General features: G+C 36.4%; 6 protein-coding genes, 1 long non-coding RNA gene and 1 pseudogene across 13 annotated transcripts; 1 reads left to right on the top strand and 7 right to left on the bottom strand.

Annotated features, from left to right (window-relative positions):
- Positions 1–15616: 15616 nt before the first annotated feature.
- On the bottom strand, positions 15617–176369 carry LOC114276268 (DNA repair RAD52-like protein 1, mitochondrial). 3 transcript variants are annotated; one of them, XM_082868865.1, is made up of 4 exons: positions 175914–176307; positions 163773–163810; positions 156738–156832; positions 15617–16046 (listed from the first exon to the last, which is right to left on the bottom strand). In XM_082868865.1, exons 1-4 carry the CDS (start codon positions 176261–176263, stop codon positions 15903–15905), a joined length of 627 nt encoding a protein of 208 aa, XP_082724991.1. In that variant the 5' UTR covers positions 176264–176307; the 3' UTR covers positions 15617–15902. The 3 variants fall into 3 exon arrangements, with proteins under 3 accessions (XP_082724991.1, XP_082724992.1, XP_082724990.1); XM_082868864.1 differs by lacking the exons at positions 15617–16046; positions 156738–156832 and adding exons at positions 160845–161292; positions 163568–163662 and having other exon boundaries at positions 175914–176369; XM_082868866.1 differs by lacking the exons at positions 15617–16046; positions 156738–156832; positions 163773–163810 and adding exons at positions 18228–18364; positions 18474–18511.
- On the top strand, positions 78223–80444 carry LOC145790105 (uncharacterized). Its single transcript, XR_014328744.1, has 3 exons — positions 78223–78319; positions 78403–78488; positions 79829–80444. It is a non-coding gene; the product is annotated as an uncharacterized LOC145790105 (long non-coding RNA).
- Positions 91358–97128, bottom strand: LOC114305063 (disease resistance protein RPV1). Its single transcript, XM_082868862.1, has 5 exons — positions 96449–97128; positions 94755–95856; positions 93523–93960; positions 92491–93438; positions 91358–92398 (listed from the first exon to the last, which is right to left on the bottom strand). Exons 1-5 carry the CDS (start codon positions 96973–96975, stop codon positions 91829–91831), a joined length of 3585 nt encoding a protein of 1194 aa, XP_082724988.1. The 5' UTR covers positions 96976–97128; the 3' UTR covers positions 91358–91828.
- A 3123-nt stretch (positions 176370–179492) lies between the features above and the next one.
- Positions 179493–185210, bottom strand: LOC145790628 (disease resistance protein RPV1-like). The gene is made up of 4 exons (XM_082868863.1): positions 182652–185210; positions 181422–181859; positions 180393–181337; positions 179493–180282 (listed from the first exon to the last, which is right to left on the bottom strand). Exons 1-4 carry the CDS (start codon positions 183798–183800, stop codon positions 179698–179700), a joined length of 3117 nt encoding a protein of 1038 aa, XP_082724989.1. The 5' UTR covers positions 183801–185210; the 3' UTR covers positions 179493–179697.
- On the bottom strand, positions 184343–184873 carry LOC145791403 (TMV resistance protein N pseudogene; annotated as a pseudogene).
- Positions 185211–239805: 54595 nt separating the features above from the next.
- LOC114274947 (DNA repair RAD52-like protein 1, mitochondrial) lies at positions 239806–252899 on the bottom strand. 2 transcript variants are annotated; one of them, XM_082868868.1, is made up of 4 exons: positions 252485–252899; positions 242662–242699; positions 242457–242551; positions 239806–240234 (listed from the first exon to the last, which is right to left on the bottom strand). In XM_082868868.1, the coding sequence occupies exons 1-4, from the start codon at positions 252661–252663 to the stop codon at positions 240091–240093; spliced, it is 456 nt and encodes a 151-aa protein (XP_082724994.1). In that variant the 5' UTR covers positions 252664–252899; the 3' UTR covers positions 239806–240090. The 2 variants fall into 2 exon arrangements, with proteins under 2 accessions (XP_082724994.1, XP_082724993.1); XM_082868867.1 differs by having other exon boundaries at positions 242662–242780.
- A 10827-nt stretch (positions 252900–263726) lies between these two features.
- Positions 263727–269322, bottom strand: LOC145790630 (disease resistance protein RUN1-like). Of its 2 annotated transcripts, XM_082868869.1 has the most exons (4): positions 268557–268690; positions 265625–266062; positions 264599–265540; positions 263727–264496 (listed from the first exon to the last, which is right to left on the bottom strand). In XM_082868869.1, exons 2-4 carry the CDS (start codon positions 266027–266029, stop codon positions 263912–263914), a joined length of 1932 nt encoding a protein of 643 aa, XP_082724995.1. In that variant the 5' UTR covers positions 266030–266062; positions 268557–268690; the 3' UTR covers positions 263727–263911. The 2 variants fall into 2 exon arrangements, with proteins under 2 accessions (XP_082724995.1, XP_082724996.1); XM_082868870.1 differs by lacking the exons at positions 263727–264496; positions 264599–265540; positions 265625–266062 and adding an exon at positions 266695–267963 and having other exon boundaries at positions 268557–269322.
- Positions 269323–275999: 6677 nt separating this feature from the next.
- Positions 276000–279201, bottom strand: LOC114274184 (uncharacterized). 3 transcript variants are annotated; one of them, XR_003633320.2, is made up of 3 exons: positions 278846–279201; positions 278092–278141; positions 276000–276276 (listed from the first exon to the last, which is right to left on the bottom strand). XR_003633320.2 is itself a non-coding variant. In XM_028216052.2 (3 exons), exons 1-3 carry the CDS (start codon positions 278984–278986, stop codon positions 276112–276114), a joined length of 348 nt encoding a protein of 115 aa, XP_028071853.2. In that variant the 5' UTR covers positions 278987–279201; the 3' UTR covers positions 276000–276111. The 3 variants fall into 3 exon arrangements, 1 of the variants encoding a protein (XP_028071853.2); XR_003633321.2 differs by having other exon boundaries at positions 276000–276336; XM_028216052.2 differs by having other exon boundaries at positions 278100–278141.
- Positions 279202–288358: the final 9157 nt, after the last annotated feature.

The following is a 288358-nucleotide window of genomic DNA, read 5'->3' on the forward strand; positions in this document are numbered from 1 at the left end:
GTTACTACTTGAAAGGGGATACGGGCCAATGGTGGAAGTTCACCAAAAACAGAGTGGGGCCGACATAAGAAGCTTTTGTCATTGCTTTCCAAGACAAATACCTACTCCCTACTGCTAGGGAGAGATTGAGGCAAGAATTTCAAAAGCTCAAGCAACTAAACCTGTCAGTGGCTAAGCTTGAGGCAGCTTTCACTAGTTTATCTCAGTTTGCACTGGAGTTGGTGGCAATGGAGGAACGTCGCTGCATAGAATTTGAAAAGAGATTGAGAACCAAAATTTTGTTCAAGGTTGCTAGAAACATGATGTAGGATTATGACCGTCTTGTGAAGGTGGTGACACATATAGAAATTATAGTGCAGGCCGAGGAGGAGAGACTTTAGGGTTTGAGGTCTAGGGGTCAAAAGTCGTTGGTGGACTTCAGACTTAGCAAGAAACATAGGGGCTTCACTTTATCCTAGCCCTAATCATAGCATACTAGATCCACTTTCTCATTGCCTAGAACTGGCCTGAGAAAGATTGCTCAGGGTGAATTTACTTGTTTCAAGTCTGGCTAATAAGGTCATAAGGCCAATGCATGTCCACAAAAGGAAGAAGGGTAGCAGATGTTACCACCACCACCACCACCACCTAAATGATCCCTCAGTTAGTCCCAAAGTAGGGGACAAGGACCTACATGTTTTTAGTGTTGTTAGTCGAGGCATATGAGGAGAGCTTGCCTATAGTTAGAAGGCACATCTGGCATATCAGGGTCAAGGTAGACTTAGAGCCACCAACAAGCTCACTCAGTCCAAACCTCATGAGCTATTCAGGGAGCCACCTTGGCTCAATCAGTACAACAAGCCCATGCATTGAGAGATGAGCAGGTTAATTAGAGGCCAAAAGAGAGCATAAGCTATTACGGCACTGGATCAGTTGCTAGGATCCTCTGTTGTGAGAGGTAATTTTATTGTGTTCAATTCTTTGGCTAGTGTGTTGATTAATATGGGTGCGTCGCATTCATTTATATCTACTACTTTTGTTTCTGCTTTGGGGTTATAGATTTATCAGTTAGAGTCTCCTTTGTGGGTTAAGTTACTAGTTGGGGATAGAGTGACATTGGAACCAGTGTGCTACTCTTGCTAGATTGAGGTCACAGATCGCCGACTATCTTTTGACACACTTCTGGGATACTATATATTGTCAGAGCCACCAAGTGTTTGTATGTACATCTACCGAGGATTGTTTCTATTTTCTATGTGATTGGGGTGATAGTTTGATTCCACTATTGTATGACCTTAAGAGTCGAGGAGGACTTAGTTTCCTCTTTGCTATTTCCTTAGCTAATGAGGGTAGCATGGTTTGGAGTGATTTACCAAGGGTAGTTTGTGAATACTTGGATGTTTTCCCTGAAGATATTTCCGGGTTGCCACCCTGTTGAGAGATTGAATTCTAAATTGACTTAGCGCCCAACACAACACCAATTTTCATGGCACCATATAGATTTGCACTCACTGAGTAACATGAGTTGAAGATCCAACTCCAAAAACTTTTAGACAAGGGCTTCATTCACCCTAGTACATCACATTGGGGAGCGTTGACTCTCTTTACGAAGAAGAAGAATAGGTCATTGCAATTGTGTATTGATTATCGCAAATTGAATCGAGTTACTGTAGATACCCAATTTTTGACCGTCCTCAAGACTTGGACGTCACCGTTTGAACACTCGGTGATCATCCTTGTTTGTGTTCGTCTTGAGTTCCCGGAGGTCTCGGCTACGAGCCTTGCCTCAGGATCTCTCAACTCGATTGTTTTTTGTTTGGTTTTGCACCAAACACTTGTGTTTTTGCTTTGGAGGGCAGAGAATGGCTTGTTGGCCATCCCCACACCTCACCAGCCATGGCTTGAGGCTACCAGCCATTGGTTTGTTGCCATCGGCCAAATGTTTGGCCGACCGGTACTCTTTGTGGTCGACCGGCCATCTTTTTTGGTCAAATAGCATTTTTGGCTGGCCGACCACTGTACATCTGCTTTTGCAGATATTTTTATGCCAACTGTGCTAGCTGGCATACACTTTGCTCCCCTCCATACACGTGTATGGAGGGATTTCACTCTTGCTTAGCTTGTTTTGGAAGCTTTGCAAGAGTGAATCTCTATAAGAGGGAGCCTCTTCTCCCTTCATTAGGGTTACAACATTTTTCCAGAGGGCTCTGATATTTGGATTAGGGTTTGCATATCCCCTATCTCTATATCTCTCTCTCTTTTGTGTATAAGTGTGTGTTTGGTCTTATTATTGCACACAAACACCCACCATTACACCTTACCTTGGCTCCTGAGGTGTTAGGGAGCTGTTCTTGAAGTTCTTGACTGGTTTTGAGCTTAACGAACCAGCTGGAGCATTATTTGTGAAGGAGGTCTACAAGGGTAACAATCTTACCCCTTTTTCTCCATTTTTGTATAGCTTTTAACCTATCTTGCAACTATTTTCAGACTTTGTACATAACTAATAAAAGTCTTGTTTTTGAGTGCTTTAAATAGTTATTTAAGGTCACTTTGTTGTTTGAGATTGTTTGACCCCTCTTAGGGCTTGTTTTTGTGCTATTTTGCTGAGCTCCGGGACCACCTTGTTTGGGCCTCCTCACCAATCTTGAGAGATTTTAGTGGTGAGGATGGTGGTTTAAGGTCCTAAGAAGGAGAGGGTCCCCTCTCCTTGTTGTCTTTAATATATGTCATTTGAGCCTCATGTGTGAGCACCATTTTTGAACTCATGTTGACCATGTTTCAGTAGGTATTTGGTAGTATTTTGCCATGTTTTACCTCTGTTTTTACTCGGTTTAGACACACCATGCATGCCTTGCATACATGTCTTGTAATGCCATGTTTTAGCCTTAACATGCTTTGTGCTTTGAGCCTTGTTCTAGCATGTTTTTGACCAAGCTTTGTGAAGCTTTTGTGCTTGTTTTGATGTGCTGAAGGTCTGATTTTGGTCATTCGGGTAGTCCATGCTTTGCTTTGTATAGCTACCATGCAACCTCTCTTGTATGCCCTAAGCATTGACCCCTCTAGCATGCCATCCTTGCTTTGTTTCAGTGGTTTGGAACCACTTGCCATGCCATTTTAGTCCTTGTGGTGTGTTTGTATGCTTGCATTTGGTGTTCCTTTAAGGCCTTAAAGGGTTGGTGTTTCATGCTCCATGTTTGTGCCTTCATGTATGCCATCATGTTTAGGCCTCTAGGATGCCATGTCATTGTGTTTTTGGCTCTGTTTTAACATGCTAAAACTCTGATTTTAGTTGTTCAATTCATGCCATGTTTGGTTTTGTTAAGGGTAGTTCAACACCCCTTTGGTGGGCCTTAGACCTTGGACTTTGTTTGCATGCTTCGATTGCCTTGTTTAGATTGATTTGGCATCATTTTATAACATGATTTCAGAGCTCATAATGTATGCCATATGTCCATGTTATCCTCTTTTAAGTGTGCTTAGAAGTTGTCTCCATATGCTTAAGTGTTTAGGCCTTAACATGTGCATGTTTGTGTGTGTTTTGCCTCTCATTCCTTAGCATGTTGGCCACTGTTTTGGGCCTAGTATAGGGCTGCCCAAATTGGTATAAGTCCATTGTTTGCATGTTGTCGCATGCTCACCTTATGTGTTGTCATATACTTAGCCTATTGCATGTGTTGCATGCTTCAATCGCTTTGCATTTGGCACGCATTCTCTTGGCTAAGTTGCCTAACATGTTGTCCATGTTGCACCTTGCATGCTTTCATGGTTAAGTTGCACGTTGCATGCTTGATTAGCTTGCATAGTTATTCCATGTCTTGCATACTTATTTGCTTAGGTTGTGTGCCTGTTGCATGCTTACTTGTTTGCATTTCATGTTGCACACTTAGCTCACATGTCTAGGTTGCATATCATTGCATGTATCTTTCACCTCTTGATCAAGCCATGATAGAGGTTGAAAGCCCCTTTGGTATGTTTCTATGCATTGCATTTCATTTGAAATCAAAATGCACGACTTGGTTCCTTGGGCCATCATGCATTGAAATGCGCGACTGGTGGTCCGATAATCAACGAACATACCCCTTTGAGTCACAAACATGATAAGGAATGTGTTGGTGCACACATTTGCTTGAAATACATTGCCATGCCTTGTTTTGCCCTCTGCTGCTGTCAAAACAGGTTCTGCAGGAAGACTTGGCCGGTTGACTACATGGAGTGCCGACTGACCAATTATTGATGGCCGAGAGCTCAATAAATGGTCGATGGCCATCCGGACATGGTCGGTGGGGTTTCCACTTGGTCGGTGGTGATCCACAGTGTCCATGGAGCATACCTTGAGAGTTGTGAAATTTTCAGAGGAGCAGAGCAGGGGAAACAGAGGCAAACTTGTGCATGGTGGTGGTTTCCGAGCGGAATCGAGCACGCATGCATTGGGCCCTCTTCCTGAGGCGGCTTTTACTGCTTAATTAGCTTAGTTAATTTACTTAACTAGTTAATTGTCTGTAATATTTAATTAGCTTGATAGTTAGTTAAATTGTATTATTCTTTCGGTCCCTCCGAACGAGGGCAAACTTGTAATAAGTGTGGGTGCGTATGTGCATGTCTTCCAACCCCCATTTCTTTCTCCCTTTTACTTACCTGCTTTGATGGTTAGTACTAGGGCATATTTAATTTAGCATCCTTATGCTATGCATGCGTGCATCATTCATCAGTATTGCATGCACCAGGCTCGGCGTATCATACTAACTGCATAGTATTTCAAATCAAACTTGAATACATGTTATCTATCGTACCTCACATGCCATTCATAGATTAGCCGAGCCTATTCTAGTGACATTTTGTATGCGATGCATTAGCCATCTTAACATGAATTAGGATCATGCATATGATTACTAACTAGTTCACTGTTTTGGCACAGAGTACGATGAAAGTATTTATGCTTTAGCATCTCGCATAAGTGTGAATGTTAACATGATAGCATGCTTACCATGTGGCTATATGCTTATGTGATATAACTGCATGAATGCCTGTGGATGAAGGTTGGGTTACTTAAATTGGAACAATGCATTGAATGCAAGTTTTAAGCCCACTTAAGAGTGGCAAAACTATATTTTCTAAGCCCACTTGAGGGTGGCGAAATTCATGTCTTAGCCTACTTGCGGGTAGCACCATCAAACCATTTTCAAACAAACAAACATAAAATGTTTCGTTCCAATTCAGGCGACCCAGTCTATACTTGTTTGCTGTACGCATAACATAGTAAATCTAGGCTAATAACTGGAATAAGAACACGTAATATTTTCAAAACAAGATATCATGGTTAGTAGAGGTCGATCTTCGGATCGGGCGAGAGGGGGTGCTCATAGCTGACCTTCCCCAATCGTACCCATGTTCCCGAGCCGAGGCAACTTTGGTGATGACAGACACGTGGCCTTAGGCAAACGAGTCAGGGTTTCCTAAATTCCCCCAAAATAAAATATTTAGGTGGCGACTCTGTATCTGGCAAAGTAGTCCATGTTTGGCACTTCTTTTCTAAAAATCTGTTTTCCAAAATGATTTGCCGGATTTGTACTCTTTGGTTCAGATTAAGAACCGTGACGATTTGAGAGTCCGAACTGTAGTGAGCCCATAATGAGCAGAACGGGATTCATCATCCCGGGATGTTCAGGGACGTCTACAATTACCATCAAGAACAAGTATCCTCTACGTAGAATAGATGACTTATTTGACCAATTTAAACGGTCTTGTTATTTTTTAAAGTTAGACTTGAGATCGGGGTACCATCAGTTGAGAGTTAGGAAGGGGGACATCCAGAAAACAGCATTTTGCATACATTATGGCCACTATGAATTCCTTTTATTTTTATTTTTATTTTTATCAGCAAAAGAGAAAAAGACTATATTAATGAACATAGGACTACAACAACAAAAAAGAAGAAATAGGAATGAGTGCAAAAAGCATCATAGGGAAACGAAATCAATCCCAACCAGGTTGGCATCGATAATATCAACCAATCATTTGCTAGCACACCATCAAGGGTTGGTGAGAAACCAACCACAAAACACCGAAACGAACCATACCCAAAAAACAATACAAACCAAAACCAAACAAGGACAGAAAATTAAGATCCCAAATAAAATTCTACAGATCTCTTATAGCCATCAGCAGCATCAAAAAACAGCAATCAGCAGACATATTACACACCATAGATCACAAAACACAGCAGATCTCCTAAGCTAATTGACTAGATCTCACACAGATCACAAAACACATCAGATCTCCCACAACCAATTGGCTAGATTCCAGTGAAAGCAGCAAAACAGGGCTGGACTCAACTTCCCTTCCTAATACAATATTGTACCTGATGCAAATTAAAAACTACATCATTAACAAAGAACTCCACTTTGGTTCGGGATGATTTCACCTACAAAGCTATTCTTACTTTGACAACCTCACATGATTTCACCCACTATGAATTCCTAGTAATGCCTTTCGGTTTAACCAATGCACCAACTTCCTTTATGAACTTGATAAATTGAGTCTTCAAAGAATTTTTAGACTGTTTCATGGTTGTCTTTGTGGACAATATTTTGATTTATTCAACCTCCGAGGAGGAACACTTGCGAATAGTGCTCGACTTGCTTAGGGTGCACCAATTGTATGCTAAATTTGAGAAATATGAGTTTTGGCTGACGGAAGTAAAATTTTGGGGGCATGTTGTATCAGGGAGAAGGAGTGACTATAGATTCTTCTAAGATAGATGTCGTGCAAGATTGGGAACAACCTAAGAATGCTTTTGAAACTAGAGTTCACTAGGATTAGCTAGGTATTATCTCTGTTTTGCAAGGAACTTCCTTAGACTAGCTGCATTATTGACTAGGTTGACAAAAAAGGGGTGCCAAATTTGTGTGGAACGAGACTTGTGAGAAGTCATTCCAAGAACTTAAGACCAAGTTAACTACCGCACTGGTTTTGATAATTTTGGAATGGGGCTTAGGTTGTACCATATATTGTGATGCATCCTGGGATGGGCTTGGTTGTGTGTTGATGGAAGAAGGGAAGGTTGTGGCTTATGGCTCATGACAATTGAAAACTCACAAGAAGAACTACCCTATCCATGAGTGGTAATTTTTGCCTTGAAGATTTGGAGGCATTATTTGTATGGCAAGAAGTTTGAGGTTTTCTCCGATTATAAAAGTCTAAAATACTTGTTTTTCCAAAAAGATTTGAATTTACACCAACAGAGATGGATGGAATTTATGGAGGATTATGATTTTGAGTTACACTATCATCTGAGGAAGGCCAATGTTGTGGCCGATGCCTTGAGTCGAAAATCCGTGAGTAGTTTGGCAAGCGTGGCTATTTGAGAATGGGATATGTTAGGTGAGATCAACGAGTTTGATTTGCGTCTTGGCGAGTCTAGCAAGGTGCTACCTTATTTACCTTAATTGCACAACCCACCTTGATTAGCAGAGTCATAGAAGCACAACAAGGTAATAGTGAGGTGGAGACAATCTGTGAGAGGATCTCTAACGGGAAATAAGAGAAGGGTTTGAACATCCATTCAGATTTAAGTGTGAGATATTTAGACCGTTTATTGGTGCCAGAATCTTGTAGAGGTGAGGTACTTCGAGAATTTCATTACTCACGCCTTGCGGTGCATCTGAGAGGCACTAAAATGTATCATGATCTTAGTCGTCAGTTTTGGTGGAGGGGTATGAAACGAGACGTCGCTTTATTTGTTTTGAGATGCCTTACTTTCCAATAAGTGAAGGTCGAGCACTAAAAACCAGCAAGTTTGCTACAATCCTTACCTATAGTCAAGTGAAAATGGGAGCATGTTATCATGGATTTTGTAGTTGGGCTTCCAGGAACACAATGGGGGTAATGATGCTATTTGAGTGATTGTTGATAGGTTGATTAGGTCTACACACTTCATTCCTATGTGCCCCGATGACTCAGTTAATTATTTGGTAGAGTTGTACACTAGAGACATAGTTTCATTTCATGGGGTCTCGATGACCATTGTTTCGAATAGAAATCCTTGTTTCATTGCTCGGCTATGGCAAAGCCTTCAAGAGGCATTGGGAACTAAGTTGACCCTTAGCACCACTTATCATCCTTAGACCGATGGGCAATGTGAGCACACTATTCAAATTTTAGAGGACATACTTAGAGCTTGTGTCCTTGATTTCAAGGGGTCTTAGGAAAGACACCAACCGTTGATTGAGTTTGTCTATAACAATAGTTATCAGGCAAGTATCGAGATGACATTGTTTGAGGCCTTGTATGGCTGACCTTGTAGATCACCAGTTTGTTAGGCCGATGTGAGTGATGCACCGATGTTGGGCCCGGATTTAGTTCGAGAGACGACCGAGGAAGTTGCTCTTATTTGAAAGAGGTTAGCTACGACTCAAAGCTGATAGAAGAGTTATGATGATAAGAGAAGGCGACCTTTATCCTTCGAGGTTGGTGACCACGTGTTTCTTAAAATCTCGCTAAGACGAGGTTTAATGAGATTTGAGGGCATTACAAAAACAATAAACATACATAATTTAAAAGAAAAAAAAAGTTGTTAGGCCTTTTATAATTGGAAATTCCTTTGGACAAAACACAAGTCAATTATAATTGCATTTGTTCTTTTGTTTTTGTGAGAATAAGAGTATTTTAGATGCAAATCCAATCCAGTTTGTGCTCGAGTAAAGCAGTTTGTGTTGAAGTGGAGATTTATGTGCTCAAGCGGTCAAGACAAGCTTGTAGCTTCTCAAAAACCAATAGACAAATCCAGTAGGGCTTCATAGTTCACTTGAGCGAACAAAGTTGCATTCGAGTACTCAAGACATACTTGTAGCTTCTCAAAATTTGAAAGAAAAATCCTGCTACGTCAAAAAGTTTGCTGAAGCGACCAAAGTTGCGCTCAAGCAATATGAGGCAGTTACAGTCACTTAAAAAGTACATTTTTTAATTAGAACTAAAGTGAGACTCTCAAATATTCATTCTTGAAGTGCAAAAAATAAAGAGAGAATTTTCTAGTGAGATCTACATGTGTACCTTGATAAATTGAGTATGATCAATTGATCAACATGCTTTATATTGAAGATCATCAAGAGATTTCTACTTCAATTACACTTTGATAGAGAGATGTTCATCGGTTTATTCCAAAAAACTTGAGCTTAAAAGCTTCGGTGGATTCTAAAGTAGCTCATCATCATGGATTCAATATTTGCATTGTGGATTCAACATTAGGTAAAGCAATTTCGAGGTAAATACAGTGTTGGAAGAGGTACAACGAGTTTGGTTCAATTTAGGTGTGTATTTGCTAGGTAATTAAGAGTTCTTTTATGTAATTCCATTGTCTTTTTAGTGGATTATTTTGTGTCGTTGACTTATGATTTTTTCATCATAATTGGAGGAGTCCAATTGTGATTTTTTTTTTTTCAGGTAAAAGTTATGTCATTTTATTGTTGCTTGATAGTAGATCTAATTCAATTATCTCATAATTGGATTAGATCTATGATTGTTTGATTGTGAATTATTATTCATTATAGATATTGAATTCTAATCGAGCTTTACTACAAACACAGAAATGGGGCACAGAATGGGTCGCAGACAAAACACAAAGAGTAGATCTCACATGTGGGTCCCACATAGTTAGGACCCATCCTTTGTGTATTGTCTGTGCCCCATTTTGTGTACCATTTTTGTACACTTAGTTTTTCTTATTCTAATCACAAATCACAATATCAAAGATTCTATACTTTATCAAAAGTAATATTGAATGATGTGACAATAACAATATGCAATTATGATTTGTAGTGGTGGGCTTTTTGAATTCCAACGAATGTTTATAAATGAGTCACATCATTTTGTATAAAATTTTTATATATAAATAGAAAATCTAGGGAAAAATTAACTTTCATGTACTTGTATCCCAATTAGTCCATGAGATATTTTTATATTCCAATAAATCATATTCTTTTGGAGATTTGATTAACTAATTTAGGAATTTCATTGTCATTCCACTTTTCTCTGTTTCTCAGCAATCAAACAGAGGGTTAGGTTTTAAATTTGGTGGTAAGACTTCTTCTTTCTACCACCACCAACAAACTTTCCATTTCTCTTATGCTTTGCTCTCCTTATTCTCCTCTGTCGCCGGTGTCTTTCCTCTCCTTCATTTCCGCGTCTCTCTCTCTCTCTCTGGCATCTTTCTTTTGCAAGTCTATCCCTCTCCAACATCTTCCTCCTACTTTATCTCTCTAAAAACTATTGATTAACATGAGGGTTTTGCTTCAAAACTTCCAAAGCAGCACCAAAAATGTCCAATTGGAAGTTATCAATTGAAATTATGAACCAACTTACAAACAGATTTACATGATTTCAAGACTAACCCACATCAAATCCAATGGAGAAAAAGCGTGAGAAACACATTTCAAACAAAACCCATGAGGCAAAAAAAAAAGGTCCCAAGCAAAGAAAGCCAAAAAGAAACAGATTTGGCAGAGAGAAGCCCGAAGGGTGCTGCGCGGTGGTCAGAATCCGCTGGGTCTTGTGTTCTTCTCTCCGGAGGCTGTGTGGGTGTGTATTTAGGTGGGAAGTATGTATACAATATTTGAATCAAGGGTGATAATTAAAATATGTGCCGTGTGGAATGAGATAAACAATATCTAAACAAATTTATGAGTGTGTGTATTGAGAAATAATATGCACTAAGATAAATAGGGATGTGGAAATAGAAACTAAATAATATATAAACAAATTTTTGTCGATTGTAACTTTGTTCCAAAGAAGTCCTTATATTTTTAAGGCATTGAATCAAGAATACAATCACCTATTTCTTTTGTTTGATTGTTTGGTTTAAATTATTGTGCAATTCCCATCGATTGGGGATTAAAATAATTTTTACTAACACTCACTATTTTATAATACTTCGAATCAGTGTTTTGATGTGAATATGCCACTATATGAACGTTGACAATAATATGAAATACAATGCCACACCGGTATAGTATTGACACTAGTGTGATGTGAACAATCACTTTAATATACGTTTGTAATGATGTGAAAGTTTACACTGATATGATATTAACATTGATACTAATCTAAAAGTAAAATGCATACTATTATTTTTTCAAAGATGTTATCATTTTGAGGTTTACAAAATATATACACACTATTATGATAAACACTATGTTATGATACAAATATTCACACCCTTATTGAATATTGTATCTGATATTCATATCGATGTAAAATATTCACATTGTTATTGAATATGTACATTTTCTTTATGGCTTGGTTTGTTTAGGATGAAATAGATAGAAAGTGAAAGAAAGAGAAAAAAAATTCAACTTCAATGAGTTTGTTTAGCTTGAAAGTGGTGGAAAGTATAAGAAAACTAATTTTTTTGTACAACCCATATTAGCATTGTAACTAATTTTTTATTTCTTGCAAAAAACACAAGAAAACACAAGAAAAATTTAATGTGTGTGTGAGTTATCTGTAACTAAATTTTTAAATTTTTCTATCTTTTTCTTACAAAATTTTCATTTTAATCAAATACTCACAAGAGAATTTATTTTATTTTCTATTTTTTTTCCTTTCATTTAATTTTTGTTTACTTTCACTTTCTACCAAATTTTTTTTTTTTTCTAATCAAATGGAGCCTATGTGAATGTTCATATTACGTTGAGTTATAAATATTGATTTGATATTGTGTTGAAACCCATAAATTAAATGTTAGGTTACGGAAGGCAATAAATACATGAACTTCTATTTTTTTTTAATTAGCGTTACCGATGTCGTTGATTGAGGGAATAAAACAAATCTTGGACTTTTTAAATTTATAGGTTCTTCTTATGGAATTTAGCAAACAATCTCAGCATTCTTCTTTTGGAATATTATATTTAAATTTATTTATTTTTGGAATGATTTTGAAACAAGATGTATGATGTTAGACTTGATCCCACATTGCCAATCTAAGTTATCCAAACTTAGTTAATATAATATATGGGACTCTTTATTCATTGCCAATTAATTTTGCGTTGGATGCTTCAACAGTATTTACTTATTTTCATATGAAAAATAGTGGCAATAGAGTCATTTCACATTAAAAAGACTTAACGCGTTATAAGAATATGAAATGAATCAAATGAATCATAAGATCGAGAGTAGATAGATATCAATGCATTTGAATTTTCATGCCACATGCCAGTCAAAGCTACCACCCCCACTTTTCATTTCTAATGTCCCCACTACCAGTTCACTCAACCTTTCCCTCTTGCCTTTCAATTATCTCACAAAATTATTCAATGCAATACCACAAAATGAATAGTAGTGTTCACCCAATTGTCTTTTCTCCTCCCATCTCCTCTTTTCTTTTAGAGGACTTGCCTTCTTAAATTTTCCAAATTGAGAGTCTTGTGTGATCTTGAGAGTAATGGCATATGACTATTAAGCATGAGTCTCTACAACCATTTTCCCAAAAAAGAAAATACTTGACTTCTATTTGGGATTGCATGTTATGGCTTGAAGACGAGGTGCTACAAGTTTATCAAGATATGTGACTTCTTAGAAGACTTGTGGGATATTTTGCCTAAAACCCCGTGTTCAATTGGAGCTATGTGTGGACTTGAGCAAGAGGCGATTTGGGACAACTTCTAATGTCAATAGTTGGTATTTTCAAGTATCCTAAATGCTATTAGATATTACGTACGATCTTGAGAGTGAAGCATTACAAAACTATTCTAACCACATAATGTCCAAATAATGGTGAATGAATACTTTTTCAAAAACTCTCGACCCTTATTAGGTATCATGTGTGATCTCGAGAGCGAGGAGCTACATGATCAAATAAGAGCATAATGCTGAAATAATAGTTGTTGGATCATTAGATTTTTCATTAGATTTTTTAAGGGCAAACTCGTCAATTTGATAAAATATAAACTAATTTGACAAAAGTAAATATCAAACAAATATTTTTGAATTTTTAAAAATTATTTCTATCCACTAAAAATAAAATTATGTAAAATTGATAAATCTTTTAGACATTTATTTATTTTTTTTATCAAATTAATTTTTATTATGTGTTTGGATGATAATCATATAAAATTAATTTTTAAAAATTAATCATGTAATTTGTATTAATGTTTATCAATTTTACATAATTTTATTATTGGTGGATAAAAATAATTTTTAAAAAATTAAAATATTTTTTTGACATTTATTTTTGTCAAATTAGTTTATATTTTATTAAATTGACGATTTTACCCTTGAAATTAAACAATGGTATCTTCAATTGTCCTTATTTGGAACAAGATTCAAAATTCAGAGTCAAATGTGTCACAATTGAAAAGACAGAGATCAAAGTGGCACAAGTCCCAAACTGTAGAGACTGTTAATGTAATTCACTGTAAAAGTAATATTGCCAAATGAGACCTAAAAGCGCTCAGTAAAGTGCCTACACCTTCCCGACTCATAATTGTAAACCCTTGATCCCAACTCTTGTTTCCTTAAACAAAAACTCAGAGTCACACATTTTGAGTTAATACACTAACAAGAAGATTAGTAAATCCCAATTCTTCAAAAACTTATATGTTTCCACAATTTTTCTAAAACTATCTTTTCTAGTGAATTAGGTTGGGTGTTGTGACACTATTAGAGACGTAAAAAAAATCAAAAAAACTGACCAAATCGATTGAACCGAACTAAACTGCTATATTTGGTCTATTTTTTTAACAAGGATTGGTCTGTGCGATTTTAAATTTGATTTTTTTTCGGTTTTCGGTTTGAGATCAATTCAAGCACCTTGTGCACCGAACTAAACCGAAACCGACCACTTCAACATATATTGTATTTGTAATAATAATATAATGATATTAATAAGTATGATAAATTATTAACCTTAATTAATTAACCTTAACATCTTTATAACCTAAGTTTATAAACTCCTATTATATATAATCTTAATTCTAACTCATTATTCTTAAAACCTTAGTATTTTTAAACTTTTTTTGATTTTATTTTTATTAATCTAGGAATTGAAAATTATTTATTAAATGGATGGATTGGATATGTTTGAAATGGTAGACAAATAACTAATTTAATATTTTTACATAGATTTGTAATTATATTTAAAAGTGGCTCAAGTTTGAAAGATCCTAGACCGATTAAAACGGACCAAATCGAACCATTTCAATCAGTTCGGTTTGGTACGGTTTGATGGGAGAAATAGTCTGTATTAGTGTTCAAAATAACAAAACCGACATTGTCAGTTCGGTATAATTTTTTACCTAAATACCGACCGTACCAAACCAATTGCATCCCTAGACACAACTAAACTCTTGTTAGGTGGGACTAGGTCTAGTTAAAGGTATTTGGGTTGATAGTAATCGATTAGTAGCACAAAACTAGGATGGCTTTGGACCTGCAGTGCACATGCATATCCTTGAGATTGAAAACATATAGGCGTGACATAGGTAACTCATGGTTGACTTCAATACATAACTTGAAAATCATTGAAAATGGAATTGGATAATGACTAGTGTCCAGTTGGGAATTACAGCGTTGCACTCCTCTGTTTTGTGAAAATGGAACTAAGTAAACAATAAATGCATGAGGTAATTCAAATTGGTTTTGTGAAAGTGTTTTGCATTGAGAAAATCATCTTCATTTATATATTGTATGACATTATGATCACATAGGTTATGATTGCATATTGAACATGCTAATTGCACGCTATTATTGGGCTATACGCTCAAGTTGTTGATATTTTTAGGCGGGTGGGAATCCGAAGCCACAAGGTGGCTCAAAACCCTTTTCTTACATGTGATGGCCGTAGAGCCAATTGTCTTGTTATAAGGTCATGGATCTCCTTTTGGGATGTAAGGTGGTAGTGTCATTTGTTGATTGAGAGCAAAAGATCTCGTTGTTAACCCAAAATATTTATTCTGATCAACAATGATTGAGAGCCCTTTTTTTTGAAAGCCTCCACAACCTCCTTAGATCTCCACCATTGATGGTATGGACCCCACACATACATAAGTACATCTTACATATACATGAGATCCAAAGAGAGTTGTGCAAATCTCTAAGAAATGAGGATTTCAAGTATTTTTCTTATTTTGATAATATACAATGATTTTTGAGGAATAGTTTGACAAGTACAATGAATTTTTTTAATTTTCCTTCCAAAAAAAAGTATTCGGTGTCTTGTTCAACAATTTTCACCTAATTTTAAGCAAAAGGTGATAGACAGAAATCACATTGATCCAGATTAAAACAATTTAGATGTAAAATTAATATAATTAAAAAACTAGTCTTTGATTTTTGAGGTTTGAGAGGTAAAATATTGAAACACAATTTCCAACCAAAATTCTTAACTTGAGGCATTGCTCTTTGGGTAAAATTTACATAATCAATAGGTAGATGAAGTGGGAAAACCAGCATTCAAGTTCTAAAATCTGCCTAATTGTAGCTTTATAAACTAAATTCAAATGCTAAAATCTGCCGAGCATTAAATAACATTAATAAATAAATAAAGTCTCAAAAACTTTGATTTGAATTCTGCAAAATGTAAGTAGTTTCAATTTCAACTGCATAAGCAATGTACATTGTAAGAATTGCAGATTTAACAATAGCAATATTGTTCATATTCATCGGTGCCCACATGTTTGTATTCAGAAATTTACCAATATCAAAAGCCAACATTCCCATCACTAAATAAACATACTACATAAAATACAGAAATCTACGCTTTGAAATCACAATTGCAGACAGCAATAGATAAGCTGATTTTGTTTTACATCAAAATATCTGGTTTACTGCGATTCTCTCTTGAGAACAAAACAAAATCAACTAAAACACAAAATGTGATCCGAGTGTCATCCGCTAAACTAAAAATTGCCTGACACAAAGCCCATGTTGCTTGGCTATAACACATCCTCGTGATAGAGATGAAGTCCCAGACCAAAACGAGCACAAGCTCGACGAAATGCCATTGCTTCTGCCTTCTGCATTGGATCTCCATAGCCTGCATCATTTACAGGAGCAGTACCTGTTGACTCCTTGTATATCTTATCAAAAACACAAAAACAAAAGTGAAGAGCAACCGAGGTCAGTTCCCTCACACATATATTTTCCTATTGAGATTCATAAAAATTAAAAAAAGAAAAAAAAGAAAAGAAAAGAAACAGGAAGGAGTGAGAGAGAAAGAATTGGCACATACTAAAAAAAAATAGTAATAATGTTGAACAATCTTATACACGCAAAAGAAATAAATAAATTTATATTGACACGTTGTATAATATAGTTTTTATATAAAGACGTGGTTACAATATCTAAAAGCCACCAACTATAAATTATTTAAAACCCATTACATTCTTTCTTGACATTCCAAAAATGGACATAACAACCCTAAATAGAGTAATGTAATAAATAAATAAATAAATGAAAATCTGTCAGACAGTTCCTAGAACACATGCATTTTACACAAATCTGTCAGACAGTTCGTAGACCAGGTGCATTTTACATAAAGATGCATTTCAGTTCCTTGAGCCCTTGACCTAAGATGAGTTTTTTAACCGATTATATATGCCCCTTCGTGTTTCTCTCCACTGAGAAGAGACAAACTTTTAATAAAGGATAGACGGATGATGTAGAAATCTTTAGCCAATAAAGGAGCTCTTGCATAGAAAGTCATGTTTGTTAGAAATTTTAATTTTTAGGAGTTTCTACTCTGGTTAGAATTTCCCTTACAAAAATTTTAAGTTAAGCTAGTAGTCCTTTCCAGGGCTACTATCTAGCCTAGTATTAGTTTATAAAATTTCTATTGCTGGAACTTTATATGGTTGCTTTATTAGATGGAGCAATTTTGAGAAAGTTTATCTTTGCGATCGGCTAGTATTCTACATATCAGGCTCCTTTCTATAAAGGATACTAGAGTAGAGTGAAGAGTTTCTCTTGATTAAAAATGAGTGTTGAACTCTTGTACTGATTCGAGCGTGGATCCCAATCGATCCCTCAAGAGATAAGGTACTTTCCCTTTATTAATCTTATCTGCTGAAATTCTATTATTGCAAATCTATTTTTAGTTTCTTTAATTTAACTATCTAGTCTGGAGGACCAACGCCTGGTAACCATTATGTTTCAAACCTTAACTCCAAACCCTTGTTTAAATCTTCAAAGCCACACTTTTCCTTGTGGTACAGCCACAGAATCAAAGAACTATACATTGGGATAATTCGGTTTAAAGAACTACAAATTATAGTTAAAACAACTTATATGAAAGGGAAAGAAAATCCATCAGTAATGACCCTTGGTTGATATTTCAACAACATTACCATCAACTTTAATAGATACCTGTTTTCTTCTTTTTAACAAAGAAATAAAATCCACTTCTGCCAATACCTTTTCCTCATTCAATGCAGATAGCGCCAACAGGAAGAATCTCAGAAAGTAAAAAGCAAAAGAGATCAAAGAAACTAATACATTAGAAATCATGCCAAATGATAGTACCCTTCAGCAACTTCCATTGATTTTAGGCTTACATAATAGGTCTCCAAGCCAACCACTGAAATTGGTTGCCCCAGCCACAGGAAAGCCAGAACTTTAGGACAGGACCTTGTCAATTGTTACAACCTACTCTAGCCTATATCTAAGGGGAAAAAGAAAGGGGATCACTCCTGACACTCCACACGGGGCTCAAACTCACAACCTCCTAGAGATGCAACATCTAATGCATTAATAGACGCACTATCAATTAACCAAAGTTACAAAACTATAGAAGAAAGCAATGCACATTTATTATTAAAAAATCAAGTCAATTTAATAAAGTGTCATCAAGCCTGAATCTTGCATGCTCTACACAAGCTTTAAGCATGCAGAATAATTTGGTTTTGACTGTCAGGGTCGCTCCTGCCTCAAGAAAAATTAAGCTCAATATGTAACTTGATAAGTTAAAAAAAATTCCCAGCAGTCACCAGTGAGATAGCAAAGTTAACTACATATATAATATATTAGAAGGTACTATAGACTTCCATATGATGCTTGGCATTAGCAAGGTAATGACTTGAAGCAATGACAAAATGGCCCATTTAACTCAGCAACAGAAAACATTTTCAATAATTCACACTAAACCAATTTGAAAACATTAAGCTTGTCAATCTTCACTAACTAGAACAATACCAATCAATGTCCAGAAGCAGACTAGGTATGAGTACGTCACTACTACCAATCTAAGATGCATGCATATTGTGATACAAATGAACAAATTATGAAGCATAAAGCAGCAATGGTTCCTCAGCATCAGTCCCATACAGTGTGACACGGTAAACAACAGACACAGACTTGCCATCAGCCGAATACGTTATGCTTCGAACCTCACCAGACCATTCTACAATAGATTGAGAATTTGAAAAGTTTTCAGCATTCACAGATCTCAGTGCCCCTTGCAATTGGAATTAAAATCACTTGGTGAAAGAAAATAGTGAACTTTAACGTACCTGGAGCATGTAAGTTCATAATCCGATTCACGATATGCCTAGCAAGAATGATAAGACAACTAGAAATGTCAGATAACCTTCCTTTCCAAGTACTAAACATTAGATCTTAACTCTGATTGCTACATTATAAATTGGATTAGTGTGCTCCTTACGTAACAAATAAAATGTAACGTTGAATAGGACAAGAAAAAGTTCATAAGATAAAAAAATAAAAAAAATAAAAGAAACTCATACTTTAGATTATTTTAGCCCTTTCAAGATTGATAACAAGAAGTTTTAGCACCATTCCTGAGTAAAAGAAATTTAAAAAAAAAATTAAGTATAATATTATAAAAAGAGGCACCAACAGGGTGCAACCCATGTACAAAAGAAAACCACTATCATCTATACATCAAAAACCTATTCAAAGGTGTCCATAAATCCAAAAATTGGTTCAAGGATGGGCTAAAAAGCATGGACACAGGCATGGACATGAGACATAGTGATTTTCAGGAAAAAAGGATATGGACACGGCAGGGATATGACAACAAATATAAATAAACACATTTTTATCCACGAATAACCAAAAATAATGAAAAACTACCTTTAATTCAACATGAAAAAAACCATTCAATCTATAATTTAAAATATGTTACATGGACTCGGGTACATGTATCGGGTGTGGGTGTGTATCCAAACATCAGACTTTCATAAATTTAAATCTTAGGATCTTGGGATACGTATCCAAAATTATATAGGAGTGCGGGGACGCATCATATACACATACATATTGCATATTATATAATATCCTTAGAAAAAATATTGTAAATTATATAAAAATATACTTGAACTTGAAAAGGATTCAAAAAAAATATGAAATTTCTATATCTAATTCATGTGAGAGGCTAAAAATATTGCTTTACTAGCAAATGCGAGTTTCTTCTTCTCATATATTGTAACAAATTAAAGGATCTGAGTGTCTAAATTGAGTACAAGTGTCAGACACATACCTCATACCCTTACCCACGTCATATCCGGTGGACATAGGTATTGTGGGGGATATAGAAGAGTTCATATAACACATACACAATACAAGCAGAAACCATTACATCACAAATGTCAAAAGAATTAAAGTTCAATAATGAATAAACCATTACATCACAAATGTCAAAAGAATTAAAGTTCAATAATGAATAAATCATGCATCAAAAGTACATAAACCCCCACTATTTTGTTTAAGAATTAATATGGTGTTAACATTTACCAAAAGAACTAGAAATTCCACAGAACTAATGTGAATGCAAGCATATAATAGGAACATTGGAAAGATGAGAGGGGCAATGTTGACACATTTTGAAATGATAAAATGTTAGAGTTGGCTGTATTTCGAAACTTCTATCTACAAATAGCCACCGTTTAGTTTTTAGATTCAACAGTGCTCCGATTTGGAAATCCAAATCATTCATTACTCACTTAGAACAAGTGAAACCTTTGATTAATAAAGAACATAAATTAAAAGGAAATAAGAGACTTAAACATGAACACAACGCATTCATTAAAATTTTAAGGCTTTGATGCCTCAAATTACATGAAACGGTATAAAAAGAGAGGGCTTGGAACCCTTTACCTATAACACGCCATGTCTATAAACACAGAAGAATATTTGCAAATTCTTACACTCCATTTGGATTGAGGGATTTGGTAAGAAAAGAAAAGAAAAGAAATTGAGAGAATGAAATTTCACATCTCTTGTTTGGATGATTAATAGTGGTAATGGCGAGAAATGGGGTGAGAAAGACAAATCACTCTAAACTTAAGTTTTGTTTTTCATCCAAAGTGGTGAGAACCAAAGCAAATAAAATAAAAAATTTATAATACCTAAACTACCCCTCTAAATACAAAGCAAATAAAATAAAAAGACACATGTATCCTCTTTTAATTAGCATATCCATCCAAACAGAAGGTGAGAAACCAATAATCACTTCCTTTCTTTTCTCATCTCCCAATCCAAATAGAGTGTTAAGAGATAATAGGAAAGCCCTACTCATCTGATCGGTTTGGTCTTTTGCAATTTCATTTATCTCATTTAGCATCACCACCGTAGGCCCTTCATGTGTCATCTCTTGATTGGGCATTTGGCTTCTTATTATCTGCTGACCCCACATGGCATTTGATCTTTATCAAGACAACTTCTTGGATAGAACTTAGAAGCATGAATCCAGTGTAGCATCTTATTCATCTGCTCCGTAGATGCTACTTCTTGATTGGCTTTGAGTTTTGCAAACACATGGGACTTAGATATTTCCCTGTAAGTTTGTATTCCCACCGTAGGCTCTACACGTATCATTATCCCAATCAATCCCCAAATCTTTGGTTTAGTTGAAATTTACATGCCAAAAAATGCCCCCTCTCATGATTCATATAAGTAGGTTTTTACTATGTGAATCATGACAACTTTAAACTTCTTTTTTTTTAAAACATTTTTCTTTTATGTGTGGGCTTTCTTTCCATAGGTGACCCTCATTTTCCTGTGGGCTACTCTTAACTTGGATCATGGGCTTTTGTGCATGGATGCCTTTTTTATGGGTCTATTACAGTCTGAGGGAAAGTTAATTTTCATAGGCTAACCTCATCATCATCAATTTTTTTTTTGGTTGAAGAGTTTCAACTAAACTCTTTCTTGGTGCTTTTTGAAGAGTTCCAATATATGACCCAACTATTTGTGCAGTCCACCTCTTTGGAAGCCAACAGTAAACAGCATCCACCTTTTAGTTTTTCAGGTATGGATTTGTATCCTATGTTTTCTTGTTTCATCCTTTCTTATTCAACATTGAGACCCTTATTTTTTTTTTTTTTTTTTGGGGTCCAGATTCTTTTGATTGACTTTCTTGGTCAAGAGAGAAGCAAGAGCTCTATTCTTCTGTTTTAGGCTGTCACGTACATTTATGTGGGTTATCAATCAAGTATTGAAACCCTTTATCTGAAGGTTTGTAGCTGTTTACTTCGACAATATTCTGGTTTTCAGTTCTTCATTAAAAAGACACCCTATTGCTTTCCACAGGAAGGCTCAAGACTTCGATTTTCAACCTATGACATAGAACTTTTTGCAATCATCTGAATATTACAGCATTGGCAGCATTATTAGTACAAAGGGAGTGGGAGTACATTCTCACCTCTGATCAATGATCATGAAGCTCTCAAGCACATAAACAGTCAGCAAAAGTTGAATAAGGGGCATGCTAAGTGAGTGAGCTATTTACAATGTTTCACTTTCACATTAAAGCATGAAGTCAATACTCAAAAAAAGGAGGTCCATGATTTAAGCACAAGTGTTTCACTTGTAACAGTAATGAGGGCAGAAATTCTAGAGTTTGACACCTTCAAAGAATTGTACATGAATGATGAATATTTCGGTCCTATCATGCAAGCTGCGGCGGCTGGTGAGTATAATGATTGCTCCATCAAAGAAGGTTTTCTTTTCAAAGGGTCGCAGCTCTGTGCTCGTGACTACTCTTTAAGGGAGAAGATTGTCATTGAACAGCATGCTTTGGGATATTCTGGTTGTGATAAAAGCATTGCATTGGTGAAAGAAAGTTATTACTAGCCAAAGTTGAAGCACAATGTACCTAGGCATGTTCAGATACACCATATTTGCCAACATTCAAAGAGAGGAACAACCAATGCAGGGTGGGTTTATATGCTCCTCTCCCGACTCCATCCAAACTGCATGGAGTGATGTAAGTATGAATTTCGTTCTTGGTCTTCCACACAGTCAAAGGTGTTAAGATTCAAAATTCTATGAAGTATGGACACCTCTCCAGTGGTCACGTACTGGTGTTCAACACGTGCCAGACATGGACACGAAATGTCCCATTTTTTTTTTCAGTTGGACATATTCGGGACACATGATGTCCCAATTTTATTTTTTCCACCCAAGTAGCATTTGATGAACTTGATGAGATTAAATACAGATAATTGTTGAAAAGTCCAAGCTAAGAAGGGTATAAGTAACTAGGTTCAGTGGATATTTTTTGTTAGTGAGAGGTCCACCTTTTGTGAAATAGTTTGGTGAAAAGTACTTTTGTTTGTTTTGAAGGATATTTTTGCTTCCAATTTTATCCCTTAATTTATCTGTTGACTTTTTTTTTCTATTGACTTTCGTTGACTATCTATTCAAATTTTTCCCTATTTGTTTAATTTTTTTTTATCTTATCTGTCTAATTTTATGATCTTTTCAATTCAAATTTTATTCCTATCTGTTTCAATTTTTTTCCCTGAATTTTATATGTTGAAATTTTATCTGTTCAATTTTTGGTATTTTTATTTTTTTCTATCTGTTGAAATATCAAGCTAAACCAAATCCTATCTGTTCAAAAATTTATATCTGTTCAAATTTTTCTTCTCTCTCTCTCTCTCTCTCTCTCTCTCTCTCTCTCTCACATATTTGTACAAAAACATCATCAACAACAAAAAATCTTATTTGTTCATCAACAATAACATCATCACCGAATCCTATCTGTTCATCATCATCATCATCATCATCATCATCATCTACAACAATATCACAAAAATTTTAAAAAGAAAACAAAAACAAATTTGTTGGTATCTCTTTCACTTCCAAAGTAATCGTCTTCCTTGTCAAAGTCTTCCAAAGTATCTCCTTTCATTGAGACCTATGTCAAATATATATATACTATACCAGCAAACTTAAAGGGCAAAAATATTAAACAAAAAACAACACAAGGCCTTCAAATATGTAAATAAATAATCACTTACAAACACATTCAGTGAGATTCATGATCCAGAAAACACATTTTGTTCAACTTTCTTCAGCTAATTCACTAATCATCTCCAATCATTTCATCAAAATTGTAGCAAATCAAGGGAAAGGAAAAATTTCCAACAAGTTAACGATGAAACAAATCCAAACCAAACGTCAAACTCCAAACTCAAATTTGAAGAAATTTTTAAGAAGAGTAAAAATTTGAGATGGTTTTATTTAATAAAAAATGGTTTTAGAAAAAGATTTTTAGGATTAAACTGAAACAGACAAAGATATCAATGTAAAGATTTGCTTCAAATGTAGAGATAATAATAGTGTTCAGATCAAACCTTTTTTAAAAAAAAAAACAAGTAAATAAATGTAATCGCATGAAACAAGAAAGTGATAAAAAAGAATAAGAAGTAAATAATAGTGTTTCAGTTCCAGAGTTTGGAACAGAGAGAGAGAGAGAGAGAGAGAGATGCTTTCATGGCCGATCAGAGAGCTCTGATGATATGCTGCAGAGATTTAGAACGCTCCAATGCCAAAACGACGCCATTTTATCAAGCTAAGATCTTCTCTAACTTTGTCAAGCTCTAGATCTAGAAGCTCAGCTACCGCCACACCGCCAGAGTCCGACACTAACAACCCCTCCCTCGTCGCCGTCTTTCGCTTATTGTTAGTAACTGAGGGAAGAAGATCCAGATCGTCTCGCGGCGGTGGTGGTGGATCTGAATTTCAAGGCCGGCGGTGGTGAAGCTACGGATCTAAATCTCACAATTTGGATCTCATGGCGGATGAGGGCAGCGGAGCAACGACGGAGGAGGCGGAGCAGCGACAAAGGAGGAGCAGCGGTTGAGAGAGAGAGAGAGAGAGAGAGAGAGAGAGGAGAGTGATTTTCTATTTATTCACTGCTGTGTATGTGATATATATAGGATATTTTGGTCATTTTATCTAAACTTGTCATTTTGGACAAAGCATTCCAATGCATAGACCTTTGGCCTAACAAAATTGAAATTTAGATTTATGGACTGAGTGCCCTAAAATATTTGGCATAAATAAATATATGATATTCTAATATACATCACATAATAAATACATATAATTATATGTATTACACGCAAGGTTTCAAAAAGTGGTGTTACGTAACAGTTACGGCCGTTACGTAACGGTTGCAGCGGTAGGCACTACTCGTTACACCTTTTTTGCAGTGTGACGGAAATTCACATGTTACACTCGTTTTTGCGGTGTAACGAAAATTTACATGTAACGGCCGTTTTGGTGTTCGTAACCACCGTAGCGGTACCGTAATAGCCTGCTACACACATTTACAATACTCTGAATAGCTTCCTTTCAAAAAAGAAAAAAAAAAGCTTACAAAATATACATAATACACATTCTGCAATATTCAGTAGCTCAAAATTAATTTTTATTTATGTCTCAGTCAGTTCAGATATTGGTCAAAAATAATTTTGAAAATATTTAAAATTGATTATTCTTAAGAAATAAATAAAAATAAGAGGTAAATATGGATTTATGACATATAAAGTTATTAACTATTGAAATAAAATGTAAAAAAACTCTTTTTTTAGTGATTTAAAAATATAAAATATATTGAATCATACTTAAAAACTAACAAAACTTGATCAAAATCAATTTTAAATTCCAATAAATGTGATTCTGGAAAAAAAAAATATGCATATCAGGTAAGTTTTTTTCAAATTATGTGAAAAATAAAAAAATTCACGGTTCCGATTACCGCAACCGTTATGCTACGGCCTTTACACCCCACAACCGCAACCGCAATCGCACCACCGCAACCATTTTTGAAACCTTGATTACACGTGTTCCTCACATGCCGAGTCCTGCATTTTTTAAAATTTTGCATGTATGTGTATGTGCTTCTTAGGATTCAATTATGGTGGTGGTGAATCAATCATCCAAAATGGCCCACTTAATTCCCTGTCATAAGACAATGGATGCATCAAATGTAGCAAATTGGTATTTTAAAGAGATATTTTGTTTATATGGCATCCCTTGGTCAATTACTTTTGATTGTGACTCAAAGTTCATTGGACATTTATGGAGGACTTTTATGGAAGAAAATAGGAACTAACTTGCAATTTAGCATCTTATCATCCCCCAAAAAAATGACCAAATAAGTGGTTAATTGCAGTTTGGTTTAGATAACTTGTGGCGATGCTTAATTGCAAACAAACCTAAAGAATCGGATTTGGTACTACCTTATGCTGACTTTTCTTATAACAAATCTAAAAACCACACTGCTCAACTGAGTCCATTTGAGATTGTTAATGGACAAAGTCCAAACACTGTTTTCGATCTAGTTCCCATTACAAATTCAAAGAATGCTAGCATGAGAGCTGAAGAAATGACTGAGAATATCATGTCCATACATGAGAGAGTGCGATGACAAATTGAAATAACCAACACAAAGATAAAGCAGTTGCAGATGTTCATAGTTGCAAGGTTACTTTAAAAAAGGAGATCAACTGTGGATTGCATTAACAATAGATTGAGTTCCAGCAAGTCTAAACTATAAGTTGCATGATCAAAAAATTGGACCTTGTAGAATTTTGAACAAAATCAATGCTTACCAGCTGCAGTTGCCAAACCACATTCACGCCTCAGATGTTTTTAATGTCAAGCATCTCCATCGTTACAAGGGTGACTTGTCTGAGGATTTAAACTTGAGGGCAAGTTTCTCGCAACCAGGCAGGTCTGATACAGTGGTTGAATCCTTCAAGTAAAAGGATTTGCGTTTTCTAAACACAGAAGTTATAGAGTTGTCGTTTCAAGATTGAGAAATGATAATATTCAAATTTTGTTCCTATATAAACTTGGTGTATCTAATCAAGAGGTCATATTGAAGTTATCAAATATTTATTTTCATTATGTACTCATTCGTTATCTATAAAATGATTAATTTTTTTGCTGATAGTAAAAAATAAAAAATAAAAAAGTAGTATCATAAGCTATATTCAGCTTTATCTTGGGTTGCTTGGGTATTCATACTCTACTTAGTTCCTCCTTCATCTCCCTAATTGACCTTGTAATCCTCTATGCACCTGTAGACACCTCATTTTTGACCGTCCTCAAGACTTGGACGTCACCGTTTGAACACCCGGTGATCATCCATGTTTGTGTTCGTCTTGAGTTCCCGGAGGTCTCGGCTTGCGCGCCTTGCCTCAGAATCTCTCGACTCGACTGTTTAGTGTCTGGTTTTGCACCAAACACTTGTGTTTTGCCTTGGAAGGGCAGGGAACGCCTTGTGAGGCATCCCCACACATCACTGGCCATGGCCATGGGCCACCGGCTGGTATTTTGTTGCCATCGGCAATGTATACTGTCGGTCGGCATTATTTGTTGCCGGTCGGCACTCCTTTTTTGTCAAATGGCAATTTTGAGCAGCCAACTACTATCCATCTACTTTTTGTAGATATTTTGTGCCAGCTGTGATAGCTGGCACCCACTCTGTTCCCCTCCATACACGTGTATGGAGGGATTTCCCTTTAAGGAAGCTTGTTTGGAAAGCTTTGCAAAGGGGGACTTCTATAAGAGGATGGCTCTTCTCCTTGTTCTAGGGTTAGACATTTTAGAGAGGAAAGACATTGTTAGAAGCTCTGGTTCTAGGGTTAGGGCTTATACATATTCCATCTCTATTTCTCTCCCTCTTTTTACCTTTGTGTGTGTATTAGTGTATTTGTGTCTTACTATTGCACACAAACACATAGTGTTACACCTTCCCTTGGCTATTGAGGTTCTAAGAGGTTGTTCTTGAGGTTTTGGGGCTGGTTTAAGCTCAAGGAAGCAGCTGGTCCACCATTTTTGAAGAAGGTCTTCAAGGGTAACGATCTCGCGCTTTTGTTCCCCATTCTTGCATTGTATTTTTGCCTATCTTCGAACTATTTTTGTGCTTAGTGTATAACATAAAAAAGTTCTGTTTTTAGCCCCTCTAAATAGTTTGTTTAGAGTGTTTTGTGGTTTGGAGGTGTTTGACCCCTCTTAGGCCTTGAGAGGCCCCATTTTATGCTATTTTGAGTGAGCTCAGGGACTTTGGTGTTTGGGCCTCCCCACCACTGAAATCTTGAGGGATTTCAGAGGTGAGGATGGTGCCTTGAAGTCCCAAGAAGGAGAGGGCCACCCCCTCTCCTTGTTGTCCTTGAAAAGGACCATTTTTGGCCTCTTGAGGGAGCACCTAGCTAAGCTTCATGTTGACCATGCCTTAGTTGTTTTTTGTACTTATTATGTCATAATATGCCTCTGTTTTTTGTTGGTTTTGGTACACCATGCATGCTTAGTATACCTACCTTGTAATGCCATGTTTAGGCCTTAATACGCTTTAGGTTGTAAACCATTGTCCTAGCATGTTTTAGGTCTAGCTTTGTGAAGCTTTTGTGCTTATTTTGCCATGCTTGAGGTCTGTCCATAGTTGTTTGAGTCGGCCATGGCATGCATTGTATAGCCCCTTTGCATTTTTGGCTTGTTGGCCTTAAGTGTGTGAATGCGTAGCATGCATCATTGCCTTAATTTAGTGATTCGAAACCATTTGCCATGTTATTTCAGTCCCTTTAACATGCTTGTACGCTTGCTTTGGATGCCTCTTTGAAGCTTTGGAAGCTTGTGTAGCATGCTCCATGTTTCGGCATTTGTGCATGCTTTGGAATTTAGGTCATTTAGATGCCATCTAGGTGATTCTTGAGGCTTACTTTTGCATGATTTGGGACTGTTTTGATTCAATTTGGTCATTTGCTTCACGAGTCATATGATCATGTTTTAGGTCCTTGGGCTTGGTTGCATGCGTAGCTTGCATTGGTAGGTTGATTTGGCATCATTTCCTACATGTTTTCAAGGCTTAATTTGCATGCCATATGTCCATGTTTACACCCTCTTGAGTGTGCTCGAGAATTGCTCTTTAAGGCGTAAGTGTTGGCCCTTGTGTGCATGCATAGTTGCATGTCATTTAGTCCTCATTTCATGGCACTTTGGCCACTGTTTTGGGCCTAGCATAGGGCTGTCCAAATTAGTGTAAGACCATCCTCTTATGTCATTGCATGCATGCCTTGCATATCACCACATATTCGCTCCATTTCACCTTGTGGTGCATGCCATGCGTAATTGCATTGTGTCGCAGTGCTTGAGTTGCATAATATGTTGTTGTATGCTTAGGTTGTAGTACATTTGGCATGTATTCTCTCCTTTAGCCACTTAACATGTTGTTGCATGTTTGTGCATTGCCCATGTTTATGCTTGCATGCTTGCTATCATGATCATATTGCATGCTAGTTTACATGCTTAGGATTGCATTCCACTTGCATGCATGCTTGGCCTCTTGAAATGTTTGTGATAGAGGTTAAGTCTCTTTGGTTTATTGGTTTGCATTACATTTGACATGAAAATGCATAACTTGGTCTCTTGGGCCATCACGTATTGAAATGCGCAATTGATGGTCCGAGAACCAAGAAGCATGTCCCCTCGAGTCACTGACATGATAAGGGACATGATTGGTGCATACATTGCTTGAATTGTATTGCCATGCTCTGCCTTGCCCTCTGTTGCTGTCAATTGCAGATTCTACAGGAGCTCTCTGCCGACCGGCAGTGCTAAGTGCCGACCGGCAATCCTCCCTCTGCCGATAGATTCACCAATGGCCGGTGACCACATACCACTGCCGGTGGCAGTCCTACTCAGCCGGCGGTGTCTCCCAGTGTCCAGAGAAGCAATTTTGAGATTTTGGCAGCCTTCAGAGGAGCAGAACAAGGAAAACAGAGGCAGCTTGCGCATGGCAGTGTACTTCCGAGCAGGACCGAGCATGCATTGCATCGAACTCTCTTCCCAAGGCGGTTTACTGTTTTTCCTAGCTTAGTTAGTTTGTTAACTAATTAGGTAATTTGTAATAATTAATTAGCTAGGATAGTTAATTCATTATTCAATTTGTATTATTCTTTTAGTCCCTCCGAGTGAGGGCGAATCTGTAATAAGTGTGGGTGCGTGTGTGTGCATGTCTTCCAATCCCCACTTGTTTCATCCCTTTTACTTACCTGCTTTGATGGTTAGTAATAGGTCATGTTTAAATTAGCATACCTTATGCTATGCATGCGTGCATTCATGCATTTGTATTGCATGCATCGGGCTCGGTACATCATGCTAACTGCATTTGTATTTCAATTCCAAATTGAATACGTGCATCAATTGATTGCATTTCATATGCCATATCTAGGTTAGCCGAGCCTACTCTAAACGCATCCTGTATGTGTTGCATTAGACATTTAAACATGGACTTGGATCATGCATTGATTGCTAACGAGTTCTTTGTTTTGGCACGGAGTACGATGCAAGTATTTTTCCTGCTTTAGCATATCGCATGCGTGTGAATGCTATCATGACAGCATGTTTACCATGTGGCTAGATGCTTATGTGATAAACTATTTAAATGCCTGTGGGTGAAGGTTGGATTGTCTGAGTTGGAAAAACTTATTGAAATCCGTATTTTAGCCTACTCACGAGTAGCAAATTCCAAAGTGTTTTTCAAGACAAACGGATATGCAATGTTTATTTCCAAATTAGGCAATCTAGTCTATACTTGTGTGCTGTGCGCATAACATAGTAATTCTAGGCTAATAAATGGAATAAGAACACATAACGTTTTCAAAACTAGATATCACGGTTAGTAGAGGCCGGTCTTCAGACCGGGTGAGAGGGGGTGCTCATAGCTGACCTTCCCCGATCGTACCCAAGTTCCCGAGCCGAGGCAACTTTGGTGATGACGGACACGTGGCCTTCGGCACCGAGTCAGGGTTTCCTAAATTCTCCCATTTTAAAATATTTAGGTGGCGACTCTGTATCTGGCAAAGCAGTCCATGTTTGGCACTTCTTTTCAAAAATCTGTTTCTCAAAATGATTTGCCAGATTTGGACTCTTTGGTTCAGATTAAGAACCGTGACACAAATCGAGTCCGAACTGTAGCGTGAGGCCCACGGGCGCGTCTACAGTTTTTGGCGACTCTGCTGGGAATTTAGAGAGCTTGACTCGAACTCGTAATATCCTGTTTTGATTCCATTTATGTGTCTCTTTGCATTGCATGTGCATTGGTGCGCCTAGGAACACAGTGTTTGCCATCTGCCATTCCTGAACGGTTTGCCGGAGGCTTGTCTTGTCAAGGCATGACCATAAGGCTGACCGGTTATGGGCTCTGACAGCATGGGAACACAAACCCCAGTTTTACCGGGGCACCCTTTTTGACCATTCGACCTAGTGCATATCGGATCCATAGTGACCATTCCAAGCTAGGACAGGTTGCTTACCTGATGTTAGGTTGTTTGAAAACTGCTGCGTGCATAGTGAAACCCTAGCTCCTGACAAAATAGGACAGGGAAACCCTACCCCAACATAGGGGTGTTTTGGTTCTCACTTATCTGCTATATGCTTTAGAGTGTATCTTTACAGGAATGTACATACCAGTTTGCAAGTTCGAGTATCGGGCCCAAGGGCACTAGTATCATTGTTGTTAAGAATCAGTTATCTGCGGGTATCAGGTTCAGTTTTGGGGACAGTGATTCTGGGGAACAGTGATCAGTAGTGGAGTACAGTTGTTCGGCTACACCTGTATTTGATCCGTTTGGGCTGAAATGCTGCTTGTTTTCCCTTTCAGTTCAGAGAGTTCAGAGAGTTGATACAAAATAGCTAGTGTTCCCCCTTGCTGAGGCAGGACTTATGATGACGCAGAATTCAGAAGAGATCGTGGTCATGACAGCTGCATTAGATCAAGGGATCACTCTGCAAAGTGAGACCAACATTGATATGTCACAACCACCCAGGTCGCCTGTTGCACACCCGATCTGGGCCCCCCAGCTATACCAGGCTCGCGAGCCTACTACATTCGAACTAATGGGGATGATAGGTGATCTCCAGAGGTCTGTGGCGGATCTCGCCTACGGAATGTCAGCTTCACCTCCAGCCGCACCATATGCCGGGAGTTTTGTACCCCAGGAGCCCCCGTTGTTGGGGCGAATTGTGATTGAACTTAGCCAACCGGAGATGGCCTCCAGCTATGGTAATAACATATCAACATCAGCCCAAACCCCCGATCAGGCTGAGGCCAAAGGAAAAGACAAAGTGAAGGCAGATGCCGATCCTATTGAACAACTGCTGTGGGCAGTCGAGGCTTTGAAAGCCGGGGGGATGAATAAGCAACAGATATCTACAGTTGTGGCAAAAACTGTGGAGGATGCTTTCCCCACTCCACCTGAGGGTAGTTCAAGTTAGTCAGAAAATCGAGATAGGCCCCGTCATGCCAGAACAGTTCCTCCTATTCCCAGCCCTGCACCCGGGAAAGATCAGAAAGCCAAGGTGGCGCCTGCCGACCCTTTCGCTTGTGCGTCTAGTAAGAGCGCCCAGACTTCAAAATACCTGCCCCGAGGGCGCAGGGTCTTTCATGCCCTCTACATGCCTCTGTCTAAGGCACTTCAGATCCTTGCCGAGAGGGGGCACCTTAAACCCTTGGAGCCTCGGCCTCTCCCGAAGAATCTCTCTGCTACGCATGATGCTGCTCAGTACTGCGTGTACCACCAGCAGACAGGCCATGCTACCAACAATTGTTTCCGCCTCCGTCATGAGGTACAAGATTTGATTGACAACGAGGTTATCCTCCCGCCCACCTCAGCCAAGTCCGTTACCACCCAGTTATTGGATTTTTAGGACACAGATACTGCAAGTATATAATCAGAAAGTGAACCACCTGCGGGCGGCATTTGGTATATTTTGAATGTGGCGTCTGGCACGCATTTTTGAGCATCTGCGAACGCTAGCTTTGTAAATTCTGGCTTGGGTTTTGAGGCAGTCTTTTGTTTTGAGTCTGTCTCTTTGTCTTGAGCCAGTCTTTTTTGCTTAAGGGTCTGTCTTGTTGTATCGAGTCAATCCCCTTTGTATAGAATACCAGGTGATTCCGGGGTAGTTGCCTTGAACACCGTTTTGTCTTGTAATTACCCGTTTTTATTTTTGAGTCTGTTTCTGCCGAGGGACCAGTTATACCAACAGATCTGAATGAAACAGCTGTGGCTATCTCATTTTCATGCCTGCTTTCAGTGTAAGTTAGTTGTACCAGAGGACTTAAAAGGGACTGACAGTACATCTCGCCCACTCTCCTGCGCGCCGAACTCATTGCATTAGCCTAAGTTTTTTAAAAACCTTTTGAACACTGCGCTGGTAAAAACGAAGAGGAAGGAATTCCTTGGGTTTTGCAAAATTTTGATCATCTTGAGAGAAAGAGAAGCATGCTGAGCCTTTTTTTTAATGAATGAAACCATGCTTGTCAGCGTGAGTACTGGGAAGGACCCTGGCTTGATCCAGATTGGTTCCACACTATCTTCGGCACGAGCGATTTGTCGCTTTCTTAAAAACTTTCAAAAACAAATGTTTTGCGTGGCCCTGTGAAGACCTGTGTGGAACTGCTCTTGAGATTGTGCAGCCTAGGATCGCTCTCAGCCTTAGGATTCGACCTGTTTGATTTGAAACACGAACTCATCCGGAACATTCAACGGTCAAACGTCATGCAAGGTCTGTATGGCCAGATCAGAAGCAGCCCTCGAGCAAGAGGCACCAAAGCCGAATCAGAAGGATTAGATCTCGCCGGAAGAAGCTTGTGGCGCAACCGGGATGGATTCTTCTACAAATCATTGCAATAGCCGTTCTCCTAAGACACAGAGAGGCTTCAACTTCAGAAACCATTTGACATGGACTTGCTACACTTTTACCCTTTGAGAGGCTCGCTGGGTCAAAAACCCGGAAGGGCGACCCAGGCAAAAGTTAGAGCAAGAGAAAAATACAAAAAAAAAAAAGAAAAAAATACAAGAAAAGAAAAGAGAAAAAAAAAGAAAAAATGCGAAAAAGAAAAGAAAAAGAAATATAAAAAAAAGAAAATGAAAAGAAGCTCGCAAGGTCGAAAACACGCATCGGGCACCTTGGCAAAAATTAGAGCCTGAGAAAGTGAAGGTTAAAATACCCGAGAGTACCTTAACCGGAACTACGTAAGGCTTGATTCCCATGTTTGGGATACGTAGGCAACTTCATTCTGAAGTCCAGCCCCCAGCGCTTTCATAGCGTCTCGGTCCATACAATGGTTTCGATTTCATCTCAAAATCCAGTCGCCAACACCTTCAAAGTGACTGTGTCCATATATTGGTTTTAACCATCTTCGTCTTCTCTGTATCTGAGAAAGTTCAGTCATGATCATCACCAGTGAGAACTATTTACAATATGCTGCGGCATCATCCAAACCTGGGGCAACTTTCCGTTGCCGTGAGTCGCCGTTCAAACCAGGGGCAACTTTCCATTGCCGTGTAGCGTCTTTCAAGCTAGGGGCAATTTTCCATTGCCTCTGATCCGAGGTTGCGCATCTCAAAGAGTAAGTTCCATGCTCGTTGAGCATCAGCCGTTTGCAAAAATAGTTTTTGAAATTTTTTACTGAGCTTGACTATTTTCTCGAAAACTATTCCATTTCCCAAAACTGGACCATTTTCTGGGACCCAAAAAGGAAAATTTTCAGTGCTTACAGCCTGACTTGCATGGTTTTCAAATCAAAAATCGAACAAGTACGTTAATCCGATTCTCATCTTGATCAAAACTGTTTTAGTAGAAAACCAAAACGAAAAAATGGTCAAAATGATGAACTAGGGGCACAGTTGAGTTAGACGTTCTGTCTCTCCCCCGTCGTCAACGTACTTGCCAGGAGGGCACTCTACCCACCAGAAGAAATAGCTGTGAGCTAACGGCATCGGGCATGAACCCGCAACTTCCTATTCATTCACTAATCACCTTGGGGAGGGACGAAAAATGAGAGAATAAAGAATAGAGAGGTGTAAGTTGAGAGAAAAGCGAGCCAAAGGGTTTTGAGAGAAAAACCGAGCTTGAGTGCCAGAGTGATGTGAGAATCACAAATGAGAGAAGGGTGGGGAAACAACACCCAGAGAAACTGGCTCCTCGTGATCTGAGGTCCCCCGTCTTCGTTAACGCGTCTGTATGTCGTGTCTTTTGTTTTGTTTACCTCAACCTTTGTTTTAGGTTTCTTCCGAGCGTGTCTCGTTGTGTTTAGGTCGTGTACCTTTGTTGAGTCCTCCCCGCTGTGTTCAGTTGTAGGCTCGATACCCCGGTTAAGAAAACCCCTTTTCCGAAAGTTAATCGTTTATGCTCGGAGTGCTGTGCCATTCTCTACATTTGGGCGAACTAAAAAGAAGGAAGGGAAAATTTAGGGCATCTGAGCATGTTTCAACCTTAGCCGGTTTCACCTTTGAAGGCCGTCTTGTCAGATTGGGGCTGTTTTGTTTAAAGTTTGCCGTGTGCAGAATAAACCAAGTGTTGGGTTATGGGCTGTATGCAGATTAATCCTCAGCAGAGTATGGACTGTCTGTTCAAGTTAAGCAGTGGTTTGTATGGGTTGCTTTGCTGTTACTTGGTTTGGTTATCTTGTTATTAATGCAAGTGTTCAACATTCAGACCACAGATCAATTCCATTTACATCGAGGTGTAACATGATGTGATGCGATGCAATACATGAGATATGTAAATATAACACTTTTTAGATAAAAAGTTCGTTTCATTTCATGATCTTTTTCAAGTACAAAGTTTTGAGGAAAACAAAAATCTGCCTGCGGCAGTACAAGGTAATCTAACTACCAACGAAGAGAAAAAAGAAAGAGAAAACAAAAGAAAAAGTACAAAAAAAAGAAGAAGAAAAGCAGCAATCTGGGTCATCGTCAGTAGTCTCGAGCCCGGGGGTCTGCCCTCGCCCTCTTCCTGGATGAAGGTCCAGGAGCATCATCAGCGTCGCCATCTGAGCCTGAGTCTGAATCATCTCCAGCCTCCTCAGATGACCCGGCCTCTGCCTCTGCCTCTGCCTCGGACTCATCGTCGTCGTCGTCATCATTAGGGGTCGGCGCCCGAGAACTACTCCCGATATGAGTACGCCCTCCCCTGGTACGGGGACGTGCAGTGTCTCCACGCCCTCCCCGAGCAGGAATAGAAGGCTCGGCTAGAGCACCGCCCACCGCAGGAATCTGGAAGGGAGGCTGAAAAGCACAAAAGGGCAAATGCATCAGAATAATGTGAGCAGTATATCAGTGCAGAATGCAGTGTATGAGTACGGTGTGAGAATGCTGTGAGTAGTATATCAGTGCAGAATGTAGTGTGCAGTGTGTGAATACCGTGAACGGTTTATCAGTGCAGAATGCAGTGTACGGTGTGAGAATGCTATGAGCGGTTTATCAGTGCAGAATGCAGTGTACAGTGTGTAAATGCTGTGAGCAGTATATCAGTGCAGAATGTAGTGTTTGAGTACGGTGTGAGAATGCTGTGAGCAGTATATCAGTGCAGAATGCAGTGTATGAGTACGGTGTGAGAATGCTGTGAGCAGTATATCAGTGCAGAATGCAGTGTGCACTGTGTGAATACCGTGAGCGGTTTATCAGTGCAGAATGCAGTGTACAGTGTGTAAATACCGTGAGCAGTATATCAGAACAGAGTACAGTGCAGAATGCAGTGTGGCAGTGTATCAGATGCTGTGAGATCAGTGTGTCAGGTGTTGTGCCATGCATCAGATTACGCGAATCATGCTTATGAATGGTTTGAGGCCATTGTCAGAAGAACATACCGGAATACTGTAGAGGGCCAGAAGGTCGAAGGTCCGCTGCAGCATCCCCATCATGGAGGCATTCAACTCCACGGACTGCTGGGTGTACCCAGAGGACGCCTGCAAGAGTATAAGATACATCAGTGTTCTGCGGAATATCAAATAAACTGAAATGAAATGCCAGATGCAAGATGCAAAATGAAGTAATACATACCGGAGGCAAGTCGGGGATGCCGGCTAACTCATGACCAGCCGGGGGAGGAGCAAAGGGGATCTGGTAGGTCGCCCCATCCTGCCCTCTATATGACAGTACAGTGGGCAGGGCGGGCCAGCCAGTCCCCCGTCTCCTCCGAGCTTCGCTCTTGCCATGCACTCGAGCCCTCCTCGATGTGCCCACTCCAGTCCCAGCTCCCGCTCCAGCTGCGGCGCCGCTGGCCTCTCCCCTTCAGCTCGGCGACCGCCACTCAAGGGTCGCATGATATAGGTCCGGACGTACTCTGTGTAGTCACCCTCGCCTCTGTGATGCTCCTCACCCCAGCCGGTGGTGTACTCCCTCATCTCCCGGGCGGTGAACCTCTCTGTGTCTCTCATGTGGCCAGGAGGCGGACCCGGCACTATCTGCTCTGGTAAACCTAGGGTCTGACGCAAGAAGCGCTCGCCTAGGTACCAAGCCCGACAGATCGGGCCCTCCAACAAGATCCGACAGCGGGCAGTCTCCCCTGAGCCCTCATAGTGGTCCCTTACTACGGCCGGCAATGGAGCCCAGGGTTGCCAGGTGATCTGAAAATGAAGGGCAGTTTATTATCTACCGTTATTGAAAACATACGGTGCGAAGCAAAGCAAAAAAAATAAACTCTAAAGTTGAACATACCTCCGCTGCGGTGATGATGTCGAAGTATCGGCGGAAGAAAGTAAGAGACTCCCGTGGTCTCCGCACGCATCGCACATCAAAGCGATGAGAGAAGGGGACGCCGAATAGGATCTCCTCGTCGGGCACTGGGGCAAGCCTAGGAAAGTAGGCATACACCCACAACTGCAGAACAGATATCAGTGTGACTATCAGATAAGGCAGAATACAGAATAAAGCAAAATAGCAGAACCGTGTGTTATGCAGTGTATTGTGCAGAGTGTACAGTGTGTGCAAGGTGCAGTCAGTGTAAAGCAGAGTATATGTGTGCCGGGTGTGCAATGTATAGTCAGTGTGGGGCAGTGTACAGTATATGTGCAGTGTGTAGAATACAGAAAGCAAGAAGCAGAAATGTAAAAAGGAAAGAAGACGTACCTCCCAGGCTCGCCAGTAGCCACCAAGAAGCTGTCCGCTGAGGCGGGAAGAGGAGCTCATATAACCGTACAAGGTGGCCAGAGCGGCGCCACCCCAGTCGTAATGGCGGATCTGCCTGACGTCCACCAGCGCGCTCAACAGGCATAAGGGCACGGTGTTCGCCCGATCGGCGAAGAGAGTCGTCCCGAAGAGGAACATGATAAAGCCCCGCGCATACTGGTCCACCTCCTATGGAGACATCTGCGCCGCCTCTGCCAAAGCCGGCTGGACTTGAAAGTGGCTCTCAAACCAGGAGTAACGAACAAAGCCTGGACGGGCGAGAGGTGGCACCTCGCCAAGTAGATGGATCTGAGCGGCAGTCCACTCATCCATATCAGTGTCAAAGGGGATCGGATCACCCCCTACCCCAATGCCAGTAAGCATCGAGAAGTCGTAAGGGGTCATCGTCATGTCCCCTGCGACGGAGAAGTGGAACGAGTCGGTGGTATCCCACCACCTCTCCGCCAGAGCAGCGAGCAAGGGTCTGCAGGTAGTCAGTCGAGAGAGCCCCCTGCAGAAGATGCCAAAGCCGGCCTCATCGACGATGTCACGAACCGCATCTGGCAGCTTGAGGTACCAGTCCCGAGCGCCGGTGTTCCCATACCCGCGAATGGTATGGGAATCCCCCTGTAATCAAAAACGACAATTACAAGGCAATATTCAAAATACAGTTCTAAGAAGCATCTAGAGATACAACATGTGTGCATGTTTTCGGATTCAAACAAATACCGGGTGCCGGTGTGCTCATAGTGAACTACAACGTGTGATGCGTCAGCGTGTTTGAGTGGTTCAGGGCAAACGTGGCATGCGTGCATGTTTTCAGACTCAAGCCAATACCGGGTACTAGTGTGTATGCAGTGAAATACGGTGTGCGCCGTGTGTTTGGGTGATTCAAAGCCAGTGCAGTGTGTGTGCATGTGTCAGTCTCAAACAGATATCAGTTGCACGTATGTCTACGATCAACTACAGTACACAGTATATCAGAATTAAGCAGTTAAAGATCATAACCAGTTACGGCAGTTTTGCATCCTACATTGCAGAAAGTAAAGCAGAGAAAGAAAGTTACCTCGGAAGTGCCGAAGGACAGGTGGGAGGTAGGCTCACGCAGTAGTAGCTCGGGAGGCACGTGCCTATCAAAGCTCCTGAACTGGCGTAGTCCGTCAGGGAGCATCTCGTGAACCGCGGGCCTGTAGGTCTTCGGATCGAACGGTCGGACGCAGAGTGGCAAGGGCTCGACCTCAGGGTCCATCTCGTGCTCGGGAGGGGCTCCGCCCTGTGGAAGATCATCCGCCATCTCGAAGAGGACGTGAAAATGACCGGAAGATGAAAAAACGGGCAAGAAGGCAAAAAGTCAACAAAAAGTCAAACCCCGGGAGGGTCGGAAAAGGCCGGAAAAGCCAGAATACGGAAAGGGCACGGGTATCAAGAAAAACTCGAGGGAAACAAGCCTCGAGTGGCGAAAATCAAGAAAGAAACACCGAAACGAAGTTTCGTTCGGTTGAAAATGTCCGAAACGCGAAGGAGATCGCGAATCGAACGACGAAACGGGAGCTAGAACGCAAGAAAAGGAGAGAATCAAGGGAGGAAAACACTCTAGAGAGCGAGAGAGGCAATTTTCGACTAAAGGGAAGTGAAAAAATAAGGTTAGAAACCCTATTTTAAAAGACCCGTGCCGAAATGACAGAACTGCCCCAATACAGCAATTCTTTGCCGATCGGTAAAATATTGTGCCGATGGAATTGTATGATGGCCGGTGGACGGCCAGTGATGTATTTTGATGGCCGGTGGACATCCGGTGGTCTCCTACAGTGATTTTGGAGCCTCCTACACCCTTGTTTGAGTTATGTGTGGGGTTCAGGGCCTTTAGTGCTCAAAACAGTGCATTTCCGACACTCAACCGGCCTCCGTTTTGACCTCGGGTCGTGTCTTCTGTGCGTGGCACTCAAATTCGTGCGAGGTGTATCCTTTTCGTATCCTTTTGGCTTTTACAAAACTCAAAAGTTGCCCCATGAGCATCGTATATCAATCACACTGTCTTGTGCGCTCGCGTTGTCTAAAACACATCGCGTGATCTCGCGCATCTCATTGCATTTTCCATGTTTGCAATCAATTCATTACTTGCGTAGACCGTATGTTTTGCTTGCGTAGACCGCATAATCATTCAATTACATTACTTGCGTAGACCGCATGTTTTGATTGCGTAGACCGCATTCTTACGTTCAATTTCATTACTTGCGTAGACCGCATATTTGTTCAATTTCATTACCTGCGTAGACCGCATGTTTTGCTTGCGTAGACCGCATGATTTGTTCAACTTCATTACTTGCGTAGACCGCATGTTTTGATTGCGTAGACCGCATATTTGTTCAATTCATTACTTGCGTAGACCACATGTTTTGCTTGCGTAGTCCGCATATTTGTTCAATTCATTACCTGTGTAGACCGCATGTTTTGCTTGCGTAGACCGCATAATCATTCAATTTCATTACTTGCGTAGACCGCATGTTTTGATTGCGTAGACCGCATTCTTACGTTCAAATTTCATTACTTGCGTAGACCGCATGTTTTGCTTGCGTAGACCGCATGATTGTTCAATTTCATTACTTGCGTAGACCGCATGATTTGTTCAACTTCATTACTTGCGTAGACCGCATGTTTTGATTGCATAGACCGTATATTTATTCAAATTCCATTACCTGCGTAGACCGCATGTTTTACTTGCGTAGACCGCATATTTGTTCAATTCATTACCTGCGTAGACCGCATGTTTTACTTGCGTAGACCGCATAATCATTCAATTTCATTACTTGCGTAGACCGCATGTTTTGCTTGCGTAGACTGCATGCTTGTTCAATTTCATTACCTGCGTAGACCGCATGTTGTGATTGCGTAGACCGCATGTTCATTCAATTTCATTACCTGCGTAGACCGCATGTTGTGATTGCGTAGACCGCATGTTCATTCAATTTCATTACCTGCGTAGACCACATGTTTTGATTGCGTAGACCGCATGTTTGTTCAATTTCATTACCTGCGTAGACTGCATGTTTTGATTGCGTAGACCGCATATTTGTTCAATTCATTACCTGCGTAGACCGCATGTTGTGATTGCGTAGACCGCATGTTCATTCAATTTCATTACCTGCGTAGACCGCATGTTGTGATTGCGTAGACCGCATATTTGTTCAATTCATTACTTGCGTAGACCGCATGACTTACTTGCGTAGACCGCATGACTTGCTCGCATAGACCGCATGTTTGTCCAAATTTATTACTTGCGTAGACCGCATGATTTGTTCAAATTCATTACTTGCGTAGACCGCATGTTTTTGCTTGTGTAGACCGCATGTTTGTAATCAATTTCACTACTTGCGTAGACCGCATGTTTTGCTCGCGTAGACCGCATGTTTGTCCAAATTTATTACTCGCGTAGACCGCGTGTTTTTCTCTGCGTAGACCGCATGTTTTGTCTGCGTAGACCGCATGTTTTGTTTGCATAGACCACATGTTTTTCTTGCGTAGATCGCATGTCTTGCCTGCGTAGACCGCATGTTTGCAATCAATTCATTACTTGCGTAGACCGCATGTTTTGCTTGCGTAGACCGCATGAGTGTTCAATTTCATCACTTGCGTAGACCGCATGTTTTGCTTGCGTAGACCGCATTCTTATGTTCAAATTCATTACTTGCATAGATCGCATGTTTTGCCTGCGTAGACCGCATGTTGGCATTCAATTTCATTATTTGCGTAGACCGCATGTTTTACTTGCGTAGACCGCATGTTTCCCTTGCGTAGACCGCATATTCATAATCAATTCCATTACTTGCGTAGACCACATGCTTGTGTTCAATTTCATTACTTGCGTAGACCGCATGCTTATGATCAATTTCGTTGCCCACGTAGACCGCGTGCTCCACTTACATATCTATACCTTCACAGCATTGTTATGCTTCCCACTTGCTTTGTGTTGTCACGCATTTTCAAATGCATTAATATGCATATTATTAATCATATTGTACCTGTTAAGTTTGTTTTCTTTGCAGGCACGATATTGCATGTACGGTTCATTTGAGGCTGGTGCAACCAGACGAACCGGACAGGTATCGTACGGTCTAGGAGACCTTAAATCCTTGGAAGGTGCAAGACCTTTGGTGCATTAATGTGCACAGTTCGTTTGCATTGTCTTGCATCTCAAAAGCTGCGCATTGTCGCGCACTTCAAAATCATGCATCATCATGCATTTGTATCTCAAAAACGAAAAAAAAAAAACAACAAAAAAAAACACATGCATTGTCATGCATCATCGTAAATAGTTGCATTGTCATGCACCATCGTAAATAGTTGCATTGTCATGCATCATTGTAATATTTATAGATATTGCATTGTAGCTTGCATGCATTCACTGCATCACCTTCCATCTATGGCTTGCGCCTTTCCATGATTGAGCTTGGTCTGGTATGTGCCCATACTTTTCACGTCGAAAAATAGTTCAGTGGACCGTTCTATGTTAGACGAGGCTTGTACGTGTACATGCCTTTCCTAGGCAAGATTTGGTTTGGCCCGCAGGCTATATCCATCATATCCATTTCCATTTCCATTGCATATTTGTAGATATTGCATTGTTGCTTGCATGCATTCATTGCATCACCTTCCATCTATGGCTTGCGCCATTCCATGTTGAGCTTGGTTTGGTATGTGCCCATACTTTTCACGTCAAAGCATAGTTTAGTGGACCGTTCTATGTTAGCCGCGGCTTGTTTGTGTACATGCTTTTCCTAGGCAAGATTTGGTTTGGCCCGCGCGCCATATCTATTGCATTGTATATCGCATGCATTCATTGCATCACTTTCCATTTATGGCTTGCCACTTTCCATGTTGAGCTTGGTCTGGTATGTGCCCATACTTCTCGTGTCGAAGCATAGTTCAGTGGACCGTTCTATGTTAGACGTGGCTTGTATGTGTACATGCCTTGCCTAGGCAATATTTGGTTTGGCCCGCATGCCATATCCATTGCTATCTCCCCAGCATATCTATATTACATTATAGTGTAATTGTCGCATCCAGCATTAGGATCGTAGTCCTTTCTCCAGCGGGTCGTTTCCCCACTTGTGTCAATCCCCCCCAATACTTGTTCTTGTGTCCGTCTACATTACTCATAGTTCAGTTGACCGTTCTATGGTAGACAGACTTGTTACCTCCATCAATCTATTTGACATAGGTGTGGTTTCGAACCGCTCATGATTGGATCATGATTCAATTGTTTTGCATATAGTTCGCATTGTTTCAATTGCATTGCATTTTCATTTGCATTTCTTATACATTATTTTATATATATTGCATATCATTTTGCATCCACTTTTGCACTATTATGCATATTGCTAACAACATTGTACCTGTTGAGTTATTTTCTTTACAGGCACGATATTGTATGTACGGTTCATTTGAGGCTGGTGCAACCAGACGAACCGCACAGGTATTGTATCCTCCGAGTGAGACGTATCGAGAATTACATAATTCTCTTACATCCTTTCTGCATTGTAGTGTAGTTTGGTGTATGCTAGCTTAAAATTGTCGCATGTATGCTTCATTACAGCTTTCTTTGCATGATCATAAGTTATGTCCGGCTCTGTGCATTGTCTTGCATTTTGCCCCTGCCTTCGGGCGCATACCTTGTTTGTCTTGCATGTTTGTCTAAGTCTTCGGCCTCGTCAAAAATGGGTCGTCTCTGGGCTTTGACATTCACTCCCGTCATTGTTATGACTTTCGAGTTCTTTCAAAGAGGGGCAACTGTAGACACCTCGTTTTTGACCATCCTCAAGACTTGGACGTCACTGTTTGAACACCCGGTGATCATCCATGTTTGTGTTCGTCTTGAGTTCCCGGAGGTCTCGGCTTGCGCGCCTTGCCTCAGAATCTCTCGACTCGACTGTTTAGTGTCTGGTTTTGCACCAAACACTTGTGTTTTGCCTTGGAAGGGCAGAGAATGCCTTGTGAGGCATCCCCACATATCACCGGCCATGGCCATGGGCCACCGGCTGGTATTTTGTTGCCATCGGCAATGTATACTGCCGGTCGGCATTATTTGTTGCCGGTCGGCACTCCTTTTTTGTCAAATGGCAATTTTGAGCAGCCGACTACTGTCCATCTACTTTTTGTAGATATTTTGCGCCAGCTGTGATAGCTGGCACCCACTCTGTTCCCCTCCATACACGTGTATAGAGGGATTTCCCTTTAAGGAAGCTTGTTTGGAAAGCTTTGCAAAGGGGGACTTCTATAAGAGGAGGGCTCTTCTCCTTGTTCTAGGGTTAGACATTTTAGAGAGGAAAGACATTGTTAGAAGCTCTGGTTCTAGGGTTAGGGCTTATACATATTCCATCTCTATTTCTCTCCCTCTTTTTACCTTTGTGTGTGTATTAGTGTATTTGTGTCTTACTATTGCACACAAACACATAGTGTTACACCTTCCCTTGGCTATTGAGGTTCTAAGAGGTTGTTCTTGAGGTTTTGGGGCTGGTTTAAGCTCAAGGAAGCAGCTGGTCCACCATTTTTGAAGAAGGTCTTCAAGGGTAACGATCTCGCCCTTTTATTCTCCATTCTTGCATTGTATTTTTGCCTATCTTAGAACTGTTTTTGTGCTTAGTGTATAACATAAAAAAGTTCTATTTTTAGCCCCTCTAAATAGTTTGTTTAGAGTGTTTTGTGGTTTGGAGGTGTTTGACCCCTCTTAGGCCTTGAGAGGCCCCATTTTGTGCTATTTTGAGTGAGCTCCGGGACTTTGGTGTTTGGGCCTCCTCACCACTGAAATCTTGAGGGATTTCAGAGGTAAGGATGGTGCCTTGAAGTTCCAAGAAGGAGAGGGCCACCCCCTCTCCTTGTTGTCCTTGAAAAGGACCATTTTTGGCCTCTTGAGGGAGCACCTAGCTAAGCTTCATGTTGACCATGCCTTAGTTGTTTTTTGTACTTATTATGTCATAATATGCCTCTGTTTTTTGTTGGTTTTGGTACACCATGCATGCTTAGCATACCTACCTTGTAATGCCATGTTTAGGCCTTAATATGCTTTAGGTTGTAAACCATTGTCCTAGCATGTTTTAGGTCTAGCTTTGTGAAGCTTTTGTGCTTATTTTGCCATGCTTGAGGTCTGTCCATAGTTTTTTGAGTCGGCCATGGCATGCATTGTATAGCCCCTTTGCATTTTTGGCTTGTTGGCCTTAAGTGTGTGAATGCGTAGCATGCATCATTGCCTTAATTTAGTGATTCGGGACCATTTGCCATGTTATTTCAGTCCCTTTAACATGCTTGTATGCTTGCCTTGGATGCCTCTTTGAAGCTTTGGAAGCTTGTGTAGCATGCTCCATGTTTCGGCATTTGTGCATGCTTTGGAATTTAGGTCATTTAGATGCCATCTAGGTGATTCTTGAGGCTTACTTTTGCATGATTTGGGACTATTTTGATTCAATTTGGTCATTTGCTTCACGAGTCATATGATCATGTTTTAGGTCCTTGGGCTTGGTTGCATGCGTAGCTTGCATTGGTAGGTTGATTTGGCATCATTTCCTACATGTTTTCAAGGCTTAATTTGCATGCCATATGTCCATGTTTACACCCTCTTGAGTGTGCTCGAGAATTGCTCTTTAAGGCTTAAGTGTTGGCCCTTGTGTGCATGCATATTTGCATGTCATTTAGTCCTCATTTCATGGCACTTTGGCCACTGTTTTGGGCCTAGCATAGGGCTGTCCAAATTAGTGTAAGACCATCCTCTTATGTCATTACATGCATGCCTTGCATATCACCACATATTCGCTCCATTTCACCTTGTGGTGCATGCCATGCGTAATTGCATTTTGTCGCAGTGCTTGAGTTGCATAATATGTTGTTGTATGCTTAGGTTGTAGTACATTTGGCATGTATTCTCTCCTTTAGCCACTTAACATGTTGTTGCATGTTTGTGCATTGCCCATGTTTATGCTTGCATGCTTGCTATCATGATCATATTGCATGCTAGTTTACATGCTTAGGATTGCATTCCACTTGCATGCATGCTTGGCCTCTTGAAATGTTTGTGATAGAGGTTAAGTTTCTTTGGTTTATTGGTTTGCATTACATTTGACATGAAAATGCATAACTTGGTCTCTTGAGCCATCACGTATTGAAATGCGCAATTGATGGTCCGAGAACCAAGAAGCATGTCCCTCGAGTCACTGACATGATAAGGGACATGATTGGTGCATACATTGCTTGAATTGTATTGCCATGCTCTGCCTTGCCCTCTGTTGCTGTCAATTGCAGATTCTACAGGAGCTCTCTGCCGACCGGCAGTGCTAAGTGCCGACCGGCAATTCTCCCTCTGCCGATAGATTCACCAATGGCTGGTGACCACATACCACTGCCGGTGGCAGTCCTACTCAGCCGGTGGTGTCTCCCAGTGTCCAGAGAAGCAATTTTGAGATTTTGGTAGCCTTCAGAGGAGCAGAACAAGGAAAACAGAGGCAGCTTGCGCATGGCAGTGTACTTCCGAGCAGAACCGAGCATGCATTGCATCGAGCTCTCTTCCCAAGGCGGTTTACTGTTTTTCCTAGCTTAGTTAGTTTGTTAACTAATTAGGTAATTTGTAATAATTAATTAGCTAGGATAGTTAATTCATTATTCAATTTGTATTATTCTTTCGGTCCCTCCGAGCGAGGGCGAATCTGTAATAAGTGTGGGTGTGTGTGTGTGCATGTCTTCCAATCCCCACTTCTTTCTTCCCTTTTACTTACCTGCTTTGATGGTTAGTAATAGGTCATGTTTAAATTAGCATACCTTATGCTATGCATGCGTGCATTCATGCATTTGTATTGCATGCACCGGGCTCGATACATCATGCTAACTGCATTTGTATTTCAATTCCAAATTGAATACGTGCATCAATTGATTGCATTTCATATGCCATGTCTAGGTTAGCCGAGCCTACTCTAAACGCATCCTGTATGTGTTGCATTAGAAATTTAAACATGGACTTGGATCATGCATTGATTGCTAACGAGTTCTTTGTTTTGGCACGGAGTACGATGTAAGTATTTTTCCTGCTTTAGCATATCGCATGCGTGTGAATGCTATCATGACAGCATGTTTACCATGTGGCTAGATGCTTATGTGATAAACTGTTTAAATGCCTGTGGGTGAAGGTTGGATTGTCTGAGTTAGAAAAACTTATTGAAATCCGTATTTTAGCCTACTCGCGAGTAGCAAATTCCAAAGTGTTTTTCAAGACAAACGGATATGCAATGTTTATTTCCAAATTAGGCAATCTAGTTTATACTTGTGTGCTGTGTGCATAACATAGTAATTCTAGGCTAATAAATGGAATAAGAACACATAACGTTTTCAAAACTAGATATCACGGTTAGTAGAGGCCGGTCTTCAGACCGGGCGAGAGGGGGTGCTCATAGCTGACCTTCCCCGATCGTACCCAAGTTCCCAAGCCGAGGCAACTTTGGTGATGACGGACACGTGGCCTTCGGCACCGAGTCAGGGTTTCCTAAATTCCTCCATTTTAAAATATTTAGGTGGCGACTCTGTATCTGGCAAAGCAGTCCATGTTTGGCACTTTTTTCAAAAATCTGTTTCTCAAAACGATTTGCCGGATTTGGACTCTTTGGTTCAGATTAAGAACCGTGACACAAATCGAGTCCGAACTGTAGCGTGAGGCCCACGGGCGCGTCTACAGCACCACTGACACTGGACCAAAAAAACCCCAAGTTCGCATTTATTCACAGCCAAAGGTGGACAAGACTCCAAAGGCAACACGCCGCTCTCTTCACACTTCACAAATTGAGAACTATCCAAGATTGCCAATTTTAATCCAGCTTCTTCATACTTCTCCACCGAAGCTCCATCACCCATATTTACCACTCCAATTAACCCCTCCTCAGCAACAGATTCTCTTAGCACTACCCATATAGTGCCTTCCTCTTCTGATTCTTCTAATTTCACTTGAATTATAAGAGTACTCTCTTTAAAGAGTAAACCATTACTGAAGCTTCTCCTAACATGACTCATTATTAGTTCCACCCAGCAACATATAATGACCAACCCTCAGATAGTACGAATTAATATAGTGAACCTTTCAATGCCTTCTATCATACAATCTTCCAATTAAGTTACTATGGTATGCAATCCATTCAAACCTAATCATATATGTAAAATTTAAAAGATATCAACTGGAAATGATGAAATTAGAGCTTTTTAATTTCACCTTGCCTTTGCTAGGGAACTTTCCGAGTAATATAAATACTATGGCTGTACCATCTCTCGGACCAAAGCGTAACTTAGAAATAAATCCTCAACAAAGATAATTAGAAGATTACTGTTGGCTACATATTTTGTACAAGCCAATTACAATTCGACGCGTGGCAAAATAAAGATAATATAGGAAGACTATTCAAGTCTTCGATCCTGATCGTACACATGGCAGTTAGTATTGGTTATTACGAGATCTGAGTAGCAGTGGATCAACAAAGAGATGCAAGGTGATGTGGCTTCAATGGTTACTCACATTTCAAATTCAAATTTAGAAGGGAAGCCTAACTGCAAGTAATGGCGTAATTGAGCTAATCTTGAGGCAACATGATCAACGATCATGGAGGAGCAGTTCGACGGTTAGAAATGCAGTTCGATGGTCATCCTTGAGCAGTATAAATAGCAGAGAAGGCCCCAGAAAAAGCCCCCAGACTCAGATCCAAAAAATTAGTCTTATTCTACTTTGTTTCCTTTCCAGTTTTACATTTACAGTCTTATGTTTCCAGTTCTTTACATTTCTGTACTTTAAAACTCCTTCACTGCACTTCATTTATAGGAGTAGTTTCAAGTAGATTGTTACTGTAAACCTCTACGAGGCTGATTTTGGATCATTGTAAGTTTTTCATCTTAATGAAATGCTTCAACTGTTCTTCATTTAATTGTTATTTGTTTAATTCTCCTAAGTCAAGCCACCAGTAAAAGTCCTCTTCATTGAGGCTGAAAGAACTAAAACACAATCGTCTAATAATTGGTTGGCAATTAATTTTCTGTAAGGACTGATTGATCCTTACTGGCACGCTCGGAATTACAAAAATAACCTTCGAAAGCCAAAAAGCCAACATATATTTTTGGCACGCCTAGTGGGACTATATTTAAATGGCTAGACGTAGGAGACAAGGAGAAAATGAACGCTTGGAAGAAGGCGTGGAAGGAGAGGTAGAGATACCTAATCCAGAGGATAATGTAATAACACATCCTGTGGAAACCCCCATTTTATCAGAACCTATGGTCGAACAGACCAGCATTTCAGAACAAGTACCACATGTTCATAATATTGGACGAGACCAAGGAATTGGACCATTCACTGTTCCATCTACTCAGCCAATAAATACATGGGGTGGCCTAGTAGATGCTATGGGACAGCAATTAATGAACACGATAGAAAGGTGGGCAACATCCTTTTTGGATCGAATGAATAACCACCAACCAACAAACGCAAGACACATCGAGGAAATTTCAACTGTCCCTCAGCAAAGATTGGCTAAAGATCAACAGCCTATGCAAGTTAATGGACATTCTAATGGTCAAGCTAGTAATCAGAACTATGAAAGACCATCACTTCAGTCTTTGTACGAGCCTATTTCGAGGCCTATAGTAGGTCAAAATGCCTTAGTACTTAACAGTGAAGCCATGTAATATGGTGGATCTGGCCTAGTACAAGAAAATGGCATAAGAATGGTTCCAAATCCCATGTTCGAAGCCATACCTGGCACAAGGGGGTTCACTAATCCCTTATTCGAATTTACACCCGGGGGATTGGAAGGTTTTCCTACAAATGGAAGAGACACAACACCAGTTCCAGCACCTTTCGCAAGTCCTTTCTCAGGACAGGCTCAAAGGGGTTACCCACACCCCCAACAGCAACCTGCACCACAGGGACAACCAGTCCCAAATGTACCACCTTATGGACCAAGAGGACCATAGGCACAAGTTTGCCCAGCAAATCCTATGTTTGCCCCTCTAGTAGTGGTTCAGCGGGCACAAAATATGGTCCCTAGGGACCAAATTGCAGATATTGTTAGAGAGATGTGTGGACCGATGGCTTGGGGGGTCCAGACTCCTGTGTACAGGAAACCATATCCAGAATGGGTAGACAGGGTACATGAATACCCAAGAGGTTTCAGGATACCAGATTTTGCCCTTTTTTATGGGAATGGAAACCAATCAACAGTAGAGCATATTGCTAGGTTTGCTGCTCAATGCGGCGAATTTACCAATAATGACTATATGAAGTTAAGGTTATTCCCAAATTCCCTAACTGGGGGAGCATTTGTATGGTATATTAACCTTACACCTGGCTCTATCCAGACTTGGCAACAGATGGAAGAGGTATTTCATGCCCAATTCTTCCAATCAGAGCCAGAGGTTTCTATGGCAGACTTGGCAAGATTGAGTCAAAGGCCTGATGAGAAGGCTACTCAGTTTATTGCCAGATTTAAAAGGGCTCGAAATAAATGTAGAGTCATCTTACCAGAGCCAGAATTCGTGAGATTGGCTCAAAATGGTTTAGAGTTTAGGCTTCGAAAGAAGTTTGACTCAACTGAGTTCAGAGACTTAGTGGAACTCACTTATAAGGTGTCTAGGTACGAAGCATTACTAGAGGAGGAACAAGATCGAAATAATGCATCGTACAAGACATATTATAGAGATCCTAATTATGAGATCGATGCAGCAGAGATTGTGGGGAAAGAACCTGTAATCTGTGAAGCATTAATTCATAAGGATACAACAATTGACCAACAGTTTAAAAAGAAAGACCTTCATAGGAAATACTCTTTTGATTTAACTAAGGCGGACGATATTTTTGATCATTTGCTTGCGGCCAACTTCCTTAAGTTACCGAAAAGAGTCAAAATTTCATCTCCTGATGAACTTAAAGGAAAAATATATTGTAAATGGCATAATTCTGGGTCTCACTCGACTAAGAACTATATTCAGTGTGTTTGGTTTGAGTTTTTTGAATTAAGTTTTTTGAAAATTAAGTTTTTTGGTTTTCGTATTTTTTTGTTTTTAGTGAATATTTTTTAAATTTTAAACATTTTTTTTTTACTTTTTAGATGCACCTTACTTAGATATATCTAAAAAGTAAAAAATTTGTGAAAAAATATTTTAAAAAATTAATAAATACAAAAAAATACAAAAAATGTACTGAATTCTAGTATTTTTTTTTTTATATTTTGGGTATTTAGTGAATTTTTAAAAGATTTTCCTTACAAATTTTTTACTTTTTAGATACATCTAAGTTAGGTATGTCTAAAAATTTTAAAAGTTGCTTAAAATATTAAAAAAAATCAGTAAAAACAAAAAAACACGAAAAATAAGAAAGTAGAATTTTCTGGAAAGTGTTTTTTAAAAAGTTAAACCAAGCATATGGATTGTTTTTCGAGACAGGATCCAAGAACAAATTCGGAAAGGAAGTTTGAAATTCCTAGCCAAAGCAGAAAAGGCCATGGGGATTGATAGTAATCCATTTCTAGAAATTGGAGAGGTGGCAGCCAATGTCATAATGCCAGACTTTCGAAGCTTGTCCTTGAAAGAATTGGGAGAAGTCAATGTGCAGATGCATGTGGCCAACCAGACAACTATCAAGAAGGACACATGAAAGCTACCAACTATTGGACAAGGTTTCTCACACCAGAGGGAAGACTCTGATGAAGAAGCACTGGATGACGACTCCTTAGAAGCAGCTATAATGCAAAGGATGTGTCCCAGGTGCAAACTGAGCTACAAATGGTTGAAAGGGCTTCCAATTAATGGGAAGCAATATTATAGGGGTGTGCAGAGACGTCCTAAACTAACCAATGCTTACAATAAAAGGCCATATCCATCTGGTGTTAGGCAGCAGCCATTGATGGTTGAACTAACAGCTGATAGAATGCATTCCAAAGGTAAGAGGTCTTTATATGAGTCCAGGCCACCTAATTATTACAGAATGGAGAGCAATCATTCTGAGAGGAGACTGGAGAGAGGTTCAGTTTATGGGATCAAAGCCAGAGATTGGCCCCCTAGACCAGTCTCACGCAGGACAGAAAGTGGACACCTTCATCAAAGGCCTGAGTTAGGCCCAAAGCATGAAGTCAGGGCCAAACAGTGGCCTTCACAGCCAGCTTCGAAGGTGACTTCGAAGGAAGAAAGAAGCAGTTTAACAGCTGGGTCAGTAAGTTCGTGGGTACTTGGGGTCCCAGATTGGTTTGTGATGCAGAACAAACCTAGGGAAGTGTTTACCCAAAGAGATGTAATTGGAAACCAAGACAGGATGGTCAAGCCTCCTTTGGTGGCTCCAAACAATTGGGTATTGCTTAAACACCCAAAAACAAAGGAACCAGATATGGTCCCTGTAATTTCTAAATCACAAAGGAGGAAAATTCAGCGTAGGTACACACAGTACCAGCAAGACCTGAAAGAAAGTGGAGAAAGCTCTTCATTGGTCCAGACAGAAGGAAAGAAGAATCCAAAGTCAGACCATTCTCCAAGACCAGCTCTACAAGACAAAATGGGTTGTAGCAGAGAACAGTTGACCAAAGTTCACTCTGAACTAAAAGCCAGAGAGAAGTCCAGTTTGGCAGGATTGGAGAAAACGTTAATGAAGAGTGATAGCGAAGCAGAGAAAGAAGTTGGCCTAGGCCAAAAGAAAGAAATTGTTGAAGAAGAAATGTTCGAAGCCTTCATGGCTGAACAAACATTTTTGGTTGAAAAACCAGTCAGAAAAGACCATTTGAAAGAGCTTGTTAGTAAAGAAGTGCCAGAATGCAATATGGAGGATGCTTCTGAAGTAACTGAACAAGGTGGCCAAAAGGAGAAACAGACAGGCACAGTCAGCCATCCAATTTGGCTCAGTATCAGTGACTATGGTACACATACTACCGCATGAATTCCAAGCTGGAGATGAGAACCAAGAGGGGCAAGAAATGGACCCAATTCCAGTCTCTAGTGAAGACTCACAAGTGAGTATGGTGCAAGATGATTCCGGAATGGCTACCCCAATGGAAACTGAATATGAGAGTGAAGAAGAGGTGAGCATTAACCTCTCATATCCTTTTGAATATCCCTCGAACTCTATGACACAGCATGTCAAGCCTTTGTATATCAAGGCCTTTTTCGATGGGATACAATTGAACCGAGCCTTGATAGATAATGGGGCAGCGGTAAACTTACTACTGAAATCTTCCTTGAAGAAACTAGGGAAAAAGAACCCCAAGTTAATCCCAACCAGCACAACCATTGCTGGTTTCGCTGAAGACAAACAAATGGCTCAGGAGATTCTGCCTATCAACCTGAGTGTGGGAACCAGGGACTGCATGACAGCATTCTTCGTCATCGATAGCAATGCTAAGTACAATGCTTTACTTGGCAGAGATTGGATTCACACTAACAAGTGTGTGCCTTCCTCTTTACATCAAAAAATAATGATGGCCTTGGGCAATGGAGAGACAGAGGAAACTGATGCAGATCCTCAACCCTTCATAGCCTGTGCAGACTTCGTAGAGGCCAAATTGTATATTGAGGGAGTGATACCACTCAGTATGCTGAGGAAACCTGATGGCTCAGCTGAAGTGACGACTGATGAGGAAGTGACACACCTAAAGCACTTAGTCCAAGAGAGTGTTGATGAAGAGGCTGTCGTTAAGGAAGACAATGATGCCTGGTTGTAGGCAAAGAAATGAAGTTCAAGAAGCCAAGTCTTTGGCTCTAATTAAGTTCTCAATATTGGATGTAAAATCAATAGTCCAGAGAGTACAAGAGCAAGAGAAAGAAGCCATGATAATTGGCTGCAAGCAGAAGCAACAACAGACCAGAGTTTTGGTCCTTGACAAATACTGTGCATTGGACATTGAAACAAAAGTCCAGGAGATACAGGAGGAAGAAGCCTTATGGACAGACTTTGTCTATGAGCAGGAGGGTAAAGATGTTGAATTAAAGAACCTGGGAGCAGAACAAAGCAAGAAGATTGTTTCGAAGGTAGAAGGGATCAAAGAAGAAGCTTCAGTAAGTTCTCAGACACAAGACTCCTTAGAAGAAGTAAATTTAGGGGAAGGTTCTATATAATAGCCCACCTATAGAAGTGCTTGTTTGAATCCTCTGGACAGGGACCAGTTGTTGGTTGTTCTGAAGAAATATAAAGATTGTTTTGCATGGTCTTATAATGAACTACCAGGATTGGATAGGTCATTAGTGGAACATAGACTCCCTATGGGGCCTAATTTCAAGCCATACAAGCAAAAGCCAAGAAGAATGAGTCCAAAAGTGATTCAGAAAGTTAAGGAAGAAATTCTTAGACTACTCAAGGCAGGCTTCATCAGAACAGCCAGATATGTTGAATGGCTATCCAATATTGTGCCTGTAGTTAAGAAGAATGGTAAAATGAGGGTATGCATTGATTTCATAAACTTAAATCTAGCAACTCCAAAAGATGAATATCCTATGCCTATAGTAGACTTGTTGGTAGACAGTTCAGCAGGACATCAAATTTTATCAATGATGGATGGGCACTCTGGTTATAACCAAATATGCATTGCAGAGGAGGATGTTCACAAGACAGCATTTAGATGTCCTTGGAATATTGGGACCTTCGAATGGGTTAAAATGCCATTTGGCCTGAAGAATGCTGGGGCTACATATCAGAGGGTTATGAACACTATCTTTCATGACCTCATTGGAGGGTATTTAGAGTGTTATATTGATGACATTGTAGTTAAATCCCAATCCATGGAGGAGCATCTATTTCACTTAGAAGCAGCCTTTGAAAGAATGAAAAAGTTCAAGTTGAAACTCAATCCTCTTAAGTGTGCTTTTGGCGTATCATCTGGAAACTTCTTGGGCTATGTAGTACACAAGAGAGGAATACAGATTGACCAGAATAAAGCCAAAACCATCATTGAAGCCAGACCTCCATCAAGTAAGTAAAAATTATAAAAGTTCCTTGGACAGGTTAATTTTCTTCGAAGATTCATTTCTAACACTGCAGGGAAAACTAAAGTATTTTCTTCCTTATTAAGGCTAAAAGATGAAGAGGAATTTGTGTGGACAGCAGAGCATCAAATTGCTTTCGAATGTATCAAAGCCTACTTGGCCAACCCTCCAGTGCTGATGCCACCAAAGGGTGATAAGCCCTTGAAGTTGTATATAGCTGTAGCAGAAGACTCATTAGGAGCTTTTTTAGCCCAAGACAAAGAAGAAGGCAAAGAGCAAGCTGTTTATTACCTTAGTAGGTTTTTAAATTCTTGTGAATGTAAATACTCAGCTGTAGAAAAGTTGTGCCTTGCATTGTATTTTGCTGCAATGAAATTGAGATACTATCTTTTGCCTACAACTGTCTTGGTAATTGCAACCACAGATTTGGTTAAGTATATGTTATCTAGACCTATGTTGAGGGGAAGAATTGGCAAATGGATATTAGCCTTATCAGAATTTCATTTAGAATATGTTCCCCAAAAGACAGTAAAAGGACAAGTTTTAGCCAATTTTTTGGTAGACCATCCATCTCAAACAGAAAGCCAAGAGATAATGGAACTTGGTATGGCTAGTGTTGAGCTATGGCAAATGTGGTTCGATGGATCGAAAGCCAATGGCCTAACTGGAATTGGTATAGTGATTAAGTCACCACAAGGAATAGAAACCACACATGGTTCAGAGTGGATAAAATTACTTGTTCTAATAATCAAGCTGAATATGAAGCCTTAATAGTGGGATTGGAAATTCTTATTGGACTACAAGTTCATGCAGTTGACATATTTGGAGATTCTCAATTGATAGTTAACCAAGTGAAAGGGATTCTCAAATGTCAAAGTATAAGCATGTTGCCATACTATGTTGTTGCATTACATCTGCTTTCTTAATTTCAAATAGCAAATGTAACTCATGTCCCAAGATTCTTGAATAATAGAGCTAATGATGTGGCTCAGAAAGCTTCGAATTTCAAGAGAAAGGATAGTACTCAAAGGGACATAAGCCAAACAACATACCAGAAATCTATACCACCCTTAAATAAAAGGAATGTAGTCCTAGAAGTCAATCATAATGACTTACAAGAACAAGATTGGAGGCATCCAATAATGCAGTACTTGGCTGGCCCATCCTCGAAAGCCAACAAAAAAATTAAATTGCAATCTATGCAATACATCATATACGGTAATGCTCTCTACAAAAAGGGGGAGAGATGGTTTATTGCTAGAATGTTTAGGCCCAAAAGAAGCATTGACAGCTATGGCTGAGGTTCATGAAGGCATCTGTGGGGCTCATCAGCCTGGTGTGAAGATGAGGTGATTGCTTCGAAGGCATTCCTACTATTTGCCAACTATCCTTAAAGACTGCATAGAATCTGCAAGGGGTTGCCAGGCATGTCAAAAGCATGGCACGATCAGGCATGTGCCCATAACTGACTTGCATACAGTAGTAAAGCCTTGGCCATTTAGAGGATGGGCCATGGATATGATGGAGAAAATACACCCACCTTCTTCGAAGCATCATTGTTTCATCTTAGTGGCCACTGATTACTTCACTAAATGGGTCGAAACTAAGCCATACAAGGCTATAGACCAAACTGAGGTTATTGGATTCATTAAGGATTTAATCCACAGATTTGATATCCTACAGACTATAACTGTTGATAATGGGACTGTGTTTGATGGGAAAATAGTAAAGTCTTTTTTGGCAGAATTTGGAATTAGCCTTGTTAATTCCACCCCCTATTATGCACAAGCCAATGGTCAAGCTGAATCATCCAATAAGTCCTTGAAAAAGGGAATACAAAAAGTTATGGAGGACAATCCTAGGGATTGGCATAACTTGTTGTTGGATGTATTGTGGCCTTATAGAACTTCCCCAAGGTCAAGCACAGGAGCCACTCCTTATGCCTTAGTATACGGGCATGATGCAGTGTTACCTGTGGAAATTAATGTTAAGTCCTTGAAGGTAAAATGCCAAGACCAGTTAAATCCTGAACAATACCATTAGAGTATGTGCTTAGAATTAGAAAGCACAGATGAAGCTAGAATTCTGGCATTAAATAGCATTCTTTTCCAAAAGAAGAAAGCAGCCAAAAACTATAATAAAAAAGTCAAACACATTGGCTTTGATGAAGGTGATTTGGTGTAGAAAACCATACTGCCAATAGGGATTAAAAGCCATAAGTTTGGCAAATGGTCACCTAACTGGGAGGGACCATACCAAGTCCATAGAGTCCTTCCTTTTGGAGCATACAATTTGAGAAATTTGAATGGATATGTACATCCCAAAAAGATTAATGGCAGGTATTTGAAGCCTTATTTTCCAACTATATGGGAAACACAAGGAGTAAAATAAATGCCAAGTACAAGAACACAAAAATACTCAAACGATAAACAATAATTTGTCTTTCATAAAGAGTTGAATAGATTCTGCCATAAATTGGCCCAAAAATCATTACAATGCCTCAGTTGTTCTTTTACAATGGATGCTCTATTATGAAAAGATGAAAACAATTGAATGGTTGTGGTCATTTCCTGCTTTCGGTCAGCCAGTCCTTGGTTAGTGATCTGCAGTTTGGTGTCAGTTCGGATTAAGGCCTAGTTCATTGCAGATAGCTCCTCCTCAAGTTGAGCTTTCCTCTCCAGTAGTTGAGTTCGAAAATGGGAGACAGAGGAATGTTGTTCCTTTAGCCCTGAGACTTCAGCATGTACTGTGGAAACAAAGCTCCGGTCTCTCACTAATTTCTCCTCTACAGACCTGGCAGCAGACCTGGCAGCAGACCTGGCAGCATGACAAATGTTGATGTAAAAGTCAATAGTAGTTGTTGCCTGAGATAGATGACTTGAGACAGTTATACTAGATTGCTCAACAACTTTGCAGCACTGAAGGAAGCCATTTCTTATTATAGGCTTTGTAAAGCCTTGAAAGGAATCCTTGAAAAAGATGTCAATAACTCCAGACAGCTGTCTAAGTCCATCAGAGGTGCAGAAGGCTTACTACTGGAGGAAGAGGGGCTCTCAAGAATTTTTAACAAGGAATCAGCCAGAACTAATGGCTCAGCCTCATCATTAGCTATTTGAGAGGTAGAGGGCATGTCGAAGAGACTGGCTAGTCTTGCTTCGAAGATATCTACCTCATCCGTAAACATGAGAGGTGCAGAAAGAGCAGTGGTGGAAGGCAGAGAGGACTGCATAGGGATAGGAGAAATGGGTGGAGCATCTTTAGCAGTCTCTATGGTCTTAGCCACCAATAGGTCAAGGGAAGAAGGGTTGGAAGTAGGTAAAGGTAATAAACCATGGGTTGGAGAGCTACCAGCACCCTCTGTAGGGGAATCAACTACCATCAGAGATGGAGCAGCAGTTGGAATTTCCTTAGGAGGAGGGGGAAAAGCAAGGCTCAAAAGCAAACTGAATTGAGGTAGATCCAAAGATAAGTAAGGAAGATACAGATTTAATCCAAAGGAAAGAGATGCAGGAATGCTTGGACTCAAGAAGGGTACATTGAATGTAGGCCTAGGAAGTGGGAGTATTATCTGAACGGATCTCACATTTTGCAATTGGTCAACTTCAACTGAAACTGAAGGAGTCCTTATTGGGAGAACAGGCTCAATAGTCATTGCTGCAAAAGAAGAAGTACAACGTAATGTCAAGTCTCAATACCAAAAATTTGACAAGGAAAAACAGTAGAGGCTTGAAAGAAGTTACTTGTTCCAGAAGTGATAGCAGCAATAGGAGAGCTACGAAAAGAATAATGCTCAGCAATATGTTGCCTTCTTGCAGCTTCCCTTTGAATTACATCAGCAGCAGCAGTTTCATCTCTTAAGAATTGCTGCTGCCATCTCTTCTCAGCTCTCTCAAAGAGAACTATGGCCTTAGAATGTTCTTGTTCTACTGCCTTGGCAGTTGCATCATGAATAGGGTCTTCGACCAAATCAGAAGCAGAGACAGTTATCTTCCTTCTTTTTTTTCTCTGTATTGGTCTTGCTTGTTCCTTCTCAATTTCTCTCTCTTCGATCTGGGATTCAGATTCCTCAGAAGTAAGTTCCTCTTCTACTACTCTGGCAGCTATCTCATGAGTGGGATCTTCAATCGAAAGAGAGACAGTCATATGTTCTCTCTTTCTCCTCTGTAATGGTACTTCCTGTTATTTCTCAATTTCTTCTTCTTCAATCTGGGATTCGGATTCCTCAGGAGTGAGTATCAGCTTCCTTTTCTTTTTCTGCTTTTGTTTGTCCTTGAGAGTAGCTAGGATTTCAGCCCTCTTAGGAGATTCTTCTTGTGGAGACGTATGAATGTAAATGAAACAAACAAAAGAGTCTAAGGGGAAGCCTAAAAATACTTACCCCTCTTTGAAGCAGCTCTGGTAACTCTAGCAGGAGAGGATGAGGCTACAGGAGCAGTTTTGGCAACTGTGGAAAGAGAGAGGATGTTCTCAACTGTTGTTGATTTGGCCTTCGAAGACACTCCTAGCCCTATCAGTAAGTCATGAGGATGTACGGATAGGCGCACTTCCATATTGGCTGTCCACCAGTTTTGAAATCTTTTCAGAGCTAGGCTAGAAGGAAGGAAAGGGACAAATTTGAACTCGCTCATTTCTTTCAACAGTTTGAATGTTGCTTCTTCTAGTTTTGATTTGGGTATTCTCAGGTTTCTGGCTGTAAGATGGACTTTCGAGAGACTGCAGAGTGGAATGGGAATCCCCTGAGTTAACCCAAATTGCCTGGCAAATTGAGAATGACAGTACACCTCAGCTATACACTTATAAGCTCGAGGGTTTAAAGTGCCAATGAACAGCTCTCTCGGCAGCAAAATAGATGCCCACATGCCTTTGTGGGGTAGGGTAGAGCACTCTTTATCAGCTAAGAATGTTCGTAGCCAAGCAGGTCCTTTGTTGGCATCAGAGGGGCAGAAGAAGGTAGCAGATAGAGAAATAGGAAGTTGGTGAAAAAAGGTGAGGTTGTAGGCAAAGGAAGCATGACAAAAAACAACTTTGGCATATTTTTCCCCATAAGTGCTAGGGTCCTGAACAAGGAATTTTAAGCATTTGGGATGTAAATCAGTGAAGTAAGCAAAGAGCCAGAGTTGGAGCACTCAAAGGGAACCTCTTTGGTTCACATCAAGAGGTTTCTCACAAAATTGGGAACATGCTCTATAAACATGGCCTAAGAGATAAGGAGCCAGGGCTATGCGTTTTTTCAAAACAAGTGCCTTCGCAAGTGGAGCGAACTCAGGCATAATCCTCTGAGATGATGTACAAAAGAGAAATTTGCACAATCAGTATAAAATGAAGGAAAAAAGTTCTCTATCTCTGACGGGACCTACCCTTTTATTTTTGGCCTTTACAAAATCACTGTAAGAGGAGTTTAAGGGTGAAAAGGAGAACTTAACAGAGAGGTCTAGATAGCCGGGTATGAAAGGAGAGCCAAGGGGGGAAAGCCCTAAAAGATAGCAAATATCAAGAATAGTGGGAGCCATCATGCCACACCGAAATTGGAAAAAATTGAAAGCCATGTTCCAAAAACAAAGAGCAGCAGGAATCAAGAAAGAGTCTTCAGGAATGATAAACCTGGAAAGACGGAGGGCATCGAGAATACAGAGCTCTTGCAGGTCGTCTTCTTGCGCAAGTACAACTCTGTCATACCATTCTTCCCATTCAGCTCTCAATGTCGGCCAGTAGCGATGAGGTCGGGTCACCCTCCAATTTCTCCAGTCGAGCCCTCCTTCGTAGAGAAGAAAATGGTCCTCCAAACGAGGGTGTAAAGCTAGAAGTTGAGCAGGAGCCTCTCGAAAGATGGGACCCAAGACGTATTCTTGTTTGTTGCTGTGACGAGGAACGAAGAAGCGGCTGTCTATAGTGCTTTAGTCATCAGTTGTTAACTTGGCGATCTCTTCATCAATACATCTTTTCAAAGCCATGGTTGGGCTTATACGATCACAAGCAAGCACTTTTAAAGAAGAAGAATCCATTGGTAGCAAACAGCAAGGAAGAGGCAAGGAAGAGGGCGTTAACAGAGGAAAAGGGTTTGTGTTTTGAGCGAGCGAGTGATTTCAGAGCACGAAATAAAAAGGGTTTAAAAAAAAAAAACCTTTGTGTTTGGAAGATATATCGCGTAATTCGATAAGTACTAAAAGTACAAATACGAAGAGCTTCCTTCAATATTGCTACTTTTGGAGGGAAAAACACATCCCAGATGTTGAAGCCAGCTTCGAAGTACAGTATTTGGCTTCGAAACCAGATTTTGGCGCCAAAAGTCAAATAATAAACGGCTTCGAAACTAAGAAGCCAGCTTCGAAGTACATTTCATACTTATGGATGTAAGAATGCTCAAGTATTTGTTTGCTTCAAAAGGATTGAAGACCTGTTTTAGGTTTCTCAATAAAAGTAATGTCTTTCGAAGTAAAACTTGAGACCCCTTAAGGATGAGAATTGGTATTCAAAATATCAAAACCAATAGCTGGTTTATATACATACAGACAGAGATTGTCTTTTGAACTAAAAACAGCATGGACTGTTCTTCGAAGCAAAAATGGTCAATTTAAAATTGGTTGATCATACTAACCATGACCATATGTTGGTTATGATTAAAACAAGCTTTAAGGGGTAAGATTGTTAAATTCGAAGCACTAATTCTAGATGAAAATCAGCAAAAACTGTTAACTATGTTCCATAAATAGGAAATGTTCATTGTTGGTTCTTTTTAGTGTTTCATTTAAAACGATTGAGTCCAAATTCGAATGATAAGGTTGTTCAGTTCGAAGCCCTGAATTTGCTTTAAAGACAAATGGGGACAAGATCAAACCATACCAAACAAAGAAAAAGTCTTAGTGGTATTAAAACAAAAGCAATTACATCGAATGGCCCTATTTGGGTACAAACTCAAGCTCATAAAAATAGGGAATGGAATAAATAACAAGATCATGAAATTTAGTCCAACTATGATCAATGAATTTCTGTTCTTTCTTTATTCTATCCTCTATTTCTTCTAACATTGGCTGCATGAGTTGATGTGCTCTCACTTCGTAAAAGAGCTCTTCAGCCTTTATTTCGAATGCTGTTTCTCTCAATCCTTGTTCCAATTCGTCTATATCCAAGTCATCCCAGTACGCAGAATCTTTATTCTTGAAATCATCGAATTCTTCAATGAAGTTCTCTGCTTCGTACTGGGCATGAACTCGAAGGGACGAGAGTTGGTCTAAAGATTGTGTGGTGGCCATAGAGGTCCGATGCCAGTGGAGAAGCAATGGAAGTTGGTCCAAAAACATGTGAAGCTCTGCTTCGGCGAGGGGATTGAGGACATGACCCCGAGTCAGAATATCACAAGCCCATCGAAGGTTCTTGAGAGGGACTTCGTCCTCAAGAACATTGAAGGGCAAGTGAGAGAAAGCTGCGAGCAGAAGTTGAGCTTGCTTCCGCTCAGCTGGATTAGGGGAAGGTGGAGGCTTGTAAGGTGGAAAGACCTTATCCGCGGAGAGGGCAAGCCTCAGTCTCTCTGTCCAGCAAGGATTTGACGGAGGAGAAGGTGTGGATGCTTCTATTTCAGGAGATGGAGCAAGGGCAGAAGGAATAAGGGCATTTATATAATCGAGCCAGTCAGAAGAACAAATCTTCGCCTTCTAGGCTAAGAATGATGGATTGTACCCTTGTGCCTCCTCTAGGCGTCGGGCGGCGTGCACTATCTTTGTAGGCATGGAGGATGTATACCATGCCACAAGCAGATTCTCCTCCAAACTACGTCGACGGTCAATGGGCACGTAGGGATAAACCATCGAGCTTCGCGCATAAGAAGGGAACTCTAAAGGGTCAGTAAACTCGACAAAGTGATGGTTGATTCGTTCCCTCAAATCACAGGCCTCAGGTTTTGATCAGCTTGTCCAGTCAGAAGCCCCAGAAGAGGAAGAAGTTGCAGCCTTATCCCATGCAGAGGGATGTGAAGAAGAACTTTCCATGTCCATATTTGTGACTTTCTGAATCAAAGGATTGAGAGCAGTTTGTTCGTAGTCCAAGGGTGAGTCAGAAAAAGAACTTCCCATGTCCATATTTGTAAGTTTCTGAATCAAAGGATTAAGGGCAATATGTTCGAAGTTCAAGGGTTGATAATTTGCAAAGGCATTCATGACCTGAGTATAGAAAGGTGGGTAAAGGTGGCTAATTAATGCATGGAGGTTCTTTCGAGGAAGAACAACATCATCATATGACTCTTCGTGTGCTCGATCAATGGAGGGGAAAATTGATTCAGCCATAAAAAATGTATCAGTCTGTTCGAATACTAAGGTGGTAGGGGTGTTCAAAAGATTGAAAGAGAGTTTAATGCAGATGATGAATGACAGTTGCATTTCTGGGAGAATGCAAAACCCATGCACGTTCTAAGACGTGGAAAAAAGACTTTGATCCACTAATATCACCAAGTATTTGGTATATTAGTGCGGGGGGTAATGTTGGCTACATATTTTGTACAAGCCAATTACAATTCGACGCATGGCAAAATAAGGATAATATAGGAAGACTATTCAAGTCTTCTATCCTGATCGTACACGTGGCAGTTGGTATTGGTTATTACGAGATCTAAGTAGCAGTGGATCAACAAAGAGATGCAAGGTGATGTGGCTTCAACGGTTACTCACATTTCAAATTCAAATTTAGGAGGGAGGCCTAACTGCAAGTAATGGCGTAATGGAGCTAATCTTGAGGCAACATGATCAACGATCATGGAGGAGCTGTTCGACGGTTAGAAATGTAGTTCGATGGTCATCCTTGAGCAGTATAAATAGCAGAGAAGGCCCCAGAAAAAGCCCCCAGACTCAGATCCAACAAACTAGTCTTATTCTATTTTGTTTCCTTTCCAGTTTTTTTTTTTTCCAGTTTTACATTTACAGTCTTACATTTCCAGTTCTTTACGGTTTTGTACTTTAAAATTTCTGCACTGCACTTCATTCATAAGAGTAGTTTCAAGTAGATTGTCGCTGTAAACCTCTTCGAGGCTGAGTTTGGATCATTGTAAGTTTTTCATCTTAATGAAATGCTTCAACTGTTCTTCATTTAATTGTTATTTGTTTAATTCTCCTAAGCAAGCCACCAGTAAAAGTCCTCTTCATTGAGGCTGAAAGAACTAAAACACAATCGTCTGATAATTGGTTGGTAATTAATTTTCTGTAAGGACTGATTGATTCTTTCTGGCACGCTCGTAATTACAAAAATAACCTTCGAAAGCCAAAAAGCCAACAATTACATAGGGCATTCTACCTTTACTGAGAGTGATAGTACCTATGTTGAACATTCACATCTCTCTATGAGTGTCTTATTAAACTCAACAATATGCTATTCAAAAAATTAAATACAAACCCATTAAACCTGTTGAGCAACATTCAAATCAATAAAATATATAATCACAAGACTTAAAAGTAAAAGTAAGCATGATTAATAAATCTAATTAAATAAATATTCATTTTGTTATTTTTTCAGTTTCCTTTGAGTGGATATATGATTGTAACTTATTTATCTTTCCATTATAAGGGCAATTCTGTCCATCAAACGCCCATTGGCCACGAAACCAAGGGAGCTTCTATATACACATACCCTTTCCTCTCTATACAAATCCTTCTCAATACACACACTAAAAAAATAAATCCTAATATATTTAACTCACTACACACACCTATCATTCCACATATACCCCCAAATGTAAATCATACACACACACAACCCCTCTCACACACACACACCCGTGACAGACCCCTCTCACACACACACCCATCTCTCACACTCTCCACCGTTCCTCCCCAAAAGCTTTATCCATCCATTTGTGTCATTGAAGTATTCGCATTGAAGGGCATTGAAATTTTCACATTTTAGGTTAGTTTACACAGATTAGAATTTTCTCATTCCTATTTTATTTGTAATGTAGGGTTAATTTTTACCATTTTCAAAATTTTCAGTCCACCCCAACGTAAGTGATTGCCGTGTTTCATTCGGAACTGGTTATTCGAATTTTTTGTTTTTGTTCGGCATTAGAGTTCCGAAATTTCTGCTTCTATTCGGCACTATAGTTCCGAAAATATTTACTTGGTTCGGCTTTCAAGTGCCGAAAATAATTTTTTTTTTTCGGTTTTCAACTTTCGAGTAGTAGCTATAATTTCGGACAACGACTTCTGAACATAATAGGTATTTTCGGACAACAACTTCCGAACAGAATAGGTATTTTCGGATAACAACTTCCGAACACAATTTTTTTTTTTTTCCTTTCTAACACTTAATTAAAACACTTAATTATAACACTCACTACACACACTCTCATTAATTTTACACACACTCTCGCATTATAATTTAAAACACTTATTATTTACACACACACTCATTACACACGCTCTCATTAATTTTACACACACACTCATTACACACACACTTATAATTTAAAACACTCTCATTAATTTTACACACACTCTGTTTATTTACACACACACTCATTACACACACTTAGTATTTTTTGCAAATAATATGGATTCTGAATATCAACAACGTGTCCCACCTACTGCTTCAAATAGACGACGTCGTGAATTGGATGTAGACCATGAACGGGGACGAGGGCGTGGGCGAGGATGAGGTCAAGGTCATGGTCGAGGTCGTGATCCAGTTTCGGTAGAATATGATATTCCCAGTGCCAGTCAAAGTGGGGGCCGAAGCCAAAGGTGAGTTGAAGGTTATGATATGGCTGACATTGCTGTGGAGGATACCTCTTTACCTGATTCTCCTCCTGTCCAGGAATAGTACCTTACTCATGCTTTTCCAGGTGGACCGACTGATCCGTCAATACTGCGGAGTTTCAATAGTCATGTGGCTGCAGCTATTTGGCACGGGGAGGTAAACATTCCTCAATAAGACTGAAATACATTTGTATATGAGTTTTTTTTTTTTTTTTTGTGTGTGTGTTGTATGGTAGTTTGTAATGAGATATCATTTGTGTTGTAGGAACGAGGGCCCCTAAAGTGTCATAATCACTCTTCCAAGATCCTTGCATGGCCATGGTGGTTAGTAGAGAACAACACCAGATTCAAAGCCATTATTGAGCAGTCTGGACTGTCACAGTTAGCTCGTTGCACTTATCGGTTCGTCAACAAGCTTCTAATCTCATGTTTAGTTGAAAGATGGCAACCTGAGACGAACACATTTCACATGACAGTTGGTGAGATGACCTTAACCCTGGATGATGTTGGCACTATTCTTGGCCTTCGCATTGTAGGCAAATCAGTCAGCATACCAGATGTGACAGATCATCATGGAGTTACATTACTCGTTTATGGCTTGGGGATTACTGAACTTGCAGCACATGAAGAGGTTTCTTCTGCTGGTGGCAATTCAGTCAGGCTTGAATGGTTGCGAAGTCAGTTTGCTGGTGTCATAGATTCAGACCCCGATGAGGCTATACAGTGCGCTGCAAGAGGTTATTTATTGTTTCTGTTGGGATGTACACTCTTCAGTGACAAGAGTGGCGGCAGGGTTCCCGTTGTTTACCTCGGCTTGTTGATGGATTTGGGATCCATACATACTTATGCTTGGGGTGCTGCTGCATTAGCATTTTTATATCGACAGTTGGGGTTTGCTAGCCGGTCTGGGGTTAAGCAGATGGGTGGTTATATGAATCTTTTGGAGGTGTGGATTTATGAGCACTTCCGAGCATTCCGACCTCATCAGAACATGGGCTACAATGAAGACATGCCACACGTGTACCATTGGGCATCTAGGAGAGAGGCGGGTTCCTCCATTGACCATTTGAAATCTTTTCGAGCCGAGCTTGACAGTTTAGTAGCTACTGATGTAAGTTTACTCATCCTGCGATAATTTTAACACTTCCATTTATCTTACCCTTTATGTACTTTAATGCAAAAACACTTTACGTTTACAGGTTATTTGGGATCCATACCACAGCTGCAGAGACCGGCATCCATGTAACCCGGTTACGTTCTACCATGGATGCTTAAAGTGCTTAGACGTTGTCGAACCCTATCATCCAGATAGAGTTTTGAGGCAGTTTGGCAGGGTTCAAACCATCCCAGATGCACCGCTAGCTCCCAGTCGTGGTGCACGAGGCAACATATCTGCACGATATACCGTCATGTACAGATACTTGGATAGGATGTGGGAGGCTTGAGATAACCACGTGTTGTCTGAGCAATGGAGGAGCACACCAGTTCGTCAGCCTTGGCAATGTGTACCGGGTTACATGGATTGGTATAAGAATATCACGCACCTATATGTCGAGCACACTGATGAACCGCGTGTCCATGACCATCAGGATTTCAGCGAACATGAGAATGTAATCTATTATCCTCTCTGATGCATATGTAACTTACTTTTTTTTTCTGATATGTTCCCTAAAATGTGATATTCTTTTCAAATGCAGCATATTGCACATGCACTGCAGATTTCACATCCTATTATTGACGCTGGTTATCAGGAGGGGATTCGCCATCCTTATCGACTTTACCAGGCTATCGAGAGTATGACACATGTTCTTAAAGGTCAGCACATTGACGAAGCTGGACCTAGTTCTGCTGGACCTAGTTCTGCCGGAGGTCGCTTTCCATCTTCGACATTGACATACAGTCGTAGGCCTAGGCATAGGCATACAGCTGATTCGTGACATGTTATGTTGTTACATGTTATTTTGTTAGTTGATGAATATTTTTTGGTGTTTTTGTAAGATGACATTGTTGTAATGGTAACAGTGGTTAATATTTTCTTATTAGAATGGAATGGCAACAATGGTATTGTAATGACATTGTAATGACATTTTATTATTAGAATGGAATGGTAGCAATGGTCATTGATTTTGTAAATGATATTTTCTTATTACAATGGAATGGTAACAATGGTCGATAACATTCAATCCACATTGCAAAACATAACACATCAACATCAAAAACACATCCATTAATTTCTTCCATAATTGTAACATTATCAAATGCATACATGTGTCATGCGACATCAACAACATCAAAAGTCTCTCGAGTAGCTACATTATCATGAATAATGTCCTTGAAATGTTGAATGCGACGCACATATGCATCATCCCAATCCACAGCGCAAGGGTGACGGTATTTTCTCCAATTAGTGGCAATAGGAGGAATTGGGTGGCCTGGCTGCAACAAAACCTGCACCAAATATCAATTGACTTAGTGGTCATACCTCATAACTTCTTGTACATGCATAAACGCAATTGATAAGTTTATGTTATACCTGGACGAAATGATTTCCGTTGACAAACCCAATGGCAATCTCACGTCTATCAAGTTGAGGTACTGGCACTGTTCTAAGAGGTAAAAAGGTGAGACATTGCTGTAAAGACAACTGGTATAACACAAGATTGTAGCACGATGCAACAAGATGCCCCATGCCTGGCATAGTCATCCAATGTGAGTATCCAGGACTGTCTTCAAAGTATGACAATATGCTTGTCAATTCTTCAAACCTTTCATAGGACCCATAAAGTGTAATGTATTCCTCTTTGTATGTGTGCAGCTCACCCAATAGGTCACGCCTAACCTGAGCCCAATCATCTTCTGTATGACCAATTGAAGCAGCTATAGCCCTGAAACCACAATTCCCATCTACAGCTACATCCTTGACAAACTTAATGTATGGTTTTAACCCAGTAGGGAAAGCATCAACATATGCACCAGGTTTCACTGTTCTAGTAATGTATGCCTTCCCTTTTGGGTTCACCTTCTCCTTTCCCTTAATAGGTCGCTTCTTCTTGGTTTGCAGAGTAGAAGCTAATGTAGTGATTTGAGTGTCCCTAGGTGAGAAGGAATCATGTCCAGATTGCACTAACTCAAATGCACACGGGTCACGATGGGTAGAAGCATTGATCTTCTTATGATCCCGAGGATGTGTTTTGGGCTTCACCTCCGGCTCAACAAGAAAAGTGCTTCCCGGATATACAATCTCTTTCAACTTCTTCAAAAGCTCCAATCGCATGGTTCTATAACTTTCATTAAACTTGTTCACAAACAACTCTACTTCTGCATGACAAGTCACCTCTGTTTCCTCTTCTTTCTTGCATATGGAGATATGAAGTTGCCTCCACTGTGAGTGTATGGTAGCAAGTGGTATATGACGATCTTGTCTGATGTAGTCAGCAATCTCATGGGTGCAAGGTAAACCATGAGTGTGGCGAAGGACGCATCCACAAGCTTCAACATCAATACCAATGGAATTGGCTCTCTTACTCTCGACAAGCAAATACTCCAACGCAGAGATAGACACATTCCCCCGTAGCTCCCTGAATTGAGAAGGTTTAAATTGATGTTGCACAACAGTTAGACTTTTCTCAAATGAAGCCTTGATATCAGTGTGTTGCAACTCAAGCAGACCGTGTATTTTCTCAAATGATGCCTGAAATGAGACTTGACATGAACCCAATTGTCTTTTAAGTTTTGCATGTGCACTCTCAGCCCTGTTCAATTCAATGTAAGTCAAGTTAAAATCAAGTACATGGCACTTATTAATAACATATTGAAGAAAAGTAATCTTGCCGGTTCATTGTAACAGTGCCACAATGCATACACGTGTCTGTCCATGCCGCCACAAATTTGTCCTTGTAAGGAACCAACCAAGTATCCATGACATATTTGACTACATCAGGATAACTACTGAATTCCTTAAGTAATGATTTAAGACGCTCCTCGTATTGAATTTCAGAAGATGAATACACTACAGAGTTCCACTCACGGTTGAACTTCTCCCGTTTTTGCTGCGTCTCAAACATTTTCTTGCATTTGGTCAACACATTCTTACTGATATGCCAACGACATAATAAATGTCTGGCACTCGGGAATATCTTCTGTATGGCATTCATCAAGGCTAGCTCTCTGTCAGTAACAATAACTGTTGGCACAACAAACCCATCCATGACATCACGTAATGTAGCTAACACCCATGCATAGTTATCAACCCTATCGTACTGTAAGTATGCAAAAGCTATAGAGAATGTCATTTCAGTTGATGTCACTCCCACAATTTCAAGAAGAGGAAGCCGATATCTGTTGGTTTTATATGTGCAATCCATAATTAATATACATGGGAAAGACCGAAATAAGTCCAAACTGGTAGGATGTGCCCAAAACAAGTCTGTCACAGTCATCGTGGACTCTTCAGACCGATGGCGCTCAATGTAATTATACTTGGCCAATTCACCCAATAAGTGTTGCATCTGTGATCTTCCAGCTCTCTGTACCACCCTGTTTCGATGGCGTACATTGTAAATGGTTTTAAGTGTGCTTACATTAAGGGCATCTCGCTGTTTCAAGGTTAGTAGGATTTCTTTTGGCCGAACCATGCTCTTTGACATATCCATTAACAATGCTTTCTCATCCTTTGATAGCCTCCCCGCATATGAATGTCCCTCGAGGTGCTCCGCAGGTGGATGATTATACAATCCGCATACTACGGTCAATGTCCATTCATCATATGTGGTAAACCTGTGAGCCCTCATATCAAAAGGACAACCACACTTCTTCGTACCGGTTATTCTTGATGTATTGTTGCCATCATGTTTTAACTTCTTTGTTGCTCTATATTGGCCACTCCTCTCACAAGCAAGATACATCCTGGGTCTTTTTTTCCCTCCACCATAGTCTGATGTTTTGATTACAATGACCAAACCATTTCTCTTTCCAACTTCACGTACTCAGTTGAGCAATTCATCCTTACTTTTGAATACCTACAAAGTTAAATAAATATTATCAAACATTTACATTTGGTGAGCAATTCAAAACATAATCGTTATAATTTCGTAGACTGAACCTGTTCAGTTGTGAAATGAGTGGTGTAATCTAACACAAAATCCGCGCAAACCTGACTTCCTTGAGTTGACACATATTCCTACATGTTTTGTATAACATTACAAATTTTTAATGGCATTATAAAGATTAATTTGCAATTTGAAACTGTAAATTTGGTATGCAGTTTGCAAATTTGGAATATAAAATGGAAAAAAAAAAATTTTACTTCATTCGGAAGTAGTTGTCCGAATTTTTTTTCAAATTTCGGAAGTTGAATGTTGTAGAAGTTAACTTTGTTCGGACAACAACTTCCGAATTTGAATGCATTTTTCGGACAACAACTTCCGAAATTTATCACTTTGTTCGGACATCAACTTCCGAAAATAAATAATTATTTCGGTAGTACATTTCCAAACAAAATAACAAAATTCGGCTCTGGTTATCCGAACGACGCTGCGAAAAAAAAAAATTAAACTCACATTTCCTTCGCTCTGCTTCACATGAATACTTATTTGCTGACTTTCAGAAGGCAAATCCTCCATCACAATGTTGTTTTCCCTACAGAAATGCCAAAGCCCTTTGTAAAAAATGAAAACCCTACAGAAATGCCAAAGCCATTTTCAAAGAAGCATGCCAAACCAGTGGCTTACACACACGATGCAACAATGTGAACTCTGAGGTGTGCATTGAGATGTTTTCAATTAACAATGGTGTCTAAAGTGGTAATTTCACTTAGGGATAAAATTGTAATAAAATTAAATATCATTAAGTGTGTGTATTGAGGGGATTAGGTGTGTGTATATAGAAGCTCCCCGAAACCAAGCACATGGCACGCCCTTAAGTATAGAAACTTGAGGGGAAAATGAAACAAAAAAAGGTTCCCTAAATTGCTAGTTGTGCAAAACGATAAGATTGTGTTGGGCCCAAGTTCAAATGGTTGCTCTCTCTCTCTCTCTTGTTTGAAGGGCAATTTCATCCATTCGGGCATGTTGGCCATTGGACCAGACATACACCATGCCCTTGAGTATAGAAACTTGCCGGGAAAAGGAAATGCAAAATGGTGTTATTGTAAGTTGTGCAAAAAGATAGGATTTTTGTTTTTGTATACCTTAGCTATCAAAGCACAAAAAGGGTAGTCTTCTTTGAGCCTTACTCATACAGTTACTCTCTTATTCATACATGAAATAGAACACACGTTGTGCCTTGATTATAGAAACTTCAGAATAAAGAAACATAATGCGAAAGAATAATGTAGATTGCAAGTTGTCAACAACATATTGAGGTGTGTGCTTACTTTTTTTTTCTTTTTTTTTCTTTTTGCCTTTTTCTTTATTTCGCTGTATATTATTATTCTATAGAGGAATAACAAGAATAAGGTGTGGTTGCTAAACCCAGCTTTCTAGAAAACCCGAAAGCATGTTGCATTAACGTAGTTTAGGAAATAAGTTCAAAACCGCTAGAGATCTAAATGATTTTTTTAGAAAAATCTATTTTTATTAAGAAGAAGCAAACTTGCCTGCTATTCATATAACACAAAAAGTTTTAGCATGCCCAGCCAGCTAAAGCAGTCAAACATAATGCAAAAGACATATTTCTTAGAAACTAGGTTTCAAATTTAAGTATATTTTGTTAATAAGAAAGCATTCAATATTTTCACAATAATATTTTCAAATTAACATCCTGATTATTTCAATTTACTCATTTTCCGTTGTTTAGTTGAACAAAAAGCGAGTAAAACACACTACAGGAAAAAGGGGTTATGGTGGCGTTTTTTTAACGACGTTTTTTTAAACGTCACTGTTATTAACATTTAACAGCGTTTTATAAACGCCGCATATTCTATTACACAAAACAGCACCGTTTTATAATAGGAGGCATTTAAAACGCCTCCAAATGCGGTAGCCACACACGCCTCGTTTTGTGAAGCTTTATTTTGAATCGGAACCCTCTCTAAGCGATTTAGATCTATCTCTCTCAACCCTTATACGCACACATCTCTCTCTCTCTCTCTCTCTCAACCCTCTCTAAGCTCCATCGAAGATTCAGATCGAAGCGATTTCGAGCTCCATCAAAGATTCAGATCAAAGCGATTTCGAATCTCCATCGAAGATTCAGATCAAAGCTCCACCGAAGCGATTTCGAAGCTGCACCGGCGAGGTAGCAAGCTCCACCGTCTCATTTACAAAGATTCAAAGATTCAGTGATTTCCAGAAGCTCAGATCTGAACTCTGACCCCTTGATTACTCGTATTTCAAGCTCCGATGACAGCGAATAGTCTACTTTGTTTCTGAACTTTAATCGGTACTCTCTCTCTCTCTCTTCTCGGTTTGTTCATGTCGACAAATTGTCCTTTCGTTTGACTGTATTTGTACATGCTATTAGTTTGGCTGTAGTTTCTCTCTAGCTGGAAACTGGTGTTTGATTTGGATGTCTCGTGGAGTTGAATATGTACATTTTGAGTTTTTGATCACATTAGTACTGTTTCAATATCAAAGAACTTATCATTCTTACTTCTTGGAATTATTGTTAGATGAATTTGATTCTTGGTGGTGGTGGTGGTGGTGGTGGTGGTGGTTGGATATTTGTTTTGTGATGGGCTCACATTGGTTGATTATGTTAATCTCTCCAAATGAAACTTCCTACTCATGTGTGGCAAGATGCTACGTGTTGAACCAATTTGTACTGATTTACTTCTAAGCTACTGAAAACCTCCTTTGTTACTTTATGATTGGCATTGTGATCCAAAATTTTGCTCTGGTTAATTATGTTGATTTCACAGTAGGATGAAAATTTATTGTCTTAGAACTTTTAATTGTTTTTGTTTCTGAGAACATGAAAAACAAAAATGCATAAGATGAAAAATGATACCAAGCAACCCAATTTCTATTCTCTGCTTTGCTAGTTTTATGACTTTTGAACATTTGGAATCTATCGCCATCAATCCTCAGGTTGAATAATGAACAGAGGGCGGCTATTACAGATTATTTCCGCGTATATAAGGTTGTTTATTTCTGTTCCTGAATTCATATGATTGTTGGAAAATTGTTCATATCACGAAGTGTAAGTGTAATGAAAATTATCATACTTTTGGTTCAGGGCAATAAGAATAGTCATAAAAACGTTTCTTTGTATCTATCATTTGTGATATAGGAATAACCTGCATATTTGAAAGTTTCACTTGCTATAGTATAAAATTCTTGAGAATAGCAGAAAAGTGAATGTTTGTTGCAAGATAAGAATTTGAATTGCATTTTGTGAGAAAAAAAAAGTCATGAATACTTGTTCTTTAGTTTCACTTGTACTTGGTATACTTGTTTAGCCATAGGGTTCTTAGTATTAGCATAATGCTTCTTTCTTGTTATTAATTTCCTCAACTATTTTCCAGGTCATATGTGTGTTCCAATTGATCCAAATCATTTGTGAAGAATTCAATCCTGAAACTGTACGAACCCTTTCTGAGGTAATTCACTGTGTATAGTACATTACTTACACTATTGTCCTTTTACACCTTTCTAATGCAATCCTTGTATAATAACTTCTATTTATGTATTTTAAAAAATCTTAGTAAATTTATACATAAATAATTGTTGCAGGTACTCAGTGGCTCAATGTTGTCCACTTCCTTCTCCTTTCATTATCTTTTCTCTCCATCATTACCTGTACCATCTTTAGAGTTGAAGGGATCTAAGCTGAGGATCTGAATTGCTATTGGATTTTCACTATTAATCAATGTGCAGTCTCCTTAGTATCTTATTTTGAAAAGGGAGTTGAGCAGAGTAATAGTAGTTCTTTTTCGACTATGGGTTTTGTCTTAAGCAAAATCGTTTCTATTCATTTGAGGTATAACTTCACCAATAAAGCTTGATAGTCTGGTGTGTATGGCTCTATTTCCCCCAAAAAACGGTTGTCTGAGCCCGCTTATTTCCCAGAAATTATAAATCATTTACCCCTGGTTGAATACTTCCCTTTACCTTATCCCTGTAAAGCAATTTTGCCTAACGTCTTTATTTCTTTTCTTTTTTTTTTTTAATAAGATAATTAGTCCCTTCTTACTTACTAATTATCTGATGGATTCTTAATTATTTCATGCCAGTGCAGCTTGAGGCTATTCCCATGTCTGTCCATTCTCTTCTGTCTTCAGTTCTTGTTGTATCCTTAAATGATGCACTTTAAGTTCGCTATCTGCATAATCTAGGTGTAGTATGTTGAAAAGAGTTGTTTTGGTCTACTGATTGTTATTTTGTTTTAAAAGTGCTTTCATTACTTCTAATTCGAACTTTATTGTTAATCCGACATAATCTCGTATTCACTACCACAAACTCATAGCGTAGCTTAGGTCTTCTTCTCCATCTACTTTATGTTATACGTCTGTGCTAAGAGCTGCTAAGATCTGAGTTCATCCTGCCATTTTGCAGCCTCATAACTAATCCCATTACTGGATGATTTCCAAAATTTGCTTGGTTTATTATTTCAAATATTTTTTTGTTGGAGCATATAATGTTATTGTAGACCTTTTCACTTGTCTCCATGTGAAAAGGTGATGATGGAGGATGAATATCACTGGATACTGGCTTGGTCTCAAATCAATTCTTTTGTTATTAATCGGTATATGAATTTATCAAATCTGTATAGCTTTTGGGCGAACTTAACGTGCGAGGTTTGAGAGCAGATGGTGATGACGGTATGTCAACTGAAATTTCAGTAAACTTGGAACATGTTTATTTCCAACATTTTCTCCTTCCTAAAATCCATGGTGGTGATGACAAAATATTTGATGTGCACAAAGAATCTTTATGTAGATGCCAAGGCAAGACTTACTGTGGATTCTAAATTACTTAATTCTTTATGTTTAATGTGTTTCATATATTGTGGTATCTCTTTTTATTTTAAGGTGTCACTTGAGAATTTTACTTTAATAGTTTAATTCCAGTATCATGTGCATCCTAAAGAAAGAGAAAAAGAAGTATGATTGGTTGATTTGTGCAACAGTTTAAGATATAGTAATAAATTGGGAAAGGTTATAAACTTGATCATATGTGTTGCCTTTTATTCTCCGAGAAATCTCTGATGTTTGAAAATATTAGTGACTTAAATTTGAACAAAGAATTTCCAACTAGATGTCCTTACAGCTAATTCTTTTCTACTATGTTCAACTAGGTCTTGTGTATTGTATGGATTACTTAGAGAAAAACGTTGATTGGTTGGCGTCCAAATTAAAGCCTCTTCTCAAAGGTTAGTATTCAAGGCCTACATTGGCATTGACTTGTAACTTTTTTTTTTTTTGGAAGTGATTATCAACCATCCTGGATTCCGGGTTCTTGTCATGCTTTCATATTTATCAGGTCCAGAATAAATATTGAATCATTTTATTATCATTTGCATCTTTATGTAGGGTGCTGCTCATTATGGTGATGAGCTGTACTTTGTACCAAATAGGATTTCTATTGTTTCAATCTGATGAATCTATAAATTTTGTGATCATCGAGATTAATTGTTCAGTAGATTATTTTTAACGACGCTTTTTTAAATGCCACGTTTATTAATATTTAACGACGTTTTATAAAAACGTCGCATATTCCTTTAATAAAACGGTATCGTTTTGAAATAGGAGGCGTTTTAAATGCCTCCAAATACGTTGTGCCTCACGCGCCGATTTTAAATCTGAGAATACTCGTTAAAGCTTTGTAAACCCCTATTCTGAATCTTCACTACTGTAGCATCATTATTAGCCTGGTATGTCATTTGTTATCTTTGATATCTTTTCTCTTTGTCCTTGCTCTATTGTATTTATGGCCTTTTGTGATGACCTCTAGTATAACAACTCATCTTTTTCCATGTCAGTTATAATGCTAAAACCATATCATAATTATAATCTTAAAAAACAATTTTTTTTTTTTTTTTTTTGATTGGCAAAAACAAAACTTAATTAGTTTGTCATTATACGTGCAAGACTTGGTTATGTAGATTTGTCCTCAAGAGTTGTGGATCAGATGTTTTAGTTTATTGTCCTAGACATTTCTGCTAAGTTTTATTTTTTAGTTTTTATTTTTGGTGAATCATTGGTTATTCCCTCCATTTTCCCATGAATAACAGGAATAAATTGGACATAATAGATTTTATCATTATCTTTTTTCTACAATTTTTCCTGCCAATGTTTTTGAGGTTTATATATATAAATATATTACACTGATAAGTTCTAGCATTCTGTTTGGCTGTTTTCTTTGTATGCATTGTCCTAAGATGGAATAGTTTTGGTTCCAGTCTCGTCCATTGATTGGGTGTAAATTGCACTACATCTCAGGCTGATGCCCTCGTATTGAAACTTCAAACAATTGATAATCAAGAGACGGATGTCAAACCAACACTTTTAATAGCAGCTGACACAGTATGTCCTGTTTCATTTCTCTTGATGTACCCTATTTAATCAATTTGGTGGATCAAATCAAGATTGGGATCGCCTAGTTCCATCTATGCAACAAGGATATATTACATTTTGAAGGAGATGGGACATGCCTTAAAACATTGTCAGGGATTTGCCCCCCCCCCCTTTTTTTTTTTTTTGGAGAAATAAAATTACATTTTGTTACTTATTTCATATTCCTAACTTAAAATGATTTGGAGGTGGTTGTCTATGAAGGTGCAATAAGGGAAAAACCATCTAGTAAGGAAGAAGCGCGCCAATTCATCAAAGGTTTGCTTCATACTTTTACCACAATTTTCTGCTGTCGTAGTTTATGGTTCTGCCAATCTTACCATTTCTTTTCTCTACATCTCTCTTAACATCCAGCACACAATCCCTATTACATAAACACAACACCTATTGATCACCCCCTCATCTTCAATATCCAAGGCCGAATTCGAGCACTCTCATTTCTGCACGAGGATTCAAGGTCAAAACCGAGCTCTCCCACGTTGTACTCTACCATTGCACATTATTGTTATTAGTATAATTTTTTCTATAATCATCAGATGTGTAAGCTCCTCTGGTTGCTTGGTGTGCCAGAAAACTTTGAAATTTATGATGTGCAAGAACTTCTTTGTCAAAGATATTTCATATTTTGTAATCCAATGTATCTATCTTTTAATTTGCATGACATTCCCTTTTCTTTATGCAAAAAAGTATTATTTTCTAGTGTTGTGTTTGTTAGTTGGTGCTCTTTTCGCATTGTGAATCCTTCGTGTTTTTTTTTCGTAAAGAATTATCCTGTATAATATGTTGAAACTACACTTGTGGTGATGACTTGCAGATTTATTTCCATGACATACTGGATCAAGTCATTGATAACCTGGTATAGTATGTTTTCATTATAATTGGTGGTGGTTGTATTATTTGATCAACTGACAAGTCGACTTTTGTTTTCTTTCTTTCTCTAAGTCCAGATTGAGGAGGGGTTTGTTCCTTGAGTAGTGACAGAGCTAGGCTAAGAACTAGAAACATTCTCAACTAGCATATGTGGACCTATTTAAGTTAGTTCCTTGGTTTCCTTAGGTATAACTGCACCAACTCCAGGACAGGCTTGAATTAAACTAGCACTTTTGCTGAAGTATTATCTTGAGGTAAAAATAGTGGTTTAGCCAAACTATTTTTATTATTTATTTTTTGCATTAACTATAGGTACTTTCATTTTATCCTCAGGCAATTTGTAAATTGCAAGAAGACTAACACCAGCTTCTACTTGAGTGGCAGACTTTGAATCTAACCTTGCAAGTACTCATCTTTGCATTTAAGAGGTAGTGCCTACTTTCCTCTTGTATTCTTAAGGATGCAGTTCTGAGATAAATTTTAGCGACTTACCAACAGCTAGGATAGCAGAATGTAGCATTGGCTTATCTTAGAAAATAGATCTCTCAACATTTTCTAATTAGTAATATAATAACTTCAGTTCATTGGTTTTTTTCTCTCTCTCTTTGTAGTTTTCTTCTTCATAACAAAAACAAAAAGAAAAAAATCTTCAAAAGCTTACAACCAGAGTTTGTATGGCAAGTTTAGGGAGACTAGGTGCCTAGTTATTTATTCACATCCAGAGATGTTTTAAAGTAGTAAGGCTTTATGTTTGATAATCCTGTTAAGTAGTTAAAACTAACGAGTTTTTATTTAATTTTTTGTTTTATGTTTTCTGTAGATGACTGCACACCGTGCCTTCTAGTTTTGCAAGTAATACAAATGCACAACAGAGTTTCGCAGGCTATGTGAAATCATCAGGAATCATTTGGCCAACCTGAATAAATACAGAGACCAGAGGGACCGACCTCGTTTATATAATATATCATTTGGAGCTTGAACATGAGAAAGAGCAGAGTTTGAGGATGGCTAACCTTATAGGGTTCATTATCGACCCTAAACTTGAGAGTAGAGAAGTGGTAATGTTCGATTGGGTATGCTTTCATGTTAATTTCTACATATATTTTTCTTATTGTGAATGATTGCCTTTTTTTGTCCACAGCTTTCGCGGTCATCTCTTCTCACAGAACTGGTAAGCACAAAGATATCTGCTCTATCATAATCCTCTCTCCTCTTTGTATTAGTGAGGTTTTCTTCTTCTTCTTCTTCTTCTTCTTCTTCTTTTTTTTTGTTTTTTTTGTTTTTTTGTTTTCTATTATTTTTTTTGTGGTTTGGGTTGTGAGTTGAATTTTTTTTCTTATAGTGATTGCATGCTTTTTTGAATGCGTGCGGGAAATACACATTTATTTCACTAATAAAATGTCTCTTGACATGCTTATTTTTATTAGAAATATATTTTGCTAGTGATATTATGATCCTGTCAACCATAACCCCTGGCCAAGGTGTTTGTGGTCTGGTGGCAAACTGTGGTTATGGCGGATAGGTTATGGTTCTGAAAATTCACTTAAAATGGTTCTTAATGTCTTAAAATGAAAATTTCCATAGGTGAATGGGCCTTAAGGTCCATCTTCAGCATCTTGGAGTAATACTCATTCCATAGGTGAATGGGTCTGAAAATTCACTTAAAATGGTTCTCAATATCTTACTTGCAAATGATCGCCAGATTGATAGTTTTAAGGCTGGAATCAACACACTTATTAGCCACTAACTCAACAAGAATCACTCTTCCTCGCATGAAAGCACTATGGGATTCTGAGATGAGCTGTGCAATTGCCTTCCTCAATCTCAATGCTAACACTGGCAATAATTTTATAGACACCGCCAATCAATTTAATAGGTCTTAATCTTGAATGTCCACTGCACCCCTTTATTTGACATGGGGTAATGGAGGAGGCATTCGTACTCATCTCAAACTCTTGTCCCAAAAAAGCATGTAGAACTGCTTGGTCGTGGAGCTTAGTCATCATTGAGGAGCCTCAATTACTTCTTCCTCTGAAAATGGTATTTTTAACTAGTTCCTGTCCTCCTATAGCATACTAACCCCCAATTTTCCAATTAGGGTCCCAACATTTGGCTCAGAATCAAGCCTGCTATACAACTCCACAATAGTTTTAGAGATATCCTTCTCTCTAGTCAAAACTTTCCCATCAACACTCAACCTGCTGATGTGATTATCTTTTCTTTGTGCATTAGCCATTCTGTTAAAGAAACCGGTGTTTATATCAACCTCCTTTAGCCAAATAGATCTAGCTCTCTGCCACCAACTAATATCTTTTGAATGTGTAAGCCTCCCTACCTTCTCTTCATGCCATCTTCTAACCCCTTTAATTCGTGTTCCAAATATGAGCATCGTTGCATGTGTTGGATACAAGGTAGGTAGGTGTCTTCATCAGTGCCATAAAATAGGAGTTATTTTGATATGTGGGGCTTTGGCGGTGTTTGGCACTTTGTGTTGCAAAAAAATGCTTCAGAGGAAAGTGTTTATGTTGATTTCTTTTCTGCATTGTCTGATCTTGACATTTTGGCAGGTTGCAAAAGGTGTAATGACCTGTGTGACTCAAGAAGTAAAAGATCTTTACCATCTTTTGGAGCATGAGTTTCTTCCTCTAGATCTTGCATAAAAAATGCAGCCTTTGTTAACCAAAATTTCCAAACTTGGGGGTAAGCTTGCTTCAGCATCTTCTGTACCAGAGGTCCATCTATCTTAATACATTCCCACGTTGAAAAAGCTTGCCACTCTAAGATTGCTTCAGCAGGTACACGGGTGCTAGGTTTCATTTTCGTTACTTATTTTTTTCCAATTTTATGCATTTTCTAAAAACTATTTTCATCGTGCTTGATATTTTTCATTTCTTGTTTTCCAAGTGTCTCGGGTGTATCAGTCAATGAAGATAGAGAATTTATCTAAAATGATCACCTTTTTTGAATTTTCTGCTGTGGAGAAAATCTCTGTCGATGCAGTCAAACATAATTTCCTTGCAATGAAAGTTGACCACATGAAGGGTGTTGTTGCATTTGGTAACTTGGTAAGTAGTTCTCGTACCTTTATGTCTATATTGCTGTCTACTTGCTTTGCTGAATGTAACTTTATCATTTGCTGATGCTATACACAGAATAGTAGTAGCAATGAAGTTAACATTTGGTTGTTTCATTCTTATCCACATATGGAAATCATTTTGATGTTATGTATATATTGTATCACGTACAATGTGTGTATGTTTATGTATTTATGTAAATCTGATTTTTTTTTTTTTTTTTTTTTGTATGTATTTGGGTGTGTATAAGCTAGTCTTATGCATTTATTACCTCTGAGAATATTGCTATTTGAAATTTCTTCTGTATTTTTCCATTTTTTGAAATGCCTCAAACCTCTGTTTTATGACAAGTACAACATATACATGTGTTTATATTGTTTATCAATTTCATATCCTTGTCTTATGGGTTAACATATTACTGTTAAAATCTTGAGTTTGATTGCTTTCTTAGTTTTTTTTTTAATTGCTATTTTTGTCCATGTATAATGTAGATGCAAATAATAGAAGTTTTTATGAACCAAGATAGTTTATGAAATATTTTGCCTGCTCTTTTTGAGTTTTGTGTACTGTGTTGCATAGTAGTTTATTGGTTTCAGTTTTGTTTCTATTGGCATTGCTGTTTTGTAATTTGCCTCTCTACAACTAATTCTTGTTATGGTTAAATCACAATTTCACTTAATGATATATATAGGTATCAATCACACCTGAGGTTATTTCCAAAAAACTCCATCGGGAAATCATTAACAAGCTTGTTGAATTGTACCGTGAGTCACACTTGGGCAAGCGACAGCTAGCTTATGATGGAAGGAAGAGTGTCTACACTGCTAGGCCTTTGCCTTTTTCTTCCAAGGACTTTGTCATCAAGCTCGTCGACCAAGATAGAGGAGCAAGGTTATCTCTATTTTGTGGTTTCATTGCAATTTGTTATAGTTGAGTTGTATATATATGTCTTTATTGAAGTGTGATTGGTGAAGAGCATTGAAAATAGTAACCTTATTATCAATTGCTTTTCAACTCAAATGGAAAACTAGCTTTAATCTTTTTCTTATTTATTTTGAGTAAGATGGTGGCTCTTATGTCATTATCTAGAAGCAAATTTGTGCCAACAAGAAAATATGGTATGCTTTAGTTGAAGTTAATGCTATGCTTGCTTTAATTGCAGGAAGGATCGTGAATTTAAGGTCTCAATCAAATTTGCTGCTAAACCTGACATACATCATCTTCAAGAATTCATGTGTGGTAGACAACTTGATACCCCACAAGAAACTATACAAGTTCTTGATGTGGTTTTAAGGGCAACACTATCGATGAAGTGATTTCTCTCACTGACCAATAACTATTATTAAGTTTTTTTTTTTTGGCTTGAACTCTTGTTTTGTTTCTTTTTATCTTGGTCATGTGGTATATCAATTTTTGGGAACAGGGGTGATTGATTTTGAAGCTTTTGATTACAGTAATTCAGTTGTGGGAAGGTCATTCTTCTCTCCAAGCTTTGGTGTAGGTGACCTGGAAATGGATTTCAATATTGGAAAGGATTCTATCAAAGTCTTCGTCCTATTCAGATGGGCCTCTTCCTTAATATTGGTAGAAATATTTTTCAATTCTCCACTCCCTCTTCCCATATTTTATGAAATATATAGCACTGGCTGAGGTTATTATGGGCCTCCTCCAAAAATTATGATGTTGTTGATCATTCTTAATTGGACATCTGAATGTTGTTTTGCAGATATGTCAGCCAGAGCATTCTACGAACCCATTCTTGTTACTGACTTTGTTGAAAAGTATTTCAATGTTAAGGATCTGATAAGGCCTCTATCCGATCAAGAATGTCTTAAGGTATTTTTTGGTAGCTATACCTCACGACATACAGTAGGATTTTATATTAATTTGTTGAAAAGTGAATACTAAATATTTTAGGCTGAGATGGAACAAAACTGAGGGTAACGATATAGACTGAAGGTGAAGAAATAGGATTTCCATGACTAGATGCTATTCTTATAAGCATTTTACTATTTTTTCTTATGGGTGGTAGTGGTTGTATTTCTGGTCAATATTAATATTTCAGGTTTAATGTTTTCTCTTTCCAAGTTATTGGAACTGATTTTGTTTGTTATTATCAAGTCAAGAGAGCTCTCAGAGGCATTAAGGTTGAACTTGCTCACAAGAAGCATGTTCAGTGCCGTAGAATTTTAGGCTTGTTAGTTCAACCAACCAATAAGTTAATGTAAGTTAATAATCAATATTATTTATGTATGTGTTACACTGACATGTTTACTACATGATGAAGTGCTCTTTGTTTCCTCTAGTACATTTATTTAACACAATTGTGTCGTCATGTGAGGATATAACAAAAACAAAGAAGCACACAACTTGTTCTGCTGATGTTCTGTATCAGATTTAACAAAAACAAAGAAGCACACAATGAGTGGGAGTTAGATCAAATGGCCACTAATTTGTTTATGCTATGAGAGCATTATTTATTTAATTTTACATGATTCTCATATGTGTCTGTATTGTTTTTGGGTATGTCCTTTTCTTTATATGTATTTAGTGCTTCTTGGTATATGATAAAATCTTCTTGTTAGTGCTTCTTCAAGTTTTAAGTACTGTTTATAAGTATTGGGTACAAATTCTTCAATTTGTGTTTATTTTGGTGAATCTGATTGCAATTTATGTTCTGATGCAAGCATGTAGACCAGTGAAGACTACAAGTTTAATGCTAAGACATGATTTTTGGATATATGTTAGTTTGTGGTTAATGTTAAAACATGATTTTTGGATTTTGGATATTAGATATGTTAATTTTGTGAATAATGGTGATTGGATATTAATTGATTGAGAAAGTGAATTAATCCTTCATTACAGCTATTTGAATGGGAGTTATTATTTTATGTTAGTGTTATTACAGGAATTTTTTTAGTTCAATCAAATAAAATTAGTACAATTTCAAAAAAAAAAAAAGAAAAAAAAAGAGGGATATGACGGCGTTTCTACAAACGCCTCTTAAACCCTACTTACTAACGGTCATATTTTAAAAAAAGATATAACGATCCAAAACGTCGTTAAATATCGTCAGTGACGTCAGCATGTCTTTAGGAGGACATTTGGTGGCGTTTTTAAAAACGCCGCCTATTCTAATATCACTACGTTTTCAAAATGTCACAAAGTTATAGCGACAGCCGCATCCTCGGCGTTTGGTGCTAAGCGTCGCAAAAAGAATTGGCGGCATTTTTGGCACTTATAGCGGCGTTTTTTAAACGCCACTAAAAGTCTATTTTCCAACAGTGACATAAATATTTTTGCATCATTTTCTCAAAAATGACATACTTTTAAAAATTGCGTGAGTCAATTCAAAAATTGTAAAATATAAATCAATATTAACTTCGAAACAAATGGACATATGTCTATTTAGCACAATGAAAGGTAACATTTCTATATAACAAATTTCACAATTTTTGTAAATTCTGTTGAAACATTTTACACAGAGAGAGAGAGAGAGGCAGAAGCGTAACAATGGTTAGAAGAGCTTCGCAAAACCAACAACCATTCCCAACCAGATGACACTGATGATGATGATTTTGAGCTCTATTCACTTGTTTGTTTGGTTCCAATCAATTTTTAAAAATTTGAATTTTTTATTTTTATCATTTTTTTTATTTGTATTGATTTTTTTTAATATTTTAAACAAATTTTTTACACTTAACATAAATAAAATTTAAAAGTATAATATTTGTGAAAAATAATTTTTAACAATTTATAAATATCAAAAACAAAAAAAAAAATACGAAATTTCAATATATTTTTGTATTCTTGTGTATTTATTAATTTAAAAATTTTTTTTTTACTATATTTTATGTAAATCTAAGTTAGGTGTATTTAAAAATTAAAAAAAATTCACTTAAAATATTAAAACAAATTCATTAAAAATTAAAAAAATATGAAAAATAAAAAATTAATTTTTTAAAAAATTAAATTAAGTAAATTAGAACCAAACAAGGTGATTCTTTTTTCTTTCTATTTTTTTGAACTCTGTGTTTCTTTGTGTACTCACGTCAAAGAATAATGCTATATACACTAATTTATGTACTAATTAGTGCATCAATTGATGATGTGGCATAATTTAAGATGTTTTTGATATTTATAATGCAATTAATGAGTGAGGTCAATAATAATGTTATAATTAGTGTTGGTATACTAGTTAGTACACTAATTGGTGCATGTAGTACCACTACACGTCAAATGTAAGTTAAAAGCATTTGCTATGTTTAATCATATTCACATCTCAAGAATTTGAGGGTTTGGAGGATTTATCTTAAGTCTTATTTCAATAATCCAAATAGTTTACTTTTGTAATGCTTTTAACAAAATCACTTTATCAAAAAAAAAAAAATTTCCCGAAATGTACCTTTGTGGAAATGGCACCAAAAAAAAAAAAAAAAAAAAAATCAAATTTGGATATCTACTCCCAACTTATCCTATGACTGCAATAGAATTTCCCTTAATTAGTATATAAAATCTCAAAATACATAAATCTCACACATTATGTAAATATCATGCACATATCTATAGTCTGATGGTTTATTGCAAAGAATTTGAAATAACATTGTCATATTTATAAAAACACAAATCTATCAAAATTCACAAACCCAAATCTATTTAACCCTTCAACAAAATACAAATATAGCCCAATCACATCTAATAAAAATAGGGAATAAATCAAAGGCATATTTATATAGTCTAGTAATTCATTTCAGAGAATTTGAAGCTAGCCCTAAGGTAAGGCGAGTAAGGTCATCACTTCGGGCTCTTAAATTTTGTCTAAAAAATAGAGTCCTGAAATAATTTCAATCTTACGATATGTTTGGTTAATTATTTTGGTCATAAGTTATGTTTGGTTTATTAAAATAAAATTAAATAGAATAATCATTTCATCATAATGTCTATTTTCACGTTTAATTTACTAAAAAGGATTACAAACGAAATCATCATTCATCATTGTGAATAAATAATAATTTTGTAAAGAGACTAAGGAATGACTATTCCATTCAATTCAATTTCATTTCGGTTAACTAAACACTACATTATAATATTAGTAATTTAAAATCGTAGATTATTTAAACAAACAATTGAGCTGATTAATTATTTAAAAATAATAGATTGTTGCTTGCCAAATGTGTGAATTATTATATAGAATATTGTTTGATTATATGAGTTACAATTATTTCTATAGAAATAATTTTTTAAAGTTGAAAATAATCAAATTTTACAATTTAATTTACTACGTCAGGAAAAAAATGTGAATAAAATAAGAGTGTTAACAATTGAAAATGTTCAAAATTTATCTCAATAATTATATATACCATATGCAACAAATTTATAGAAGGTACAAGAAAAAGAATAAAAATAAATTGAAAATTGTTATTATTTTACCAATTTCAAAATATATATGAGAGTCAGGGCTCATCTTCTGAATTCGCGTTAAACCCCCAAAAAGTTAAGGTCGGCCTGACTTTCATGTTTCGAAAAACATACCAACCCAAACCCATCAATTGATCAAAATCTTTAGCAAAAAAAAAATTAAAAAAAAAAGAAGATAAAAATGTAAAAAGAAAATAAACATATATACACGTCCCAATCTCAAATAATAAAATTGGGGACTAAACCAAAAAGGATTAAACAAAAAGGACAAACACAATACATGATATGACAAAGTAATTCATAAAAGGAGGGAGTGTTTTTCATTTAAAAAAAATAATAAAAAATAAAAAGAGTGAAAATGTAACATTTCGTATTCCTTGGATTAGTGGGATTTTTCTTCACTCTCTTATTATTGTACTTAGAGTCTTTTTGATTGATATTGGAGTATTGATTGGGGTGATATCATAATGGTAAAGGTGATTAGTATTCATTTATTATTCACCCTCTCCAATTATGTTGGAGGAGGATTCTTTCCAATTCATAATTTGAATTGGAGAGCATTGTTTAAACTCGTGGGAATTACCATGAGTTTTATTTTGATAATTCAAATTATTTATTTTGTTGAATATTTCATGCATTTAATCCATACAAAAAATTAAGCTGATCCGATAATTGTAATATATTCAATTTATTAGGTTTGACACCAAAAATTTGGACAACAATCTTGTGTTTTGAAAAATAAATTATTTATTTTTTTGGTGAGAAATTCGATAAATTAAATATATTATAATTAGTAGATCGACCCAATTTTTTTATGTGAAAGAAATAAACGAAATGAATACCTGATAGAATAAACAATTCGAATTATTAAAATAGAATATATACGAGCACATGAATCCAAACAGTGCTCCTATTTTAAAATAGACTATTTGAATTTGATTTTGTCAGGCACTAGGTGAGAGTTATGTTAGAGCATCTCCAATGGATGGCTATATCAGCTGCCAAAGCCATAATATAGCAGCTTGGGCAATCTTGGCTTCTCCAATGGCATGCTATACCAGCTGCCAAATTTGGCAGCTGCCAAATCAAGTGCCAAACTTGGCAACTACTTTGGCAGCTGCCAAATCTGCCAAGTCACCCAAAATTAACTGTTTTCTCTCTTCCTTCCTTCCCTCCTTCCCTTTTGGTTGGGATTTTCCAGATTCATCAATATTCATGAATGAACAAGAATGAACAAATTCATCAATATTCACTAATTTTATTCATCAATATTCATCAAATTCATCAATATTCAACAAGAATGAACAAGAATTCATCAATATTCCAGAATTCATCAAATTCATACCAAAAACAGATTTAAAAAGATTTCATTAAATTCATCTTCATTTATTAAAATATATACGAATTTTTTTTGCTATCTGGGAATGTTTTTTTTGCTACGAATTCATCAATTTTTTATACGAATTCATGAATTTTTTTGATATGAATTCATCAATTTTTTTTGCTATGAATTTCATCAAATTCAGCAAAACATTTTTTTTGCTGCAAATTTGCAGGAGATCGGGGCTGAAAATAATCCAAGAGCAGCGTAGAAGGAGGGTTGAAAGAGCAAGATTAATGAGAGGTAATCTCAAATAATCCAAGAAAAATACCTGATCCGAGGGTTTAAGTTCACTGATCCGAAAAAAATCTTCACTGATCCAAGGGTTGAAAAGGGTTAGAAGTTCATCTTCATTGATCTAAAGCTGATCCGAAGTTCATCCGAAGGTCTCTCCCTCCGATCTTCACCCATCTGAAGCTCTGATCTTCCCTCTGACCTTCCCTCTTGCCTCTGATCTTCACTCATCCGAAGCTCTCTCTCTCTCTCTCTCTCTCTCAAGTTTCGAAGCTCTCTGTCTCTCTCAAGAGTGGATCTGGAAATTTCCTAAAGTTGAATGAACTTGGGTTTACTTTATTGATGAGTGGGTTACTTTATTCATTAAAAATAAATAAAAATTAAATAAAAACATAATTGAAACGTATATCTACAATGGCTATAAAAAAAAGATGAACACAAACCGGCTATAAAAATGGTTATAAAAATAAAACGGCTCTTTTTTATGTTAAAACGGCTCTTGTTTTTTTCTATAAATACAAACATTTTGTGCTCTCTTTTTACTCAATTTCATTTCACAACAAATTTTCTAAATTACATTTTTATTTTGATTTATATTTTCTTTACACAATCGGTATGGAAGGTTCATCAAAAATAAAGAGAGGAAAATCATTCACCATTGCTGAAGATATGGCACTTTGTAAAGCTTGGTGTCACATTTCTGAAGATCCAATTGTTGGTAATTCACAATCTTATACTCACTTTTGGGGGAGAATTTATGAAAATTATTGCTCCCTTCAGAATGATCAGTCAAGAACACAAGTTTCTATCCAATCTCGATGGGGTACAATCATGAAATGTTCTAACAAATTTCATGGATGTTTAGCGCAAGTCGAAAATCTACACCCAAGTGGGATGTCTCAAGTTGATTTAGTAAGATTTCATCTTCATTTATTGCATTAGTTTTTATTTTATTTTATTTCGTCTCATATAAAAATTAAATAATTACTTAATTCAATATTGATACATATTTTATTTTATCTAGTAAGATCTCATATTTTATTTTATTTTATTGATACTTACTTAATTCAATATTGATACAGATGCTTCAAGCAAAACTTTTATACCATCAAGATGAAAAGAAACATTTTGCTTTTGAACATTGTTGGTCAATCTTGCAAAACAATATCAAGTGGCAAGATGTAACTCCTACGAATACGGTGAAGTCAAGGATACATACACCATTTTCCCCTGATTCAGCCCCCGATTCCCCTATGGATAATTGCATTTCTCTTGAAGATGACACCAGTCCAAGTGTTGGTAACAATCCAATTGTTGGTGAGGGTAGTGTCTCTGCAAGGGGTAAAAGGCCGATGGGTAGGAAATCTGCAAAAGAATTATTTCGGAAAAATCAAGTCGTTCAAGCTAAAGTTCAAAATATGAGCACACAATTGGACACATTTAACCAATACCTTGCTGAGAAGGAAAAGAAAAAAATGAAAGAGAAGAAAAAAGGATTCAAGCAATGCAGGAGATGAAAGAACTTGAGATGAAAAAACATGACTTCGAGATCAGAAGACAAGAACATGAGATGAGAAAAGAAGAACACCAAATAATGACTGCGGACATTTCTCATTTGGACCCTCAGATGAAAGTGTATTACACAATGCGAAAAAATGAGATTTTCGCCAAGTGGTCCTCAAATGTGAGCAGCCCAAATTTTTATTTCCCCCTACCTCCTGATGAATAATTACGGGATAAATGTTAGTCTTTATTTTTTGCAATATCATTTATTTTTTGATGTAATTGTTAGCCTTTTTTTATGTAATTATGGGATAAATGTTAGTCTTTATTTTTTGATGTAATTTTTAATGAAATTTCATGTTGTTTTAAGAAACATTTTTGAGTATTTTGTACTTCACAATGTAAAAAAAGACATTAACTGACATTAAAAGACATTGTAAAATAAAAAGACATTAAATGAAGAACATTTTATTGGAATAAAAAGACATTAACTGACATTAAATGACATTAACTGTCATTAAAAAGATAAAATGCAAATTTAATCTAACTCTCCAGCTCGGGACCACAAGTGTTCAATTAGATCATTACGAATTACATTATGGGCTTCAACAGATCCAATCCTTTGCCGATTCAACATAAATTGAGCATACTCCTCATTCGGATCGCGTGACACTTGACAGCCCAAATTACTCGTATCAGTCTCAAGTTGTGCTGCACTGCGTTCATTTTCTGGAATATCACGCTCGTCTTCAATGATCATGTTGTGCAAAATAATGCACGTCTTCATGATGTAGTACAGATCCTCATCACTCCAACCTCTAGCTGGCACACTGACAATATTAAATCGTGCTTGGAGCACTCCAAATGCCCTTTCGACATCTTCCCGACATGCCTCATGCATCCTCGCAAATAGCTGTCTCTTTGCGCCTTGAGGTTGAGATATTGTTTTCACAATCGTTGCCCAACGTGGATAGATACCATCAGCAAGATAATACCCCATGGTGTATGCGTGATTATTGATGGTGTAGTTGGCAGCAGGGGCACGTCCTCTAGTTAATTCAGCAAATAAAGGTGACCTGTCAAGAACAGTAATATCATTTAGAGAGCCAGGCATGCCAAAGAAAGCATGCCAAATCCACAAGTCATAGGAAGCAACTGCTTCGAGTACAACTGTTGGTTTGTGATAGTGCCCAGTGTAAGCACCGGCTTGGGCACTTGGACATTTATCCCAACGCCAGTGCATACAATCCAAACTCCCTAACATTCCAGGAAACCCGCGTTGCTCTCCCTCTTGCAATAATCTGCCGACATCTGCTTCATTTGGAGATCTCAAGTAAACGGCTTCATAGGTAGCAACAATTGATCTGGTAAAAAAATTTAAGGCGGCAATTGCAGTACTTTCGCCGATTCTAATGTACTCATCTACAGCATCAGCAGGCACGCCGTATTGGAGGATCCGAAGTGTTGCAGTCATCTTCTGTACACCGGATAATCCAGGAGCACCACTAGCATCACGGGTTTGGATAAAGTACTCATTCACTTGTTGAATATCGTGTAAGATACTAACAAACAATGACCGCCTCATTCGAAAACGTCTTCGGAAGTATTCTTCTGGATAGATAGGATTATCTGCAAAATAATCTCTATAAATCTGTTCGTCGCCTTTGACCCTCTCACGATTAATGTATCGACGACCACTTGTGGAACCAACGCGTCTGGTTTGTTGGTTTAGGCTTAACATCTGTAATCTTTGTTGTTGCGCTGTGAATAGTTGCATGATGATGATATCATCATCAGATGATGAAGATTCATCAAAATCTCCATTTAATATGGCTTTACTCAAATTGTTCATTGTAGGTAGATGGGTGAGTGGGTGAATATGAAAATTATAGAAAATCTTTTTGGTGGGTACAGAGAGTTTTGAAGATATGAAAATGATAGGTAGGTGAATATGAAAATTGTAGAAAACCTTATGTTGTATTTATAGAGAAAATTGTGGGTGAGTGAATGATGGATGGTTGTTGGGTGGGTGGATGAATAATGAGTGGTTGTTGGGTAGGTAGATGAATAATGGATGGTTGTTAGGTGAGTGGATAAATAATGGGTGGTTGTTGGGTGAGTGAATGAGTAATGGATAGTTGTTGGGTGGGTGAATGAATAATGGGTGGTTGTTGGGTGAGTGGATGAATAATGGATGGTTGTTGGGTGGGTGGATGTGAGTGAATGAATGCTAGGTTAATAATGGATGGTTATTGGTGGTTGGTTGTTGATGGGTAATTGGTGATTGTTTATTTTTTATGTGTAGTTAAAAAAATTTATTAAATATGTAGTGATATATTTTTTGGTGGGGTGAATTAATCAAACAAATTTTTTTTTTCAATTTTTCATTTTTTTTCATTTTTTATATTTGTCTGGTTGGAAATAATATAAATATATAATTTTTTTAACAAACAGATAAAAAAATGTCACAAAAGACAAAAAAAAAATAAAAATAAAATCACAAAAAACCTATATCCAAACAACATCTCCAAAGTTGGAGGGAAAGTTGGTTAAGATTTGCCAAAAATAGCAAATGACCATTGGAGCACCATTGCTATAATTTGGCAAAATAACACTATTTATTGCCAAATTATAGCAATAGCAACCCCAATATAGCAACAACCATTGGAGATGTTAGCAAAATAACTCCGAGAATTCCAAATTAAAATATAATCCCAGAAGCAGCGGCTTCACCTAAACAGTAGTACACAGCATCATCAAAATCAAAGAAAAGTAGCAACATATTCTCTCTCACTGAAATAACTTCTGCCTTCATAACAGAAAATCACAAAGCAGAGCCACTAGCAATATACAACTGATTCATATCACTTAATCAAAATCCTTAACATCGTTGCCTATCCAATCTCACAGCTCCAAAACAACCAATTCCCAAAGGTAGTAGTGCACGAAGGCTGAGATTATAGACCGTCACAAATTCTGCAATTCCACAGATGACAACCTAGATGGCAGACTTTTTTACCATTTGCATTTCTGCGAATTACATTTCCATAGTGAGAGAATTGTTGGGATTCTTCTTCACTAGTTGATTGGCTACTCTTCTCTTCTTGCTCCTTGTACACAAGATGGACTCCCACCTCCTTTACATGAATATACCCATTTCCAACCACTGAAATATTCAGTTCATCGCCACATTCCAACTGATTTTCAAACTTCCAATAGCTTAGCATCATCATATCCTCATCAGCTTCTGGAATGCCACGGACATATGGTAAATGTCTCCAAATCAAACTCTTGGTCGTATCACTGATACTAGTATGTGTGCCGCAATAAAACCTATCAAGCCTATCATCTTCTTTTCGATTATTGCAAAGTGTATAAATAGAACATACAATCAAGCATCGGATTCTGAAATTAAGATGCGACGGCACAGTAAATGATATTGAAGATCCTTCATTTTTAAGATTAAACCAGTCTGGAACCTTGCTTCCTAAACAATAAGTATAGAATATGTGTTTTTCATGACATCCCTGTGCGACATAAAGCATAATTAATTTAACAATTATGTATATATTGTGTGTGTGTATGTGTGTGTGTAAGAGAGAGAGAGAGAGAGAGAGACCTGTAGGGGAAGCTTCCTTGGACTGTCTGAGTACCAGTTGGTGGCAAGCATAACAGTTTGGCTTCCCATGGATCCTAAGTTGGACAAGCCCAAATTGTTAGTTATCTCCATGTCAACATTTCCTAAAGGTTCAAGCTTGAAGTTTCCCATAATCTCGACTACATTAAAATTTCTGCCCATGTGTAGTTCATTTGGACGCAAACAGCGAGTGCCTTGATTGCCATATATGTCATTATATTCTATGGTTGGAAAGGTTACTTTCTCCAACAATGTACATCCTACGAACCATAATTCTTTCAATTTCTGCGACACTTCAAGTGATCGGAGCCTAGTGCACCTATCTAAACTAAGGATCTGGAGTCCAGTATGACCTCTAATGAAATTTGGGAGGCTACGAATTGCATTACAACTCAGATTTAAAATTTGCAATGAGGATAGGTTGCCAAGATCCATAGGAAAATCATCATCTGATAAATTACAGTTCTCAAGACTTAAGTGTACCAAGCACCGTGGTAAAAGAGCCCATGAAATTTCCATGCTTTTTCTTGGCTTCAACGGACAGGGATAGATGAATGAATGCCATGATTTGACCTCCTTACTGGTAGAGAGTAATTGACTCATGGAAATTCTATTGGCATGGAGAGCTGTTAATGAATCCATAGTCTTCATTCCTGTTGGCAGTTCCTCAAGATTTGAGCAACCTGAGATGTCAAGTGTTTCCAAAAACTTTAGCATACAAATGCTTCTCGGGAGCTTCCTCAAATTTTTGCAATCTTCTAAATTGAGCAAAACAAGTCTCTCAAGGTGTCCAATGGATTCATGAACCTCAACTAGCCTTGCACAATTTTTAAATATCAATTTCTCTAGATTGGGGACTTTCGAGAAGTCGGGAGTTTTAGTAAGGCAATGGGAATGACTAAGATCAAGGATTTTTAGTGACTTGAGAAGCTGTAAAACAAGAAAAAAGCTGCTATTAATATTTCTTTCAGTTTTCACACGAAATTAAAATATATATATGCATTTGGAACTTACCTTTTCTCCTTCCCAAATTATTTGCAAGCTACTATAACTCATGTCAAGAACAATCAGGCTCTCCAAAGGAAAATCACAAGGTATAAATTTGAAAGGGAATCCATGCCAACATAACCATCGTAATCCTTTAGGAAAATTTTCCAAGCTTCCACTTATTTGTACATAATTGAGCTGCAAAAGTTTTAGTTTATGCATCCTTGCAAATGCATCAACTTCCAAAGTTACTTGATTTGAATTTCCTAGAGCAGTGCCTACATTCTTGGAGGAGAACATGCCAAAACAGTATCTTTTAAATGAGTTGCCTACATTTGTTAAAAATGGTGTGTCGAGGAATTCATCATAATGACGTTTTCTATTAACACCAAAAATTGTCCTGTCATGCTTATCTTTCTGGAGCAAATTCATATCAAGTGTGAGGCCTTCGATTTTTCTTGTCCCCTGACAATGAACAGGAGGAGGGAAATATTTATCAATAAGAGTAATGCTATAAAAATATAATTTTTGCAAAGATCAATCATACAAAATGATGTGGCCTTTTTCAAATAAAAACAACAAAAATGAAACTGATAATTTCAAAAATCCAATTGCCCTATTATCCTAGATGATATATATCTATATATATATATATTGTTGAATTACACTATTAGTCCTTATAGTTTAAGCGAAGTGTTATTTTAGTATCTATAATTTCAATTTGAATCATTTGATCCCTACACTTTCAAATTTGTTGCAACGTAGTCCCTTTCTACTTACCGTTAGAATTTGAAACAGAAAAAGACCATATATAAAACTAGAGGGACCAAATTGAAATTCAAAACAAACTACAATGACCACTAGTATAATATACCAAATTGGAATTCAAATAGACTATAGAGACCATCGGTGTAATGAATATATTACACCGGTGGTCATTGTAATTTGTTTTGAATTTCAATTTGGTCCCTCTAGTTTTGTATATAATTTTTTTCCATTCAAAATCTTAACAACACATGTTGGAGAGACCACATTGCAAAAAATAAAAAATAAAAAATTTGTAGTGACTAAATTGTTCAAATTGAAACTACGAGAATCAAATAAAACTTTGATCAAACTAGAGGAACCGGTGGTGTAATTTACCCATTTTCTTTTATTATATTATACAAAGATTTTTCTAGATCATTTTTCCGATATAAATAGCATAACTACATAAATAAATAGAAATAAACATGAAAAGCAACAAGGTTAACACTTACAGTATTTTCTCTCAAAACATTCAAGGAATCCTTGTGATTCCAAAGTCTACTACGTTTTCCTGGCTCCTTAGGTGATTCTTGCCGAACAATTTCTCTTCCCATTTCTTGAACCAATTGATGCATCACCAACTTTTTGCTTTCATCAATTGTTAATAGAGATCTATCAATGAGATTTTGAATCCCAACCATTGTGTAAAAATCACATCCATCTAGAATTGTAACTACCCAACCTTCATCCATCCCAACAAAGAAACAAGCAACATGGAGGAATAAATCTTTATCGTGGTCATCTTGCAAAGAGTCATAGCTTATTTTGAGTTTTCCAAGGATTTCATAATCAGGAAATGCTTTCAATTTTTCCAATTGACTTTTCCAGATATTTAAACTTTTTCCAGACAGAGAAGAACCCAAAATTTTTATAGCTAATGGAAGCCCTCCACAATAGTGTACCACCCTCTTTGAGTCCTCTATGAAACCATCAATGGGACAATTTTTCCCAAAGGCATGCCAACTAAAGAGCTCCAAGGATTCATCATTATCCAATTTTTCAACCTTGTGCACTCGACAAACTTCATGAGCCTTGAGCAATTGCTCACGCCTGGTGGTTATGATGATTTTACTACCTTGAGAAAGCCAGTCTCTCATTCCAAGTATTGCATCCAATTGATCTGTTGTATCCACATCATCAAGGACTACAAGAACTTTTTTACAACATAATGCATTTTTAATCTTTACAACTCCTTCATCAACACTATACAATTTTTCCTTTCTTCCCTTTAACATATCTGAAAGAAGTTGTCGTTGTAATCGAAGTAAACCATCTTGTTGTTTTAAATTTTCTCTTACATTTGCAAGAAAACTGCTACCTTCGAATCTTGAGAAGTTCAAATTATATAGTACTTTGGCAATGGTTGTCTTCCCTATTCCGCCCATCCCACAAATTGCGACTATACCAACATCACTAGACTCATCTTGTAACCAAAGCCCAATGTTTTCAGCTCGAGAATATATTCCAATCAAGTGGGGGGCAATACCCAAGGTTGTGCGACTTAGTTTGTCTCCAACTACTTTCACAATTTTCTGGATAAACTTTGACTCAAGTCTAATTATCATATTAAGATGGAAAATAAAGAACAATAAGAATGCCATCAATTGAATTTAATTGCTAATTCTCATGCAATACTAAACCAAAAGACCATGTTATTGTCTTTGTTGAAACAATTGGAAGAGTCTTAGATGAAAAGAAAGGGTTTTCACTATCATGGTTTTGAAACAATACTCTTTTATCTAATATAAATTGTTCTGTTTTTCAATTTTTGATTAGTAAGCCAAGTTGTTGAAACTTTTAAACAATGGGCCAAATTTCAATAAAATGTCTATGAAAAGAAATGAATAGCTACTTGTGATCTTTTCATATAACTTGAAAAGAAGGAGCATCTTAAAAAAGCATGAGTTAATAAATTCAACTTGTTTTTTTTGGAAACTGAATTGTAGGATGCTTTTGTGTTTGAAGGCTATCTTACAAAAACTAAACTATGTAAATCTGTCATAATTAACAAAACAATTCATTCCAAAATTTGAACAGATAATTCTTCATTCAAAAGGCCCTAGTATGAAATACTTTAATCTACGAAATCCAAAAAATGGTGATATAAGTAATGCTTAGCTAAGAAAAGGACTTGGGAGGAAATTACCCGTCAGTTTGATTTTGTAAGTTCATCCCTGCCAAATTTGCAGCTTCTCTAAGTGCTGCCTTCCATTCTTCCACTTTGCCAATCCATTCAACTTTTCTTTCACTCGCTTCTGCACGAAATCTCTCTTCATGCCTCATAAATGCTTCTTTGAAACTTTTCTTTTGATTCCTCACATGAGATGGATCCACATGATAGAAAACAGGTAGAACTACATGTCCAACAGTCCTCCTGCGTTCGAGGATCATGACAAGTTCATCGAGACACCAACTTGAAGATGCATAGTCCTCCGAGAAGACAACTATTGAAATCTTCGACTCTTGAATTGCTTTGTTCAATTCGAACTTAATATTCTCCCCTCTTTCAATTCCATCGTCATCTCTGAAAGTACGCAATCCTGCGTATGCTAAAGCTGTGTAGAGGTGGTCAGTGAACGTCTTGCGAGTGTCTTCACCTCTAAAGCTCAAGAACACATCATAACTACAATGAGAATTGGAGGAGGAGGTTTCTTGGGATCTGACAAATGCCATTGGATTAAAGCTCAAAGAAAGACCAATTAAGGACAGAAGAGCCAAGATATGAATTATATCTGTTTAGGCACCATGGATATTTATAGATGTATATGTATATGAAGTACCAAGTAAGAAACCGATGAGAGAAATGCTATCTAATTTACATGTTGGTTTTTCCTGGAAGCTTGTATGTGTCTTGACAAGAATATATTCTTGACTCTATGTTCTACGAAGTCTTTCCCAAATTATTTTCTGTGGGACCTTTTGTTGTCCTTACAATTATTTAAAAATTCTTACCCTTTGGAAAATCATGAACCAATCTACCCACCTTCATTTGTTTAGGTTGTGTTTGGTTGGGAGATTTAAAAAGGAATTTAGAAAAGGAAATGAAAAAGGTGTGTGAAATTATATAAAATGTAAGTACATTTTATTCACATTTTACCTACCTTTTCCCTTTCTCTTTCCAGATCTCTTTCCAAATCTCCCAACCAAACACGACAACTAAAATGCCCCAAACCAATTCAATCATTGCTCTATAATTTAAAGGGAAATATTGCTATATGTCACCCATTTTCTCTGATCGTTTGGAATCACTGTTTAAGCGGATATTCATAATTGATTCCGGTTCATAAATAATTATTCATGAAACTAAATAATGTTTTTTCATTTCTTAATGATATGAAATGGTGATAAAACAAATAATATACAATAGAGAAGGATTTGAATTCTTTGTGGTGTTTATTTTTGTCTCATTGTAAGGGTTGTTTATAATTGTTTATTTATTCTCAAGTTTGGGCTTAGTGACTGTGTTGACTTTTTAATTATTATTAAATTAGTAGTTAATTTAATGTAATACTTCTCATATTTGTGAATAATTATTGTTTATTGAAACTTTGTTTTCTATTGTTAACTATACCAATTAGGTAGCCACTGATCTATACAAATGGTTGGTGTTAATCGTTCTTCTAAGAGGCCGCTTGGAACTTAGGTTTTTAGTAATTTTTTTTTTTTACTTTTAATAATGAGATAAAAAAATTAATGTATTTGAAATGATTTTTTTAATTGAATAGATAGTTGTGAGAAAAAATTGATTGATTAATCTATATGATTTGACATTTTACTAATAGAGTTGAATTTGATTCCAAATAATGAATCAGCCATCTCCTTATTTTTTTGTCAAGAAAAAATATGGCAGACTAACTGATATTTATCAGTTAATGAAAGAGGTCCAATACAAAAAAAATAAAAAAAATAAAATGCATGTTGTGTCTTTGAAACAATCTTGCCCCACCCATGAGAAAATATTTCATAGTAGCCTCATTGGACTGTGCATCTTTCTTAATATATGATAATAGGTAAAAGTATAAACTAAAATATTCTGGAGTTGCAAAAATAGTTATTAAATTGTTAGCAACAACATAATGGAGGAAGTTAATCAATATGTCGATTCCATCAATTATAATTGAAAAGAAGAGTTACAAAGAATAGTTGGTCAGATCTAGTATGGATTGTACATGGATGGTACTTGGAGTCGGTGGGGCAAATGGAATCCGATACATAAATCAGTTAAACATCCAGCGCCAATGTCATTGAATGGGTAAGTCGCCAATCCCTAAAACGGACTATGTAATGTAGTTTATATGCTGGGTTACGAGCAGACATTTTACCAGAGGTTTCTAATCTGCCTTTGTGTGATTCCGGTTGAAGCATATACTCGGGGAGTGGGTGCAACCTTTCGAACTGCTACTGAATCCATGGGCAGACAAGAGACAACCTAACAAACTAAAACATTTGAATCTTTTATACTTTTTTATGACTTTCTGAATTTTTTTTAAAACAAAAAAATCTCTTGCCACACGGAGCTAAGTGTGGTGTGCCTTAATAAAAGGGGGACATATGTGTAAAACCTAATAAGTGAATTTATTACACAATAAGTCCTATGATAATTAATGATATTTTTCATCAAACACTATCAAAAAAAATGTCACTAATTTTTAATTGTCAGTGATAGTTTAAAATTTTTTACAAAAAATGTCACTAATTATAAGTTTTAGTAACAGTTTAAAAAAAATAATCACAAAAATTCATTAATTTTCAACTTTTAGCGACAATTTGAAAAATTCATCATAGAAAAATGTTACTAATTGTAAGTTTTAACGACAATTTATAAAAATCGTAACAAAAAAAAAGTTACTAATTGTCGATTTTTAGCGATATATGTAAAAAATTGTTACAAAAAATTATTTTTAGCAACGATTTTACTTAAACATATTTTCAATAGTATTTGATGGGAATTAAATCTAACTATTAAGAGTTATTGGTAATTTACCCTTAATAAAATGCGTCATTATTCACGCATAAGCATTAGCATATGTTCTGGGTTTGAAAATTTGGATTCTGTTTTGTTTGATTTTTAAAATTTTAGTAATTTTTTTTTTTACTTTTAAATGTACTTAATCTAGATACTTAATTTGTTTTTTAAATTACTAAAATATATTTTTAAAAAAAAGCTCATTAAAAAACAAATAAAATAAATATCTATGATTTTTGCATTCTTTGCACCAAATATGAATGAGACTGTGGATTAGAGAGTGTGCAAGTGGGGGTACAGTGAGATAGGCATGGATGGGCGAAGTTAGTGAGAAAGTGAGACCTTTAAAATAAATTTTCCAAATGTAAATTATTTTTATTGGGGTTCATTTACTCATATGGGATATTTGCGTACCAACAAGTAGGGGTGAGCAGCGAATGTACCGATCCACTCAAACTGACCGAATCGAACTGATCCGCTGCATTTTGGACGGATGCGTGATGATGAGCGGACAGTTGCGGATTGATTTTTTCCAATCCGCCTAGTTTTGGATGGATGGTAGATTTGAGGTTTATTTGGCCGCAACTGAACAGTCAAACCATGAGCACCCTTAGTAATTTGTAAGACTTTGTGTTTTCAATTTGTTTAGATATTCTGTTTGTGTTTTTAATTGAAAAAGAGTTTAAATATTCTGTTGAATATATTCTATTGAAAAAAAGTTTTCAACTTGAATATATTTTTTGAATTGAAAAAAATAAATGTATTATTTATCTATAATTTTTGGTTTTTAAATCTAACTTTAAAAATAATAAATAAAAGAGATGATATATGCTAGTTGATTTTTATTTTCAAAAACAGATATAAATGTAACAATACAGAGGCATACAATCTCTACTACTGCTCTGTTTATGATTTTGATGATTTGAATTGTTTCTATATTTTAAGAACCACATATTGTAATACTTTATGTGGATGAGGCATGCTGTGATTGTAATATTTGGATGAGGAATGTACTGATTGCAGTACTTTTTTATTTTTTTTAAATTTTTTTTTAGAGGAAGTGCACAAGTTGAATCATGTGAAAAATTTATAAAATTTTAAACTACCAAACCGATTCGCATCCATCTACCAATCTGCCAATTCGCTCAATCCACATCTGCCGAATTGGCAGAGAAATGCGGATTGATTTTCTCCAATCTGCCAATCTGGCAGACGGATGGCGAATTGGAGGTTCCGTGACCGCAACCGACCCGCGCCCACCCCTACCAACAAGGTTATATCTACTTACAATTTTATTAATAATTCTATTAAAAGTATCTATGTCCACATATCATTAGATATTTAAATATTATTGTTATTTTCACAATTAATCACATTTAACCATATATATTTTTGGTAAGATTTTTAATAAAGTTATTAGTATGGGATAGAATTATTCATTTGGATACACCATAGCATGATATGGCCAACAAAAAACTTGGGAAAAGAAGATGGAGTGTTTGATAACATGATTCAGTACTTAAAACTGGATGTATTAAGTAATAATTAATTAAGTTTGTTTGATAATCATAATTGATATCACTTAAAAATTTAAGGGTCTCTTAAAATATTAGCTAAAACTTTAAAAAAAATTAAGTTATTTGAAACTTGCTTAATTCTAATTAAATTTATAAATATTAAATATAAGTATCAATATATACTATTATAAACTTACCACCACCGCCATGCCACCACTACCACCAACACAACCACCACCACCACTACTGCTATTGCTACCACCAGTCCACTACCATGCCCAGTGGCGGAGCCAAAAAATTAAATTAGAGAGGACACTTATTAATTACAGTATCAAAAATTTTTACAAAAATACTTCATGCAAGTTTTTATGATTGATTTCAAGAAACATCAAAAAAATAATATTATTTGTAACTAGTGTATGATGGACAATACAAAAAAAATATGGATACAAGTCTTAAAATAAATTATACAATGATAAAAAAAAAATTATACAAAATTTGATTAAAAATTCAATATAATGGTAATACTACGTCATCATCGATATGCGATATCACCATGTAATAGTACAAGGAAGATGCTATGAACCCCAAGTAAATTACTAAATAAATTATCAAACCTCTCACATGGGTGTAGGACCCACACACATGTGATTTGTGTGGGTCCCACACCCATGTGAGAGGTCTGGTAATTTATTTGGTAATTTGTTTGGGATCTCTAGCATAACTCATAGTACATAAACACATAGAGAGTGAACCCCACATGTCAAATGTAACTAACAATCCAATAAATTTCATATTTTTATAGTGAGATTACTTATACTTGCATGTTAATAATAATGACATCACCGTTACATTCAAAAAATTTCATAGATAATATGTTTTATAGTAGTCTCTTCATTTTCAATTAAAATAACCATTATTGTTCTCATAATTTTTAAAATGTCATTAACATTTCACTCTAATAATATTTTTGTAATTTTTTTTATTTAAAATATTTTCTTTATGCTTGCAAAATTTAAAAAAAAAAAATCCCAAAATTTAGGGGGGTACGTGACCTCCCTGAGCCTTCACTCCTTTCGCCACTGACCATGCCACTGCCGCCACCACCATCATGTCGCTACCACCACCACCACCACTACTATTACATTTATTATCATTGTTATTGTTGCCATAAGCATCACCATTATTTCACTATCACTATTATTGTTACAGCTACCACCACCACTACCATTACAATATAAAATAATAAATTTCAAATTTAATTTTATACATATCAAACAATTTATTTTTAGTTTAGTTCTTAAATTTTTATCAAAAAGTTTTTTAACTTAAAAAATTCAGTATTTAATTTTCAATTTTCAGTTTTCAATTTTATCAAAAACCACCTTAGTTCACATGTAAAAATGATTTTTTTATTTTTTATTTTTTATTTTTTGAGTATAAAAATAGATATGTGGATAGACAGACTCATTCATTGTAAGTAAGAAAATATTCACAAGACATAATTACTTGCTTAGAATGATACTCACTTTGGTAGGTTTCAACCACTATGAGCATGGAGAGATTATAAACATTGGTTAGGAGTTAGAGATGTTGGGTCTTTGTGGGCTCATCACAAGGATCACTTTGATAATTGAAATTGTTTATATTAAAGAGCTCATAAAAAAGATCATTCTTGTAAAAATTAAATTATTTAAATAACCATGACCAAATGCTTAGATCACATTTGCCATTAAAAAATAAATCTCAATTATAATTTTGAATATGAACCATTTATTATTTTGGAGACAAATGTAATCTAATAATATATTTATAGTATTCTGATCAATTTGATTTTTTTGTAAGAATGATTTTTTCGATGGGCCTTTGAATATGAGTGATTTGAATCATTGATATAAGTCATGTGGTGAGCCTATATAGGCCAACAACACCTCTAGTAATAGTGAGAAGAAAAAACATAAGGCCTTCGGGTTTGAATATTTTTTTATATCTCGTATGTTTGTAATCACACATATTATAGTAGATTTCTTTTTGACCTATTGATTTATGATTTTTCCTTGGAAGCAAGTGAAAGGAGATTTAAGGAGTATAGCACAACATAGCTAATTAATTACCAAAGCTTGTATGGAGTTTTGCTAATGTCTCCTATTTCATTACCCTCAATTACACTTTTAATGAGGTGACAAATAGTTTTGGAAAAAGAGAAAAAAAATTTAAGAGAGTTGATTGATTGATATTATTTGCCATTTTATTAAAAGTGCAATTAGAGGTGATAAAATCGAAGAATAGGACATTTCTCAACTTGTATGTGTCTTGACAATAATTTGTACCAAATGTGAAAGAGATCTTTTGAGGGCATGTGAATGGAGGAAGCTGCTACAAAGATGGGGTGAAGAAGCAATGGACAAAATGAAATCGAAGAATAGAACATTTCTCAACTTGTATATGTCTTAAGAATAAATTCTTTTGTACCAAATGCGAAAGAGATCTTTTGAGGGCATGTGAATGGAGGAAGCTTCTATGAAGATGGGGTGAAGAAGAAATGGACAAAATGAAATTGAAGAATAGGACATTTATCAACTTGTATGTGTCTTGACAATAAATTCTTTTGTACCAAATGTGAAAGAGATCTTTTGAGGGCATGTGAATGGAGGAAGCTGCTACGAAGATAGGGTGAAGAAGCAATGGACAAAATGAATGGAATGGAATCATATTAAACAACATTTTTGGCAATTAAAAATATAGTCTGCGTCATTGGTGTGAATCATATATACATTATTTTTTTTTAAAAGCTGTTAAGTTTTATTAAAAAAAAAAAAAAAAAAAAAAAAAAAAAAAAAAAGAGAGATTGATTTCTTATTTGTTTCCTTTTTATTTTTTATTTTTTAATTGGACGATGTAAGGCTGTAAATTAACACAGTCGTTTGTGAACAAACTCAAGCTTGGTTCGGTAAGGACTCGTTCAAACTTAGTTCGTTGAATTTTTATTGCATTCGAGTTCAAACTTATTAAAATCTTAATAAACAAGTCCAAACATAGTAAAACTCGGCTCGTTAGCTTGGCTTGTTTGTTGGCTTCTTTAATATTTATTTAAATAATAGAATAAATATATCATTTATATATTAAATAACATAAAAATATATATGAACAATAGGATAAAGGGCACTCAGGCCAAAAGTTCAAAATTGAATTTCCTTTGTCCAAAGATCCAGGGAAAATTTTATTTCCACACACCTACTTACCTTAGTGCACATTATTTCTTAGTATACATACTTATTAATTTGGTTTTTGATTATTTTTCTCTTTTCACACACTTGTTCTAATTATATCCTAACTCATATCCTTTGTGCACAAACCACCTAAACTTGTGTCTGGATCCTCTACCATGGTTTCCTCCTCACCATAATGCCAAAACGATGTCATTTTAGATTTTTTTTTTTTTGTTTCTTCTATCTTCTATTTTCTCAAGAGCAACAATAGAGGAAAAAAAGGGAGGGGGGAATAGAATTGTTTTTGGGAATTGAAAGTTCTGAATACTTTGATTGAATCATCTTCTCACAATGTATATATAACAATTGCAGTCCACTCTTTTATCTTCATTTGAACGTACAATTGAATCTACATTAATATAGATTGAAAAAAAAAATCTTTGTTACGATTTCCAATATCTTCTTAATGGGATGGGGAAAAAAAATCTGGGTTTGAAAGCAAACCCAAGATCAATCCATCTCGCACGAAGAAGGCATTATTTGTGTAATGTGAAAATATTTTCAACAATCGCCATTTTTGTACCAGCAGACGAGCATTGTGATGTAGCATTTCATGATGTAAAGCATCGCTCTCTGTTCTTCTGCCGTCGTCTTGCTATCCGATCTTCAGTGTCAACTTCATCACTCTGTTCGTCTGTTCACACTGCATTGAGATTTTTTTTATTTTAAAAATATGTATACGGAGAAACTTCTGATATAATATAGTGGGTGTGTTTTGATGTCCATTGTAGTAATTTTGTTTTAGGGCACAATTGTTATTAAAATAAAATTTCATTAAGTATGCATAGAGGTAAGTAGGTGTGTGAAAATAAAATTTCCCAAGATCCAGGCGCTGAAATAGTATGTCCATAAGGACAAGCTTAGGTAAAATAACCACACTATCCACACACACACACACACACACACACACACACACACATATATATATATGCTATACGATAGAACACTCTCAAACCAAACCATTTTCACTCTCTCTCAATGTTTTAAAAACCGGACCGATGAGCGAATCGAAAAAGAGATCGGGTAGATGGGTGGTTGAACCGGAGTCGAATCGTGATGTTAGAATTATTTTATGAATATTTTTATAATTTAAAAATAAATAAAATACATTCATTTAAATATTTTTATAATTTAATTATATATTCATTAAACATATATGTTTATATATATTTTTATATTAATATTATTTGTAAAAATATTAATTACACTTCTATTTGAAGGAAATTAGTTTGAATATAATTAATATTATATATTTCCTACATATTAATAATGAACCATGGTAGTAGAGTGGAAATTCATACTCTTTGGAGCTTGAGGTATTGGGTTCAAGTCCCTTTAGCATCAACTTTTTCAATATTTGACCAAACATCCGGTTTGCTTCAACGCGAGCCGATTCGTCCAGTTTAGTGGTTTAACCGTGGTTTACACTGGTTTAGCTTAAAATGACTGATTTTAAAGAGAGAACGAGTTAGACAATATATCTGGATCGGACCATAGACCAGTTGCCAGTTCAACCGGTCAAACTAGTCGGTCCGATTCAAATTTCAAAACATTGTTCTCTCTCTCTCTCTCTCTCTCTCTCTCTCTCTCTCTCTTCATCGCTGGCACAACCACCACTGTCTCAATCTCTCCCGTCGTCGTCACCACCCACCTCAGCCTCTCTCTGGCACTGCTCTGCCACCGAGAACAAATCCAGCAAATCTTTGACCGTGTATTCCTTTGCTCGAGGACACATACTCTGTCGCGCATATTCCATCATGCCACTAGATCCAAGATTGTCGCCCTCCTCTGCGTCCACCGCCCTCTTCCAGCAGTCCCACCGCCGCTCCTCTTCTCTCTCAAACTAGAGCCCCACTATTTGTGTATGAGAGAGTGTAGAGCAGATCTGAGAACCATCTCTCTCTCCCTCTCTCTTCTCCTCTTTTCTTTACCTTTGTTGCGGCCAATCTGAGTAGATATGTGTAGCTCGAGGAGGCTTCGTATTAAGCAAAAAAAAAGGATGTTAAATTTTTGGATCTGCACATCAAATCGGGACTCAAGTCCCTCGATCAGTTTCTCTCTAGGAAAAATCATATTTTTAGGTAATTTTTCAATCTTGAATAGCAGAGTGCTGTTGAGATTTGTTTATTTTGATTTGATGAAATGATGATGATTACAAGAATAAATGTGGACAGTAGAGTGTTCTTTTTTTGTATTTTGTATTCAATCTTGAGCAATAGAGTGTTGTTGAGATTTGTTTTTGGTTACTTAGGATCTATTCTTTTTTTCTTTTTCTTTTTTTTTGATATGTTTTTTTGTGTATCTGCCCAAATCTGCCCAAAGTAGCTTTGAAGGGGCTTTTCCCATATTAAGCCTATTTTGTATCTTAATTCCCAAATTAGGCCTAGTTTGGACGGAATTCTCAAATTAAGCTAAAGCGCTATTACAAATCGCGCTTTCACTGTTTTGAGCATAAAATTTGATGAATAGTGAAAGCGCTATTACAAAACGCGTTTTTAATTAAGAAAACGCTACTGCAAAACGCGTTTTCACTGTGCATATTTGTTTTCTTAAGAAAACATTTAAAATATATTAAAATATAATCAAAATAAATCTTGAGTTCTCTGCAGCTCAAATTGTAGTGCATTGGTTTTGCCACGCCTCTGCACAGGTTCAAACCACATGCACAGCAACTCCAAACAATTGCTATCCAAAATGAAATTCAACTTTTTTTTCTTTTTTTTTTCCTTCCACTCGCTCTATACTTTATATATTTATTATGTAATTTTTTTATCAAAAAAAAGTAAAATGTTTGTTTGGTTAAATATTTTAAAAAATTAAAAATAAACAATTTATTTATTTAAAAAATTAAATAAACAATTTATTTATTTTTAAAGAGATATATAAAGTAGTATACTATTTATTAAAAAAGTTGTATACTATTTACAAATTTAATTTTTTATTAATTTTTTTTATATAAAGTAGTATTTTTTTAAGTAGTATACTATTTATTAATTTTTTAAAGTAGTATTTTTTAAAGTAGAATTATATAAAGTAGTATACTATTTATTAATTTTTTAAAATATTTTTTCACAAATTTTTTATTTTTTAGATACATCTAACTAAGGTGCATCTAAAAATGTAAAAAAAAAAATGATTAAAATTTTAAAAATATTCACTAAAAACAAAAAAATACGAAAATCAAAAAACTCAGTTTTCAAATAACTAAATCCAAAAAACTCAAACCAAATACACTGAATACTTTTTAAACAATTATGTTGACATTTCGAAAAAAATTGCATTTTATAGAAAAAAATTTTAGTTATTGTATTTTATTTATTTATTTATTTATAGAAAAAATTGTATTTTATTTATTTAAATTGTTTATTTTAAATAAATTGTTTATTTAATTTTTTAAATAAATAAATTGTACATTTTAAAAAAATATGCACAGTGAAAGCGTACTCAAAAAAATATTTTTTCAGCAAAATGTACGCTTTTAAAATGTACTAAAATATTTTAAAAGCGTACATTTTTTAATTTTTGAAAATATTTTAAAAATAAACATATTTTAAAAGTAATGGGTAATAATAAAAATAAACAATTTATTAAAAATAAAAAAAAGTAGTATACGTGTGATGTGATAATAGTATAATACGTCTGAGTGAGTATACTATTTATACGTGTGATGTGATGATAGTATAAATAGTATACAACTTTTTCAATAAATAGTATACTACTTTATATAATTCTTTAAAAATAAATAAATTGTTTATTTAATTTTTTAAATAAATAAATTGTTTATTTTTAATTTTTAAAAATATTTAACCAAACAAACATTTTACTTTTTTTTGATAAAAAAATTACATAATAAATATATAAAGTATAGAGTGAGTGGAAGGAAAAAAAAGAAAAAAAATAGAAAAAAAGTTGAATTTCATTTTGGATAGCAATTGTTTGGAGTTGCTATGCATGTGGTTTGAACCTGTGCAGAGACGTGGCAAAATTAATGCACTGCCATTTGAGCTACAGGGAACTCAAGATTTATTTTGATTACATTCTAATATCTTTTAAACGTTTTCTTAAGAAAACAGATATGCACAGTAAAAGCGTGGTTTGGAACTGCGTTTTCTTCATATGCACAGTGTAAGTGCGTTTTGTAATAGCGTTTTCTTAATTAAAAATGCGTTTTGTAACAGCGCTTTCACTATTCATCAAATTTTATGCTCCAAACAGTGAAAGCACGATTTGTAATAGCGCTTTAGCCTAATTTGGGAATTAAGATACAAAATAGGCTTAATATGGGAAAAGCCCCAGCTTTGAATCTATTTTTGGTAGGTTTGGATCTATTAATTTTTTTTGATATGTTTTTTTTCTATTTTTTGTATCTGTCCAGATCTACTAAGGTAGCTTCATTTTGGATCATCTGTGTGGTGTCGGTGTTATTGTCAACGTTGATGATCAAATAGATAAATTTTTATTTTTGTTTTTGTTTTTATACTGAACAGATAAGGGTGAGAGAGAGGGGAAGATAGAGAGAGAATAAAGATTTGAACAATAATAAAATATGTTTAAAATTTGAACAAATAAAAAAATTAAATAGATAAAAAAAATTTAAATACATAAAAAATTGAACATATAGTTTTAAATAGATAAGTGAAAAAATTAAACAAATAATAACATTTGGACAGATATTTGAATAGATAAGGGAAAAAAATTTGAACAGATAGGAAAATTTTTGAACAAATATAAATTTTTTTGATTAGATAAGAAACATTTTGACCAGAAAGTCAACGACAGTCAACAGATAAATTAAGAGGTAAAATTGGAAACAAAATATTCTCCAAAACTAACAAAAAGAATTCTCACCAAACTATTTCATAAAGGGTGGACTTTTCACCAACAAAAAAATTCATTGGACCTAATGCCTTAGACATTCTCTAAATTGGATTTATAACCAATTTACTCTAGGATAAATATGGTGGTGGTAGATAGTATTATTTTGGTAAAATATTGACTTTTCTTTAGTGTGTATATATATATTATATATATAATTAATTGTAAAGTCTCATATACAAGTATAAATCTATAATTTCTTTGACTTATTAAAGTTTGTGAACAAGTTCGAGTTCGAGTCAAGTCTAAGCCAACTTGGCTCAAACTCAATTCGTTAAATTTATATTGAGTCCAAACTCATTAAAATTTTAATAAATAAGTCCAAATATATTAAAGTTCGACTCAATTTGACTCAATTCATTTGTAGCTTAGACACATGTAAAGTTTACAAGCCCAACATTCAATAACATTCAAATAATTACATGGAAGTAGTATTATGTTTAAGTTGAGAGACTAGTCTCCTATAAGTTTATTTTAATAATTAATCCGTTCAAAACACAACCAAACTGGTCTCCAATAATTTTTAACCGTTGATTTATAGATTTTACTAATATTTAGAATATTGGATCGAACCGTTTAGGTTCCTCGGGTACACTCTCAAACCTGTTCTACTTAAAAAATCAGCCTTTTTGTATAGCCGAAATAATGGCACAGTTGTGTCCAAAAAAAAAAAAAAAATTATAAATTAGAATTAAAATTTATACTTTAATAATTAAAATGTCATATTTTTGAATGATTTGTAAAAAATTTACCATTACTCCCATACAAGTAATTTTCCCTTTTGTATAAAATTGGTAAAATACATGGTTGAATCAGTTGAATTTATACACGCATATAGTTAGATGCTGAAAAAAGGTAATCTGCTAGCATCAAAGTTGACACCTCAAGCATGAAAGTACCATTGCTTTGCGCCACACCAGCAATATACTCCTTGCAAACATATATGTAGGAATGAGAAAATTATCTGACCTAATTGTATTTCTCTCAATCTGATTTTAATATAAAAAGATTTGGGAGAACATTGATAGAGTAGGGTAAATTATAGGGATATGAAGATGAAATTTATTAGGATTAAAGTATGAAATTGTATTGTTAAAATACTTGAGTTTAAAATTAAGAATTTACGCATGAAACTCGAAAAAACTCAATCCCCATATTTTAAAACTTATTTGTCACCATATCCTGACTTGTCTATCCCCATATTTGTAACCTATCTATCATCTTATCTGAACCTATTTGTTATGATTTAAAATTAAAAATAAAATTAAAAGCAAAAGGTGAGGAAATGCTACCATAATTTACCTGTTGATTTATGATTTATCCTGGAAGCTTCAACACTTGTTTGTACATAAAATTATCTTTTGCAACAAATGTGAATGAGACTCCATGGGTAGACAGTTGGACATGGCAGAAGCTGCTAGGAAGTTGGGGTAATTAAAATAAAATAAAATAAATAAATGAAAGGGAGTAGAAAAGTGTGGGAAAAGTCGGGGGATGGGCATGGGGACGAAGATGCCGGGAAAGTGAAGTTTTTTATTTTTATTTTTATTTTTATTTCTTTACTAAATTCACAATATTTTATGTATTTCTAAAATTTAATTGGGTCATTTTACAATATTTACTTTTTTAGGTGTGTACTATATTTAAATTATGACAATTTGTGGTATTGATATCACAAATGTCATAAGTAAATCACTTTAAAACACAATTAAATAAAATACAGTGAATCATAACTAAACGTTACTTGAGACATAACAAAAAATTTTCAGTCATAATTAAACTAATAATCACAATAGACCATAATCAAAATCACAAGGGTAAATTACCCATAGGTCCTAATAGTTAAACTTAATTTCTATTAAGTCCTATTGAAAATAAGTCTTGGTAAAATTGTCGCTAAAAATAATTTTTTTGTGACACTTTTTTATATATGTCGCTAAAAATTGACAATTAGTAATTTTTTTGGTCATAATTTTTATAAATTGTTGCTAAAATTTATAATTAGTGACGTTTTTTTATGAATTTTTTTTTCTATAAGACCTATTAGACAAAAAGTTTACTTATTAGGACCTACACGTAAGTACTCCAAATCACAATGAGTCATAACCAATATTATAAATTAACACCACCTAACCTATAACAAAAGGCGTGTTCGATTACAATCAAAATAATAATTACAATAGGTCATAACTAAATTATAACAATTGTTGAATAAAGTCATAACAAACAATCATTCATCATAACAAAAATACAAAAATTATAATTCGACATATGGGACTTCGCTTTTTTAGTGTGCACATATTGTATTTTATCAACAAAAAAAAAAAAAAAACAAAAACAAAAAAGGCGCACGTATTATAGAATTTTTAAAGGGGACTTTTTTTTAGGATCCCTGATATTAAGATTTTATAGCATAAATGATATATAATATTTTTATAATGTCTAAGGTCCCTCAAATTGAACCAGAGAAAATTGGATCCAGAGAAATTCTTTGGATTTTACAAAGATATTCTTTCCAGGACTCCCACTTTCCAAAGAAATTCTCTCCAAAATCAAAGAAATTCCATTTTCTAGCTCTCTACTCATCTCTCAAACCCACTTCATCTTCTTCACCATCTTCATCACAAACCTTCAACCTAATAATATTCAAATTTTAAGTTTCTTCTCATTTCACACATTTTCTCAGCAACCAAACACGCAACCATTGATATAAAGTCCAGAGAAATTCTTTCTGGAATCCCCAACCCAGAGAAATTCTCTCAAAACCAAAGAAATTCCCAGACAAACCTTTCTAGAGAAATTCTCTCAAACCTAGAGAAATTCTCTCCAAAATCAGAGAAATTCCATTTTCTGTAATTTCTAACATCTCTCAGACCTACTTCATCTTCAAAAATCTTTAATGATGAGCAGCTCACCACTAATATCAGAAAGCCCGTACTCCATGGCCATTTATACCAAAATCAAGAGTATAAGTCCGCCATAAAAACCCCCAAACTCGTAGCACCACCCCAACAATTCATGAGTAATTGTAATTGTAACAGTGATAGAGAAGATAGCAAAATCTGAAATTCTATAAAATTAAAAAAACAAACAAACAAACAACTTGGGATTAGATCAACTACGTCCCCGTGTGAAGAAGTTGAAAGAATTAACGCACCTGCAGTGTTGGTACCCTGAAGTTTTGAAAAGGAAAAAGAGCAAGAGAAAGAGCTGTGTGAAAAACGACACACATAGAGAGAGATTGGTGGCCCACGGTAGCCACTACTAGTTCACGGCGTTCCACGGCGGTTTGGTTTTTGGTGGTTTGGCAAGAGAAAGGCGGATGAGAGAGAATGCAAGCGATACAAAGATCATAGAGAAAGAGAGAGGAGAAGAGATGAATTTAGCAGAAAAGTTTAAAGTGAGAGGGGGAGAGAGAAATAAAAAATGAGGTTTGATTTGAGAAATTTCTCTGTGATAAATGAGTGTGGAGATCGAGGGACCTTAGACATCATAAAATAATATTGTGGATCTCTTCCATTACTAAACATGGGAGAAGGACCTTAGACTAATTTTTCCATTTTTAAAAAGATGTACGCATTACAAAATTTTTCAACAGTCATTTTGAATTTATTTTTTTACATATATGTTAATTTGTAAAATCATAGTTTTAAAAATATAATTTTAAATTTAAAGTCATATTTTTTACTTCAATTACTTTAGGAAAATTTTTAAACAATGAAAGAGAGAAGATGTTGATTTAAGATTTATGAGAAAGTAAGAATTTTTAATTTTATTTTTTTATCAAATTCACAATATATTTTAGCCATTTTAAAAGTTAAATTACTAATAGGTCCTAATAGTTGGACTTATTTCTTATTAAGTCCTATTGAAGGTTAGTCATAGTAAAATCGTCGTTTATAATAATTTTGTAACGATTTTTTTGCTTATATTGCTAAAAATTGAAAATTGGTGACTTTTTTTGTCACTATTTTTATAAATTGTCTCTAAAACTTACAATTAGTGAAATTTTTCTGTGATGAATTTTTTAAACTGTCACTGAAAACTGAAAATTAGTGATTTTTTTTGTGACAATTTTTTTAAATTGTCACTAAAACTTATAATTAGTGACTTTTTTTGCGACAAAATTTTTAATTTGTCGCTAAAAATTAACAATTAGGGGTTGTTTGGGGTGTCTTAAATAAGTGTACTTTTTGTCTTTTTGGACTAAAAAATTAAAGTTGAAAATATGGATGTTTGGGTTAACTTTTGACTTTTTATGGAAAAATGTGTAATAAAAAATTGTAAAAATTGATTTGTAGAGAAAAATTCGAATTGGGAGTTGTGCAGCCGTAATTGTTGATTTTTGGTGAATAGTATTAACTTTTTAACTTTTTGAGTAACTTTTTGACTTTTTGGCTTTTTTACAAGTTCTCAAACTTGGCCTTAGTGACGTTTTTTTAATAGTAGTTGGTAAAAATTATCATTAATTATTACAGAACTTATTAGATGAAAAAACCCACCTATTAAGATTTACATATAAATCTCTCAAATCAAAAGTGAGATTGGACAAAAGGAGGTCGGCATGGAATCATCATGACTTTAAAGAAAATGAAAAAAGTACAAGTGGGGTTAAAGGGGTGGGCATACATGATCCTGCTAAGAAAGTGGGAAAGCACAAGCACAAAAGCTGGGTTCAACTCACTCTTCCCCTCTCCCCTCAAAAATAATAATAACAATAAAATGAAAAAGGGAGTTCAGTCTATTGATCTATTTTTATAGATTTGTATGGACATAGATCTACGCACTTATTGTTTAAGTCCATAAGGGCAATCCCATGTCGATAAGGATAGTCACGCGTCTTTTTATTTGTATGGATCGATGCCTCTATCTGTTCAAATGATCCTTTTTTCAAACCCATTTCTCTCTCTCCTCCATTTTTCTCTCACTAACCTTGCATTCTACAGATCTACTCTCTCTCTCTCTCTCGCTCATCTTCTTCTTCACTTTTTGACCTACAAATGTTGCGTAGTTCGCTTCAAATCTCTCGCTCTCTCTCTTTCTCTTTCGTTCTTAGGAAGGTAAGTGCTATAATGTTTTGTTAATCAGTCAATAGTCGATTAAATCGATAAGAAGATCAGAAGAGATGCAACAAGGGAAAGTGGAGGATGTGAACGACAATATAGACACCCCATTTTGACCGGTTTTAAGACTTGGGAGCTCTTTCTCAAACACTCAATGATGAAAGTTGAAATGTGCTATTTTACGAATTCCTTAATAGGAAAGCCGGGTTCAAGCATTAATCCCAACCTTACAACCGTTTTGGCCAAAACATTTGTAGACCTTTTTTTCAAAAATCTTTTTCAAATTTTTTTTTTCCGTGTGGATCCAAACATTTCTACAAAGTTTTGAGGCTCACATTTTCAAAATTCAAGTATTATATTTTCTCAGTAAATTGAGTAAGGACAAAGTGGAAATGAGTGGAAAGAATGAGAATTTTTCTTAAAAAAAATCCTATTTTTCCCTTGTGAAAAACTGTGGCCAAACGATTTTTTGTCTGGCCGAATGATTTGCCCAGAAAACAAAGCCGTTTCAAAAAATTCGGCATTTTTTTTTAAAAATTTCACACAAATATCTTAGATATTTTGCATTGGGCTTCCTCTGCAAGTTTTTCAGATATTTTCTTTCTCTCAAAACTCTATAAATATGGCCCTCCTTCATTTCAAGGGGTTACAAAATTTTGTTCACCCACACCTCATCTTCAACTTTTTTTCTCCATTTGATTCATTATTCTTCATTGACACACCACCCAAAACTCCATTAAAGGTAAAACTAAAGTTGAGAAATATTTCTAAGTGGCTTCAAAAAATTTCTAAAGGCTAAAGGATTTGTTTACACCTACCTTCTACACTTCATCTTCAACATCCATTTATCATACATCAACCATCAAAACTCTATTAAAGCTTGACTCTAAGCCTCTTGCAAAGGATCCTAAGAACTCTAAGCCATATCTAAAGGACCTTGAGGGTGCCAAGAAAGAGTTTGACAACCAAGAAGTTCATCCTCTTTCAAGAGGTGAAACTTTTGAACTATTTTCATCTTCTCTCTCTTGTTCTTCATTTACAAGCTTTGTATCTCACTATTAGCTTGTTGTAATCATGTGATGGGTCCTCATGGATGTGGAGGGAACTAGGATATAGCCACCCATCCATTGATTTGATTGTTCTCTTTACTTTCTTACACTTTCGTACACTTTCCTTGCTTTCTAGTGCTATAGTTCCTTATTGTTGTATAAAGATATGATACTTGGAACCTTGTGGATATGGAGGGAGTAGAAAGTAGCCACCCATCCACAAGTTTGATTATGTAGAGTTGCTTCTTTCATTTTATACACTTTTTGATCACATGTCTCATCATCTTAGCATATTGGGCTATATGCTTCAATCGATGCTCAATCCTAATGAGTAGTAGAGGTTGTTTCATGGGGTTAGTTGGATGATTTTTGAGATTTGATGTTGAGAAAGTGGTTGTTTTTCATTTTTATTGGTTTTTTGAAAGTAAAGTAAGAGGTTTTATGTCAAAGGTGTTGAATACTCCCTTCTCAATCATTTGTGAACATGAAAAGGGGTGGAAACACCCTTGTTTCATTGAATAGGAGAGGAGTTATCAATATCCTTTGATGAATCTCTTATTTTGAAGCAAAGCTTTCACTAAGAAATGATTTGCATTAATATACGCTCTCCACTTAATAGGATGGATTTGGGTATTGATTTCCCTTTATTCACGAAGAGGAGATATAGATTCCTATCCATTTCTTAGGCTTGAATTTTTTCTTATTTTTGATCCATCATTTAATTTGATAAATTGTTGCAAAATATCTGTTGTATATATCTGTTTATATCATTGTTGAGGGTTAGGGCCCACTTGTCTCTTCCCTAAGTGATCCTTGTGAGCAGAGAAGGAAAGGGGTGAGCACCCCTCAGAAACTGTCTTATGGCTTCTATTCTGAAATTCTGCACTGACCTAAATCTCAGCCGGAAGAGGAATTCGGTCAACTCTTTCCCTATTCAGCCGGTCCTTTTTTGTATTTGGCCGGATGCTTTCCCAAGAACAGAGCATGCAGTTTCTAGGGAGTGCTCTCTTGGGTGTTTCTGGAGCTGCGGGTCGATTTCCTTTATCTATTTTATATGATTTGTTAGATTCAACAGTAATTTGGCTAAATCTATTCATTGTTGTAATAACTCCTCCAACCCTACTTCTTTTCTTTTATTATTATTCATTCAATTGTTGTAATAATTTCTTCCTCTATTTTCTTCTTTATTTTCATTTGAATTGTTGTCATAATGTTCCAACCCCACGTTTTTCTAACCCTTTTATTTATACGCTTTCTGTCTAGATAACATTTTTTTTTTCATTTATCATATTCATGACTTGCATCCATTTTTTTTTTCTTCTTCTTCTTCTTCTTCTTCTTCTTCTCTTTTTTTTTTTTTTTTTTTTTTTTGTGCATTAGGATTTGGCCAATTTGAATATGTGGGTTTTATCAATTCTTATGTGCCTTTGTGCCCTAATTCATGCCTTGAGATGATTCATATATCAAATGTTAGTAGCCGGATCTGTAGTTGCATTTTGTGTATGTATTGCATTAGGTATTTGCATAGAGGATCATGCATATGTATATAGCATGTTATTTTTTGCTTGCTCCGGAGGAGTACTAGGTGAGCATTTACAATTTTAGTATCCCAGCTGTATATGTTATTTTATTATGTATATCATCCTACCATGCTACTAAGTGCTTAAATGATATAAATCCTCGAATGCTAGTGGATGAAGGTTGTGTTGCTGGGGTTGGAATGATATTGATTGCTATGCATGTGGGCTCAATTTCATTTTGAGTTGTACATTTATTAAAAAACCTTTCAAAATACATGAAATCAAAGCATAACCAAAATGAGCAACATGATTGTTTGATTCACATAGTAATGTTAGTAGTAGTAAATAATCAAAACATGAGCATATAATGTTTGTAAAACTCATATCATGATTTAGTAGAGGCCAATCTTTTGATCGGGTGGGTGGGGAGCTCAATTCAGGACCTTCTCCTCTCATATCTAAGGTCCCGAGCTGAGATGTTTTTGGTTATGATGGACAATGGCCTTTGCCACGAGTCACGAGTTTTCTAGTATTTCCAAAAAGATTAGGTGACAACTTTGAGATCTGGTGATATAGTTAGTTTTTGGCGTATTTTGCAATAAATGGATTTTCTATAAAAGTTACAGGATTTGAACTCTCATTTTCTGTTTCACATTGTACTAGTGAGACTAGAACAGGAGATCGAGAGTCTGAGCTGTTGGGCACACACGGTAATGCCAAAAGCATCCCACAACGGCGTGAAATCGTCGCCGCAATGCGAGTTAAAGGCAGATCTCTTGTCGTCGTCATCATTGAAAAACACCTCATTCTTCTTCTTCTCTCTAACATCCCTGAAGCTAAAGACGAAACAGCAGGCTCTCTTGATTCGAGCGAGCACCCTGGTCCTCGTATGCGTCCTGGACTTTATGACTCAACTATTTAGTGTCTTCCGCTAAGAGAGGATGATCTACGAGTTCGATCCCTACTTTAATTATAGGACTACTTTCTTCCTGACCTAGAAGGGTTTTTATGAGTTGTGGAACTAGTTTGACTCTGAGAGGTGGTACCTTCTCGGTCGGATCATCGGCAGCACTCTCTACCCTAGTCGTATGGTCACTACCACTCTTATCTACTGGTCTCTTCACTTCCTCTGCTTCGCCATCCACATCCACAAAATCTGTGTCTTGATTGCCCATTTCTTCACTTCCAACACCACTCTTTCACTCTAGCTTCCACACGAGAGAGGGAGAGATCCGAAGCTGTATGTAATGAGAGAGAGAGAAAGAGAGATGCGGAGAGTAAAAATCCAGAGCTCTTAAAACCCTAAGTTTGTTGAGATTAAAGAAGAATGATAAGAGCGATGAATATAAGAAACAATAATATAAAGAGAGAGAAAGAATAAGAGAGAGAGAGAGAGAGAGTGAGAGAGAGAGAGAGAAAGATTTGAACTGACAGTGGCTTTGTGGGGAGAGTTGGATTTTGAACAGATAAAAAAAGATTTTGATAGAGAAGTGTAACATTCCTGGGGGATACCCATGTGCGTTAAGTAGTTCAGACCCTCAGTCTCTTTGATCTATCTCACGAGTGCAATGTGAAACATAGATGAGAGTCCAAATTTGGTAACTTTTATTGAAAATCCATTTTATTGCAAAACATTGCCAGAAATGGACTATGACATCAGATTTTAGAGTCGCCACCTACTATTTTGGAAAAATTAAGAAACCCGTGACTCATGCTAAGGTCACTGTTCGTTGTAACCAAGGATGCTTGGCTCAGAACCTTAGGTATGAAGGGGGAAGTTGAGCACCCCCGCAAACCCGATCAAAAAATCGACCTTTAATAACCATGACATAATTTTTATTTCCTTTATGTGTTCATATTTTGATTAATTTAATAAATCTTAAATAATTATTATGTGAAGCAAAACAAATATAGACTGTATCGTCCATTTTGGAACAATTTGATTTCATTATTTTGAAAATATTTTGAACAATGTACAAAACACAGAAAATTGAATTGTATGAAAAATCAATTTTATTCTAAATTGAATAACACAACCTTCATCCATAGGCATGCATAGAGTTATATCAAATAAGCACATAGCCACATGGTAGAATGCTAAATATAGTAGAAAAACACACACATGTAGGATGCTAAAACACAAAAACTTACATATTTACCAGATCCCGCAAAAAGGTACAAAACAAAGTTAGCAAAAATATGCATGCTTTTATATATAAGATCCTAATGCAATTCACTCATGAAATACACCTATAGATCTGAGTTCTAATATATGACATGTGAAACAACTCAAAACATGAGGTAGTGCACAAAATCACATAATAATTGATTTAAATCCACAAATGCAATTTTAGCCGAATCTTAAGGCATAAAGCATGGATGCAAAGAATAAATATGATGACAAACATAATAATATGATGACTAAAAGGGGTGTCCTTGACCGCCGGTGTCCTTCATGCCATGGTCCGATACCACACAAACCATCAGAAAAGCGACACGTGTATAGCACCATCTGGCAAAAGAATCAAAAGTACTCACACCACTCACACCTGGGCCCGGGTGTGACTTCCTTCTAACCTCATCCATACACGTGTCCATAAGTACAACAATGGACGGCCCAGATCAGCGAGAAGGGGGGCGCTAGTAATATTAATGCAGCACCCCCCCAGTCACACCACTCACACCATTCACACCAGGTTTTTTAACTAATAGGGAGGCCTTGTACGGCTGGTGTGAGTTCACTGTTTACCACTACAAAATGCCTCGCCAAGCCTCTTTTTATTTTTATGCCAAGAATGTTTTCCTTACTTACCCACAATGCCCATGTCCAAAAGAATAACTCTTACAACTCCTTCAATCCTTTCTCTAACTAGCCTGTTAGCCATACTACATATTTGTCACAAGGGAGCTCCACGAAGATGGAAACCCTCACCTTTATGCCATGGTTCAATGCACGAAGAAGATCCAAACTTCTAACTTGAGATTTTTCGATCTCACTAGAACCAACAGCAGAATCTATCCTCCAAATATAGAAAAACTCCACTTGCTAACAGCAAGTCAACAGTATATACAGAAAAGGGGTGAGTTCGTCGAATGGGGAGAATTTTCATCTAAGGGGAAAACTCCTTCGAAAAATAGAGACAAACTCTGGAGAGGAGTACTTGTAGAAGCAGAAACAGAGGAACAATTCTTTGCACTCTGTAAAGAAAGATGTCCCACCGATTACATCACAAAATATTCCTAATTAAAAACATTTTCGAGAGATCATTACAAAAGAGAGAGGCCTCCATATACAAGCCCCTTTAATTCATTTCCTTTCTTAAATGAAGAAGTAAAAAAAATGGGCAAAAAATTATATTTTGTTTGTAAGTCGAAATTTCGTTCAATACGAGTTATGTCAAAATTGTCGTCTCTTCGTTTGGAGGGAAGACGACTTCCTTAGATTAGGGATACAAAAAAATAATATCAACAATTTATATACTGACGAAGAACTCTCATCCTCCTCTGATAACAGGAACCAGAACAGCGGCCCATATGCCCAATCTCCCTCTACGTCGAAGGACCCTCAAGAACAGGCAAAATCGCTTGGGCCAAAAGCCTCAGATGACATAATTACTTCACTGGCAGAATAAGCTTCAAGGACTACGACCAAGACGCCGTCTACAACATCATAGGCGACATCAAATACTCGACAGTGCCTACCGAATTAATGAAAAATTTAGTAGGCTGCCAGAGAGATTTCCATGTATTTGTTAAATTCCAACCAAATCTCACTATTAGAGGAGGAATTCCTTGTATTATATTAACTAATGGGGATAGTAGTTGGTTAGATGCAATGTCCCCAAAAATGAGAGAATGGTTTGATGTTAATGTAACCACTGTCATGATTAATGAAAATTTTTATTAATTTTATTTATGAAACCACTCAAAGTTGTATTTACTTACTACATTTCCCTTATCATCACACATCACTATTTTTTACACTGATGATTACATTTTGTAAAACATTAGAAAACTCTGTGGGGTCCATAACAACTGATCCTCTACGATCAACTTCCTCTTTGCTAACACCAACCTCTGAAATCGACGGACTAGGATCAACATCACTAGTGTCATTACCACCTCTGCATATATCAATCTCGGACAAACTCAGACAACCTCTGCGTTCATGAATAACTGAACCACTTTCCCCAAAACCTCCTAACAACAAATCTTTTCACCTCTCCGGTAAACCCACAAACTTAATCCGTGTCAGAATCGGAATGACCTTCATTGGAGAACAATGCCAAACATCAACATTTTCATTAGTATATTTTTTAGATAACACAACAATAGAGGGGGCCCTCATTTGTGAATCTTCTGGCATGTCACTCGTAGAATACTTTAGATACCCCTTCATTTTACAATACGTAATCCCCCTTTTAATATTCGAATTTTCAAGTCGATACTTCACCATCCATGGCACTTGTTTGTCGTTAATTAACCAATAACCATTCCCATAATAGACTAACTCGCATTGACAATCGACAGGGAAAAGAAACCACGTCTGCAAATTGTCATTACCATCTAACTTTCGATCATAAACATTTACTCTGACCAACCCATTGGCATTGGGTGCGCAAAAGGGGTAATATTTTATCAACCTTAATACTCTTTTGTTTGTATCTTAACCTCAACTGAGAAAATAAATTAGGCAACACAAGTTCAATACAACTGAAATCACTTGCTGAAACACCTTCAACAACACCAGTTTTTATATCGTCCACCTTCATTAACCTGAACATTACAAATAAAAATAGATAAAATTACAATTCTAAATAGTTTTAAAGTACATTTGATTCCTTAAAGTAATTTTGCATTCTTTTCCACTAACAGTAGCAGCCACTAAATATATGGCACCCTTTTGAATACTTTCAACATTTCCCAACAGCGTATCTTTGTAGTCCGTCCAAACATTAACTAGGAAGAACCGGTCCACAACTTCTATCCCGTGACGAATGTACTCTTTGTCCTTGCCCTCAACGAGCTTGAATCTCATTTTCTTTAGCATCCGGAACTGGTCAGACTGGTCAGGATCAACAATCTAGGTCTCAGGATTACTCTCGCCAACTCCAACAAATATCTTGTTAGGTGTGGGGACAGAATCTGACGGACCATTATCACTTATGATGAAAAACAATATGTGATGGACCACAGCTTTGTCTTTAGCATCTTGTCCCAATTGAACATTCCCAATTAATTTTATACCCTTAACTACGATCTTGTCTGATTGACGGTCACATCTCTTATTACCCAACTCAATACCATTAAGCAATCTTGCTACACCTTTATTATCAAATTTAATATCCCTTAATTGTTCATCGTACAGCTACAACTTCCTTATTCCCCTCTTAGTCTTCTTAATATAATGGCAAATATTCTGAACGTACCGTCGGCGAACATACGTCACCTTAAAAGGTGCACGACCAGGGTAAATCCATTTATATTCACTGACTGCCGATGTCCTTGACCTCCGGTACGCAAGGGGAGTCCGATACTAGCTGCCCATACCTCTTTCGATTTTTTATAAAGCACTTCAAATCTTTTATCCTACAAATTCTGTAAATTCTCTTACTTTTTGCTAACCCTTCTGTTCAGACACATTAGCTTTGATATTTTTTCCCTCTGCTCCTCGTACCCACGAACAAACTTCGCCGAAGTTGACCATCGCCTCTCTTCCCACAGTCCTATTTGCCACGTCAAAAAATGATCTACATACATTTGAGTGAACTGCCCGTAATTTTTGGGATACTCTTCTAAGGAGTACAATATTGTATACCAAAACAATCAATAACCAAAAAAAGACTGAAAATGAGGGACAAAACAAGTTAAATCCTCACACTCTCTAATTAACATAAATAAACAAAAAACAAGAGCTTCGGGGGGTCTCGGAGACTGTCATAGACTATTCTACGCAAACGTTAGGAAACTGTCGAATTCTGTCCAGGAAAAAGGCGCTGGCCAACCACTAAACCTACCGACCAGCCACTTTATCCACTCAAGTTAGGCCAAATGCTCTGTTTTCGCTCCAGAAGCCAGAAAAACAAATGGGAAGTGTGCAAGTGGCTCAACTAACCACTTCCACTTAGCTCACAATAGGTTTATAACATGAAATTGAAACAAGAAAAGCAATACAAGAAAAAAAATGGAAGAAAACGCAATAAATGCTAGAAAACGAAAAGTGTGCACAATTTACCTTCCAAAGAAAGAATTTGATTTTCAAAATTCCTCTTGATCACCCTCAAGTGTAGGAAGTGTGTATTCAATTCTCATGATGAAAATTCGAAATTCAAGCAGGAATAGTGTTTTTAGGCTATTTAATAGTGTTTGTGGAGGAGGCGGGAAAGAGTTGTTCTAACTCTTTGTTTTTCTCTCAAATTCAACAACTCTCACTCTTTTTGATCAAGGCTACTAGAATTAAGCTCTAACAGAATTTATGTCAAGACCCAAACCCGCACCTATAGGTTTAGTGTCATAACTGGCCAGTAATCCCTGAATTTCCAAAGGCCTCTAAGACAGATTAACATAATATTAGGGGCTAGCAGAAGCAAATAACAAATATACAATGTCCATTGAGCTGTGCAGACATACATGGGACAGATAATTTTTAAAATTTATAGAAATATTCACAAGTGACGTCATATCCACAAAAGTCTTGAAACGTCGTACAAGCATGGACAAAAAAACAAAATGAAACAAATTCGTAGCATATCCCCTAAACTTGACTACTCGAAACAGGAACCTCCCCGGGGGGCACGGTGGCTAGCTGACTCCAACTCCCAGGCCCTTAACTCTCAGCTTGGTCATGTGCTTGATCACCTACATACATATTATAAATAGTGAGTGGGAGCCCAGTGAATAATAACAGAGTAAAGAGTTAAATGAACGATGTCCCGTTTCAGATTTAGAAAACAGAAACAAATTCATACATATTCTTAATTATGCTTGAATCATAAACAGAAATCAAAGTTCATGCTTGATTATACATGGTACATCCAATAACGCTAACAAATCAATATAGAGCATACTTGTTAGTTCCATAAAGGAACCTCCGGTACCGGGAACTTGTAACATACTTGAACCACGGTGTTAGTACCCCGAGCAAGGGCCATAAGACCACGGTATTATTACTCCCGGGCAAGGGCCTTATGCTCATAGACCACGGTATTATTATCCCCGGGTAAGGGCCTTGTGCTAAGGATGCCATGAATACTTTTAAATATATGGACAATCATTCATTGATTCAAAACGTAACATATCAGAAAATAGAGCATTTCTTGTCATATCATATCATATAAGAAATTAATTCAATGTAACATAACTTTACAAAGTTATTACTCACAGTTGGCTCCAAAGCAAACAGACAGAGTAGGCAAATCAGATATCTTGTGGCGCGTGACCTACACAGATACAGAACGGATACACATATTGAAACACACATTCGGATAGTATTTAAATTATTTTACTTTGTTCTTTGTGTGTTTCTAAGTCTTATCCTCTTTATTGTGTCTTAATTTCAGCCTAGGAATGCCTAGGATGCAATGAGGATGCTAAAATGCACTTGAAAGCACTTAACAAAACTTTCTGAAAATAAGGGTCTCGCTCGAACACAACTTCCTTCACTCGAGCAAACATGCAACAATGTGAGAGGTCGCTCGAGCGTAACTTTTTTTGCTCGAGCAGTCAGTAAAAGTACTGGTTGTGTGATTTTCATGCTCGATGGTTGCTCGAGCGTGAGACTAAGGTCTTCGCTCGAGCGCAACTTGTCGCTCGAGCGAGCTGCAAAACATGTGAACTTCTAGAAGCTTGCATTTCACGCTTGTAGACACTCCATTTTTGACCGTCCTCAAGACTCGGTTGTGCTTGCAGTTACATCCAGACACAAGTTCGATTGCTCGTCGGGTATTCGACTTTCGCGGCAGAACGTCACAGGTTCAAGCTTTCCGGACCCTGCATCCTTTCTGTCCCATTCTTGGACCATGACTTGGTCCTTTCAGAATGAGTTTTTTGGGGCACTGCCGGCTATCTTTTGGCCCTGTCGGCCTTTTCCTTGTTGCTGCAGGCCATTGATTGAGCCTGCCGGCCATCAATGAGCCATTGCTAACCATCCCTGATGGCCGGCAACCCTCCTGTCTCAGCAGGTTTCACTCCAGATCTTTTGAGCCAGCTGGAATCCTCTTATCTGCCCTCTATACACGTGTATGGAGGGATGAAGCTCTTGCCAAGCTTTTTAAAGAAGCTTTGCATTGCTTTTCTTCTATATAAGGAGAGAGCCTCTCTCCTTAGCAGAGGTTCAGCATTTTGAGAAGAAAAATCTCTCTCTCTCTCTCTCTATATATATATATATTGCTGTTGATTTGTGCCTTGAACTCCATTTTCCTTGCACTTTCACACTACAACACTTAGAGATACACCACCACCATTGGATTGAGGTTCTTGGGAGGACTTCTTGAGCTCTGAAAGTGAGGTTTTACCCCCTGAAGTTGCTGATTTCGAAGTGGATCTTCAAGGGTAAGTTTCTTTCCCTTTTTAGCACTTTTTTGTACCACATTTTGGCCATACTTTCATATTGTTTTAGGCCTTGCTTACAACTAAAAAAAGTCTTGTATTTAAGTGCTTTTGAAGTTTGTTTGAGGTCTTTTGGCTGTTGAGGGTCTTCAACCCTCTTGTTGGCCTTGTTTGGCCTTGTTTTGAGCCATGCCTTAAGGCCTCCAAGCTAGCCTTGGTTTGGCCTTCTAACCACTGAAATCCAGTGGATTTTCAGTGGTAGGCATGTGGTTTTGAGGCCTCAAATCAGAGGGGGTAGCCCCCTCTCTTTTGGTTTTTGTTTGCTTACATTTTTAGCCTTCCAAAGGAGCATGCCTCTATGTATTTTTGAGGCTTGGTCCAGGCCCTTTTTGTGACTTTTAGGACCTGCCTTGGCTCTGTCCATGGCTGGTTTGGTCACACTTTGCATGCATCTTGTATGTGTAGTGTAATCCCATTTGTAGCTCATCAAAGTAGCATGTTTGCTTAGCTTGTGTTGAGTCCATTTCAGTAGGTTTTTGGTGATGTTTTACCATGCCTTAGATCTATTTTGGGTTGGTTTTGTCACTCCATGCATATGCAATACACTTGTAGTGTAAATCTCATAAACTAGCTTTATATGCTTCTTGCTTTAGCATGTCATCCTAGCTTATGTTCAGTCCATTTCAGCATATATTTGGTCATCATTTGGCATGTCATGACTCTATCTTTTGCTGGTTTGGTCGTCCTTTGCATGCTCCATATACTTGTAGAACAAATCTTGCTTACTAGCTTTATGTGCATGATGTTTTGACTCATCATCCTAGCTTATTTTGGCTTTGCTCCCGCATGATTTTGTCCTTGTTTTGGACTGTTCTTGGACTTTTTTGGGCTTCTATGGCCATATCACTCATACTTTGTATAGCTATAGTGTAAATGCTTAGGCTAATCTTGGGTTTTGAGGCCCCTACCATGCCATATATTTGATGTTTGCATCATTTGCCATCATTTTACTTGTTATATCAGTCCATGAAATGTAGTCATACACTTGCATTTGGCATGCTTTTAATGCCTTAGAGGTTTGGCTCTTTATGCCTCAAGAATGGACTTTTGTGCATGCCATTAAGCCTAAGCCTTTGGCTCATCATATCAGTACATTTTTGGTCTTGTTATACCATGATGTAACTCTATTTTATGTTGTCCAAGTCATGCCATGTTTGGTTTCAATAGGTGTAGTGCATTGCCTCTTTTGTAGCCTTGCATGCTCTATGTGTTTGGCCTTGTGTTCTAGCCTATGTTGGCTAGTTTCGAGCTTGTTTTTGGTCTTGTTTGGACCTACCTTGGGACTGTTTTAGGTTCTCTTAGCCCTTTAGGGCTTGCCTTGTATGGCCATGGCTTAAGTCCCTTTGCTAGTTTTGAGCTTTGAGCTTTCTAACATGCTATGCTTGCATTGTTTAGTTGATTTGGCATCAATTTACATGAGATTTCAGAGCTTACCTTGTTGTCACATATCCATGCTTGTCACTCTTTAAGTGACCTTAAGAGTTACATCTTTGTGCCTTAATTCTTGAGCGAATTGGCATACATGTTTGCCTTGCCTTTTTATGCTTTTCATACTATCAATTCATCACTTTTGGCCACTGATTTGGGCCTATTCAAGAGCTGTCCATTTTGGTTTAAGCCCATCCCTTGCATGTTGTTGCATGCTTGTCTTGCATATTGTTATATGCTTGCTTCATTTTGCATGTTGTTGCATGCTATGCATGTTTGCATGTTTAGGATTGTATGCCTATTGCATGTTAGTTGCATTGCATCGCATCATGCTCATATACTTGTTGCATGCTTGAGTTATTGCATTGCATGTTTGCATGCTTAAGTCATATTGCATGTTTGCCATGCTTGTGTTGCATTGTTGTTTGGATTAAGTGTTAATCTGAGCACGAACGAGGAACGTTTCATACTTCAAGTGATGAAACGCGTCTCAATTCTCGGTCGCCGACGCTCTTGATGATTCATGATATAGTTCTAGGCATTTAAGTGTTTATTTGTGCATTCATTTCATATTGATTTGCACAAGTTAGATCTTTGGCCATCATGCATCGAGATGTATGATTGATGGTCGTAGATCCGATTATGCCTCTCCCTTGATGTTTCGAGATGATATGGGATGGCATAGTGCGTACATACCCTTGGGAGACCCTCTCTTTTCTCTATTTTGTGCTCTGCTGCAGCTTGGTGTCCCAGCACATCAGTGGCCGGTAGTGCCTTGCAGATGGCCGGCACCTCCTCATCCTTGGCCGGCAGTTCTCACTCTTGGTCGGCAGCATGGTAGGCAGTGGCTCCCCATGGCCGGCAGGCCACTGATGCACTCCCCAGCATGTTTTTGGTAAGGTTCAGCAGGAATTCCTTGAGGACACCCTGCAGACAGAGCCTCTAAAGAGCATTCGGGGAGCTTTCGGGACGGGAATCGAGCATGCATCCTCTTCTCCTTCAAACAGAGCTGGAGCAGCTTAGTTTTTATGCTTACTTGTTAGTTAGCATTTGGTTTTGCAATTTAATTAATTAATTTGTTAATTAATTAAGTTTTGTAATAATTAATTGTAGCTAGTTATTCAATTCAGTTTTGTAATAATTAATTAGCTTGTTAGTTAGTTAATTAGCCGGCATGTATTATTCATTCGGACCCTCCGTCGAGAGGGCCATTTTTGTAATAAGTGTGCGTGTGTGTGTGCATGTCTTCCAACCTCCATTTCTTTCTCCGTTTTACTTACCTGCTTTTGTTGGTTAGTTTTAGGTCATGTTTCAATTAGCATACTTATGCTTTGCATGTTTGCATCCATTCATCTGTCTAGCATCCTTATGCTTTGCATGTTTGCATACATTCATCTATCTTGCATGCACCGGGCTCGACGCATCATACAAACTGCATCGTATTTCGATACCAAGTCGAATACATGTATCAATTATTATATCTCACATGCCATTTTAGAATAGCCGAGCCTATCTCTAAGTTGCATTTCCACATGTGTTGCGTTAGACATTTCAAAACATGAACTAGGATCATGCATTGATTACTAACTAGTTTCTATTTTGGCTTGGAGTACACTGTAAGTGTTTATGCTTTAGCATCTTGCATGAGTGTGAGTGCTACCATGATAGCATGCTTGCCATGAGGCTATTTGCTTATGTGATATAATTGCCTGAATGCCTGTGGGTGAAGATTGGATTACTTGAATTGGAACAAATCATCAAATCTGTATTTTAGCCTACTTACGAGTAGCAAACTTCAAACCGTTTTCAAACAAACAAAAATGCGATGCTTTGTTCCAAATTAGGCGATCTAGTCTATACTTGTTTGCTGTGCGCATCACGTAGCAAGATTAGCTAATTAATCGGAATAAGAACGTATGTGTTTTCAAAAACTAGATATCATGTTTAGTAGTGGCCGATCTTCGGATCGGGCGAGCGGGAGTGCTCATAGTTGACCTTCCCCAATCGTACCCAAGTTCCCGAGCCGAGACAACTTTGGTGATGACGGACACGTGGCCTTAGGCAACGAGTCAGGGTTTCCTAAATTTTTCCAAAAATGAAATATTTAGGTGGCGACTCTGTATCTGGCAAAGCAGTTCATGTTTGGCACTTCTTTCTCAAAAATTTGTTTTCCAAAACAATTTGCCGGATTTGGACTCTTTGGTGATTTATCGGTCTCGCATTGCACTTTGCGGGATTAGATTCAGAACCGTGACAATTTGAGTCCGATCTGTGGTAGCAAGGCCCGAGGGAGCGTCCACAACGCTCGACCCAACTTTTGGTTGCTCGAGCGGAAGTGCAAAAAAATAAAGTTTGTTGCTTGAGCGCAAGATCTATCGCTTGAGTGGAGAGGCAGAATCTGAAATTTCCAAATTACACTTCCAAGCTCAAAACTCAACCACAACACATCAAAACCCATCCTTTTGCGCCAAAACTCAAAAAAACACTTAAAAACTTGTTGAACATCAAGAATTGAAGATCATTTCGCAAAATCAAGGCCCAATAGCATTTCAATTGTCAAAAATTCAAACTTGAAACTCATGATATAAACATGCATATAATTTCTTCACACTTAAACCTTTCAAATCATGCCCAAACAAGTAATTTAATGGAAAACATGTTGAAGTCTCATGATTGAGTTAAAAACATGACATGCATGGGAGAATCACTTGAAAACAACTTGTAAAATACTATAAAACGCACATGTATGCTCTAAACTTCCTCTTCCCACTTCACTAGTTCATTTCATGCATGAATCTACTTAACTTTCTTGAGTTCATGAGGTAAATGGTTCAATTACATCTATAGACTTGAATTCTTACTTTAAAGCCTTGAATTTCCAAGTGTTGAAGCCTAATCTTCCAAATTCTGTTATATTCTTCTACAATTCTCCCCTTTTCTTTCTTGATCTCACTTCCTCTCTTAATCTCTCTCTCCTCCACGTTTGAAGCTCAAAATGAAGTAATAAGTATACAAAAAAATGAACTAGTGGGGTCAAGTAGGCCTTAGATAGGCTTGATGAGTGGTAATTAATTAAACTAAGTAAATGAGCATTAATTAATGTAATTTAATTCGCTTCAAATTGAATTTTAATTAAACTTACCACAAGGTTCTAAAAATTCCAAATAACATGGAGACCAAGTCAATTTCGTGATTGGATGCTGATAAGGCCTTCATTTTGCAAAACAAAACAGAAAGACTAACAGATATTCTTACAACAGACAGATATAAACACAAATAATGCTATACACATGCAATTAATTTAGAATTTATTCTTAATTACTGATTAGGTACTCTTAATCATGGATTAGTGACTAATCAGAGGTCAGGGTTATTACAATTTATGAGATTGTTCTGGTGTATGAAAGATAGAATTTCAGTATATGTTTTGAAGAAAATGGAAGTTTTGGTTCAAAGCTTTCTTTCTCTCTTTTCTCTCAATTCCATTCTTTCCCCCCTTTAATCTAATCCTATCTCTCTCTCTCTCTCTCTCTCTTTCTCTCTCTCTCTTTCTCTCTCTCTCTCTCTCTCTCTGTATAGAATATGAATCCAGGTTCAACCAAGGGAGGTGAGGGACAAGGTTGATGGATGTACAATGATGGTTTGAAATGGTTACCATCTTTTGAGAAGATAATAACCTCTCTTTTGACAAAGGCGCTACAGGAGGATCAGGGGGGTCCTAGAATACATCTCGTGCATGGATGCACCAAGAAACATCTGTAATGGCATGACCCACGCGCTTTGACCAAGAATTATGTCGAAACTTTCCTAATTCTGGAAAAAGTAGTCGACCGACCATTTTTGTGGACGGCCGTACACTTTCTCTCTTTCCCGGCCACAAAATGATCCACCTGGACACCTTCAAACCACCCAACCACTTTTCATCTCACCCGTCCACTTTTCACTTCACCTAGCCACTTTTCACTAAACATTTTTTTTTTCTTCTTTTTAGGGAAAATAGGGTTTTTTAGTAAAGTTCTCATTCTTTCCTCCTATTTCCACATTGTTCTTTGCTCAATTTCCTCATAAAATGTTTAATTTTGAAGTTTTAAAAGCAAGCCTCGAAACACTATGAAAATATTCATAATCCAGCGCGAAAAGAAAAGCTCGAAAGAGAAGTTTGAAAGGTACTTGAACACTCGGCCAAAATAGGCTTAGGTTTGGAAATGACGCACAAATTCTAACTTTCTTACTGAGAATTATGTGAGAAATACAATCTTATTTTCATCATCAAACAATCAAAAGAAAGCGCGTAAGTCTTAGGACCGATCAAAATGAGGTGTCTACAATAGGACCTATCTATCTCTCTTTCTCCCTCTTTATATATATGGGCGCTGTGCTTTTGTCGAGTCTAAGGCCCCGTTTCCACACAAGTGTTGTGCAAACTTGCTTTAATAAACAAAGAGTCACCACTAATTTTTAAAGGGAAATTAAGAAATCTTGAACAATGAAAACTAAGTTAAGGACTGATTTATCATAACTAGAAAATTCTAGGTTTGGAAGCTTAGGTACAAAAGGAGAAGGTCATTGAATGATAGCACCCCCGTTTTGCCCAATCCAAAGATTGACCTCTACTAATTTTCTATTTTATGATTTTAGTGGTTAATTATTCATACAAATTCATTTTAAGCCTAAAAACCCTTAACTAATCCTAAAACTATGTGATTTGAAAAATGAATATCATCTAACTTAGATTCTGTGAATAAAATCATATCATTTCCAAAAAAATAAATCTTTTACTACCAAAAATAGATTTTTCAAGGATATGATCATACTCATGAACCAAGTCAAGCAATAATCATGAAAACACACAAAACACACAATTTTGCATAGAAAAGCATAGAAACTTATATTATTTAAAAGACAATGCAAATAGCGAGCACATGCTATGGAGAGATAGAAGACTTACCCGGATGCCCACTTTCAACGTCTTACATGCATTTATAAATTAAACATGAATCCTAATATGCTTCTAACGATACAAAATATGAACCTAGGCTCGATTTGAGGCTACTAGAATGATGCTTATGCACAAAAATAATAAGTAATAAGAAAGAACAATTATGTAAGCTATCTACATAATGATTCAAACGGGGCCTAACACACGATTTGTACCTGATAAATGATTCTAAACATGCTGTTTTATTGAAAATAAAGGAATCATGGTGAAAAAGGTGAATAAATATGCAAACTACATTGTGACGCCCCAAAATAAATAGACATTCCAGTCCATCATAATACTCTTTAAAACATGCAGAAGCTTATCATCTTATACAATTACCCAACATTTATACATAACAATCCTTTGAGTCTTTACAAGATTACATCACATGTTTATTACATTCACTGAGTTTACAATATGAGACCAAAGATGTGATTGAAAATGAAACAATATCTAAACTAACACATGTTAATGCCTTAAAGGCTATAAATTTCCAAGGCCTCACCCGGCTACAACAAAAGAGTTACAAACTCAATACAGAGAAGCCCTTGACTTTAATATATAAACACAATAACAAAATGAGCCTCAAGTTCCAAGATCCTCACAAGTCATCGTCTTGGCGGATGCACGCCATTCCATTTGAAAGTGGTATTCCATGTAGGATAAACATAAAACCCAGTAAAGACAATCTTAATGACATGTATGACGCTTAACAATGCCATAGGGTGAATGCAGATGAAATGCCATGATAAACATGTGTTTTCTCTTTTGAAACAATATCGTGCAAGAGTTCAAACCTCAGTTCATCATTCTTTCCCTTTAAAACTGATAATAGGAAAGTAAATACAAACACTGGGAATCTCTAGGTACATGTATAAATGTAGGCTATAAAAGCACAACCAAATGTCATTTTGTAGCATTTGTACCCTTTTCAAAGCTTTTGGGAAGTGCATATGAATCCTTTATTTTATTTTGAAAATTTTTGGTGTTGTTGTACCTTAGTTTTGGAGGTATATTAATTAATTTAAACTTATTGGGATTGCTCGTCCACGCTTGTTCGCGTTGAAAAGTTGTTTGGAAACTTGAAAATCATGTTCTGGGGTCAACACCGGTCTTGGTGGTGTCGACACCTTCTCTTTAGGTTGGCCGCAAGGGTCAACACCAATCTGGGAAGGGTCGACCCTTGTGCTAATTTTGCTCACTGCATTTTGGTGTCGACACCTGCCAGAGGAAGGGTCGACACCTGCTGTGCAATCTAACTTAGTGTTCCAGCTTTTTTTCATAAGGGTCAACACCTCTGCTGTAAGGGTCGACACCTATGTTACTGTCAAACAAAAAGTTCCAGATTTTCTTCATAAGGGTCGACACCTCTGCTGCAAAGGTCGACATCTGCAAACTTTCTCCAGATTTTCAGTCCGATTTTGGGTTCAACTTTTAGGGATTTTGACTTGGTCTTTTGGGTTGACTTTGGGACTTTATTTTACTTTGACCTAGTACTATAAATGGGCTTCAACTCAACCCTTTTCTTTATTTCTTCTCCTCTTTTCTCCGTCTAAACCATGAGAGTCTCTCTCTCTTCCTCAAAAAGCACTTTTCACTCAAAAATCTTTAGATCTACTCTTTTGGAAGCATCTTCTCGCCATGCTCCTTTGAGAAAGATTGTAGATTCGTTTTGATCCAAGTAGAAGTTGGTTTCGACAACTTTAGAGTTTCAACCTTTTTGCTCATCTTCTCTTCCAAGTTTGAGGTAGGGACATTCTTCAGTTATATATACAAGTTTTGCTATTTTGATGATGGTTTTAAGAGTTTTCTTCTAGTTCCTTGTTGATTTTAATCTTGTGTTTCAAAAATATAGAGAGTTTTAAATGTGGGTTGTACCTCAACTCCTTTATAAATCCTAGAGGGTTTTCTTTTGAGATATATATATATATATATATGTAAGTTTTTAGTTGATTTTGTAACTCTCCTTGAAAATTTCGAAAATGTGTTTGGTGACTCAAGGGATTGATGATTTTTGTAAAACAAACTCTATCTTGCGTTCATTTAGAGATTATCTTGAAATTTTGAATAGCATGAGTTGAGATTGAAGTGTATGATAGATTTTATAAAAGAGATGAACAATGTTGAGATTTTTTTTATAAAATGAGGATCTAAAATGTAAATGTTCTAAGTGATCCTTGAAGCCTTTTCCTATGATATAAAAAGAAAAAATGACTTGATGAGCTTTCACATGAAAATGGGAGGTGTTTTGGGTTTTGAGAAAGAACCCTAGAAATTTGGGGGGTTTTTTTTGAAACCATGAGGAAAACTATGAAATCCTTCTTTTCTTGTATTTAAATAAGTAAATGAGCATGGATTTCACGATGTGATATAAAGAAATGATAATTTTCGTGGTATAAAAGAGTAGAGGACTTATTTTTAAACTATTGTTGAATGTATGGAAATATTTAAGTGGAAGACGATAATTGCGGTGCATTATGAATTGTGAGAATTAATGTTTGAAAAACATTACATGTTGTATTGATGAGACCATATTGCTAAGAATTGTGAAAAGTGAAATTGTGGCTAAGTGTAGATAACATATGGTTATCTTGGGAAAAAGTAATGAGAAGAGGTAATGGAAAAATGTGATTATTGATGTTATTGTAGAGACTATGAAAATGAGAAAGTATTTATAAAGTTATTATATAATACATGAGCATGCATGATTGAGGAATGGGAAATTGGTATGTGCCATGGATTGCGGGAATTGTTATGAGTTGAAGGTATATATGTTATTTTGTGAATTAACATTGAAGAAAGAAAATGAGAAATGTATTTATTCAATATTGTTGTCATGTTACTTGAATGGAGAAATGTTATGAGTTATGAGAAATCATTGCATTGCATATGCATTCAATTATTATTTTTGCATTGTTAATTTTGATGAAAGATATTTTATTTCATGAAAGAAAGTGATGTTGTATTAAGAACTATGGCAATGTATATGGGGTAATTACGGTGGTAAGTCCGGATAGGGGGTGTTTGATAAGTTGGCCTGAGTGTCCTTGGTGAAAGACCAGAAAACCGCGTGGATAGGTGTTGAGCCTTCCAGTTAATCACGGTAAAAATGACAGTTTGGTAGTACTCGCAGAGTCTACTTGCAGATACCAGCCTAGGGATTACCAGTGTCGTATGTACCGCCCCTATTGATTAAAATTGGAAGTTTTTGAAATGTGTTGAGATTGCACGCTTTTGTTGAAAGATGGAAATCGTTAAGAAAAGCATGAAATGAAATTTCTTTAAAAGAGCATGGCATAGCATTGGCATTTGCATTATTTTTATTGACAATTGCATAACTGTATATACTTTGTTAGAATTCTCTACTGGGCGTTATGCTCACCCCTATGGGATTTGGTGCAGGTTAAGATGTGGTGGTTCCGCCAAGCTAAGGGCGTGGATATGTTTTGATGAAGAGTAGTCTTGCTCTTCCATTTGTTGTGATATTTTTGTAAGCCAATGGCTAATGTGTACGGGTCCAAGAGACCATTTTGTGTAACCGGGCTATTGCCTTGGAAGATGTAAGCCCTTAGGGGCATTTTATTTGTGTTGAGATTAGATGCTTCACATGCTGTAGATTCATGTATCTCTATATTCTTGAATGTATAAACATTGATGGTATATTATGTAAAGGTTGGAGTTATGACATTATTTATTGGGTAAATGTTGATTAATGTGGGTGGTTCATGTTGTATTATTTTCGGGGTGTTACACATTTTACCGGCATTATCTAGAAGGATTGACACCTAACCGCGTGGGGTTCTAGTCTTTTACCAAGCACGCACATGCCAACTTAATTAACTACAATTGCACCTCCTAACCAGATTCTACACGATATTCACCCATTTTCTCAAAACGATGCAAGTTTCTCAACATAACTTTTTCAAAACGTAACCCCTCCAATTCATAAATCCATGATATGCATAATGCGATGTATGTTTTGTTAATAGTTTAATTGCTTAATTCACATGCAATTTCTAACACACAGTAATGTTGTCCTCCACCAATAGCCAAAATAGTTATCTCTAATACAATTATTAAAAGATAACAACAATATACAATCCAATATGATATCAAAATCTGGAATCTCCATGATTTTTCCAAAATCTCAACGATTCCTAATAACAACATTCACACTCCTTAAGAGTCTTGTGAATCTTAACATTTAATATTCAATTTCAAAGAAAGAAAATGATATAGATTTCTCAATAAAACTCAATATTTGAAAAGAGTAATCAATACTTGTTATTCCCAATGGTTCACAATTCCCATACCATTTCCAAAACACTAGACATCCCAGGTTTTGATAAAAATTTTGGGGGTTTCTTTCCAAAAACACAATTTTCCTTAAAATCTCGTTATACGACAACGATGTTGAAAAATCTAGAAATCCCCTAGATATTGATTTGTGATTATATATCAATTTTAAGCAGTATATAACAATCCCAATCAAACAATCAAGACAAATCAACACAACGATTTTAACGTAGAAAAACCACAATTGGAGCACCTCCAATTGTGATAAAAAAACCACGGCCAATAGCCACAAAACAATCCACTAAGAAGATATAAAGGAATTACACGGGTATACTCTCAATTACCTAGCGAATCCACGCCCGAATTGAACCAATCCCTATGTGCCTCTTTCAACCCCGTCTTCACCTCGGAATTGTCTTGATGATGAGTTACTCTAGAATCCACCAAAGCTTCAGGCTCGAATTCCCCATAATCTACAAAAGAAAAACTCTCTCTTTTGTGTAGAATAAACAAACAAACCTTTGATGTATGCTTCTTAAACCGTGAGTTGAATACTCAATGAAACATCAAAGAAAACTAGCAAAATAGCCCCAGATATAAACCCTAGAACCCAAGAAAAAGATCTGGAGGCCTTGCCCTGGATTTGGACTGAAACATGTATTTATAGAAAACTATCCCACGATCTCCACTCGAGCGTCAGATTGGCCGCTCGAGCAGACCTACGCTCGAGCACGGAAAGTTCCACTCGAGCGGGAAAAAACAACATCCAGTATTTTTGTAGGCAAATAAACTTTTGGAACTCAGCATTCTCCGCTCGAGCGGGGGAATGTCCGCTCGAGCGGACATGCAACTTTGAATGCATTTTTGCATTTTGCTTCGGGGGCGTCATAATCAGCGAAGTGGCAATCTTGAAAGAATTAACATCATAAAACTTCTCTGCAAGGCACAATTTAGGTTGGATCCACATCTAATAAACTCATAGCCTCACTAAAATAAAAGTGTGAAAACAAGTACAACTGAAAGGAGTTTTGTCAAACGGGATTGCCAAGAATAAAAACCTAACAATCTCCCCCTTTGGCAATGCCGTGACAAAACACACCTAACAAATAAAATCCTAAACAGCCTAACCTATTACAGCCAACAAAAGCCAACTTCTTTCTCAAGGTCATGATCTGCAAAATAGTTATTAGTGCCACAATCTCCAAAACAACTATTAGTCCCACAAGAGTATATGAAAAATCAATAAACATATGACAAGATTATCTTGAAGTATGAGATGGAAACATGAATAGATGCAACTTGGAGCTTAAGAAAATGTAGCATGAATAGATGAAAAACCCAACACAAATGCACTCGCCATGAAATCCTAAGACACATGCACCCGACACCTGCACCTGCCAATATTTCTCCCCCTTTTTGTCACGAATTGACAAAGGAAGCTCAATCAACTAAAGCAAGATCATAAACCACACAAGCAATGATATGATGATGTAAATATCAGGAGCATGCAAGAAGGAAATAATAAGCAAACAGTACATAGTAACATGCAAAACAACTAAAGCCAATCTCCCTTACCAAACAAATCAAAGTGTTCATGCTAACAAACGCTTCCAATGATAAACCAAACTCCCCCTCACGAAAAACAACCACAAACATTGAAAACAATGAAGAGGAAGAAAACGACAAAAATAATATGGTGGAACAAGCAAGGAATTTCATATTAGTACCTTAAAACACACAAGACTATCCAAGAAGCACAATTACTTGAAAACACAATGTGCACAGCCAGTAGAAGATTCCTCATAAAAGAAAGTGATGTCACATGTGAAAAGCATAGATCCCATGATAAAAGTGTGTGCGTGACTCTTGGAGTTCGACAAACACAAGATTTAAATCCTAGCAGTGATCTGAAAGCTGGACATCCAGCAAGAGAATCTATGCACAACAAAGAAAAGTCAAACCACTATGAATCAAAGGGTATTTGGTGAGTAAAGGCGGAGGCTCCCCCTCAATCAATGAATCCTTTTTTTTTTCTCTTTTTTTTTCACATCTTTTTCTTTTCTTTCTTTTGCACATCCTTTTTTTTTTTTTGTTTCTTTCTTTTGCACACTCATTAGCTGCTGACACCCTCAAGAGTATGGAAACCGAACCAGAGAAGCATGGATATAATAAGGATGGCCTACTTGGTGACTCTGAGGTAGCCTTTTCCTCATGCCTGGACTACAAAGAACAGAGGGGAAAGCCGTGGGGATGCAAAAAGATAGAAGGTGGTTTAAGAGACTCAACATCACCCATGATATGCTAGTATAGGTCAATTCCTCTAGAAAAGCAAAAGATACCATGCCAAAAGTCCATAGAGAAAAAAGATCACTAAGGCGGAAGACTCCAATATTTGCTAATCCAAGAGTGTGTACAGAATGAGACATACTAATCAATGAACACACACTCCGAAATGAGTAATGACCATAGAAAGCACACACATATTAACATGTAATGAATATTCTCATCAATTCCCATATACACCAAGGACCACTCAAAAATTTCAAGCTTGCAAAACCATACTAAGAAAATCTTTTTGGGATTTTTTTCATTTTTTTTTCTTTTTCTAAACAAAGCAAGACATGAAACGAACATGCACACATTTTTTCTTTTCTAAACAAAGAAAGTCAGAGAATGAACACGCACACACTAAATGACTCAAAAAAAAAAAAAAACATATAGAAACCCAAAAACTAAAACGGCTAAGAAAATTAACACAAGTCAAGTTTTCTTACTCAAACCATTTTAGTATGAACAAAGTTGTGAGAATGGCGGTTTTTGGGTGGTGTCTTGACGTTGTGGTTCCCTTCCTATTCAATGGAAACCCGTCTCGACGTGGTTTCCAACTTCCTATTCCTAGGTCTAGGCAAATGCAAACTCGCTCCATGTTTGGTCTAAAGCACACCAAAATAACGAGGTCTAATATGATCTTTAACCTCATTACCACCAAAGAAGTGTCTCCTACCCCACGAGATGTTGGAATTTCTTCCATCTCTATGAGACACTCTTCCATACAACTCATAACAATAAGGGCGAATATGACCATGCATACCACAATTATGACAAATAAAAACAGAGTGTACCTTCTTTTCTTTGGCCTTACCAACTCTAGAAAGTTTGAGAAGTCCATCCTCATGTTGAATTTTTATTCTCCCTTTCCTTGAGTTCTTGTATCATGAGATGTGGAAGCACTCTGTTTTTGCTCTTTCTTACCACCAAAGCCAATGTCACTCTTGTCAAACAAATTTGTTGAGACCCAATGATATTGTCCAAATTCTTTGATCCTCTGTTCCAAAGACCAATAGTAGCCATAGCACACTTGAGTTCTTCCTCTTTCTTGATCATTAGTTCTTCCAAAGCAACTTGAGACATCTCGAGAGTTTCAATTTTTTCTTTATATGTTGCATAGATTTGTTGTAGCTCATTCCTCTCTGTCTCACAAGTCAAGAGTTTTGCACAAAGAGTTTGTCGATCATTAGAAATCTTAAGGACATCATTCCTAGCCTCGGAAATCTCTTTCTTTAATTTGGCATTCTCACTTTCACGTGCTTTGAGTTTCGTAGTGAGTTTGTCATTCAATTTGGATAAGTTAAGAGATTCCTTATACAACTTTTGATATGCTTGCTGAAGTTCTTCATCTTTACTCTTCGAGGATTCATCATCAGTGGCATTCTCAACCGACCTCTTTGGATACTCTGTTCATCCTTCAGTTTTGGAAGCCGCCATGAAAGCAAGGAATTGTTTATGTCCCTCTTCACCTTGATCTTCATTGTCACTTTCATCTTCATCAGATTCTGATTCATCATCCCAAGTGATAGCGAGGGCTTTCTTCTTCCTCAAACGAGTGGGGCATTCTGAAGCAAAGTAGCCAAATCCTTGGCATTCATAGCATTAGACTCTTTCAGAGTTCCCTTGTATCTTTCCTTTCTCCTTCTTGGCTATAGGATTAATTTTGAGTTTATCTCTGCCTTTAGATTTATGAGTATGAGTAGATTCCAAAAGTTTAGGATTCTTTTTCAGAAAGGATTTTTTAAATTATTTTATAAAAGCATCTGTAATCTTGGAATCTATCTCACAATCCTCATCAGAATCCTCTCCAACTCTATGAGCACTACTATAAGTAATAGTATCTTTTTGTTTCTTTTTGAAATTCATACGTGCCTTATAAGTTTGGAGATTTCCAATCAAATGATCTAGCTTGAGGTTATCAACATCTTGAGCCTCCTTAATAGCCGTAACTTTTGGTTGGAACCGATCGGGCAAGGACCTCAAAATTTTTCCACAACTTCAGATTCTAGTATTTTTTCACCTAAATTGAAGCTGGAATTTACAATGTCACTAAACTTCGCATAAAATTCATCAAAGGTCTCACTATCTTTCATTGAAAGGTTTTTGAAACTAGACGTGAGCCTTTGAAGTTTTGAGCGTTTAACCGAATGAGTGCCCTCATGAATAGTTTGTAAAATATTCCAAGCCTCTTTTGCTACTTCACAATTGCAAATACGACTAAACTCTTCAGGTGTGACAGCGCAAAAGAGAGAATTGATAGCTTTACTATTCCAGCTACTATTTTGGTAATCAATTGTGTCCCACTTATCAATTGGTTTGGGAAAAGTTACTCCATCAACGGTAATCGTCGGTTCAGTCCACCCATACATGACAGATTGCCAAACTTTTTCATCAATAGATTTTAAAAACGATCTCATCTGAGCTTTCCAAAACGAATAATTGGATCCGTCAAGTAGGGGTGGTCGAACCATAGAATTTCCCTCACGAATTGAATCCATTATCACAAATCAAACAAGATCTAGTTCTAAAAGATCTTTTTTTTAAAAATAGAACGACCTGCTCTGATACCAATTGAAAAATCTAGAAATCCCCTAGATATTGATTTGTGATTATGTATCAATTTTAAGCAGTATATAACAATCCCAATCAAACAATCAAGACAGATCAACACAACGATTTTAACGTGGAAAAACCACAATTGGAGCACCTCCAATTGTGATAAAAAAAACCACGGGCAACAGCCACAAAACAATCCACTAAGAAGATATAAAGAAATTACACAGGTATACTCTCAATTACCTAGTGAATCCATGCCCGAATTAAACCAACCCCTATGTGCCTCTTCCAACCCCGTCTTCACCTCGGAATTGTCTTGACGATGAGCCACTCTAGAATCCACCAAAGCTTCAAGCTCGAATTTTCCAGAATCTACTGAAGAACAACTCTCTCTTTTATGTAGAATAAACAAACAAACCTTTGATGTATGCTTCTTAAACCGTGAGTTGAATACTCAATGAAACATCAAAGAAAACTAGCAAAATAGCCCTAGATATAAACCCTAGAACCCAAGAAGAAGATCTGGAGGCCTTGCCCTAGATTTGGACTGAAACACATATTTATAGAAAACTGTCCAGCGATCTCTGCTCGAGCATCAGATTGGCCACTCGAGCGGGAAAAAACAACATCCAGTATTTTTGTAGGCAAATAAACTTCTGGAACTCAGCATTCTCTGCTCGAGCGGGGGAATGTCCGCTCGAGCAGATAGGCAACTTTGAATGCATTTTTGCATTTTGCTTCGGGGGCGTCATAATCAGCGAAGTGGCAATCTTGAAAGAATTAACATCACAAAACTTCTTTGTAATGCACAATTCGGGTTTGATTCACATCTAATAAACTCATAGCCTCACTAAAACAAAAGTGCAAAAACAAGTACAACTGAAAGGAGTTTTGTCAAACGGGATTGCCAAGAATAAAAACCTAACAGATGTGATAACTAATTTCAAACCACAACAAAAACAAGAGTTTTCTCCCAACTTAATGCATTAATACAACTATAATCAAAGCCTACCTGTTCGAAAACTCTAAACCATCAAAATTAGCATATAACCAAACTAAACAAAGTGCACATCGTTAAGAAAGTCCCTACCTCAAAACAAGAAGAAGAGAAGAACAACCCCAAAATTAATGGAGACGGAAATCCAAACTTCTCAGATTAAGGGTGGCAAGATTCATGGATTGAAAGATATCAGAAGTTTTAGGCAAGAATTTTAGAGAGAGATGAGAGAAAATGGGTTTAGAACTTTATTGAGAGATAGAGAAAATTAGAAAAGTGCGAAAAGATATTTTCCCACAACTTTATACTAACAGACCGCTCAAGCGAACAAAACACCGTTCGAGCGTCAAACACAAAGCATAGCTTGAGCGACTAAAATTATGCTTGAGCGAAGAAACCAAACTCTTAGAAGATCATACTGCAAACTCAGAAACTCGAAGAAACGAAAGACTGCTCGAGCGAACCCAAACTTCAACAGACAAAACCTCCCAAAAAATACTAAGCACAACCTGTTTCAAAACATAACCTAAAGATCTAATTCATAACTCAAATATTACATGCGACTAGAACAGATGCCAACCACCCCAATAGATACAAAAACTCAAAACTAAATAGTATAAAAAGATCAAGTCTTAACCCAGCCTATTATATACATGATGTATGGATAAACTAAAGTCCTAAGCATGATCTGCTAATGAAAATAAGCAAAGAAAAAGGATAGAAATTATCAAAAGAGAGAGTTTTACCTACTAATTTTCAAGAACCAAAGAGCACGCCAAGAAAATTGAAAAAATAAGGATTTCCTTACTTGTAGGCCTCTATCAAGCTTAGGTTTTGAGTTTTGTTCAAGTCTCCAAGTCCTTAGGAGGTTTTAGTTGCTATTTAGATGGTAATTTTCGGAGTTATATGGGAGGGGGAGTGAGTCTTTCTTTCAAGCTCTCTAATGCTCTTAAAAAGTTTTCAATTTTGTAACCCTTTGAAGGGAAGAGGAGGATGAAATGAGTGCTTTTATAAGCACTCCTAGCTTAGGGAGGAAGACAAAAGAGGTTGCTAGGGTTAGCTATTACTTTCTCCATGTCACTTCTCTCTAATGTCCCATTACCATTATTGCAAGGTTTCCATTTCTCTCTATCAGGGGAAAGTGTGACCGCTCATGAGAGATGCAGCCATACAAACAAGCTGTGGCCGCACAGTGCATGTGCGCGCATGTGTAGCCAAGAATCCAAGTGCCAACTTTGCAAGTTAGGTGTGGGTTTGCACGACTTTTGCCTACTTATGTCCTAAGCAAGCTCAAATTGTCTTTAGATCAATATTTTTGATAAAATCGGTCAGTAATTTTGCAAAAATATCATCAATGTAAATGTAATTGGTCTTCCCCTATCTCTCAAGGTTGGAAAATTGGTTTTTGGTTGAAAAACATGTTCAGGGGTATTTTGATTATTTTCACAAAAAGTTAGTTTTTTAGGCCAAATTAGCGTATGACAACAACTTTCAATATTTCAAGGGTGGAGATATAACCATCTCATCATCGGGAGGCCTACAAACACCCGAAGTTTTAGGATCAGACAAAATGGGGTGTCTACAATATATATATATATATATTTGTGTATATGTGTCATATTTTGAATAGATAGAATAAAAAATTGAACAGATAGGAAAAACAAAGCTTGGTGAATTCCAATTGATAAGAAAAAATAGGTTTGGAGAATTTCAACAGATAGATACAAATTTGAACATATAGGTTGAAAAAATTTAACAGATAAAAAAATTAAAATAAAATTTTCAAGGGATAGGTGGTAATTTACTTTTAACTAACAAATGTTCTTTTGACCAACAAATGTCCTTATCACCAAAAAGATTTTCTCTTAGATTTAATACCTTACATCCTCTTTAAATTGGACTTTTCACCAATCAATCTATAAAAAAATAAGGTAAAGTCAAGTAACTATTTTTACTATTAGTTCTTTAGGATAAATTATATTGTACCTCCTCTAATAAATGGGATAAATACAACTGGTTCGATTGAATGTAAAAAAAGAAAATTGTTTGAGACTCTTGAAAAAATTCGCACAATTTGACCTACAATCATGTAGCATGTGACCAAAATTAATGCAAATGATATGAAAATATAAAAATACTCAAGTCAAAATATATATTTCAATATAAAAGAGATGAAAATATAAATTTTTTTTTTTCATTCATATGAGTAACGAATTTATGATGAAAAGATAACTAAGTGTTATATGAATTAAAAACTTATGAAAATCCATTATAATTATACTAAATTTATAGAACTTATTATATATATATTTTTTAAATCTCAAGAGGTAATTGTATTTTACCATTCTTTTAAAAATGACGGACATTTACATATGAGAAATTATTTAATACTTGTGAAGTAATACTCTATTCCATTTACAGGTTGACACTTAATACTCTGTTTCCTAAAACTCTAACACAAAAGTAGTGAATCCATGATTTAGATCAATAACTCATCATTTAGACTATCACCTAAACTTACTTCAAAAGTATTGAATAATTTCTCTTTACATACCCAATGAGAATTCCTCCAATGTAGAGACAACTAATACGAACTTTCCAAGCAAACTCACATTGGAGTAATACATGAACTGTAGATTCCTCATAAATCTGACAAGATGGAAAGAAAACGTCTTTTAGTTTAATCATAAACCCTCATCTCTACTAACAGAGCTCAGATCCCGAAGTTTTCATAATAGATTAGCTACTAACTCATATTTCAAGACAAACAAATCCCTTATAAATTCAAGGGTAAATTATAAATACATTCCCTGTGATTTATTAAAAATATAGCTTTTTTCTTTATATGTTTGAGAAATTATATTCAATATTTTAAAGTTTTCAATTACATAACAAATGACTCTTTTTTTAATTAATCATCAAGTCAAATTAACAAAGTGTATGATGTATGCAACAATTTTTATTTTTTGAAAATAGCTATACTAAGCTTTTTAAAGTTAAACATTTCATTTTTTTTTTCCGCCTATCTCATCTTCGTTATTCCCATTTTCTCTCAATTAGTAACAGCACTTTGGCCAACCATCTCACCATCCTCTCCCACTCTTGATCAGCAGCACCGTTATTATTATCTACTAGTATTTGGTGTGTCGACGATGAGGGTTAAAGAATATTGTAGTGATGTAGAGATAAGGATTTGGTGGTGGGTAGATAACAATGAACGTGGTATGATAATTTCATTTTGGTATTAGAGTTTTTTTTTTTTTGGTTAGATATATTGGTTGCCCCAGTCCCAGGTAAGCCAAAACAGGTAAGAACTTTAGGACAGGGCCTTGTCAATTGTTACAACCTACTCTAGCCTACATCTAAGGGGAAAAAGAAAGGGGATCCCTCCTGACGCTCCACACGAGGCTCAAACTCACAACCTCCAAGAGATGCAACATCTAATGCATTAATAGACGCACTATCAATTAACCAAAGTTACAAAACTATAGAAGAAAGCAATGCACATTTATTATTAAAAAATCAAGTCAATTTAATAAAGTGTCATCAAGCCTGAATCTTTCATGCTCTACACAAGCTTTAAACACGCAGAATAATTTGGTTTTGACTGTCAGGGTCGCTCCTGCCTAAAGAAAAATTGAGCTCAATATGTAACTTGATAAGTTAAAAAAAAATATTCCCAGCAGTCACCAGTGAGATAGCAAAGTTAACTACATATATTAGAAGATACTATAGACTTCTATATGATGTTCGGCATTAGCAAGGTAATGACTTGAAGCAGTGACAAAATGGCCCATTTAACTCAGCAACAGAAAACATTTTCAATAATTCACACTAAAGCAATTTGAAAACATAATCTTGTCAATCTTCACTAACTAGAATGTTAGGTCCCTAAGTCTTGTCAAACCCGCGACCAAACTTGTGTGTTTTAGTTGTAATTTTCTGTGCTGTTTTGTCTTGATCACTCGAGCGAAGAAGTACTCGCTTGAGTGAAGACTGCATCTAGCTTAAAACCTAAAAGAGTTGAATGTGCGCTCGAGCGAAGGACTGCGTGGCTCGAGCGAAGGACTGCGTCCACATAAAAACCTGAAAGAGGTTATTTCTCGCTCGAGCAAAGGTTTTATGGCTCGAGCAAAGGCATTTGTAGAAATCACGCGTAATAAGGTACTTGCTCGAGCGAGAGAAGCTTCACTCGAGCGAGCTTTAAAATCTGAATTTCTATAAGTACTTGGTTTTCTCCAAAAACTAGGATTACTTTTCTAGATCTACTTTGAGGTTTTCTAAGGTTTTCTTCTAGAGAGATTTTTGTGAGCTTTCCTTGATGTTTTGAGAGAGTTCTTCACTCATGATCTAAGATACATACATCAAGGAATTTGTTACTTTAAATTCAAGAGAGTTCTCTTCGATGGATTCCGAAGATTCAAACGTGGAGTTTCAAAGGAGTTTGATTCTATATGTAGTCGTTTATTCGACAAACGAAGTTGTGGATTCAACTTCAGATCAATCAGTTCCGATACGAAGGCGTGGTGAAAGAGTAACAGAAGGTGTGAAGACAAATTGACTGAGTTGGGTAATTTGTGTATTATCTTTGTAATCTTTCTTTCTTCAGTAGTGGATTGATTAGTGGCGTTTCGCCCGTGGTTTTTGACTACAATTGAAGGTTCTTCAATTGTGGTTTTTTTCACGTAAAAATCATTTGTGTCGATTTATTGTTTATTCAGAAAAAACAACAATCTAAATCACATTCGTAAGTGCTTGATGATTTAGATTGCGTGTTTTGAATAATTGGGATTTGGAATATTTTAATCTTGATCTAATCACGAATCACTTAGGATTTTCAATTGGTATCAGAGCAGGTCACTCTATGTTTTTATCAAAACTATAGGAGTGTGATTTTGTGTAACTAGTGATATGGATTCTATTCGTGAAGGTAACTTGACTCATAGACCTCCTTTACTCGATGGTACAAACTATTCTTATTGGAAAGCTCATATGAGAGCATTTTTAAAATCCATCGATGAGAAAGTTTGGCACTGCGTGATCTATGGGTGGAGTGAACCTATTGTCACCATTGATGGTGTTGATATTCCTAAACCCCTTGATAAATGGGACACAACTGATTACCAAAACTCGAGTTGGAACAGTAAGGCTCTCAATTCCCTGTTTTGCTCCGTCACACCTGAAGAGTTTCGTCGTATCTGCATGTGTGAGGTAGTAAAAGAGGCTTAGGACATTCTTGAAACGATTCACGAAGGTACTACCTCTGTCAAAAGGTCAAAACTTCAACGTTTCACCTCCGCTTTTGAAACCCTTTTTATGCGCGATGAGGAGACGTTTGATGATTTCTATGCAAAACTTAGTGATATCGTAAATTCCTGTTTCACACTCGATGAAAAAATCCCAGAAGCTAAAGTTGTTGGAAAAATTTTAAGATCTTTACCCGAGAGGTTCCAATCAAAAGTGACGGCCATTGAGGAGGCTCAGAATGTTGATACCCTCAAGCTTGATCAATTGGTTGGAAACTTGCAGAATTATGAAGCCCACCAGATTTCAAAGAAAAAACAAAAAGATAGTGTGGCCTTCACTAGTGCTCATGAGACTGCAAAAACTCCGGAGACTGAATTTGATTTAGAGTCTGAGATGACGGCTATGTTTACTAAACAGTTTAAAAAAATTTTGAAGAAAAAGAAGCCTAATTTCAGAGACCCTATTTCAAAAGACAAGAGTAATGAAAAACCCAAAACTTTTCCACCAAAACTTGCTTCTAAAACTGAAAAGAAGATTGTAAAGGGGCAAGGGGTCAAGTGCTATGAATGTCAAGGGTTTGGTCATATTGCCTTTGAATGCCCTTCGAAAAAGAATCGAAAGAAAGTCTACACTGTGACTTGGGATGATGAAAGCGGGTCGGAACAAGAACCCGAAGAACCTGAATCCGGTGAAGACGGGGATAGTGCTTTCATGGTTTTTTGGTCCACTTTCACTCAACCTCTTCCAAAGCCAGCAGAATTAGCTCGTGGTCAGAACCTGCATCATGCTCCCACCTTTCATAGGAGTAACTACTTGTATTGGAAGATCAGAATGAGGGCCTTTCTGAGAGCTTTTGACCCAGAAGGCTGGCAAGCCATTGAAGAAGATACAGAAAGTGCTGACAATCCAAGCAATCAGAGAGCCCTAATTACTATTCATGGAGCAATTTCGGATGAAGAATAGCAACGGGTTGCTCACTGCACAAAGGCTAAAGATGCATAGGAAATTCTGAGCCAATTTCATAAAAGAGGAGATTCACCTTCACCATCATCCAGCAATTTTCCTGCCTTAGTTCCTAGATTGGATGAGGTCAAGAAGAATGAAGCGCAAAAAGAGGATGATAAAACATCAGAAGACAATGAAGAGATTAATGGTGATGAACTGCAACAAGCTTACGAAAAGCTTTATGAGGAATCTCTAAATTTGTCCAAAATCAATGAAAAACTCTCTCACAAACTCAAAGCATGTGAAAGTGAGAATGTCAAGCTGAAAGGAGAACTTATAGCAACAAAGCAGAATATCATCAAGATCTCGAGTGACAGGCAAGACTTATGTGGAAAACTTTTATCCTGTGAAACTGAAAGGAATGAACTTCTGAAGGTGTATTCCACATATGAAGAGAAGCTTAAAAGTTTTGAGATGTCACAAGCTACATTGGAAGAGATAGTCTGTCAGAAAGATGAAGAACTCCGTGTTGCTAGAGCCACTATTTCCATGTGGAACAAAGGTTCCAAATCTTTAGAAGACATCCTCGAGTCTCAACAAATGGGTTGTGACAAAAGTGGGCTAGGCTATGGTGTGACAGCTCACAAGGGACAGGCCTCTACTTCACATGACATGAAGACTCAAGCAAAGGAAAAGTTGAGGGTAGACCAGGCTGATCTCTCTCTTTATCTACCTAAAGTTGGTAAGATCAACAAAAAGGAGGTAAAACCTGTTTTTATTTGTCATCACTGTGGTAGGTATGGCCACATTCGTCCTTATTGCTACGAATTATTTGGTAAGGTGTCTTAAAAGGGTAGAAATTCGAATACTTTTTGGGTTAGGAGACAACCTTACATGTCTAGGCGGAATACCAAGATTCATGAGGGTGGTCACAACGCCAAGACATTTACCAAGACCAAAAAGATTTGGGTGAGAAAAGATGATTTGACTTGTTTAGTTGTTCACACTGCCCTAAAAGCACATGACTCACACATGTGGTATCTTGATAGTGGGTGCTCTCGTCACATGTCCGATAACAAATCCTACTTCACCTCTCTTGAAAAATATGAAGGAAGAATCGTTACTTTTGGAGATGGCGGCACTTCTAGAGTCATTGGTAAGGGCTCTATAAGTGTTGCTAGTCTTCCCAAGCTCAAAAATCCTCTTCTTGTTGATGGTCTTAAAGCAAATCTTTTGAGCATTAGTCAAATGAGTGATTCCCACCATGAAGTATTGTTTTCAAAAAATAAATGTGAAATTTTGGATAAAAAGGGAAATACTGTCTTGCATGGGGTTTGCATATCTGATAATTGCTATGGGATTGTTACTACCAATGATCTCACTTGTCACTTAGCCATCATAAGTAACATTGATTTGTGGCATCAAAGATTAGGTCACATGAATTTCAAAGACCTAACTAAGATAGCCAACAAAGAACTTGTGAGAGGAGTACCTAAATTGGGTAAGAATCTGAACCATATGTGTGGACCATGTCAACTTGGAAAGCAAACCCGTGCCCCTCATAAAAAGGTGAACAGCTTTACAACCAAACGTCCTCTTGAATTAGTTCACATGGATTTAATGGGTCCTACTCGCACTAAAAGCATTGGAGGTAAAAGATATATTTTTTTAACTGTTGATGATTTTACTCGATTTTCGTGGGTAAATTTCTTGAGGGAAAAATCTGATACGTTTGATGCTTTTCAGGCCTTAGTCTTTAAAATTCAAAATGAACAGGGTGTTTCCATTGGGCGTATCATAAGAATCCGAACTGATCATGGTCGTGAGTTTGAAAATAGCTCCTTTTCGGATTTTTGTGATATGCATGGAATTAAGCATGAATTTTCTGCACCTATTACCCCACAACAAAATGGAGTGGTTGAGAGGAAGAACAGAGTTGTTCAAGAAATGGCTAGGGTCATGCTCCATAGTAAGAAACTTCCTCCAAAGTTTTGGGCTGAAGCCCTAAATACTGTTGTTTATGTCATAAATCGCGTGTATTTAAGGCCCGACACTTTACAAACTCCATATGAATTATGGAAGGGATTGAAACCTAATGTAAAATACTTCAAAACTTTTGGGAGTAATGTTACATTTTCAAAAATAGAGAGCCTTTGGGCAAATTTGACTCCCGAAGTGATGAAGGTATTTTTCTAGGGTATTCAACCACTAGTAGGGCTTTTCGAGTCTACAACCTGCGAACTTCTTCTCTAATGGAATCAATCAATGTGGTTATAGATGACACAAGTTCACCTACTCCAGCAATAAATGAGGATGACAATGGTGAGTCTCCAATCCTGGATACTAAACCACAAAGTCAAAGAGAAGTTGAGATCCAATCTCAAGAAGTTGTGACAGCACCATCCTCACAAGTAAGTTCAAGTCCAAAGAGTGCACAAAGAAACATCACTCTTGATGCTTCTGTTACCACATGTCCTGAGTTCAAACCATCAACAAGGGTGAAACTGAATCATCCAGCTTAACAGGTGATTGGAAGTGTATCGGATCGAATGAAAACCCAAAGACAGATTCGGGATGAGGTATCACATATGTGTTATGTTTCATTAATTGAACCTAAGATTTTTAAAGAGGCCTTGCTAGATGATAGTTGGGTCAATGCTATGCATGAAGAATTAGGTCAATTTGAACGGAACAATGTTTGGACTCTAGTTCCCAGACCTAGAGACATGAATGTGATAGGTACCAAGTGGATCTTTAAAAATAAATCTGATGAGAATGGTACTGTGGCTAGGAATAAAGCTAGGTTGGTTGCTCAAAGCTACACACAAGTAGAGGGTGTTAACTATGATGAGACGTTTGCCCCAGTTGCATGTCTCGAATCTATTCGTATTTTACTTGGTGTTGCTTGTTACCTTGGGTTCAAATTGTTTCAAATGGATGTGAAAAGTGCCTTTTTGAATGGGTACTTAAAAGACAAGGCATATGTTGAGCAATCAAAAGTGTTTGAGGACCCTAAATGTCCAAATCATGTCTACAAGTTAGACAAGGCTTTGTATGGATTGAAACAAGCTCCTCAGGCTTGGTATGATAGGCTTACTACATTTCTTCTTGATAATGACTTTCAAAGGGGTAGTGTGGATAAGACCTTATTTGTGAAATATACTAAGTCTCATATTCTTGTTACTCAGATTTATGTTGATGATATTGTGTTTGGATCCACTGATGATCATCGTGTGAAATATTTTTCAAATTGCATGACACATGAGTTTGAGATGAGCATGATGGGAGAGTTGTCTTATTTTTTGGGTCTTCAAATTAAACAGTCTCCTTCAGGTATGTTAGTTTCTCAGTCTAAGTATGCCAAAAATCTTATATCAAAGTTTGGTCTTGAGTCTGCCAAACATGCACGCAGTTCCATGAGCACCAGTCTTCATCTCTTCAAAGACTCCTCTGGTATTGATGTAGATCATACCCTTTATAGGAGTATGATAGGGAGTCTTCTGTATCTCATAGCCAGTCGTCCTAATATCTACTTCAGTGTCAGTGTTTGTGCCTGTTACCAAGCCAGTCCTAAAGAGTCTCTCACCTTCTTGCAGTCAAATGCATCATCAAAAATGTCAATGGGACATTGGGGTATGGGGTTTGGTTTTTTACTGATTTTACAGCTGAAATTACTGGTTTTTCTGATGCCGACTGGGCAGGGTGTGCTGATGATAGGAAGAGTACATCCAGGGACTGTTTTTACCTTGGGAATAATTTGGTCTCCTGGCATAGTAAAAAGCAAAGTGCCATCTTCCTTTCGACTGCTGAGGCTGAGTACATTGCTGCAGGGAGTTGTTTTGCACAAATGCTGTGGATGAAGCAAATGCTTCATGATTATGGGATAGAACAAAACACTCTCACTATTTTCTATGATAACACAAGTGCCATAAACATTTCAAAAAATCCTGTCCAACACTCTCGCACCAAACACATTGACATTCGTCATCATTTTATTCGAGAGTTAGTGGAAGAGGGCCTTGTTGTTCTTGAACATATACCCACTGAGCATCAAAAAGCTGATATTTTTACAAAACCCCTTGATCTTCTTCGGTTTGAGTTCCTTAGAAAGACCTTGGGTGTCATGCTCGATCATTAGAGTGTTACTTGTTCCTTGAGTGGGTGTGAGTGTTTGGCTTTATGTGTGCTTGGATGCTATAATCTGATGGTCATTGATTTTTGTTTTACTTGCATACATCTTTATATGCACACTACTCATGCTGCTCTCAAGATCTCATTGGTCATTGTTCATAGCTCATTTTGAATGCCCGTGCTCATTAAACCCCATGATCTCATTCTGTACACATCCTTGAGATAAATTGTTGCAGGAGTTTCCGCTCAAGTGATCAAAGTTCTCTATGGACCACTAACAGTGTTTCTTGTACTTTTATAGTGGAATTGACCGATACTAGCATATCATGGGTGATGTTCAGTCTCTTAACCATCTACCATCTGTTTTCACTTCCACGCTTTCTCCCTCAGTTCCTTGAAGTGTGGGCATTAGGAAAAGGCTACCTCAGAGGCACCAACCAGGCCATCATTATAAATTTCATTATTCTCTGGTTCGGTTTCCATACTCTTGAGCGTGAATGCCACCAATGAGTGCCCACAATAAAGAAAAAGTCTGAAAAAAATATAAAAAAAAAGGGGGGGACTAATTGATTGAGGGGGAGCCTCCGCATTTACTCAACAAATATCCCGTGATTCCTAGTGGTTTGACTTTTCTCTGGATTGTTAAGTTACTCTTGGTGGAGGTCCAGCCATAACTCTAGCTCAGTGGACTCTCATAGATTGCACACACACACTTTATTTTGTGAGATCTCATGTTGAATTTTGAGTTGTACATTCTCATGTAGCATATGATCACTGATTATATTTTATCTGCCTTGCACATGATTTCAAGTGTCATTATTTTTTTAAATTGCAAGTTTTACAGAATTCATGATATGCAGATTATTTCATCTTAGTGTCATTTTTGGCCCAATGTGATCGTCTACTTGTGTTCTAGGTCTCACTTCATGGTATTGAGCATTTTTTTTGTTGTTAAAAAAAAAAAAAAAAAATTTGGTTTTGTTTTTTTTCTTCCTTGGCTCGAGCGAAGGCGTCCTCGCTCAAGCGTGCGCCTGCTTCTTTGTTAAGACCTGAGAGCGTGTGTTTTTGGCTCGAGCAATAGGTTCTTGGCTCGAGCGACCTCTGCGCATAAATGTACTCGCTCGAGCGAAGAAGTACTCGCTCAAGCGACCGGTCGTGGTTCAAATTTTGAAACTGTGTCTATTCATTTCATTTTTTCCCACCTCTTCGTGTCTCCTCTCTCTCTCTCTCCCCTAGGGTTTCTGAGGTGTCCATTGCTGGCCTCGTATGTGATTCCTCTCTTGGTTTTGGGGCCATTTCTTTCCCTTTTTGAGCAGTCTCTATTGTTGGTGAGTTTTTTTCTTTTATTTTTTTTTTTCTCTTTTTCGTTTGTCTTGTGAATAAGAAATGCTTTGTTTTAATCTAGGTGTCATTCTTGTTGTTTTTGGTTCTTTCTTACTGATTTTCTGTCTCTCTTTTGTCTCTAGGGTTAGTCAGTTGGAGCATTGTGTTTGTTTTTTGTTTGCTAGGGTTTAATTCGTGTTTTTTTTTGGGGGGGGTTTACATTGGGGATTTTTTTTTTTTTAACTAACTTGCCCTGTGAGAATGTGATTTGTTTTCATTAAATTGCTGATTTACTCTCTTCACATATTGTAAATGGTTTTCATACATTGTCCCAATACATTGATGTTTTAATTCAGTAATGGCTTTCATCTATTGTTCTTCTTTGTGGCTGATTATGGTTTCTCTAGCACTGATAATTATTTCATTTCTATACTGCTAATGCTATGAGTTCATCTGCTTTTCTAACCCCTGTTGGACTAATGTATTTTCATTGGCTACTTGTGTTTTGTTTTGGGGTTTTCTGTTACTGTTATTGGGTGTTCTATGTTTGTCTTGTCTATGGGTTGCTTGTATTTTCCTTCTCTTGTGGGTTGTGTTAGTCATGGCCGAGTCATCCAAGCGCCGTAAAACTACGGTTTCCCGTCCTTCCTTCAACACTGACAAATTAGCGTCTAAAGAAAAAGCTAAGTTGTTTAGGGAGTCGTTTGCCCCTCGGCAAGTCCATTTAGAAAGAAATGTACTTCCCAATGCTTTTGCGGTTCTTCTTATTCGGTCTTTATTTGATTCATTGGGCGGTGATCGAGTGTTACATTTTTCAAGGCCACAAAACTTGAGTCTTATCCGGGAATTTTATTGTAATATCCATTCCATTCGGAAAGAAATCCCGGCAACCTTTACCACTTGGGTTCGAAAGAAGTCTATTGTTATCACTGGGGATGTGTTTAGGGTTTTTTTAGATCTTCCTAAAGTTGGTGATTTTCATTATCCGTTTCTTACTCGGTTCGGTGTTGATTTTGATCGTGTTGCTTCTGAGTTATGTGGTGTTGACCGGACTTGGCTTGCTGGGGCACTCATCCAGCAGAATGAGTTGCTTCCTAGATTCCGTCTTATAAATATCATTGTGTGTGCGAATCTGCATGTCACCACCCATTCTTCGCACATTGCCCAAGACCAGGTATATGTGTTGTATTGTATTCATCATAGACTTCCCTTTGATCTTCCAGAGATGATTGTTTCTAAAATGATTGGGGTCTTTGAGGGTAGAAAGTCTTTGGGGCTTCCTTATGGGTGTTTGCTTACTTAGTTTCTTACTTCTCTTGATATTCCTATTTTTGATGACGATGAGTTTTCACATCCTATAAAACCCATCACAAAGCTCACAGTTTCCCAGAGTCAGGCTCATGTGAGAGGGAGTGTGTCCGGGGTTGGGAGTTCTGGTGCAGGTGCTGATGATCCCCTCGCCGAGGAGGAGGAGGTTGATGCTGCCCATGCAAGTCCAGCCGGTGCCCATGATCTTCCTAAGTTGCGTCCTCGATCCTTTCGTGGCCAGCTACAGCATTTTGAGTAGTCCGTTACACGTCGCCTTGATCAGTTGGATGCTAGGATGGATTCTCTCGACAGTCGACTGGATGAGCAGAGTTCTATGCTTGCGCAAATTCTTTCCCTTCTCCAGATGCAGCAGCCACCTCCACCTGAGTCCTAGTTCTTGACTGGTCTTTAGACAGTTGTATTTTCTTGGACAATTTTTTGTTTTCTTGGAGGACAGTTTTTTGTTTTTTTTGGACAGTTGTATTCTCTTGGACAGTTTTCTTTGCAGGTGTATCTGACTGTTTTTTGTTTTTCACTCCCGAACAAAAAGGGGGAGTATGATTTTAGGATGTTAGAAAGGATACTAATATTTTGTAGGCAAGATTGGTTATGTTTGTTTTTTGGGATAGATGTTTTGCAGGCAGGATTGGTTATGTTTGTTTTTGGGATAGATATTTTTGCCTACATGTTGCTTCTTTGCAGATTGCATTGGATTCATTTTTTTTTATGATGATGTCTTGATGGTTTATTATGTTACATAACAAATTCTCTTCAAGTTTATTAATTCTCTTCAAGTTTATTTTGTGCAGATTGGTTTGTCGTCAAGATTGGTTTCATAGTTGGTTTAGCTAGTTCATGTGTTTTAGCTAGATCTTTGAGTTGTAATTATTTTAGCTAGTACAGTTGTTTAGGATATTGTGTTAGAAAGTTTTGTCCGGGTATTGACAAAGGGGGAGATTGTTAGGTCCCTAAGTCTTGTCAAACCCGCGAACAAACTTGTGTGTTTAAGTTGTAATTTTCTGTGCTGTTTTGTTTTGCTCGCTCGAGCGAAGAAGTACTCGCTCGAGCGAAGACTGCGTCTAGCTTAAAACCTGAAAAAGTTGAATGTGTGCTCGAGCGAAGGATTGCGTGGCTCGAGCGAAGGACTGCGTCCACATAAAAACCTGAAAGAGGTTATTTCTCGCTCGAGCGAAGGTTTTGTGGCTCGAGCGAAGGCACTTGTGGAAATCACGCGAAATAAGGTACTCACTCGAGCGAGAGAAGCTTCGCTCGAACAAGCTTCAAAATTCGGATTTCTATAAGTACTTGGTTTTCTCCAAAAATTAGGATTACTTTTCTAGATCTACTTTGGGATTTTCTAAGGTTTTCTTCTGGAGAGATTTTTGTCAGTTTTCCTTGATGTTTTGAGAGAGTTCTTCACTCATGATCTAAGATACATACATCAAGGAGTTTGTTACTTTAAATTCAAGAGAGTTCTCTTCAGTGGATTCCGAAGATTCAAACGTGGAGTTTCAAAGGAGTTTGATTCTGTACGTAGTCGTTTATTCGACAAATGAAGTTGTGAATTCAACTTCAGATCAATCAGTTCCGAGACGAAGGCGTGATGAAAGAGTTACAGAAGGTGTGAAGACAAATTGACTGAGTTGGGTAATTTGTGTATTATCTTTGTAATCTTTCTTTCTTCAGTAATGGATTGATTAGTGGCGTTTCGCCCGTGATTTTTTATTACAATTGAAGGTTCTTCAATTGTGGTTTTTTCCACGTAAAAATCGTTTGTGTCGATTTATTGTTTATTCAGAAAAAATAACAATCTAAATCATGTTCGTAAGTGCTTGATGATTTAGATTGCGTGTTTTGAATAATTGGGATTTGAAATATTTTAATCTTGATCTAATCACGAATCACTTAGGATTTTCAATACCAGTCAATGTCCAGAAGCAGGTATGAGTACGCCACTACTACCAATCTAAGATGCACGCATATTGTGATACAAATGAACAAATTATGAAGCATAAAGCAGCAATGGTACCTCAGCATCAGTCCCATACAGCGTGACACGGTAAACAACAGACACAGACTTGCCATCAGCCGAATACGTTATGCTTCGAACCTCACCAGACCATTCTACAATAGATTGAGAATTTGAAATGTTTTCAGCATTCACAGATCTCAGTGCCCCTTGCAATTGGAATTAAAATCACTTGGTGAAAGAAAAATAGTGAACTTTAACGTACTTGGAGCATGTAAGTTCATAATCCGATTCACAATATGCCTAGCAGGAATGATAAGACAACTAGAAATGTCAGATAACCTTCCTTTCCAAGTACTAAACATTAGAGCTAAACTTTGATTACTACATTATAAATTGGATTAGTGTGCTCCTTACATAACAAATAAAATGTAACGTTGAACAGGTCAAGAAAAAGTTCATAAGATAAAAAAATAAAAAATAAAAAAACTCATACTTTAGATTATTTTAGCCCTTACAAGATTGTTAACAAGAAGTTTCAGCACCATTCCTGAGTAAAAGAACTATTAAAAACAAATTAAGTATAATATTATAAAAAGAGGCACCAACAGGGTGCAACCCATGTACAAAAGAAAACCAATATCATCTATACATCAAAAACCTATTCAAAGGTGTCCACAAATCCAAAAATTGGTTCAAGGATGGGCTAGAAAGCATGGACATCGGACATAGTGATTTTCAGGAAAATAAGATATGAATATGGCAGGGATATGACAACAAACATAAATAAACACATTTTTATCCACGAACAACCAAAAATAATGAAAAACTAACATTAATTCAACATGAAAAAAACCATTCAATCTATAATTTAAAATATGTTACATGGACTCGGGTACATGTATCGGGTGTGGGTGTGTAACCAAACGTCAGACCGTCATAAATTTAAATCTTAGGATATTGGTATACGTATCCAAAATTGGATATGAGTGCAAGGACGCATCATATACACATACATATTGCATATTATATATTATTCTCAGAAGAAATGTTGTAAATTATATAGAAATATACTTGAACTTGAAAAGGATTCAGAAAAAATATGAAATTTCTGTATCTAATTCATGTGAGAGGCTAAAAATATTGTTTCACTAGCAAATATGAGTTTCTTCTTCTCATATATTGTAACAAATTAAAGGATCTGAGTGTCTAAATTAGATACGAGTGTCAGACACATATCTCATACCCTTACCCATGTCATATCCGGTAGACATGGATATTGTGAGGGAAATAGAAGAGTTCATATAACACATACACAATACAATCACAAACCATTACATCACAAATGTCAAAAGAATTAAAGTTCAATAATGAATAAATCATGCATCAAAAGCACATAAACCCTCACTATTTTGTTTAAGAATTAATATGGTGTTAACATTTACCAAAAGGACCAAAAATTCCACAGAACTAATGCAAATGCAAGCATATAATAGGAACATTGGAAAGATGAGAGAGGCAACGTCGACACATTTTGAAATGATAAAATGTTAGTGTTGGCTGTGTTTCTAAACTTCTATCTACAAATAGCCACCGTTTAGTTTTTAGATTAAACAGTGCCCAATTTGGTAATCCAAATCATTCATTACTCATTTTATTAATAAGATAGTCCTATTAATCAAGACTAAAATTGATTTGCTTAAATAAAAGGATAGATTGAGAGAATTAACTACTAAGGTCTCGTTTGGGAACATGTTTTTTTAGAAACTTTTTATCTTTTTAGCTGAAATATGATGTAAAAAAATTAGTATGTTTGTGATGACTTTTTAATTTTTTATGAAAAGATGTGCAAAAAGTAGAAAAAAAAAAAATTTCTGACATTTTAGTGTAGGATGTTTGTTTTTTAATTTCTTTAATAACTTTTTGACTTTAAGTTAAAAAGTAATATTGCCAAACGAGGCCTAAAAACGCTCGGTAAAGTGCGTAACATCTTCCCTACTCAATTGTAAACCTTTGATCCCAACTCTTGTTTCCTCAAACAAAAACTCAGAGTTACACATTTTGAGTTAATAAACTAACAAGAAGATTAGTAAATCCCAATTCTTCAAAAACTTATATGTTTCCACAATTTTTCTAAAACTATCTTTTTCAATGAATTAGGTTGGGTGTCGTGACACTACTAGGGACGTAAGAAAAATCATAAAAACTGACCAAATCGATTGAACCGAACGAAACTGACTATATTTGGTTTGTTTTTTAACAAGAATCGGTCTGTGCGATTTTAAATTTGATTTTTTTTTTTTCAGTTTTCGGTTCGAGATCAATTCAAGCACCTTGTGCACCGAACTAAACCGAAACCGACCACTTCAATATATATTGTATTTGTAATATATATAATCTAATAATATAATGATATTAATAAGTATAATAAATTAATAACCTTAATTAATTAACCTTAACATCTTTATAACCTAAGTTTGTAAACTCCAATTATATATAATCTTAATTCTAACTCATTATTCTTAAAACCTTAGTATTTTTAAACTTTTTTGTTTTTATTTTTATTAATCTAGGAATTGAAAAGTATTTATTAAATGGATGGATTGGATATGTTTGAAATGGTAGACAAATAACTAATTTAATATTTTTATATAGATTAGTAATTATATTTAAAAGTAGCTCAAGTTTGAAAGATCCTAGACTGATTAAAACGGACCAAATTGAACCATTTCAATCAGTTCGGTTTGGTACGGTTTAATGGGAGAAATGGTCTGTATTAGTGTTCAAAATAATAAAACTGACATTATCGGTTCGGTATAATTTTTTACCTCAATACCGACCGTACCAAACCAATTGCATCCCTAAGACACAACTAAACTCTTGTTAGGTGGGACTAGGTCTAGTTAAAGGTATTTGGGTTGATAGTAATCGATTAGTACCACAAAACTAGGATGGCTTTGGACCTGCAGTGCACATGCATATCCTTGAGATTGAAAAAATATAGGCGTGACATAGGTAGCTCATGGTTGAGTTCAATACATAACTTGAAAATCATTGAAAATGGAATTGGATAATGACTAGTGTCCAGTTGGGAATTACAGCGTCGCACTCCTCTGTTTTGTGAAAATGGAACTACGTAAACAATAAATGCATGAGGTAATTCAAATTGGTTTTGTGAAAGTGTTTTGCATTGAGAAAATCATCTTCATTTATATATTGTATGACATTATGATCACATAGGTTATGATTGCATATTGAACATGCTAATTGCACGCTATTATTGGGCTATACGCTCAAGTTGTTGATATTTTTAGGCGGGTGGGAATCCGAAGCCACAAGGTGGCTCAAAACCCTTTTCTTACATGTGATGGCCGTAGAGCCAATTGTCTTGTTATAAGGTCATGGATCTCCTTTTGGGATGCAAGGCGGTAGTGTCATTTGTTGATTGAGAGCAAAAGATCTCGTTGTTGTTAACCCAAAATATTTATTCTGATCAACAATGATTGAGAGCCCTTTTTTTTGAAAACCTCCACAACCTCCTTAGATCTCCACCATTGATGGTATGAACCCCACACATACATGAGTAGATCCTACACATACATGAGATCCAAAGAGAGTTGTGAAGATCTCCAAAAAATGGGGGATCTCAAACATTTTTCTTATTCTGATTATGTACAATGATTTTTGAGAAATTGTTTGACAAGTACAATGAAAATTTTCAATTTTCCTTCCAAAAAAGGTATTCGGTGTCTTGTTCAACAATTTTCACCTAATTTTAAACAAAAGGTGATAGACAGAAATCACATTGATCCAGATTAAAACAATTTAGATGTAAAATTAATATAATTAAAAACAAGTCTTTGATTTTTGAGGTTTGAGAGGTAAAATATTGAAACACAATTTCCAACCAAAATTTTTAACTTGAGGCATTGCTCTTTGGGTAAAATTTACATAATCAATAGGTAGATGAAGTGGGAAAACCAGCATTCAAGTTCTAAAATCTGCCTAATTGTAGCTTTATAAACTAAATTCAAATGCTAAAATCTGCCGAGCATTAAATAACATTAATAAATAAATAAAGTCTCAAAAACTTTGATTTGAATTCTGCAAAATGTAAGTAGTTTCAATTTCAACTGCATAAGCAATGTACATTGTAAGAATTGCAGATTTAACAATAGCAACATTGTTCATATTCATCGGTGCCCATATGTTTGTATTCGGAAATTTACCAATATCAAAAGCCAGCATTCCCATCACTAAATAAACATACTACATAAAATACAGAAATTGACACTTCGAAATCACAATTGCAGACAGCAATAGATGAGCTGATTTTTGTTTTACATCAAAATATCTGGTTTTACTGCGATTCTCTCTTGAGAACAAAACAAAATCAACAAAAACACAAAATGTGATCCGAGTGTCATTTGCTAAACTAAAAATTGCCTGACACAAAGCCCATGTTGCTTGGCTATAACACATCCTCATGATAGAGATGAAGTCCCAGACCAAAACGAGCACAAGCTCGACGAAATGCCATTGCTTCTGCCTTCTGCACTGGATCTCCATAGCCTGCATCGTTTACAGGAGCAGTACCTGTCGACTCCTTGTATATCTTATCAAAAACACAAAAACAAAAGTGAAGAGCAACTGAGGTCAGTTCCCTCACACACACATATATATTCCTATTGAGATTCATAAAAATTAAAAAAAGAAAAAAAAAAAAAAGAAAAGAAAAGAAACAGGAAGGAGTGAGAGAGAAAGAATTGGCACATATTAAAAAAAAATAGTAATAATGTTGAACAATCTTATACATGCAAAAGAAATAAATAAATTTATATTGACGTGTTATATAATAGTTTTTATATAAAGACGTGGTTACAATATCTAAAAGCCACCAACCATAAATCATTTAAAACCCATTACATTCTTTCTTGACATTCGAAAAATGGACATAACAACCCCAAATAGAGTAATATAATAAATAAATAAATAAGTAAATGAAAATCTGTCAGACAGTTCCTAGAACACATGCATTTTACACAAATCTGTCGGACAGTTCATAGAGCACAGGTGCATTTTACATAAAGATGCATTTCAGTTCCTTGAGCCCCTGACCCAAGATGAGTTTTTTAACTGATTATATATACCCCTTCGTGTTTCTCTCCTCTCATTCCTTCCGTCCACTGAGAAGAGATACAAACTTTTAATAAAGGATAGACGGATGTCGTAGAAAGACAAGGATTCCAAAAACAGCCCACTTAAAGCCCATCATTAGCCAATAAAGGAGCTCTTGCATAGAAAGTCATGTTTGTTAGAAATTTTAATTTTTAGGAGTTTCTACTTTGGTTAGAATTTCCCTAAATTTTAAGTAAAGCTAGGAGTCCTTTTCAGGGCTACTGTCTAGCCTGTTATTAGTTTATAAAATTTCTATTGCTGGAACTTTATATGGTTGCTTTTTAGATGGAACAATTTTGAGAAAGTTTATCTTTGTGATCATCTAGTATCAACATATCAGGCTCCTTTCTATAAAGGATATTAGAATAGAGTGAAGAGTTTCGCTTGATTAAAAATGAGTGTTGAACTCTTGTACTCATTCGCGCGAGGATCTCAATCGATCCCTCGAGAAATAAGGTACTTTCCCTTTATTAATCTTATTTGCTGAATTTCTATTATTGCAAATCTATTTTTAGTTTCTTTAATTTGACTATCTAGTCTGGAGGACCAACGCCTGGTAACCATTATGTTTCAAACCTTAACTCCAAACCCTTGTTTAAATCTTCAAAGCCACACCTTTCCCTGTGGTACAGCCACAGAATCAAAGAACTATACGTTGGGATAATTCGGTTTAAGGAACCACAAATTATAGTTAAAACAACTTATATGAAAGGGAAAGAAAATCCATCAGTAATGACCCTTGGTTGATATTTCAACAACATTACCATCAACTTTAATAGATACCTGTTTTCTTCTTTTTAACAAAGAAATAAAATCCACTTCTGCCAATATCTTTTCCTCATTCAACGCAGATAGTGCCAACAGAAAGAATCTCAGAAAGTAAAAAGCAAAAGAGATCAAACAAACTAATACATTAGAAATCATGCCATATGATAGTACCCTTCAGCAACTTCCATTGATTTTAGGCTTACATAATCGGTCTCCAAGCCAACCACTGAAATTGGTTGCCCCAGCCCCCGGTATGCCAGAACAGTTAAGAACTTTAGGACAGGGCCTTGTCAATTGTTACAACCTACTCTAGACTATATCTAAGGGGAAAAAGAAAGGGGATCACTCCTGACGCTCCACATGGGGCTCAAACTCACAACCTCCAAGAGATGCAACATCTAATGCATTAATAGACGCACTATCAATTAACCAAAGTTACAACACTATAGAAGAAAGCAATGCAAAAAATCAAGTCAATTTAATAAAGTGTCAGCAAGCCTGAATCTTGCATGCTCTACACAAGCTTTAAGAACGCAGAATAATTTGGATTTGACTGTCAGGGTCGCTCCTGCCTAAAGAAAAATTAAGCTCAATATGTAACTTGATAAGTTAAAAAAAAATTCCCAGCAGTCACCAGTGAGATAGCAAAGTTAACTACATATATTAGAAGATTCTATAGACTTCCATATGATGTTCGGCATCAGCAAGGTAATGACTTGAAGCAATGACAAAATGGCCCATTTAACTCAGCAACAGAAAACATTTTCAATAATTCACACTAAAGCAATTTGAAAACATAATCTTGTCAATCTTCACTAACTAGAACAATACCAGTCAATGTCCAGAAGCAGACTAGGTATGAGTACGTCACCACTACCAGTCTAAGATGCACGCATATTGTGATACAAATGAACAAATTATGAAGCATAAAGCAGCAATGGTACCTCAGAATCAGTCCCATACAGCGTGACACGGTAAACAACAGACACAGACTTGCCATCAGCCGAATACGTTATGTTTCGAACCTCACCAGACCATTCTACAATAGATTGAGAATTTGAAATGTTTTCAGCATTCACAGATCTCAGTGCCCCTTGCAATTGGAATTAAAATCACTTGGTGAAAGAAAAATAGTGAACTTTAACGTACCTGGAGCATGTAAGTTCATAATCCGATTCACAATATGCCTAGCAAGAATGATAAGACAACTTGAAATGTCAGATAACCTTCCTTTCCAAGCACTAAACATTAGAGCTAAACTCTGATTACTACATTATAAATTGGATTAGAGTGGTCCTTACATAACAAATAAAATGTAACGTTGAACAGGACAAGAAAAAGTTCATAAGATAAAAAAAATAAAAAATAAAAAAACTCATACTTTAGATTATTTTAGCCCTTTCAAGATTGTTAACAAGAAGTTTCAGCACCATTCCTGAGTAAAAGAACTATTAAAAAAGAATTAAGTATAATATTATAAAAAGAGGCACCAACAGGGTGCAACCCATGTACAAAAGAAAACCAATATCATCTATACATCAAAAACCTATTCAAAGGTGTCCACAAATCCAAAAATTGGTTCAAGGATGGGCTAAAAAGCATGGACACGGACATTGGCACAAGCATGGACATCGGACATAGTGATTTTGTAAGAATATATGTATTATTGATTGATTGTTTGATTGATAATTGATTTTTTGTATTACAAATCAGAGTGGCATTATATAGGAGAGGGTTTGGGTAGTAGGTGAGGAGTAGTGGAGTGTAGTAGGTGAGTGTGAGTAGTGGAGTGTAGTAGGTGAGTGTGTAGTAGGTGAGTGTGAGTAGTGGAGTGTAGTAGGTGAGTGTGAATGGTAAATTCTAACAGCCCCCCGCAAACTCAAGGAGGATAGAAACTAACCAACTTGAGTTTGAAGAGAGGAACAAAATAATAAAATACATAAAAATAAAAAAAGGATAGGTGACACTGTATGGTCGTGTCAGACCATTGGTGAAGACACTGGATGGTGGTGTCATAACGTTGTAGAGGACACTGTATGGCGGTGTCAGACCGATGTAGAAGACAGTTTATGGGGTCATGTCGGACCGTTGGAGAAGACAGTTTATGGGGTCATGTCGGACCGTTGTAGAAGACAGTTTATGGGGTCATGTCGGACCGTTGTAGAAGACAATGTTGTGACAGTTTACGGAGTCTTGCTGGACCCTTGTAGAAACTAACCGGAATCAATGTCGGGACAGTTTACAGAGTCTTGTCGGACCCTTGTAGAAACTAACCGGAATCTATGTCGGGACAGTTTACAGAGTCTTGTCGGACCCATAAAGGAGCTAACCGGAATCAATGTCGGGACAGTTTACAGAGTCTTGTCGGACCCTTGTAGAAATTAACCGGAAACAATGTCGGGACAGTTTACAGAGTCTTGTCGGACCCTTGTAGAAACTAACCGGAATCTATGTCGGGACAGTTTACAGAGTCTTGTCGGACCCTTGTAGAAACTAACCGGAATCTATGTCGGGACAGTTTACAGAGTCTTGTCCGACCCTTAAAAAAGTCGCACCCTCAAAAGGTGTGCCCAATTTTGTTAAAAGGCGTGCCATCAAAAGGCGTGCCCAATTCATCAAAAGGCGTGCCATCAAAAGGCGTGCCCACTTTATCAAAAGGCGTGCCATCAAAAGGCGTGCCCACTTTATCAAAAAATGTGCCATGAAAAGGCGTGCCAGTTTGTCGGGCGTCAAGAGGCGCGCGATGCGCGTGGCTGCCTTGGCTATATAACTAAGACGAAGGCAGAGGCTGAGGCAGAGAAAAACTGAGAGAAACCTCTGAAAAATCCTTCGTGTTGCTGAGAAAGAGAGTTCCTTGTGCTGAAAAATCCTTCGTGTTGCTGAGAAAGAGAGTTCCTTGTGCTGAGAGAGATTTCTGAGAGAGATTCTGTATAACACTCTGTAAAGACGTTGTATCCAAACCTTCTCTGAAACATCTGAACAATGGCCTCTTCTTCCCGTTCAGCTACCCAGAATACGGCATCCTCATCCCGAGGTCTACTCACTCTCTTTCCCGACCTCAATGAGTCAACGAGAGAGAGAACTGGTGCGGTGGCACTGGAAACTCAACCAAGCGCCCCGGAGTATACTCCGTTGAACTTTCCGATGCGGTCTGTGGAGCAAAGAATGGCAGTGCTGTCGGATGTGGAGGCCAATCAGTATACTTTGAAGGCATGTGTGGAAAGCATGACGGCGGTCACAAATTTGTCGAACCGGCTGCAGAGTAGGACAAATGAGGTGCAGCATTTAAACGCCCAACTGGCTCTGCTCCAACGCATGTATAAGGATGCGCGAGCAGAGATAAGTGTGCTGAAAGCAGAAAATAGGGAGTTGAAGCGGAAGGCCACCGTGATGTTCCGATTTGGAGGTCCGCCATATGCTGTAGTGGAGGAGTATGGGGGAGTGAACGTGCTCGGTGGCGTGGAAAACACGGAGGCAGCACCGTCAAGGGCAGCTCAGGACGGAGGCAAGAAGAAGAGACCGGCGGCAGAGTAGAGAAGAAAATCCTGCCTGTGGATCTGTTTTTTTTTTTTTTTTTTTTTTTTTTTTTTTTTTTTTTTTGGTGTAAAATGGTGATCGGGGTTGAGCCCCTGATATGAATAAAATGAGTTTGGTGTGCAGTTCGTCTTCTTTCTTCTTCCTCTTTTTTTTTTTTTTTTTTTTTTTTTTTTTTTTTTTTTTTTGAATAAGAAAAAATAAAATAAAATAATAAAAAGAAAATAGATAAAAGCCAATTTGTTTGGATGGGTAAGGTGAGAAAGATCGGGGTGAAGGTTTTTTTTTTTTTTTTTTTTTTTTTTTTTTTTTTTTTTTTTAGTGGGATGAATGATGAGAATCATGTGGGGGAAGATATATTCTATATGTTGTGTGGGTGGAGAATATAAAAAAAAAGAAAGGAAATCATGTGGTTGTATTCTGAATTGTTGCCTGGGTGGAGAATAAAGAAAAGAAAGGGAATCATGTGGGTTGATGGCGCAGAGAAATAAGAAAGTCGCTCCAACTTTTGATTTTCTGAGCCCACAAGGAGGCTATGATGACGAGCTGTACTCGGCTATGGAAAGAGCCCGCCGATCACTTCTCATCACTCGAACAAAACATCCAGAGAAAGTCCGACGCTCTGAAGCGCAAGATCGAAACCCTAGACTCTCAGACCAAGGAGTCCCTCCAATTCCTCGAGAAGCGCGAGTCCTCCATCGACGATTCCATCTCGATCGCACTCGACAAGATCCAGGACCGCAAGAATGCCGCTCTCACCTCCGATGAAAATTGCTGCGGTGGCGACGGCGAAGAAGTTGATGATGCCGAGGGCTTGTTGTTGAAGCTTCGATTTTACTGTACGAAAATGGACGCTGAGGGGTTTTGGAGGTTCGTGACGGCGAGGAAGAAGGAATTGGACTCAATGAGAACTCAAATGCCTCTAGCCCTAGCTGATTCCATCGATCCAGCGAGAGAGTGAATGATTTGGGCTGGGCGTGTGGTTTGATACTGGAATCGTTGATCCGGTTTTGGGGAATTCGCGACTTGGAATTTAGGCCAAGTGTGCATGTGAAGCAGAGTCTTAGGAGCTGATCTACTGTGTCGCTATTGTGGTGGAAGACAGTACGGGATGCAGAGAAAAGTTCAGATATGACTTTCTGGCAGAGGAGTGAAGGTATGTGTAGAGGTCCGGCGGGCGGCCAAGGCGAGGCTGCCGCCCGCCGGTGAAGCAGAATGATCAGGTTCTTAACCTTGCTCTGATACCATGTAAGAATATATGTATTATTGATTGATTGTTTGATTGATAATTGATTTTTTGTATTACAAATCAGAGTGGCATTATATAGGAGAGGGTTTGGGTAGTAGGTGAGGAGTAGTGGAGTGTAGTAGGTGAGTGTGAGTAGTGGAGTGTAGTAGGTGAGTGTGTAGTAGGTGAGTGTGAGTAGTGGAGTGTAGTAGGTGAGTGTGAATGGTAAATTCTAACAGATTTTCAACAAAATAGGATATGGACATGGCAGGGATATGACAACAAATATAAATAAACACATTTTTATCCACGAACAACCAAAAATAATGAAAAACTAACATTAACTCAACATGAAAAAAACCAGTCAATCTATAATTTAAAATATGTTACATGGACTCGGGTACATGTATCGGGTGTGGGGGTGTATCCAAACGTCAGACCTTCATAAATTTAAATCTTAGGATATTAAGATACGTATCCAAAATTGGATATGAATGCAGGGACGCATCATACACACATACATATTGCATATTATATAATATTCTTAGAAGAAAATGTTGTAAATTATACAGAAATATACTTGAACTTGAAAAGGATTCAGAAAAAATATCAAATTTCTATATCTAATTCATGTGAGAGGCTAAAATATTGCTTTACTAGCAAATATGAGTTTCTTCTTCTCATATATTGTAACAAATTAAAAGATCTGAGTGTCTAAATTTAGTACGAGTGTCGGACACATATCTCATACCCTTACCCATGTCATATCCGGTGGACACGGGTATTGTGGGGGAAATAGAAGAGTTCATATAACACATACGCAATACAATCACAAACCATTACATCACAAATGTCAAAAGAATTAAAGTTCAATAATGAATAAATCATGCATCAAAAGTACATAAACCCCCACTATTTTGTTTAAGAATTAATATGATGTTGACATTTACCAAAAGAACCAGAAATTCCACAGAACTAACGTGAATGCAAGCATATAATAGGAACATTAGAAAGATGAGAGGGGCAAAGTCGACACATTTTGAAATGATAAAATGTTAGTGTTGGCTGTATTTTGAAACTTCTATCTACAAATAGCCACCGTTTAGTTTTTAGATTAAACAGTGCTCCGATTTGGTAATCCAAATCATTCATTACTCACTTGGAACAAGTGAAGCCTTTGATTAATAAAGAACATAAATTAAAAGGAAATAAGAGACTTAAACATGAACACAATGCATTCATTAAAATTTTAAGGCTTTGATGCCTCAAATTACATGAAACGGTATAAAAAGAGAGGGCTTGGAACCCTTTACCTATAACACACCATGTCTATAAACACAGAAAAAGATTTGCAAATTCTTACACTCCATTTGGATTGAGGGATTTGGTGAGAAAAGAAAAGAAAAGAAATTGAGAGAATGAAATTTCACATCTCTTGTTTGGATGATTAATAGTGCGAGTAATGGTGAGAAATGAAGAGAAATGGTGAGAAAGACAAATCACTCCAAACTTAAGTTTTGTTTCTGGCCCAAAGTGGTGAGAAACAAAGCAAATAAAATAAAATAAAATACCTAAACTACCCCTCTAAATACAAAGCAAATAAAATAAAAAGACACATGTATCCTCTTTTAATCAGCATATCCATCAAAACAGAAGGTGAGAAACCATAATCACTTCCTTTCTTTTCTCATCTCCCAATCCAAACAGAGTGTTAGAGATAATAGGAAAGCCCTACTCATCTGGTCAGCTTGGTCTTTTGCAATTTCATTTATCTCATTTAGCATCACCACCGTAGGCCCTTCACGTGTCATCTCTTGATTGAGCATTTGGCCTCTTATTATCTGCTGACCCCACATGGCATTTGATCTCATCAAGATAATTTCTTGGTTAGAACTTAGAAGCATGAATCCAGTGTTGCATCTTATTCATCTGCTCCGTAGATGCTACTTCTTGATTGGCTTTGAGTTTTGCAAACACATGGGACTTAGATATTTCCCTGTAAGTTTGTATTCCCACCGTAGGCTCTACACATATCATTATCCCAATCAATCCCCAAATCTTTGGTTTAGTTGAAATTTACATGCCAAAAAAATGCCCCCTCTTGTGATTCATATAAGTAGGTTTTTACTACGTGAATCATGATAACTTTAAACTTCTTATTTTTAAAACATTTTGCTTTTATGTGTGGGCTTTCTTTCCATAGGTGACCCTCTTTTTCCTGTGGGCTACTCTTAACTTGGATCATGGGCATTTGCTTTTTGTTTGTGTATGGATCCCTTTTTTATGGGTCTGTTACAGTATGAGGGAAAGTTAATTTTCATAGGCTAACCTCATCATTATCATTTTTTTTTTTTTTTTTTTGGTTTAAGAGTTTCAACTAAACTCTTTCTCAGTGCTTTTTGAAGAGTTGTATAGGGACTTTTATAAACTATTTGCGCAGTCCACCGCCATGGAAGCCAACAGTAACCAGCATCCACCTTTTAGTTTTCCAGGTATGGATTTGTATCCTTTGTCTTTTTGTTTCATCCTTTCTTATTCAACGTTGAGACCTTTATTTTTTCTTTTTCTTTTTTTGGGTCCAGATTCTTTGACTTTCTTGGTCAAGAGAGAAGCAAGAGCTCTGTTCTTCTGTTTTAGGCTGTCACGTACATTTATGTGGGTTATTAATCAAGTATTGAAACCCTTTATCTGAAGTTGTGTAGCTGTTTACTTCGACAATATTCTGGTTTTCAGTTCATCATTAAAAAGACACCCTATTACTTTCTACAGGAAGGCTCACAACTTCAATTTTCAACATATGACATAGAACTTTTTGCAATCATCTGAATATTAAAGCATTGGCACATTATTAGTACAAAGGGAGTGGGAGTACATTCTCAACTCTGATCAATGATCATGAAGCTCTCAAGTACATAAACAGTCAGCAAAAGTTGAATAAGGGGCATCCTAAGTGAGTGAGCTATTTACAATGTTTCACTTTCACATTAAAGCATGAAGTCAGTACTCAAAATAAGGAGGTCGATGATTTAAGCACAAGGGTTTCACTTGTAACAGTAATGAGGGCAGAAATTCTAGAGTTTGACACCTTCAAAGAATTGTACATGAATGATGAATATTTTGGTCCTATCATGCAAGCTGCGGTGGCTGGTGAGTGTAATGATTACTCCATCAAAAAAGGTTTTCTTTTCAAAGGGTCGCAGCTGTGTGTTCGTGACTACTCTTTAAGGGAGAAGATTGTCATTGAACAGCATGCTTTGGGATATTCTGGTTGTGATAAAAGCATTGCATTGGTGAAAGAAAGTTATTACTAGCCAAAGTTGAAGCGCAATGTACCTAGGCATGTTCAGATATACCATATTTGCCAACATTCAAAGAGAGGAACAACCAATGCAGGTGGGTTTATATGCTCCTCTCCCCGACTCCATCCAAACTGCATGGACTGATGTAAGTATGAATTTCGTTCTTGGTCTTCCACGCAGTCAAAGGTGTTAAGATTCAAAATTCTATGAAATATGGACACCTCTCTAGTGGTCACGTACTGGTGTTCAACACGTGCCGGACATAGACACGGAATGTCTCATTTTTTCTTCAGTTGGACATATTCGGGACACATGATGTCCTAATTTTATTTTTTTCACCCGAGTAGCATGTAATGAACTTGATGAGCTTAAATAGAGATAATTGTTAAAAAGTCTAAGCTAAGAAGGGTACAAGTAGGTTTAGTAGATATTTTTTGTTAGTGAAAAGTCCACCTTTTGTTAAATAATTTGGTGAAAAGTACTTTTATTTGTTTTGAAGGACATTTTGTTTCCAATTTTATCCCTTAATTTATCTGTTTACCTTTTTTTATCTATCCACTTTCGTTCACTATCTGTTCAAATTTTTTCCCTATCTGTTTAATTTTTTTTTTAATCTTATATGTTTAATTTTATGATCTTTTCAATTCAAATTTTATTCCTATCTATTTCAATTTTTTTCCCTGAATTTTATATGTTGAAATTTTATCTGTTCAATTTTTTGTATTTTTATTTTTTTCTATCAGTTGAAATATCAAGCCAACCAAATCCTATTTGTTCAAAAATTTATATCTGCTCAAATATTTCTTCTCTCTCTCTCTCTCTCTCTCTCTCTCTCTCATTTGTTCAAAAACATCATCAACAACAACAAATCTTATTTGTTCATCAACAATAACATCATCACCGAATCCTATCTATTCATCATCATCATCATCATCATCATCAACAATATCAAAAAAATTTAAAAAAGAAAACAAAAACAAATTTGTTGGTATCTCTTTCCACTTCCAAAGTAATCGTCTTCCTTGTCAAAGTCTTCCAAGGTATCTCCTTTCATTGAGACCTATGTCAAATATAATATATATAAACACTATACCAGTAAACTTAAAGGGCAAAAATATTAAACAAATACCAACACAAGGTTTTTGAATATGTAAATAGATAATCACTTACAAACACATTCAGTGAGATTCATGATCCAGTAAACACATTTAATTCAACTTTCTTCAGCTAATTCACTAATCATCTCCAATCCTTCACCAATCATTTCATCAAAATTGTAGCAAATCAAGGGAAAAGAAAAATTTCCAACAAGTTAACGATGAAACAAATCCGAACCAAATGTCAAACTCAGATTTGAAGAATTTTTAAGAAGAGTGAAAATTTGAGATGGTTTTCTTTAATAAAAAATGGTTTTAGAAAAAGATTTTTAGGATTAAACCGAAACAAACAAAGATATCAATGTAAAGATTTGATTTGAATCTAGAGATAATGTGCCTGTTTGGCAGAACTTAAAAGCAACTTATTTCAGCTTTCAGTGATGTGTTTGGTTTAGCTTATAGCTTATAGCTTTTTGGAAGTTAAAAATCAGCTTATTCTTTTAGTGGGGCAGGAAATGCTTAATTTATAAGTCAGAAATCAGCTTATGTTCATAATTATAAGCTATAAGCTGTTTAGGCATAAGCTATAGGCACTTTCCCGCAGCTCTACCAAACAAGGCCAATAACAGTGTTTCAGATCAAACTTTTAAAAAAAACAAGTAAATAAATGTAATCACATGAAACAAGCGAGCGATGAAGAAGAATAAGAAGTAAATAACAGTGTTTCAGTTCCAGAGTTTGGAACAATGAGAGAGAGAGAGAGAGATGCTTTTATGGCCGATTAGAGCGCTCTGATGATATGCTAAGAACGCTCCAATACCAAAACAACGCCATTTTGTCAAGTAGAGATCTTCTCTAACTCTGTCAAGCTCTAGATCTAGAAGCTCAACTACCACCACACCGCTAGAGTCCAACACCAACCACCCTTCCCTCGTCGCCGTCTTTCGCTCCTTGGTAGAAGCCGACATAAGAAGATCCAGATTGTCTCACGGCGATGGTGGTGGATCTGGATTTCAAGGCCGGTGGTGGTGAAGCTACGTATCTAGATCTCACAATTTGGATCTCGTGGCGGATGAGGGCAGCGAAGCAACAACGAAGGAGGTGGAGAGGCGACGGAGGAGTAGCGGTTGAGAGAGAAAGAGAGAGGGAGAGAGAGAGAGAGACGAGAGACGAGAGTGATTTTCTATTTATTCACTGCCGTGTCTTTGATATTTATAGAATATTTTGGTCATTTTATCTAAACTTGTCCTTTTGGACAAAGTATTCCAATGCATAGACCTTTAGCCTAACAAAATTGAAATTTGAATTTATGGACTGAGTGCCATAAAATATTTGGCATAAATAAATATATGATATTCTAATATACATCATATAATCAATACATTTAATTATACATATTACATGCAAGGTTTCAAAAAGTGGTGTTACGTAACGGTTGCGGCCGTTACGTAACAGTTGTGACAGGTAGGCATTACCCATTGCACCCGTTTTTGCGGTGTCATGAAAATTCATATGTAACGGCCGTTTTGGTTTTACATAACCACCGTAACGGTGCCGTAACAGCCTGTTACACACATTTACAATATTCTGAACAGCTTTCTTTCAAAAAAAAATAAGTACAGCCTGTTACACACATTTACAATATTCTGAACAGTTTCTCGCAACCAGGCGGGTTTGATACAGTGGTTGAATCCTTCAAGTAAAAGGATTTGCGTTTTCTAAACACAAAAGTTATGGAGTTGTCTTTTCAAGATTGAGAAATGATAATATTCAAATTTTGTTCCTATATAAACTTGGCATATCTAATCAAGAGGGCATATTGAAGTTATCAAATATTTATTTTCATTATGTACTCGTTCGTTATCTATAAAATGATTAATTTTTTTTCTGATAGTAAAAAAATAAAAATAAAAAAGTAGTATCATAAGCTATATTCAGCTTTATCTAGGGTTGCTTGGGTATTTATACTCTACTTAGTTCCTCCTTCATCTCCCTAATTGATCTTGTAATCTTCTATGCACCACTGACACTGGACCAAAAAACCCCAACTTCGCGTTTATTCACAGCCAAAGGTGGACAAGACTCCAAAGGCAACACATCCATCTCTTCACACTTCATAAATTGAGAACTATCCAAGATTGCCAATTCTAATCCACCTTCTTCATACTTCTCCACCAAAGCTCCATCACCCATATTTACCACTCCAATTAACCCCCTCCTCAGCAACAGATTCTCTTAGCACTACCCATATAGTGCCTTCCTCTTCTGATCCTTCTAATTTCACTTGACTTATAAGAGTACTCTCTTTAAAGAGTAAACCATTACTCAAGCTTCTCCTAACATGACTCATTATTAGTGCCACCCAGCAACATATAATGACCAACCCTCAGATAGTACGAATTAATATAGTGAACCTTTCAATGCCTTCTATCATACAATCTGCCAATTGAGTTACTATGGTATGCAATCCATTCAAACCTCTAACACAATCATATATGTAAAATTTAAAAGATATCAACTTGAAATGGTGAAATTAGAACTTTTTAATTTCACCTTGCCTTTGCTAGGGAACTTTCCGGGTCATATAAGTACTATGGCTGTACCATCTCCCGGACCAAAGCGTAACTTAGAAATAAATCCTCAATAAAGATAATTAGAAGATTACATAGGGCATTCTACCTTTACTGAGAGTGATAGTACCTATGTTGAACATTCACATCTCTCTATGAGTGTCTCATTAAACCCAACAATATGCTAATCAAAAAATTAAAAACAAACCCATTAAACCTGTCAAGCAACATTCAAATCAATAAAACATATAATCACAAGACTTAAAAGTAAAAGTAAGCATGATTAATAAATCTAATTAAATAAAATATTCATTTTGTTATTTTTTCAGTTTCCTTTGAGTGGATATGTGATTGTAACTTATTTATCTTTCCATTATAAGGGCAATTCTGTCCATCAAAAGCCCATTGGCCACGAAACCAAGCACATGGCACGCCCTTAAGTATAGAAACTTGAGGGGAAAATGAAACAAAAAAAGGTTCCCTAAATTGTTAGTTGTGCAAAACGATAAGATTGTGTTGGGCCCAAGTTCAAATGTTTGCTCTCTCTCTTGTTGGAAGGGCAATTTCATCCATTCGGGCCTGTTGGCCATTGGACCAGACATACACCATGCCCTTGAGTATAGAAACTTGCCGGGAAAAGGAAATGCAAAATGGTGTTATTGCAAGTTGTGCAAAAAGATAGGATTTTCTTTTGCATACCTTAGCTATCAAAGCACAAAAGGGGCAGTCTTCTTTGAGCCTTACACATACAGTTACTCTCTTATTCATACACGAAATTGAACACACGTTGCGCCTTGATTATAGAAACTTCAGATTAAAGAAACAAAATGCGAAACAATAATGTAGATTGCAAGTTGTCAACAACATATTGAGGTGTGTGCTTACCTTTTTTTCTTTTTTTTTTCTTTTTTTTTGCCTTTTTCTTTATTTCGCTGTGTATTATTATTCTATAGAGGAATAACAAGAATAAGGTGTGGTTGCTAAACCCAGCTTTCTAGAAAACCCGAAAACATGTTGCATTAACGTAGTTTAGGAAATAAGCTCAAAACCGCTAGAGATCTAAATGATTTTTTAGAAAAATCTATTTTTATTAAGAAGAAGCAAACTTGCCTGTTATTCATATAACACAAAGTTTTAGCATCCCCTGCCAGCTAAAGCAGTTAAACATAATGCAAAAGACATATTTCTTAGAAACCAGGTTTCAAATTTATCTATATTCTGTTAATAAGAAAGCATTCAATATTTGCACAATAATATTTTCAAGTTAACACCCTGATTATTTCAATTTACTCATTTTCCGTTGTTTAGTTGAACAAAAAGGGAGTAAAACATAAATAGTTTTGCATCATTTTCTCAAAAATGACATACTTCGAAAAATTGCGTGAGTCAATTCAAAAATTGTAAAATATAAAACAATATTAACGTCGAAACAAATGGACATATGTCTATTTAGCACAGTGAAAAGTACCATTTCTATATAACAAATTTCACAATTTTTGTAAATTCTGTTGAAACATTTTACAGAGAGAGAGAGAGAGAGAGAGAGAGAGAGAGAGGCAGACCAGGGGATGTATTTGACGGGGAAGCCATCAGATTCGGTGCGAACCCTGATGAGGGAATCGGGGACTTTCTTGTTGAGTTCTTTGAGGATTTCAGAGAGAGGGCGGCTGATTCCAGAGGTGGGAACTAGGTCCTCCAAGTCTTCTTCTTTTTCTGATGACGGAATCGAGGACTCTCTCATCGTCGCACCATTCAAAGAAGAAGAAGAAGAAGAAGAGGCCTTGGCTTTGGCAGCAGCGTAACAACGGTTAGAAGAGCTTCGCAAAACCAACAACCATTCCCAACCAGATGACACTGATGATGATGATGATTTTGCTACACACTTCACTCCTCTTGTCAAGAACGACGCCATGTTTGCTTCTCTCTTGCTCTGTCTCTGTCTGTCTCCTCAAGGGTTTAATACCCCCTAGACAACTTTTGTTTTGAGCTCTATTCACTTGTTTCTCTGGTTCCAATCAATTTTTAAAATTTTGAATTTTTTATTTTTATCTTTTTTATTTTTTTTAATTTGTATTGAATTTTTTTTAATATTTTAAACAAATTTTTTACACCTAACATAAATAAAATTAAAAAATATAATATTTGTGAAAAATAATTTTTAAAATTTATAAATATCAAAAATACAAAAAAATACAAAATTTTAATATATTTTTGTATTCTTGTACATTTATTAATTTTTTCAAAATATTTTTTTACAAATACCTTACATTTTATGTATATCTAAGTTCGGTGTTATCTATAAATTAAAAAAAAAAGTAGTTCAAAATATTAAAAAAAATCATTAAAAATAAAAAAAATAAAAAATTTAATTTTTAAAAAATTTAATTAAGTAAATTAGAATCAAACAAGATGATTTTTTTTTTTTTTTTTGGGGTCTATATTTCTTGTGTACCTACGTCAAATGTAAGTCAAAAGCATTTGTTATGCTTAACCATATTCACATCTCAAGAATTTGAGGGCTAGAAGATTTATCTTTATGTCTTATTTTAATAATTCAAATAGTTTATTTTTATAATACTTTCAATACTAGTTTTTGACACGTGTTGTGCATGAGATGTGGTTGAAATTTTTTTGTTATGCAAAATCACTCTATCAAATTTTTTTCCCATAATGTACCTTTGTGGAAATGGAAAAAAAGAAAATCAAATTTCAATATTTACTCCCAACTTATCCTATGACTCGAATAGAATATCCCTTAATTAATATATAAAATCTCAAAATACATAAATCTCACACATTATGTAAATATCATGTACATATCTATAGTCTGATGGTTCATTGCAAAGAATTTGAAATAACATTGTCATATTTATAAAAACACAAAACTATCAAGATTCACAAACTCAAGTCTATTTAACCCTTCAACAAAATACACATGTAGCCCAATCACATATAATAAAAATAAGGAATAAATCAAAAGCATATTTATAAAGTCTAGTAATTCATTTTAGAGAATTCGAAGCTGGTCCTAAGGTAAGGCGAGCAAGGCCAACGCTTCAGGCTCTTAAATTCTGTCTAAAAAGTAGTCTTGAAATAATTTCAATCTTACGATATGTTTGGTTAATTATTTTGGTCTTCAGTTATGTTTGATTTATTAAAATAAAATTAATAGAATAATCATTCCATCATAATGTCTATTTTCAAGTTTAATTTACTAAAAAAGATTACAAACGAAATCATCATTTACCATTGTGAATAAAAAATAATTTTGTAAAGAGACTAAGAAATGACTATTCCATTCAATTCAATTTCATTTCAGTTAACCAAACACTACATTATAATATTAGCAGTTTAAAAATGTAGATTATTTAAAAAAACAATTGAGTTGGTTAATTATTTAAAAATAATAGATTGTTGCTTGCCAAATGTATGAATTATTATATAGAATATTGTTTGATTATATGAGTTACAGTTATTTCTACAGAAATAATTTTTTAACGTTGAAAATAATCAAATTTTACAATTTAATTTACTACGTCAGGAAAAAAAATGTGAATAAAATAAGAGTGTTAACAATTAATTGAAAATGTTCAAAATTTATCTCAATAATTATGTATACCATATGCAATAAATTTATAGAAGGTACAAGAAAAAGAATAAAAATAAATTGAAAATTGTTATTATTTTACCAATTTCAAAATATATATGAGAGTCAGCCTATCTTCTGAATTCGCCTTAAGCCCCCAGAAGGTTAAGGTGGGCCCTGACTATCATGTTCCTAAAAACAAACCCAAACCCATCAATTAATCAAAATCTTTAGCAAAATAATTTTTTTTTTTAAAAAAGAAGATAAAAATGTAAAAAGAAAATAAACATATATACACGTCCCAATCTCAAATAATAAAATTGGTGACTAAACCAAAAAGGATTAAACCAAAGGACATATACAATACATGATATGACAAAGGAATTCATAAAAAGAGGGAGTGTTTTTCATTTAAAAAATAAAAAAATAGAAAGAGTGAAAATGTAACATTTCATATTCCTTCAATTAGTGGGATTTTTCTTCACTCTCTTATTATTGTACTTGGAGCCTCTTTGATTGATCTTAGGCCCCGTTTGTTTTCAGAAGTAGAATGGAGGGGATTCATAGTGAGGGGATTGCTAGTGAGGAGATTGATAGTAAGGGGATTAAATAAAATTGTGTTTATTTTGATGATAGTTGTTAGTGTAGGAATTGTTAAATTACTTTTATATAAAATAATAAAACAAATAAAAAATATACAAAATTAAACATTAATATTTTTAAAAAAAATCTCAACATATAAAAAATAAAAAAAATAAAAAAATTTCTAATCCCCTCACTATTTTTCTAATACTATCTCTACCTTTCCTTCCCAATCTCCCTTCCAAGGCCTTTACTAATACCAAGAGATTAGGAATCCCCTCCCCATCTCTCAAAACAAACACCCCATATATAGTCTCACCTCACTATCAAACACAATTCCCTCCCTATAATCCCAAACAAACGGGGCCTTAGAGTATTAATTGGGGTGGTATCATAATGGTAAAGGTGATTAGTATTCATTTATTATTCACCCTCTCCAATTATGTTGGAGGAGGATTCTTTCCACTCTATAATTTGGATGGGAGGACATTGTTTAGACTCGTGAGACTTACCATGGATTTTATTTTAATAATTCAAATTATTTATTTTGTTGAATATTTCATATATTTAATTCATATAAAAAATTAAGTCGATCCGATAATTATAATATATTCAATTTATTAGGTTTGACATCAAAAATTTGAACAATTGTGTTCTGAAAAATAAATTATTTATTTTTTTGGTGAAAAATTTGATAAATTAAATATATTATAATTATTAGATCGACCCAATTTTTTTATGTGAAAAAAATAGATGAAATGAATGCTTGATAGAATAAACAGTTCGAATTATTAAAATAGAATCCATACGAGAACATGTATCCAAACAGTGTTCCTATTTTAAAATAGACTATTTGAATTTGATTTTGTCAGGCACTAGGTGGGAGTTACCTCAGTAAAACATATGAGTAATTCCAAAGTAAAATATAACTCTGAGCAATTCCAAATTAAAATATAATCCCAGTAGCAGCAGCTTCACCTAAACAGTAGTACACAGCATCATCAAAATCAAAGAAAAGTTGCAACATATTCTCTCTCACTGAAATAACTTCTGCCTTCATAACAGAAAATCACAAAGCAGAGCCACTAGCAAAATCAAAATCCTTAACATCGTTGCCTACCCAATCTCACAGCTCCAAAACAAACAATTCCCAAGGTAGTAGTGCCCGAAGGCTGAGATTATAGATCGCCACAAATTCTACAACTCCTCAGATGACGACCTAGATTGTAGACTTTTTTACTCGCGGGACGTACTGCAGATGCATTTCCGGGAACTACATTTCCATATAGAGAGAATTGTTGGGATGCTTCTTCACTAGTTGATTGGCTACTCTTCTCTTCTTGCTCCTTGTACACAAGATGGACTCCGACCTCCTTTACATGAAAATACCCATTTCCAACCACTGAAATATTCAGTTCATCGCCACATTCCAACTGATTTTCAAACTTCCAATAGCTTAACATCATCATATCCTCATCAGCTTCTGGAATGCCAAAGACAAATTGGGAATGATTCCAAATAAAACTCTTGGTCGAATTACTAATAATGGTATGTGTGACGCAATCAAACGGATGAAACCAATCATCTTCTTTTCGATTATTGGAAAGTGCATAAATAGAACATACAGTCAAGCATCGGATTCTGAAATTAAGATGCGACGGCACAGTAAATGATATTGAAGATCCTTCATTTTTAAGATTAAACCAGTCTGGAACCTTGCTTCCTAAACAATAAGCATAGAATATGTGTTTTTCATGACATCCCTGTGCGACATAAAGCATAATTAATTTAACGATTATGTATATATATATTGTGTGTGTGTGTGTGTGTGAGAGAGAGAGAGAGAGAGAGAGACAGAGAGACAGAGAGAGACCTGTAGGGGAAGCTTCCATGGATTCACTGAGTCCGGGCCGCAAAGCCTAACAGTTTGGCTTCCCATGGATCCTAAGTTGGACAAGCCCAAATTGTTAATTATCTCCATGTCAATATTTCCTAAAGGTTCAAGCTTGAACCTTCCCATAATCTCAACTATTTTGTGATTCTCGCCCCATTGTATTCGATTTGGATGCAAAAAACGAGTGCCTTGATTGCCATATATGTCATTATATTCTATGGTTGGAAAGGTTACTTTCTCCAACAATGTACATCCTACGAACCGTAATTCTTCCAGTTTCTGCGACACTTCAAGTGATCGGAGCTTTGTGCACCTATCTAAACTAAGGATCTGGAGTCCAGTATGACCTCTGATGCAATTTGGGAGGCTACGAATTGCATTACGACTCAGATCTAAAATTTGCAATGAGAATAGGTTGCCAAGATCCATAGGAAAATTATCATCTGATAAATTACAGTTCTCAAGACTCAAGTGTACCAAGCACCGTGGTAAAAGAGCCCATGAAATTTCCATGCTTTTTCTTGGCTTCAACAGACAGGGATAGATGAATGAATGCCATGATTTGACCTCCTTACTGGTAGAGAGTAATTGACTTATGGAAATTCCACTTGCATGGAGAACTGTTAATGACTCCATAGTCTCTATTCCTGTTGGCAGTTCCTCAAGATTTGAGCAACCTGAGATGTCAAGTGTTTTCAAAAACTTTAGCATACAAATGCTTCTCGGGAGCATCCTCAAATTTTTGCAATCTTTTAAATTGAACAAAACAAGTCTCTCAAGGTGTCCAATGGATTCATGAACCTCAACCAGCCTTGCACAATTTTTAAATATCAACTTCTCTAGATTGGGGACTTTCGAGAAGTCGGGAGTTTTAGTAAGGCAATGGGAATGACTAAGATCAAGGATTTTTAGTGACTTGAGAAGCTGTAAAACAAGAAAAAGCTGCTATTAATATTTCTTTCAGTTTTCACACGAAATTAAAAAATATATAATAAATGTGTAGCATACCTTTTCTCCTTCCCAAATTATTTGCAAGCTACTATAACTCATGTCAAGAACAATCAGGCTCTCCAAAGGAAAATCACAAGGTATAAATTTGAAAGGGAATCCATGCCAACATAACCAACGTAATCCTTTAGGAAAATTTTCCAAGCTTCCACTTATTTGTACATAATTGAGCTGCAAAAGTTTTAGTTTATGCATCCTTGCAAATGCATCAACTTCCAAAGTTACTTGATTTGAATTTCCTAGAGCAATGCCTACATTCTTGGAGGAGAACATGCCAAAACAGTATCTTTTAAATGAGTTGCCTACATTTGTTAAAAATGGTGTGTCGAGGAATTCATCATAATGACGTTTTCTATTAACACCAAAAATTGTCCTGTCATGTTTATCTTTCTGGAGCAAATTCATATCAAGTGTGAGGCCTTCGATTTTTCTTGTCCCCTGACAATGAACAAGAGGAGGGAAATATTTATCAATAAGAGTAATGCTATAAAAATATAATTTTTGCAAAGATCAATCATACAAAATGATGTGGCCTTTTTCAAATAAAAACAACAGAAATGAAACTGATAATTTCAAAAATCCAATTGCCCTATTATCCTAGATGATATATATATATATATATATATTGTTGAATTACACTGTTAGTCCTTATAGTTTAAGCGAAGTGTTATTTTAGTATCTATAGTTTCCATTTGAACCATTTGATCCCTATACTTTCAAATTTGTTGCAACGTAGTCCCTTGTTACTTACCATTAGAATTTGAAACAGAAAAAGACCATATATAAAACTAGAGGGACCAAATTGAAATTCAAAACAAACTACAATGACCATTGGTATAATATACCAAATTGGAATTCAAATAGACTATAGGGACCATCGGTGTAATGAATATATTACACCGGTGGTCATTGTAATTTGTTTTGAATTTCAATTTGGTCCCTCTAGTTTTGTATATAATTTTCTTCCATTCAAAATCTTAACAACACATGTCGGAGAGACCACATTGCAAAACATAAAAAATAAAAAAATTGTAGTGATTAAATTGTTCAAATTGAAACTACGAGAATCAAATAAAACTTCGATCAAACTAGAGGAACCGGTGGTGTAATTTACCCATTTTCGTTTATTATATTATACAAAGATTTTTCTAGATTATTTTTCCGATATAAATAGAATAACTACATAAATAAATAGAAATAAACATGAAAAGCAACAAGGTTAACACTTACAGTATTTTCTCTCAAAACATTCAAGGAATCCTTGTGATTCCAAAGTCTACTACGTTCTCCTGGCTCCTTAGGTGATTCTTGCCGAACAATTTCTCTTCCCATTTCTTGAACCAATTGATGCATCACCAACTTTTTGCATTCATCAATTGTTAACAGACATCTATCAATGAGATTTTGAATCCCAACCATTGTGTAAAAATCACATCCATCTAGAATTGTAACTACCCAATCTTCATCCATCCCAACAAAGAAACAAGCAATATGGAGGAATAAATTTTTATCGTGGTCATCTTGTAAAGAGTCATAGCTTATTTTGAGTTTTCCAAGGATTTCATAATCAGGAAATGCTTTCAATTTTTCTAATTGACTTTTCCAGATATTTAAACTTTTTCCAGACAGAGAAGAACCCAAAATTTTTATAGCTAATGGAAGCCCTCCACTGTAGTGCACCACCCTCTTTGAGTCCTCTATGAAACCATCAATGGGACAATTTTTCCCAAAGGCATGCCAACTAAAGAGCTCTAAGGATTCATTATGATCCAAATTTTCAACCTTGTGCACCCGACAAACTTCATGAGCCTTGAGCAATTGCTCACGCCTAGTGGTTATGATGATTTTACTACCTTGAGAAAGCCAGTCTCTCATTCCAAGTATTGCATCCAATTGATCTACTGTATCCACATCATCAAGGACTACAAGAACTTTTTTGCAACATAATGCATTTTTAATCTTTATAACTCCTTCATCAACACTGTACAATTTTTCCTTTCTTCCCTTTAACATATCTGAAAGAAGTTGTCGTTGTAATCGGAGTAAACCATCTTGTTGTTTTAAAATTTCTCTTACATTTGCAAGAAAACTGCTACCTTCGAATCTTGAGAAGTTCGAATTATATAGTACTTTGGCGATGGTTGTCTTCCCTATTCCACCCATCCCACAAATTGCGACTATACCAACATCACTAGACTCATCTTGTAACCAAAGTCCAATGTTTTTGGCTCGAGAATATATTCCAATCAGGTGGGGGGCAATACCCAAAGTTGTGCGACTTAGTTTGTCTCCAACTACTTTCACAATTTTCTGGATAAACTTTGACTCAAGACTAATTATTAGATTAAGATGGAAAATAAAGAACAATAAGAATGCCATCAATTGAATTTAATCGCTAATTCTCTTGCAATACTGAACCAAAAGACCATGTTACTGTCTTTGTTGAAACAATTGGAAGAGTCTTGGATGAAAAGAAAGGGTTTTCACTATCATGGTTTTGAAACAATACTCTTTTATCTAATATAAACTGTTCTGTTTTTCAATTTTTGATTAGTAAGCCAAGTTGTTGAAACTTTTAAACAATGGGCCACATTTGAATAAAATGTCTATGAAAAGAAATGAATAGCTGCTTGTGATCTTTTCATATAACTTGAAAAGAAGGAGCATCTTAAAAAAATCATGAGTTAATAAATTCAACTTGTTTTTTTTGGAAACTGACTTGTAGGATGCTTTTGTGTTTGAAGGTTATCTTACAAAGACTAAACTATGTAAATCTGTCATAATTAACAAAACAATTCATTCCAAAATTTGAACAGACAATTCTTCATTCAAAAGGCCTTAGTATGAAATACTTTAATCTACGATATCCAAAAAATGGTGATATAAGTAATGCTTAGCTAAGAAAAGGACTTGGGAGGAAATTACCCGTCAGTTTGATTTTGTAAGTTCATCCCTGCCAAATCTGTAGCTTCTCTAAGTGCTGCCTTCCATTCTTCCACTTTGCCAATCCATTCAACTTGTCTTTCACTCGCTTCTGCGCGAAATCTCTCTTCATGCCTTGTAAATGCTTCTTTGAAACTTTTCTTTTGCTTCCTCACATGAGATGGATCCACATGATAGAAAATAGGTAGAACTACATGTCCAACAGTCCTCCTGCGTTCGAGGATCATGACAAGTTCATCGAGACACCAACTTGAAGATGCATAGTCCTCCGAGAAGACAACTATTGAAATCTTCGACTCTTGAATTGCTTTGTTCAATTCGAACTTAATATTCTCCCCTCTTTCAATTCCATCGTCATCTCTGAAAGTACGAAATCCTGCGTGTGCTAAAGCTGTGTAGAGGTGATCAGTGAAAGTCTTGCGAGTATCTTCACCTCTAAAGCTCAAGAACACATCATAACTACAATGAGAATTGGAGGAGGAGGTTTCTTGGGATCTGACAATTGCCATTGGATTAAAGCTCAAAGAAAGACCAATTAAGGACAGGAGAGCCAAGATATCAAAGAAAGACCAATTAAGGACAAAAGAGCCAAGATATGAATTATATCTGTTTAGGCACTATGGATATTTATAGACGTCACTATATGTAAATGAAGTACCAAGTAAGAAACCGATGAGAGAAATGCTATCTTAATTTACATGTTGGTTTTTCCTGGAAGCTTGTATGTGTCTTGACAAGAATTCTTGACTCTATGTGTCTTGACAATTATTTAAAAATTCTTACCCTTTGGAAAATCATGAACCAATCTACCCACCTTCATTTGTTTAATTTAAACCAAAATGCCCTAAACCAATTCAATCGTTGCTCTATTATTTAAAGACAAATATTGCTATATGTCACCCATTTTCTGTGATCGTTTGGAATCACTATTTAAATGGATATTCATAATTGATTCCTTGTTCATAAATAATTATTCTTGAAACTAAATAATGTTTTTTCATTTCTTAATGATATGAAATGGTGGTAAAACAAATAATATACAATAGAGAAGGATTTGAATGTTGTTTACAATTGATTATTTATTCTCAAGTTTGGGTTAGGTAGTTGGGCTTGGTGACTGTGTTCACTTTTTAATTATTATTAAATTAGTAGTTGATTTGATGTAATACTTTTATATTTGTGAATAGTTATTGTTTATTGAAACTTTGTTTTCTATTGTTAACTATACCAATTAGGTAGCCACTGATCTATACAAATGGATGGCGTTAATCGTTCTTCTAAGAGGCCGCTTGGAACTTAGGTTTTTAGTATTTTTTTTACTCTTAATTTTTTTATGAGATAAAAAAAATTAATGTATTTGGAATGATTTTTTTAATTAAATAGATAGCTGTGAAAAAAAAAAATTGATTGATTAATTTGTATGATTTGACATTTTACTAATAGAGTTGAATTTGAAATTTGAAATTTTTTTGTGACTTTCTAATTTTTTTTAAACCAAAAAATCTCTTACCAAACAGAGCTACGTGTGGCGTGCCTTAATAAAATGCATCATTATTCACGCATAAGCATTAACGTATGAGGTAGGTTTGAAAATTTGGATTCTGTTTTGTTTGATTTTTAAAATTTGATTTTTAATTTTTTCAATAATTTTTTTTCACATTTTAATTTTAAATGTACTTAATCTAAATACTTAATTTTTTTTACAATTACTAAAATATAAAAAAAAAAGTTTATGAAAATAAAATAAAATAAAATAAAAATATGTGTGATTTTTGCATTCTTTTGCACCAAATGTGAATGGGACCGTGGATTAGAGAGAGTGCAAGTGGAGTACAGTGAGACAGGCATGGGTGGACGAAGTTAGTGAGAAAGTGAGACCTTTAAAATATATTTTTCAAATGTAAATTGTTTTTATTGCGATTCATTTACTCATATGGAATATTTGGATACCAACAATGCTATATCTATTTGAAATTTTATTAACAACTCTATTAAAAGCATCTATGTCCACATATTATTGGACGTAAAAATATTATTGTTATTTTCACAATCAATCACATTTAATCATTTGTATTTTTTATAAATTTTTTAGTAAAATTATTGGTATGGGATAGAATCATTCATTTGGATACACCACGGCCCACGGCATGGTAAGGCCAACAAAAAATAGGGAAAAGAAGATAGGGTGTTTGGTAACATAATTTAGTACTTAGAACTGAATATATTAAGGCGGTGTTTGGTAAGTTGGGTTTGGAGGATTTGTTGGCTAAAATCCACAAAAGAATCCAATCATCTTTCCAAACACAAATATTTTTGCCTACTAAAATAGTCAAAAACTAAAATAGCTTACTAAAATAGCCAACTTTCCAAACAAAGCCTAAGTAATAATCAATTAAATCATTTTGACAACCATAATTGATATCACTTAAAAATTTAAGTCTCTCTTAAAATATTGGCTAAAACTTAAAAAAAAATTTAAGTCATTTAAAACTTACTTAATTCTAACTGAATTTATAAATACTAAATATAAATATCAATATATGCTATTATAAATTCACCACCACTATCACCATCGCTACCGCTATTACTGCCACCATCACCACCATGCCACCGTCACCGCCACTGCCACTGCCACTACCGCTACCGCTACCGCTACCACCACCACTACTGTTATCGCTACCACCAATCCACCACCATCCGCCACCACAACCACCACCATCATGGCAACACTACTACTACCATCACTACTGCTACCACCACCACCACTACTACCACTACATTCATTGTCATTGTCATTGTCATTATTGCCATTGAAGAAACTAAGAACTTCTTTATTATTTAATTTTTCAGAATAATACAGAGAATGAATTACAATGTTGTATTTATAAACTTGTAAGTAAGCACTAGTTTGTTACAATGGAGTGATAGTTACAACTATATGGATGAGGTGGAAGTAACTTCGAGAAGCTTCTTTCCATAGCTGGAATAACAGAATTAGTTAGAGCAGTTATTTCTTGCAGCAGTAGTTGTACCAGAATCTGTTGCAGTAGTAGTTGTACCAGAATCTGTTGCAGTAGTAGTTGTACCAGAATCTGTTGAAGCAGTATCTTCAATAGTCCCCTGCAAGCTGATGGGGCAATCAAGAACCATGAGCTTGGACTTGAGATATTGAAACCGAGATACGCTGACAGGTTTAGTAAACAGATCAGCAAGCTGATCCATAGTTGGAATGTATTGTAACTGAAATTGCTTGGCAAAAACCTTCTCTCAGACAAAATGACAATCGATTTCGATATGCTTGGAACGGGAGTGGAATACGGGATTGGAAGCGAGAGCTATTGCAGAGAGGTTATCACACCAGAGTATGGGTGTAGTAGGGGAAGAAATACTCATTTCAGTGAGCAGCATGGAAATCCAACTTAACTCAGCAGCAGTGTTGGCTAAAGCTCTATATTCAGCTTCAGTGGAGGAGCGAGATACTGTGGCCTGCTTTTTAGCAGACCAAGAGACCAAATTGGACCCCAAGAAAACACAGTAACCAGATGTTGATTTTCTATCAAGAACATCTCCTGCCCAATTGGAATCGGAATACCCATGCACATCAAAAGTACTGGAGGAGAAAGACAAGCCATGAGTGAGGGTGCCTTGAACATATCTAAGAATTCTCTTCACGGCAGCAAAATGTCCAATGGTAGGGGCATGCATATGTTGACAAGCCTGGTTAACAGAGAGAGACAGATCTGGTCTGGTAATTGTGAGATATTGTAAGGCACCAACAATACTTCTATAAAGAGCTGGATCAGAAAATGGTAAAGCAACATTTGGAGGAACACTAGGTTTGACTGAGATGGGTGAAGGGCAAGGCTTACAAGATGACAAGCCAGCTGTAGACACCCCAATTTTGACCGACCTTAAGACTTAGACGTCACCAGTTGAGTGCTCGGTGATGCTACATATTATGCTCGTTCAGAAGTTTCAGAGTCACGGCCGTGCGCCCTGCCTCCGGACTTCCGAACCCTCTTCTATGCCTTGCCTCGGTTTGCGAACCAGATTCGGTTTTCTCTGTTTCTTTTCCTGAGGGGAGGGAGAGGTCCTGTAGACCATCTCTCAGTGGCCGTGGGCTACATTCTGTGGCCGTAGGCCATTTTGCCCATTTCGGAGCCCGGTTTCCGGTTTTCCAGGACCGTCAGGCCGTGTGCCTCGGTTCGGGACCGCCTAACCATCTCCGTTTGCTCTGATTTTTGGCATACATCTTATTTTCTCCCTTTTGAGGGACACTGGGGTCGGAGAAACCCACTTCGTGGCCGAATGCCACTTTCGGTGCTTAACAGCCCATTTTCGGGACCCCGAACTGCGCGTTTTGGCCCCCGAACATTCGTTTTGCAACGGTTTTCGTTCATTTTTGGCAGGTGCCTCTGTTTCATCACCAGGAAGGTCACTGAAGGGTGGGAGGCCAGCAATTGTTGCAACAACCAGTTATATATCCTCCGACGCCCTCCGACGCCCGTTTTTCACACTTCCGGGCTAATGTTGAACACCTTGGGCCCATCTTCTTGAACTTTGAACCACATATTTGTGATGTACACACATGAGAGGACCCTAAAAGTTGGTGGCCGGCCAGTAATCCAATTGACCCTTTTGAACTCCTCCTTCCGAGCCAATGTTGAACAACCTGGGCCCTTTTTCTTGAACTTTGAACCACATATTTGTGTTGTACACACATGGGAGGATCCTAATATCATATGGCCGGCCATTAATTTCTTTTGACCCTTTTGAACCCCTCCTAAAATTGGCTTGTTCTCTCTCTTGTTTTAGAATTTCCAAATTCGAACCACAGGGTTGTGAAGAGGAAACCTGGGAGGCCACCAATATGTGGTGGCCGGCCACTATTTCAAGTTGACCCTTTTGACCCCTAGCTGGCCGGCTAGGGGGGGTGGCCGGCCGGCCACTTCCAAGCCCAATAAGTGGCTGGCCATGTTCCTCTCAACATCAACTTTACAGCTGTGTAGCTGTTTCCCCAAGAAAATATCCCAATCCGGGGGATATTTTGTGGGGGAAAACTTGCCTATTTTCCCCCACCTTTTGCCCCACCTTTACTCCCCTTTTCTTGTCCATATAACCAGCTGGTGGCATCACATTTAGGGGTTAGAAAATTTGTTCTTCAAGCCTCAAGACACAAATCCTCCTCCATCCCTCTCATTTTCCTAAAAATCCTTAAGTCCTATACCTTATTTTCTTCATCACCACCAAGCTCTACCACCACCACTCCATTTCAGAAGCAAGAGGAAGAATTCCAGCAGCTTAGAGTCATCAAAATTGGTCCAAGAAGCAACAAAAGTATTGATCTTCAAGGGTGAGTCCATTTCTTCTTTTTTTAGTTCATTTCTTGCAACATTTCTTAGCCTCCCCTTCTTATACATTTGAGCTCCGACCAGAACTGAAAGTACCATTTTTTTGAGCTCATTTTCATGTCTCATTAAGGGCTCAACCCTGTTTCAGCCCTCCATCTTGCACTTGCTTCATTATCCCTCTAAAGTGTCATTTTCTTGCATGATATTTTTAGCTTGTGTGTGATTTATTTTGGAGCATGTTATAAACTGTAAGTAGGCTTATTTTGAGTCCCTCTTCAACATTGAAGAAGGGCTCAACACTGTTTGAGACTTCCATGTTATACTTCCCTTTATATCCTCTTTTTGGTCCCATTTTTGTATGTCTTGGCAGCCCCTGATGTTGCTGTTTTTGGACCTTGGTCCGAACTAAAAGTGGCTTTATTTTGACCTCCTGAACATGTTTTATTAAGGGTCTTTTCTTGTTTGATGAATTTTTTGTATACCTCATGTTATAGCCACTTTTGAGCCTCATTTTTGCATTGCATTTCTAGCATATTTGTATACTGTTTTTGGGGCTGCCATAAACTGTAAATAGTCCTATTTTGGGTCCCTCTTCAACATTGTTGAAGGACCCTAACCTGTTTGGGGCCGGCAGCTATGAGTTTCTTTTTAATCTCATGTTTAGGGCCATTTCTTGCATGCTTGTTTTGCCCTATCTTGGTTTGCTGTTTGACCATGTTTTTTACTAGTAAAATTCCTATTTAGGGACTGCCTAGCTTCTGTATTTGCACTTCATGTCCATATTGTGCACGCATTGCATAGCTATAGGCCATTTCGGGTGCCTAAATTCGCATTTCGGGACTATTCCATGCATTTGGTGTCATTTCGCCTCATTTCGGGACTGTTTTCCCCCATATTTCATTGCTGAAAATCCATTAGCATGCTTGCATACCATTTTTGCCACATTTGCATTGCATATACCATTGCCTCGGTTTGCGTGCCCGTGTGCACGCATTTCGAGGCACTTCATTTTCATCCATCGGCCTCTTATGTGAGCGTGGCTGAGGCCCTCTCATGTTAGTATAAGTCCATGTTGCATTTTCCATGTCATTTGCATTGCATATGCCATCGTCTCGGTTTGCGTGCCCGTGTGCACGCATTTCGAGGCACTTCATTTTCATCCATCGGCCTCTTATGTGAGTGTGGCTGAGGCTCTCTCATGTTAGTATAAGTCCATGTTGCATTTTCTATGTCATTGCATTGCATATGTCATTGCCTCGGTTTGCGTGCCCGTGTGCACGCATTTCGAGGCACTCCATTTTCATCCGTCGGCCTCTTATGTGAGTGTGGCTGAGGCCCTCTCATGTTAGTATAAGTCCATGTTGCATTTTCCATGTCATTGCATTGCATATGCCATCGCCTCGGTTTGCGTGCCTGTGTGCACGCATTTCGAGGCACTTCATTTTCATCCATCGGCCTCTTATGTGAGTGTGGCTGAGGCTCTCTCATGTTAGTATAAGTCCATGTTGCATTTTCTATGTCATTGCATTGCATATGTCATTGCCTCGGTTTGCGTGCCCGTGTGCACGCATTTCGAGGCACTCCATTTTCATCCGTCGGCCTCTTATGTGAGTGTGGCTGAGGCTCTCTCATGTTAGTATAAGTCCATGTTGCATTTTCCATGTCATTTGCATTACATATGTCATTGCCTCGGCTTGCGTGCCCTTGTGCACGCATTTCGAGGCACTTCATTTTCACCCACCGGCCTCTTATGTGAGTGTGGCTGAGGCTCTCTCATGTTAGTATAAGTCCATATTGCATTCTATATGCCATTTCATGTCATTTGCATTGCGTATGCCATTGTCTCGGTTTGCGTGCCCGTGTGCACACACTTCGAGACATCTCATTTTCACAGCATAGTGCATACTAGGTTATATCTTAGATCGCATTCATGTATTTCCTCGGTTTGCGTGCCCGTGTACACGCACTTCGAGGCATCTCATTTTCACAGCATAGTGCATACTAAGTTATATCTTAGATCGCATTCATGTATTTTCTCGGTTTGCGTGCCCGTGTGCACGCACTTCGAGGCATCTCGTTTTCATAGCATTGTGCATACTGGATTATATCTTAGTTGCATTTCATGCATATCATGCATATTGCATTGTGTTCGAAATAGGAGTTAGCCCGGGCACGGGAAACAAGGTGCGTTTCGTACTCCGAGTGACGGAACGCGTCTCAATTCCCTAGTCACCGACACTCCGGATCATCCATGATGGAGTTAGGTCTTGTTGTGTTTATACGTGCATTCATTCCATATTAAATTATGCAATTCGACTCCTCGGCCATCATGCCTCGGTACGCGCGATTGGTGGCACGAGAATCGAGGCATGCATATATTTGTGAAATACATTGCTATGCCCCTTTCCTGCTCTCTGTTGCAGCAAAATGAAGAATCAACAACTTTTCGGAGATTGGCACGCTTTCCAAGAATAATTGCTAAACAGAGGCTAATTGGGGCATCCCGGTGGATTTCCGCACAAGGCAACCCGGACATGCATCATCCATCAGAAGCAAGGCAGTCCCTGGCTTGCATGCCAGTTTTATTTATTTTCTTAGTTAATTTGTTAATTAAGTAGGAATTTGTATATTATTCGGACTGTAATATTTGGACTGTATTATTCTTTCATTTGGGACTGTATTATTTATTCGGACCCTCTGCGCGAGGGCACAACTGTAATAAGTGTGCGTGATTGTGATGTATGTCTTCCAACCCCACGTCTTTCTTCCCTTTTATTTACCTGCTTATGATGGTTAGATTAGGGCATGTTTAAATTAGCATACAGTATGACAGCATGTTTACATCATTCATCTGTATTGCATGCACCGGGCTCGGCGCATCATACTAACTGCATTTGTATTTCAATCCCAAAATTGAATACATGATAGTTGTAGCATTTCATACGCCATGTTTAGAATAGCCGCGCCTGCTATAGTTGCATTTTGCATGTGTTGCATTAGGCATTTCTGTATACTTAGGATTCATGCATGATTTCTAATGTAGTTTCTATTTTGGCTTGGAGTACTCGGTAAGTTTTATGCTTTAGCATCCTTGCATGCGTGTGAGTGATTGCCACGATAGCATGCTTACCATGAGGCTAATTGCTTGTGTGATATAACTGCCTGAATGCCTGTGGGTGAAGGTTGGGTTATTCGGATTGGAATGAATCATCAACTGTTTGTTTTAAGCCCACTAGATAGTGGCGAAACCATCTTTTCCTAAGCCCACCTGCGGGTGGCAAAATCTGTATTTTAAGCCTACTTGCGAGTAGCAAACCATCTTTCAAAAACAAACATGAAATGTTTTGTTTCAATTCGGGCGACCCAGTCTATACTTATATGCTGTGTGCATCACATAGTAACCTAGGCTAATAACCGGAATAAGGACACACAAAGTTTTCAAAAATAGATATCACGGTTAGTAGAGGCCGATCTTTGATCGGGCGAGCGGGGGCGCTCACGAAGTGACCTTCCCCAATCGTACCCAAGTTCCCGAGCCGAGGCAACTTTGGTGATGACGGACACGTGGCCTTTGGCACCGAGTCAGGGTTTCCTAAATTTCCCATTAAAAAACATTTAGGTGGCGACTCTGTATCTGGCAAAGCAGTCCATGTTTGGCACTTCTTTCAAAAAATCTGTTTTTTCTCAAAACGATTTGCCGGATTTGGACTCTTTGGTTCAGACTTAGAACCGTGACAAATTTGGAGAGTCCTGAGCTGTAGTGACCCCAAAATGAACGGAACGGGAGCTCGTTCCTCCCGGGGCGTTCGGGGACGTGTTACACCAGCTTTAAGCAGAATTTCTTTGGCATATTTAGACTGAGATAATAGATATCCTGAGCTGGTAGGCTGGACGGAAATACCAAGAAAATAAGCAATGTCACCCAATTCCTTCATGGAGAACACACTGTGCATCTTTGTAATGAGAGTTTGAATGTGAGAAGAGCTATCACCAGTGATTAAGATGTCATTGACATAAACCAACAGATAAGTGACTGAAGTGGATGTCTTTTGAATGAATAAAGAAGAATCACTCTTACTATTAATGAAGCCTTGAGACAATAAGTATTGAGAAAAGGTGGAATACCAAGCACGTGGTGCTTGTTTCAACCTATATAATGCCTTGTGTAGTTTACATACTTGATTAGGTGAAGAAGAATCTGCAAAACCTGGAGGCTGAAGCATGAATACTTCTTCGTCAAGACGGCCATGGAGAAAGGCATTGGAAATGTCTAACTGTTTAAGGGACCACTGACAGTGAAGAGCAAGACAAAGTAAGATTCGTATAGTGGGTTGCTTAGCCACTGGACTGAAAGTCTCATGAAAATCTATACCCTCTTGCTGCAGGTACCCTTTAGCAACCAATCGGGCCTTATACCTTGCAATAGTGCCATCGGAATTTCGTTTAATCTTAAAAACCCATTTACAGCCGATGTCAATTTTGTTAGATGGAAGAGACACCAAAGACCATGTATGTTGTTGCTGAAGAGCAGTCAATTCATCAAGAATAGCTTGATGCCAAACAGGAGACAGCAAAGCTTCTCTGTAAAAATGAGGTTCAGTAGTAGTGTAGGAAACTGAGGCTAGGACAGAGGAAGCAAGCAAACAGTGAGGAGTAGTAGTAGCAGCAGATTTGGATCTGGTAATCATAGGATGCTGATTAGACTGAAAAGGAGGAAGAGGAGGTAACGCAATAGAAATAGATTGAATAGGAACTACAGGTGTGGGTAAAGAAGAAGGAGGAAATGCAGAAATTGGGACAGAAGAAACTGCAGAATCTGGGACTGCAGAATCTGGGACTGCAGAACTTGGGACTGAAGGAGGAACTGCAAAAACTGGGACAGAAGGAACTGCAGACTCTGGGACTGCAGAATTTGGGACTGAAGTAGAGAGAATCCGAGAACCAGTAGAAGAAGAGAAAGAAGGCCAGAAAAAAGAATGAATCTCAGATAATGTAGTTGGTAAAGATGTTGAAGAGGATTGAGAAGATATAGAAGAAGTCAGATGAGCAAAGGGAAACACGTGCTCATTAAAGACCACATGTCGAGACAGATAGACTCTACCAGTAAGTGGATCAAGACATCGATATCCTTTAGCAAAAGGATGATAGCCCAGAAAAACACAGGATACAGATTTAGGATGTAGCTTGAGAGGCTGATAAGGCTTAAGCCAAGGGAAGCATTGACAACCAAATATGCGAAAATAAGAGTAATCGGGAGTGTATTGAAAAAGCTTTCAAATGGAGATTGATGACCAAGCTTAGAAGAGGGAAGTCTATTAATAAGAAAAGTAGAAATAGCAACAGCATCAAACCAGTATTGTAAAGGCACAGATGAGTGATGAAGAAGTGCAGTAGCAGTTTCAGTAATATGCCGATGTTTTCGCTCAGCAATACCATTCTGAGAAGGTGTGTGAGGACAAGAGTGTTGGTGAATAACACCTTGAGTACTCAAGAAGGACTTCATTTTATTAGTGAAATATTCAGATCCACCATCAGTGCGCAGAATTTTTAATGAAGTATGAAATTGGTTTTCAACATAAGCCTTGAATTCTATGAACTTGTCACATACTTCACTTTTATAAGATAATGGAAAAAGCCAGGTAAATCGACTAAAGTCATCCACAAAAAGTAAGTAGTATTTATAACCAGATGTAGACGAATATGGCCCCCATACATCACTATGGATAAGAGAAAGAGGAGCATTTACAGTAGTATTAGACAATTGAAACGGAAGTCTATGACTTTTAGCTATGCAACAATCAGTACAAGCAGAGTCCATTTTATTATGGGAAACTTTCAACAATGGTTTCAGATGATTATACTTCACTAAGGAAGGATGGCCTAATCTATTATGCCAAATAGAGGAAGAAACAGATGTCTATGATGTAGTAAAGTAAGAATGATGGGCAGCAGGCAGCATGGATGAAGAAGGAGAGTAAAAATGGTATAGACCATTAGTACTAGAACCCTGATGAAGAATTCTCCTCGAATCCTTGTCCTGAATCACAAATTTAGAATCATCAAAGGTAATGAGGCAATTATTGTCCTTAGTAAATTTGTGAACTGACAGAAGATTAGAGGAAATGGATGGTGTATGTAAAACATGATTCAAACGAAAGGAACAATGAGGTGTAGGAAGCAGTCCCTTACCAGTGTTGTGAATGGGAACTGTAGTTCCATTACCTACTGTGATTTGATCGGAACCTTGATAAGGCTGTGTTTGACTGAGATGATGAAGATCATGTGTGATATGATCTGTAGCAGCAGAGTCCAAGTACCAAGGCGTGTGAGAAGTAGCAGTTGCTGAGTGAGTTGCAGCAACAAAGGCTCGGGAGTTGAACTCAGAAGGATGCTGAGAACTAGAGGAAGACTGATACTGAGAATCCATCCGATACCAGCAGTCTAATGCAGAGTGACCAGAATTGCCACTAATCTGACAAGTTATAGATTGACCCCTGTTGCGAGAAAAACTTCTTTGATCAGAAAAGTTCCTTGAATTGGTGAAATTAGAGCCAGATCTACCACCACCGCGAGGATTGCCTCGAGAAGAGTGACCACCTCTATTACCTCTGTAAGAATGACCTTTGAAGCCAGAAGAACGACCTCTGAGATTAGTATTGAAAGAACCTCGAACTGAAGAACAGGCCATAGTAGGTTCAGAAGACAGTTTCTGAAGTTTGGAGTCCATATGAACAGCTTCAAACAAAAGAAGAGCAGTCAATTCTTCCATGCGAATTGACTCTGATCTGGCTCGAATGGTAGTCTTGAAGGCATCATACTCATCAGGAAGACCATTCAAGGTAAGCAAAACAAGATCTTCATCATCTATAAATGAAGAAACAAGAGCCAATTGCCTGACCAAGTCTTTGATCTTGGAAAGATAAGTCACCATCGAATCTGTTTTCTTAGAAATGCTGTTTAATTTGTTCTTCAACTGATGAACATGAGATCGAGAAAGTGAAGTGAATTGCTTATGTAGAGCAGTCCAGATCTCAGCACAGCTATGAAGATGAAGAACAGAGGAATAGATTGCAGGTGACAAAGTTGCAGTAATGCAACTGAGCAGATGTGCATCGATAAGCTTCCATTGCAGGTATTCAGGATTGTCTTTCTCTGAACCAGAAGAATCTGTTATTCTCAATTGTGGACATGGTATAGTTCCATCAACAAATCCAAGAAGACTAGTAGCAATGAGTATATTCTGCACTTGATTTTTCCATATCAGAAAATTTGATGCGTCAAGCTTGATAGTGATGAATGAAGAGAAGTTTGAAATCAGTAATGAGAGATTTGGAGGAAGTGAGGTTGAAGCCATGAGAGAAGATAACAAAGGAGTAGAAGAAGCCATGGATCAACTCGTAAGAGAGAGCATGCTCTGATACCATGAAGAAACTAAGAACTTCTTTATTATTTAATTTTTCAAAATAATACAGAGAATGAATTACAATGCTGTATTTATAAACTTGTAAGTAAGCACTAGTTTGTTACAATGGAGTGATAGTTACAACTATATGGATGAGGTGGAAGTAACTTCGAGAAGCTTCTTTCCACAGTTGGAATAACAGAATTAGTTAGAGCAGTTATTTCTTGCAGCAGTAGTTGTACCAGAATCTGTTGCAGCAGTAGTTGTACCAGAATCTGTTGAAGCAGTATCTTCAATAGCCATAAATATCATCATCGTTTTACTATCACTATTATCGTTACCACCACCACCATTATAATATAAAAATTGAAATATACAATTTAAAAATAATAAATTTCAAATTTGATTTGCATTTTAGTTTAGCACTTAAATTTTTATCAAGCAACTTTTTAGCTTAAAAAATTCAGTATTTAGTTTTCAATATTTAATTTTCAGTCTTTAGTTTTTAGTTTTCAATTTTATCAAACACCACCTTAACTCACATATAAAAATGATTTTTAAATTTTTCTTATTTTTTGATTATAAAAATAGATATGTAGATAGGCAGATTAATTCGTTGTAAGTAAGAAAATATTCACAAGACATAATTACTCGCTTGGAATGATACCCACTTTGGTAGGTTTCAACCACTATGGGCATGGAGAGATTATAAATAATGGTTAGGAGTTAGAGATGTTGTTGGGTCTTTGTGGGCTTATCACAAGGATCACCTCGATAATTGAAACCGTTTATATTAGAGAGCTCACAAAAAATATTATTCTTGTAAAAATTAAATTATTTAAATAACATTGAGTAAATGATTAGATCACATTTGTCATTAAAAAATAAATGTCAACTATAATTTTGATCATGAACAATTTATTATTTTGAAGACAAATGTAATATAATAATATATTTATAGTATTCTGATCAATTCGATTTTTTTTAATGAGAATGATTTTCTCAGCGGACCTTCGAATATGAGCAATTCAAATTATTGAAATAAATCCTGTGGTGAGACTATGTAGGCCCAACAACACCTCTAGTAATAGTGGGAAGAAAAAATATAAGACCTTTGGGTTTGAATATTTTTTATATCTCATATGTTTATAATCACACACATAGTATAGTAGATTTCTTTTTGACCTATTGATTTATGATTTTTCCCTGGAAGCAAGCGCAAGGAGATTTAAGGAGTAATAGCACAACATAGCTAATTAATTACCAAAGCTTGTATGGAATTTCACAACATTCCCTATTTTATCACCCTCAATTACACTTCTGATAAGGTGAAGCAATATTGAATAAAGAAAAAAAAAATTGAAGAGAATTGACTAGTTGATATTATTTGCTATTTCATTAGAGATGTAATTGGGGGTGATAAAATCGGAGAATAGGACATTTTTGAACTTGTATGTGTCTTGACAATAAATTCTTTTGCATCAAATGTAAAAGAGATCTTTTGAGGGCATGCAAATGGAGGAAGCTGCTACGAAGATGGGGTGGAGAAGCAATGGACAAAATGAATGGAATGGAATCATATTAAACAACATTTTCAGCAATTAAAAATAATCCATGTCATTGGTGTGAATCATATGTATATATATACATATATTATTATTTTTTAAAAGTTATTAAGTTTTATTAAATAATAAAAAAAAAGAGATTGATTTCTTATTTGTGTCCTTTTTTATTTTTTATTTTTTAATTGGACGATGTAGAGTTGTAAATGAATAGAACCTGTTCATGAACTGATTCGAGCTCGACTCAATAAGGACTCTTTTAAACTCAGTTCGTGAAATTTTTATTGCATTTGAGTTAGAACTCATTAACATCTTAATAAATAAGTCCAAACATATTAAAACTCAACTCGTTAGCTCGGGTCATTAGTTGGTTCATTTAATATTTATTTAAATAATAGAATAAATATACTATTTATAAATTAAATAACGTAAAAATATGTATGAACAATAGGATAAATATGGTGGTTGTAGATATTATTATTTTAGTAAGATATTTCCTTTTCTTTAGTATGTTTATAATAATGTAAAAATATGTATGAATAATAGGACAAATATGGTGGTTGTAGATATTATTATTTTAGTAACATATTGACTTTTCTTTAGTATGTTTATATATATATATATATATTATATATATAATTAATTTTTTAATCTTATATGCATGTATAAATTTATAATTTTTTTGGCTCGTTCAAGTTTATGAACATGCTCGAGCTCGAGTCAAAATCAAGTCTAAACCAACTCAGCTCGAACTTTATTTGTTAAATTTCTATTGAGTTCGCATTCGAGTTCAAACATGTTAAAATCTTGAAAAATAAGTTTAAACATATTAAAACAGTCTGCTAGGATCAAAGTTGACACCTCAAGCATGAAAGTACCATTGCTTTGCACCACACCAGCAATATACTCTGTGGGGATATATTTTCTGAGTACCAACACGTGGCCAAGGTGACGCCGACGTGTCAGCCGACGTGCCACGTGTCTTGGTCATGACGCCGATGTGATCTCGACAAGGCCGAGGTTATCTCCGAAGATATCAGAATCCGAGATAAGTGGATAAGGCACAAGAGTCCTAGATGATGAGGGGACTCAGCTTGGATAAAGATAAAGCTCTTAGGGAGTTTGTCTCTATCTATTGAAGAGTCTTGGATAAGCACTGAGTTAAAGTCCATTGAAGCTAGGCTTTCTGTTGGGCCAAGGATTGAGTTAACTATAAAAGAAAGGCACCCCCGATGGGTTTAAGGTACACAATTTATATTATGAACATTGAGTTCAGCACTATTGATTATCTTTGAGAGATATACTGACTTGATCGTCGGAGTGCTCCCGGGTGGACGAATCACCGCCGGAATCTTCTCTTTCTGTTGTAGGTCAGTCAGGTGTCATCTATTCTGCCAGTTCTCTCCAGCTGATTACTGAGTTGGCAGCGTGGTCAGAAAATCACTCACACATACTCCTTGTAAACATATATCTAGGAATGAGAAGATTATCGGATCTAATTATATTTCTCTCCATCTGATTTTAATATTAAAATATTTGGAAGAACATTGATGAGGTAAGGTAAATTATAGGGGTATGAATATAGCGACCCCGGTCTTTTCCCATTTGATTATTGTATCCGGACTTAGGTTCCGTAGATTCTGTCATTTTATAATTGTTGTTGTTGTCCCTTATTTTCTCATTTGGAATTATAGGATGTGTTGGGCAGGTTTGTTTTAGGTTGGTTGGGTTTAGAAACCAAGTGTTGCTGTCCAGGTTTTTGGTTCTTCGCTCGAGCGAGGAGTTGTTCGCTCGAGCGAGTGGTTGCGTTTGATTTGGACCTGTAGCTGTGCATTCTTGGCTCGAGCGAGATTTTCTTCGCTCGAGCGAGTTAGTTCGTCCTTCGCTCGAGCAATAGTTCCTTCGCTCGAGCGTGTGTCTTGTTGCAGACCTGAGGGTTTGAGTTGTTCACTCGATCGAGCTTTCTTTCGCTCGAGCGAGCTTTTGAGTTGTTGGCTCGAGCAAGGCTTCCTTGGCTCGAGCGTAGTTTCTCTGTGTCTGGTCGCTCGAGCGACCAAGTCTTCGCTCGAGCGAGCCTGTCCAGTTTATATACGCAGCAGCGGGTTTTGATCAGTCTTTTCTTATTCTTTTTGGTTCTAAACCCTAGGTCCGACTTCTCTCCCTCAAAACTCATCTTCTCTTTAGGTGTTCATCTACTTCTAGTGTGAATTCATCTTAAGTTCTTTGTAAGAAAGATAGAGGGCGGCTTGGGCTTCATTCTAATCTGAACATTTGGTGATTTGGAGCACATTGGAATTTGGGCATTCATCTCAATCTTCTCCATTCGAGTTATTGTCTTCAAGGTAGGGATTTCCTACTCCATTTTATAGGTTTTGTTCTAAGCTTTGGTAATTTGATATGTTGGGGATACTTTGGTAAATTTTGGGAAAAACCCTAGTTGTATTATTGAATTAATTTGTATAAGTAATTCATGGAATGGGAATTCATTGATTAAATGGCGTAATTGGGTAATTGGAATCATTTGTCTATTGAATTGTTGACATAGTTATTTTCAGTTTAGAAATAACTGTTTTGGGCTATCGGTGGAGGATAGTCGTGATTGTTGTAGACATTGCATGTGGATTAGGAATAACTGAAACTAATCACATTGGTTAAGTCATTAATTTTGACTATGGCATTGATACAGAAAATACGTGTATTGATTGAGCATTGCATTTGCATACATTGTTTTGTGTGTGGGAGGAGATAGGGGATGTACTCCACGGTTTAGGGGAAGATAGGGGATGGACCTCTAAACCGGATTTTGTTTGGGAGGAGATAGGGGATGGACTCCATTAGCATCACTTTTGTGTGTGCTTATTTATATAGAAGTGTTTTGTTGATACAGCACTAAAATGTGTATCAATTTGGAAGTATGAAGTGTTTGATTTGAGCTTGAGTCTCATTTGTTTGTTGATATTGGAAAGTTGTGAATATGGCATATGTGATTCACTGTTGTAAGTTTGGCCAGGTTCTGAGCCATGTTGATAAAATTGGACAGTAAAACGTATCTTTGGCAATAGTGTCATGAGACTGTAAAATGAAGTAATTGATTATATTGGTTAACCATCTGTTGAATGCTATTGCTTTATTCATCGCTTATATGTGGTTTAGTATATTTCTATTGGGCTGTGGCTCACCCTTTATGGGAACATCATTTTCAGGTTCAGGGGATAAACTACCTCCAAGGACTTAGCTTGGGAGGGTTTGGCTTCTGGATTGAAGAAGACTACCTTTAGTTAATAGTTTTTATTTATTAGTACATGTAAACATGTAAGCCTGTAGGGCAATTTATTCAATGTTACATGTAATGCTTTATTTTGTAATACTCTGATGAGTGAATTAATAAATTGTCTTCTTTAGATAATGCATGTCAATGATATATAATGGGTAAATTTTGAGGGCGTTACAACTTGGTATCAGAGCGTACCGGGTTTGAATACTTTGGGTACGTGGGAAGTGATTAGTATCACATTGGGTTCGTCTCGTTTGATAGAGACTTAGTGTAATGTTATATGCTTATGTGATAACATGTTTATGTGATTATGTGGGTATGGAATGTAGTTTCTATGATGTTGATTGGACCCTTGAGTTTCTAGTAGTCTTGTTGGAAAGGCACTTGATCACTGCTGCTTCCAACCGGAAATATAGTAACGCATTGGGACTATCATTATCCGGGAATGAAATTCGTAGGTGCTTATGTGGTTATGTGCTTACGTGGAATGAATTATTGTTGTCCATTGCATTAGGACGCGAGTGTTTAGTTTCGGCACATTTATTAATGTGCTAATGTCTTTGTTTCCTTTATTAGGATGTCAGGACGAGGACGAGGACGCGGTAGGCGTGGTAGGCCGGGTAGGCAGGAGGTGCCTGTGCCAGAAGAGATTCCGGCAGTTCAAGAGGGAATTGGCCAGGCCAATGTGGCCGAGCCAGTAGGCCAGCAGGCTATGGGCGCTCTAGCCCGAGAGATAGCAGGGGCATTCAGGGAGTCAGTAGGCATTCTCAGAGCTGAGAATCAAGCTCAGGCTGTTATTGCGGATGCAGGACCTTCCTTTCTGAAGAGGGAGTTCTTCCGGTCTAATCCGGATGAATTTGTGGGTGATCCAAAAGAGCCGCTTAAGGCAGATGAATGGCTCGAACAGACAACGAAGACGTTTAAGATGCTTGGCATCGAAGACGAGGGGTTGAAAGTGACCTTGGCATCTTTCCAGTTGAAGGGGGATGCGGGTCAGTGGTGGAAGTTTACTAAGGGGCGTATAGGAGGTACGTGGGAGGCTTTTGTGAATGCTTTCCAGGAGAAGTTCTTATCTCCAGCTGTTAGGGAGAAGCTGCGAGACCAGTTTTGTCAGCTTATGCAGTCGAGTTCTTCAGTGGCCGAGTTTGAGGCTGCATTTACTAGTTTGTCCAGGTTTGCACCTGAGTTGGTGGCGTCTGAGGAACGCCGTTGTATTGAGTTTGAGAAGAAGTTGAGGCGTGGCCTCAAGCTGAGAGTTGGGGGAACTATGATTCGGGATTATGGGCGTATGGTTGATGCTGCAGCCCACATGGAAATCATGATGCAGGAGGAGGAGGAAGGGCAGAAGGGCTCCAAGAAGAGTCAGGATGGTCAGAATGATGGTAGGAGACAGAAGGGTTTTAATCCCCAGCAGTCTCAGGGTAGCTTTTCTAGATCGACTTTTCCTGTGCCGAGTGCTAGTTTGGGGAAAGGCAGTCAGGGAGACATTACCTGTTTCAAGTGTGGCCAGCTGGGCCACAAGTCTCCAGTTTGTCCTCAGAGGGGAGGAGTGCAGAGAGCAGCATCTTCTTCGGCTCGATCTCAGAGCCAGAGTCAGGGTAGAGGTCATCCACTCTCATGTTATCAGTGTGGTCAGCCAGGGCATATGAAGAGGTATTGCCCGCAGTTGGGTGGCACACCTGGTGCATCGGGTTTGAGGCCGATTCAGGGTTAGCAGCCAGCTCAGTCAGGTCAGGCCTCGAGGGTCAATCAGGGGGCTTCATCGTCCCAGTCAGTGCAGCAATCTTATGCTCCTAGGGGTGAGCAGGTTGATCAGAGGTCGTCTGGGCGCGTGTATGCTGTTACCGCGCAGGATCTTGTGCCGGCACCATCAGTTGTGAGAGGTACCTTTTTGTTTTGCAACTCGGTTGCTAATGTTTTGATTGATACGGGTGCATCTCATTCCTTTGTGTCTGCTGCATTTGCATCTGTTTTGGAGTTGGAGTTAGCACAGCTAGCATCTCCTATTTGTGTAGTGTCACCTCTTGGGGGTGAATTGATTTTAAAACAAGGCGTTAGGGGTTGTGATATAGAGGTTGATTATCATAGAATCCCATTTTCCTTTGTAGTTATGCCTATGAGGGGTTTCGATGTTATTTTGGGTATGGACTGGTTATCGTCATACCGGGCAGTTATTGATTGCTACCGCCAGAGGGTCACTTGTTGTACCGTGAGCGGAGAGTATTTTCATTTTCTGGGGGACCGGGTTGGTGATGTGTTGCCACCGGGGTATGTTCCGCGAGGACGGAGTGAGCTTAGTGGTCTACTTGCTAACCTTTCGATTAGTGAGGATGTTGAGACTCAGATTGTGTTGCCAAGGGTGGTTTGTGAGTACTCGGACGTCTTTCCCGAGGATCTTGTTGGTTTGCCACCGCATCGGGAGACTGAGTTTTCTATTGACCTGGTGCCCGGCACGGCACCGATTTCTATGGCACCTTATCGTTTTGCCCCAGCCGAGTTAGTTGAGTTGAAGATTCAGCTCCAGGAGTTGCTAGACAAGGGTTTTATACGTCCTAGTGTTTCGCCGTGGGGAGCACCAGCCCTCTTTGTTAAAAAGAAAGGTGGTGCTTTGAGACTGTGTATAGATTACCGAAAATTGAATCGGGCTACGGTTAAGAATAAGTACCCTATGCCCCGTATAGATGACCTGTTTGACCAGTTGAAGGGTTCCCGTTGTTTCTCTAAGATAGACTTGAGATCGGGTTACCACCAGTTGAGGGTCAGGGAAGAGGATATTTCGAAGACGGCATTCCGTACGCGGTATGGCCATTATGAGTTTCTGGTGATGCCATTCGGACTCACCAATGCACCGGCAGTCTTTATGGACTTGATGAACCGGATCTTCCGGGAATTCTTGGATCGGTTTGTAGTCGTTTTTGTGGACGACATCCTTATCTATTCGCCTTCTGAGGAGGAACACGAGGCACACTTGAGAGTGGTGCTTGAGTTACTTAGAGCCCATAGGCTGTATGCCAAGTTTGGGAAGTGTGAGTTCTGGCTGAGAGAAGTCAAATTCTTAGGCCACGTGGTATCCGGGGAAGGAGTGTCTGTTGATACATCCAAGGTAGAGGCAGTGCCGGATTGGGCACAGCCTAAGATTGTATTTGAGATCTGCAGTTTTCTGGGATTAGCTGGGTATTACCGTCGGTTTGTGAAAGATTTCTCCAGGTTAGCATCACCGTTGACTAGACTGACTCGGAATGGAGTCAAATTTGTATGGAGTGAGACTTGTGAAAAGTCGTTTCAGGAGTTGAAAGTTAGACTGACTACCGCTCCAGTATTGATTATTCCAGAGAGAGGATTGGGTTATACAGTTTATTGTGACGCCTCACGAGAGGGTCTGGGTTGTGTGTTAATGCAAGAGGGGAAAGTAGTTGCCTATGGCTCACGTCAGTTGAAAATTCACGAGCAGAATTACCCTACGCATGATCTAGAGTTAGCAGCTGTGATATTTGCCTTGAAGATTTGGAGGCATTATCTTTATGGTGAGAGGTTCGAAGTGTTCTCGGATCATAAGAGTCTGAAGTATTTGTTTACTCAGAAAGACTTGAACTTGAGGCAGAGGAGGTGGATGGAATTTTTAGAGGATTATGACTTTGAGTTGCATTATCATCCGGGAAAGGCCAATGTGGTGGCCGATGCCCTTAGCAGGAAACCTGTTGGTGACATAGCTAGTATAGCCATTCGAGAATGGGAGATGTTGGGTGCACTTGGGGAGTTTGATTTATTTCTAGGTGAATCCGTTGAGGCTGCGGCCTTGTTTTCTGTTGTTGTTCAGCCTACGCTTGTGACTCGAGTGTTAGAGGCTCAGAGAGGTGACCTTGAGGTAGAATCTCTCCGTGAGAAGATTTCCGGTGGAAAGGTTGAGAAAGGTTTGACGGTGTATCCCGACCTCAGTGTGAGATACCGAGACCGTCTGTTTGTGCCAGAGTCTTGCCGAGAGGAAGTACTTCGAGAGTTCCACCATTCACGCCTTGCGGTGCATCCGGGAGGCACTAAGATGTATCGGGATTTGGGTCGCCAGTTTTGGTGGCTGGGTATGAAGAGAGATGTGGCAGCTTTCGTATCTAAGTGTCTTACTTGCCAGCAAGTGAAGGCCGAGCATCAGAGGCCAGCGGGTTTGTTGCAACCCTTGCCTATTGCCGAGTGGAAGTGGGAGTATGTCACTATGGACTTCGTTGTAGGTCTTCCGAGGACTCAACGGGGTAGTGATGCTATTTGGGTGGTCGTAGACCGGTTGACTAAGTCGGCGCACTTTATTCCTATGCGCGTGAGAGATTCGGTAAATCATCTTGCCGACTTGTATATTCGGGACATAGTGAGATTGCACGGGGTCCCAGTGACGATCGTCTCAGATAGAGATCCTCGTTTTACTGCCAGGTTGTGGCAGAGTTTGCAGAGTGCCTTAGGCACTAAGTTGACCTTTAGCACGACTTATCATCCTCAGACTGATGGACAGTCCGAGCGTACTATTTAGATACTTGAGGATATGCTTCGGGGTTGTGTTCTAGACTTTAGTGGGTCGTGGGAGAGGCACTTGCCGTTGGTGGAGTTTGCCTACAACAACAGTTTCCAATCTAGTATCGGTATGGCACCATTTGAGGCCTTGTATGGCCGACCGTGTAGATCTCCTGTGTGTTGGGCTGAGGTGGGTGATGCACCTCTGTTGGGTCCAGAGTTGGTGAGAGAAACGACGGAGAAAGTTAAGCTTATCCGTAAGAGGCTTGTTACAGCACAGAGTCGTCAGAAATCGTATGCCGACCGTAGGAGGAGATCTTTGGTGTTTGAGGCAGGTAATCATGTCTTTCTGAAGATATCACCTAGACGGGGTTTGATGAGGTTTGGGAAGAGTGGGAGGTTGTCCCCTCGGTTCATTGGTCCGTTCGAGATCCTTGAGAGGATTGGCGAGGCTGCTTATCGTTTAGCTTTGCCGCCGCAGTTGTCCGGAGTACATGATGTGTTTCATGTGAGTATGCTTCGAAAGTATGAGCCGGATCCATCACATGTGTTGGATTGGACCGATTTAGTGGTTGATGAAGATGTCTCGTATGAGGAGAGACCGGTTCGGGTATTGGATAGGCGGGATCAAGTTTTGCAAGGCAAGACCATCCCTTTGGTAAAAGTTTTGTGGAAACATCATGGAGTGGAGGAAGCCACTTGGGAGCGTGAATTGGAAGTCCGCGAAAAATACCCGGACATGTTTATTCATTTGTAATCTTGTATTTAGATTTTGTAATATTGTTGAACTTAAGAGCTTTACATCTGTCTTAAGTTGTAAAACGTTGAGTATGTTTTGGTAAATGGGTGTATCTTAAAACTTGCTTCATTATAGAAGTTTAGTATAGCATTGCATATGTTGATTACATTGCTGAGTGTGTTATATATATCATGTAATTGAGTATGATATGGGGATTGTTAACATTGAAGGGAATAATGCATAATAATGATACAGGTTGAGATATATGTTGTGTTATATATTTAATATGAGATGTCTCTTGATAAAGAGATGAAATGACCAGTTTTGGGTCAAGATGTTTACTAATGAATTGTAAAAAAAAAAACTTATGCTTAATTTCGGGGACGAAATTCTTTGAAGGGGGGGAGGTTATAGCGACCCCGGTCTTTTCCCATTTGATTATTGTATCCGGACTTAGGTTCCGTAGATTCTGTCATTTTATAATTGTTGTTGTTGTCCCTTATTTTCTCATTTGGAATTATAGGATGTGTTGGGCAGGTTTGTTTTAGGTTGGTTGGGTTTAGAAACCAAGTGTTGTTGTCCATGTTTTTGGTTCTTCGCTCGAGCGAGGAGTTGTTCGCTCGAGCGAGGAGTTGTTCGCTCGAGCGAGTGGTTGCGTTTGATTTGGACCTGTAGCTGTGCATTCTTGGCTCGAGCGAGATTTTCTTCGCTCGAGCGAGTTAGTTCGTCCTTCGCTCGAGCAATAGTTCCTTCGCTCGAGCGTGTGTCTTGTTGCAGACCTGAGGGTTTGAGTTGTTCGCTCGATCGAGCTTTCTTTTGCTCGAGCGAGCTTTTGAGTTGTTGGCTCGGGCAAGGCTTCCTTGGCTCGAGCGTAGTTTCTCTGTGTCTGGTCGCTCGAGCGACCAAGTCTTCGCTCGAGCGAGCCTGTCCAGTTTATATACGCAGCAGCGGGTTTTGATCAGTCTTTTCTTATTCTTTTTGGTTCTAAACCCTAGGTCCGACTTCTCTCCCTCAAAACTCATCTTCTCTTTAGGTGTTCATCTACTTCTAGTGTGAATTCATCTTAAGTTCTTTGTAAGAAAGATAGAGGGCGGCTTGGGCTTCATTCTAATCTGAACATTTGGTGATTTGGAGCACATTGGAATTTGGGCATTCATCTCAATCTTCTCCATTCGAGTTATTGTCTTCAAGGTAGGGATTTCCTACTCCATTTTATAGGTTTTGTTCTAAGCTTTGGTAATTTGATATGTTGGGGATACTTTGGTAAATTTTGGGAAAAACCCTAGTTGTATTATTGAATTAATTTGTATAAGTAATTCATGGAATGGGAATTCATTGATTAAATGGCGTAATTGGGTAATTGGAATCATTTGTCTATTGAATTGTTGACATAGTTATTTTCAGTTTAGAAATAACTGTTTTGGGCTATCGGTGGAGGATAGTCGTGATTGTTGTAGACATTGCATGTGGATTAGGAATAACTGAAACTAATCACATTGGTTAAGTCATTAATTTTGACTATGGCATTGATACAGAAAATACGTGTATTGATTGAGCATTGCATTTGCATACATTGTTTTGTGTGTGGGAGGAGATAGGGGATGTACTCCACGGTTTAGGGGAAGATAGGGGATGGACCTCTAAACCGGATTTTGTTTGGGAGGAGATAGGGGATGGACTCCATTAGCATCACTTTTGTGTGTGCTTATTTATATAGAAGTGTTTTGTTGATACAGCACTAAAATGTGTATCAATTTGGAAGTATGAAGTGTTTGATTTGAGCTTGAGTCTCATTTGTTTGTTGATATTGGAAAGTTGTGAATATGGCATATGTGATTCACTGTTGTAAGTTTGGCCAGGTTCTGAGCCATGTTGATAAAATTGGAAAGTAAAACGTATCTTTGGCAATAGTGTCATGAGACTGTAAAATGAAGTAATTGATTATATTGGTTAACCATCTGTTGAATGCTATTGCTTTATTCATCGCTTATATGTGGTTTAGTATATTTCTATTGGGCTGTGGCTCACCCTTTATGGGAACATCATTTTCAGGTTCAGGGGATAAACTACCTCCAAGGACTTAGCTTGGGAGGGTTTGGCTTCTGGATTGAAGAAGACTACCTTTAGTTAATAGTTTTTATTTATTAGTACATGTAAACATGTAAGCTTGTAGGGCAATTTATTCAATGTTACATGTAATGCTTTATTTTGTAATACTCTGATGAGTGAATTAATAAATTGTCTTCTTTAGATAATGCATGTCAATGATATATAATGGGTAAATTTTGAGGGCGTTACAATGAAGATGCAATTATATCATTAAAATAGCTAAGTTTTTTTTTTTTTTTTTTTTGAAATTGTATCATTGAAATATTTGAGTTTAAAATTAAGGATTTGATGCGAAACCTGAAAAAACTCAACCCACTGCTATCCTTACATATATGAGATATGTTTGATTTATTTATTCAATTCATTTTCTCTCAAATATTAGTATAATTATAATTTTTACAAACAACATCAATATAAAAATAAACATATTTATATAAATATATAATGTATATTTAATAGGAAAAATTGATGAAATATCCATCACATGCAGTGTTTTGAGACGAGATCCAAGCTTTGATCTTTGTTGGTTATAAGGATATATACATGACATTTGTTAGTTGGCAAGTCTAGAATGCTCTGACTGGGAAAGACAATTCTTAATATCTTTGCCCTTTATAAGTATTTTGTATTAGAAAACTTAAAAATTCTATAACATGAGTTCTACATATCTAATTTTAATAGAATTAATATTTATGGAATCATATTTTCAAGATATTTAAAACAAGATCAATAGATAGAATTTTTATATATAATTTGAATAGATAGATTTTTCAATCTTGCATCTCATGACTTAAGTGAAAAAATTCAAATTCAATGCCGAAAGAAGCATTTTATCTCGTAAAAATAAGTGATGAAATTGTCTTTGGCTATTTTAGTTGAACAGATATAAAAAATTTACATGGAAATAGATCATCGAGCGAAAAGTTATGACCTGTTGAAATTTTAACATAAATAAAAAAAATAATTTGGTAGTATTTTTAGGTTTTAAAGGCATTAAAAATAAAATAAATAAATAAAAAAAATAGGGAGAGATATAGAAAAATAATATATATATTTTTAACTTGAAAATGTATAGATACACGGTGAAATGACAAAGAAATGGACAAATAGGTCTTAAAAATGGACAAATAGGCTTTAATATAGAAGATATGCCTCTTTTTAAACAATTTGTCTCCCAAATCTATAAAAATAAAAAAAAAAGCTTACCCATATTTGAACTTATTAAGATCTATTTGTCCCCATATTTTTAACTTCTTTATCACCATATTTGGACCTATCTATCCCCATATTTTTAACCTATATATCATCGTATCGGAACCTATTTGTCCTCATAATTGAACCTATATGTCCATATACTTGTTACCTATCTCCCTCCATTTTTTTGTATTATCTGTCATAATATTTTTAACTACACATAAATGTCCCCATGTTTGAACCTATTTATCCCCATTTTTAGATCTATTTGTCCCCATTTTTAAATTTTGTTTTTCATTTAAAAGTGATTTAAAAATATACAGATAAGCATATATGTTATTATTTTTAATTTTTAAATTTATTCTATTTTTTTATTAATTTTTAAAAAAGTTCACATATAGACATATTATATCATGTTCCTTTCTTTCTTCCCCTCCCAACCCAAAAAAAATTTCACATTGAATATTGATCTTGCTTGAAAGACTTCAAAAAGGAGAATCCACATTGATCTTGTTCAAAAGATCTTCAAAAACATGAATCTATAAATATCAGTTTTATTAAAAATGAATATGTAGAACTCAAGTTTTGAAATTTCAAAAGTTTTCAAGTATAAAACAAACACAATGGTACATTTGTCCAACAAAAAATGCATTTCTTTATAACTTTAAAAATAAACAAATGAAAGGGAGTAGAAAAGTGAGGGAAAAGTCGTGGGATGGACATGGGGACGAAGATGCCGGGAAAGTGGAGTTTTTTATTTTTATTTTTATTTTTTACTAAATTCACAATATTTTATGTATTTCTAAAATTTAATTAGGTCATTTTACAATATACACTTTTTTAAGTATGTACTATATGTAAGTTATGATAATTTGTGATATTGATATCACAAATGTCATAAGTAAATCGCTTTAAGACACAATTAAAAAAAAGAGAAAATTGGTAATATATTCGTTTTAAGAAGGGTATAAGGCATTAAGTCCGGTAGATATTTTTTGTTAGTTGATAGATCCATCTTTTGTGAAATAGTTTGGTGAGAAATCATTTTGTTTGTTTTAAAAGATATTTTGTTTTCAATTTTATCTTTGAATTTGCCTGTTGATTTTTTTTTTTTTTTATCTATTTGACTTTTTTTGACCATCTGTTTAAATTTATATCTATCTGCTCATAATTTTGAACTATCTATTCAAATTTATATCTATTTGTTGAATTTTTTCCCCTATCTATTCATTTTTTCCTTATCTGTTCAACATATATATATATATATATCCATCTGTCTAAATTTTTTGGCTATCTGTTCAATTTTTGTCCTTTATCTATTCAAATATCTATCCAAATTTTAATATCTTTTCTATTTTTCGTTTATCTATTTAAATCTATCTATCCCAATTTTATTATCTGTTCAACAACAATAACAAATCTATCTATTGAAAATCTAACAACAACAAATCTATTTGTTAAAAATATATATCTTTTCCTACTATCTATCTATCCAAATTTAACAACTTTGGTCAATCTTTCCTCATTGAAAGCTACTCACTATCCGTTCAAACTAAACATACGGATATACAATATATTTCATCAACAACAACAACAACTACACATTATTATCATCATCATCATCAACCACAACTACAAAAAAAAAAAAAAAAAAAAAAAATAATAATAATAAAAAAACAAAAAAAAACTAGAGAATCTGAAGCCACGGATCATAGCAATACAATAGCCAAAAAAAAAAAGTAAACCTAGGGTTTCAACTTAGATCTGTAAAAAATTTAAAGAGAATTGATTAGTTGATATTATTTGCTAGTTTATTAAAGGTGCAATTGGGATGAACAGAATCTATTCGGAAACAGACTCGAGCTCGACCTAATAAGGACTCATTCAAACTCGATTCGTTAAATTTTTATTGTGTTAAAGTTCGAACTCGTTAAAATTTTAGGGGTTGTTTGGGAAGTGCTAAATTAGTATACTTTTGACTTTTTATGAAAAAATTTGAAATATGGATTGAGTTTGAAGTGATATTGTAGGGAGGTGATGTGACTCAAATAAGAAGTGATGTGACCCAAATAAGATGATTGTGACTCAAATAAGATAATGTGCTAAAATAGCGTGTACTATTTTAGCACATGCGAAACAACTACTTAGTAAACAAGTCCAAACATATTAAAACTCAACTTGTTAGCTTGGCTTGTTAGTTGGTTCGTTTAATAGTTATTTAAATAATAGAATAAATATATTATTTATATATTAAATAACATAAAAATATGTATGAACAATAGGATAAATGTGGTGGTGGTAGATATTATTATTTTAGTAAGATATTGACTTTTCTTTAGTATGTCCATATATATTATATATAATTAATTTTAACTTTATATGTAAGTATAAATTTATAATTTTTTTTGACTTGTTAAGATATGTGAATAGACTCGAACTTGAGTCAAGTTTAAAACAACTCAACTCGAACTTGATTTGTTAAATTTTTATATAGAGTTCGCACTCAAGTTCAAAATCGTTAAAATCTTAATAAATAAGTCCAAACATATTAAAACTTAGCTCAACTCGATTCGACTCTTTTATAACCTAGACGTATGTAAAGTTTATGAGCCCAACATTTAGTAACATTCAAATATTTACATGGAAGTAGTATTATGTTTAGGTTGGGAGACTAGTCTCGTATAATTTTATTTTAATAATTAATCCATTCAAAACACAAACAAACTAGTCTCCAATAATTTTCAACCGTTGATTTATAGATTTTACTAATATTTAGAATATTGGATCGGACCGTTTAGGTTCCTCGGGTACACTCACAAGCCTGTTCTACTTCAAAAATCAGCCTTTTTGTATAGGCAAAATAACGGCACAGTGTTGTCAAAAAAAAAAATTATAAATTAATGTTAAATTTATACACTTTAATAATTAAAATGTTATATTTTTCAATGATTTGTAAAAAATTTCCTTCTGCTCCACTTACAAGTAATTTTCCCTTTTGTATAACACCGGTAAAATACACGATTAGTTAAACTTAGACACGAATAGTCAGATGCTGAAAAAAGTAGTCTGCCTGCTAGGATCAGAGTTGACACCTCAAGCATGAAAGTACCACTATTGCTTTGCACCACACCAGCAATATACTCCTTGTAAACATAAACATACATGTAAGAATGAGAAGATTATCTGATCTAATTATATTTCTCTCCATCTTTTAATATAGAAAGGTTTGGGAGAACATTGATGGGGTAGGGTAAATTATAGGGGTATGAAGATGAAAATTGTTAGGATTAGAGTAAAATATGAATTTTTTTTTTTTTTTTGAAATTGTATCATCAAAATAGTTGAGTTTAAAATTAGAAAACTGCTTGAGAGCACTAAAAAGAGATCACTAGAGAGAGCACTAATGATGTGGTAGTGGGCCCCGCCCACTTTCTATGCCTTGTTTTTATTTTTTTATTATTTTTTTTGCCATTTTCAATATATTAGTGCTATTAGTGATGTATTTTTTAGTGGTCTAAATCATTGTTGTTAAAATTAAAGATTTGACGCGAAATCCGAAAAAACTCAACCCGTTGCTATCTCTACATATACGAGATATGCTTGATTTATTTATTCAATTCATTTTCTCTCAAATATTAGTATAATTATAATTTTTACAAACAACGTCAATATAAAAATAAACATATTTATATAAATATATAATGTATATTTAATAGGAAAAATTGATGAAATATCCATCACATGCAGTGTTTTGAGGCGAGATCCAAGCTTTGATCTTTATTGGTTATAAGGATATATACATGACATTTGTTAGTTGGTAATCTGACTGGGAAAGACAATTCTAAATATCTTTGTCCTTTATATGTATTTTGTATTAAAAAATTTAAAAATTCTATAATATGAGTTCTACACGTCTAATTTTCATAGAATTAATATTTCTGGAATCATATTTTCAAGATCGTTAAAACAAGATCAACTTATAGAATTTACATATATATAAATTTGTATAGATAGATTTTTCGATCTTGCATCTCATGATTTAAGTGAAAAAAATTCAAATTCAATGCCGAAAGAAGCATTTTTCTCGCAAAAATAAGTGATGAAACTGTGTTTTGCTATTTTTGTTGTATATAAAAAATTTACATGGAAATAGATCATCGAGCGAAAAGTTATCCTTTCTTTCTTCCCTCCCCCTTCCCCACCACAAAATTTCACATTGAATATCGATCTTAGTTGCAAGAGACCCCCCCCCAACACACAATTTCACATTGAATATCGATCTTAGTTGGATGACCTATTCAATCTTAGTTGCATGACCTTAGTTGCAAGACACCCCCCCCCCCCCCCCCCAACACACAATTTCACATTGAATATCGATCTTAGTTGGAAGACCTCAAAAAGGAGAATCTACATTGACCTTGTTTAAAAGATCTTCAAAAAACTGAATCAATAAATAGTGGTGGAGCCAAGAAATTAAATCAGAGGGAGCACTTATTAATTACAATATTAAAATTTTTTATAAAAATATTTCACATAAATTTTTACCATTAACATCAAGAAAGATAAAAAAAAAAAAAAATCAATGTGTTTGATTTTAGTTTTCTGAAAATTAAGTTTTTATTTTTCATATTTTTTTGGTTTTAGTGAATATTTTTAAAATTTTAAACAATTTTTTTTTTTACTTTTTTAGATGCACATTACTTAGTTTTATGTATCCAAATAGTAAAATATTTGCGAAAAAAATATTTTAAAATTTTAATAAATACACAAAAATATAAAAAAATGTACTGAATTTTCATATTATTTTTATATTTTTTGGTATTTAGTGTATTTTTTAAAGATTTTTTTTTTACAAATATTATTCTTTTGAAGTATATTTAGGTTAGGTGTGTCTAAAAATTAAAAAAAAAATTGCTTAAAATATTAAAAAAAAATTATTGAAAACATTAAAATACGGAAAATAAAAATGTAAATTTTTTTGAAAACTAGAACCAAATAAGCTAAATATTATTTGTAATTAGTGTATCATGGACAATATTAAAAAAAGTCATGGATATAAAGTTTTAAAATAAATTATATATTGGTGAAGTAATTTTTTATACAAAATATGCGTAAAAATTCAATATAATCGTTATACCACGTCATCATTAACATGTGATATCACCAACTAATAGTAAAGAAACACATGGAGAATGAATGTTACATGTCAAATGTAACTAACAATTCAATAAATTCTATATTTTCATTTAATTATGTTTGCATATCAATAGTGATAGACATCACCATTATATTGGAATTTTCAAAAATAATAATATCATAATCACTTTATTTTCAATCAAAATAACCATTATTATTCTTATTATTTTAAAAATGTCATTGACATTTAAAATAATATTTTTATAAATTTTTTAATTTAAAATATTTTTTTTATGTTTGCTTAAAAAAAAAAAAATCCAAAACCCAAGAGGGGCACGTGACCCCTAGGTCCTTGTTAACTCTGCCCTTGTCTATAAATATCAATTTTATTAAAAACGGATGTGTACAACTCAAGTTATGAAATTTCAAAGTTTTTATGTATAAAACAAACACAATGGTACATTTGTCCGACAAAAAATGCATTTCTTTATGACTTTAAGAGTTTAGTGCGTGAAGCAATTATCACAAAAGTTAAAAAATTAGCTTTATGGTCTAAGTTCTCTATTTAATACTTATTTTTTTATTTAGACATAATTTTTAATATACTTATTAAGTAATTACAAAGTCACAGTTTAGTCTAATTTTACATAACTGAATTAATAACTCATCCATATGACCCTTTATCTAATTTCTTCACCAGTCCAGTTTTTAAACCCTTGGCTTTTACACCATGCTAGAAGCCAGTGTAGGCACATGTAGCCAGTAATTTCAAAACATTATTGGTTCCAGTGGGGTAGTTGATCTTGAATCTCACACTCTACTAGGATTGGAACAAAGCATATAATACCTCCATTGGAAGAAAATAAACTCTATGAAATAAAATAATATAAGAGGGCAAGAAGTGAAATGTTTTTTTGACAATTGTTCTCTGTCCTTTGTTTTTCTTCTTGTTATTTAAACCATTAGGTTACAGTCTTGACAGGTTTTAGCCAATGATCTGTTTGGAGATTTTCAAAAGTTAAGTTTTAGTTTTTGGATGTTTTCACAATCTTCCTTGGTTCTTCTTTGGAAAGTGACCCAATAATATGATTTGAAACAATTTTCATTAATAAATTAGGGGCTACAGACAACATCAAAATTGAAAATGTTATTTTGTCAAATATAATACACACTCTATTTTAAGGATTGCTCCATTGGATTAAGGATGAATGCTATCTGTCAAGGCATCATAGATTTTTTTTAGGAGATGCAACTTTGATTTAGGATTTATTCTGGAAGCTTCAACACTTGTTTGTACATAAAATTATCTTTTGCAACAAATGTGAATGAGACTCCATGGGTAGACATTTGGACACGGTAGAAGCTGCTAGGAAATTGGGGTAAGTAATAAAATAAAATAAATAAATGAAAGGGAGTGGAAAAGTGAGGGAAAAGTCGTGGGATGGGCATGATGGGGACGAAGATGCTAGGAAAGTGGAGCTTTTTATTTATTTATTTACTAAATTCAAAATATTTTATGTATTTCTTCCAAATTTAATTGGGTTATTTTACAATATACATTTTTTTAGGTGTGTATCATATGTAGATTATGATTATTTGTAATATTGATATCATAAATGTCATAACTAAATCGCTTTAAGTCACAATTAAAAAAAATGCAATGAATTATAACTAAACGTCACTTGAGACATAACAAAATTTTTCTAGTCATAATTAAAATAATAATGACAATAGATCATAATCAAAATTACAATGAATCATAACTAATATCAAAATAGGTCGTAACTTAACATTACTTAACGTATAACCAAAGACGTGTTCGATGATAACTAAAATAATAATCACAATAACTTATAGCTAAATTTTAACAATTGTTGTATAAAGTCATAACAAACACCATAATTTATCATAACAAAAAAAAAAAAAAAAAAAAAATAATAATAATTATTATAATTCGACATATGGTACGACTCTTTTTTAAGGTGCGCGTATTATATTTTATATATATAAAAAAAAGTGCACGTATTATAGAATTTTTAAATAGATGTATGTATTACAAAAATATTCAACTTAAAGTCATTTTGAATTTATTATATATATATATATATATGTTATTTTGTAAAATCATAGTTTTAAAAATACAGTTTAAAATTTAAAATCATATTTTTGTACTTCAATTACTTTAGGAAAATTTTTAAAGAATGAGAGGGAGAAGATATTGATTTAAGATTTATCAGAAAGTAAGAGTTTTTAATTTTATTTTTTACCAAATTCACAAAATATTTTAGGCATTTTTAAAAAGATAAATTACTAATAAATTCAACTTTCAATTGTATTTGGAGCATATCATTTGCATCCTGCCCCTAAATTACACTGGTTTGATTCTTTGTAAAGAGATACATAGGCAACCCTTGGTTTCAACCAACTGCATTTGCATCTTATTTGTTTGTTCAAGTCTTATGGCTTTGTCAAAAGGGTCATTTTCGGGTTTTGACATTCACTCACGTCAAGAAATAACTTCAAATTCTATTAAAAAAGGGCAACTGAAGACATCTTATTTTTGACCGGTCATAAGACATGGGTGCTTTCTTTCGAACACCCAAATGATAAAAATTGGAAAATGCTATTTGATGAATTTCCTAACAGAAAGGTCAAATTAAGCTTTAATCCCAACCTTACATCCATTTTGGCCAAATTATTTTAAACCTGTTAAAAACTTTTTTCTGGATAAAAATTTGGAAAACAAAGCAATTTTTGAAAAAAATTGGCCTCATTCCTTCGTGGGATGACCACATGGCTTGTGAGAAACCTCGTGGGTTTCCATGTCGTTTGTGAGGTATTATTAGGTGTAGTGAGAGGGAAAATTTTGTTTTATAAAATGGTGAGAATTGGTTTTGAGATGAGGAGAGAGAAGTCAGGGAGAGAGAAAAAAAAGCTTCTTTGCAAAAGAAAGTTGTCTAAGAGAGAGAAACAAGTTTTACCTGAGATATATTTTGTGAGAATACAACTTACACCTAAGAGCTTGTTCACTAATATACCCTTTACTTTACTAAAACCAATTCAAAAACTACATTGAAGCTTAAATTCAAACCTTTTTTTGAGATTTTAAAGCTTATTCCATAGGCTTGAGGGTGTTAGGAAAAGAGTTTGTTAATCAAAATCCTTTCTTTTAAAGGTGAATTTTTGGAAACAATTCTCGTTCATATCTATCGGTTTCAGCAAAACTAACCAAAACTGGGCAAAGAGTGACTACCAGTTGTCCACCCAGACAACCGCCCGAACGTCCTCCCAAACGTCCAACCGGTTGTCCGGCCATGGGTAATTCGCTCTCTGGTTTTAGTGTTTAAATATTATCTGAGGGAAAGCATAACATAAGGCTTGATTTGGTTTAATGGTTAAGATGCTGAGTGTTGAAGGCTTAGATCCTAGGTTCAAACCCTCTTAGTTATATGTTTTGTTTTTTTATTTTGGTGGAGGATGATGTTAGCATGATGTAGTGATAGCGTCATTGCTGACGTAGGCAGTCTAAACAGAATATTCCCTGAGTTTTGAAAATTGCAATTTGGCCCCAAATTTCCAGATACTTGTGCTATGGCCTAGATTTCAGCAGAATTTTTGAGTGAGGCCCCTAGAAGTGCGACGAAGATTGGTCCTAGCCAAATAGATCGTTTCGGACACATCCAGGAGGTTAGAAATGTGCAATTTTGAATAGTTTTTTTAATTATTGCATCTGTATTTTGTATATAGTATCTTGCATATTTATATCTTTAGTATCCCTCCTGTACATATTTTGTTTTTATTATGTTTAACATCCTATCATGTGGCTACATGCTTAAGTGATATATCTTTATGAATGCTAGTGGATAGAGGTTGTGTCGTTCAAATCGTTCTAAAATAAATGACACAATCCATACTTATTTATTTCACAAAGTAATTTCTAGATTTATTGAATAATCAGAATATGAACATATAAAGTAAATAAAAATCATATCATGGTTTAGTAGAGGTCGATCTTTGATCAGCTGAGTAGAGGTGCTCAATTAATGACCTTTCCCTCTCATACCTAATGTTTCGAGCCAAGCATCCTTAGTTACGACGGACAGTAGCCTTGGCATGAGTTATGAGTTTCCTAATTTTTTCAAAGTATTAGGTAGTGACTCTAAGATCTGATGACGCAATCCATTTATGGCAAAGATTTTGCAATAAAATGAATTTTCTATAAAAGTTGTCAGATTTGGACTCTTATCCATGTTTCACATTGCACTTGTGAGACTAGATCAAAGAAATCGAGAGTCCGAACTATTTATCGCACTCAGGTATCCCTTGGGCTATGCGATAGGGGTGTAGTTTGGTATTGGTTACATTGGCTTGAGTGTCCATGGTGAAAGACTAAAAACACGCGTGGAGTATACGTGTCTTCCGATTAGAAACTGGTAAAGTGGCAATTGGTAGTGCTTGATATGTCTACTTGCATACACCAACCTACGGATTACCTGAGTTGTATTTACCACCCCTTGAATTATATTGAAGTTATTGAATTGTTGTGTTTTCAAATTAGCATTGTGCACAAGATTTTTAAAAAATAAAAAATATATATTTTGAGCATGGCATAGCATATGCACTCATCTCAGGAGGCTCTATAAAATTTATATACTTTGTTAAGATCTTCTTACTGGACTTTGTGCTCACCTTAGTGGATTTGTACAAGAAAGGACGTGGTGATTCTGCCGAGTTAAAAGCGTAGAGTGTATTTTAAAGGCACATGGCTCTTCTCTTTTGTTGTTATTTTGACAAGCCGAGGGCTTTACATGTGTGAGTTTCGATAACCATTTTGTGTAAGCAGGCATAAGCCTTGGAACTTGTATCCCATGAGGTTATTAAATTGTACTTGACTCGTAGTGCCACATGCCACAGATTCATATTCTAGGAAATGTTCAATGTATAATTGCATGTGGAATACTTTTGTTAATCTCTCGAGTATAATGGATACAAATTTTAGAGATTTGATGATGATGTTAATGATGAGGCATTATATCGCGTACACATATATGCAATGGAAATTATTAAGTTTGGAACAAGATCGTGTTGATGGAGTAAATTTGTGTTTTTCTTATGTTAATAATTTGGGGGCATTACAACTTTAGGATCAGAGCTACTGGGTTTGAATACTTGGGCTCGCAGAAAGTATTTTTTCCCCCCTCCACAATGGGTTCATTTCTCTAAACTACGAGATGTTCCATGTTTTATGTGTTATGTGATAACATGCTATATGACTACATGGGTATGGGATTGAACTTTTAGGATGTTGTTTGCGCCTGTTAAATTCCTTGAACTCCTATTAGAAGGGCACCTAATCAATGCTCATTCTAATAGGAATTCTTGGTATTTCATGGGACAAATTTCATCGTAATGGAGTAATCCGTATATGGTTACCTGATTAAGTGCTTACGTGGAGTAAAACTAAGTGTTTACATAAAATGGAAACTTACAAAATTATTGTGATAAGACGTGTGAAATACAGTTGTGCGCACATATGTGATTGTATGCTAAATTGTTTATTTCTATCCTTAATTAGGATGGTAGGAAGAGGCCAGGTGCGTGATGGTAAAGGCGGGAGTCATGGTAGTGTAACATGCCCGGGGGGTACCTGTGCGCATTAAACAGTTCAGACTCTCAACCTTTTTGATCTAGTGTCACGAGTGCAATGTGAAACATAGATGAGAGTTCAGATTTGACAACTTTTATGAAAAATCCGTGTTAATACAAAATTTTTGCCAAAAATGGATTACATCACCAGATCTTAGAGTCGCCACCTATTTTTGAGAAAATTAGGAAACTTATGACTCGTACCAAGCCCGCTATTCGTCGTAACCAAAGATGTTTGGCTCAGAATCTTAGGTATGAGAGGAAAAAGTCATTAATTGAGCACCTCCGCTCACCTGATCAAAGATCGGCCTCTACTAAATCATGATATGAGTTTTATTAACTTTATATGTTCATATTCCAGTTATTAAATAAATCCTAAAATTTACTATGTGAAACATACAAGTATAGACTATGTCACTTATTTTGGAACAATTTGATTTCATGTGTTTCAAAAGAGTTTTGAAGATGTAAAATTTGATTTCATGTGTTTTGAAGACGTAAAACTCAAAGAAATTGAGTTTACAAACATAAAAATCAACATCGTCTTAAATTAAACCACACAACCTCCATCTACCAACACTCATACAGTTATATCAAGTAAAAAGGTAGCCTCATGGTATAATGCTAAACATAGTAAGATAAAAAAAAAAAAACACATATACACACACACACACACAAGCAGGATGCTAAAGCATAAAAACTTATATGTCTACCGACATCCCGCGCACAGCTATAAAACAAAGTTAGTAAAATATACATGATCTTGTATGAAATCATAAATCCAATTCACACATGAGATGTAACTGAAGATTCGGCCTCTAAGATATGACATGTGAATCATCTCAAGAACATAAGGTAGTGCACATAATCATATAGGAATTGATTAAATCCACAAATGCAAACTTTCAAGATGCATAAAACATGGATACAAAACATGGATACAATGAAAAACAAAATATGATGCTTATGCACAAATAAAGAAAGCAAGTCAAAGACTGGGATAGAAAGAAGCGGGGCGGAAAATTATTACAACACTTGAAAAAATAATTACAAACCAAATGAGAAAGAGATGAGGAAAATATTACAACAAAATAAAAACCTCACAAAACACTCAAATAAAAAAAAAATAGAAGTTTCATGTGTCTTTGAGGATTATCGGAAACTAGGATACTCAACGCCAGAATACTACTCTGTGTTGTCCAAAAGAAGCTAGCCGGCTGGCCAACTAGGCCTAGCAAAACCTGTCTTGTTGTAACACCGATAAAATGAACAAACAAGGAATATGTATGTGGCTCAACTAATCACTTCCGGTTTGATTATAAAAAAACTAAAATAAGAAAACAAATATAAGATAGAAAGTGCAAGAAAATGAAGGGATTGAAACCTAATCACTTTACAACAAAACAATATGAAACAAAAGTAAGAAAACAAAGATGAGAAAGAAATGAAACAATTGGAAATTCACCTTCCAAAGAAAGAGTGAACCCCTTGATTTCCAAACTTCCTCTTGATGACCCTCAAGTTTGTGAATTATGTTCTTAATCCTAAATTCAAGAGCTTCGAATTTGAGCTAGAACAATGGTTTTGACCAAGTGTATGATCACTCTTTAATCTTCTTCAACTTAGCAAGACTACTCTCTCTTTAATCAAGGCTTTAGGACTTGGTTCTTCAGTGGTGTTTGCAAGGGAAGATGAGATGTATAGAAGCTAGGTAACTTCACTAATTTAGCAAGACAATTCTCTTGTTTTCAAGGCTTTCTTTTCTTTCAAATTCTAACCCAAATTTAGCATTCTCTCTACACTTCTCTTCTAGTTCATCTTCTCCAACTCAAGGCTAGAGCTCTCATTATATAGGCAATGCAAGTGGAGCAATGGTGAAAGACAAAGTGGAAGATAAAGTAGAGCATTTAGGGAAGATAATGGAGCACCAAAATAGAGCATTATCCTTAATGGCTCAAGCACTAGTTAATTGAGGATGAATAGGCAAGCATTTGGTGCAAAAATGGGTAAAAAATAACATCACTTAGTGCCCCACACATTAAAAAACACTTGCCTACTGTGAACAAGTCGCAGTCATAGACCAACAGGTCACGGCGGCGGAACACATAGTTGCGCCGCGCCCGCTATCGCAAGGGCCGTGTCCGTGATGTTGCTAACCGGTCAATCGATCGGGCCAAGGTTTACCTATTTTCACATCGGTTCGATTTAGTTTCGCTCTGGTTTGGTCCAACTTCACTTCGAGTGTCCCATAGGGCTCAAACACTCGACCAAAATAGGCTTAGGGTTGGGAATAAAGCTCAAATTCTATCTCTTTCTTACTAAGGATTTTGTGAGAAACACATTCTGATTGTCATCATCGGGTAATCAAGAGAAAGCGCCCAAGTCTTAAGGTTGGTCAAAATTGGGTGTCTAGAGGTAGGCCTCGCTGAGATGTTTATGAAGTACCAGTCCATGAGGTTCTAGTGCAAGAAGAGAGGTTCAGCCAAGCTAATGTAGCCCAGCAAGCAGGCCAAGCTAACGTGGTCGAGCAAATAGTTGAGTAAGCGGGTTAAGTTGCTATGGGTGCCCTAGACCAAGAAATGACAGGGGCTTTGAGAGAGAAAATAAACATCTTAAGGGCAGAGAACCAAGCCCAAGAGAACAACATGGAGACAAGGGTGGTCTTGCTTACTCGAGAGTTCTTGCGAGCCAAACAAGATGAGTTTTACGATGGCCCGGAGCCCAAGAAAGCGCATGAGTGGTTTGAGCAAACAGTGAAGAAATTTGAGATGTTTCATATTGATTATAGTAAACTGAAGGTGACTCTAGCGAGTTACTACCTGAAAGAGAATACAGGCCAATGGTGAAAGTACACCAAAAGTAGAGTGGGGCCGACATAAGAAGCTTTTGTCATTGCTTTCCAAGACAGATACCTACCTCCCACTGCTAGGGAGAGACTGAGGCAAGAATTTCAAAAGCTCAAGCAACTAAACCTGTTAGTGGCTGATTTTGAGGCAACTTTCACTAGTTTATCTCAGTTTGCACCAGAGTTGGTTGCAATGGAGGAACGTCGTTGCATAGAATTTGAGAAGAGATTGAGAACCAAAATTTTGTTCAAGGTTACTAGAAACATGATCCAGAATTATGACTGTCTTGTGGAGGCGACGACACATGTAGAAATTATAATGCAGGCCGAAGATAAGAGACTTCGGGGTTTGAGGTCTAGGGGTCAAGAGTTGTAGGGGGACTTTAGACTTAGCAAGAAGCATAGGGGCTTCACTTCATCCTAGCCCCAATCACAGCAGACTAGATCCACGTTCTCGTTGCCTAGAACTGGCCTGAGAAAGATTGCTCAGGGCAGATTTACTTGTTTCAAGTGTGGCTAATAGGGTCATAAGGCCAATGCATGTCCATAAAATGGAGGAGTGTAGCAAATGTTACCACCACCACCACTTAAATGATTCCTCAGTTAGTCCTAAAGTAGAGGACAAAGACCTACATGTTTTTATTGTTGTCAGTCGGGGCATATGAGGAGAGCTTGCCCGCAGTTGGGAGGCATATCTGGCGCATCAGGGTCAAGGTAGACTTAGAGCCACCAGTAGGCTCACTCAGTCCAAACCTCACGAGCTATTCAGGGAGCCACCTCGGCTCGATCAGTACAACAAGCCTATGCACTGAGAGATGAGCAGGTTGATTAGAGGCCAAAAGAGAGTGTGTATGCTGTTACGACGTTGGATCAATTACTAGGATCCTCTGTTGTGAGAGGTAATTTTATTGTGTTGATTGATATGGGTGCGTCGTATTCATTTATATCTACTACTTTTGCTTCTGCTTTGGGGTTGGAGATTTATCAGTTGGAGTCCCCTTAGTGGGTTAAGTCACCAGTTGGGGATAGAGTAGCATTGGGACCAGTGTGCCACTCTTGCTAGATTGAGGTCACAGATCGCCGACTATCTTTTGACACACTTCTGGGCTACTATAGATTGCCAAAGCAAACCAAGTGTCCATATGTATATCTACCGAGGATTGTTTCTATTTTCTATGTGATTGGGGTGATAGTTCGATTCCACTGTTGTATGACCTTAAGAGTCGAGGAGGACTTAGTTTCCTCTTTGCTATTTCCTTAGCCAGTAAGGGTAGCATGGTCCAGAATGATTTACCAAGGGTAGTTTGTGAATACCCGGATGTTTTTCCTGAAGATCTTACCGGGTTGCCACCCTGTTGAGAGATTGAATTCTCTATTGACTTAGCGCCCGACACAACACCAATTTTCATGGCACCATATAGATTTGCACTCATTGAGTTACATGAGTTGAAGATCCAACTCCAAGAACTTTTAGACAAGGGCTTACATCACCTTGGGGAGCGCTGACTCTTTTTACTAAGAAGAAGAATAGGTCATTGCAATTGTGTACTGATTATCGCAAATTAAATCGAGTTATCATTAAGAACAAGTATCCTCTACCCAGAATAGATGGCTTATTTGATCAATTTAAAGGGTTTCGTTGTTTTTCAAAGTTAGACTTGAGATCGGGGTACCATCAGTTGAGAGTTAGAAAGGGAGACATCCAGAAAACAGCATTTCGCACACATTATGGCCACTATGAATTCTTTTTTTTTTTTATTAGCAAAAGAGAAAAAGACTATATTAATGAACATAGGATTATAACAACAAAAAAGAAGAAATATGGATGAGTGCAAAAAGCATCATAGCGAAATGAAATCAATCCCAACTAGATTGGCACCGATAATATTGGCCAATCATTTGTTAGCACACTATCAAGAGTTGGTGAGAAACCAACCACAAAACACCGAAACCAACCACACCCAAAAAACAATACAAACCAAAACCAAACAAGGAAAAAAAATTAAGATCCTAAACAAAATTCTGCAGATCTCCTATAGCCATCAGCAGCATCAAAAAACAGCAAGAAGCAGACATATTACACACCACAGATCACAAAACACAGCAGATCTCCTACAGCCAATTGGCTGGATCTCACGCAGATCACAAAACACAACAGATCTCACACAGCCATCAGTAAACAAATTACACACCACAGATCACAAAACACATCAGATCTCCTATAGCCAATTTGCTAGATTCCAGTGAAAGCAGCAAAACAGGGCTAGACCCAGCTCCATTTCCTAATACAATATTGAACCTGATGCAAATTAAAAACTACATCATTGACAGAGAACTCCACTTTGGTTGGGGATGATTTCAGCCACAAAACTATTCTTACTTTGGCAACCTCACATGATTTCACCCACTATGAATTCCTAGTAATGCCTTTTGGTTTAACCAATGCACCAGCTTCCTTTATGGCCTTGATAAATTGAGTCTTCAGAGAATTTTTAGACTGTTTCATGGTTGTCTTTGTGGATGATATTTTGATTTACTCAACTTCCGAGGAGGAATACTTGCGAATAGTGCTCAACTTGCTTAGGGTGCACCAATTGTATGCTAAATTTGAGAAATACGAGTTTTGGCTGATGGAAGTAAAATTTTTGGGGCATTTTGTATCGGGGAGAAGGAGTAACTGCAGATTCTTCTAAGATAAATGTCAGGCAAGATTGGAAACACCCTAAGAATGCTTTTGAAACTAGAGTTTCATAGGGTTAGCTAGGTGTTATCTCTATTTCGCAAGGAACTTCCTTAGACTAGCTGCACTATTGACTATGTTGACAAAAAAGGGGTGTCAAATTTGTGTGGAACGAGACTCGTAGCAAGTCATTCCAAGGACTTAAGACCAGGTTAACTACCACACTGGTTTTGATAATTTCGGAATGTGGCTTAGGTTATACCATATATTGTGATGCGTCCTGGGATGGGCTGGGTTGTGTGTTGATGTAAGAAGGGAAGGTTGTGGCTTATGGCTCACGACAATTGAAAACTCACAAGAAGAACTACTCTATTCATGAGTGGTAATTTTTGCCTTGAAGATTTGGAGGCATTATTTGTATGGCAACAAGTTTGATGTTTTCTACGATTACAAAAGTCTAGAATACTTGTTTTCCCAAAAAGATTTGAATTTATGCCAATGGACATGGATGGAATTTATGGAGGATTATGATTTTGAGTTACACTATCATTCGAGGAAGGCCAATGTTGTGGCCGATGCCTTGAGTCGAAAATCTGTGAGTAGTTTGGCAAGCGTGGCTATTCGAGAATGGGATATGTTATGTGCGATCAATGAGTTTGATTTGCATCTTGGCGAGTCTAGCAAGGTGCTACCTTATTTACCTTAATTGCACAACCTACCTTAATTAGCAGAGTCATAGAGGCACAACAAGGCAATAGTGAGGTGGAGACAATCTGTGAGAGAATCTCTAACGGGAAATAAAAGAAGGGTTTGAACATCCATTCAGATTTAAGTGTGAGATATTTAGACTGTTTGTCAGCGCCAGAATCTTGTAGAGGTGAGGTACTCTGAGAATTTCATCACTCATGCCTTGCGGTGCATTCGGGAGGCACTAAAATATATCATGGTCTTAGTTGTCAATTTTTGTGGAGGGGTATAAAACGAGACATCGCTTTATTTGTTTTGAGATGCCTTACTTTCCAATAGGTGAAGGTCATGCACTAAAAACCAACAAGTTTGCTACAACCCTTACTATAGACACCCCATTTTTGACCGACCTTAAGACTGAGACGTCATCGATTGAGCGCTCGATGATGGTGCATGTTGTGCTCGTTCTGAGGTTTCGGAGTTTCGGCTGAGAGCTTTACCCCCAAACCTCGGGACCTTTTTGTGCTTTGCCTCGGTTTGCAAACCAGGTCTTGTTTTCTCTTCTAGAAGGGAGGGAGAGGTCTCGTAGACCATCTCTCAGTGGCTGTAGGCTACTTTTTGTGGTCGTAGGCCACTTTTCCCGTTTGGAGACTAATTTCTGATTTTCGGAGCCGTCGGCCGTGCACCTCGGTTCGGGACAGCTTAACTTTCTCCGTTTGGCACGGTTTTTTGGCATACACCTTGCTTCCTCTCTCTAGAGGGACACTGTGGCCCGGGAGACGACCTTTGTGGTCACACGCCACTTTCGATGCTTAACAGCCTGTTTTCGGGGCACCCGGCTGCGCGTTTGGACCCCTGAACCCTCGTTTTGCATCCGTCTTGGTTCATTTTTGGCATGGCCCTTGTTTTCATTGTTTGGGAGGTGGTACAAGGGTGGGAGACCACCTTTTCCCCTTGGAGACCACTTTTCTCCCGCCAGCCGATTTCCTTGTCAAGAAGCTGGTTTCCTTGGTCTTTAAGCCACATTTACTAGTCTCCTACCATACCACTAGCTTGCATTCAATGTGGAGACCATCAAATGGGGCTGCCGACCACCTTTCATTGAGTTGAACCTTTGAACTGGTCGGCTGACCAGGGTAAGTGGTCGGCCGACCACCTGAACTGGTCGGCCTACCTCTCCTAGTTTTGTCTCTGTGAGTTGTTGCCAGTTGTGCCAGCTGGAAGGCATATATTGGATCCTCCATACACGTGTATGGAGGATCTTCAACCTTGGTTTTTAGCTTCTTTGAGAAGCTTTGGTTCCTTTTGGCTATAAAGGAGGGCCTCCCCCTCCTTTATGAGGGTTGAGAATTTTGTTGAAGGCATACAATACATCTCCCTCTATATCTCTCTATTTTGGCTCAAAAAGTGTATTGTTCTTGCACCTTTGCACACCACCGCATAACCTAAACCTTCCACCATTGCTTGGAGCTTCTTGGAGGCCATTTTCAGAGGTTAAGGAGTTGAGTTTTGGGTCCAGAAGTTACTATCTTGCTGAGCTTCAATGGTAACACACTTTTTCCCTCTTTTAAGCTTTATTTTGATCCATCTCTTAGCCTTATTTGCATGCATATTTGAGATTTGTTTTCAACTAAAAAAGTCTTTTTTTGAGGTCCTTTTGATGTTTGTTTAAGGTCATTTTGTTGTTGGGGGTCATCTACCCCCTTGCATGCTTCATTTTGCCTTATTTTGAGCCATGCCCTAAGGCCTTTGTGTTGACCTTTTCTTGGCCTTTTAACCACTGAAATCCAGCAGATTTTTAGTGGTTAACATGTTTTTTTGAGAGACAAAATCAGAAAGGGGTGACCCTCTCCCTCCTTGTCATGTTCACTAGCATTTTTGGCCTTACAAAGGCGCCTTCATTTGCACACCTCCAAGCCTTGTCTCAGGCCCTTTTCAGTGACTTTTGGGGCCTGCCTAGGCTCTATCCAGAGTTGGTTTTGTCACCTTGGGTGTGTCTCTTGCATGTGTAGAATAACCCTTCTTATAGCCTATCAAAGGAGCATGACATCCTTGCATGCATTGATCATGTTTCAGTGGGTTTTTGGGCTATATTTGGCATGTCATGTCTCTGAATTTTGCTGGTTTAGTGGCCTCTTGAATGCTTCATATGCTTGTAGTGTAAACCATGCTCATTAGCTTCCATTGCATGTTGTTTTGGCCATTGATTCTAGCATATTTTGGCCATGTTCTAAACTGATTTTATTCATGATTTAGGCTGCCTTAACTCTATTTTGAAGTCTCATGGTTGAATGATGCTTGCCATGCATGCTTGTAGTGTAATACCCTTGCCTAGCTTCGAATTTTGAAGCCTTTTGCATGCTTAACTTGAGTTGTTTTCATATTTTTGCATCATTGAACATATTATTTCAGAGCTTATACTTGTGCCATATTCTCATGTTTTCCACTCTTTAAATGCGTTTGAGAGTTGTGCTTGTATGCCTCATTTTTGGGCTATTGCATGAGCTTCATTTTTGTGCATTGCAAGCCATCATTTTAGTCCATTTTGCCGTTGTTTTGGGCCTGCATAGGGACTATTTGGGGTTGGTTTGGTCATTTGAGCATCGCTTTGCATACCTCTAGTGTAATGTGCTTCACTAGTTTCGGTATTTGAGCCTCTCAATATGCATTGTGTGAGTTGTTTGTGTGATTCGGGACCATGTTGCATGTTATTTCAGAGCTAGAATATGTGTCATTGTATGCCATATTTCATCCTTGTCATGCTTTGGTAGAGTTGCACTATGTTCCTTAGGTTTGGTCCCTGACATTTTGTGCATGTTTGCATGTACCTTGTTGCCTCATTTTTCATCATATTGGCCACTAATTTGGGTGCAGCTGAGGTCCATCCATCTTGGTTTAAGTCCATCTTGCATTGTGTATGCCATATAATCCATGTTATCGCATGTTCGATCATTGCATTGCGTATGTCTCGTTCATAACATTGTGTATGTTAGTGCATTGTGTATGCATGCCATATAATCCACGTGCATTGAGTATGCCCTTGATTAGTCCATAGCATTGTGTATGCTAGTTGCATGCTTGCATGTCATCCTTTGCGTGTCTGCATCACTTAGTCGCATAATATTTAGGATTGCATACTAGAGTTGCATTTGTGCATGCCATGCCATTCTACTTGTTGCATTGTGTTTGGAATACGAGTTAGTCCAAACACAGGAAACGAGGAACGTTTCATACTCCAAGTGATAAAACGTGCCTCGATTCCCAGTCACCGACACTCTTGACCATCCATGATGGAGTTGTTGGTTTTAGTTGCTTATATGTGCATTCATGTCCCATTGAGTCGTGCAAATTCGACTCCTCGGCCATCATGCATCGGGATGCGTGATTGGTGGCCCAAGGATCAAGGACTATACTCCCTAGAGCTTATGCAATGATGGGGAGAGTGGTCGTGCACACATGTGTTGCAAATACCTTGCTTTCTCTCTCTCTTGCCTTTGTTGCAGAAAATCCAGAAACCAAAGGCAGAAACTGGTCGGCCGACCAGTTTTTCTGGCAGGCCGACCACCCCTTTTGGTTTCTCCCACAGAAGGTGGTCGGCAGGTGGTCTCCCATGCCCATAAGCTGGTCGGCAGCCTTCCCACAGATTCCCAGAGTGGAGTTTCAGCCTTCTGGAGCTTTGTGCAAGTTTCTGAGATCAATTACAAACAAAGGCGAGTTGGGACATCGCGATGGATTTCCCGACAAGGCGACTCGAGCATGCATGCACCCTTTATCATTCAAAGCAGAGCTGAGGAAACCCATTTTACATAGTTTGCATGCTAGTTTAGTTAATTTGTTAATTAACTAGTGTTGTGTAATAATTAGTTAATTCGATTCTGTATTATTTATTCGGACCCTCCGTCGAGAGGGCACAACTGTTGTAATAAGTGTGCGTGCGTGTGATGCATGTCTTCCAACCCCACGTCTTTCCCCTTTTTATTTATCAGTTTATGATGGTTAGTTTTAGGGCACGTTTCGATTAGCATCCTTATGCTCGTATGTGTGCATCCATTCATCTGTTTTGCATGCACTGGGCTCGGCGCATCATACTAATTGCATCGTATTTCAATTCCAAGTTGAATACATGTTACATGTAGCATCTCATATGCCATCTTAGAATAGCCGAGCCTATCTTAGTTGCATTCTTGCATGTGTTGCATTAGGCATCTCAGCATAGTTAGGATTCATGCATGTTTTCTAAATAGCTTTTTTCTTTGGCTCGGAGTACGCAGTAAGTGTTTATGCTTTAGCATCCTTGCATGCGTGTGAGTGACTGCCATGATAGCATGCTTACTATGAGGCTATGTGCTTATGTGATATAACTGCCTGAATGCCTGTGGGTGAAGGTTGGGTTGCTTGAATTGGAATAATTCGTCGAAACCCGTGTTTTAGCCTACTTGCGAGTAGTAAACTTCAATCCATTTTCAAAACAAACGGATATGCAATGCTTTGTTCCAACTTAGGCAATCTAGTCTATACTTGTATGCTGTGCGCATCACATAGTAATTCTAGGTTAATAACCGGAATAAGAGCACATATGTTTTCAAAAATAAGATATCATGCTTAGTAGTGGCCGATCTTTGATCGGGCGAGCGGGGGTGCTCATTGCATGACCTTCCCCAATCGTACTGAAGTTCCCGAGCCGAGGCAACTTTGGTGAGAACGGACACGTGGCCTTAGACACGAGTCAGGGTTTACTAAATTCTCCCAAAAAAAAATATTTAGGTGGCGACTCTGTATTTGGCAAAGCAGTCCATGTTTGGCACTTCTTTCTAAAAATCAATTTTTCAAAACGATTTGCCGAATTTGGACTTTTTGGTGATTTATCAATCTCGTATTGCACTTTGCGAGATCAGATTAAGAACCGTGACATTGAGTCCGAACTGTAGTGAGCCCAAATGAACAAAAAGAGATTTTTCCTGGGACGTTCGGGCGCGTCTACACTTACCTATAGCCGAGTGGAAATGGGAGCATGTTATCATGGATTTTGTAGTTGGGCTTCCAGAAACACAATGAGGTAATGACAATGTTTGAGTGATTGTTGATAGGTTGATTAAGTCTACACACTTCATTCCTATGTGCACCGATGACTCAGTTAATTATTTGGCAGAGTTGTACATTAGAGACATAGTTTGACTTCATGGGGTCTCGGTGACCATTGTTTCGAATAGAGATCCTTGTTTCACTGCCCGATTATGGCAAAGCCTTCAAGAGGCGTTGGAACTAAGTTGACTCTTAGCACCACTTATCATCCTCAAACCGATGGGCAATCTGAGCGCACTATTCAAATTTTAGAGGACATACTTAGAGCTTGTATCCTTGATTTCAAGGGGTCTTGGGAAAGACACCTACCGTTGAGGCAAGTATCAGGATGGCATTGTTAGAGGCCTTGTATGGCCGACCTTGTAGATCACTAGTTTGTTGGGCCGATGTAGGTGATGCATCGATGTTGGGCCCGGAATTAGTTCGAGAGATGATCGAGGAAGTTGCTCTTATTTGAAAGAGGTTAGCTACGGTTTAAAGCTGACAGAAGAGTTATGATGATAAGAGAAGACGACCTTTATCCTTCGAGGTCAGTGACCATGTGTTTCTTAAAATCTCGCCAAGGCAGGGTTTAACGAGATTTGAGGGCGTTACAAAAACAATAAACATACATAATTTAAAAGAAAAAAAAAAAAGTTGTTAGGCCTTTTGTAATTGGCAATTCCTTTGGACAAAACACAAGTCAATTATAATTGCATTTGTTCTTTTGTTTTTGTGAGAATAAGAGTGTTTTACATGCAAATCCAATCTAGTTTGTGCTCAAGTAGAGCAGTTAGTGTTGAAGTGGAGATTTCTGTGCTCAAGCGATCAAGACATGCTTGTAGCTCCTCAGAAACCAATAGACAAATCCAGTAGAGCTTCATAGTTCACTCGAGCGATTAAAGTTGCACTCGAGTACTCAAGGCATACTTGTAGCTTCTCAAAATTTCAAAGAAAAATCCTACAACATCAAAAAGTTTGCTCAAGCGACTAAAGTTGCGCTCGAGCAGTATGAGGCAGTTACAGTCACTTAAAAAGTACATTTTTGAATCAGAACTAAAGTGAGACTCTCAAATATTCATTCTTGAAGTGCAAAAAATAACGAGAGAATTTTCTAGTGAGATCTACATGTGTACCTTGATGAATTGAGTGTGATTAATTGATCAACATGCTTTATATTGAAGATCATCAAGAGATTTCTACTTCAATTACACTTTGATAGAGAGATGTTCATCGGTTGATTCCAGAAAACTTGAGCTTAAAAGCTTTGGTGGATTCTAAAGTGGCTCATCATCATGGATTCGATATTTGCATTGTGGATTCAACGTTGGGTAAAGCAATTTCGAGATAAATACAGTGTTGGAAGAGGCACAACGAGTTTGGTTCAATTTAGGCATGTATTTGCTAGGTAATTAAGAGTTCTTTTATGTAATTCCATTGTCTTTTTAGTGGATTATTTTGTGGCGTTGACTTGTGATTTTTTCATCATAATTGGAGGAGTCCAATTGCAATTTTTTTCACATAAAAGTTGTGTCATTTTATTGTTGCTTGATAGTAGATCTAATTCAATTATCTCATAATTGGATTAGATCTATGATTGTCTGATTGTGAATTATTATTCATTATAGATATTGAATTCTAATCAAGCTTTACTACAAACACAGACATGGGGCACAGAATGGGTCATAGACAAAACACAAAAGGGTAGATCCCACATGTGGGTCCCACACAATTACGACCCATCCTTTGTGTATTGTCTGTGACCCATTTTGTGTACCATTTTTGTGCACTTAGTTTTTCTTATTCTAATCACAATCACAATATCAGAGATTCTATATTTTATCAAAAGTAACATTGAATGATGTGACAATAACAATATGCAATTATGATTTGTAGTGGTGGGCTTTTTGAATTCCAACGAATGTTTACAAATGAGCCCCATCATTTTATATATAAATAGATAATCTAGTGGAAAATCAACTTCATATACTTGTATCGCAATTAGTCCATGAGATATTTTTGTATTTCAATAAATCATATTCTTTCAAAAATTTGATCTACTAAATCTTAATTCTCATATTTGAAGTCTTTTGTGAATAATTCTACCCTTATTCTCACCCCTTAGCCCACAGTATATATGATATATTCATATATGTATGGTATATTCCATTATCGTAGGTTTGTAATCGAAGTTAGCAACGACTTGTGGAATATATTCATATAGTTTTGGTGCAGAATGATGGAAGGGTACGATTCATATGGACTTCTTGTTATAGTTTTGCATCGAATCGATATAGAATTGTACTAAAAAAATGTGAGTTTATTTGATTATTTATTAGCATAGAGATGTACATTGGTTATGAACACAAACTCAAAAATCTATGTATGATAGTGTGATAATGTTTGTTCGCATGGACAATCCATGGTCATTTGATTTATTTTTGAAATAAATTTTTTTGATACGATGGAATTTTCATATTTTTGTATCGAATACGTTCTTTGCATCACACTGTTTGCACCACATTTTTGCTAAATTTTCTATCGACAGGGATGATGGGCCAGTTGATGACAAGTGGCAACAAAGTCAGAGTTGGAATCCTTCATGGGTCAAAGGATTACGTGGCATGAAGCAGGTATGTATGTGATTGGAGGGCTGGTTTGAAGGAAGTGTTGGTTAATGGGGAAGTAGTTTTCTCTGTTGGTGTAGTGCTAAAAGTCATGGGGACACGTGGCAATATAAGGGAAGTTTGTTTGGGTGGTGAAAGTGAAGGTGCATAGAAGATTGAAGGCTTAAGCAAGGTGGCTAGCGGGTTCTAAGGAAGATGGGATCATTGGTCAAAGAAAGAAGGAGAAGTATAAAATTTGGGAAGTTTGTAGAGAGAAGGACCTTCAACAACAACAACAAATTAGCTTTTAAAACTAGCTTTGTCCTTAGGAGTAGATCTCTCAAATTAGGAGTAGTTTCTTGTAATTTGTGACTTTGTAAACTTAGATAGTTTCATATGAAATTATCTCTGTTTATTTTATCTTTTTTTGTTGATTTTTACTTTATTTTAAAGAAATCCTTATCTTTTCAAGATATTGAATCAAGAACACAATCTCCTGTTTCTTTTGTTTGATTGTTTGGTTTAAATTATTGTGCAATTCCTATTGATTGGGGATTAACATAATTTTTACTAACACACTATTTCATATGCTTTGAATAAGTGTTTTGATGTGAATGTTCTAATCTAATGGATCCTATGTGAATGTTCACGTTACATTGAGTTATAAATATTGATTTTATATTGTGTTGAAACCCATAAATTAAATGTTAGGTTACGAATGATTTTGAATGATTTTGAAATGATTTTGAAACAATCTCAGCATTCTTCTTTTTTTTGGAATGATTTTGAAACAAGATGTATGATATTAATCCCACATTGCCAATCTAAGTCATCCAAACTTAGTTAATATAATGTAAGGGCCTTTTTACTCATTGCCAATTAATTTTGCATTGGATGTTTTTATAGTATTTATTTATTTCTATATAGAAAATGGTGACAATAGAGTCCTTTCACATTAAAGAGGATTTAATGGGTTATAAAAATATGAATTGAATCAAATGGATTATAAGATGAGAATAGATATCAATGCATTTGAATTTTCATGCCACATGCCAGTCAAAGCTACCACCACCGCCACTTTTCATTTCTAATGTCCCCACTACCAGTTCACTCAACCTTTCCCTATTGCCTTCCAATTATCTCACAAAATTATTCAATGCAATACCACAAAATGAATGTATTCACCCAATTGTCTTTTCTCCTCCCATCTCCTCTTTTCTTTTAGAGGACTTGCCTTCTTAAATTTTCCAAATTGAGAGTCTTGTGTGATCTCGAGAGTTATGGCATATGACTATTAAGCATCAGGCTCTACAACCATTTTCCCAAAAAAGAAAATACTTGAATTCTATTTGGGATTGCATGTTATGGCTTGAAGACAAGGTGCTACAAGTTTATCAAGATATGTGACTTCTTATAAGACTCGTGGGATATTCTGCCTAAAACCCCCTGTATTCAATTGGAGCTATGTGTGGACTTGAGCGAGAGGCGATTTGGGACAACTTCTAATGTCAATCGTTGGTATTTTCAAATATCCTAAATGCTATTAGATATTATGTACGATCTTGAGAGTGAAGCATTACAAACTATTCTAACCTCATAATGTCCGAATAATGGTGAATGAATACTTTTTCAAAAACTCTCGACCCTTATTAGGTATTAGAGCGAGGAGCTACATGATCAAATAAGCGCATAATGCTGAAATAATAGTTGTTGGTTCATTTTTAAATTGTGAACCTTTATTAAATGTTATGTGATCTTCAGAGCGATGGCACCATAGGATCATTTAACACGCATGATACCCAAACAATGGCAAATGGACAATTTTCTTTAAAACTTGTACAATCTTTTATTCAGCATTGTGTGTGAGTTCGAAAGCGAGGCATTACAGGGCAACTGAGCACATGGTGTTGAAATAATGGCCTGTAGGATTTTTTCCAAATATCTTTATCCTTACTAGGTATTATGTGTGGTATTGAGAGCAAAGTGCTACATGATTATTTTAAAACACATAATATCCAAATAATGGCCAAGAGATTATTATTATTTTTTTTTTTTTTAAATATAGCCATCACAAGAGCATGGCATGTGGTCAGAAAGGCGATCACCAAGCACGCTATGTCTGAGTAATGGTTCCTAGGAGGCCTTCATCTCCTTCTAATACAGTTGTTACTTTGCTCATTTTACTTCAAATTTTTCTTTGTCCACCTTGTAGTGTGGCCATCAACATCCTCTTTTCCAGTAGCCTTTTGGTGCGTTTCAATACACTACCTGAACTACATTATGACTTTATTCCATTCATGGATGCGTAGGTAGCCATTCAATTTGTCTGACTTTCTGTTTTTTACTCCATCCCTCAACAAAAGTCTTTTGCACAAGACAGGCAAACCTATGTAGTGACATTTTATTAACAAGATAGTCCTATTAATCAAGATTAAAATTGATTCGCTTAAATAAAAAGATAGATTGAGAGAATTAACTACTAAGGTCTCGTTTAGGAACATGTTTTTTTAGTTACTTTTTATCTTTTTAGCTAAAATATGATGTAAAAAAATTAGTATGTTTGGGATGAATTTTTAATTTTGTACGAAAAGATGTACAAAAAAGTAGATAAAAAAATAAACTTTGACTTTTTGGTATAAGATGTTGGTTTTTTAATTTTTTTAATAACTTTTTGACTTTTTAGTTAAAAAGTAATATTGCCAAACGAGACCTAAAAGCGCTCAGTAAAGTACCTAACACCTTCCCTACTCATAATTGTAAACCTTTGATCCCAACTTTTGTTTCCTCAAACAAAAACTCAGAGTCACACATTTTGAGTTAATAAACTAACAAGAAGATTAGTAAAATCCCAATTCTTCAAAAACTTATATGTTTCCATAGTTTTTCTAAAACTATCTTTTCCAGTGAATTAGGTTGGGTGTCGTGACACTATTAGAAACGTAAGAAAAATCGAAAAAATTGACCAAATCGATTGAACCGAACTAAATTGGCTATATTTGGTTTGTTTTTTAACGAGAATCAATCTGTGCGATTTTAAATTTAATTTTTTTTCGATTTTCGGTTCGAGATTGATTCAAGTATCTTGTGCACCGAATTAAACCGAAACCAACCACTTTAACATATATTGTATTTGTAATATATATAATCTAATAATATAATGATATTAATAAGTATAATAAATTATTAACGTTAATTAATTAACCTTAACATCTTTATAACCTAAGTTTGTAAACTCCTATTATATATAATCTTAATTCTAACTTATTATTCTTAAAACCTTAGTACTTTTAAACTTTTTTTGTTTTTATTTTTATTAATCTAGGAGTTGAAAAGTATTTATTAAATGGATGGATTGGATATGTTTGAAATGGTAGACAAATAACTAATTTAATATTTTTATACAGATTAGTAATTATATTTAAAAGTGGCTCAAGTTTGAAAGATCCTAGACCGATTGAAACGGACCAAATCGAACCATTTTAATCAGTTCGGTTTGGTACGGTTTGATGGGAGAAATGGTCTGTATTAGTGTTCGAAATAATAAAACCGACATTATCGGTTCGGTATAATTTTTTACCTAAATACCGACCGTACCAAACCAATTGCATTCCTAGACACAACTCTTGTTAGGTGGGACTAGGTCTAGTTAAAGGTATTTGGGTTGATAGTAATCGATTAGTAGCACAAAACTAGGATGGCTTTGGACCTGCAGTGCACATGCATATCCTTGAGATTGAAAAAATATAGGCGTGACATAGGTAACTCAAGTTGTAGATATTTTTAGGCGGGTGGGAATCCGAAGCCACAAGGTGGCTCAAAACCCTTTTCTTACATGTGATGGCCGTAGAGCCAATTGTCTTGTTATAAGGTCATGGATCTCCTTTTGGGATGTAAGGTGGTAGTGTCATTTGTTGATTGAGAGCAAAAGATCTCGTTGTTGTTAACCCAAAATATTTATTCTGATCAACAATGATTGAGAGCCATTTTTTCTGAAAACCATCACAACCTCCTTAGATCTCCACCATTGATGGTATGAACCCCACACATATATGAGTAGATCCTACACATACATGAGATCCAAAGAGAGTTGTGGAAATCTCCAAAAAATGAGAGTCTCAAACATTTTTCTTATTCTGATTATGTACAATGATTTTTGAGGAATAGTTGACAAGTACAATGAAAATTTTCAATTTTCCTTCCAAAAAAAGTATTCGGTGTCTTGTTTAACAATTTTCACCTAATTTTAAACAAAAGGTGATTGATAGAAATCACGTTGATCCAGATTAAAACAATTTAGATGCAAAATTAATATAATTAAAAAACGAGTCTTTGATTTTTGAGGTTTGAGAGGTAAAATATTGAAACACAATTTCCAACCAAAATTTTTAACTTGAGGCATTGTTCTTTGGGTAAAATTTACATAATCAATAGGTAGATGAAGTGGGAAAACCAGCATTCAAGTTCTAAAATCTGCCTAATTGTACCTTTATAAACTAAATTCAAATGCTAAAATCTGCCGAGCATTAAATAACATTGATAAATAAATAAAGTCTCAAAAACTTTGATTTGAATTCTGCAAAATGTCAGTAGTTTCAATTTCAACTGCATAAGCAATATACATTGTAAGAATTGCAGATTTAACAATAGCAATATTGTTCATATTCATCGGTGCCCACATGTTTGTATTCAGAAATTTACCAATATCAAAAGCCAGCATTCCCATCACTAAATAAACATACTACATAAAATACAGAAATCTACGCTTTGAAATCACAATTGCAGACAGCAATAGATAAGTTGATTTTGTTTTACATCAAAATATCTGGTTTACTGCTATTCTCTCTTGAGAACAAAACAAATCAACTAAAACACAAAATGTGATCTGAGTGTCATCCGCTAAACTAAAAATTGCCAAACACAAAGCCCATGTTGCTTGGCTATAACACATCCTCGTGATAGAGATGAAGTCCCAGACCAAAACGAGCACAAGCTCGACGAAATGCCATTGCTTCTGCCTTCTGCACTGGATCTCCATAGCCTACATCGTTTACAGGAGCAGTACCTGTTGACTCCTTGTATATCTTATCATAAACACACAAAACAAAAGTGAAGAGCAACCGAGGTCAGTTCCCTCACACATATATTTTCCTATTGTGATTCATAAAAATTAAAAAAAGAAAAAAAAGAAAAGAAAAGAAACAGGAAGGAGTGAGAGAGAAAGAATTGGCACATATTAAAAAAAAAAATAGTAATAATGTTGAACAATCTTATACATGCAAAAGAAATAAATAAATTTATATTAACACGTTATATAATAGTTTTTATATAAAGACGTGGTTACAATATCTAAAAGCCACCAACCATAAATTATTTAAAACCCATTACATTCTTTCTTGACATTAGAAAAATGGACATAACAACCTTAAATAGGGTAATATAATAAATAAATGAATTAAAATCTGTCAGACAGTTCATAAAGCACAGGTGCATTTTACATAAAGATGCATTTCAGTTCCTTGAGCCCTTGACCTAAGATGAGTTTTTAAACTGATTATACATGCCCCTTCGTGTTTCTTTCCTCTCATTCCTTCCGTCCACTGAGAACAGACACAAACTTTTAATAAAGGATAGACGGATGACGTAGAAAGGCAAGGATTCCAAAAACAGCCCATTTAAAGCCCATCATTAGCCAATAAAGGAGCTCTTGCATAGAAAGTCATGTTTGTTAGAAATTTTAATTTTTAGGAGTTTCTACTTTCGTTAGAATTTCCCTAACAAAAATTTTAAGTCAAGCTAGGAGTCCTTTCCAGGGCTACTATCTAGCCAGTTATTAGTTTATAAAATTTTTATTGCTGGAACCTTACATGGTTGCTTTATTAGATGGAACAATTTTGAGAAAGTTTATCTTTGCGATCGTCTAGTATCTACATATCAGGCTCCTTTCTATAAAGGATATTAGAATAGAGTGAAGAGTTTCTCTTGATTAAAAATTAGTGTTGAACTCTTGTACTGATTTGAGCGTGGATCTCAATTGATCACTCAAGAAATAAGGTACTTTCCCTTTATTAATCTTATTTGCTGAATTTCTATTATTGCAAATCTATTTAGTTTCTTTAATTTGACTATCTAGTCTGGAGGACCAATGCCTGGTAACCATTATGTTTCAAACCTTAACTCCAAATCCTTGTTTAAATCTTCAAAGCCACACTTTTCCTTGTGGTACAGCCACAGAATCAAAGAACTATACGTTGGGATAATTCGGTTTAAGGAACCACAAATTATAGTTAAAACAACTTATATGAAAGGGAAAGAAAATCCATCAGTAATGACCCCTGGTTGATATTTCAGCAACATTACCATCAACTTTAATAGGTACCTGTTTTCTTCTTTTTAACAAAGAAATAAAATCTACTTCTGCCAATATCTTTTCCTCATTCAATGCAGATAGCGCCAACAGAAAGAATCTCAGAAAGCAAAATGCAAAAGAGATCAGAGAAACTAATACATTAGAAATCATGCCATATGATAGTACCCTTCAGCAACTTCCATTGATTTTAGGCTTACATAATAGGTCTCCAAGCCAACCACTGAAATTGGTAGCCCCAGCCCCAGGTATGCCAGAACAGTTAAGAACTTTAGGACAGGGCCTTGTCAATTGTTACAACCTACTCTAGCCTATATCTAAGGGGAAAAAGAAAGGGGATCACTCCTGACGCTCCACATGGGGCTCAAAACTCACAACCTCCAAGAGATGCAACATCTGATGCATTAATAGACGCACTATCAATTAACCAAAGTTACTACACTATAGAAGAAAGCAATGGACACTTATTATTAAAAAATCAAGTCAATTTAATGAAGTGTCATCAAGCCTGAATCTTGCCTGCTCTACACAAGCTTTAAGAAAGCAGAATAATTTGGTTTTGACTGTCAGGGTCGCTCCTGCCTAAAGAAAAATTAAGCTCAATATGTAACTTGATAAGTCAGAAAAAAATTCCCAGCAGTCACCAGTGAGATAGCAAAGTTAACTAGATATATTAGGAGATACTATAGACTTCCATATGATGTTCGGCATCAGCAAGGTAATGACTTGAAGCAATGACACTCAGCAACAGAAAACATTTTCAATAATTCACACTCAAGCAATTTGAAAACATAATCTTGTCAATCTTCACTAACTAGAACAATACCAGTCAATGTCCAGAAGCGGACTAGGTATGAGTACGTCACTACTACCAATCTAAGATGCACGCATATTGTGATACAAATGAACAAATTATGAAGCATAAAGCAGCAATGGTACCTCAGCATCAGTCCCATACAGCGTGACACGGTAAACAACAGACACAGACTTGCCATCAGCTGAATACATTATGCTTCGAACCTCACCAGACCATTCTACAATAGATTGAGAATTTGAAATGTTTTCAGCATTCACAGATCTCAGTGCCCCTTGCAATTGGAATTAAAATCACTTGGTGAAAGAAAAATAGTGAACTTTAACGTACCGGGAGCATGTAAGTTCATAATCCGATTCACAATATGCCTAGCAAGAATGATAAGGCAACTAGAAATGTCAGATAACCTTCCTTTCCAAGTACTAAACATTAGAGCTAAACTCTGATTACTACATTATAAATTGGATTAGTGTGCTCCTTACATAACAAATAAAATGTAACGTTGAACAAGAAAAAGTTCATAAGATAAAAAAATAAAAAATAAAAAAACTCATACTTTAGATTATTTTAGCCCTTTCAAGATTGTTAACAAGAAGTTTCAGCACCATTCCTGAGTAAAAGAACTATTAAAATAAAAAAATGAAGTATAATATTATAAAAAGAGGCACCAACAGGGTGCAACCCATGTACAAAAGAAAACCAATATCATCTATACGTCAAAAACCTATTCAAAGGTGTCCACAAATCCAAAAATTGGTTCAAAGATGGGCTAAAAAGCATGGACACGGGCATTGGCACAGGCATGGACATCGGACATAGTGATTTTCACGAAAATAGGATATGGGCATGGCAGGGATATGACAACAAATATAAATAAACACATTTTTATCCACGAACAACCAAAATTAATGAAAAACTAACATTAATTCAACATGAAAAAAAACCATTCAATCTATAATTTAAAATATGTTACATGGACTCGGGTACATATATCGGGTGTGGGTGTGTATCCAAACGTCAGACCTTCATAAATTTAAATCTTAGAATATTGGGATACGTATCCAAAATTGGATATGAGTGCAGGGATGCATCATATACACATACATATTGCATATTATATAGAAATGTTGTAAATTATATAGAAATATACTTGAACTTGAAAAGGATTCAGAAAAAATATGAAATTTCTATATCTAATTCATGTGAGAGGCTAAAAATATTGCTTTACTAGCAAATATGAGTTTCTTCTTCTCATAAATTGTAACAAATTAAAGGATCTGAGTGTCTAAATTGGATACGAGTGTCGGACACATATCTCATACCCTTACCCATGTCATATCCGGTGGACATGGGTATTGTGGGGTAAATAGAAGAGTTTATATAACACATACACAATACAATCACAAGCCATTACATCACAAATGCCAAAAGAATCAAAGTTCAATAATGAATAAATCATGGATCAAAAGTACATAAACCCCCACTATTTTGTTTAAGAATTAATATGGTGTTAACATTTACCAAAAGAACCGGAAATTCCACAGAACTAATGTGAATGCAAGCATATAATAGGAACATTGGAAAGATGAGAGAGGCAACGACGACACATTTTGAAATGATAAAATGTTAGTGTTGGCTGTATTTCGAAACTTCTATCTACAAATAGACACCGTTTAGTTTTTAGATTAAACAATGCCCAATTTGGTAATCCAAATCATTCATTACTCACTTGGAACAAGTGAAGCCTCTGATTAATAAAGAAAATAAATTAAAAGGCAAAAAGAGACTTAAACATGAACACAATGCATTCATTAAAATTTCAAGGCTTTGATGCCTCAAATTACATGAAATGGTATAAAAAGAGAGGGCTTGGAACCCTTTACCTATAACACGCCATGTCTATAAACACAGAAAAAGATTTGCAAATTCTTACACTCCATTTGGATTGAGGGATTTCGTGAGAAAAGAAAAGAAAAGAAATTAAGAGAATGAAATTTCACATATCTTGTTTGGATGATTAATAGTGTGAGTAGTGGTGAGAAATGAAGAGAAATGGAAAGAAAGACAAATCACTCCAAACTTAAGTTTTGTTTCTCGTCCAAAGTGGTGAGAAACAAAGCAAATAAAATAAAATAAAAATTATAATACCTAAACTACCCGTCTAAATACGAAGCAAATAAAATAAACAGAAACATGTATCCTGTTTTAATCAGCATATCCATCCAAACAGAAGGTAAGAAACCATAATCACTTCCTTTCTTTTCTCATCTCCCAATCCAAACAGAGTGTTAGAGATAATAGGAAAGCCCTGCTCATCTGATCAGCTTGGTCTTTTGCAATTTCATTTATCTCATTTAGCATCACCGCCATAGGCCCTTCATGTGTCATCTCTTGATTGAGCATTTGGCCTCTTATTATCTGCTGACCCCACATGGCATTTGATCTTTATCAAGATAACTTCTTGGTTAGAACTTAGAAGCATGAATCCAGTGTAGCATCTTATTCATCTGCTCCGTAGATGCTACTTCTTGATTGGCTTTGAGTTTTGCAAACACATGGGACTTAGATATTTCCCTGTAAGTTTGTATTCCCACTGTAGGCTCTACACGTATCATTATCCCAATCAATCCCCAAAACTTTGGTTTACTTGAAATTTACGTACCAAAAAATGCCCCCTCTCATGATTCGTAAGTAGGTTTTTACTATGTGAATCATGATAACTTTAAACTTCTATTTTTTAAAAACATTTTTCTTTTATGCGTGGGCTTTCTTTCCATAGGTGACCCTCTTTTTCCTGTGGGCTACTCTTAACTTGGATCATGGGCTTTTCCTTTTTGTTTTGTGCATGGATCCCTTTTTTATGGGTCTATTAGGGTGTGTTTGGAAACGTTTACGTTTTTAGTTTATATTTACAAAAATTTTATAAACTGGTTTTTGTTTATTTTTAGAAAAATATAAACTATAAACGCGTTTGGTAATTGACAAAATATTTTAAAAAATTTTAAAATATAAAAAAGAATGAGAAATGACAAGTGGCGGCGGAAGACGGTGGTGGAAAGTGGTGACAGTGGGTGGTGGGTAGCTGGTGGTGGTGGTGGGTGGGTGACGGTGGCGGGTGGTAGCGAGTGGGTGGTGGTGGTGGTGGCGGGTGGTGGTGGCAGGTGGGTGGCGGATGGCGGGTGATGGTGGGTGGTGGCGGATGGGTGGTGGTGGCGGATAGGTGGTAGTGGATGGGTGGGTAATAGTAGCGGGTGGTGGGTGATAGTAAGTGGGTGGTGGTGGTGGTGGTGGTGGCGGTGGCGGGTAGTGGTAGCAGGTGGGTGGCAGTGGCAGGTGGGTGGCGGATGGTGGTGGGTAGTGGCAGGTGGGTGGTGGGTGGTGATGGTGGGTAGGTGGGTGACGATGGCTGGTGGTGGGTAGTAGCAAGTGGGTGATGGTAGGTGGGTGACGGGTGGGTGGTGGGTGGTGGTGGTGGTGGTGGTGGCGGCGGGTGGGTAGGTGGCAGGTGGCTGGTGATGGTGGGTGGCTGGTGGTGGCGGGTGGGTGGCGGATGGCAGGTGGTGGTGGGTAGTGGCGGGTGGTGGTGGGTGGGTGGGTGGGTGGGTGACGGTGGCGGTTGGTAGGTGGTAACGAGTGGGTGGTGGTGGCAGGTGGGTGGCGGGTGGCGGGTGGATGGTGATGGTGGTGGTGGTGGTGGCGGTGGTGAGTAGGTGGCAGGTGGCTGGTGGTGGTAGGTGGCTGGTGGTGGCAGGTGGGTGGTGAGTGGTGGTGGCAAGTAGGTGGCGGGTGGTGGTGGATGGTAGTGGCGGGTGGTGAGTGGTGACGGGTGGATGGCAGGTGGGTGGTGGTGGTAGTGGTGGCGGCGAGGAGTGGGTGGTGGTGGCGAGTGGGTGGCAGGTGGGTGGTGAGTGGTGGTGGCAGATGGTGATGGGGGGTGGGTGGTAGTGGCGGAAGACGGTGGTGAAAAATGGTGGCGGGTGGTGGCTAGTGTTGGGTGGTAAAAAAAAAACTCAAAACTCAAAACGGAAACACATTTTTTGTATTTTCATTTTTTGGCTAAATTTATAAACTGAAACCACTGATTTATAAATCAAAAATTTTACCAAACAAGTTTTTATTTGAGTTTTTGAAATTTTTGTAAATATAAACAGAAAACTGAAAACGTGAGTGTTACCAAACGGCACCTTACAGTCTGAGGGAAAGTTAATTTTCATAGGCTAACCTCATCATCGTTTTTTTTTGGTTGAAGAGTTTCAACTAAACTCTTTCTCGGTGCTTTTTGAAGAGTTCTATAGGGACTTTTATACAGTGTTCTAATATATGACCCAACTATTTGTGCAGTCCACCTCTTTGGAAGCCAACAGTAACCAGCATCCACCTTTTAGTTTTTTAGGTATGGATTTGTATCCTTTGTCTTCTTGTTTCATCCTTTCTTATTCAACGTTGAGACCCTTATTCTTTCTTTTTTCTTTTTGGGTCTAGATTCTTTGACTTTCTTGGTCAAGAGAGAAGCAAGAGCTCTGTTCTTCTGTTTTAGGCTGTCACGTACATTTATGTGGGTTATTAATCAAGTATTGAAACCCTTTATCTGAAGGTGTGTAGCTGTTTACTTCAACAATATTCTGGTTTTCAGTTCTTCATTAAAAAGACCCCCTATTGCTTTCTAAAGGAAGGCTCACGACTTCGATTTTCAACCTATGACATAGAACTTTTTGCAATCATTTGAATATTAAAGCATTAGCAGCATTATTAGTACAAAGGGTGTGGGAGTACATTCTCAACTCTGATGAATGATCATGAAGCTCTCAAGTACATAAACAGTCAGCAAAAGTTGAATAAGGGGCATGCTAAGTGAGTGAGCTATTTACAATGTTTCACTTTCACATTAAAGCATGAAGTCAGTACTCAAAATAAGGAGGTCGATGATTTAAGCACAAGGGTTTCACTTGTAACAATAATGAGGGCAGAAATTCTAGAGTTTGACACCCAAAGAATTGTACATGAATGATGAATATTTTGGTCCTATCATGCAAGCTGCGGTGGCTGGTGAGTGTAATGATTACTCCATCAAAGAAGGTTTTCTTTTCAAAGGGTCGCAGCTCTGTGTTTGTGACTACTCTTTAAGGGAGAAGATTGTCATTGAACAGCATGCTTTGGGATATTCTGGTTGGGATAAAAGCATTGCATTGGTGAAAGAAACTTATTACTAACCAAAGTTGAAGCGCAAAGTACCTAGGCATGTTCAGATATACCGTATTTGCCAACATTCAAAGAGAGGAACAACCAATGCAGGGTGGGTTTATATGCTCCTCTCCCGACTCCATCCAAACTGCATGGACTGATGTGAGTATGAATTTCGTTCTCGGTCTTCCACGCAGTCAAAGGTGTTAAGATTCAAAATTCTATGAAGCATGGACACCTCTCTAGTGGTCACGTACTGGTGTTCAACACATGCCGGACATGGACATGGAAAGTCTCAATTTTTCTTGGGTTGGACATATTCGGGACACATGATGTCCGAATTTTATTTTTTTTTACCCGAGTAGCATTTGATGAACTTGATGAGAGTAAGGCCAAGTTTGGGAATTTGTAAAAAAGCCAAAAAGTTAAAAAGTTACTCAAAAAGTTAAAAAGTTAACACTATTCACCAAAAGTCAACAATTACGGCTGCACAACTCTCAATTCGAATTTTTCCCTAAAAATCAATTTTTACAATTTTTTATTACACATTTTTCCATAAAAAGTCAAAAAGTTAACCCAAACATCCATATTTTCAACCTCAATTTTTTAGTCCAAAAAGATAAAAAGTGCACTTATTTAGACACCCCAAACAACCCTTTTAAGTAACTAGGTTCATTAGATATTTTTTATTAGTGAGATATCCACCTTTTGTGAAATAGTTTGGTGAAAAGTACTTTCGTTTGTTTTGAAGGACATTTTGTTTCCAATTTTACCCTTTAACTTATTTGTTGACTTTTTTTTTATCTATCGATTTTCGTTGACTATCTATTCAAATTTTTTCCCTATCTGTTTAATTTTTTTTTATCTTATCTGTTTAATTTTATGATCTTTTCAATTCAAAGTTTATTCCTATCTATTTCAATTTTTTTCCCTGAATTTTATATGTTGAAATTTTATCTATTTACTTTTTTGTATTTTTTTTTTCTATCTGTTGAAATATCAAGCTAAACCAAATCCAATCTGTTCAAATATTTATATCTATTCAAATATTTCTTCTCTCTCTCTCTCTCATCTGTTCAAAAACATCATCAATAATAACAAATCTTATTTGTTCATCATCATCGAATCCTATCTGTTCATCATCATCATCATCATCATCATCATCAATAACAATATCAAAAAACTTAAAAAAAAAGAAAACAAAAACAAATTTGTTAGTATCTCTTTCCACTTCCAAAGTAATCGTCTTCCTTGTCAAAGTCTTCCAAAGTATCTCCTTTCATTGAGACCTATGTCAAATATATATACACTATACCAGTAAACTTAAAGGGCAAAAATATTAAACAAAAACCAACACAAGGCTTTCGAATATGTAAATAGATAATCACTTACAAACACATTCAGTGAGATTCATGATCCAGAAAACACATTTAGTTCAACTTTCTTCAGCTAATTCACTAATCATCTCCAATCCTTCACCAATCATTTCATCAAAATTGTAGCAAATCAAGGGAAAGGAAAAATTTCCAACAAGTTAACAATGAAACAAGTACGAACCAAATGTCAAACTCAAATTTGAAGAATTTTTAAGAAGAGTGAAAATTTGAGATGGTTTTCTTTAATCAAAAATGGTTTTAGAAAAAGATTTTTAGGATTAAACCGAAACAAACAAAGATATCAATGTAAAGATTTGCTTCAAATCTAGAGATAATAATAGTGTTTCAGATCAAGCCTTTATAAAGAAAACACAAGCAAATAAATGTAATTGCATGAAACAAGAGAGCGATGAAGAAGAATAAGAAGTAAATAACAGTGTTGCAGTCCCAAAGTTTGGAACAGTGAGAGAGAGAGTGAGAGAGAGAGAGAGAGATGCTTTCATGGCCGATCCAAGAGCGTTGATGATATGTTGCAGAGATTTAGAACGCTCCAATACCAAAACGACACCATTTTGTCAAGCAGAGATCTTCTCTAACTTTGTCAAGCTCTAGATCTAGAAGCTCAGCTACCGCCACACTGCCAGAGTCCGACACTAACCACCCTTCCCTCGTTGCCGTCTTTCGCTCCTTGGTAGTAACCGAAGAAAGAAGACCTAGATCGTCTCGCGACGGTGGCAGTGGTGGTGGATCTGGATTTCAAGGCCGGCGGTGGTGAAGCTATGGATCTAGATCTCACGATTTGGATCTCATGGCAGATGAGGGCAGCGGAGCAATGACGAAGGAGGAGCAACGGTTGAGAGAGAGAGAGAGAGAGAGAAGAGAGTGATTTTCTATTTATTCACTACTGTATATATGATATATATAGGATATTTTGGTCATTTTATCTAAACTTGTTCTTTTGGACAAAGTATTCCAGTGCATAGACCTTTGGCCTGACAAAACTGAAATTTGGATTTATAGACTGAGTGTCATAAAATATTTGGCATAAATAAATATATGATATTCTAATAAACATCATATAATAAATAAATATAATTTTATGTATTACATGCAAGGTTTCAAAAAGTGGTGTTATGTAACGGTTGCGGCCATTACGTAACGGTTGCGGCCGTAAGCACTACCCGTTACACCTGTTTTTGCGGTGTGACGGAAATTCACATGTAACAGCCTGTTACACACATTTACAATATTTTGAATAGCTTCCGTTCAACAAAAAAAAAAAAAAAACTTACAAAATATACATAATACACATTCTGCAATATTCAGTAGCTCAAAAATAATTTTTATTTATGTCTCAATTTTTATTTTTATAATCATTTCATTTAATAATTGTAAACATTTTTGATTTAGTTAGTTCAGGTATTGGTCAAAAATAATTTTGTAAATATTTAAAATCAATTATTCTTAAGAAATAAATAAAAATAAGAGGTAAAATATGAATTTATGACATATAAAGTCATTAACTATTGAAACAAAATGTAAAAAAACTCCTTTTATAGTGATTTAAAAATATGAAATATATTGGATCATACTTAAAAACTAACAAAAATTGATCAAAATCAATTTTAAATCCCAATAAATACGATTCTGAAGAAAAACAAAAAATGTGCGTATCGGGTAAGTTTTATTCAAATTGTGTAAAAAATAAAAAAAAATTCATGGTTCCGATTACCGCAACTGTTATGCTACGGCCTTTACACCTTACAACCGCAACCGCACCACCGCAACCATTTTTTGAAACCTTGATTACACGCGTCCCTCGCATGTCGTGTCCTGTATTTTTAAAATTTTTACACGTATGTGTATGTGCTTCTTCTTAGGATTCAATTATGGTGGTGGTGAATCACTTATCCAAAATGGCACACTTAATTCCCAGTCATAGGACGATGGATGCATCAAATATAGCAAATTGGTATTTTAAAGAGATATTTTGTTTATATGGCATCCCTTGGTCAATTACTTTTGATTGTGACTCAAAGTTCATTGGACATTTATGGAGGACTTTTATGGAAGAAATTAGGGACTAACTTGCGATTTAGCATCTTATCATCCCAAAAAAAAATGACCAAATAAGTGGTTAATTGCAGTTGGGATAACTTGTGGCGATGCTTAATTGCAAACAAACCTAAAGAATCGGATTTGGTACTACCTTATGCTGACTTTTCTTATAACAAATCTAAAAACCACACTGCTCAACTGAGTCCATTTGAGATTGTTAATGGACAAAGTCCAAACACTGTTTTCGATCTAGTTCCCATTACAAATTCAAAGAATGCTAGCATGAGAGCTGAAGAAATGACTGATAATATCATGTCCATACATGAGAAAGTGTGATGACAAATTGAAATAACCAACACAAAGATAAAGCAGTTGCAGATGTTCATAGTTGCAAGGTTACTTTTAAAATAGGAGATCAACTGTGGATTGTATTAGCAATAGATTGAGTTCCAGCAAGTCTAAACTATAAGTTGCATGATCGAAAAATTGGACCCCGTAGAATTTTGAACAAAATCAATGCTTACCAGCTGCAGTTGCCAAACCACATGCACGCCTCAGATGTTTTTAATGTCAAGCATCTCCATCCTTACAACGGTGACTTGTCTGAGGATTTAAACTTGAGGGCAAGTTTCTCGCAACCAGGCGGGTCTGATACAGTGGTTGAATCCTTCAAGTAAAAGGATTTGCGTTTTCTAAACACAGAAGTTATGGAGTCATCGTTTCAAGATTGAGAAGTGATAATATTCAAATTTTGTTCCTATATAAACTTGGCGTATCTAATCAAGAGGGCATATTGAAGTTATCGAATATTTATTTTCATTATGTACTCATTCGTTATCTATAAAATGATTAATTTTTTTGCTGATAGTAAAAAATAAAAAAGTAGTATCATAAGCTATATTCAGCTTTATCTTGGGTTGCTTGGGTATTTATACTCTAGTTAGTTCCTCCTTCATCTACCTAATTGATCTTCTAATCTTCTATGCACCACTGACACTGGACCAAAAAAACCCCAACTTCATGTTTATTCACAGCCAAAGGTGGACAAGACTCCAAAGGCAACACGTCCATCTCTTCACACTTCATAAATTGAGAACTATCCAAGATTGCCAATTCTAATCCACCTTCTTCATTCTTCTCCACCGAAGCTCCATCACCCATATTTACCACTCCAATTAACCCCTCCTCAGCAACAGATTCTCTTAGCACTACCCATATAGTGCCTTCCTCTTCCGATCCTTCTAATTTCACTTGACTTATAAGAGTACTCTCTTCAAAGAGTAAACCATTACTCAAGCTTCTCCTAAAATGACTCATTATTAGCACTACCCATATATATACTCTACCATTTCTAAAAAATAACTTACTTTTAAAAATTGCGTGAGTCAATTCAAAAATTGTAAAATATAAAACAATATTAACGTCGAAACAAACGGACAATATGTCTATTTAGCACAGTGAAAAGTAACATTTCTATATAACAAATTTCACAATTTTTGTAAATTCTGTTGAAACATTTTAGAGAGAGAGAGGCAGACCAGGGGATGTATTTGACGGGGAAGCCATCAGATTCGGTGCGAACCCTGATGAGGGAATCGGGGACTTTCTTGTTGAGTTCTTTGAGGATTTCAGAGAGAGGGCGGCTGATTCCAGAGGTGGGAACTAGGTCCTCCAGGTCTTCTTCTTTTTCTGATGACGGAATCGAGGACTCTCTCATCGTCGCACCATTCGAAGAAAAAGAAGAGGCCTTGGCTTTGGCAGCAGCGTAACAACGTTTAGAAGAGCTTCGCAAAACCAACAACTATTCCCAACCAGCTGACACTGATGATGATGATTTTGCTACACATTTCACTCCTCTCGTCAGGGACGATGCCATTTTGCTCCTTTCTTGCTCTGTCTCCTCAAGGGTTTATAATACCCCCGAGACAACTTTTGGTTTTGAGCTCCATTCACTTGTTTGTTGGGGCATTTCCCCAACTAAGCTAAAATAGTAAATCAATTCTCAAATTAAGTCTAATTTTCAAAGAATTTTTAAAATAAGTTAACTCATGGTTCACAATCGCGATTTCAACATGTTTTCGCCTGTCCCGCGTGGAAGTTGAAAATTCTAAAAATCGTGATTACGAAAAGCGATTTTGATTAAGAAATCGCGGTTACAAAACGCGATTATAATTAACTTTTTTTCCTTTGAACTCGCTGTTACAAACCACGATTTCATCCCAAAAAAAAATTGTTCTGAATTCGCTGTTGAGAACCCTGCTTTTATGAAAAAAAAAATTGTTCTGAACTCGCTGTTTGTAACCACGAGTTTATCAAAAACCATTTTTCTTCTGAACTCGCTGTTCCAAACTACGTTTTATGAAAAAAAATATTTCTTCTGAACTCGCTCTTTCGAACCACGCTTTTTGGCCAAAATTTTTTTCTCCTGATATCGTTGTTATGATCGCTTTTAGCGTAAATTTTTTTTTTTAGTTTCAATTTAACTGAACTGTAAAGAAGAAATTTTTTATTTTTTGTTTCTGTTGTCATTGTTTTAGTGATAATGTATTTCAGAATAATTTTTTTTGTTAAAATTGTTTTACTAAAACCGTTCTCATGTTAATTTTTTTTTCTTTTCTTTTGTCTTTATTTTGGGTTAGAATGTGTAATTCAACATTTTTTTTTGGTTTGACTAAAATAAATTTATTTTATTTTTTCTTGTGTTTGTTTTGGGTTAGAATGTAATAATGTAATTCATAAATTTTTTGAGCTTTAGTAAAGCCGTTTTGATGTAATTTTATTTTTTTTTTATTTTTTCTTTGTTTTAGGTTAGAAGGTGTTATTCAGTAATTTGTTTGGGCTTTAATAAAGCCGTTTTCATTTAAATATATATATTTTTTCTTTTGTCTTTGTTTTGGGTTAGAAGGTGATAATGTAATTCATAAATTTCTTTTCGCTTTACTAAAGCCATTTTCGTGTAAAGTTTTTAATTTTTTATTTTTTTCTCTTGTCTTTGTTTTGGGTTAGAATGTGTTATTCAGAAATTTGTTTTGGCTTGACTAAAGCCGTTTTCATGTAAATAATATTTTTTTTTTCTTCTGTTGTCTTTGTTTTGGGTTAGAAGGTGATAATGTAATTCATAAATTTCTTTTCGCTTTACTAAAGCCGTTTTCATGTAAACTTTTTTATTTTATATTTTTTTCTCTTGTCTTTGTTTTGGGTTAGAATGTGTTATTCAGAAATTTGTTTTGGCTTTACTAAAGCCGTTTTCATTTAAATAATTTTTTTTTTTTGTTGTCTTTGTTTTGGGTTAGAAGGTGATAATGTAATTCATAAAACCTTGAGGAAAAAACACATACATCTCCCACAAAAATACATAAGTAGTACAGACATAAGTCTCGGACAACAATACATTGTGGACACCATAAACTGAACACACAATACATAGATAAACATAACAGTTAGACAGACAAATATTAGCCAGACAATCTGACAAACTCATTACGGAAACACTTACTCTAAACAGACATCACATATTAATGCATGACCTAATATTGCCGAAGTGTAGACATTAACACCTAATTCGCGCTTAAATCGGTAGGTGGCTCAGAGTCTGAACAATCCGAAAGCTCAGCGTCAGAAACAAGCTGAGGATTCTCCATGATACCCTTGATAGCCGCATCATTTGGTTCTGTTTTGTTCTTCTGGGCATCCTTCTTAACTATGTATAGCTGCATATCGCGGGCTAACCTACGGCGCATTTAAAAAATCTCACGTTGTAGTCTTTCACATAGTCGATCAACACTATCAGGATCTTCCTTTTGGATCTCAACAGAACATGCTTTTGGCCCTTTCAATCGATTTTCCCGACATAATCTTTCCATTTGGACTCGCTCTATAAATAGTGCGGGCCACTTTAGAAGTCTAGCGTTTACTAAACCATATCTTGTTTGATTATCTGATGGTTGCTCCACCAAACCACATGGATCTCGATAGTACTTGGGCATGACAAAATGTCGCTTCCCAAACCTATCATGATAAGCACAAGAGGCATCTAACAAAGGAAATGGTGTTTCATCTTCATCATCGCCACTTCCCCTTCCCCTTCCCCCTCCTCGTCGTGAACTGTCACCTCTTTGCAAGTTCCTACCACCTCTGCAGTTCCCACTCCCTCCCATGAACCATGTAGCCATGCTAATTTTTTAAAACAAATGAATGATAATTTCGTAGGGCGAAATGAGTTGTAAGGTTGTGTCTTCACCTTTAGTCGTTTATATAGTTGGCTATGAACAACTTTAGAAAGATGGCCCTGCATGACAAGCCCACATATACGAACAAGGTATGAGTCGTCAGTAGAATGAAAAAACAGAGAAAAGGAAATATTGTGTACCAAGTCACATGACTTGATAATCCATCTGCATATACCAACAAAGTAAGGGCATGCTCACTGTAAGGTAAATCAGTGAATTCACTGTTGCCATGTGACTTTATGAATTGAGAATCCCACATATATCAAATTGGTGTTGAGTTGTCACTGTAATAAAAAAATTGAGCAAAAAATCGAGAAAACCAAAGCCTATGCACCAAGTCACATGACTTGACAATCCATCTGCATATACCGACAAAATAAGGGCATGCTCACTGTAAGGTAAATCAGTGAATTCACTGTTGCCATGTGACTTTTTGAATTGAGAATCGCACATATATTAATAAGAAATGAGTTGTCATTGTAATAAAAAAAATCGAGAAAAAAATCGAGAAAACCAAAGTCTGTGCACCAAGTCACATGACTTGACAATCCATCTGCATATATTGACAAAATAAGGGCATGCTCACTGTAAGGTAAATCAGTGAATTCACTGTTGCCATGTGACTTTCTGAATTGAGAATTCCACATATATTAATAAGAAATAAGTTGTCACTGTAATAAAAAAATCGAGAAAACCAAAGCCTATGCTCCAAGTCACATGATTTGACAATCCATCTGCATATACTGACAAAATAAATGCATGCTCATTGTAAGGTAAATCAGTGAATTCACTGTTGCCATGTGACTTTCTGAATTGAGAATCGCACATATATTAATAAGAAATGAGTTGTCATTGTAATAAAAAAATCGAGCAAAAAATTGAAAAAACCAAAGCCTGTGCACCAAGTCACATGACTTGACAATCCATCTGCATATACCGACAAAATAAGGGCAAGCTCACTGTAAGGTAAATCAGTGAATTCACTGTTGCCATGTGACTTTCTGAATTGAGGATCCCACATATATTAATAAGAAATGAGTTGTCATTGTAATAAAAAAATCGAGCAAAAAATCGAGAAAACCAAAGTCTGTGCACCAAGTCACATGACTTGACAATCCATCTGGATATACTGACAAAATAAAGGCATGCTCACTGTAAGGTAAATCAGTGAATTCACTGTTGCCATGTGACTTTCTGAATTGAGAATCCCACATATATTAATAAGAAATAAGTTGTCACTGTAATAAAAAAATCGAGAAAACCAAAGCCTATACTCCAAGTCACATGACTTGACAATCCATCTGCATATACCGACAAAATAAAGGCATGCTCACTGTAAGGTAAATCAGTGAATTCATTGTTGCCATGTAACTTTCTAAATTGAGAATCCCACATATATTAATAAGAAATGAGTTGTCATTGTAATAAAAAAATCGAGCAAAAAATCGAGAAAACCAAAGCCTGTGCACCAAGTCACATGACTTGACAATCCATCTGCATATACCGACAAAATAAGGGCATGCTCACTGTAAGGTAAATCAGTGAATTCACTGTTGCCATGTGACTTTCTGAATTGAGAATCCCACATATATTAATAAGAAATGAGTTGTCATTGTAATAAAAAAATCGAGCAAAAAATCGAGAAAACCAAAGTCTGTGCTCCAAGTCACATGACTTGACAATCCATCTGCATATACTGACAAAATAATGGCATGCTCACTGTAAGGTAAATCAATGAATTCACTGTTGCCATGTGACTTTCTGAATTGAGAATCTCACATATATCAAATTGGTGTTGAGGTAAATCTGTTTGTGTATAATTAATTGTAAATAGTGATTTTGACAAGCAAATCAAGTAAAACCAATTGGGTTTTAAATTCCTTACTAGAGTCATCATTTTGACTGGACTTCCAGGAATTGGAAGGCGACTCTTTCTTCTTTCTCGATGGAGATTGAAATTCTTTACGTACAGGATCCCTATTTCACGAGCCCCAGTTAAGAGAAGCTTTTCACCGAGCTACCTGTTCTGTTTTATGTGTTGTTCAAGGCGGTTGTTCGTTTGTATGAACTTTATTTAGTTCCCCAACTGGACCAACCAGTTGGCTTTGAGCTTGTTTGTCCAGCCCCCCAAGTTTAGTTATTTGTCAACCCCCCGTTCCTTACTAGAGTCATCATTTTGACTGGACTTCCAGGAATTGGAAGGCGACTCTTTTTTCTTTCCCGATGGAGATTGAAATTCTTTACATACATGATCCCTATTTCACGAGCCCCAGTTAAGGGAAGCTTTTCACCGAGCTATCTGTTCTGTTTTATGTGTTGTTCAAGGAGGTTGTTCGTTTGTATGAACTTTATTTAGTTCCCCAACTGGACCAACTACTTGGCTTTGAGCTTGTTTGTGCAGCCCCCCAAAGTTTAGTTATCTGTCAACCCCCCGTTCCTTACTAGAGTCATCATTTTGACTGGACTTCCAGGAATTGGAAGACGACTCTTTCTTCTTTCCCGATGGAGATTGAAATTCTTTACGTACAAGATCCCTATTTCACGAGCCCCAGTTAAGGGAAGCTTTTCACCGAGCTACCTGTTCTGTTTTATGTGTTGTTCAAGGCGGCTGTTCGTTTGTATGAACTTTATTTAGTTCCCCAACTAGACCAACCACTTGGCTTTGAGCTTGTTTGTCCAGCCCCCCAAGTTTAGTTATCTGTCAACCCCCCGTTCCTTACTAGAGTCATCATTTTGACTGGACTTCCAGGAATTGGAAGGCGACTCTTTCTTCTTTCCCGATGGAGATTGAAATTCTTTACATACATGATCCCTATTTCACGAGCCCCAGTTAAGGGAAGCTTTTCACCGAGCTACCTGTTCTGTTTTATGTGTTTTAAGTATTCACATAATTCAACATACATTAATCCATTCGTTAATCCAGAACATTCATTAACTCATTACAATTCAATAAAGAAAGTCATGAACTAATAAATGTGCGGTTATAAATGTAGTTATTTCATAAATTTCAGGTTCATAAAACAAATACTTGAAATACATCCGTACGTTAGATGAACAACAGCATTGTCTTACATTCCAGTAACGAAGATATGAGACAACATACAAACATATATGAAAGATAAAGGTGTTTGATTTCTCATTCCTCATTTGACATGTAGTAGTCAGAGAGATATTTTTCATTGTTTAAGACATTATTTCGCTCAATCACTGTCAAATCTCTGTTGCTTGCTTCTGCCATTTCGGTGGCTAGCTGAAGCATGAAATGTCGACATCTCCGCATCAACATTCTGTTGTTCTCCTTCTTAATTCTGCTAACTGTTTTTTTATAGTCACTCACATTTCGTCTAGCCATGGTCAATGAATGACGATGAGGTACCGGTGCCCCAAAGTTACGTAGATCATTAAACAATCCTTCTTGCTCCGTTACCCTGAACGCCCATTCTGCTCGGATACCAGCATAATAATCCTTCGGACTCGAGTACTTTTCGCTCTTGTAGTCATAAGTAAATGGAGGTAGCAGCCACACTTTCGGATTTCTTTGCTGGCGTGAACTTCCTGCACCTCTTGAAGACATTGTTCATAAAATAAACAAACAAATAATAATAGTAATTGTAGATATATTACTATTGTTATGACTTGAACAAACATCATACTGGGGGTGTCGCTATTTATAAACATCATACTGAGGGTTAAGTAGAGATGATCTAGTGACGATAATGCATGCTGGGGCACTATGGAAGAAGTGATACCCGTGATATTATTTTTTAGCTTTTCATTTCATGCAATCCTGAGTACCCGTGACTTTGTGTACCTGTGATGTAGTCACAGACGTGGTTGTCAGATAAAATCATAATTGTAAACCAGAGGATGACAATGCAATCCCTTCATATTGGAGCAGTGAGTTGTCAAATAAAACAACATGCAGTGAGTTGTCACATCGCCACATGAAACTATTTTTTCATGCTTACTTTTTTAATACAGTAAGTAGTCACTTGAAATTGACGATTTCAGTACAAATTGGTGTTTTCAAAAAATTATAAATGAAATTAAATGCTTAAATTTTCTTTGTTTTAAAGTAATATTCTTCATAAATAGCTTATATTTTATCTTATTTTCACTTAATGAACTTCACAGTCATTCCATTTTTTCCTCTTTGCATTTTTTGCTTCTTTTTATATTCGGTAAATTACACTTTACTCCTTTAGTCCATCACATAATTGTTTATCAACACTATTGCCGTGTGGTCGTATTGATGTGACTTAGATGAATTCTGAAATGTGATAAAAAATAAAGCATTTATTTGCGCTGCAGAAAGTCACATGCATCACGAAATGTGAGGAAAAAAGTAACAAATTTTTTTTTTCATAAAAGCGGGGTTCTGAACAGCGAATTCAGAACATAATTTTTTTTCGATGAACTCGTGGTTTGTAACAACGAGTTAAAAACGAAAAAAGTTAATTATAATCGCGTTTTGTAACCGCGATTTCTTAATCAAAATCGCTTTTCGTAACCACGATTTTAAGAATTCCCAACTTTCACGCGGGACAGGTGGAAATATGTTGAAATCGCGATTGTGAACCGCGAGTTAGCTTACTTTGGGAATTCTTTGAAAACTAGGCTTAGTTTGGGAATTGATTTACTATTTTAGCTTATTTAGGGAAATGTCCCCTTGTTTGTTTGGTTCCAATCAATTTTTAAAAATTTGAATTTTTTATTTTTATCGTTTTTTTTTTAATTATTTGTATTGAATTTTTTTTTAATATTTTAAACAAATTTTTTACACTTAACATCAATAAAATTTAAAAGTATAATATTTGTGAAAAATAATTTTTAACAATTTATAAATATCAAAAACCAAAAAAAAAAATACGAAATTTGAATATATTTTTGTTTTTTAAAATATATTTTTTACTATATTTTACGTAAATCTAAGTTAGGTGTATTTAAAAATTAAAAAAAATTAATTAAAATATTAAAACAAATTCATTAAAAATAAAATAAAAAATACGAAAAATTAAAAATTAAATTTTTTTAAAAATTAAATTAAGTAAATTAGAACCAAACAAGGTGATTCTTTTTTCTTTCTATTTTTTTGGACTCTGTGTTTCTTGTGTACTCACGTCAAAGAATAATGTTATATGCACCAATTTATGTACTAATTAGTGCATCAATTGATGATGTGACATAATTTAAGAAGTTTTTGGTATTTGTAATGTAATTAATGAGTGGGGTCAATAATAATGTTAGTACACTAGTTAGTTTACTAATTGGTGCATGTAATATCACTGTACATTAAATGTAAGTTAAAAGCATTTGCTATACGTGATATTCACATCTCAAGAATTTGAGAGTCTGGAAAATTTATCTTAAGTTTTATTTCAATAATCCAAAAAGTTTACTTTTGCAATACTTTTAACAAAATCACTTTACCAAAAAAATAATTTCCCCAAAATGTACCTTTGTGGAAATGGCAAAAAAAAAAAAAAATAAATAAATAAAAAATAATAAATCAAATTTCGATATCTACTCCCAACTTATCCTATGAGTGGAATAGAATTTCCCTTAATTAGTATATAAAATCTCAAAATACATAAATCTCACACATTGTGTAAATATCATGCACATATATATCTATAGTCTGATGGTTTATTGCAAAGAATTTGAAATAACATTGTCATATTTATAAAAACACAAATCCATCAAAATTCACAAACTCAAATCTATTTAACCCTTCAACAAAATACACATATAGCCCAATCACATCTAATAAAAGGAAAATGCATAAGACTCCCAAGGGGGGTGCTGGGGTCCCTTTTGATTGGTCCATAACTGTTTGTTTGTTTGTTTGTTTTTTTTTTTTTTCATTGGCAGCCCCCCACGTGGAGGTGGGGGTGCTGGGGGTCACCCCCCAGTGGGGTCCCCAGCATTACGGCTAATAAAAATAGGGAATAAATCAAAAGCATATTTATATAGTCTAGTAATTCATTTCAGAGAATTCTAAGCTGGCCCTAAGGTAAGGTGAGTAAGGTCATCGCTTCGGGCTCTTAAATTCTGTCTAAAAATTAGAGTCCTGAAATAATTTCAATCTTACGATATGTTTGGTTAATTATTTTGGTCTTAAGTTATGTTTGGTTTATTAAAATAAAATTAAATAGAATAATTATTCCATCATAATGTCTATTTTCACGTTTAATTTACTAAAAAAGATTACAAACGAAATCATCATTCATCATTGTGAATAAATAATTTTGTAAAGAGACTAAGGAATGACTATTCCATTCAATTCAATTTCATTTCAGTTAACTAAACACTACATTATAATATTAGTAATTTAAAAATGTAGATTATTTAAACAAACAATTGAGCTGATTAATTATTTAAAAATAATAGATTGTGGCTTGCCAAATGTATGAATTATTATATAGAATATTGTTTGATTATATGAGTTACAATTATTTCTATAGAATAATTTTTTAAAGTTGAAAATAATCAAATTTTATAATTTAATTTACTACGTCAGGAAAAAAATGTGAATAAAATAAGAGTGTTGACAATTGAAAATGTTCAAAATTTATCTCAATAATTATGTATACCATATGCAACAAATTTATAGAAGGTACAAGAAAAAGAATAAAAATAAATTGAAGATTGTTATTATTTTACCAATTTCAAAATATATATGGGAGTCAGGGCTCATCTTCTGAATTCGCGTTAAACCCCCAAAAAGTTAAGGTCGGCCCTGACTATCATATTTCTAAAAACATACTAACCCAAACCCATCAATTGATCAAAATCTTTAGCAAAATAAATTTTTTTTTAAAAAAAAGATAAAAATGTAAAAAGAAAATAAACATATATACACGTCCCAATCTCAAATAATAAAATTGGGGACTAAACCAAAAAGGATTAAACCAAAAGGACATATACAATGCATGATATGACAAAGGAATTCATAAAAAGAGGGAGTGTTTTTCATTTAAAAAAAAAAAAACCAAGTGAAAATGTAACATTTCGTATTCTTTGGATTCGTGGGATTTCTCTTCACTTTCTTATTATTGTACTTGGAGCCTCTTTTTTTTTTGGATCAGCAAAAAGGAACCTTTATAGATGCAAAAACCAAACAAGAAGAGAGATTACATCAACAAAGGAGGAGGAAGAGGAGTTTGGCGAGGAACCAATCCCAAGAAGAAGAAGAAAAACAAAGAAAAACAAAGACGAAAACCAGCCCACTGCAATTGACCTTGGGATTAACCAATACTCCGGGCACAAAACCAGAACAAGCCTTGCTAGTGCCCTTGGCAATATGATCAGTCAATAGCAACCAGACCTGACCAAACCTGTCCTATGCTGCAGCCAAAAAACAACCAATGTATAGCAGCCAAAAAGAACCAGAACAACCCAACCCCAGCAATCAACACAAACCAGAACCAGAAGCTGCAATGCAGCAATTGGAGTGCTGCTGCGACAAAACAAAAGCCCCACCAACAGAACCAATGCAATAGCAACCAAATAGCAATCCCAGCAGTTTTAAACCAGTGCAGTAGTAACCAAAAACCAAACCCAGCAGATTTAATTCTTCCGCAGAAGAGCCCAACCCCAGCAATCAACACGAACCCAGCAGAATTCACCATTGCAGATCTTCACCCAGCAATTCACCACAAACCTCAAGGGGCTAACCTGATCTGATGAAGATTGGACACGATGTCATAGACTGAATAATTCACCACCACATGGCTTTTGATCCACAAGGCTATCTTCACCTTAATTTTCTCGCACAAATCTTGAATGTTGGGATGAGCACCCTTGAACACGCAGTCATTCCTCAGTTTCCAGACAGACCATAACACAACAGCAGGGACAATCTGCCACGCTTTGAGTAACCAGCCTTTGAACCTACCTCCAGCCCACCAATGTATTGATTGGGGTGGTATCATAATGGTAAAGGAGATTAGTATTCATTTATTATTCACCCTCTCCAATTATGTTGGAGGAGGATTCTTTCCAATCTATAATTTGGATTGGAGGGCATTGTTTAGACTCGTGAGACTTACTATGGGTTTTATTTTGATAATTCAAATTATTTATTTTGTTGAATATTTCATGTATTTAATCTATACAAAAAATTAAGTCGATCCGATAATTGTAATATATTCAATTTATTAGGTTTGACATCAAAAATTTGGACAACAATTGTGTTTTGAAAAATAAATAATTTATTTTTTTGGTGAGAAATTCAATAAATTCAATATATTATAATTATTAGATTGACCCAATTTTTTTATGTGAAAGAAATAGACGAAATGAATGCCTGATAGAATAAATAGTTCGAATTATTAAAATAGAATCGGTGCGAGCACATGGATCCAAACAGTGCTCCTATTTTAAAATAGACTATTTGAATTTGATTTTGTCAGACACTAGGTGAGAGTTACGTTAGCAAAACATGAGTAATTCCAAAGTAAAATATAACTCTGAGCAAAATTAAAATATAATCCCAGTAGCAGCAACTTCACCCAAACAATAGTACACAACATCATCAAAATCAAAGAAAAGTAGCAACATATTCTCTCTCACTGAAATAACTTCTTCCTTCATAACAGAAAATCACAAAGCAGAGCCACTAGCAATATACAACTGATTCATATCACTTAATCAAAATCCTTAACATCGTTGCCTACCCAATCTCACAGCTCCAAAACAACCAATTCCCAAGGTAGTAGTGCACGAAGGCTGTTATTATAGATCGTCACAGAGTCTACAATTCAACACATGATGGCCTAGATGGTAGACTTTTTTACTCGCGGGACGTACTGCAGATGCATTTCCGGGAACTACATTTCCATAGAGAGAGAGTTGTTGGGATGCTTCTTCACTAGTTGATTGGTTACTCTTCTCTTCTTGCTCCTTGTACACAAGATGGACTCCGACCTCCTTTACATGAAAATACCCTTTTTCAACCACTGAAATATTCAGTTCATCCCCACCTTCCAACTGATTTTCAAACTTCCAATAGCTTAACATCATCATATCCTCATCCGCTTTTGGAATGCCAAAGATATATGGGGAATGACTCCAAATAAAACTCTTGGTCGTATTACTAATAATGGTATGTGGGATGCAATCAATCGTATCAAACCTATCATCTTCTTTTCGATTATTGGAAAGTGTATAAATAGAACATACAATCAAGCATCGGATTCTGAAATTAAGATGCGACGGCACAGTAAATGATATTGAAGATCCTTCATTTTTAAGATTAAACCAGTCTGGAACCTTGCTTCCTAAACAATAAGCATAGAATATGTGTTCTTCATGGCATCCCTGTGCGACATAAAGCATAATTAATTTAACGATTATGTATATATATATTGTGTGTGTGTGTGTGTGTGAGAGAGAGAGAGAGAGAGAGAGAGAGAGAGAGACCTGTAGGGGAAGCTTCCTTGGACTTCCTGAGAACAAGTTGGAAAGCGTAACAGTTTGGCTTCCCATGGATCCGAAGTTGGACAAGCCCAAATTGTTAATTATCTCCATGTCAATATTTCCTAAAGGTTCAAACTTGAAGCTTCCCATAATCTCAACTATATTGTGATTCCCGCCCAGCCGTAGTAGATTTGGATGCAAACAGCGAGTGCCTTGATTGCCATATATGTTATTATATTCTATGGTTAGAAAGGTTACTTTCTCCAACAATGTACATCCTACGAACTGTAATTCTTTCAATTTCTGCGACACTTCAAGTGATCGGAGCCTTGTGCACCTATCTAAACTAAGGATCTGGAGTCCAGTATGACCTCTAATGAAATTTGGGAGGCTACGAATTGCATTACAACTCAGATTTAAAATTTGCAAGGAGGATAGGTTGCCAAGATCCATAGGAAAATCATCATCTGATAAATTACAGTTCTCAAGACTTAAGTGTACCAAGCGCCGTGGTAAAAGAGCCCATGAAATTTCCATGCTTTTTCTTGGCTTCAACAGACAGGGATAGATGAATGAATGCCATGATTTGACCTCCTTACTGGTAGAGAGTAATTGACTTATGGAAATTCTATTTGCATGGAGAACTGTTAATGACTCCATAGTCTCCATTCCTGTTGGCAGTTCCTCAAGATTTGAGCAACCTGAGATGTCAAGTGTTTCCAAAAACTTTAGCATACAAATGCTTCTCGGGAGCTTCCTCAAATTTTTGCAATCTTTTAAATTGAGCAAAACAAGTCTCTCAAGGTGTCCAATGGATTCATGAACCTCAACTAGCCTTGCGCAATTTTTAAATATCAACTTCTCTAGATTGGGGACTTTCGAGAAGTCGGGAGTTTTAAGGCAATGGGAATGACTAAGATCAAGGATTTTTAGTGACTTGAGAAGCTGTAAAACAAGAAAAAAGCTGCTATTAATATTTCTTTCAGTTTCCACACAAAATTAAAAAATATATATACGTCTGTAACATACCTTTTCTCCTTCCCAAATTATTTGCAAGCTACTATAACTCATGTCAAGAACAATCAGGCTCTCCAAAGGAAAATCACAAGGTATAAATTTGAAAGGGAATCCATGCCAACATAACCATCGTAATCCTTTAGGAAAATTTTCCAAGCTTCCACTTATTTGTACATAATTGAGCTGCAAAAATTTTAGTTTATGCATCCTTGCAAATGCATCAACTTCCAAAGTTACTTGATTTGAATTTCCTAGAGCAGTGCCTACATTCTTGGAGGAGAACATGCCAAAACAGTATCTTTTAAATGAGTTGCCTACATTTGTTAAAAATGGTGTGTCGAGGAATTCATCATAATGACGTTTTCTATTAACACCAAAAATTGTCCTGTCATGTTTATCTTTCTTGGACAAATTCATATCAAGTGTGAGGCCTTCGATTTTTCTTGTCCCCTGCCAATGAACAAGAGGAGGGCAATATTTATCAATAAGAGTAATGCTATAAAAATATAATTTTTGCAAAGATCAATCATACAAAATGATGTGGCCTTTTTCAAATAAAAACAACAGAAATGAAACTGATAATTTCAAAAATCCAATTGCCCTATTATCCTAGATGATATATATCCATATATATATATATATATATTGTTGAATTACACTATTAGTCCTTATAGTTTAAGCGAAGTGTTATTTTAGTCTCTATAGTTTCAATTTGAACCATTTGATCCCTACACTTTCAAATTTGTTGCAACGTAGTCCCTTGTTACTTACCGTTAGAATTTGAAACAGAAAAAGACCATATATAAAACTAGAGGGACCAAATTGAAATTTAAAACAAACTACAATGACCATTGGTATAATATACCAAATTGGAATTCAAATAGACTATAGGGACCATCGGTGTAATGAATATATTACACCGGTGGTCATTGTAATTTGTTTTGAATTTCCATTTGGTCCCTCTAGTTTTGTATATAATTTTTTTCCATTCAAAATCTTAACAACACATGTTGGAGAGACCACATTGCAAAAAATAAAAAATAAAAAAATTGTAGTGACTAAATTGTTCAAATTGAAACTACGAGAATCAAATAAAACTTCGATCAAACTAGAGGAACCGGTGGTGTAATTTACCCATTTTCTTTTATTGTATTATACAAAGATTTTTCTAGATCATTTTTCCGATATAAATAGCATAACTACATAAAAAATAGAAATAAACATGAAAAGCAACAAGGTTAACACTTACAGTATTTTCCCTCAAAACATTCAAGGAATCCTTGTGATTCCAAAGTCTACTACGCTTTCCTGGCTCCTTAGGTGATTCTTGCCGAACAATTTCTCTTCCCATTTCTTGAACCAATTGATGCATCACCAACTTTTTGCGTTTATCAATTGTTAATAGACATCTATCAATGAGATTTTGAATCCCAACCATTGTGTAAAAATCACATCCATCTAGAATTGTAACTACCCAATCTTCATCCATCCCAACAAAGAAACAAGCAACATGGAGGAATAAATCTTTATCGTGGTCATCTTGTAAAGAGTCATAGCTTATTTTTAGTTTTCCAAGGATTTCATAATCTGGAAATGCTTTCAATTTTTCCAATTGACTTTTCCAGATTTTTAAACTTTTTCCAGACAGAGAAGAACCCAAAATTTTTATAGCTAATGGAAGCCCTCCACAATAGTGTACCACCCTCTTTGAGTCCTCTATGAAACCATCAATGGGACAATTTTTCCCAAAGGCATGCCAACTAAAGAGCTCTAAGGATTCATCATTATCCAATTTTCCAACCTTGTGCACCTGACAAACTTCATGAGCCTTGAGCAATTGCTCACGCCTGGTGGTTATGATGATTTTACTACCTTGAGAAAGCCAGTCTCTCATTCCAAGTATTGCATCCAATTGATCTGCTGTATCCACATCATCAAGGACTACAAGAACTTTTTTGCAACATAATGCATTTTTAATCTTTACAACTCCTTCATCAACATTGTACAATTTTTCCTTTCTTCCCTTTAGCATATCTGAAAGAAGTTGTCGTTGTAATCGAAGTAAACCATCTTGTTGTTTTAAAATTTCTCTTACATTTGCAAGAAAACTGCTACCTTCGAATCTTGAGAAGTTCAAATTATATAGTACTTTGGCGATGGTTGTCTTCCCTATTCCACCCATCCCACAAATTGCGACTATACCGACATCACTAGACTCATCTTGTAACCAAAGCCCAATGTTTTTGGCTCGAGAATATATTCCAATCAGGTGGGGGGCAATACCCAAGGTTGTGCGACTTAGTTTGTCTCCAACCACTTTCACAATTTTCTGGATAAACTTTGACTCAAGTCTAATTATCATATTAAGATGGAAAATAAAGAACAATAAGAATGCCATCAATTGAATTTAATTGCTAATTTTCATGCAATACTGAACCAAAAGACCATGTTACTGTCTTTGTTGAAACAATTGGAAGAGTCTTAGATGAAAAGAAAGGGTTTTTACTATCATGGTTTTAAAACAATACTCTTTTATCTAATATAAACTGTTCTGTTTTTCAATTTTTGATAGAAAGCCAAGTTGTTGAAACTTTAAAACAATGGGCCAAATTTCAATAAAATGTCTATGAAAAGAAATGAATAGCTACTTGTGATCTTTTCATATAACTTGAAAAGAAGGAGCATCTTAAAAAAATCATGAGTTAATAAATTCAACTTTTTTTTTTTTTGGAAACTGACTTGTAGGATGCTTTTGTGTTTGAAGGTTATCTTACAAAAACTAAACTATGTAAATCTGTCATAATTAACAAAACAATTCATTCAAAATTTGAACAGATAATTCTTCATTCAAAAGGCCCTAGTATGAAATACTTTAATCTACGAAATCCAAAAAATGGTGATATAAGTAATGCTTAGCTAAGAAAAGGACTTGGGAGGAAATTACCCGTCAGTTTGATTTTGTAAGTTCATCCCTGCCAAATCTGCAGCTTCTCTAAGTGCTGCCTTCCATTCTTCCACTTTGCCAATCCATTCAACTTGTCTTTCACTCGCTTCTGCGCGAAATCTCTCTTCATGCCTTGTAAATGCTTCTTTGAAACTTTTCTTTTGCTTCCTCACATGAGATGGATCCACATGATAGAAAATAGGTAGAACTACATGTCCAACAGTCCTCCTGCGTTCGAGGATCATGACAAGTTCATCGAGACACCAACTTGAAGATGCATAGTCCTCCGAGAAGACAACTATTGAAATCTTCGACTCTTGAATTGCTTTGTTCAATTCGAACTTAATATTCTCCCCTCTTTCAATTCCATTGTCATCTCTGAAAGCACGAAATCCTGCGTGTGCTAAAGCTGTGTAGAGGTGATCAGTGAAAGTCTTGCGAGTATCTTCACCTCTAAAGCTCAAGAACACATCATAACTACAATGAGAATTGGAGGAGGAGGGTTCTTGGGATCTGACAATTGCCATTGGATTAAAGCTCAAAGAAAGACCAATTAAGGACAGGAGAGCCAAGATATCAAAGAAAGACCAATTAAAGACAGAAGAGCCAAGATATGAATTATATCTGCTTGGGCACCATGGATATTTATAGATGTCACTATATGTAAATGAAGTACCAAGTAAGAAACCGATGAGAGAAATGCTATCTTAATTTACATGTTGGTTTTCCTGGAAGCTTGTATGTGTCTTGACAAGAATTCTTGACTCTATGTTCTACGAAGTCTTTCCCAAATTATTTTTTGTGGGACCTTTTGTTGTCCTTACAGTTATTTAAAAATTCTGACCCTTTGGAAAATCATGAACCAATCTACCCACCTTCATTTGTTTAATTTAAACCAAAATGCCCTATATAAACCAATTCAATCATTGCTATATGTCACCCATTTTCTGTGATCGTTTGGAATCACTATTTAAGTGGTCATTCATAATTGATTCCTTGTTCATAAATAATTATTCTTGAAACTAAATAATGTTTTTTCATTTCTTAATGATATGAAATGGTGGTAAAACAAATAATATACAATAGAGAAGGATTTTGAATGTTGTTTACAATTGATTATTTATTCTCAAGTTTGGGTTAGGTAGTTGGGCTTGGTGACTGTGTTGACTTTTTAATTATTATTAAATTAGTAGTTAATTTGACGTAATACTTTTTATATTTGTGAATAGTTCTTGTTTATTGAAACTTTGTTTTCTATTGTTAACTATACCAATTAGGTAGCCACTGATCTATACAAATGGATGGCGTTAATCGTTCTTCTAAGAGGCCGCTTGGAACTTAGGTTTTTAGTGATTTTTTTTACTTTTAATTTTTTTATGAGATAAAAAAAATTAATGTATTTGGAATGATTTTTTTAATTAAATAGATAGCTGTAAAAAAAAAAAAAAATTGATTGATTAATTTGTATGATTTGACATTTTACTAATAGAGTTGAATTTGAAATTTGAAATTTTTTTGTGACTTTCTAATTTTTTTTAGACCAAAAAATCTCTTACCAAACAGAGCTAAGTGTGGCGTGCCTTAATAAAATGCATCATTATTCACGCATAAGCATTAGCGTATGAGGTAGGTTTGAAAATTTGGATTCTGTTTTGTTTGATTTTTAAAATTTTATTTTTAATTTTTTTAGTAATTTTTTTTCACATTTTAATTTTTTTAACTTTTAAATGTACTTAATCTAAATACTTAATTTTTTTTACAATTACTAAAATATAAAAAAAAAGTTTATGAAAAAAAAATAAAATAAAATAAAAATATGTGTGATTTTTGTATTCTTTTGCACCAAATGTGAATGGGACCGTGGATTAGAGAGAGTGCAAGTGGAGTACAGTGAGACAGGCATGGATGGACGAAGTTGGTGAGAAAGTGAGACCTTTAAAATAAGTTTTTCAAATGTAAATTGTTTTTATTGCGATTCATTTACTCATATGGAATATCTGGATACCAACAATGCTATATCTATTTGAAATTTTATTAACAACTCTATTAAAAGCATCTATGTCCACATATTATTAGACGTAAAAATATTATTTTTATTTTCACAATCAATCACATTTAATCATTTGTATTTTTAATAAATTTTTTAGTAAAATTATTGGTATGGGATAGAATCATTCATTTGGATACACCACGGTCCACGGCATGGTAAGGCCAACAAAAAAATTAGGGAAAAGAAGACAGAGTGTTTGGTAACATAATTTAGTACTTAGAATTGAATATATTAAGGCGGTGTTTGGCAAGTTAGGTTTGGAGGATTTGTTGGCTAAAATCCACAAAAGAATCCAATCATCTTTCTAAACACAAATATTTTAGCCTACTAAAATAATCAAAAACTAAAATAGCCTACTAAAATAGCCAACTTTCCAAACGAAGCCTAAGTAATAATCAATTAAATCCTTTTGACAACTATAATTGATATCACTTAAAAATTTAAGTCTCTCTTAAAATTGTATGATAGGGTTCAAGAAAGTAGTTGAAAAAATCAAAGATCTTCGAAGATCCTTGAAGAAGAATTCAAACTCTCTAGAAGATGATGAGAGGCTTGGATTCTTCAATAGTCTCAACTAAGAACACAAAAGAAAGGAGATGATGGAGATAAGAGATTGTGTGAAGAAGAAGGCAAAATGGCTAGAGAGAGAATAATGGCAAGGCTCTTCCATGGATCTCCCACTTTCATTCTCAAGGTTGATAATGGAGAAGAGAAATTAGTTCTTTTCCAAGAGTTAATCCTCCAAAATCTATCCCTTCATGATGTAGGGTGGAGCCCATGTGCAAGGCACATGAGAAATATTCTCTCCAACCACCTTGTCCGAGGAGGTGACCTCTCCGAGGATGAGGAAAACCTCGAAGAGGAGATCAACCTCTTGGCGAACCCTTCTTCTTAGCCGCACCTAACCAATGATCTTCAATCATCCCAAAGGGTCAAGGGTAATCCCAGAGGACATCCTGCCGCATAAGGGCCAGGGGTAGTTCAAAAGAACGCCCTGCCGCAAATATTGTCGAGTCTCAGGGACCCCCTAGATCGTGCCACCTCGACCCGAGTATACGCTAGTTTAACCGAAGAGTGAATTTATCTCCACTCATCGTCCTCGGGATTGGGTCCTTTGTTCGGACTCCATTACACCCATGGTTCTGGTACGTAGATCCCGGAAAGCTCCGAGCCCGCAAGTGTTCTGGGACTCATTAATGTAGCAACTTCTAGATTTCGTCTGAATCCGTTCGAAGCCAAGTGCTTCGGATCTCTAGGTTCGTGGATCCGAACCCTTTCGAGTCCGAGTGCCTCGGATCTCTAGGCTTGCGCAATTCCCTTTCGAGTCCGGGCCCAAGTAAGTCTCTAAGTTCGTGGATCCGAACCCTTTCGAGGCTTAGAGCGATTCGGCCCGTTTGATGGCGATAAATCTGGGCCCACCAATCTTAGACTTGCGATAAATTCGGGCCCACCAACCTTGGACTATTGGGCCTAATTAATTTAGTGGGCTTAAATTAGCTCATCTTACAAAAATATTGGCTAAAACTTAAAAAAAAAAATTAAGTCATTTAAAACTTACTTAATTCTAACTCAATTTATAAATACTAAATATAAATATCAATATACACTATTATAAATTCACCACCACTATCACCATCACCATCGCTACCGCTATTACTACCACCATCACCACCATGCCACCGTCACCGCCATTGCCACTACCACTACCACTACCACTACCACCACTACTACTGTTATCGCTACCACCAATCCACCACCGCCACCACAACCACCACCATCATGGCAACACTACTACTACCATCGCTATTGCTACCACCACCACCACTATTACCACTACATTCATTATCATTGTCATTGTTGCCATAAATATCATCATCGTTTTACTATCACTATTATCGTTACCACCACCACCATTATAATATAAAAATTGAAATATACAATTTAAAAATAATAAATTTCAAATTTGATTTACATATCAAACAACTTATTTTTAGTTTAGCACTTAAATTTTTATCAAGCAACTTTTTAGCTTAAAAAATTCAGTATTTAGGTGCCGTTTGGTAACACTTACGTTTTCAGTTTTCTGTTTATATTTACAAAAATTTAAAAAACTCAAATAAAAACTTGTTTGGTAAAATTTTTGATTTATAAATCAGTGGTCTCAGTTTATAAATTTGGCCAAAAAATAAAAACACAAAAAATGTGTTTCCATTTTGAGTTTTCAGTTTTTTTTTTTTTTACCACCCAATACTAGCCACCACCCGCCACCATTTTCCACCACCGTCTTCCGCCACCACCACCCACCACCCACCCCCCATCACCACCACCACCACCACCCACCACTCACCACCCACCTGCCATCCACCCGCCAACACCCACCACTCGCCACTACCATCCACCGCCCGCCACTACCACCTACTTGCCACCACCACTCACCACCCACCTACCACCACCACTAGCCACCCACCACTACCAGCTACTTGCCACTCACCTGCCACCACCGCCCACCACCCACCACCACCACCACCACCACCATCACTCGCCACTCACCCGCCACCCACCTGCCACCACCACCCGCCACCCACCACTACCACCACCACCACCCACTCGTTACCACCTACCACTCACCCACCCACCCACCCACCACCACCACCACCTGCCACCACCACCACCACCACCCGCCATCCGCCACCCACCTGCCACCACCACCACCACCACCTGCCACCGTCACCCATCCACCCACCATCACCACCCGTCACCACCCACCACCACCCGCCATCCGCCACTCACCTGCCACCACCACCCACCACTCGCCACAATCACCACCACCACCCACTCGCTACCATCCACCACCCGCCACCGTTACCCACCCACCACCACCACCACCCGCCACCACCCACCACCACCCGCCATCCGCCACCCACTTGCCACCGCCACCCACTCGCTACCACCCACCACCTATCCACTCGCCACCACCACCCGCCACCACCACCCACCACCCGCCACCACCACCACTACCACCCAATCGTTACCACCCGCCACCATCACACACCCACCCACCCACCCACCACCACCACCCACCACCCACCGTCACCACTTTCCACCACCGTCTTCTTCCGCCACTTGCCACCACTCGCCATTTCTTACTCTTTTTTATCTTTTAAATTTTTTTAAAACATTTTGTCAATTACCAAACGCATTTGTAGTTTATGTTTTTTCTAAAAATAAACAAAAAATAAACAAAAACCAGTTTATAAAATTTTTGTAAATATAAACTGAAAACGTAAACGTTACCAAACACACCAGTTTTCAATATTTAATTTTCAGTTTTCAATTTTCAGTTTTCAGTTTTTAGTTTTCAATTTTATCAAATACCACCTTAACTCACATATAAAAATGATTTTTAAATTTTTCTTATTTTTTGATTATAAAAATAGATATGTAGATAGGCAGACTGATTCATCATAAGTAAGAAAATATTCACAAGACATAATTACTCGCTTGGAATGATACCCACTTCGGTAGGTTTCAACCACTATGGGCATGGAGAGATTATAAATAATGGTTAGGAGTTAGAGATGTTGGGTCTTTGTGGGCTTATCACAAGAATCACCTCGATAATTGGAACTGTTTATATTAAAGAGCTCACAAAAAATATTATTCTTGTAAAAATTAAATTATTTAAATAACCTATCACCAAAATAGTTGAGTTTAAAATTAAGGATTTGACGCGAAATCCGAAAAAACTCAACCCGTTGCTATCCCTACATATACGAGATGTGTTTGATTTATTTATTCAATTCATTTTCTCTCAAAAATTAGTATAATTATAATTTTTACAAACAACATCAATTTAAAAATAAACATATTTACATAAATATATAATGTATATTTAATAGGAAAAATTGATGAAATATCCATCACATGCAGTGTTTTGAGGCGAGATCCAAGCTTTGATCTTTATTGGTTATAAGGATATATACATGACATTTGTTAGTTGGTAATTTGACTGGGAAAGACAATTCTAAATATCTTTGCCCTTTATATGTATTTTGTATTAAAAAATTTAAAAATTCTATAACATGAGTTCTACACGTCTAATTTTAATAGAATTAATATTTCCGGAATCACAATTTCAAGATCTTTAAAACAAGATCAACCTATAGAATTTACATATATATATAAATTTGTATAGATAGATTTTTCGATCTTGCATCTCATGATTTAAGTGAAAAAAATTCAAATTCAATGCCGAAAGAAGCATTTTTTCCTGTAAAAATAAGTGATGAAACTGTCTTTGGCTATATTTGTTGTATATAAAAAATTTACATGGAAATAGATCATCGAGCGAAAAGTTATGACCTATTGAAATTTTAATGTAAATAAAAAAAAATGGTAGTATTTTTATGTTTAGGTTCTTTAAAGGCATTAAAAATAATAAAATAAAATATAAATAAAATAGGGAGAGATATAGAAAAAAAAATATTTTTAACTTGAAAATGTATAGATAGGCGTTGAAATGAGAAAAAAAAAAGAAGGGACAAATAGGCTTTAATTTAGTCGCCAAAAGTCTTAAATTTGCGACTGAACAATTACTTGCCAAAAGGGAAGGTATTGGCGACTAATTTTTTTTAGTCGCCGAAAGTTGGCAATTGGGGACTAAAAATTTAATCGTCCAAAGTTTTCAATAAGTGTGCTTTTTGTTTTAGTGACTGAAATATTTAGTTGCTAAAAACATGACACTTTTTTGGCTACCAATTTTTTAGTCGCTAAAATCATAGTGCATCTTTTTAGCTACTAATTTTTTAGTCGTCAAAAGCTTTCATTTTTTTTTTTTGCCTACTAACTGTTTAGTCGCCAACAAGTTCCTTTTTATTTTTTGGCTACTAAATGTTTAGTCGCCAAAAACTTCCATTTTTTTTTTGCCTACTAACTGTTTAGTCGCTAACAAGTTCCTTTTTTATTTTTTGGCTACTAAATGTTTAGTCGCCAAAAGCTCTATTTATTAATTTTTTTTGAATGCACAAATTAAATATTTTTCATTAATTTCTAAATTATATGTATTCCATTATCAATGCAACCTGTACATATACAGAATAATACATCTATCAATTATAATCTAAATCAATTATCAATAATATATCCAAAAACTTTAACTTGTAACATCATATTGCAAATATCATATAAATCCATACCAACCAAATATAATTCATCTAAATTAAATATTAGATACAAAATAACTGAATTTCTGCAACATAGGATTGTACAAAAATATGTCTTCCATATACAGAACAAATGCTCTTCGTACACAAAAATAAATATACACAATAGCCCATGCAAAAGCAATTTGTAAAAAAAAAAAAAAAAAAAAAAAAATTAACCATTAGCACTTATTCAATAAAATTGACATTTCAAATTATAATAATTATAAATTTAATAATTCTAATATATTATACTTAGCAAATTATTACAATTATAAAATTAATAATTCTAACTTTCTACCTATTAATACAATTTTTCTAAAGATTGATTGGTGTCATTTGCTTGTGTTGCAGCTTCAACTTCAACAAGAGCACACCTTAAAGATGCAATGATCTTCGATGCTTCATCACCAAACCCCATTTTGGCCAACCTTGATTCTGTTTTCCCAGTCAACACTGCCTCTCTTAACTGTTTGCATTCACAAAGCAATGAGAACTGTTAAAGGATCAAAATCAAAGGGATGATTTCCTGTTCAACAAAAATGATGACTGCCGTAAAAACATACATCTAAAACATCAATATCAAAATTCTAACTGTTCGGGATACCTTGAAACTCCATATATTAGGTTCTTATGTTTTTATGGCAATATGAGAGGGAATGTAAAGTTAAAAAGCAGTAAACACCAGATCTGATGACAGCTTAGGATTAAGTAATTTCATGCCTACATTCCTGGTGAAATATAACTAGCAATTATAGTTGATGCAGAGGCATGAGACTTCAGTACAGATAATGGTAGCCGCCACTCATTAATAAACCAATCATTAGCTTGATCCTCTTTGAACTGGGCAGAGAGGAGTCTACATCTCGCAAAAGAGTAGGTTCATAACAAAAGAGTATACAAGAAAAGAGGTTATAATTTGGCCAAAGTCACTACTTAATCTATAATGGCAATTGTGATCATGTTTAATTGTGAGTTAATTCAATACCCACCAATTTCAGTTTGAGGTTCTTATTTCCAGTGGTTACCAATAATGCAATTGATTCAATTCCAAAAGCAAATCAGATTATGTGGATCAAAATACATTAAAAATCTAAAGAGGTTTTTCATTGTTTTTTTTTTTTGAAGGTTTGACAAAGAGAAAAGGGCTTGATACAACTAAGCTATATTCTAAATATCCAAAATTAAGAACTTTAGAATATTTATATATATAAAAAAAGAATGATATCATGAGGGAAGAAATTATGCCTTTCATTTTTTATTGGCTTCATTCCTTTATTGGTCTTTAACAAATACTAGATTTGTAAACAAACAACAGATTTAAGCGTCCAAATGCATCTTCAATAAATCTAGGCACAGAACAGTAAAATGATAACTCTGTAGTATAAACTGAATAACATTCTAGTACTCGAAGTTTCTTTCAACTAGCTACTCAAACTGAAGGTGCAACCAAAATTCAGAATCAAGAACCAGTGCCATGGAAATTACAGCCATGCATCATAACCCTGAAACTATTCATTAAGCTATGACAAGTAATGGTTCCTTAAAGAGAATGATAGAGGACCAAACATAGATAGCATTTAAATTTCCTAAATCAAATAAATAGCACTAGATCAAATGAGTTCACTAATAGCTATTCATTTCTTTCTCATTTTCCTAACTCAACCAAGCCACACACACACACACACAAAAAAAAAAAAAAAAAAAAAAAGAGAAAAAAAGAAAAAGAAGGGCATTTAGTTTCTTCCCCTTCATTTTATGGCGTATATTTTCTTTCAATATTACTTTTTTCATAGCAAGGTTGCATAGTATAAATTTATACCACATCCACATCCAATAGAGGTTTAGGCAGAAATCACCCTATGAGGCAAACATACATATGCTGCTCTCTATATTTCTGTAACAGAAAGCAGTGAAGTAGGCACATAGTGTGTTGGGCCAAACATCCCTATTGATTGCTTTGTTTCCATTTTAGCGTAGAAATATGGCATATAGTTTCTTTCAATATTCTCTATTTTCATATCAAGGTCGCAAAGTATGAATTTATACCACATCCATATCCAATAGATGTTTTAAGTGGTAATCAACCTATGAGGCAAACACAAATATGCTGCTCTCTATATTTTCTGTAACAGAAATCAGCAGAGTAGGGACACAGTGTCGGCCCCAACATCCCAATTGATTAGTTTGTTTCCATTTTAATGTATAAATTGCATCTTATGCACTAATAAAGCGCTTATTCCCCCCATTTTCTGCAAACAATCAGATAGCACATGATTCATACCGGTTTACCTCTGTGTAGCAGAGCAATAAAAGTTCCAAACAAGGGTTTGCCTGGAATACAATACAAGTAAAGAATCAGTTCAGCAAATATTTGAAGTTCAAACTTAATGACTTTAACTTAAGAAATACAAAGATGAAATGCCAGTTATAAAACTTTTTGTTCCATCTATTGGATCTAAAACCCAAACATATTCTGCAATTTTCTCTTTACATCTCCAACCCTTCTCCTCTCCAAAACTGCAACTTGCATTCTCTAACAGTTTCAGCAAAAACAATGAAACTACAAGGCATTATATATACAAAATCTTATTTAAGAACTAACACTAATTCACTACTGCTCCTTTTTGTTTATTAGAAAAGTAAAAGAAATAAATACATAAATGAGAACCATATTATTCCACAGGTAATGGTTGGCTTATGAGATTTAAATTTAATTAAACATATTACACATGCTTTGTTTTCTAAATCACCTCATTTTCACATGTGTTTTGGCCATTTTCTCCCATTCACATGTATCTCATTGTTTTAAAAAATAAAAAAATAAATCATTGGGGCATTTCATCATACACTTGCAATGCAAAATGTTCATTATGTATGAACATCACAGAGGCTGCTAATGTGTTTCAACAAGTCCATTATTCAACATTCACAAAACATTTTAGCAAGCCTATTATTCATATCACACAGCTTTTCATCATGGGGATCAAATGCAAGTTAAGTGGAGAGAATTTATTTTTTAAAAAAAAAATACTTACTTTTTCTTCTTTGTCAATGGAGGAGATTTGGGGATCTAGGGCTGGTAATGTGTTTGGGTAAACAAAGCTACTCAGCCAATGTAGAGAACGGACGTTAGAAGGCCGACGCCGGAAGCCCTCCACCGCCGTCGACGAGTTCATTGATGGAGAGAGCGAGGCCAAATCTGATGCTGCAAGAATGTAGGTTTATAGAGAGAGAGAGAGAGAGAGAGAGAGAGAGAGAGAGAGAGGTTGAATGAAAAGAAGATGAGGGAGAAGAATCTGAAGAGAGTGATAGTTCAAAAAAAACAAACAGAATCTGAAGAGAGGGAGAGGGAAAGGGACGCTGAGACAGAGAAAGAGAGGCGCTGGTTTTGTTTAGGGTTTGGAGAGAAGAGTGAGAGCATGAGATATTAATTATATAGATGGTTATTGGCGACACAAATTTTTTAGTCGCTGAAAATATTTTATAAACCCCTCCAAAATATTTAAAATGTCTCTCTCCAAAAATTTTAGTTCTTTGGCGACTAAAATTCTTTTTTGTTGCTGAAAATAAACTTTTGACCACTAAAATTTTGGTCGCCAAAGATAAAAAATAAATTTTTATTTTACATTAGGCAACTAAATGATTTGGGGAGCCAAAACGCAATATACGGCGACCAAAATTCTTTTTTGTCGCTAAAAATAAACTTATGGTGACCAAAATTTTGGTTGTCATAGGTAAAAATAATTTTTTATTTTCTATTCAGCGATTAAATGGTTTTAGTAGCCAAAACTCAGTATATGGCGACTGAAATTATTTTTTGTCGCCAATTCTAGCATTTTTAGCCACTAATTTTTTTTAGTCGCCAATAACTAATATACCCCGACTAAAAAAATTAGTAGTTAAATGTTTTACTTTTGTCGACTAAAAAAATTTTTGGTCCCAATTCCACAACTTTTGACGACTAAATTTTTTTTAGTCTCCAATTTTGGTCGCCGAATGTGCATTTTGTTGTAGTGATATACAGATATGCCTCTTTTTAAACTTTTTGCCCCCCAAATCTTTAAAAAAGAAAAAAAAAAAAAACTTCCCCATATTTGAACTTATTCAAATCTATTTGTCCCCATGTTTTTAACTAACTTATCACTATATCTGGACCTATCTATCCCCATATTTTTAACCTATCTATCATCGTATCGGAACTTCTTTATCCTCATATTTGAACCTATGTGTCCATAAATTTGGTACCTCCATTTTTTTTTATCCTATCTGTCATGATATTTTTAACTATACATAAATGTCCCCATGTTTGAACCTTTCTATCCCCATATTTAGATCTATTTATTCCCATTTTTTTAATTTTTTTTCATTTAAAAGTGATTTAAAAATATACAGATAAGCATATATTTATTTTTTTTAATTTTTAAATTCATTATATTTTTTAATTAATTTTTTTAAAAGTCCACATATAGGCATATTATATCCCGTTTCTTTCTTTCTTCCTTCCTTTCCCCTCCTCCCTCTCAAAATTTCACATTAAATATCGATCTTAGTTAAAAGACCTCAAAAAAGGAGAATCCACATTGATCTTGTTTAAGAGATCTTCAAAAAACTGAATCCATAAACAGTGGCGGAGTTAAGAAATTAAATCAGAGGGAGCACTTATTAATTACAATATTAAAAAATTTTATAAAAATATTTCACATAAATTTTGACCATTAACTTCAAGAAAGATAAAAAAAAAAAATAATAATAATCAGTGTGTTTGGTTTTAGTTTTCTGAAAACTAAGTTCTTAATTTTCGTATTTTTTTGGTTTTAGTGAATATTCTTTAAATTTTAATCAAATTTTTTTTTTTTACTTTTTAGATGCACATTACTTAGATATGTATCCAAATAATAAAATATTTGAGAAAAAAATATTTTAAAAAATTAATAAATACAAAAAAATACAAAAAAATGTACTGAATTTTCATATTATTTTTATATTTTTTGGTATTTAGTGTATTTTTTAAATATTTTTTTTACAAATATTATACTTTTTAAGTATATTTATGTTAGGCGTGTCTAAAAATTAAAAAAATATGCTTAAAATATTAAAAAAAATTTATTGAAAACATTAAAATACGAAAAATAAAAATGTAGAATTGCGTTGGGACTCCTACAAGGGATTCGTGACTTGTTTACTTCCCTATATTGATAAAGGTTTTCCGGCAATGTGCAAATTGGTTTGATTTAATTATTTATTTTAAATGTTCGAACTTTAATCTTGAGTTCTATGTGAGTTATAATTGTGCCACGTAAGTTTTCAAATGATTAGATACTTTATCAAATGTATCTCTACTGGGCATATAGCTCAACCCTACTGGTGATGTGCCACCATTGCAGTAATTCGGAGTCTGCATTTTGTTTTTGGTTGGGAGCTGTAGCCTAAGGATTTGTAGTTTTGAAGACTTAAAGCTGTCGCGTTGAGTATTGGAAATTTATTTTGTCGTTTAAATTAATGCTTTGAATTTGAATTCGCTTACGTGGCAATGTCTTTTGAATTGTCTTCTAGCTTATTAAACTTGGTAATGGACATGAATTGTTCGCACCTTGGAATTGTAATTCTAAACCAGAGTTCAATGAGAAAGATGACTTAATTGTATTTTATTAAACATGGTTGTGGTATGTTCTAGTATGATATTTCAGGTCGTTACAGGAACTACGAAGAAGGTTGGTCCTAAGTAAACGGATTGTTCCTGATGCAACAGCGAGGTTAGAATTGTGCAATTTTGAATATTTTTTTTATTATTGCATCTGTATTTTGTTTGTAGTATCTTGCATATTTATATCTTTAGTATCCTGCTTGTGCATATTTTGTTTTTATTATGTTTAGCATCATACCATGTAGCTACATGCTTAAGTGATATATATCTATGAATGTTAGTGGATGAAGATTGTGTTGTTCAATTTAGAATAATATTGATTTTCATGCTTGTAAACTCATTTTCTTTGAGTTGTACATCTTCAAAACATTTTCAAAATACATGAAATCAAATCATTGCAAAATGAATGACATAGTTTATACTTGTTTGTTTCACATAATAATTTCTAGATTTATTAAATAAATCGGAATATGAACATATATAATATCTAAAAATCATATCATGATTTAGTAGAGGTCGATCTTTGATCCGGTGAGTAGAGGTGCTTAATTAATGACCTTTCTTTTTCATACCTAAGGTTTCGAGCCAAGCATCATTAGTTACGACGAACAATAGCCATGACACAAGTCACGAGTTTCCTAATTTTTCCAAAATGTTAGGTGCCGACTCTGAGATCTGATGACGCAGTCCATATCTGGCAAATGTTATGCAATAAAATGAATTTTCTATAAAACTTGCTGGATTTGGACTCTCATAAATGTTTCATATTGCACTTGTGAGACTAGATCAAAGAAGTCGAGAGTCCGAACTGTTTATAGCACTCAGGTACCCCCCGGGCGATGCAACAGGGGTGTAGTTTGGTATTGGCTAAGTTGGCTTGAGTATCCATGGTGGAAGATCAAAAACATATGCGGAGTAGGTACCACGTGCCTTCTGGTTAGAAACTGGTAAAGTGGTGATTGGTCGTGCTTGATATGCCAACTTGCATACACCAACCTAGGGATTACTTGAGTCGTATTTACCACCCCTTGAATTATATTGTTATGTTTTCAAATTAGAATTGTGCATAAGATTTCCAAAAGATAAAGAAATATATTTTGAGCATGACATGACATATGCATTCATCTTAGGAGACTGTATAAAATGTATATACTTTGTTAAGATCTTCCTACTAGGCTTTGTGCTCACCCTTACAGATTTTTGTAAGAAATGATGTGGTGATTCCGCTGAGTTAAAGGTGTGGAGTGTATTTTGAGGGCACATGGCTCTTCTCTTTTGTTGTTATTTTGACAAGTCAAAGGCTTTACATGTATGAGTTTCGATAACCATTTTGTATAACCGAGTATAAGCCTTGGAACTTGTATCCCATGAGGGCATTAAATTGTATTTGACTCATAGTGCCACATGCCATAGGTTCATATTCTAGGAAAAGTTGAATGTATAATTGCATGTGGAATACTTTTGTTTATAACTAGAGTATAAGGAATACAAATTTTAGAGATTTGATGATGATGTTAATGATGTGGCATTATATCTCGTATACATATATGCAATGGAAGTTATTAAGTTTGGAACAAGATCATCTCGACCTCAGACTGACCTTGTATATATAGTGAGCTATAGTACCTTCCCAACTTAGGATATGATGCTCTCCTTTTAGGATGTGATGATACCATTTGTTTGAATAGTGAAGCCTTAGATCTATTCAAGCTAGGACAGGGAAAATCCTAACCTTCGAGGGTGTTTGGAATATTTTTTTTGTGCGAATGTGAAATGCTTGCTTATGTGCTAATGTGAAATCATGGAAAAAGGGCACCCAATCTTCAAAGAGTCTTAATTTTAAAGGGGTTTTCATTCAAAACTTAGGATCATATTAGAATTAGAATTTGGGTCCAAATCTAGAGGGTTGTGTTTGATGAAGAATCACAATTTGGGGATTGTATCTGAAAGGATAAATTTATAGCAAGATCAGAACTAGGAGGCTAAAAATTATGTCTTGCTTTGTTTTGACCGACATGCTCAGTACCATGATTTGTTTTGATTCACTGGGGTTCAAAGAGCCTGATTCTGTATATTTTGGTGGATAACCCAGGAGAAGCCATACCCAACTCACAAAAAAGCCCAGTCCAATCCAACTCAGAAAAAGCCTAACTCATCTCCCTCTGCATAATCTGACCTCTCCAAGTCAAAAACATTGCAGTCCATTCAACACTGGAAAAAACCATCTTTGACAAAGTCCAGTCTATTCAATCCCAAAAAGCCCACTCAGAAAAGGCCAGTTCCATCTAAAAATCCCAAAGTTGCCAATAATTCTTTCCCTGAGAAAAAGTCAATTGAACTAAGGGCAATTGTTAAAAGCACTTGAACGGAACCCTCTGAACTAGGGGCATGATGGAAGAAATTGGAAAGGAAAGTTGCTTTGAAGTGAAAATGGGTTTTGACCTAACAGTGGACTACTTGAAGTTTGTCATGGATTTGCCAATGTACTTGGAAAATGAAAACCCCTTTGTGTTTGGGATGCTTAAGTGGTGTATTGTGGGTGGTTGAGTCGGGTATAGAGTTTGGAGTCTTATTTTCTTTGTCTTTTCTGGAGTCATTGATCATTTGAGTCTTTTTTTTTTCTCTTTGTTTTGAGTTGCTTTTTCCGTGTTCTTCATTCTTCACCCTTCATTCGAGTTTTTGATCATTCAATTATGCATACGGTACTCCTTGTGATTTCATGAAAACAAGAAAAGCTTTCAAAATTTTAATTAAGCAAAGGGAAAGCCGTAGGTTGTCCAATGTGCTAATAAGAAAGAGATTTCACTAATAAGGTCGGGTATTGAGAAGGATTCCCTAAATAGATCGAACAAATTCTGAATCATTGTCACAAGGTTTTTTATAATCATTCTAAAATTTCAAGCAATTCTTTCTTTGAAACTTGAGAGGATGGATTCAGAATTGTGGTATTTTATACTATCTGGGGAAATGTTCTTTACACTCTGGCAATCACGTTAGCAGGTACAAGATGACATTCAGACCTCACAGTTGTAGAATTCCACCCCGTGGCATTTATTTTTTTCATCACACACTAAAAAAAAAAAAGAAATGAATCAAAAAAACAAAAAAAAAAAAGAAAAGAAAAAAAGAAATCAAAAAAAAGAAAAAAATCAACCGTAAAGCCAGGGGCATCCTTGAAATAAAATTCAATCAACTGTGAGAAAAAAAAAAGTTTGTCTGAATTCAAAATGGCCGATGCAAGGAGGTACCACATTGTAGGGAGAATTGACTTTGAAAATGGAATGAAACAAAGAAAGACGACACGGGCAAGCCAAGAAAGAACCAAGCTCAAACCAAGGCAAAGCAAATTTCATTGTTAGGGCAAGGATATCTATTGATCAAATTTATTGCAAACTGTTGTAACACTACCCTTGAGAGGCTCGCTGGGCTGAAAACCTAAAAGGGCGACCTAGGCAAAACTTAGAGCATGCAAAAGTAAAAAATGAAAAAAAAAAAATGGAAGCTCGCAAGGCCGAAAACCAGAAAGGGCAGTTCTAGCAAAGTTAGAGCGCAAAAAGAGAGTGTTAATGCTCTAGTGAACCTTAACCCCCGTGAAGTACATGAGGTTTGATTCTCATTTTGAGATACATAGGCAACTTCCTCCTAAGGTTCGACCCAATATCCTTTCCGATTTCATCCTTAGCTTCGCATTCATCCATGAGCTACAATGACTGTTGCACATAGCATATTTGCGTTAGGTGAGGAAGAACTAGTTTGAATCAATAGGTAGGGAAATTTTTAATACTTGAACTTATCAGTGAAATCTCCAACTTGAGCCCAAAGGGAATTGAAACCGAACCTTTTGCAAAACATTATTTCTAAAGGTGATTTTTGAATAAACGAGTGAACATGAGGGATACTAGGGGCACAATGAATGATTAGTCTCTTTGAGTATTTTCTCTTCTTCTTTGGCATTTGGGGTTGGTTGTGGGTTTTTGTTATTTTCATGATGAGTGCGTGTCTCGATCTTCTCTCATTGAGTCTTTCTTATGTTTGTTAATGTGTGCATATTTTCGTGTCAAGTGCATGCCTTGGCCTATGTTCATAGAGTCTTTCTTGTGTATGCTTGTGTGTATGTGGCTCAAAGTTAAATAGAATGACATGGCCAAAATTCCATACATAAATATTTGCTTCAAATTTAAACGAGGTCCATGTATGGAAGTCATAAACAAATTGAGAGTGCTCACGCAAGGGGCATCATTACAAAATATATATGGGAGAAATCTACCATTACTTTGGGTTTTGGAATAAATTCTCAATACTCTGGGGCATGAGAGAGCATGAGCTGATTGGTTGGGAGTTATTCTACAATTTGATGATCGCTTTCACAAGCACTGGCCTAATGTTGAAAAATGTAAACAGTGATTGGATACAAGGGGAAAGAGTACATCTGACTAGGTTATCAACTGAACAGGGGGCATGGACTATACTTTTCTCCCAAGCTATCTGTCAGGAACTTTCTCCTAAGTTAGGCTGAGTTCACTCCCATGATGATTTTGATATGATTCAGCTTTTGAAAATTGTCCCCGACCAATTCAAGACTTTCTTTGGTTACCCTCTTCTCTTTGATTAAGATACATCTTTTGGCTTATATATACATGTTCACACACTGTGATGCTCAGCCGACCAATTGAATTCCCATTAGGAAAAGAAGATCGAATCACTCTTTGGGTGGTCGACCGGGTGGTTGACCAGCTAGATGACCAGGCGATTGATAGATGGTGGTTTTCGCTTTGAATCTTGTTGTTTTTGCAACGTGCCCATAGTATTCTAAACTGCGCCTGCAATTGTTTTACTTGGTCGTGCTCGCAAGGTTTATAACCGTGCCCACGATGAAGTTTTGTGTCTTTTCCAATCCAACAGGTGTAAATGAGTATGTTTATGTTGATTTTTTTTTTTTTTGTTGCTTTGTTTTTTTGAGTTATATCTTGTATTTCATTTTGTTGAAGGCTTAGCATCCAGTTCAAAACTCACTCATGCAACCATTATTAATTCCAAATTGAAAACGAAGTGTTTTCATGGTCAATTGTTGTGTCATTCGCGCCATGATGTGCAAAATAAAATTCTTTTATTAATTTTCGAGATCAAACCTCGATCGAAATTTTACAAAATATAAATATAAAAAAAAATACAAAAACAAAAATACAAAAAAAAAATGATGGAAAATTCAAAAATAAAAAATAGAGAAGAAAGCGTTAGCGCTATCTTATATTTCGGTGATATGCAAAAGCTCGCCGGCGAAGGGTAAAGACGGATCTCACTTACGGATATCTTCATCGCTCAACTCTACTATCGAATGACAAACCCCAGGATTCATTCTGAAGAGCCCTTGACGGCCCTACCTTAGCACTCGTAAGACTTCTGAAGGAAATTATTCTCCATTGGTTGTCAAACGAAGAAGACCAAGAAGCTAGGAATCAGGCCATGGTTATTACTCTCGGCTTCAGCTCTTCGTTCTGCATTTTCAACTGATTAATATCCCACCACGCGTCTTGGTACATACACTGATAGAGAGAGAGCTATATGCTCAACCATTGTACCTGATTTGTCCTGCTCTGTAATCGCCGGGACAAATTAGATACAACAATCATGATCTCTACACACGAGTTTAGTGTGTGGGAGTTGGCATCGATATCTGATTTGGTCACCATTAGTCGTTCAGCTGACAAATTAGGGAAGTTGAAGACACAGGGACGTGCACTCTAAGTTGGCTCTGAGGAGCCAATGTTAGGTGTCTCATCGAGGAATCATTAAGGTTAGGGAAGAGAATGAGAGGACGGGGAGGAAGCCATGACAGAGATAGAGAGAGAGAGAGAGAGAGAGAGAGAGATTCGAGCTACTATAGATTAACGATTCACAATTTTTTGTGTGGGAGTTGGCGCCGATATCTGATTTGGTCACCATTAGTCGTTCAATTGACAAATTAGAGAAGTTGAAGACACAGGGACATGCACTCTAAGTTGGCTCTGAGGAGCCAATGTTAGGTGTCTCATCGAGGAATCATTAAGGTTAGGGAAGAGAATGAGAGAACGAGGAGGAAGCCATGACAGAGAGAGAGAGAGAGAGAGATTCGAGCTGCTATAGATTGACGATTCACAGTGTTTTGCTCTGTGTCTGTCTCACAAGCCTTAGTTAAGAAGAAGACGGAGTAGAGAATGAAAACAAAGAAGAGAGGCACCAGGAAAAAAGGATAGAAGGATCTAGGCACGGTGTCGTCAGGCGCTGCATATGTTGAAATCTTGGGTGCTAGACACGATGCTCGAAGAAGGAGAAGGAAAAAAATAAAAGAGAGAGGAAGAAGAAGAAAAAGAAGAAGAAGAAGAAGAAGAAGAAGAAAAAGGAAAAGACAAATCAGAGAGAGGATCTTGACACCGAAGAAAAGGAGAGGAAAAAAGGAAAAAGAAAAATAAAATAAAGAAAAACAAAAAAATAATATATATATATATATAATGGTGTATATTTGTGTATATTTTGTACATTTGATGTTCGATGATTTTTGTTTCAAAACATGATCGTTCATCCATCGCATGATCATACCATTCTCATGTATCCATCACATGACCGCACCACTCTCATACATCTATCGCATGATCACACCTTTATTAGGCATTTATCGCACAATCCAACCGCTTTTGTGCATCTATCGCATGATCGCACCGTTCTTGTGTATCTATCGTACAATCCAACCACTCTCGTGCATCTATCGCATGATCGCACCATTCTTGTTCATCTATCGCACTATCCAACCATTCTCGTGCATCCATTGCATGACCTCATCGCTCTTGTGCATCTATCGCATGATCGCATCATTATTATGCATCTATCGTATAATCTAACCGCTCTTGTGCATCTATCGCACGATTGC

This window comes from Camellia sinensis, chromosome 5, assembly GCF_055761805.1.
Source record: "Camellia sinensis isolate YWXY chromosome 5, ASM5576180v1, whole genome shotgun sequence".
Taxonomy (NCBI): Eukaryota; Viridiplantae; Streptophyta; class Magnoliopsida; order Ericales; family Theaceae; genus Camellia; species Camellia sinensis.

Excerpts from the sequence above, each read along its gene's own strand:
- LOC145790628 (XM_082868863.1), bottom strand. The coding sequence starts at position 183,800 with ATGGCATTCTTATTGTTCTTTATTTTCCATCTTAATCTAATAATTAGT. Across the intron at positions 181,338-181,421 it reads TAATTTGGGAAGGAGAAAAG|CTTCTCAAGTCACTAAAAAT; the intron begins GTATGCTACACA and ends CTTGTTTTACAG. Across the intron at positions 180,283-180,392 it reads CATGGAAGCTTCCCCTACAG|GGATGTCATGAAAAACACAT; the intron begins GTCTCTCTCTGT and ends TATGTCGCACAG.
- LOC114274184 (XM_028216052.2), bottom strand. The coding sequence starts at position 278,986 with ATGAACTCGTCGACGGCGGTGGAGGGCTTCCGGCGTCGGCCTTCTAAC. Across the intron at positions 278,142-278,845 it reads CCATTGACAAAGAAGAAAAA|GCAAACCCTTGTTTGGAACT; the intron begins GTAAGTATTTTT and ends ATTGTATTCCAG. Across the intron at positions 276,277-278,099 it reads TATTGCTCTGCTACACAGAG|TTAAGAGAGGCAGTGTTGAC; the intron begins GTAAACCGGTAT and ends GAATGCAAACAG.
- LOC145790630 (XM_082868869.1), bottom strand. The coding sequence starts at position 266,029 with ATGAATTTGTCCAAGAAAGATAAACATGACAGGACAATTTTTGGTGTT. Across the intron at positions 265,541-265,624 it reads TAATTTGGGAAGGAGAAAAG|CTTCTCAAGTCACTAAAAAT; the intron begins GTATGTTACAGA and ends CTTGTTTTACAG. Across the intron at positions 264,497-264,598 it reads CAAGGAAGCTTCCCCTACAG|GGATGCCATGAAGAACACAT; the intron begins GTCTCTCTCTCT and ends TATGTCGCACAG.
- LOC114276268 (XM_082868865.1), bottom strand. The coding sequence starts at position 176,263 with ATGGCGTCGTTCTTGACAAGAGGAGTGAAGTGTGTAGCAAAATCATCA. Across the intron at positions 163,811-175,913 it reads CCCGTCAAATACATCCCCTG|GCATATTGTGAATCGGATTA; the intron begins GTCTGCCTCTCT and ends CATTCTTGCTAG. Across the intron at positions 16,047-156,737 it reads TGTATGGGACTGATGCTGAG|ATATACAAGGAGTCAACAGG; the intron begins GTACCATTGCTG and ends GTTTTTGATAAG.
- LOC114305063 (XM_082868862.1), bottom strand. The coding sequence starts at position 96,975 with ATGGCATTTGTCAGATCCCAAGAAACCTCCTCCTCCAATTCTCATTGT. Across the intron at positions 93,961-94,754 it reads ATGTTTTGAGAGAAAATACT|GGGACAAGAAAAATCGAAGG; the intron begins GTAAGTGTTAAC and ends GTTCATTGTCAG. Across the intron at positions 92,399-92,490 it reads CAAGGAAGCTTCCCCTACAG|GGATGTCATGAAAAACACAT; the intron begins GTCTCTCTCTCT and ends TATGTCGCACAG.
- LOC114274947 (XM_082868867.1), bottom strand. The coding sequence starts at position 252,663 with ATGAGAGAGTCCTCGATTCCGTCATCAGAAAAAGAAGAAGACCTGGAG. Across the intron at positions 242,781-252,484 it reads CCCGTCAAATACATCCCCTG|TAATCAGAGTTTAGCTCTAA; the intron begins GTCTGCCTCTCT and ends TTTATAATGTAG. Across the intron at positions 242,552-242,661 it reads TATGAACTTACATGCTCCCG|AATGGTCTGGTGAGGTTCGA; the intron begins GTACGTTAAAGT and ends AATCTATTGTAG.